Genomic DNA, 288,358 nt, shown 5'->3' with positions numbered 1-288,358 from the left:
GGTACTCAACAAGACAATACACAGGTACTCGCAGAATTACATGCACTCGCAGACCACTCGCAGAACTACGTGCACTGGCAGACCACTTGCAGAACTACGTGCACTCGCAGCCCTATGTGCACTCGCAGAACTACGTGCACTCACAGACCACTCGCAGAACTAAGTGCACTCGTAGACCACGCGCAGAACTACGTGCTCTCGCAGACCTACGTGCACTCGCAGACCTACGTGCACTCGCAGACCACTTGCAGAACTACGTGCACTCGTAGACCACTCACAGATCTGCGTGCACGCACAGTCCACTCGCAGAACTACGTGCACTCGCAGAACACTCGCAGAACTATGTGCACTCGCAGAACTACGTGCACTCGCAGACCACTTGCAGAACTACATGCACTCACAGAACTTCAGTTACGATGTACATATGTGTGAGTGCTGCTATTTTTCACTTGTTTTTTTTCACTTGCTCTATTTACATGGAATCATCATTTATTTACACATAGCGCACATTTTTTCTTTTATATATATATATATATATATATATATATATATATATATATATATATATATATATATATATATATATATATATATATATATATATATATATATATATATATATATATGGCTCTATATAGTATTATACCATTAAAAGCACATTTATTAAAACCAAAAAAGGTAAATCCAAATGCACTGACATGCAACAAGTGTACCAGCCTGCAACCATATATACAGTGCCTTGCAAAAGTATTCACCCCCCCTTGGCTTTTTACCTATTTTCTTACATTACAGCCCTTAGTTCAATGTTTTTTTAATCTGAATTGTATGTAATGGATCAGAACACAATAGTCTAAGTTGGTGAAGTAAAATTAGAAAAATATATACATAAAACAATTTTGCAGAAATAAAAAACTGATAATTGGCATGTGCGTATGTATTCACCCCCTTTGTTATGAAGCCCATAAAAAGCTCTGGTGCAAACAATTACCTTCAGAAGTCACATAATTAGTGAAATGATGTCCACTTGTGTGCAATCTAAGTGTCACATGATCTGTCATTACATATACACACCTTTTTGAAAGGCCCCAGAGGCTGCAACACCTAAGCAAGAGGCGCCACTAACCAAACACTGCCATGAAGACCAAGGAACTGTCTAAACACGTAAGGGACAATGTTGTTGAGAAGTACAAGTCAGGGTTAGGTTATAAAAAAAACCCAAATCTTTGATGATCCCTAGGAGCACCATCAAATCTATCATAACCAAATAGAAAGAACATGACACAACAGCAAACCTGCCAAGAGATGGCTGCACACCAAAACTCACGGACCGGGCAAGGAGGGCATTAATCAGAGAGGCAGCACAAAGACCTAAGGTAACCCTGGAGGAGCTCCAGAGTTTCACAGCAGAGACTGGAGGATCTGTACATAGGACGACAATAAGCCGTACGCTCCATAGAGTTGGGCTTTATGGCAGAGTGGCCAGAAGAAAGCCATTACTTTCAGCAAAAAACAAAGTGGCACATTTTGAGTTTGCAAAAAAGCATGTAGGAGACTCCCAAAATGTATGGAGGAAGGTGCTCTGGTCTGATGAGACTAAAATTGAACTTTTTTGTCCATCAAAGAAAATGCTATGTCTGGCACAAACCCAACACATTACATTACCCAAAGAACACGATCCCCACAGTGAAACACGGTGGTGGCAGCATCATGCTGTGGGGATGTTTTTCAGCAGTCGGGACTGGGAAACTAATCAGATTTGAGGGACAGATGGATGGTGCTAAATACAGGGATATTCTTGAGCAAAATCTGTACCACTCTGTGCGTGATTTGAGGCTAGGACGGAGGTTCACCTTCCAGCAGGACAATGAAACAAAACACAATGCTAAAGCAACACTTGAGTGGTTTAAGGGGAAACATGTAAATGTGTTGGAATGGCCTAGTCCAAGCCCAGACCTCAATCCAATAGAAAATCTGTTGTCAGACTTAAAGATTGCTGTTCACAAGCGCAAACCATCCAAATTGAAGGAGCTGGAGCAGTTTTGCAAGGAGGAATGGGCAGAAATCCCAATGGTAAGATGTGGCAAGCTCATAGAGACTTATCCAAAGAGACTTGTCATTTGTTATTACTCAATAGAAATATTGAATGAAAAAAATGGGAATTGAGAGGTGATTGGTTTTATGACATAAATTCAAAACCAAAAGGTATATACTGCGCTATACCATAATGTGTTCTAAAAACAAAGGTCATGTGTCTAAACCCTAAATTATTATAGCTGCTGCAACCCTAAATGTGAGACAACCTCCATTCCGAAATACTATACCAAGAAGGGCTGCGCTGCTGTGATTAAGTGAATGTGGTCGTAAACCATTTATATGACCATAACATATACACCTATATATGATATAAAACTAATAATGGTATTTGGAAAAGGGATGATGATAGCTAGAACACACATTAGTAACCACAAATATGTGACATATAAGATTACTTCTTATGTATATATGCAATCAAACATCAGGTATGTTGAACAAGGTCCACACAAAAATGTTCCTTTGCTGGAAAAGTCTTTCACCAGTGGAGAATGAAAAAACATTAATAATATTGGTATAAAGTAAAACAACACTCTTCTGCTGATGTGAAGCATGCACTGTTGTCACCCTGAAGGATGTGATGATAGGGAAATTCCTCCACCAAACAAAACGATCTGCCCCTTACCAGATCTTTTGATCTCTTGTTTAAGGAGATCGCATGTGCAGGTGGCTGTGTCCCCCAGCCACTGGGTCTCTATCAATATTATGGCTCCAAGGGTCACCTCTCAGGGGGTCCGCTAGATGGTAGACTGGCACTCAGATCCCAAGAATGAAAGAAAGAGCTCCATAGCGTAATACTGACATTTATTAATAAAAAATCACAAGAAAAGCACTTACAGTGTTGTAGCTTAAAAATCGCATGTGTACACAAACAATGCCGGCCGGCTCACAGCTGCTGCCCGTCGCTTCCGGGATCAGCGGTGGATGGTGGTGACGTCAGCACGTCACCACTAGGGATGAGCTTCGTGTTCGAGTCGAACCCATGTTCGACTCGAACATCGGCTGTTCGATCGTTCGCCGAATTGCGAACGATATGGGCCGTTCACGCCAAATTCATGTGGCGCGTCACGGCCCATAATTCACTGCGGCATTGCAGTGCATTGCTTGCTGATGATTGGCCAAGCATGCACTATGACCCGCATGCTTGGCCAATCACAGCGCCGCCTTAACAGAGAGCCATAATTGGCCAAAGCCAAGGAGGCTTTGGCCAATTATGGCTCAGGGGATTTAGTACACGCCCCACACTATATAAGGCCGCCTGCATGGCGGCCCTGTGCAGTGTGTTCCGGTGTGCTTAGAGAGAGAGAGAGACAGTGTCATTTCATTTGAGTTAGCTAGATTAGGCAGGACAGTCAGTCAGTTAGCTGCACTTAAAGTGTATTGTGTATATATATGCATCCCAGGTGTTGCATATATATATATATATACACTGTATTCAGTTTAGCTAGATCCGTTCCTGTTATCTTCTAGACTATTTACATTTAGTGCAGTGCGTCCTGCTCACAGTGTTCAGCTAGATCCGTTCCTGTTATATTCCTACTGACAGGCAGGCTTGTCTTGTTACAGTATTTTGAAGAAAATTACTGGTGTTCTTTTGATCCTATTAGTACCACAGTCAGGCAGCTAGACTATTTACATTTAGTGCAGTGCGTCCTGCTCACAGTGTTCAGCTAGATCCGTTCCTGTTATCTTCTTACTGACAGGCAGGCTTGTCTTGTTACAGTATTTTAAAGAAAATTACTGGTGTTCTTTTGATCCTATTAGTACCACAGTCAGGCAGCTAGACTATTTACAGTTAGTGCAGTGCGTCCTCCCCACATTGTTCTGCTAAACCTACAAGTAAGTGGGGTGCGTCCTGCTCACAGTGTTCAGCTAAACCTACAAGTTAGTGGGGTGCGTCCACCTCACAGTGTTCAGCTAAACCTACAATCTAGTGGGGTGCGTCCTGCTCACAGTGTTCAGCTAGATCCGTTTCTGTTATCTTCTTACTAACAGGCAGGCTTGTCTTGTTACAGTAAATACAGCTACCTGAAGAAAATTGCTGGTGTTCTTTTGATCCTATTAGTACCACAGTCAGGCAGCTAGACTATTTACAGTTAGTGCAGTGCGTCCTGCTCACAGTGTTCTGCTAAACCTACAAGTTAGTGGGGTGCGTCCTGCTCACAGTGTTCAGCTAAACCTACAAGTTAGTGGGGTGCGTCCACCTCACAGTGTTCAGCTAAACCTACAAGCTAGTGGGGTGCGTCCTGCTCACAGTGTTCAGCTAGATCCATTTGTGTTATCTTCTTACTGACAGGCAGGCTTGTCTTGTTACAGTAAATACAGCTACCTGAAGAAAATTGCTGGTGTTCTTTTGATCCTATTAGTACCACAGTCAGGCAGCTAGACTATTTACAGTTAGTGCAGTGCGTCCTGCTCACAGTGTTCTGCTAAACCTACAAGTTAGTGGGGTGCGTCCTGCTCACAGTGTTCAGCTAAACCTACAAGTTAGTGGGGTGCGTCCACCTCACAGTGTTCAGCTAAACCTACAAGCTAGTGGGGTGCGTCCTGCTCACAGTGTTCAGCTAGATCCGTTTCTGTTATCTTCTTACTGACAGGCAGGCTTGTCTTGTTACAGTAAATACAGCTACCTGAAGAAAATTGCTGGTGTTCTTTTGATCCTATTAGTACCACAGTCAGGCAGCTAGACTATTTACAGTTAGTGCAGTGCGTCCTGCTCACAGTGTTCTGCTAAACCTACAAGTTAGTGGGGTGCGTCCTGCTCACAGTGTTCAGCTAAACCTACAAGTTAGTGGGGTGCGTCCACCTCACAGTGTTCAGCTAAACCTACAAGCTAGTGGGGTGCGTCCTGCTCACAGTGTTCAGCTAGATCCGTTCCTGTTATCTTCTTACTGACAGGCAGGCTTGTCTTGTTACAGTATTTTAAAGAAAATTGCTGGTGTTCTTTTGATCCTATTAGTACCACAGTCAGGCAGCTAGACTATTTACAGTTAGTGCAGTGCGTCCTGCTCACAGTGTTCTGCTAAACCTACAAGTTAGTGGGGTGCGCCCTGCTCACAGTGTTCAGCTAAACCTACAAGTTAGTGGGGTGCGTCCACCTCACAGTGTTCAGCTAAAGCTACCTGTAGAAGGTTGGTGGTGTTCTCATATTACAGGCAGGCAGTTGATTTTGCTATCTGCAGTATCAGTACATATATATATATATATATATATATATATATATCCCAGCTTAGTGCAGCTACAGGCCATTAGTATGTCTGGAAGGCCAAGAAGGAGAGGCAGACAGTCACAAGCCAATAAGAGAGGGCAAGCAGGCTCTGTGTCTAGTGCTGGTCATGGAGACGGTGCATCCTCATCAGCACGTGGCCATGGGACACGCTTGGCCTTTTTTTCGGCAGCTGGCCATGTTGAGCCGCAACATGCGGAAGACTTGGTCGAGTGGATGACCAAGCCGTCCTCATCCTCCTCATCCTCTCTCACCCATGCCCAGGGTACTTTGTCTGGCAAAGCAGCGGCCTCTTCCCTTGGCTCAATGTCATCAGTGACTCCTTCCCTAGCCCCACCATGTCCTCCTGAGGAGTCCCTCGAACTGTTTGACCACAGTGTTGGGAACATGCTCCAGGAGGATGCCCAGCGTTTGGAAGGCTCTGATGATGATACTGAGCTTGATGAAGGCAGTAACACGAGCACGGACAGAGGGGGTGCCCAAGAAGGACAGCAATCTCGCAGTCATGCTCCCCCTGCTGCAGCATACTGCCAGGTTTGCTCCAGTGATGAGGAGGGAGGGGATGATGAGGTCACTGACTCAACGTGGGTGCCTGATAGGAGAGAGGAGGAGGAGGAGGAGGCGGCACATCACCAACGAGGCAGGATGCCCTCCAGGGGCCAGCCTAAGGGCAGCACATTGACTGCATCACACCCCAAAGCTCCACATGTGCAGGGCGCTGCAGTCTCTGCGCGTTATTCAAAAAGTTCTTTGGTGTGGGCCTTTTTTGAGACGAGTGCATCAGATCGCACCGCTGCTATTTGCAACATATGTCTCAAGCGTATCTCGCGTGGCCAAAACATCTCCCGCTTGGGTACCACATGCTTGACCAGACATATGTTGACCTGCCATGCAGTTCGTTGGCAAGCGTATCTAAAAGACCCACACCAAAGAACAAAGAGGACCTCTGCTTGCTCCTCATCAGCTGAGATTTCCAACCCCACTAGACCTTCAGTCCTCTCTGAGACCTGCACTGAGAGGAATGAAGGTGTAGAATTAGGTGTGTCACAGCCACGTACTTGTGGGCAATCTGATTTTGGTACACCGACGTCAGATTGTACCAGGCAAATTTCCCTGCCCCAGCTGCTGCACCCCCGAAAGAAGTTTGCTCCCAGCCATCCACATGCCCAACGGTTGAATGCTAGCTTGGCAAAATTGCTAGCACTTCAACTGCTGCCTTTTCAGTTGGTAGACTCTGCCCCCTTCCGTGAGTTTGTGGAATGTGCGGTTCCTCAGTGGCAGGTACCCAAACGCCACTTTTTCTCACGGAAGGCAATTCCGGCTCTCTACCAGCATGTGGAAGGCAATGTCCATGCCTCGCTGGACAGGGCGGTCAGCGGTAAGGTGCATATTACCGCTGACTCATGGTCCAGCAGGCATGGACAGGGACGTTACCTAAGTTTCACGGCGCATTGGGTGACTCTGCTGGCAGCTGGGAAGGATGCAGGACAAGGTGCAGTAGTGTTGGAGGTTGTTCCGCCACCACGCCTCCAAAATGCTAATGATTGTGACACACCTCTCTCCTCCACCCCCTCCTCTTCTTCTTCCTCCATGGCCTCTTCCTCGGAACCAGCGGTGCTCCGTAGTCGTTCAAGGGGCTACGCAAGTACGCAGGCCAAAAGATGCCATGCGGTGCTTGAGCTGGTGTGCTTGGGGGACAGGAGCCACACTGGGGCAGAGGTTCTGTCAACTCTGCAGGGGCAGGTTCAGAGGTGGTTGACGCCATGCCAACTTAAGGCAGGAATGGTGGTTTGCGACAATGGCACCAACCTCCTCTCTGCCCTCCGACAGGGACAAATGACCCATGTGCCCTGTTTGGCTCACGTCCTTAACTTGGTGGTGCAGCGGTTCTTGGGCAGGTACCCGGGCTTACAGGATGTCCTGAGGCAGGCCAGGAAAGTCTGTGTGCATTTCCGCCGGTCATATAATGCCAGTGCTCGGCTGACGGACCTCCAAAAGGAGTTTAACCTGCCCAAGAACCGCCTAATCTGTGACATGCCCACCAGGTGGAACTCAACGTTGGCCATGCTGCAGCGGCTGCACACGCAGCAGAGGGCCATCAATGAGTACCTGTGCGACTATGGCACCAGGACAGGGTCAGGGGAGCTTGGTTTTTTTTCCCCACGCCAGTGGGCCATGATCAGGGATGCATGCACTGTCCTGTCACCATTTGAGGAGGCCACGAGGATGGTGAGCAGTGACAGTGCATGCATCAGTGACACTGTCCCCCTTGTCCACCTGTTGGAGCACACGCTGCGTGGAATAATGGACAGGGCACTTGAGGCAGAACAGAGGCAGGAAGAGGAGGACTTCCTTAGCTCTCAAGGCCCCCTTTATCCAGACAGTGTTCCTGCGTGCCCGCCGATCACACAGGAAGAGGACGAGGAGGAAGAGGAGGAGGAGGAGGAGGAGGAAGATTGTGTCAGTATGGAGGTGGAGCCTGGCACTCAGCATCAGTAGCAGTCTTTAAGGGATCAGTCCCAAGAAACACATGGACTTGTACATGGCTGGGAGGAGTTGGCTGCGGACCATGTCGTCCTTAGTGACCCAGAGGACTCCGGACCGAATGCCTCAGCAAACCTACGCTGCATGGCCTCCCTGATCCTGCAAAGCCTGCGTAAGGATCCTCGTATTCGTGGTATCAAGGAGAAGGACCAATACTGGCTGGCAACCCTCCTTGATCCACGTTACAAGGGTAAGGTTGCGGACCTTATCTTGCCATCGCAGAGGGAGCAGAGGATGAAACATCTTCGGGAGGCCTTGCAGAAAGGTCTGTGCAACGCGTTCCCAGAGACTGGGAGGTTACAAACTCCTGTTTCTGGACAACGTGTTGCTGAGGCTTCGGTCAGTCAAAGAAGGAGCGGTGGAGAAGGTGGCCGTCTGACCGATGCGTTCAGACAATTTTTTGGTCTGCAGCCCCAAGGTATGATCGGTTCCAGCAACCATCGCCAGCGTCTGTTTTACATGGTGCAGGAATACCTAGGGGCAAGATCAGACTTGGACACCTTTCCCACCGAAAATCCTCTGGGTTACTGGGTCTTGAGGATGGATCACTGGCCAGAGCTTGCACAGTATGCAATTGAGCTACTGGCCTGTCCTGCATCCAGCGTTCTTTCGGAACGCACATTCAGTGCTGCTGGAGGCGTGGTAACCGATCACAGGGTGCGTCTGTCCACTGACTCGGTCGATCGAATGAGTCTTGGATCACCACCAGCTACCAAGCACCTGATGCTGATGTAACCGAATATTTTTTTTTTAAATCTCAGATCCCTTCAAAGACTGCCTATGCTGATGCTGAGTGACTATCCCTGAATAATTATCCTCTTCCTCCTCAATCATCACGCTGATAGCTTGTAAGAACATTTTTGGTTCTGGGTGCCACCACCAGTGCCTAAGGCACAATTTTTCAGCCCCTGGGCGTGTAATTACGATTTTTGATGTAATACTTTGCAGCAGGGCTCGTTCCTGCATTCCAACTAGAGTGTCTGTGAGGGGTTGCAGTGTTGTGGCACCAGCACCAGTGCCTAATAGGGATGAGCCGAACACCCCCCTGTTCGGTTCGCACCAGAACATGCGAACAGGAAAAAAGTTCGTTCGAACATGCGAACACCGTTAAAGTCTATGGGACACGAACATGAATAATCAAAAGTGCTAATTTTCAAGGCTTATATGCAAGTTATTGTCATAAAAAGTGTTTGGGGACCTGGGTCCTGCCCCAGGGGACATGGATCAATGCAAAAAAAAGTTTTAAAAACGGCCGTTTTTTCAGGAGCAGTGATTTTAATAATGCTTAAAGTCAAACAATAAAAGTGTAATATCCCTTTAAATTTCGTACCTGGGGGGTGTCTATAGTGTGCCTGTAAAGGGGCGCATGTTTCCTGTGTTTAGAACAGTCTGACAGCAAAATGACATTTTGAAGGAAAAAACTCATTTAAAACTACCCGCGGCTATTGCATTGCCGACAATACACATAGAAGTTCATTGATAAAAACGGCATGGGAATTCCCCAAAGGGGAACCCCGAACCAAAATTAAAAAAAAAAAATGACGTGGGGGTCCCCCTAAATTCCATACCAGGCCCTTCAGGTCTGGTATGGATATTAAGGGGAACCCCGGCCAAAATTTAAAAAAAAAATGACGTGGGGTTCCCCCTAAATTCCATACCAGACCCTTCAGGTCTGGTATGGATTTTAAGGGGAACCCCGCGCCAAAAAAAAAAAAAAAAACGGCGTGGGGTCCCCCCAAAAATCCATACCAGACCCTTATCCGAGCACGCAACCTGGCAGGCCGCAGGAAAAGAGGGGGGGACGAGAGTGCGGCCCCCCCTCCCTCCTGAACCGTACCAGGCCACATGCCCTCAACATTGGGAGGGTGCTTTGGGGTAGCCCCCCAAAACACCTTGTCCCCATGTTGATGAGGACAAGGGCCTCATCCCCACAACCCTGGCCGGTGGTTGTGGGGGTCTGCGGGCGGGGGGCTTATCGGAATCTGGAAGCCCCCTTTAACAAGGTGACCCCCAGATCCCGGCCCCCCCCCTGTGTGAAATGGTAAGGGGGTACATAAGTACCCCTACCATTTCACGAAAAAAGTGTCAAAAATGTTAAAAATGACAAGAGACAGTTTTTGACAATTCCTTTATTTAAATGCTTCTTCTTTCTTCTATCTTGCTTCATCTTCTGGTTCTTCTGGCTCTTCTGGTTCTTCTGGTTCTTCCTCCGGCGTTCTCGTCCAGCATCTCCTCCGCGGCGTCTTCTGTCTTCTTCTCCTCGGGCCGCTCCGCACCCATGGCATGGGGGGGAGGCTCCCGCTCTTCTCTTCTTCTCTTCTTCTTTTCTTCTTTTCTTCTTTTCTTCTTTTCTTCTCTTCTTCTTCATTTTCTTCTCCGGGCCGCTCCGCAATCCATGCTGGCATGGAGGGAGGCTCCCGCTGTGTGACGGCGCTCCTCGTCTGACAGTTCTTAAATAACAGAGGGGGGCGGGGCCACCCGGTGACCCCGCCCCCCTCTGACGCACGGTGACTTGACGGGACTTCCCTGTGACGTCACGGGGAATGCCACAGGGAAGTCCCGTCAAGTCACCGTGCGTCAGAGGGGGGCGGGGTCACCGGGTGGCCCCGCCCCCCTCCGTTATTTAAGAACTGTCAGACGAGGAGCGCCGTCACACAGCGGGAGCCTCCCTCCATGCCAGCATGGATTGCGGAGCGGCCCGGAGAAGAAAATGAATAGGAAGAAGAGAAGAAGAGAAGAAAAGAAGAAAAGAAGAAAAGAAGAAGAGAAGAAGAGAAGAGCGGGAGCCTCCCCCCCATGCCATGGGTGCGGAGCGGCCCGAGGAGAAGAAGACAGAAGACGCCGCGGAGGAGATGCTGGACGAGAACGCCGGAGGAAGAACCAGAAGAACCAGAAGAGCCAGAAGAACCAGAAGATGAAGCAAGATAGAAGAAAGAAGAAGCATTTAAATAAAGGAATTGTCAAAAACTGTCTCTTGTCATTTTTAACATTTTTGACACTTTTTTCGTGAAATGGTAGGGGTACTTATGTACCCCCTTACCATTTCACACAGGGGGGGGGCCGGGATCTGGGGGTCACCTTGTTAAAGGGGGCTTCCAGATTCCGATAAGCCCCCCGCCCGCAGACCCCCACAACCACCGGCCAGGGTTGTGGGGATGAGGCCCTTGTCCTCATCAACATGGGGACAAGGTGTTTTGGGGGGCTACCCCAAAGCACCCTCCCAATGTTGAGGGCATGTGGCCTGGTACGGTTCAGGAGGGAGGGGGGGCCGCACTCTTGTCCCCCCCTCTTTTCCTGCGGCCTGCCAGGTTGCGTGCTCGGATAAGGGTCTGGTATGGATTTTTGGGGGGACCCCACGCCGTTTTTTTTTTTTTTTTTTGGCGCGGGGTTCCCCTTAAAATCCATACCAGACCTGAAGGGTCTGGTATGGAATTTAGGGGGAACCCCACGTCATTTTTTTTTTTAAATTTTGGCCGGGGTTCCCCTTAATATCCATACCAGACCTGAAGGGCCTGGTATGGAATTTAGGGGGACCCCCACGTCATTTTTTTTTTTTAATTTTGGTTCGGGGTTCCCCTTTGGGGAATTCCCATGCCGTTTTTATCAATGAACTTCTATGTGTATTGTCGGCAATGCAATAGCCGCGGGTAGTTTTAAATGAGTTTTTTCCTTCAAAATGTCATTTTGCTGTCAGACTGTTCTAAACACAGGAAACATGCGCCCCTTTACAGGCACACTATAGACACCCCCCAGGTACGAAATTTAAAGGGATATTACACTTTTATTGATTGACTTTAAGTATTATTAAAATCACTGCTCCTGAAAAAACGGCCGTTTTTAAAACTTTTTTTTGCATTGATCCATGTCCCCTGGGGCAGGACCCAGGTCCCCAAACACTTTTTATGACAATAACTTGCATATTAGCCTTTAAAATTAGCACTTTTGATTTCTCCCATAGACTTTTAAAGGGTGTTCCGCGGCATTCGAATTTGCCGCGAACACCCCAAATTGTTCGCTGTTCGGTGAACTTGCGAACAGCCAATGTTCGAGTCGAACATGAGTTCGACTCGAACTCGAAGCTCATCCCTAGTGCCTAAGGCCTAATTTTTCAGCTCCTGTTCAACAGGGGCATGTAATTACAATTCTTGATCTAATATTTCACAGCAGAGCCCTGTGAGGGCTTACAGTGTTGTGGCCACAGCAACACCTAAGGCCCAAATTTCTGCTGAGTATATAGGGTAGGACCCTACTTTCAAACAACTAACTTACAAACGACTCCTACTTGCAAACGGAAGGAGACAACAGGAAGTGAAATCTACCCCTAGGAAGGGAAATTCTCTCCTGTAATGCCGCGTACACACGGTCGGACTTTTCGTCTACAAAAGTCCGACAGCCTGTCCGACATACTTCCGACGTACCTTCGGCGGACTTGCGGCAGACTTTCTTACGAACGGACTTGCCTACACACGACCACACAAAAGTCCGACGGATTCGTACGTGATGACGTACACCGGACTAAAATAAGGAAGTTCATAGCCAGTAGCCAATAGCTGCCCTAGCATGGGTTTTTGTCCGTCGGACTAGCACACAGACGAGCGGATTTCGGGGTCCGTCGTACTTACGACGTAAAGATTTGAAGCATGTTTCAAATCTAAAGTCCGTCGGATTTGAGGCTAAAAAAGTCAGTTGAAAGTCCGGAGAAGCCCACACACGATCGGATTACCAGCCAGCTTTAGTCCGTCAGCGTCCGTTGGACTTTTGTAGACGAAAAGTCCGACCGTGTGTACGCGGCATAAGAGTTAATATGGGAAAAACATTTCTCTTTTCCACTGATGCTTTCCAATCCATTGGGACAAAAAGTGAGGTGAAATCTTCTGAAGAGGAGGAAAGACAGCAAAACAAATGTCACAGGGGTGATAACCCTTCCCTATGTTTTCCAAAAAGCTTAAAAAAGATTTTTTGGCTGGAGCTAAACACGTTAAAAATGTACCCGTTCAAAATTACAAAGGGATTCTACTTAACAACAAACCTACAGCCTGTATACTGCTGTTCAGAGTATATAGGGCCTGGTGGCCCCACACCTTTCCTTATTTTAATTTGGGTGCGGGGTTTCCCTTAATATCCATACAAGACCCAAAGGGCCTGGTAATGGACTGGGGGGTACCCATGCCGTTTGTCTCACTGATTTTCATCCATATTGCCAGGACCCGACATTACATTAAACCCGCAAGCAGTTTTAAATGAGATTTTTTCCTTTAAAAATTACATTTGGTGCAGGGACTGTTCTAAACACGGGAAACACGCGTCACTTTACAGGCATACTATAGACACCCCTCAGGTACGATATTTAAAGGAATATTTCACTTTTTTTTTTTTTTTACTTTAAGCATCATTAAAATCACTGCTCCCGAAAAAACGGACGTTTTTAAAAGTTTTTTTTGCATTGATACATGTCCCCTGGGGTAGGACCCGGGTCCCCAAACCCTTTTTAGGACAATACCATACAAATCAGCCTTTAAAATGAGCACTTTTGATTTCGAACGTTCGAGTCCCATAGACGTCAATGGGGTTCTAACGTTCGTGCGAACTTTCGGTCCGTTCGCAGGTTCTGGTGCGAACCGAACCGGGGGGTGTTCGGCTCATCCCTAGTCACCACCATCCACCGCTGATCCCGGAAGCGACGGGCAGCAGCTGTGAGCCGGCCGGCATTGTTTGTGTACACATGCGATTTTTAAGCTACAACACTATAAGTGCTTTTCTTGTGATTTTTTATTAATAAATGTCAGTATTACGCTATGGAGCTCTTTCTTTCATTCTTGGGATCTGAGTGCCAGTCTACCATCTAGCGGACCCCCTGAGAGGTGACCCTTGGAGCCATAATATTGATAGAGACCCAGTGGCTGGGGGACACAGCCACCTGCACATGCGATCTCCTTAAACAAGAGATCAAAAGATCTGGTAAGGGGCAGATCGTTTTGTTTGGTGGAGGAATTTCCCTATCATCACATCCTTCAGGGTGACAACAGTGCATGCTTCACATCAGCAGAAGAGTGTTGTTTTACTTTATACCAATATTATTAATGTTTTTTCATTCTCCACTGGTGAAAGACTTTTCCAGCAAAGGAACATTTTTGTGTGGACCTTGTTCAACATACCTGATGTTTGATTGCATATATACATAAGAAGTAATCTTATATGTCACATATTTGTGGTTACTAATGTGTGTTCTAGCTATCATCATCCCTTTTCCAAATACCATTATTAGTTTTATATCATATATAGGTGTATATGTTATGGTCATATAAATGGTTTACGACCACATTCACTTAATCACAGCAGCGCAGCCCTTCTTGGTATAGTTTTATGACATGGATTAATCATGTTTAACATGTGTAATAGAACGGATTACCCTAAAAAAAAAAAATCTGGGTGGAACTCCGCTTTAATCAGTGCAAAAGCTCTTCCAACATTTTGAGGTAAACTGTATTCCTCTGTCAGACAGTACATTACATAACCTTAATATTTCTTGAACTATTGGCTCTGCAATTTGTTTAGCAGTGAGTACCTCCTGTTTTAGAAATAAATGAGACATTTTAGTGAGATGGTTCATAACTACAGGATAGTGTTCATCTCTTTAAGAGGTAGATCACCACAAAATAAATAAACATACACCCCCAAGGTCTTGATCGGGAGAGTGACTGGTGTAAACCCAGTGGAGAAGATCAGGGTGTCTTATTATGTACACGTCAGACATGAGGCAACATAGACAGTTCTTGACATATATTTTTATATCCATGCCACCAAAAGGAACTTGCTAAAAGTTATTCAGTCTTTGTGCTTCCAAAATTCCCTGCAAGCTTAGATTCATAAACCAGCCTGAGAAGTTCTACACAAGCAGATTTGGTTACATAGAGATTGAGCTACGTCAAAAAGCCAATTTTAAAGGTGAAGTTAATGTCCTTAGGAGGGCAGTTGAGGAGTAGTTTACTATTTTATCCATACTTACGTAAAATCTGAAACACTTTGGAATTTATGGTTCTTACAAAGTACTTTTGAGGTAAGATGGTACAGTTTATCATAAAGCTTCTGCCTTGCCATCCCTCAACCCAGGTTGATACGAGATAACAAAGTTGAACATGGAGAAGAACAAGTCCATTGTGCTTGCCTAGAGGACAATCTTTTAACAGAATAGATAAATTCTACGTTTTTATGATCAGTGAGAATAGTCACAGGATGATTTGCTTTGAAGCTGCTAATTCCAAAATTTAAGGTGGTTTAAGATTTGAATATACCAATATTAGTGTAACTATGAAAATAGTGTTTAGTTTTCTTAAAGCAGACTGTGCCTCTGGAGACAAAGAGTTTTCATTTCTTTGTCAGCTTTGTAATTAGTGCTATGACTTTGGAGAACTTTCTTTAACATTTCCTGTAAAATTTGGCAAATCCAACAAACCATTGAATTTTCTTAATGCTTCTTGGGGCAGGCCATTCCACAATTGCTTTGATCATATGCCATCGTTAACCCTTTTGGAGAAATGATGTAAACCAAGAACTGAATCTGGGTTTGTTCAAACTCAAGTTTCTCAACAGTGATGTAAAGCTGATTCTTCCTGCTATTCAAAGATGATGGAAACATGCTTGCTATGTTCCTCTAGATTATCTGAAAATATCATCGAATTAGGCAATAACAAATTGATCAAAAAATCTCGCAACACTTCACTGATAAAATTCAAAAACTGAATCTGACAGTGATAAAAATGCACTTCTGAAGTGGAGAAGGGTTAGATGTTTATTGCCATCTGTGTCCAGCTTCCCTCACTTCTTGTGTGGTCACTGGGAAGCAACAATAAAAAATTGACTGAGGTTTTAACTCTTCACAAAACTTTAAAAAGAAACTGGTGTTAACAAATCTATCTCTTCATAGGATATACAGTATACAGTATTTGTTTAGTAAGTTTAGCATTCAGTAATGCTAAGGGCTTAGATATTAGAGAAGTAAAGAATTTTCACTTTGCAGCATTAATTCTAACTTAGCTTAGTAAATAAAGTAAAGCTATGTTCACTTTAATCAACCAATATATGCAAGTAAGCTGGTTTTTAAGTATTCCTTGCACATGACCAGGCATTCAAAGTGAACCCAGCTTCATGTTATTTTCTAGCCAAGCAAGCATTTACTTTGTGAACAGAGCATTTGCCACTCCTCTTATCTATTTATTTAGTAAATCAAAACCACAGAGTTACTAGTCAATTCTGGTACTTGCAAACCTAAGACAGAAGACTGAGGTTTGTGAGAATTTATTGAGTATGACAGATTACCACATTAGGTAATATTTCAGTGTTTTGTAAAAAAGACTGTCAGCAAGTGTTTGTCAAAGAACAAAACAGCTGTACTTACAAATCCTTGTTCTAGTTTAACCTAAGCTGCTTTCAAAACGTCAGTACACAGCAGGCCTCATTGGCAGATTGCTTATGTTTGTTAATAGGACATAGCTATCTTGAAATGGGTCCAAATGCTTTATAAATAGGTGAGATTTTTCTGACTTATAAATGGATTCATAAACATTTGCGGGAAGTATTGCCTAGATGTATAATTGTATTTTAATTGCTGTCCCTAATAATATAATTGTGATTGTTACACATAAACATTGCCTCAGCAGTACTAAAAATACACATTTTTTTGCATCAGATCAATTGTTTTGTTCTTGCACGTTTGTTAAAGAATCACTGTAATTGTTTCATTCCATTTAATCAGTGAAAATGTCTCAAGGTTCAACTTACTAAACTATAACAGGCATCGTATTTGCCATTATAGTCATTACTTTAAGCTCAATGACTGTTATTTTCAGGTCCTGTTGCTGAAAATAAAAGAGTTTTTATGTCCTGTAGTCTGGGAGTCAGAGAAGCTATAGTGCTTTATTAACAAGTTCCATCATTATTGAGTATAATATCAAATGTATTGTACATGTAACAATTGTAAATAGTGATATCTACACGCTATAGGTATGAACATAACACAATCCCCTCATAGTACAAAAGACTTTTCTTCAATATTGAAAAATAAAAATAAACAGTGTAAAGAATTATAGCACAAAATAATAATATGTATTTTAATTACATCACATAATCCTTGGTCAACAAAGGAGGCCTTCTATTGGCGGTTTAAGTTCCTAGTCTCTGGTTTGATTGTTATTCTTAGGAATAGGAAAATGTTCTTCATCAAATCAAACTTCTGCACTTCCTGCTTAGCAGGCAAATGGCAACTGACATTCAACATACATCCATAAGACAGTTCATATGTGTAAAGTGTGTCTTCTTCTTTCTTTAATATATTTTTATTGGAGTTTATTAAAGGAGATACAAAATGTAGCTGCCCATGAGTCATAACATAACAGTAAGATTAACAATGGTTTGAAAAGAAGAAGAACAGAGATAGAATCCACAACACTCTTGGAAATGTTAATGAGAGTCACTGGTACAAGCTGAAATCATTCAGTCAGGTATCACTCCATTTAGTTCATGTTTCCACATATTTTCGAAAACAAGAAAGGTATCTTTTCTCAGAGCCAAAATTCTTTCATACCGGTAATGGGTCTATGGTGTATAAAGTAAAAAAAAAGGTAGTACTACGTATTACCAGGGGGGTGGACTTTTTAGGCTGAGAAACACTGGAGAGGAAGTAACAGTATAAAAATATAAATTTATTGAAGGTTACAAATACATAAAAGTAAGAATGAAGATTACAACATAAATGCATCTATGAATTTTGTGCAGTGAGCCCTTGTATGTCTACCCATTTCGCCACTAGGCTTCCTCAGGACATGGCCAAGGTTCACAGACGAGACAGATAAGAGAATATGTTTCTCTATCTTATTTGGAATGCACAATCATGTACAGTCACGATACGGTGGGTAATTCACTCAATGTTGAAGAAATATATTAGGTATCGCTGAATGTATGAACAGGGGCATGTGAATAGTATTCATTATTTTGGGAACGGCCATCAAAGAGAGGAGAGCCATCAAAGAGTATCCCACAGTAAACCACTGCACCGGATTGCTGTCTCCCAGGGGCATGCTGTGATATTGAAACTTTAAACATACAGCGATTGGCTGTTGGGCTATATATAGCCATCAGCAGTACTGGAATTCAAATCCAGGATTCACTGTGGGATACTCTTTGATGGCCCTCCTCTACTTGATGGCTGTTCCCAAAATAAGGAATACTTTTCACATGCCCCTGTTCATACATTCAGCGATACCTAATATATTTCTTTAACGTTTGAGTGAATTACCCACCCTATCATGACTGTACATGATTGTGCATTCCAAACAAGATAGAGAAACATATTCTCTTATCTTTCTCGTCTGTAAACCTTGGCCCTGTCCTGAGGGAGCCTAGCGGCGAAACGCGTAGACATACAAGGGCTCACTGCACAATATTCATAGATGCATTTATGTTATAATCTTCATTCTTACTTTTATGTATTTGTAACCTTCAATAAATTTATATTTTTATACTGTTACTTCCTCTCCAGTGTTTCTCAGCCTAAAAAGTCCGCCCCCTGGTAATACGTAGTACTACCTATTTTTTTTGTCTTCGTATATTTACGGACGTGGCCTATTTTTGCACTTTCTTCTTGGTGTATAAAGTCCTTATTGACTTGCCACTCTAAGCAGACTGTTTCAGTAAGCCAGGTTTCCTAACTAACTAGAGATCCAGGCTGGAAGTGTGCTTCTCCTAAAATGCATACCTTTCTTTTATCTTGTTGGCTTTTAACAATCTTAGCAACCGATGATTTCTGAGGGACTGAACTTTGTGGGATTTGTGCCTTTGTAACATAGTTCAGCTGGAGACACTTGTGCAATTGCACGTCTAGTCATTCTGTAAATATGTACAAACTTCGTACTATAAACATTCCAAGATTTCCCTGTAAGATTTGCAGTTGGATGTGCTTCTTTATGATTTCTATTAAATCTGTTAATATTTCCACTTTCTTGGGGGTAACAAACTAAGAGTTTCCTATGTTCAATGTTTCTTTTTCTCAGGAAAGATCCAAACTCTAGGTATTAGGAAAAAGAACAACCCTCGAGCACACAACCCTGCCTCCTCATGCAAAGCATACATAATTCATTTTTGTTTCATTCAACCTGCTTCACACATGTGAACCACAAGCACATTGTGACATGTTGGGATATTTTATGGACTTTTTTGTTGTGTTTTGAATTTGTGCAACACAGGTTTGTCCATTGTTAATTTTTTGAAGACAGATCACATTTCACTGAATATAAGCACTACTGTATTTTGTGACACATTTTTACAATCGAGTGGTGTTGGAGTAATCACAAGGAGTCTGTATAATCACAGACACTTTGTGGAGGGTCGCATTGTGCTGCACTGGGATTGATGTTTATCTGAAGTAGTTTGTTTATTTGTGATTTTTTTACTTATAGACAAAGCTGCATTTATTATTTCTCTTTTTGTCACACTAATATAAATGGGAATCACTTATTGAGTGCTAGCCTGCTGTTCCTTATTTATCAATTCATCACGGTTAGGTACATAGTTTTGCAGATGATATTTTCTGTGAAAAGTTGCTCTTTTAAGGTCTCTGGTACTAGAAAATGATGAGCTCCATGGACAATGTATCCATCAATCTAAACTTGTAGTAATGTCAAAGAATAGGGCTTAATTTGTTTGCTGAATTTGACCATTTGCTTTGTACTTGTACTGGACATACAAGCCAAGCTTGTTCTAGTAATTGCTTTAGTTCTTGGGAAACAGTTTTTTTCACAGAGAAGAATAAGTATCTCAATTTCTGACACACTGGTTTCACATCTGATCATATTTAGATTTTGTGTGAAGTGAAGTGTCACTAAATAATGAAACTTTGGACACCTTTAGCATTTTGGAAACTGGATTGTGATAAGGCCATCCAACAATTGGAGATTTAGTGTAGCAAAAAAGATCTTTACCTTATGTTACAATGTAGAATTCAGCTTGCAAACTAGTTGAATTTTTGAAATTATATGTCACTAGAAATGTGCAATTTGTTTCATTCAGAATCGAAATTCAGAAAATATTTTAGTTATTTGAGGATTCAGATGTATCCAAATCTTGGAATCACAATAGTAATGAATTTCAACAAATCCAAAATAAATTATAACGAATACACATATTCATTTGTTTCACTCAGATGACATGATGCAATAGTTTGGGCCTTTTGTTATTGTTTAAAGCACCTGAAATAATGTAACCACATATCGAATTATCCAAATTGATTTGGATACTTTCATTTAATTCGGATGAGAGCGGCGTGGTAGGCTTTGACTCTTGGATAATTGGGCATGTTCTTTTTGCATTAACACAGGTTCCTGTGAATGAATGTTGTGGCTGTTCGGTCGGAGCGCCACACAGCCACGTCATTTTTAAAATGTGACAGCAGATGCAGAGAAGGCCTACCAGCTGTTATAGGAAAGGGGGAGATCAGGGGTGAGGGGGAGGATGCTAAACAAGTTGCATGTTACACCCTAAACACAGGTGTATCATGTAACATATTTAAAAGGTGAATTTATGCTTTGAAATATAGTCCCACAATGTGGATCTAGTGTCAATCAATGTAGATCTACCTTCAGTTTTAATGAATGACAACCTGACTACCTGTTAACACAAACACAATGACCTCATTGATTTGCACCTGCTGATACTGTCACTACAAATTACATTATCCCAGTCAGCAGCTGAATGTAAGCAAAGGGGATGGGGGAGTTGGCTGACATAATTGACCAAATATAGTCATCATGACTATATTTGGTCAAAGAAATCACCTAGAATGCCTTCCTGCTGGCTTGTTTACAGTCTGAAATAGAACGTCTGGCAGCATTTCTAAGATGACGGCATCCTAGCTACTAATAATGGCTTGTGGCTGATTGCATCCCAGCAAGTAGTGATGCTTGCAGCTTGCGCAGAATCATTGGAAAGCTGGGCCCACACAGGGTCATTGGTTGTTAGGGGGTAAATAGCCAACAGCATCCTAGCGACCAACAATGGTAGGACAGCCCTGAGCCAGAAGTTGACATTTAGTGGTGGGAACGATATGTTACTAAAATAATTGCTTCTAGCTGCAGAAGGAAGGAGATGGACAAACTGGCCAAATCTGGCCATTAGATTCTCCTGTTCAGCAAATGGCAAATAGCATGGGTTTGGGTTGAAATCAAGGATGGCCCTTGGACCTAAACGAAGCTCATTCCTACTCATCACTAGAAATGACCAGGCAATTAGAATTTTCAGAAACAAGTCAGCATTGGTAGCTGTACATGTTTCCTTTCAGCTCAGTTACAGTATATTCTAAGACAGCATAGAATTTAACATTTGTTGTCTATTATTATTTTTACATTTGAATTTAATTGTAATCCAAATTGGATAACTATAACTAAATAAGGTGATTACAGAGTGATAGCACAGTGCACTACAGTGAGATACATCCTCAGAGTTCTCTGAGAAATTAAAACCATAATTGGTCCAGGACACCTCTTATCCAGAGTTTAGCTACTAAGGAATTGAACATTTTTTCAACTGAATTAGGGATCCCAAATGAAGAGGAGACCCCTTAAAGCTAGTTCAAGATTAAGGGGATGGCCATGATAGCTACTACAAAAGAAACACCGCTATGGGTTTTGCTTTAGAGACAAAATTACATTAATCATTCAGGTGATGAAATAGAGTAAACATATTTTTAGCACTACTGAGACCCCAAGTCAAATATTTACCAGATTTGCTAATAGAGGTTAGATGTAGCTACTGTACATTGAACATTCCCTGAATGTTACATTTGCAGATTTCACATTTACTCTGTGTGTATATTTTGAAGGTGCCACCAAATTAGAAAACTGTGCTGCAGTTTTTATATATATATATATATATATATATATATATATATATATATATATATATATATATTATCAATAAGCATAAATGAATTAGTTGTTTACAAAAGGACAGACCATAATGAGAAGATTACTTTTCATTTCCCAACACTAGGGAAAAATGTCCTACCCTGTTTCTGCCATATATTTGTTTCTCTAATCCAAAAATGTTCTGCACTTTTATATCATGCTGGTGTGTTTGTTTTTACTTGTAAAAATGAAAAACAACATACTTACGCAGTTAAGCAGATGTTAGACAGCAAGAGGCTAACAATGTGTGGTATGAGATCAGATGAAGCTTTGAAAGTTGCAAATTTTGCTTTGCATCTGCCCTTCAGTGAACATTGTTATTTGAAGAAAAAATAACCGATTCCTACATAGTTTCCTTCTGTATTTATTATGGTCTGAAATGAAAAAAACAACATCTTAAAAATGTTTTTATTTTTGTCAGGGAACATTTTCATATTTATCTTTTAAATTCTCCTTTTGAGCCATAAGGTAAAGGTTAAGTAAATTTTTTTTTTGTGGTTCCTTTATCTCCTCCTTTATCTCCTTAAAAACACTGTGCAGCTTGGAAGATTGGTTCTTAAATACCATACTTGTAGTATAATGGTTCCTTCTTCATAGTCTGGATTGAAAAGCTCTCATTGTAAGACATCAGCCCTGTCCTGTCTAGGAGTGAGTGCTCTCCTTCTCTCAAGGCCTGAGCATGCACAGTAAGCTCTCTCTCCTCCTGCAATAGCACTATGTTCAACTGCTGTGGCAACAGGGAGAGAGAAAGCCAGTTAGCTTCCTAGGCTTTAACAGCTATGTAACATTGCTATCTATCATATAGGAAGAATTTTCATGAACAATGTCAAAGATCTACTCTTACACTGCTACCTGAAAGAAGCAATCGATCTGAGTTGCTGTGATTTCAGTTCTACATTAATTAAAAAAAAAAAAAAAAACTCATGTGTGCTCATTTATAGTATTTTCCAGGCAGAGCTCTTTAATTGTTCCTAGGTGTAGTATTTATGTTTAATATTCAATATTATGTTTATTAATATTATTCTTATTTTTTTTTAAAAAGCAAATGTGTCATGCTTTGTTAGATAGTTTAATGGTCCAGCTTGAAATGTATTCTTTCTTTTCACCAGTTTTATTTTACACACTTATCACACTTCTTCATTTAGATAGACAGACCCATGTTACAGAAAATGATGGATGAAGGTGTAGATAAAGGTGCATAAAGGCCAAATAGCTGTTGTCCCAATCACTGGATCACTGAGACATCCACAGCAACTCAGCCACTGGGGACACAGGGCTAAGGAGTTGCGGATGTCTCAGTGATCCAGTGATTGCCCAATTTTGTTTTCCAAGCATTTTACCTGCATGCACCAGGACAGTGCATCTGCAAATGTGAGTTTTATATAGTGTTTTTAATAAATAGTCATTTAAAGCGATAAAACACTATGTTGAGTCTTCTCCTACCCTTATGACTTGACACCACGAGGAATTCCACCTGAGAGATTGGAAGTCCCATTAGGTCAGAGGAACTACAGATTGCTGGATTGTTACCCCTGAGGGGAAGGTGCCATTAGACCCTATAGTGGGTCTCCATGTGAGGTGAGCACATATAGAGACCGGTGGTGGATACGGTGGTGTGCTTAATCACTATGATTTGGATTGTCACTTATGAAGAATTTAGACACGTGCACTATGAAGATCGATTCACTTTGTATTTTGTGATCAATCACTTTTGAATCTACTAGCAATAGTTATTACTATATATAGACTATAATTTATTTGCAAACACTACAAGAGCTGAATGAAGCAGCTGTAAGCTGCAACTACATAAAAGCCCATCTCTGGTAAAATATGTGTTCTTTTTTGAAAAGTGCCTAGAACCTATAAAAATATACCTGAATCTGCTACCATGTGATTCTTTATGGTAGTGCAAAAGACACCAAGGGAAATTCATCTTTACACTCTCTTCTGCTCAGTTGACCGGTCTTGTGTCAGCCCCTCAGATGTTGAAATCTTTCACAACCCTGTGAAGACTCCTGTGAAACCAGACCCGTTTTTCCTGAGAACCTGCAAGTAATTGAGGCTTTTAGGAAGATTGTTTGTAAAAAAACATATATATATGCTAGGTTTAAAGAAGTAGAGTAAGAGAAGTTTTTCTTTTCTTTCTTTTGAGATGTGCTTTAAATACCCAGACAGAAAGCAGGTAATTTTGTGACATAAGAAATATGCAAAAAATATAGTTAGTATCAGGTGTTCTGGAAAGCAACATTTGGTGCAGGGAAAAACTGTAACCAAAGGGACTTAACGTTTGGAAAGTGGATGGTTTACAGTTTAGTGTGTAGAACAAATGTTGCATCAAAATTGTTTCTATCACTATTCTATTTACTTGCTCAGTGGAGCTAAAAATCTTCATCATCTGGCCAAAAGGCACAATGTTGCAACACTGAAAAGTATGGTAATTTTATTGCAATGCTTGTATAAATGTGCCATCTGAGGATCTGGAAACATAGTGACTTAACATATTTGTGAAATCATATCCAAATATATGTTCCAAAATAGGTATTCATGATCAGCTGATCCAATCATAAAAGCAAGGACCAGCTCAAGCTTAAAACATTTTTCAATCTACTGTGGAGCAAAGTAACAAAAAATAGTATTCAAGATAATTTTGTAGGATTTGTTAGTTGTTTATATAATATTTTAGCCTAGCTCCCTCCCCCTTAGGTTTAAATATTTTTTCCTGTACATAGCAGCGGTTGATTGTGGCTGGCTGTAAGAATAACGGGCAATTACATTTTGTGTCAGGGTGTAACAGTAAGAAAATTAGAACCAAATAAGAAGGCGGGGGTTTGAAATGTAATTTTTAAATTTTTTTTACTAAAGATGCATCGTATGGCCTAAGAAGACTTTATCCCATCAGTAGAGAAAAAAAGTCATATTTGGGTGGTTAACCACTTTACCCCCTTCCTGATCAGAGCATTTTTTGTGATTCAGCACTGCGTCGCTTTAGCTGACAATTGCGCGGTCGTGCGACGCTGTACCCAAACAAAATTGACATCCATTTCTTCCCATAAATAGAGCTTTCTTTTGGTGGTATTTGATCACCTCTGCGGTTTTTATTTTTTGCGCTATAAACAAAAGAAGACCAACAATTTTGAAAAAAAACGCTATATTTTTTACCTTATGCTATAATAAATATCCCCAAAAAATATATAAAAAAACAAATTTCTTCCAAAGTTCAGGCAGATATGTATTCTACAAATTTTTGGTAAAAAAAATCGCAGTAAGCGTATATTGATTGATTGGTCTGCGCAAAAGTTATAGTGTCTACGAAATATGGGATAGATTTATGGCATTTTTATTATTATTATTTTTTATAACTAGTAATGGCGGCGATCTTCGATTTTTATCGGGACTGCGACATTATAGTGGACAGATTGGACACTTTTGACACTATTTTTGGGACCATTGACATTTATACAGTGATCAGAGCTACAAATAGCCACTGATTACTGTATAAATGACACTGGCAGGGAAGGGGTTAAACACTAGAAGGTGATCAAGGGGTTAAGTGTGTTCCCTGGATGTGTTCTAACTGTTGGGGGGATGGGCTCACTACAACATGACAGAGATCACTGCTCCCGATGACAGGGAGCAGTATATCCCTGTATGGTTGCTAGGCAAAACAGGGTAATGCCTTGTTTACATAGGCATCTCCCTGTTCTGCCTCTCCTCGCCCCATTCGTGGGCCGCCAGCGAACGTCCGAGTTTGCGGGACCCGCGGGCAGAACGGGGCCATTCTACCAACGTAAATCGGTGTTGGCGGCCAGCAAGTGTTTAATTGAGGGGAAATATTAGTAAAGCGTTATTGAGCTGAGCCTCACTTTGTTCCCACATAGTTAATATTGCACTGTAAAATATGTGCTATTCTCACTACATATAGTAATTAATATAGACACATTTTTGGAGTGAAAAAAATGAATAGGTAAAGCTTCTGGCTGGTTTACTAATCCTAAAATCGTTTGAAGAACAGAAATTAAAATGTGGTGAAAGACTGCAGGATTGGATTTGATAAACATAGTATTAGCAAACAATGCTAATTTGTAATATTGTAGCTTACTCAAATTTTAGTTAATTTCTGTTGACTCCCAAACCAAAGTCACTAGAGTCACTAGCTCAGTGCAGAAAGCAAATAATAGATGAGGAGGCATCCCCATCACAAACCATTCTCTAAAAGTAAGGAGTAAAGCCTACAATATGTTACAGGCAATGAATTCATATATTTCAGAGTTCTACCATATCTCCAATTGGATCTGTCATTTGGATCTGCTCAACAAGTAGTAGAGAAGGTGTTCCCAAGTAGCCTATGAATTAATTGAGCCTGAAATCTGTTGAGTGTGAGTATTTTTCCAGTCTATAAGGCTTAAATTATTTGTCATAACTGCAGTAAAGTGGACCGAACTGAAAATTCTTGTGAACATATCACAGCACTGAAGAAAGATTTCCAATTCCTTTATTAATATTATTTTTGAGATCCAGTATCTAAGTTTAGGTTACATGGTTAACTAGATTCTATTATTGCTCTATCTGCATATAAAAAGAAGCATGAAGGGGGGGCGTGGCTTGGCGAGCGACCAAGATGGACGTGTGCTAGAGGAGCTCCCGGAACGACACAGCCTAAAGCCGGACTACCCGAGAGCACAGACCGGGAGATGGGCAAGCGGAATCAGCAGACACCGCACCCCAGACCACGCCGCAATTCTGCAGCTGTTGCCGCTGCTAGAAGCATAGCAGAACTCCTACAGGCTCAGCCGTCTCCACGAGGCAGCAGTACAGGCCCCAACATGGCGCGGGCACCAAACGATGAGGAGGACTTCAGTGAGGACTCCCAATCCACACAGGAGGACTCAGGTAGGGGACGTAATCGCTCCAACAAGCCCCTCACATATGCAGACATGACTGGGTTTGCCGCAGATATAAAATCCACATTTTCTGCCGCCATCACAGACCTGAAGTCCAACCTCCTCTCACTGTCTGATAAGATGGAGCATGTGGAGGCCGCAGGCAAGCGCAGGGATAAGGCCATACATAGGTTGGAAAAGGTGGTGGACTCTCATGCAGAACAGTTCATTGAAATGAACAGACATTTAGAGGATCTTGATAATCGCGGAAGGAGGAATAACATAAGGGTGAGGGGGATCCCTGAGACGGTAATCCCGGACCAGATAATACCGGCCCTACAGCGTGTATTCAATTCTCTCTTAGAGAGACAGGAAGACATGGAAATAGAGTTTGTGAGAGCACACAGAGCTCTTAGAGCAAGGGGCCCAGATACAGCCCCTCCAAGAGACATCATTTGTTGCCTCCAGAGCTATCCACTGAAAGAAGAAATCATGAGAAAGGCCCGCAGAAATGACCAAATTGTATTTAATGGTGAACACATTATGCTGTTCCAAGACCTTTCCCAAATCACCCTGCGTAACCGCAGAGCATTGCGACCCCTGCTGGACAAACTTAGGGAACTGGATCTACGCTACACATGGCGCTTCCCTTTTGCATTAGTGGTGACACTGGACGGAAAGCAACATACTTTACGCTCACCAGCTGATCTACCGGATTTTTGTACAGGCCTGGGCTTAGACGGAGTGGAACTACCGGACTGGTACCAGGAGTTTGCTCTCCCACCGACCACGAGAAGTCCCCACTCCTCACCATCTTCCACCCCTGAGAAGCAGTTTCCTAAGCGAATGAGACATGGACGTGGAGGCGGCCACCATTCAGGGACTCCTAATAGGAGACAAATGCCTCACGGCTCTCAAGTGATGGAGTGACGCAATTGGATCTCAACCCTGGAGGACGGTATCTTTTCTTTTTTTTTTCCTTGTCTTTTTGTTTTCTTTTTTCTGCCTTTATCCCACACCACAGTTTTGCTGCCAGTTGACCACAGACCACTTCTTACTTAAACTCCTCTCAACCACATCAAGGTAGCAGAAGGACTCTCTTCACATAAGCACCAGAGTCGCTGCGGAGGCAGGTGGGGGGGAGGAAAGGAGGAAGAAAGGAAGGCCCTCTCGCATTGCTAATATTCGACTGGACGATGCTTTAAAATGCTGATCTGACCCAAGAGGACTGACAACAGCAGAAGTTCGCTAATTTGGGCCTCAGCAAATGAGAGACTTTCATATGGTAACGAAGCGGGAGATGGCGAGGAACCCGAAACAAGATACCACATATAGACTCCAGGGAAGATGTCCCGGTTCTATAAAAAAAAAAAAAGTTTATTATTTTATCAAACTAGGGTTGTTCCTACAAGACATTAGTTCCTTTTGTCTTCACTTTTTTACTTGCCTATTTTTTACAGGCTGTGTCGTTCTATTTTATTTAGTTCCGAATTGTGTGGTTTACATTATCTAAGTCACACAAAACAAAACATTTTTGCATTGCACTGATTACTAGAGTCTAGTAAGCGGGACTTGCTCCTCTACACGATTCTACTAGGTGGGACTCCACCACTTTGGTGGCGAACCACCCACGAACCCACAAAGTACACGTGGGTCAGAGATTTCTCGACCCAGGTGTACTACCTAATTGCTTTAGAAAAGTTGTTATACGTCTAAAGTACATTTACTTGAAAATTTCTCCATTGAAATAGGATTCACTATCTTCTTTCTCTTGAATCCACTACTTTCAATTCTCTCAACTATACTTTACTTCTCTCTAAACTTCTGATCTTTCTGTACCCCGACCCTTTGGTCTCCTAACCAGTTGCGTATACAGTATATAACTTTTGTTTGTCTCCGCAGAATAAGCCTGACAAGCCCCCACACCTACACTACAATAATGGCGTACTCATCATTGGGAGAAGGGCCTATGGTGATTTCCCATAACATTAAGGGTTTGAACATCCCGGAGAAAAGGGTTTCACTTCTCAGGGAGCTGAAAAAAGGTAGGCCTCAGTTTGTTTTTTTACAGGAAACCCACTTCCGCACCAATCAAATTCCCAGACTCACTAATGCATATTTCAATAGGGCATACCATGCAACTAATGACCTAGCAAAAACTAAAGGGGTGACCATCCTTCTTAGGAAAGACAATCCCTTTATCCTTACTGACCGACTAACAGACCCGGAGGGCCGATATATTTTTCTTAAAGGCACATTTGGAAATAAGACTGTGACTCTGGCCAATGTGTACTTTCCGAATGCGTCCCAGGTCACCTTCTGCCAGAAGATCACACATGAACTAAAGGGCTTTGCAGAAGGAACTTTAATCATGGGAGGAGACTTTAATGTCCCTTTAAACCCAATTATAGACTCTTCCACTGGAAAGTCCTGCATAAGGTACAGGGCCCTCAAAACAATCAAAAAACACCTAAACTCTCTACAATTGGTAGACACGTGGAGATTCCTCCACCCAAACACTCGAGACTTTACGTTTCACTCGATCCCTCATGATCGATACTCCCGCATTGACCACATATTCATATCCCAGAGGGACCTACGGATGGTGAAGGGGGCCCGCATTGGCATTCAGACAATTTCTGACCATGCGCCTATCTCCCTGGAAGTTGACCTTACGCACACTCCGCCCAAGGCAAACACTTGGAGATTGAACTCCTCTTTGCTAACAGATCCTGATTTACTCCCCCGCATACGGGAAGCAATAACTGACTTTTTTACCCATAACAACACACCAGATATGGATCCGTTGATGATTTGGGAGGCACATAAATGCACGATTAGGGGAGAACTAATTAGGTTTGGGGCACAACGCAAGAAACAACAGGAAAAAGAACTGAGGGACTTAACCAAAAGAATACACTCCCTAGAAGCCCTACACAAACAATCCCTAGCTATACAGACAGCCGCAGAACTGCTAGAAGCCAGGAAAAAGTTACAGGAATTATTTCACACCAAAACGCAGAGATCCCTATTTTTTAAAAAAAGGATATACTATGAGTCGGGGGATAAGACTGGCCGGTTTCTGGCCAGAGCCCTGAGAGAGGCATACGCTGCCAATGTGATAGCGGGAATTAGGTCACCGGAGGGGACCATGGAGGTAACTCCTGAAGCTATAGCGTCTCAGTTTCATAGCTACTACTCAAAACTCTACAATCTACCGAGACAAAAAAGACCTCCTGCAATACTGACCGATAGAATACGGGCCATACAAGACTACCTGAATGGGAGTGGTTTACCACGACTAGAGACCGCAGAGACAACCCCTCTGGAAGAACAGATAACACTGACTGAAATACAGGGAGCCATTAAGGGACTCAAACCTGGAAAGAGCCCGGGGCCTGATGGCTATACATCAATCTATTATAAGACCTTTAGTGATATCTTGTCTAACCCATTGGCAAGAGCCCTAAATTCCCTCTCATCACCCAGACAAGTACCCACTGACTTTTTGACAGCTCACATAACAGTGATACATAAAGCTGGGAAAGACCCCGCAGAGTGCCCAAGTTATCGGCCTATTTCGTTACTGAATTTAGACCTCAAAATATTAACTAAGATACTTGCCAATAGACTAATACCGCTCCTTACATCACTGATTGGACAGGATCAGGTTGGATTCATGCCTGGTAGAGAGGCAAGGGACAACATTATAAAGGCTTTACTTTTGACACATGCGGCACATACACAGGACATCGAGGGCCTTCTCCTGTCCACAGATGCGGAGAAGGCCTTCGATCGGGTCTCCTGGGACTACATGCTAGAGGTATGTCGCCATATAGGTCTGGGAACGCACATGATGACGTGGATTGCTGCCCTCTACCAGAACCCTTGTGCTAGGATAAAAGTCAATGGCATTTTATCGGATAAGGTTAAAATCTCAAATGGGACGAGACAAGGCTGTCCCTTGTCGCCGTTGCTGTTTATCCTCTCACTGGAGCCGTTTATTAGAAACGTTAACAGGAATGAATCCATCTCGGGATTTGAAGTGGCCAACAAAACCTACAAGACAGCCGCCTACGCGGACGATCTTTTGTTTTTTTTAACTAAACCGCATATTACAATCCCAAATTTGATAGCGGAATTCACGCACTATGGCTACATATCGAACCTCAAAATCAACTACTCTAAGTCTGAGGCAATGAATTTATCGCTATCAGAAGATCTGTTAGCTAAAACTCAGAGGAACTGTTCGTTCCGCTGGGTAACCAGTGAACTCAAATATTTGGGGGTATGGATACCCTCGAGACTGTCAAAAACTTTCGAGAAGAACTTTCCACCAATGCTAGCAGACATTGCCTCAGACTTACTTGGTTGGAACTCCAAATTTTTCTCCTGGTTCGGAAGGGCAGCTATCCTTAAAATGGCTATCCTCCCGAGACTATTATATCTGTTGAGATCATTGCCAGTTGGGATACCACTACATTTTTTCAAGCAACTACAATCTATTCTCACACGCTACCTTTGGGGTCATAGACGGCCTAGAGTTGGATTTTCCTTGCTAACCAGGCCCAAGGAGCGAGGGGGCATGGGTCTGCCCAACTTTCACAACTACTATCTAGCTTCTCACCTTACCAGGGTGATTGATTGGCACTGTCATGGAAAGTCAAAAGACTGGGTCCAACTGGAAGAGTCAGTGACCTTGGGCGGACTCAGGTTCTCCCCATGGATTCCCTGGGGTAAGCTACATGAGTCCACACAACAACACCCTCTGACGGGGGCTACCATGAAGGCCTTCCAGACGGTGGTTAAAAAATATGATTTAACAACACAGCTGAGCCCACTGACTCCGATCCAGAATAATCCAGATTTTGCTCCGGGTATGGCGGGCGGGAACTCCCAGACTCTGGACATAACAAACTTACTGACTGCAGGAGATTGCATTAGAAATGGCAAAATCAAAGACTATTCAGTGATGAAGGAGGAGGCTGATATCCCTCATCTGTCCAGGTGGTCATACCTCCAGATACATAGCTTCGTTATGGATAGGAACAAACTACCTCACTTCCGGAGACCTATGACTCAATTAGAGACAGTTTGTCACAGAGGGGATGACTTTTACAAGACAACCTCTGTTGTTTACTCCTGGCTTCAAAACCCTATATCAAATACGGATGACAGATTTAGAGTAGAATGGTCTAGCGCCTTGCAAAGAGATATAACAGATAATCAATGGCTAACGGCTTGTACGCTGGCTCATAAATGCTCCATTAGCACCAAAACACAGGAGACAGCATATAAACTCCTAACTCACTGGTACGCCACTCCACATAAAATCAAGAAATGGTTTCCTGAAGCCTCAGATAGATGCTGGCGATGTAATAGAGAGTCAGGCACCCTCTTACATATTTGGTGGCAGTGCCCAATTCTTGAGACTTTTTGGACGAAAGTAAGGGATATTATACGGCAGATAACGGAGACTAATATTAATCTGGATGCAGCATGCTGCCTACTCCACATCTCGAATTTCTCATACAAGAGATATAAAAAATCTCTAACGAAGCACCTCTTGAATGCCGCTAAGGCTCTGATTCCACTACGGTGGAAAAGCACACAGGCTCCTATGGTTAAGGAGTGGCTTTGGAAAATCTCCGAGATCTGTCGTATGGAAGACCTGCTAGCCCAATCCACGGATAGCATAGAAAGATATCACAAAACATGGACCCCATGGCTAATCTTCAGGTGTTCTGCGGCTTATGAACAAATTATGAATATTTAATACATCTCGGGATGTGGGAATTCTTCGTAGTTCCGCATACGACAAATATACGCACAGGGGACCGAGGGGGTGGGGACGCCATCTCTTTACGGGAGGGCCCCATTCTATTAACTCCCTTTTCTCTTTACCTATCTCTTTATTCACCACTTCTTCTTATGTTCACTATCTCTACTCTTTGTTCTGCCAAATAATAAAATTATGTTATCTCCATTAAATCCAAAGCTAACAGTTGGCTATGTATGCCGCTTGAAATGTTCTGATTGATCCAAATTCCAATTCTAGAATAGCGACAGAAAGGTTTAATTCTCGGGATCTATGTTTGCATCTTTAGTACAAAAGTTGGCGGTTATAACTTAAACTCTGCTTAATATCCTCATAAAGTTGGTAGCCGCTATACACATTGTATAATGGATGTACTCAACATGTATTGCAGATTTTTATTGCTAAATGGCTTTGTTTGTTAAGCTTCATTAACCTTCTAATAAAACTCTTTGATGAAAAAAAAAGAAGCATGAAATCAGTAAAATATGTGAAACAGTAGTTAAAAGAAAGAGCTAATAACCTTGCACTAGATTCCCTGAGAGATACAAACAAGCATGTGATTCAATTTGCCAACGACCACGTCTAAATGGCTCTCCGTTCATCCAAACTAGAGTCTCAAATCAAGCCTATAGGCAGGATGGAAAGTATTACATGGCACTCATGGCTGCTATTGCTCAAAATTGTTTCTACAATACTTCAACACAGGAAGTTTTGTAAAGAATGTGGTGCAAGTGTTACTTTAGGCTATTAGTACACACCATCTGTAAATTGAATTCTTTCCTCTTATTACTTGCAAAAAACTGACATGTTGGGAAGATAATTGAGATCTTGCAAACTTTTAGTACTGATTTAAAGGTCATGAAAAACAACCCATTAACATGAGTAAACATGAGGAAGGAATTCCCTTATACTGTATAAAGGCAATAAACATGTGCATGTGTACAAGTAAAAGCTAATAATACTTAGACAACCCCTTCAATATTTTACATTATAATTATCAAACTGAATTGGTGATATCAAAGGGAAGTAAAGATTAGAAAATCTGGCACTTGGCACTTTTCTGATTAAATATTATTTGCTATGATTTCCTGGTACCAAATTTCCCAGTAGTCACTGTTAAATATAATTCCAATATGTATTGGTTTGTTTGAAACATGGTTTTAATTTAAATTTTGGGAGCTCTTTTCCCTTTTGAGCTATATTGTAATGTCTGCAATGTAATGTAATGCAAAAGTGTTGTTACCCTGTATCTGATTAGAACCCCTCCTTTCTCTCAGTATATAATTGTCCACTTTCTTGTGACAACTTAAAGAAATTCTTAATTAGAAACCAGTGCTTCAGCTCAGCCTCACTCACCCTACTTATGCTCTGCAGACCACCAAGTCTGAAATCCTACCTGATAGGCTATGGTTGTTTTTGAGGGGTAAAAGGCCTCGGTAGCTGGAGTTTTACATTTTCCTCTATCCTAATATATAATTCATCTTTTTTTTTTGTAAAGATAAGGTTCATATTTGGTAGAAAGTATAGATATATGTAAATTTCATAGGTTTCAAACCACTACATACATAATTAATGCAAGTTCAAATTATGCCATAATATTATTAGCAAAGATCTCTGGCTACAAGAATACCACACAAGTGATGTTTCTGTGTAACAGAACCCTTAGGTGCCCAAGCAGCAAGATTTCTTGATAGTGCTAAAAAAAAGAAGCCAACTGGATCCACAGAGACCAAAAGTTTGCATGTCTGTCTTTTAAGCAACCAGCTCATAAATGGCCACTGCTGCTCAGCCATAGCAGAATAGGGTGTAAATGCCTCACAACCTACATATAATTAAATAATACCAATTAGCACCCAAAAATCATTAAATTATACACAAGTTAAAAAAAATGTGTATATAAGAACAGGACAATGTAACCTGCTGCACAGGTTTACCCAAGTACAGAAATTGTTTGCTTGAGGTTATTAGTTATTATTAAAATGTTGTATGCATTTCAAAGTATATATGCCATAGGACTGCAAATCCTTTTATATTATTTTGTTTCTGGAATATGTAGAACTTTTATTTTGAAAAAATTACAGTTCAGTTTGTAGCAGATTTCAATAGATTTCTCTAATTGTGTTTTTTTAACCGGTTCAATACAGGGCATTTTCACCCCCTTCCTTCCCAGACCAATTTTTAGTTTTCAGCGCTGTCGCACATTAAACGACAATTGCGCGGTCCTGCAACATTGTACCCAAACAAAATTGATGTCCTTTTTTCCCCACAAATAGAGCTTTCTTTTGGTGGTATTTGATCACCTATGCGGTTTTTATTTTTTGCGCTATAAACAAAAGAAGAGCGACAATTTTGAAAAAAAACACAATATTTTTTACTTTTTGCTATAATAAATATCCCAATTTAAAAAAAAAAAAAAAAAAAATTTCCTCAGTTTCAGCCGATACGTATTCTTCTACATATTTTTGGTAAAAAAAAGTCACAGTAAGCGTATATTGATTGGTTTGCGCAAAAGTTATAGCGTCTACAAAATAAGGGATAGATTTATGGCATTTTTAAAAAAATTTTTTTTTTTTTTTTACTAGTAATAGCGGCGATCGCAATTTTTTTTCTTGACTGCGACATTATGGCGGACACATCGGACACTTTTGACACATTTTTGGGACATTCACATTTATACAGCGATCCGTGCTATAAAATTGCATTGATTACTGTATAAATGTGACAGGCAGTGAAGGGGTTAACCACTAGGGGGACACAAGGGGTTAAATATGTTTCCTAGGGAATGCTTCTAACTGTAGGGGGCGGGGACGTACAAGGGGAGGAGACCGACCAGTGTTCCTTTGTACTGGGAACACAGATCGGTCTCCTCTCATCTGACAGGATGTGGATCTGTGTGTTTACACCCCCTAGACGGCCGGGAAGCCCAGGCCGTCATATGACATCCACCCAGGATGGGAGATCCCATCTGTGGACGTCATATTACAATACGCAGGTAGTGAAGTGGTTAATTAGGAGGAAAAAAAGTATATTTGAAAAATACATTTTACCCTATAATTTTTCATTAAGCAAGTTTTGCTTAATTATGCAGCTCAATATATGTACAGAAAATATAGTTTTTTTTAGCAAATGTTGTTGATAGTTAAATATGAAAAATATATTGTTTAACCTAGAAGACACAAGAAGGGCAGCAAGGTAGAAGCTGGTAATTACAGGGCAGTGAGTTTAACATCGGTTGTAGTCAAGTTAATGGAATCACTCCTGAAAAGATGGATCATTGATCACTTAAAAATACACAGCTTGCTGGACCCAAAGCAGCATGACTTTACTGAGGGCAGATCATGTCAGACTAATCTGATTGAATTTTTCGACTATATTACCAGTGATTTGGACCAGGGTGGTGCTGTGGACATAGCATATCTTGATTTCAGCAAGGTATTTGATACAGTTCAACATAATGATCAAATACAAAAATTGTACAAGCTAGAACCTAACCACTGGGTGCTTCAGTGGATATGCAGTTGGTTAAAGGATAGATACCAAAGTGTGGCTGTAAATGGGGTTAATTCGGAACAGAGACCAGTCACTAGTGGTGTACCACAAGGCTCTGTACTAGGTCCTGTTCTATTTAATCTATATGTACAGTAAGTGATACAACGAAAGGTTTGCTGGGCAAGGTATGTCTTTTTGCTGATGATACAAAGGTTTGTAATAAGGTTGATATCCCTATAGGTGTCTGTAACATGGAAGATGGTTTGGCATTGCTGGAAGATTGGTCAAAGCAGTGGAAACTGCAGTTCAGTGTTTCTACATGTGAAATAATGCACCTAGGGAGAAATAATCACCTAAAGCAGTACAACATTGGGCTTACAGTATTGACCAGCACTACAGAGGAAAAATATTTGGGGGTGCTTATTTCAGATGATTGCAAAATGAGCAAACAGTGTAACCAGGCAGTGGGAAAAGCAAATAGAATACTAGGATGCATCACTGGGGGGTTCACCAGCAGGAGGAAGGAGGTCCTGATTTCCCTATATAGATCTTTAGTGAGACCTCATTTAGAATACTGTGTCCAGTTCTGGAGACCTCACTTACAGAAAGTTATTGAAAAGATAGAACGAGTCCAGAGACAGGTAACAAAAATAGTGAAAGGACTGGGGGATAAAACATATCGAGAGCGACTTCAGGAATTTAATATGTACAGTCTGGAGGAAAGAAGGGAAAGGGGAGACATTATTTTAACCTTAAAATACATCAAGGGGCTGAATAGGGTTCAGGAGGGCAGTATTTTCAATATGAAACCAAATTTAGTAAGCCAGTCAACAGTAAATGGCTTGACACATGCTTGGGACAAACATATATCTATATTCAGGCAGAAAAGCAAAAAAGTTAACAAAAAAACATAAAAAAATACAAAACATGTTTTTTAAAAAAAAAACCTGATGAACTTGATGGACCACTCTGTCTTTTTTTCTGCCATCACTTTTCTATGTTTCTCTGTTTCTATATTTCTAAGACTTATTTATCTTTAACCACTTGTCCTCAAGAAGATTTACCCCCCTTCATGACCAGGCCATTTTTGCGATACAGCACTGCGTTACTTTAACTGACAATTACGCAGTCGTATGATACTGTACCCAAATAAAATGTATGTCATTTTTTTCCCATGAATAGAGCTTTCTTTTGGTGGTATTTGATCACCTCTGCAGTTTTTATTTTTTGCGCTATAACCAAAAAAAGACTGACAATTTTGAAAAAATATATATATCTTTTTTACTTTCTCCTATGAAACACATCCAATAAAAAAAATAAAAAAATCTAATTTCTTCATCAATTTAGGCCAACGTGTATTCTGCTACATGGGACCACAGTTCTATTTCATATTACAATATTTTCTTTTTACTGAATGGTTGCTCGGGAATTGAATATTGACAGTCCCTGGTGGGAATACATAATGAGATTTGAGAATGGGATGCAGAACTATAAGGACATATAAGATAAGGTTTTTGCTTCTCAGCTCTAGTTTTTGATAAGGGGTGAGGCATATAACTCCTCAGGGCCTGCAGTTTCTCTTAAGACACCGGGCAAATGTCTATCAGAATTGGGATGGAGTTTTCAGGGGAGGGCATTTTTTGGATTCACCTCTCAAAGAACCCAAGGCTAAAAGGAATACAATCTGGTTCTAAGATTTTGGCTCTGAAAAAACATTGGGTGGCTCATAACTACCACTCTACCTTTTCTAACTATGCCCGCGGGGTTGCGATTCTAATCCGTAAAGGGATGCCTTTCTCATGTGAGCAGGTTATTTTGGACCCTAAGGGGCAGTATATTATTTTACATGTGACTATATATGGGATTCCCCTACTGATGGTCGTGGTCTATTTTCCCCTCTCCGGTCATGGCTGCAGTGTTTGCTGAACTAGGTGTGCATTTTGCTTCATTGCCTAGTTGTCCTATGCTCATTCTTGGGGATTTTAATTCCATGTTGCAGCCTGCATAAGATAGGTTAAAGCCTCTACAATCTGAATCTAAATTGTTTCGTGTGTGGTGTAATACCTATGGATATGTGGATCTATGGTGCTGGAAGTATCCCAGGGACAAGGTGTTCTCCTGCCAGTTCAGGTCTTATGCTGCCCTCTCCAGATTGGACTACGCAATGGCCATGGGTGAACTTTTGCCCTGTGTTCAGTCAAAAACATATCTGTCCCAGGCAGTGTCTGGTCATTCCATAGTACAGGTGGGTTTGACTCTGGGCCATAGACCCTCGTTTCGGGCTTGGAGACTCAGCCCTCTCTGGATCTCCATGCCGGAAATACTCAAGTCCATTCCAACTGACATGGCCAACTACTGGTCCTCTAATTCTGTCTGGGATGCCTTTAAAGTGGTGGTTAGGGGTTCCTACATCTCACTTATTGAGCATTATAGATCTGCTAGGCAGGCCACGCAGGAGGCCCTCCAAAAAGTACTGGATGAGGCACGCTCTCGTCATACGGGTAACGCGTCCTCTGAGACTCGTGGTATGCTGACGGACGCTCATCGGGCGCTGCAGTTTCATATGGTGGATTTAACTAGGAAGCAACAATTATACCTCTCTGCTCATATTCACAAGCATGGGGGGAAAAACTGTAGTCTTCTTGCGTATCTCGCCCACACAGACTTTCAGGACAGTTCGATTTCAGATGGGTCGAATACCTCTGACGCATTGACTATCAACCAAACCTTTGCAGAATTCTATAGCAGGTTATATGAGGATACTGCTGTACCTACCGAGCAAGCTTTTATGGGTTTCTTTGAGTCACTTGACTTCCCAGCACTTAGTACCCCCCAGCAACTCCTCTTAGATAAACCTTTCACGTTGGAGGAGGTAACTACGGCCATACGTTTATTACTGTCTACTAAGACTCCAGGTCTAGATGGCCTCCCCTCGGAATGGTATCAGGCACATATAGAGGACTTAGCTCCCAGGCTGCTTAGGACGTTCCAGGACTCTCTTAAGCAGGGGAAACTTCTTGACTCTATGAATGAAGCGCTCATTGTTGTCATAGCCAAACCTGGCAAGGATAGACTACAATGTGGGTCCTATCATCCCATATCTCTCCTGAACAATGATGCAAAAATACTAGCAAAGATTCTCGCCCTCAGAGTTCAGACGGTTATCCTATCTCTCATACCGCCGGACCAATCCGGTTTTATGCCTGGCAGGAGCACCTTTGATAACATTGGTAGGCTATTCTTACATGTCCATAGTGCATCACTTGTGAAACGTGGTGGGTTGGTTCTCTCTTTAAATGTGTTAAAAGCCTTTGACACTGTGAGTTGGTCCTTCTTGTGGGAAACTATGGCACAGATGGGTTTTGGTTCGCACTTTGTCCAGTGGGTTCGGCTATTATTTGCTGATCCGCGGACCAGAGTCCGCACCAACAAAGATATATTATTTTCTTTGCAGAGAGGTACCAGGCAGGGGTGCCCTCTTTCTCCATTTCTGTTTGCGCTGGCCATTGAGCTGGTGGTGGCAGCGGATGCGGCTCCTCTGTAGAGCTCGGGGGCTGGAGAGGGGGACATTCTCACATGCAAGCGAGATCCCGGATGAACAGAGTAGACACCCGGTCAAGATCATTATCGTCAGCCACGAGGCAACCAAGGTCGATCCAGGGAACTCTAGTCCATAACATCTCACGACGGGTCCTGTCATCGGACGAGGCATGATACTTGGATCCTTGTCCAGTATCAATTGGAATATTGCAGAGACCACCAGTCATACCTAGAATTGCATGTGGAACAATTTCTTTCCAGAGAATAGAGAAGACAAGTTGTACAGAACTGCTGCAAGGAAATTCGGACAGTGGGAACGAGGAATTGGACATGGTGTGGCAATTACCTATCAAGAGTCAATAGAGAGAATCATTTACTATCTGAAAAAACTGCGTTCTTCTCCAAGTGACACATGTTCTATTATTTCTGATTTCTTAAAAGGAATCTGTAGTGTATCTTCAGTCTTCAATGACCAATCTTCATTCGAGAGTTCATCTAAATCCATCCAGTGTCCATGCAGTCACAGCGTTCCTGATTTCCAGCACCTGGACCAAGCCGTGATCGTGTGAAGCTTTCTGGCATGTCTTTGAAGTGCTTTTGACTCCTGTAATGGGAGTCACCACTATCTGGTGAGTAGGCTGTGTGGCCAGTGATGGTGGTGGATTATTGTTCCCTTGATGTTTGCTGAACACTAGGAGGATTTATCCAGAAGTTTTGAAAATCTATACTAATTTTTGAACACTATTTGTTTTTGTATTTTGAATTTTAAAACTTTTTTTTTCTTTTCACCGCTTGATATTTAACACTTCAATGTTTTCCAATGCTTTTTGATTGGACTCTAGCCGATAACTATTTATGGTTGTCACTATTGACACAGCATTTCCCACCTCTCTGTGATTATCATTTTCACCTGTAATATTTGTATTTTTGTGACTGTTATTCACTTATTTGCATTTCTAAGGGAGCGCGGTTTGTAATTAATTCGTTAATTATCCCCTTTTTTTCACTTACCTTTATAACGTGCTGCTCTTATATCAATTTAATTTAAATTCACCAGTTTCCATTTGCGCGTGTTGGTGGTTCTTACCATTTACAATACATTGAGCCTTTGGCCCTGGCAGTGTGGCAGACGTCAGAGATAGGGGCATCCGCTCTGGTCCAACTGAGGTTGAGATCTCTCTCTACGTAGACAACGCCCTTATATACCTTGACGGTAGAGAGAGCTAATTTACTAAGCTGTTGCATGTGGTGGAGGAGTTTAGAGCAGTTTCAGGGCTTCAGGTGGGTTGGGAAAAATCTCTGGCATTTCCCATAGGCCCTCCTATTCCCACCGAATATCTACAGAGGTCACGTCTGCAATTAACATCATCCTTTAAATACCTAGGCATCCAAATACATGGTGATCTCTCTAAATACGAAGAACTCAATATCACTCCTATAGTCAAACAGATGATGGACAAGCTTCATACCTCAACGTCATTGCCCCTCAATTTAATTGATCGCATAAATATCCTTAAAATGATTTTCCTAAACCAAAATTTTTATATTGTTTTCGTGCTGCCCCAGTTTTTCTCCCAAAAATTATTTTTGCACAAGTGGACTCCAACCTTTCTTCCTTTTTCTGGAATGAATGCCAGCCTCATATAGCCAAGTCCTCAATACATTGCAGGCGGCTAAGGCTGCGGGAGGCCTGGCATGTCCCAACCTCAGGAATAATTTTATTGCTTCCCAACTCGCCTACGTCCATGCTTGGTTACGCTCTGACTCCCAGACTCCCTCCACAGTGCTTTTGTCAGCCCTTTTTGGACCCTCCACCTCTCTCAGGGATGAGCTACATAGGTCAAGGAGATCTGGTGGCTCCAGATTTTCTCCTGTTGATGTTAGTTTTGTGTCTTGGAGGGAGGGGGGAAAAATTCTGACACAAGCCTCTCTGGGTATGTCGCCACAGACCCCCTTGTGGAAGAATCCTAATCTCCCTGTGCTCTTTGGTCACCTGGACTCGCCATGGCGGGGTCGATTTGGAGTTACTCATCTCTCTCATATAGTTGAGGACAATACCTTGGTATCCTTTGACACACTTAGACATAAATATGGCTTTGAAAATAAGTTCTTCTTTAAATATCTTTTACTACGACATGCCATTCTGGCACAGTTTGGGTCTTTGACCATTGAGCTCATGAAATCCTCTATGGAGGACCTCCTATCGTTTCCGGAGATCTCCAAATTGGTGATGACCTTTTATGGTCACCTCTAGTTGGTGGGGACTGATCCTTTCCAGAACTCTCATCACAAGTAGCTGCTGTCAATGCCTGAGCTTTTCGAAGAGGACTGGGAAGAGGCAACCGAGATATGCTTTCAGGATATAATCAGCACTGCTGACATATTGATTTAAGTTCATACATCACTTACACTACACACCAGCCAGGCTGGTTTGGATGGAATGGGTCAGGATATTGCATGTTCTAGATGTGATTTAATTGCTGCCAATTTTTTTCATATGTTTTGGAGCTGTTCTGGACTCTCAACCTATTGGAAGGATCTATTTGCCTTTTTTGACCACAAGCTTCATCTGCCAATACCTCATACCCCGGAGGTTGGACTCTTAAAAGTGCTTAATGATTATGTTCCTCATACACATGCTAGGACTTTGTTACGTACACTGTTATTTTATGCACGTAAAACCATTTTATTGCATTGGAAGGATGTGGACCCTCTTTAGGCCTATGCCTTCTTTCGTAGTGTTCATGGGCTTCTCCCCAAATTTTAATTGATATATAAAAGTAGGGCATGCCCTAAGAAATTCACCAAAATATGGCAACCATGGCTAGATGTCTATGAGGATTTCTGGGGGGTGTCCTATCATCACAACTTACTCAGTGAGTCTCTATCCACTAATACTAATGTAGCTTTGGTACAGTGATCTGATGGTTGGCTACACATTGCCCTGGGATTGTTTTTTGCGGAACTCTCCGTTACATAAGGAGACCCTTAAAATATATTGTTGATACGGGGTCGTATGTGGTGTGGGCTTGAATGTGTGTGAATGTTGTTGGGATTTTCTTTGTTCTCTCCACGGACTACCTGCTTTTTGTCCATTAAGGAATACTTGTTTTGGAATATTCATACGTGCCTCACGTGTATGTAAGGTAAGTCCGTTTCTTTTGTATTTTTGTATTTTTTGTTGTAAAACTAAAATAAACACCTTTCAAAAAAAAAATGGCACTGGCTGTGAAGGGGTTAACATCAGGGGTGATTAAAGGGTTAACTGTGTGCCTAGTTAGTGTTTTTTACCGTGGGGAAGGTGCTTGTACTAGGGGAAGGCATGGATCCATGTCCCTGCTTTGCAGGAACACAAGATCATTGCCTTCTGTACTGCCATTCTCCCTCTGTACTAAAGGATCAGTGGGTGCTGGCAGACATCCAGTCTGCTGTACCCACTGATCAGCTCCCGCTGTGTATAATCGCATGGCCAGAATTTTCGGATCATGCACTAGGTACGTGATCTGGCGCAGCCGTGTCACTTTACTGCCGTATATCTAAGTAATACGGTGGGCAAGTGGTTAAAGTGAGAAATCAGTACATATACTGTATATGTGAAGAGAATCTGTTTCTATATATATATATATATATATATATATATATATATATATATATATATATATATATCGTATTTATCGGCGTATAACACGCACAGGCGTATAACACGCACATTCATTTTAAGAGGGAAGTTTCAGGAAAAAAACTAAAATTTTTAATAAGGAACTTTGAAGCAAAATAAGGGTCAGTGCCAATCTGCAGCCTCACCATTGCCATCAATGCAACCTCATTAGTCTACATCAATGCAGCCTCACCATTGCCATCAATGTAGCAGCCTTGCCATTGCCATCAATGCAGCAGCCTCACCACTGCCATCATGGCAGCAGCCTCACCACTGCCATCAGTGCAGTCTGATCGATGCCCATCTGCAGCCTAGAGGGGACAGGGAGGGGGGCGGGACAAGCGCCGACAGATTATACAGTGAGAATCTCCTATGATAGACAGAACAGTGGTCCAATGGCGGTCCAGGAGACGGGACTTTCTATTACAGAGGCCGCCAAGTAAACAGGAGATTCTCACTGTATTTAATCTGACGGCGCTCATTCCGCCACCCTCCCTGTCCCCTCAGAGGCAGCTAAAATTGAAGTATATATATATATAGTTATATCTATAACTGTGTCCCTAAAGTGGGCTGGGTTTATGTAGACAGAAATGAGTATGATAGCACCTTGTTCACAGTTTTGCGATAAAAATCTATTGCTATTGCACATGCTTTTATAAATGTTTTACCTTCCTGAAATTCACACAATTACATTTAAAAAACCCTGTGTGTTCATTGGAACTATAAGGTTAATTAGGACATTTTTAAATGCGGTACATACATTTTTTATTTTCCTATTATTTCGTTTTTCATTTTTTATAATTTGCACTTGCTCCACACCTGATCCCACCTCCTGTATTTCTTTGTAACGGTTGTGATTTATTGCTCAACAGTACTCACAGGAATTTTTGATGATGTCAGAGGGATTTCAGAGGGATGTCAGTGGGAAGATGTGACTCAAATGTAACCACTTTGCAGAAGTACAATTATGTTGTTTTTTTCACTTTTTTTAGAAGGGTCGGGATTTTTTCTCAGTGGAGGTAGGGAAGGGGGTTTTCAGGAATTTCTTCCTGGCTTCACAGATGCAAAATTCTGTGTGCCAAAATATTTTCATGTTGCTCTTCAGCAACTAAAACCGTGAGGGCAATTTGATGCAAAAAAATCATGTCGAATTTTTAAAATTCCGTTAACATTTGTGTTATTGTTACTTCATGCAGAAAGGCATTTTAGACTTGGAGTAAAGAAATCCTTTCTAAGCTGATAATAAAATATTTTCTTCCGCATTCAGCAGCTTTTCTCTTCTAATACACAAACCTAATATTTTATACAATTTAATTCTACAGGTTCAGTGCTATACAGGCCTCAAGTGTTTACGACTTCCTATGAATACCTTTTAAAATTGTATTTGTGTTTGCAGCCACCACTTGATATTCTTGGGTTCTGATAAGTTTACTATCTACTCTTATTGCCGTCTTTTCTTCACTTTCACTTTTGGAGTGCATGACAAATTTATTTATTTTTTTCTTAGTATACACTGTGCATGTATTTTGTAATCAAATAACCCTTTTAATCATATTGAGTTAATCACAACTGTCCAAATTATTTGCTGTAGAAAGACACTATGGGGTTGATATACTAAAGGCAAATAAACTGTACACTTTGCAATATGCTGTTGCGCTCTTCAAAAGCAGTTGCTCCAGAGCTTAGTAAATGTGCAGAAGCTCTGCTGACTTCCATCATCCAATCACGTGCAAGCAAAAATGCTGTTTTTTTTATTCTCCTTGAATGTAATTGGGTATTCTTTATAAAGTGAAGCTTTACCTCATTTACTAAGCTCTGGAGCAACTGCACTTGCTATTTGCCTTTAGTAAATCAACCCATATTTGTGCTTTGAAAGACTGTCTATACATAGAAAATATTATTACCTATAAGAAAGAAAATATTCTCTCAGTCCTCAGCACTCACACTGCTCCCAGTTACTCCCAGTCCTCAGTACTCACAATTCTCCCAATAAAGCCAGCCATAGACGATGCGATTTTCACTTGATTTTCCCATCTACACAGTCAATGGATGGACTTAGATGGCTAGAACCTCTGCTGAACCATAGATGCGTCAGGGGATAAGCCAGAGAAGATTGGCTCAAAAGCCTGGCACGCTTGTCAATATCCAGCATGGCTGCATTCATTTATGGCACACAAATATTAATTCATGGTGCCCCAATGCTTGTATGCACTGATGCAAACCCACGTGTGATAGTGCTTGGAGCCCTCTGGCCTATATAAGGATGACAGTGGCTCACAGACCTTGCTGACTGGTCTTCAGCTCCCTGATACCTGTGGTCCTGTGTGCTTATACTTCTGGACTTCCCGTTAACAACCCAGCTTGCTTCTGGACTCTCACTTGTCTCTCTCTTTTGGCTTTGACCTTGGCTTGTTCCATGGATCTGTTCCTGTCTGCTTCCTGTGTAGGACCTCAGCTAGCCTGACCACACTTTGATCGTTTCCTAGCTGACTCCTGGTATTCAGACCTTGGCATCTGCTCCTGACCATGCTTCCTGTCTTGCCCCGCCTGTTGAGATTCACCTGTTGTACCCATCATATATATAACTGAACAGTTACACCAGCACAGGATTGTACTGTGGGTGTATAGAAAATAGTATAAGATGTCACATCCTAATATGAACAGTATGTATATTGGTTAGAAACCTGGACTTTATAGGCACCAATGGTAAAAACAAAAACTTTTATTAGTAACAAATCACATGTATTAATATAAAAGCATCTAAAAACATTAATGCAACATCATACAGTATAGCATTGACATCTCCAACTCTAGCCACTGGATCAGGGTCATCAAATCTGATGACCCTGATATTTATTTTCAACACAGCTGGAATAGATTGAAGTAGTAGCTCTACATGTTTTACAGTATACGCTTCTTCAGGAGCTTATTTACATAATTTCTGGGTGAATAAAGAGACATCAATAAATATATGCATGTAAGTAGACATAAAACATGTGCATTTCATTTACATTGGTTATAGGAATAGTTTTGGGATTTATTTTTGTAATATTACCATTCAGATTTTTAACTACATTGTTTGCTAACCTGTTTTTTTACATGTTTTTGTTACATGCATGGTAATTCCTTAAAGCAAATTCAATGTATTTAAATTTTAGATGTTGAAAATATTTTACCATGTTACACATACTGATTCAAATGTAGCTATAAATTTGCATAATTTTAGTTACTTTGTCCCCTTACTCTCCCTAAATCCTTGTTCTTGGCTATGCTTGCTTTTAGCCCCCCCCCCCTTCTGTTTTCTTAATCTTATTTTTTATCCATTTTATGATGGATATGTTGTGAATTTTCCACTCAGGCCATAGCTTTTGTAAAGCATTCAACCTTTGGCTATTTATTTATTACAGGCATTAATATAGCGCAGACAATTTACACAGTACTTTACATAATGCACATGTAGTGCTAGTGTAGTAGTAGTGTAGCTGTGTAGTGCTAGGCTGACCCAGGCTTTCTCTTTTTCTACTTTTTGCTCCCACTACTTTACATAGGAAAGTTGCTATCCAAGAGTCTATCCAAGATATGGCTTATTGGCTTCTGCAACTTGGGCTGAAAAAAGATGGCTTCCATGAATGTGTAGTTCCTTTTGTATGGAAGTAAGTCGTAGGAATTATAAGCCATAAGAAAACAGTGTAGAACTTATAGAATCCTGCTCATCTTGAAATATGTAAAGGCTTTCAGTGAAGTCAAGGGTCTTCCCCTTGGAAGGCCTGCCACTTGAAAGACATCATTGATGATAAAACGCGTCGGAAATGACAACATCAGGCATGCTAAGCCGGTACTCGCAGCCTCTCCATCTTAGGAGCCGAGAGTCTGCTGGGACTTGATATGATTTGCGTCTATACAAGCAATTTGAGGTACCGTATTTATCGGCGTATAACACGCACTTTTTTCCCCTTAAAATCAGGGGAAAGTCGTGGGTGCGTGTTATACGCCGATCCCCGCTATCGCTATGTGAATTTCGGCGATCGCCGCCGACATTCACATAGCGAGTAGTTTGAAATATGGCGTCGCGGAGTTCAGAAGGACTCGGCGGTGCTGTACAAGCGCCGCCGAAATCACAGAGCCGAGATACACATAGTCGAGTGTATTCGGCTCTTTCCGGCGCCGCTCACAGTCACGCCCAGTCCCGCCATTGGACCTGTGTTATGTCCATCATAGGGCGGGACTGGGCGGGACTGTGAGCGGCGCCGGAAAGAGCCGAGAACCCTCAGCTATGTGTATCTCGGCGGCGTTCGTTCACTTCCGCCGGCCCCGAGTCCCTCCGGACTCCGCGGCGCCATATTTAAAAGTACTAGTATGTGTATGGCGGCGGCGGCGGGGACAAGGCTGCAGGGACACTGGGGACAAGGCTGCTCTGTGGACAAGGCTGCTCTGTGGACAAGGCTGCACTGGGGACAAGGCTGCTCTGTGGACAAGGCTGCTCTGGGGACAAGGCTGCTCTGTGGACAAGGCTGCTCTGGGGACAAGGCTGCACTGGGGACAAGGCTGCACTGGGGACAAGGCTGCACTGGGGACAAGGCTGCACTGACAAGGCTGCACTGGGGCAAAGCTGCACTGACACTGAAAAGGCTGCAATGACACTAACAAGGCTGCAGATGAACACTGATGAGGCTGCATTGATGGGCATTTTAATGTAAGTTTCTTTTCCTTAAACTTCCCTCCTAAAAGTTTTTTTCCTTAAAATTCTCTCCTAAACTTGGGGTGCGTGTTATACGCCGATAAATACGGTACTTATTACATATTTTAAATAAAGGAATTTAAATGTAAACTGGCTTCACTATGCTTTGTTTATTTTTTTTATTCTTGATCCATTCTGAGCCATTGTTGAGCAGCCACCACTTATCACAGGTGCCGGGTTGACACATGTGTTTACGACCATTATACAGTAAGGTGTGGTCCACGCTATCTGGTAAGAGGCGTATGCTAAGTGTTGGTGTTTGGTGGTGGAGCTCATCGGTTAACCTTGTCTACATTTTTTGCACTTTATTGACATGTTTTGCTCACTATTGAAAGGACTTTGTTTACATCTGATTAAAGATTTTGCACATTGATATATGTATCTGTTTGTAATATCACTAATTAGGATATTGAATGTCCAGTTATTGTATGATTTTTAGGTATTATTTTGTTTGATTTATTTGAATTTTTATCACATTGCACCTTAATTTGTGTTCATCATATGGAGATTATTTGTTGCACATTGTACATTCTAATTTTTAGCGCCGCTTCTTATCTGAATTTTATAATTTGTCGACAAGCAAAACTGACCAAAGCCTGGAGGGGGGGGGGGGGGGTCAGATTCATTAAGAATTTGTTCTCTACGACAAAATCCAGGTGCCTATGTAGCTACAGTAAAATGCCTTCAGCCTAAGCATGCAGACTTTTTTAACTCTACATCTCCTCTGCCATGATGTAAATTCTCATTGGTAGATACTAGTAAAGGAAGTTTGATCTACTTTACTATGCAGAGGTTTTCTTTGACTCAGTGACGTGTATGTATAGTACATACTATGCAAAAAAAGTACAATATTTCTTTTTTTTTTTAACTTTCAATTAATATTTTAATAAATATCAGTAAACAGTATATATATATATATATATATATATATATATATATATATATATATATATATATATATATATATATATATACTGTATATAGTGCATCCAGAAGGTATTCACAGCGCTTCACTTTTTCCACATTTTGTTATGTTGCTGCCTTATTCCAAAATTAATTAAATAATTTTTTTCCCTCAAAGTTCTACAAACAATACCCCATAATGACAATGTGAAAGAAGTTTGTTTGAAATCTTTGCAAATTTTTAAAAAATAAAATGCGAAAAAATGTACATAATGGCACTTTCACAATAAGGCGCTGGGGCGTCGGTGGTAAACCATCGTTTTAGCGACACTTTTCGGCCGCTAGCAGGGCACTTTTAACCCCCACTAGCAGCTGAAAAAGGGTTAAAAGCCGGCTCTTCGTCGGCGCTGCCCATTGATTTCAGTGCTGTTTGCAGGACTTTTTTAGCATCCTGCCAGCACTCGGGCTTTCACACTGGAGTGACAGGAGCTTTACAGGCACTTTGCAGGCGCTATTTTTAGCGCTATAGCACCTGTAAAGCGCCTAAGTATTCACAGCCTTTGCGCAATACTTTGTTGAAGCACCCTGGGCACCAATCACAGCTTCAAGTCTTTTTGAGTATGATGCTAGAAGCTTGGCACACCTGTTTTTCGGCAGTTTTTCCCCCGTTTTTCTTTGCGGGACCTCTCAAGCTCCATCAGGTTGGATGGAGAGCGTTGTTGCACAGCCATTTTCAGATCTCTCCAGAGATGTTCAATCGGGTTCAAGTCTGGGCTCTGGCTGGGCTACTCAAGGACATTCACAGAGTTGTCCCATAGCCACTTTTTAGTTATCTTGGCTGTGTGCTTAGGGTAAATGTCCTGTTGGAAGATGAACCTTCACCAGGGCTGGACTGGGACAAAAATTTGGCCCTGGACTTCACCCAGACTGGCCCACTTTGACAGGTCTCTCCCATGCCGGCTTGCCACCCAAGCCCCCCCCCCCCCACTAGCTATTAGCCGTTCTACATTATTTCTCTTATAGGCAGTACCAGTGGGGAAGCTAGACATTATTTCACCTGGGGCAAAGAATCAGTTTGGCGCCCACCCCCCCAATGGAACAAGATTAGGCAGGAAAGTGAGGCCGCCCTCCTTCCAGATCGTATGATGAGCTTCTAAGTGTTGACTCCTGAGCATCATGTCTGTATTCAGGCGCGCTGCATAACTTGCCAAGGAGAGGAGGTGAGCACTGCGGGGGGGACAGAGGACTGGAGGGAGGCAGCGGTCCACTGTCACTGAAATCGGCCCACTGAGCCATCGGCCCACCGGGAAACTCCCTGTAGTCCCAATGGCCAGTACATGCCTGACCTTCACCCCAGTCTGAGGTCCAGAGTGCTCTGCAGTAGGTTTTCATCAAGGATGTCTCTGTACATTGCTGCATTCATCTTTCCCTCAATCATGACTAATCTCCCAGTTCCTGCCACTGAAAAACATCCCCACAGCATGATGCTGCCACCACAATGCTTTAATGTAGGGGTGGTATTGGCCAGGTGCCTGGTTTCCTCCAGACATGACACCTATCATTCAGGCCAAAGAGTTCAATATGTTTCACTGGACCAGAGAATTTTGTTTCTCATGGTCTAAGAGTCCTTCAGGTGCCTTTTGGCAAACTCCAGGTGGGCTGTCATGTGCCTTTTACTGAGGAGTGGCTTTTGTCTGGCCACTCTACCATACAGGCCTGATTATTTGAGTGCTACAGAGATGGCCGTTCTTCTGGAACATTCTCCTTTCTCCACAGAGAAACGCTAGAGCTCTGTCAGAGTGACCATCAAGGTTCTTGATCACCTCCCTTACTAAGGCCCTTCTTCCCCGATTGCTCAGTTTGGCCAGTTGGCTTGCTCTAGGAAGAGTGCTGGTGGTTACAAATTTCTTCGGATTACAGATGATGGAGGCCACTGTGCTCATTGGGACCTTCACTGCTGCAGAAATGTTTCTGTACCCTTCCCCAGATCTGTGCCTCAATACAATCCTGTCTCAGAGGTCTACAGACGATTCCTTGGTTTGGTTTGTGCTCTGACGTGCACTGTTACCTGTGGGACCTTATATAGACATGTGTGTCCTGTTCCAAATCATGTCCAATCAACTGAATTTACCACAGCTATACTCCAATAAAGTTGTAGAAACATCTTTAGGATAATCAGTGGAAACAGGATGTACCTGAGCTAAAATGTGAGTGTCATGGCAAAGGCTGTAAATACTTATGTACATGTGATTTTTAAATTTTTTAATTTTTAATAAATTTGAAAAGATTTCAAACAAACTTCTTTTACGTTGTCATTATGGTGTATTGTTTGTAGAATTTTGTGGACAATAATGAATTTAATCAATTTTGAAATAAGGCTGTAACATAACAAATACTTTCCAGGTGCACTGTATATATATATATATATATATATATATATATATATATATATATATATATTAAATGTGACTAAGACATAGGAGCTGGTTGTGGATTTGAAAAGAAGGAAGGTACCAGTGACCCCTGTCTCCATCCAAAGAGTGAATGTGGATCTAGTAGAGAATTACAAGTTTCTGGGGATGCACATAGATAACAAACTGGAATGGAGCAAGAACACTGAAGTATTCTATAGGAAGAGCCAGAACCGCCTCTATTTTTTGAGGAGGCTGACGTCTTTTAACATCTGCAGGATGATGCTGAAAATGTTTTACGAGTCTGTGGTGGCCAGTGCCCTACTGTATGCTGTTACATACTAGGGAGGCAGACTTAGGGTAGCCAACACCAACAAACTCAATAAACTGATTCACAAGGCCAGTGATGTTGTTGTGTTGGAGTTGGAGTCTTTAACAACAGTGTTGGAGAGTGTTGTCCAAGGTACGTTCAATCTTGGACACCTCCTAAAACCCACTCCACAATGAATTGGTCAGTCTGAGATGTACCTTGACCGATAGACAGTGGCGGCTGGTACTCCACCCCCCCCCGTGGGTTTTCACACGGACGGGCTCACAGGGACGGTCATCTCCCAGATCTCCCCGTTCATCCTCTCGACTTGTGTGTGTTGGCAGCGATGCAGAAAGATCTCTCAGATTAGGCGATGAGGAAGGCCATCTCCCGTACATCCTCCCCCGGTACCAACCAATACAGTCGCTTCTCCTCTTGGCCAATCGGGTCTCAGGACCAGCTTCCTGATTAACTGGATGGTGAAGCAGGAAGACAATAGCGAATATTAATTCACTATTTAAAAAACAACTGGGTGGGCTCAGGGTGCAGTGCTCTGCGCCCCGATCCCATCCTTTTTGAAGCCATTTAGAGCCTCAGGCTTTAATCATGTGCTTCAGAAAAGAAAAAACCCCATTAAAATTCAATGCGTCTGGCGCCCTGCATGTGGATTGGGGCTGGGCGCATGGATTAGGGGGGAGGCGCCCCTGTGCCCCTAATGGACGGGCCACCACTGCTGATTGCTACAACAACGATGCACCTCAGAGTGACACAGGAAATTATTTTTCCCTTTGGTCATCAAATTATACTGTCTAATTCTTCTCTCTTTAATGTGGTTTATAAACCAGATTTTTATGTAGTTTTTTATATTATGTTGGTATTAGATTAACTTTGTGTAATGATTTTTGAGCAATGTTAGAGAAAGTGGTGTAAACAGCATCTTGGTAGTTTGATTTGCTGTTATTTTTCAATCAGTTATTTATTCTATTTGGTATTGTAATAGGATGGTATGGTTGATTACAGTACAGTATTACATTTAGTTTTATGTGGTATTAATTGCTGTTATTGGTATTTTTCTTGTTGTAGTGCCTTGTTATTGTGTTTTTGCTGGTGTCTTGTTGAATGTAATTGTAATTTCCCTTTGGGATTAATAAAGTATTCTGAATCTGTGTATATATATATATATATATATATATATATATATATATATATATATATATATAATGTGCAAAAGGAGTCCCCAGCACACCAGCCAGCAAGAAAAAAAAAATAAACTATCTGTTTTAACTACTCAGGTTCTAATCAGAGGTTTTTGTTCCATGTGTTTGCAAATAATGATGGCATAAAAGATAGATGGAATATGTAGTGGTATATGTGCACCATTCTAAACCTGGTCTTTCCCTGACATACATGTGCTTTTTGCTATGCTTTGCCATACTTTGCCATTTATGTGCATGTTTTTATTGAGAGACATTCTTCATGTGAACTTTGTAGCATGTATAAATTTGTACATACTTTAATGTATGCGCTGTTGTCACATACTGTCAATATACTGTTGTCACATTCACTTCTGGATGTTTAGTTCACATCATTTAATGTTTTTATTGTGACGACTGGTGTGGCAGCCACACCACATACCCACTACACCCACTCCCTTTGGTCTGGGATGTTGTACTGTTTACTTAGTGGTATTGGTCCCAGAGTACCCACCACTATTCCTTATCTGCAGTTGTGCACATGACCTTGTTGTGTTGGGATTTGAACTTTTGACCCTGGTACTGCCAGTCAGTTTTCATGTGGATGAAGGAATCCTTCCCACTGAGCTATTGTATTTTGACAGTGGGGAGACGTCCCCACCATTAGAATACACTGATCAGCATCACAGGCTATACCTGCGACTTTGATCTAGCTGGGAAAATTTGACAGGGCAGTTGTACAGAAGTTGATCGGTAGATGCAGACATGGCCTGAGAAAAAAATATTTCTGTCTATGTCTTTAATCCACCCATAGAATAAAAGAAAATCCTGAAACTCTATAAAAATTAATAAACCTTCTCTGTCTGAGTTTTTGAAAGTCAAAACTGAGGTCAGGTGAATGGAGTATCTCACTGCTCTTAACAGAGACAATGTACCCTTATTTGAGGCTTTCTGGGAGCTATGGGACCAGTCCAAATTTGGCACCCTTTTTCCCTCTTCTTAGAGTAGTGCAAGCATCCTTCGACCTTAAAGCGGGATTCCGGCAGTAAAAACAAAAAATTAAAAGTCAGCAGCTACAAGCACTGTAGCTGCTGACTTTAAATAAGTACTTACCTGTCCTGGGTGCCCGCGATGTCGGCCGCCCGAGGCCGACCCGTCCCTTGGCTCTCGGGTCCCGGCACCGCCATCCTAGGTAAGGGAAACAGGCAGTGGAGCCTTGCGGCTTCACTGCCAGTTTCCTACTGCGCACGCGCGAGCGGCGCGGCGCTCTGTGAATGGCCCCGTGGTGTTCTGGGAACACACACAGTTCCCAGAAGACAACGGGGCCCCTCACCGAGGAGCAGAACATGCCGCGGAATAGGAAGAGGCAGATTGGGAAGACTGCCTAGCAACAAGGGTTTAGGTAAGTTTAAAAAAAAACATTTTTTTCAAATTTTTTTTTTTTTTTTTTTTTTAGGATTTTTGGTGAATTTTTTTTTTCAGGGTGGCCCTCCACTTTAAGTGACATGTTACACAGTCCATGTTTTCCACCCATCTGACTCCCTTCTTCTAAGTTTGTTACTAAGGCTTCCTTCATTGTACCTATGTTCAGGCTTTAATATTTGTATTTTCAAATCCTATGTTTTTGTTAGGCGCATCCAAGCAGGGCTGCTGTTAGAAACCACAGGGCCCCATACAGCCAACATGGCAGCCCCCCGCCAATCAAACCCAGTTTACTGTGCTTCAGTTATGAATGAACACAGTGAGTGATCGTTACTGATCACTCATTTTGTGTTCATTCAGGAAAGGAAGGGACTGGTAAATTTGACATATTTACCGTACCCTTCCTTCACTTTCCAACCTGAAGGACCCTGCCGACAGAAAGGAGAGGAGGGAAGCCGGAAGCACTGCAGGGGTGGGGGGCACAAAGGTGGCCTGGACAACAGGGGGAAATGTGTGGTTCACAGGGGGGGTGATCATTGTGGCAGGGGGGACAATTACTGTAACTGATCCCCTGTATAACTCTCTCTGCAGCAGTTAAAAAGCCATCAGGAGGGAGAGGAGAAGAAGCCAGCTTTCAACTGCTGCAGAGAAAACCATTCATAGAATTGATTCCAGCAATTGCCCTCTGCTGTGCCAATCAATCTCCCTGCTGACATCCAATACACCCTGGTGCCTAGGCCTCCCTGCTGACCTGGGCCCCATAGAGGAGGACCAGTGGTACCCCCTTATCTACAGCCCTGAATCAAAGACATTTATTATTTGTGCAGTACCTAGATTTTATTCTGCCACTAGTTATGAATGCCTTGTACTCCATAGTGTGCTTGTTTCTTGTGTACCTGTAAAATTTAGATGTCCATATTGTGTTTGTATGGTGCCTTGATTGTCCTATGTGCTTTTTCTTTTTCTGTAATGTTAAATCCTTCAATAAAAATACAATTATAAAAGAAAAGGATTACGATCAGAAGTCTTGTTGGATATGTGTAATTTAGTAGTGTGTTCAGTAGGCTGTATGTACAATGTACGTGTTCTAATGTAGTAAAGTAGTTCTGGAACTTGTTTTTTTAATGTACGTGTATATAATTACCAGCAGGACTATGACACTTTGAAGTTGTTTTCTTATGTCATGAAAATGACCTTAAGGGCAAAACTAAAGCAGTTTTCTACTGGTATATGTCAAAGGTGAAAGTATGTAAGGTAAGTTGTTATGTTCTTCCTCTACGAACAAAACGGGTGAAAGTGAAGTATTGTGTGCAAGCTAACTTGTAAACATCTACACAAAGTATTTTTGTGAGGTTTCTAATGACCTATTGAAGGCAGAAGTTATGCTAAACTTAGGTAACGTTCACTAATTTATAGCACATACTGTATGCCAAATGATTCTTTATAAGCACCTGAGGTTTGCAGTTGATTGCTTAATAACTGTTAAGTGTGCATTCACTGGTAGGAAAAAGGTAGGCCATGCTTTGAGAAAAAGTGTAGTGATATGGTGACAGACTTCAAAAATGGTAGATGAGTCTGCAGTTACTTAAAAACAACAATGAAAGGAGAACGTTTTCCAGCTGAAAATCATTTTGAGAGCTAAAACCGTTGGTAAATCCAAGATAACAGAAAAGGAACAAAAGATAAGTAAAACCTGTATAGTGATTAAATATGTATACTCCATTTATTACTAGAAATGTACTCATGGTGGAGTTACATCTTTAGTCTGTATACTATGTAACTTAGGATGAAACACAATAGCTACTTCAAGTCATGTGAAAAAGTAAGTAGACCCTATGGAAATCGTTCACTGTTTCAAAATATTTAAGCAAACAAATATTACTAGATCTTTTATCAAACAGTGCCTGGTGATATAATTGAATGAAAATATATGAAAATGTAGCCTTTTCCATTATTTATCCAACAAAAATATTAACAGATGTAATGGTGTACTGTGGGAAAAAGAGTAAGCACACCCTCGACCCCAGAAGCTGGTATTGCCCCCTTTGACAGAAAGTCTTTGACATTGACTCTGTAACATTTTACCACTCCTCCACGCACAATTCCCTCAGTTGCAAGATGCTTCTACGTTTCCTTGCAAAAGCTTTCCATTTCAAACCCCCCACAACATTTTAATTGTATTCAAATCAGGGTTTTGGCAAAGCCAATCTGTAACCCTCCATTTCTTCTTTCTGAGCCTTTCCTTGGTGGATTTTCTAGTAAATTCTAGATTATATTCATGCTGAAAGACCCATTTACAGTTCAATGTCAACTTTGGAACAAAAGGCCTCACATTTCCATGAATTCATAGTTGACTCAACAACTGCTAGCTGCCATCAAACCATGAAACCAACCCTAAATCATAACATGTCCACCACCATGCTACACAAATGGCATGAGGCTCTTTTTCCGTTTGCACCAAGCGTCTATTGCTACTGTGGCCAAACAACTTTAACTTGATTTATCAGCACATGGTACATTGTTCCAGAAAGCCTGGTCCTTGCCTATGTGTTCAATTGCAAACTGTAATGTTCTTTTTGGACAGATAGAACTTTATCCTGATAAATCTACCCTGAAAGTAAATTGGTACAATCTCTTTCTGATTGTAAATACATACACCTTGATATCATTTGTTTCAAGAGTTACCTTCAGATTCAGTCGTGGCTGGTGATAAAAAACCCCTCCAGGTCTATACCTGCAAATGGAGCCTCCAGCCTTGATTGGCGGGGATGAGTGCTCTGCGCCCTGAGGACAATGTAAAACAAGCCAATTAGAGCCTCAGGCTGTAATCACGTGCTTTTTTAAAAATTGAACGACCTAATAGACACTTATTAGTCCAGCACCCCACACAGTGCACTGCACACTCATAGAAAGATTTATTTTAAAATAAATGATAATATGACTAACATTTTTTAACTTTAGGATGTTAAAACATGTTAGTCATATTATCATTTATTTAAAAATAAATCATGCTATCAATTTTGGGGGTGGGGGCGCCCTTGCGCCCCTTATGAACTGGCAGCCACTGTTCAGATCCCACAACAAAATTCTGGAGTTCTTGGAGGTTTCTTTAAGCATCAAAAGGTCAGCTCTTGGGCTGAATTTGCTGGGACTGAACAGTCCCGGACAAATAAGCAATTGTTTGAAATCTAAAACATCAGTAGACTATTTTCCTTAGGGTGGAATGATTGATTTCAATTTGTTTGGAAACCTTTTAAAGCCCTTGCTAGAATTTCTACAATATTTTTTCACATAGCCTTAGGCCAATAGAAATAGAATAGCCTTAGACCAGGGATATGCAATTAGCGGACCTCCAGCTGTTGCAGAACTACAAGTCCCATGAGGCATAGCAAGACTCTGACAGCCACAAGCATGACACCCAGAGGCATGATGGGACTTGTAGTTTTGCAACAGCTGGAGGTCCGCTAATTGCATATCCCTGCCTTAGACAAATTGAAACTCTTAAGGTTTGACCTCATATTTAATGGTTTTGGTAAATCTGAAGACAAAAATCTGCAGAAAATCTAATAATGTGTATGGGGTCAAAGAGAGCTTTTTTGATCTTGGCATGGTGACATCACAAACTTAAATAGCAAAGAGAACATCAGAAACTTTAAAGTGGTTGCAAAGGCTAAAGAAGTTTCTTTTTTTACTATCATACATTCTCTTCATTAAGGTAAAAGAACCTTTCATGTTCAACTCCCTTCCACCCCCCCCCCCCCCCCCAATACTTATCTGAGTCTGATCTTGATCCAAAGCTATGCCCTAGAGCAGCAGCAGCAGCAGCAGCAGCAATTAAATCTTGTGAGGGGGGAGTGGGAGCAGGGCTGAGCTATACTGTGTATGTCAATTGACTCACACAGCCCTGCTCGGGATCAAGCACATCACATGTGCCATCATACAAAGTGGCTTCCTATGGTGGCACATGGAGAAGAGGAGGAGCCGAGCACCAGTTCCACCTGTATACTCCCTGAAGAGTTTCTAATCATTGGCACCTACTCTGGAACACCTGATTCAAATTTAATTTGGAAGTGATGGTAAATGTATAGGGGTTTACTTACTTTTCCAGGTGACAAATCTGCATTTTCATTCATTTAGATTTTTAGAATTAATATACCATGTCAATTTTATGTGCCATTTGTTCATGTATGTAACCTATATCTGTAGACACTTTTTGAATGAAGAGCTAATATTTACCTGTTCAAATATAATAAAACGTCCACAATTTCAATGGGGTGTTCTTACTTTTTCAATTGGCTGTACTTTCCTTGCAAATGTGTTTAAGATAGCAAGTATGACATTTAATAAACTCTAAATCAGAAAACATTTCCTGAGTGCAATATTTCTTATTTACTTAATTGATTTTGGAGCCAGTTAGTGGCCTTGTCCTTCTAGTAGTGATGTGATTTCACTGTGGTGACTGTTAACACATGCAGAATGGCTTGTTGCTACCTATTATATGCATACAACCAGACAGACAACTATAACAGACATTAGACTGATACTTTACATCAGTTCAATTATTATTTTTGTATTATTTTTATTATACATGATTAATATAGCATCAACAGTTTGCACATCACTTTACAGAATAAAGGGAGAAAGTACAGTTCCAATACAACTCAATACAAAAGGGATCAGGGGGCCCTGCCAGTAAAAACTTACAATTTAAATGTGAGGGATGAGCTGATGGAGAAAGTAAAATTTGAGCTTATTAGGTGGAGGCAGAATACGCCTCCCAGGAGGAGATGAGTTTTTAGGAATATCATAAAAGAAGACTGAATCAAATAGCTAGGAATTGAGCTAGGGAGTTCCTAAAGATAGGAGAGGCTCTGGAGAAGTCCTAGAGGTGAACAATGGAGGAGGTGATGTGGAAGCTAGAGAGCGGGAGCTAGCAAGCAGGGCAGTTTTGGTGATGTTTTTGGGATGGCATTGGTGAAGTGCTGGGTGCAGAGTTGTGGATTGCTTTGTATGTTATTGTTGTTAGTAAATTAAATTTTATTTGTTGGGCAAGCAGAAGCCAATGGAGGGTTTGTGGGGGGGAACACTGAATGGTTGATAAGATGGTTAAGCTTGGAAGCACCGTTTGTGATAGACTGAAGGGATATCCTATGTAAAGGAAGGCCAACAAGGATCAAGTTGCAATAGTCAAACAGTCTTCATTATAAAACTGGTGAAAAACATGTTTTGATGTTAATAGCATTCATTCTTATCTGTAAGAAGTTTTTTATTTTTTTTATATCTTCACCTTATGGAAATTTCCCATTTTTTAATTTTAGTTATGAAAGTCACAAATTGTTTTTGATTGAGAGTAACAGCTAAAGGGTTTATTGTTAATACATCTTAAATCGAAATGGTTCACAATCATTATATTGTGTTGATAAGATGGGCCAAGTAAAACTGTAGCTCATTAACTGTTGGAAAAAGGCTGTTGATTAGGCCAATTCAATAGCCCATCCATCTAGATGTGTGGCAGTGAAACTCCCCTTTCATGGCGTATGCAAATGTCTGTGAAATGCTCTCTAAAAACAAAATATAACTATTTCATAGATTATTATTATTGTATTAATTCTAATAAATGCAGTTGGTAAACACAGTATGCTGATTTGTGTGCAAAGTCTGCAGGGGAGAAGGGGTGTCTTATTAAAGGGTAATTAAAGTAAAGTGAACCTGTTTCCACCCTATGTTCTGGAAAACTTAAAAAAAGGAGAATCAAAGGAGCAAAGGAGCATCTCCTGCAGATTTGATGTCTAAAATGTATTTAAGTTTTGGAATGCAGAGGGAAGGGTAAAATCTTTGTCAGGTTTAATTGTTATCCCTTTGAGAAATCCATTCTGACATAATTTTTTCATGATAATCATTGTCACTGAGACAGAAACAAAGAGGAATTCAACATTTACAGCTGTCACTGGAACAGAAAATGAGGTGATGTCCGGGAGAAAGGGAGCTCACTTATGCCGCGTACACACGAGCGGACTTTTCAGCATCAAAGGTCCGACAGTCTTTCTGACGGACTTTCGACGGAGTTACAACGGACTTTTGAACAACCGGACTTGCCCACACACGAACGGACTAAAGTCGTTCAAAAGTCCGTTGGTTTGAACGTGATGGCGTATGGAGGGACTAGAATAAGGAAGTTCATAGCCAGTAGCCAATAGCTGCCCTTGCGTCCTTTTTTATCCTTCGGACTAGCATACAGACGAATGGATTTTTCGACCGGACTCGAGTCCGTCAGAAAGATTTGAAACATGTTCCAGATCTAAAGTCCGTCTGATTTTCGACAGGAAAATTCAGCTGAAGGTCCAATGAAGTCCCCACACGGTCAGATTGTCCGACAAATTCGTTCTGTTGGACCAGTCCGGTCGAAGAGTCCGGTCATGTGTACACGGCATTAGAGCTGATGAATCTCTCCCAGTCCCATGATAGTAATGGCTAACCATTAATGAGAGGAAAGATAATGAGTTAGATGCTTCTGTCCTCAATACCTGGAAGTACTGGGTATTTTCTTCATTCCTAGAATGGAGCATTGTGGCAGTGCAGCAAAAGTAATATGCTGCTGCTAAGAGAGACATTATTAAAGAAACCTGTGGCTTTTCCCTACAAAACTTTTTTTTTAAGGATCTGGGATGCAGAGACAAAAAGCTTTTTAATTGGATTGTATAAGCAGTGTTTATTGTTGCTTTTGACATGCACCATGGTTCATTGCAACCTGTTCTGCTATCAGTACTATGTACAGGCCTGTATGAATGTACTAGGGTATTGTAAATCCATCCATGCCTTTCCTGGAAGCCTCAAAAGCAAAGCTCCCAACGTTCCCTGATTTTGAGGGACTGTCCCTGATTTGGAACAATGCCCCTCTGCCCTTCTTTCCTCTTCATTTGTCCCTCATTTTGGTCTGAAGTTGTATATAAAATGCACTATTTATATTTCAAAAAGTGTTTTACAGTGCTAAACATTTCATCCAATTTTTTAAATTGCTGCATTTGTAAACTCCAAAAGCCAATATAAAGGAATAGTAGAGGAAAAAAAAGCACATTTGTTTTTGGTACAATTCTCCCTCATTCCCATCTTAGAAAGTTGGGAGGTATGCAAAAGCATGCTTTCTTCTGGCTGCATTGAGCTTGTTTCTGAAACTGACATCTGTCTACACAATCCCTAAGGCAAACTGTGAAGGAACCAAGTTAAAACATGTCTGCTATGAAACACGTTAGTCTTTAAATTTATGGAAATTCGTGGACCTGACTGAGCCTTCAAAATTAACAAAATTGTGCTGACCATTATTATATTTTCTGTATTTCACTTCCTCAAAATAAAATATGAACAGCACCATGGAAATGGAAATTCTGTATAGTTGCCAGCAGGTGACACTGCATTACCATCCCCTGTGGTGATACATATGCAGCAAATATCAGCACTGTATTTACTTCCATTGGTGTTATTTACTTGACTATTCCTAATGTTGCAGATAAGTTCTATAATTTAATAAAATGCTATGTGTGAAGGAACATATCAAAGACTGATACTATTTCTGTTTTAACCATTTTCAAATGCAATAGCAAAATAAACTGAGTAGCACACAGGAAAAGCACACTTCCACGTTTTATTTTCACTCTAATTTTAGTTTAACACAAAAAATGTTCCTAAAAAAAATAAATGAAGCATGTTTACAAACAATTGGATCAAAAATGTTGCAATTGCCCATAGCAAACACATTGCCTGCATTATCTGGTCAGTTATTTTGACAACATATGGATACAGCCATTCACACAGTTTGCAGTCCAATAAACCTAATAGAGACCCATAACGCAGGCACGATGGGCAATGGTGCTCACCTCAAACAGGGATGGGAGTACACAAAAAGGGCCGCAGTCATCCTGTGAGGAGAAACGTCCCGCGTTCCCATATGATCCAAGCTCCCCCAAGCGGTCCCAAAGACAACATTTTAAAAAATTAAACATTCATACAATAGGATTGCCAATAGCAGAAACCATGGTAAAAAACAATAATAGTGAACTTCCATCAAGATAAAGCAGATGGCACAAAAATATATGGTAAACTTATGGTATGGTAGCTAATTCAGTGGATGCCCCACAGGTAGGCAATCAAAAAATCATTGAGAGAGATTAAATACATGTAGAACTATATACATTGTCATAGTAATGGCAAAGTAGAGGGAGCATCATAAAAAAAGAGGTATATACAGGAAATTATTTTGAAGCAAATATAAAGAGTAGAAAACTACTATAATTATGACTTGAAGCTCATGGCCTCATTCAAACCAGGATACTTGGTGGCTGATCATTTATTGATCCACCTTGCCTCAATCTGTAAAAGTTTTTTATCAATATTTCCACCTCTTTCATGGGGAGGAACACGATCCAGTGTGGATAAGGGACATTAGACAAATCGAATCCATGGTACAATCCTATGTATCTACTAATGGGAGTTTCCATTTTCTTCTTGGAAATTAGGGACACATGGTCTCTGATTTGGTGGAAAAAGGTCCCTTGGTTTTATCTATATAATAGGCACCACAATTGCATTGCATTATATATAAAATTCCAATTGTTTGGCAATTGTCAAAAAATCGTGATTTCCAGGTAACGCCATTAGGTAGCATAATCTGGTGAGCATGAATAACAAACCTACAAAAATAACACCTACTACAAGGGGCAGTTCCTAACTTGGTGGTTTTCCACGGTGCCTTTCCCACATGATGACTACAGTATGTACTAATTGATCCTTAAATGATTAGCATCTATGAAAGGTAATTTCCAGGTAGGAATTAATATACTTAGAGACCACCTCATCAGCTGTAAGCAGATGCCAATCTGTCTCCATTATATGTCTCACTTTTTGATGCTGTCCCGAGTAACTGGTAATTAACCTAGTAGTTGATGTAGTTTGAGGTTTCTTAACTATGTGAATAAGTATATCCCTATCCTGGATTTTGACATGGCCATGAGCCTTTTTAAGGCAGGAACTGCTATATTCCCGATTCAAAAGGCGATGTTGAAGGGCCTTAGCTTCCTTTTCGAAGTCCTCATGTTTGCCACAGTATCCACTTGGGGGATCTTTGATCGTACGGGCACGCGGGGTGTTTCTCCTCACAGGATGGCCGTGGCACTTTTTTGTGTACTCCCATCCTGTTTGAGGTGGGCACCTTTGCCCATCGTGCCTGCTTTGCGGGTCCCTATTAGGTTTAAGGCCTTGGTAAGGTGTTTTGGATCCTTGGGCAGTAAATTTTCCTGCCCTGGTTTCCTCCCCCATGTACCTGGTTGTTCCACTGCTGGCTCCCTATCTTGGAGACATCTGTCCTGTTGGATGAATTTTCTTAGATGGAGGTTCGGGATTTGGGGCGCATGCGTGTGACATCATCGGACGGTGACACATGGGAGGGGCAAAAGCATGTCCATGATAAACTGGTGACGTCAGATGCCGGCTGATCGGGGGAGCACATATGGCAGGACTGGTGGCGGTTGCCACAATGCCTGCTTGGAGGTGGAGGATGCTGTCACACGTCTTTATGTCTTTCTCATTGGTAAACTATATAGAATATGTATTATCTTATCTGGTTAAAGTTTTATGCACAGGTGTGTGAATACTTTGCCAATTGTTTTCTTTGTGATTTTTGTTTACAATCAGATGGGACATCCTTGAGCTATTATCCACCTCAATACAGGGCACTTAACCCCCTTCCTGCCCAGACCAATTTTCAGCTTTCAGTGCTCTCGCGATTTGAATGATAATTGCTCAGTCATGCAACACTGTACCCATATGAAATTTGCATTCTTTTTTCACACAAATAGAGCTTTCTTTTGGTGGTATTTAATCACTAGTGGGTTTTTTATTTTTTGTGCTATAAATAAAAAAAAGACCGTAAATTTTGTAAACTTCTTCTTTGTTTCTGTCATAAAATTTTGCAAATTAATACATTTCCTTCATAAATTTTGGCCAAAATTTATACTGCTATATAGCTTTGGTAAAAATAACCCAAATAAGTGTATATTATTTGGTCTTTGTGAAAGTTATAGAGTCTACAAACTATGGTGCCAATCACGGAAAATTGATCACATATGATCAGGCCTTCAGTACATCAGGTGTATCTCAATTCTTGAGACACTAACAAGTCAGGAAAGTACATATACCCCCAAATGACCCCTTCTTAGAAAGTAGACATTCTGAGGTTTTAAGTAAGTAGCATGGTAAGTTTTTTTAAGTTGTAATTTTTTCCCACAATTCTTTGCAAAATGAAGATTTTTTTTTTTTTTTTACACAATTGTCATATTACCAGGTTATTTTTCACACACAGCATATGCATACAACAAATTACACCCCAAAATACATTCTGCTACTCTTCCCGAGTATGGCGATACCACATGTGTGAGACTTTTGAACAGCCTGGCCACATACAAAGACCCAACATTGAAGTAGCACCATCAGGCGTTCTACGAGCATAAATGACACATCTCATTTCTCAACCACCTATTACATTTTGGAGGCCCTGGAGCACCAGGACAATGGAATTGCCCACAAAATGACACCCCAAACACCCCAATGTATAATCTATGAGGCATAATGAGTCTTTTGAATAGTTCATTTTTTTCCCAGAAGTTTTTGGAAAATGTATAAAAAACATGAAAACTTATTTTTTTTACACAAAGTTGTCAATTTATAAGATATTTCAAACATATAGCAAAAACGACACCCCAAAATACATTATGCTACTCCTCCTGAGTATGGCAATACCACATGTGTGAGACTTTTACACAGCCTGGCCACATACAGAAGCCCAACATTGAAGTAGTACCTTCAGGCATTCTAGGAGCATAAATTATACATCTCATTTCATTCTTACCTATCACACTTTTGAAGGTCCTTGAGCACCAGGACAGTGTAATTACCCACACAATTACCCCATTTTGGAAAGCAAACACCCCAACGTATATTCTGTGAGGCATGGGCTGCAGATAGGTACTCGGGTAACTTGAGCTACAGACGGGTATTCGGGTACTCTGATGGGCTGGTTACAGGTACTCGGGTACTCTGATGGCCTGGTGACAGGTACTCGGGTATCTTTGATGGCCTGGTGACAGGTACTCGGGCACTCTGATGGCCTGGTGACAGGTACTTGGGTACTCTGATGGGCTACAGATAGGTACTCAGGGACTCTGATGGGCTGGTGACTGGTATTCGGGTACTCTATAGGGCGGTGACAGGTACTCAGGTACTCGGTACTTATATAAACTGTGACAGGTACTCAGATGGACTGTAACAGGTACTCGGGTACTCAGATGAACTGTGACAGGTACTCGGGTACTCAGATGGACTGTGATAGGTACTCGGGTACTCAGATGGACTGTGACAGGTACTCAGATGGACTGTGACAGGTACTCGGATGATCTGTAATAGGTACTCAGATGGACTGTGTGTGACAGGTACTCAGATGAACTGTGACAGGTACTTTGATGGCTGGTGACAGGTACTTTGATGGGTGGTGACAGGTCCTCTTTATTGGGGGTGCAATCAGTGTGATTGGTGTACACTGTAGGCGGTAACGAGATGTTACCACAATCTCCTTCTCACACAAGATCGGTGTGTGAGGAGGAGAACCCGGTAACATCTCATTACCGCTCTCTGTTTACATTTAGTGATCAGCTGTGAAAGGATCACAGCCGATCACGTGGTAAACAGCTGCTGGCAAATGGCTGTTTACCAGCATCGGTGACGAGCAGTGTGCCACACGCTGCCACCGACGTGCACGCGCGATCGCGTGCATGTGCTGTGCAATATGGGGCGGTGCCATCTGTGATCGGCCATGACTTCATCACGGCTGATCACGTGGTAAACAGCCATGCCCAATGGCTTTTCACCCCCCTCAGTGGTGAGCGGTGTCTCCATGACATTCCGCCACCGAAGGTACAGGGCTGCGCACACACAATCGCATGCATGCCCTGTTTAAATGGACGGATGTCATATGACGCCCGCCCAGAACAATAGCCGCGCCGCCTGGCCGTCATATGACAAGCAGTTAAATATATCCTTTGAGGGTTTACGCTGACTGTTTTTTTTTCCTGCCCATTGTTTGTATTGATGACAACTCGGTTTACCTCTGGGTTTATTTTTCAGGACTGGTTTACTTTGCTCCCCATATACTTTTGGAGAAATATCTGACACCAATTTGAAAGTTATTCATGGTGTATGTGTGTATGTATATAGGACTTCCTTTTGGAAGGTGTCCCTATAATCTGGGGTTATATGTCTATGGAATTGATGTACAGTATATATATATATATATATATATACATATATTTATACATATATATAATTTTTTTTTTATATACACACATATATTTTTTGATATTCTAAAACTAAAGTGGCCTTGGTATGCTCTCCTTACAATCTATTGCCACCATTGGTGCTGTTCCTCCTCCCTATGCTAACCATTAAGATTCCTAGTACTGCTCGTTAGAGTGATTGCTACATATATATAGATATATATGTATATATATATATATATATATATATATATATATATATATATATATATATATATATATGGTGAGTGTTCCTTTACTGTGTGCCGCTTTGTGTTGCATTCAGACCTCCATTGAGATTTAGGCTGGGTTCACACCATTGCAAATTGGATGCAGGTTCTCAATAGCAGGAGATTTTGACCGGCTCTCTATGAAGCTGGTTCACATATCTCCGCAGCGGGTCCGATGCGATTTGCACAAAAACGCTGTGCGTTTTTTGGTCCCTTTCAGGTCCGATGATGTGAGCATGTGGCTCATATGTGAACCCTGCCGAATACGAATTGTTATGGGCTCTGATGTATAAATTCAGTATATGCCTAATGTTTCTTCGAATATAAATTTTGATAGCATACACATATGTGCAATCATCACATATCATCATCATCATATGTTTATAATGACTGAGTGTCTTGAACTATTGTGCTCTTTTATTATTGTATTGACTGGATTTGTTCCTTTATAGTTACACATGCTTTACAGCTCCTGAAGAAGCAGAAAAGCGAAACAACAAGCACTGTGGTTGACATAGTATCTATATATTGCATGCTACGTATGTATGCTACGTATGTAAACAATCTCTCAATATAATGTTCTTATGGGAGCAATTGTATGCCCCATGTTCTTTTAAACCCTGATTCTAATAAAAATGATTTTATAAAAACCCACATGTTTTGGCACCATTAAAATCCCTTCTTATATTTCTTCAAAAAAGTATATGTTTCCGATTAGTTTGTTCTGAATCAATTTTATCTACTTTCAGCGCCAAGACTGGGTTAAAAAGAAAATGAATAAAAGTTCCAGTTTAAATTTATACTGTTATAAAACATAGCCAAATTGAATTGTCTGTAATGTCTGGGCACAGTACAGTATTGGGATCTGCTGTCTTCATGCAGCTTTCATAACAAATATTTTTTTTATGTTCTGCCAGTTAATGGCAGCAGCCAGCAAGAATATATTGTATGATTTTTTTTTTTCATTGTCTCAGTCTGCTCTGACACTGTGGAATGAGATGACGCTTTATACATAGATGACTTACATTAAAAGCTAAGTTCATCTTTTTTTTATTTTTTTTTTTATTCCAGCTTCATTAATGTACATCTTTTGCAAATAAAATCTCACACCAGCACTTTCCTCAGCATTCAGTCTGATCTATGGAGAACTTCTACATTATTTCCTGGACAGCGCCTGCATAGCACCTGAAAAAAGCGGCTCTATTTACTCCATTGTGAAAGCCCAAGGGCTTTAACACTGGAGCGGTGCGCTGGCTGGGCATTACAAAAAGTCCTGCCAGCAGCTTCTTTGGAACGCTCCTCCACCACTCCTCCACCGCTCCTCCACCGCTGCTCCCCATTGAAATCAATGGGGCAGCGCTACGATACCCCCGGCAAAACGCCACTCCGACGGCATTTTGCGGGCAGATTTAACCCCTTTTCGGCCACTAGCGGGGGTTAAAACCGCCCCGCTAGCGGCTGAATAGCGCCGCTAAAACGACGGTAAAGTGACGCTAAAAATAGCGTTGCTTCACCGCTGGCGCCGGTGGCAGCTCGGTGTGAAAGCCCTCTAATGCCGCATACACACGAGCGGAATGTCCGACCGAAAAAGGCCGACGGAAGCTTTTCATCGTCTATTCCGATCGTGTGTATGCCTCATCAGACTTATTTTTTGCAAAAATTCTGACGGATCTAGAAATGGAACATGTTCTAAATATTTCCGACGGAACCAATTCCTATCGGGAAAACCGCTCGTCTGTATGCTGTTCCGACGGACCAAAAAAGACGCATGCTCTGAAGCAAGTACAAGACGGAAGCTATTGGCTACTGGCTATTGAACTTCCTTTTTCTAGTCCCGTCGTACGTGTTGTAAGTCACCGCGTTCTCGACGGTCGGACTTTGGTGTGACCGTGTGTAGACAAGACCGCTTGAGCAGAATTCCGTCGGAGTTCCGTCAGAGGAGAAACCTTTGGAGTTTATTCCGACAGCAAAACCGGTCGCGTGTACAGGGCATTAGGTTGTGAAAACCAGTATAACACAGGAAGTAGTTCACCAGCTAACTAATTTTTTTAACACACACCATGCCACTGCCTTCCCCACTCCAAGAGATGGCTCACACCCACCTCCACAGGTGCATGCAAATCTAATGCCATGATTACAGTTCTCACTAAAAACTCAACCATCATTTTTTTTTTCTTACCTTGTATAGATTGTTCATTTGGCAGAATGAAAAGGTTCCAAAACGCCCGACAAAAGGCATGCAGGAATATGAGTTCCCCTTACGTGGAGATGTGAACGGGGCCTGTCAACTCCATCCACTCCCTACTATACTGTACTTGTATAAAGAAGGCCATACACTATGCAATCTGATTGTACAATCTCTGTACAATTTCTATTAGATTTACCAGAACTGTTGAATAGGAGAACCCACCTGCCCAATCCATTCAATTTGTATCAAATCAGACAAGCCCTTGCACTACATAGCTGATGTTAGATCTAAAGGCTGAAGGTTGTACAATCTGATCGTACAAAAAAGTGGGTGAAAGATGGTATAGTAATGAGGGAGGTGTGATCCAGAGTGGTGAACACGCCCTATCATACTCTCTTCTGTGATGTAACAAGGAAGTGAATGCTGCAAGGAGATGACCTACAGGAAGTGATGGAATCTGAAAACCATTTTAAAAATCTAAATAGACAGATGAGATTTCAAAGTCTTTTATAAATAAGGTAAGTGAGAGAAAAGCACATTGAGATAGCTGGGCCAGAAATGACATTAGAAAACACTTCTATTTATTATGAAAATTGAACTTAGTCTTCAAGATCAGAAACTGCATGATTTCTGGTTAAAATGTGGGTCCTGGGAGGAGGCCTGAGGGTATAGCTTTTGGTCCTCAATATTAAGGGCACTTACACACTGGGGCGTTGGGGGCGTCGGCGTATTTAGTAGCGTTTTTCAGCTTTTAACCCCTGCTAGTGGCCGAAAAAGGATTGCCAAAGCGCTTTGCAGGCGCTTCAGCGCCGCTGCCCATTGACTTAATTGGGCAGGGGCGCTTTAGGAGCGGTGTATACACCGCTCCTAAAGCGCCTCAAAGATGCTGCTTGCAGGACTTTTTTTATCGTCCCGCAAACGCACCGCTCCAGTGTGAAAGCCTACATACACTACAATTTCAGCCTACATACACTGTATGTCCCATTCAGGCCTAAGAACAATAGGCTAATATTTTAAAATACGCTTAATATCAAATATTGTATTTACTATAGTTGTTTAAAGTAGAAGTTCACCCTAAAACTAAAATCCCTGCATTTATAGACATCCACAATCTAACACTAACTTATCTAGCCCTATAAAGAAGAAATCAGTATACATACCTTTTTGAAGCTGATTTGACCCAATCTCCAGCAGTGGAAGCTCTGCAGAGGACACAGCCAATAACGGCTGTGAAATGAATGGGGAGTGACATCACCCATAGAGTTACTATGGGGTTTCCGTTGTTGGATGTGTCCTCTGCACCCGCCTCCACAGTGAAGCCGTGGCTGACTGCTCAGTTTGGGATGGGGTCTGAGCGGCTTCAGAAAAGGTATGTATACTGATTTTTTTCTTTACTGGGCTAGATAGGTTAGTGTTAGATCGTGGCTGTCTATAGATGTAGGGATTTTAGTTTTAGTGTGGACTTCTACTTTAAGCTTTGTTTTGATTCATCACAGCACAGAAACCTTATTCTAATCATTTTCTTTATGCTTTTGTAATAATTAGGGATGAGATTTGAATTTGCCTCTACCATGGGCTTGTGGCACATCCTGCGGGTTTGGGATGTGCAGTCCCAGCAAATTTATGGCTTACATTTTGTGAATTTTTTTAACCATATTGCACTGCATGGCCTTTGAACCATTTTCAGCAGGCTTAGAAAGACCAGTAAGGGAGCTTTTGGATTAGCTATCTTGATATCTATTGGCTTCATGCAGTTTTCTGATATACAGTCAAACACTCCAATCTGCCAGTTTGTTTTTATCAGTGTTGTCCCCTCTCTGTAGGCTCATGTTACTCCCTTCCTCAACCTCAGAACCAACATCAGAATCAAGTAATGCCTGCGCGTCGTCAAGAAGCAAATGGCTGATGCTGTATTCAAATAATTCAGCTGACTCCTCAATGCATGATGCTGGGGCTATGGTAGGACTAGCTGTGGACAAGGAGGCAAAATAAGCCACTCTGGCAGCTGCGGTGGACTGTGCACTAGTCTCTGCTTGGGTGATAAAGAATGAGAGGATGAGGATGGTTTAGTAAGCCAGTCCAACACCTTCCCTGCATGTTGTGTCTGGATAGCACAGGCAACATCATTAAAAAGAGCCAAATGTGCCCTGCCTGAAGATGGACTAGATCCACCTTTATCTGTGGACACAGATGCTGCTGGCCCTATCATAGTGGCATGCAGGGGCATAGATAAGGGGGGTCAGGGGTGTTCAAACCCCTCCCCCCAGAGCATCCTGGCAAAATGCCCAGACAGTGTCCCTGCTGTTTAGCCTCAGCCTAAGCACAGTAGAAGCAATCAGAGTTTCGGAGTGCAGCAGCCAGCCCTCCTTCTATTGTGCCCCACCCCCTCAGTTTAATAAGCGGTCCCCCTGAAAAGCATGAAATTACTGTGAGGTAATTGACAGTTCATGGTTGAGGGAACTCCTAGACTCCTCCTCAAGGTATCATATCACACAGCTGAAGGGAGGCTTGGGATACAGGAGCTTTCCTACTCCTTTTTCCTGTGCTGAATCTGAGGTCTAGTAAGTGGGGAGGAATGAATTTTCTGTTTTGGGAAGGAGGAAGTGAGAATTCCAGCCTGTGGGAGTTTTTTTTGGTGGGGGGTTAAGGAAAGGAGATGGGTTTGCTTTTGGAGAAGGGGGAAGTTTCTTGTAGAGTAGTTTACAGGGGGTGGTCAATGGCAGGGATTTGCTTCTGGGAGGGAGTTTGATTGAATGAAGGGAGATTTTCTTCATAATTAAGAATCTTTGCTGGGGGGAGAGGGTGTTGGCTGAGGGAGATATTTTTGCTTTGGGGGGGTCGGTTTAGAGACATTTTAATTTTTGGGGGTATATATGAAGGAGGGAGATATTTTACAGTGGGAATCTTTGCTTGGGGAGGGAGGGTTATTAGGAGGGAGAGGGTTTTTTTTTTCCCTTTAAAAGAGATTTTTTTTTAAATTATATTTACCTAGGTGGATGGAGCATCAATCCAATGTTGCATCTGTCCCTAGCTGCTTCTAAGGCCAACAACAGAGCGATTAAAGACCGTCGATCACTCAGTTCTCAGCCTTCAGTGAGCAAAGAGTGGTGACTGTCAGTCCCTGGCTCTGCCCCCCTCCCCCAAGCTCACTGGAATACCAGGCTGTGGAGGGGGCAGGAGCAGCTGTCTCAGGGTCCTTGCGGTTCACTGAGAGGCTGAGAGAGCTACTGATCCAGGCATCTGGGTGAATCCTGGCTTTAAAGTTAGGATCTTACCACAGCCTGGACCTACTGAGCGATGTCAGCTGACAGCAGGCTATAGCTGGCTGTCGGCTAAAAATGGGTCACAAAAGTGCAGAATGAAATGTGCTCCTCCCCAGGAGAAGTACAACCAAACGGTATGCCATCCCTTCAGAGTGCATGCACCGGTGACATCACTGGCTGCTTTCCATGTGAATATCTCCTAAACACCACATGTTTAGGAGATATTCACTGTACCTACAGCGTTATTTTAGGCTTACTTGTAGGTACAAGTTCAAAAGCTGGGTTTACTACATTAAGACTGAATAAAAACCAACCATATTGACCAGGTGCAAAGGGCACCATCCTGTGATAGGCAGTGCACAATATTTTTTTTTTTTTGTTTATCTCTTAAAACATTTCATAAAATTTCTTAGGACACAGTTTTTTTAAGGTTTAAATAAATCACTGAATTTACTGCCTACCACAATATGTTGCCCCCTGCTCCAACTTTCAACGTAAGGTTAGCGCAAATCCAGTCTCATTCCAGTATACTGCAAATACCTGCACCCGGGATCTCAGATGTTCCAATCTCTTTTCAGCCTACCACTCTGGTGAACAGGCTGAGCAGCTGAAAAAAAAAAAAAAACTGGGATCCTGGCTGTAGGTATTCATCGTATATTTGCTAGACTTGTGCACAACGGAAAATTTTGTTTAATTTCGGTTCGTTGTCATTCGTAAAATTCATAATTTTGTTCTGTTATATGCGTTATGTTACGATAATACATTTTCGGATAATTCGTTATTATTCGTAGAGTGTCGAAATTCGTTATACGGAATCTCGAATCATGTCGAATTTATTCTTTATATGCGCTATAATTTTGTTCGTATTTGTTGAAATTCGATATTTATTTATGTATATATATTCGTGATAATGATTTGTAGTTTGGAAAGTCGTTTGTTTATTGAATCTATTAACACACACAATGACAATATACCTTCTCCTCTGCTCAAATACAATACAACACCCTTCTCACTCAGGAATGCACTTTGCCTCCAGCGCAAAATGAATCGGCTGATTGGACTGTAAGATTTACTTTGAGTTGACCTTTTGCTTCATTAGATCTTTAATGAATTTCCGAATCATGTCAAATTCATTTGTTATATCTGCTGTAATTTCTTTCGTATTCATTGAAATTTGTCATTTTTTTTATTTGGACATTCAGATGCATACGAATGTCCGAAAGATGCAAAATTCGGCCGAATTTCGATTTGTTACGAAACGAATTGCACAAGCCTAATATTTGCCATTCCATGGGCATGTAGAATATGAATGAGATCTAAAGTCTGGTTCAAACGGCAAGTTTCTTTTAGTTCAACTCAGAGGGCTGAACGAAAAAAAAAAATAGGCAGCTTAGGAGGAGCTTGCTGTACTAATGAGTACACTCCCGCACCACAAGTGCGTGCATTGCGTTCTATTCAGTTGAATGGGGATAATTTTTGCTGCGCTGCATTGCAAAGCCTCATAGCCCCACTCTGCTCTCACATGATTTAACTGTACCTCCCCCAACATAAAAGTGTAAATGATGCCTTTAAGTTTGAAAGACCTGAATACTGCCCTGCGGCCCAGTCTCAGAAGGGAGGGGATCATGCTCTGCTTCAGTATGTCACAGCACATGTTGGCATTCACAGTTCCCTCAATGAACTGTAGCTCTCCAGTGCCGGCAGCACTCATGCAGCCCCAGACCATGACACTCCCACCACCATGCTTGGCTGTAGGCAAGACACACTTGTCTTTGTACTCCTCACCCGGTTGCCGCCACACACGCTTGACACCATCTGAACCAAATAATTTTATCTTGGTCTCATCAGACCACTGGACATGTTTCCAGTAATCCATGTCCTTAGTCTGCTTGTCTTCAGCAAACTGTTTGCGGGCTTTCTTGTGGGACGACAGCCATGCAGACCAATTTGATGCAGTGTGCGGCGTATGGCCCGAGCACTGACAGGCTGACCCCCACAACCTCAACCTCTGCAGCAATGCTGGCAGCACTCGTACATCTATTTCCCAAAGACAACCTCTGGATATGACGCCGAGCACGTGCAACAATATTTTTTCAGATCCTCAGAGAGTTTGTTGCCATGAGGTGCCATGTTAAACTTCCAGTGACCAGTATGAGAGAGTGAGAGTGATAACACCCCATTTAACACATCTGCTCCCCATTCACACCTGAGATCTTGTATCACTAACGAGTCACATGACACCGGGAAGGGAAAATTGGCCCAATTTGGACATTTTCACTTAGGGATGTACTCACTTTTGTTGCCAGTGATTTATACATTAATGGCTGTGTGTTGAGTTATTTTGAGGGGCCATTTCTTCAGTGTTGTCACATAAAAAGATATAATAAAATATTTCCAAACGTGTGAGGGGTGTACTCACTTTTGTGAGATACTGTATATTAAATACAATATTATAAAGCAGTTGGAGTATGGAGTTTACATAATTAGGTGTTTAAAGTTGTTGTAAACCCTCTCATTTACCCAGTGAACTGAATAGACTCAGATGATACACAGAGATGAAAAAAATCCTACTACTTATCTGCAGTCTTCTCTTGTCTACAACTCTTCAAAAGAGCACAGTTGTGATTAAATCCTTCTTCATCTGTCAGGAGCAGAGAGGAAGGGGTAGAGAGCTGCAGTTACAATGTGTGGGAGCTAATTGGAGGAAAAGGACACACTCCCACTCCACATAGGCAGAGGAATGCAGGAACATGCATTGCTGTTTTCTGCATAAACGAAAAAAAAAAAAAAAACACACAGAATCCTACAAGATTTGTGTTTTTTTACACTCTAAAGGGGGGGAGCCCTCCACAAAATTAAATACTACAAAACCCAGCAATTAATAGATATGGGCTCAGTAAAGTTTTATCTCAAAGAGAACATTGTCCAGGAGGAAAAAACATGATCCAATAGAAAAATATATAAATGTATGACAGCTCCCAATTATAAAAATATATCAATATCAATATCTTTATTTTCTATATATACAATGCCTTGAAAAAGTATTTATACCCCTTGAAATTTTACACATTTTGTCATGTTACAACTAAAAACGTAAATGTATTTTATTGGGATTTTATGTGATAGACCAACACAAAGTGGCACATTATTGTGAAGTGGAAGGAAAAGAAAGAAAGAAAGAAAGAAAAAACGGTTTTCAAAAATGCATTTGTATTCAGCCCCCCTGAGTCAATACTTTGTAGAACCACCTTTGGCTGCAATTACAGCTGCAAGTCTTTTTGGGTATGTCTCTACCAGCTTTGCACATCTAAAAAGTGAAATTTTTGCTCATTCTTCTTTGCAAAATAGCTCAAACTCTGTCAGATTGGACGGAGAGCGTCTGTGAACAGCAAGTCTTGCCACAGATTCTCAATTGGATTCAATTGGATCCATTAAAAATAGCGGCGCGTTCCTGCCGGCGCACCCACCGCCCCAGTGTGAAAGGGGCCTTATGCTTAAAGTGAAACAATAAAAATGAAATATTCCTTTAAATATCATGCCTGGGGGTGTCTATAGTATGCCTGTAAAGTGGCACAGTTTTCCAGTGTTTAGAACAGTACCACAGCAAAATGACATTTCTAAAGGAAAAAAGTCATTTAAGACTGATTGCGGCTGTAATGAATTGTCGGGTCAGTGATTATAATGATTCTATTATCCCATTCCCCACTAGTTTATCAAGAAAATACATTTTCTGGGGGCTGGATCATTACATAAATGAAGGGTCAGTTTCTTCAAAGTATGCCATTTGCTTCTCATTACTAGAAATGCATAAAAGAATAAAGGAAAGCTATACTGCTGATTGTGAGTTTTAAGAATGGTGTTTTGCTATACTATTCATCTATCTTTAAAAAGGGAAAATATTTTTCACTAGTCCGTTGAATTTATTCCTGTTTTAGCCAAGGCGATGACTTATATTTTAAGCTATGTTCCAGCTTGTTCAGCATGTGCTCTCTGCATGATCATCTGTATAAACATACGGATGATCATGTAGAGGGTCATCTTTGTGAAAAAAACATAAGGACAGTTATTTACAAAGGCTGGTGTTAAAGTGCAAATTGCAGTAATTTATAGCATCCAATTAGATTTCAACATTTCCGAAATAGTTGACAGAAAGATGAATTTTGATATGGGTTATCACACAGTGCTCCTTGAATTGTTCTGTAAGCTTGGTAATGTGTATTGTTGTAGATATTTATATTGTTGTATGATGTTCATATTCTATATGCAGTAAAAGTATTTAAACAATTGTTTGTAAAGGTATAGTAACTGATCAATTTAATTTTGGAAGTACCAGCATATTGTGCGTGTTATTCATAATTATAGAAAAAATCTGACAGTTCAGAGATCCTTCTTATATCTCACACAAACAAATATCCTTGTCCTCAACAGGACTTAGCTATTGCTATGCTCTGTTCCTGTGAGATGGCTTTTGTTGGATTTTAAACAATTTATGGAATAAATATGTCTGTCTTCAGAGTGTGGCAGTCCATGATGTTGCTCATTTCCTCAACAGGACTATGTCCGCCGTAAATGCTTTCTCTGTCCGGTACCACAAGATCCAAGATCTTTTAGCCCACCCAGTCACCATCCGTAACACAGTGTAGGGTGAACAACAACGTCAAACTGATTTATTATCACACGTGTCCACAACAGGTATCCAACTCGGGACCATCACCCCCCCCCCTTTGGAATTTAGGGCGGGGTAAACTGTCCAATCAGCAAGGAGAGCTGTTGGAGGAATCCCCCCACAGCCAGGGCAGACAGAGACAATAAAACAATGGAATACAACCACACCCCAAACGATCTCAGCATAAGAGTCCAACAGCATAAGACAACACACAATATATACATATGTACAATGTTCCAGTGTGGCTGTAAAGAGAGTCCTACTAGTACAGATCAGAATGGAGTTCTCTGGCACCCTACCCAAAGTGACTCCTGTCACATATCCTATTTTTGCTTTTGACCGGAAGTGGTATAAAATAAAATAAGGCCCATTCTTAGGCTTCCATATCTGCTCCCCACCATGCTGACACCAGCATGAATAGCCTTCAAATAAGGGTTTCCCTTCTCAGTGTACCAATGGATAAAGCTTATAGCCTCACAGTTCTTATCCATGGTGTCTAGAAGCTGTTGCCTGTTTTAAAAGGATGTTTCTATTTAAAAAAAAAAAGTGTGGGATTAAAGTTTGGGAAGCAATTCTCCACTACATCTGCATTTGAAAGCATCACATTCTCAAATGACCAGTTGACAGACTTACATTCCTAAATACCCTTTCACCGCCTTAGGAGCCAGGGCTTTTGCAACCTTTTCATCCTCAATTGGGGCTTTTTGGTAGCATGGAAATCAGCAACCTCTCCAGGGCACTACAATTGCCAAAGTACCAGCTTCAGACACTGGTGTCATTTTATGGCTCAAAGCAACATCCACTACTGAAGGACACATGTTGATCTTGTGAATTTTTTAAGAATGGGTATCAATAGGTCCATTAATTTTATAATTGCATATGTCCTACCCAAATATACTCTGACATTTTGTTTAAATAAAAAATAACATTCATATTTTCATTCCAGTGTGATGCTTGGCACAGAGTGAGGATGATTGCAAATTAGTTCTGGCAGCCTCAGTTTATTACAGTAGGTAACTTGCCATAACTTGCCATGCTTTTAATTGCCTTGTGGTCAAAAATACCTACAGTACAATAAGTACAGAAACTCAATTCAAGCATTTTAACGTAGCTTATGCTGGAGTTCACTTACCTTATCTAGAACTGCGTCCAAAACTGTCCATGCATTAGAAAAACTTGATTTTGATGAGATAATCTTCTCACTTGTGATGTATGGCACTGACGCATTTTTGTAGTTTTATCAAAGAACAATTGGTATCCATGACAAATGTGCCAGCCTATCAAATGAATTAGATCACAATATTCGTGTTTATTCAGTGTAAAAACTTTTGGCTTCAATTAATTATTTTGCCGTTTGGTCATGGAGCAATTCCCCAACATGTATATCCAGTTTAAAGTGTTACTAAACCCAGGACCCTGCATTCACCATATCTGGTCTTCTACAGTACACAGAACATGGAAATGCAATAGTTTTAGTAAATATAAACTGCTAAATACCCTTTCTCATCAGCAGTATATAGCAGTCCTGTGACTCCTATCAGTGTCTGGTTAAAACTTGTAGAAGGAGTTTTCATTCTCCTCTGACTGTCCTATATGGCTGCAAGACCCCTGACCCTCTATCTGGACAGTGCTGATTGGCCCTGTGCTGATCACATGCACTCTTTCGAGATAAAAAAAAACTCTCTAGCAATACACACCAAACTGAGTATGTGCAGCTTGCTCCCAAGGCTCTGTTCTATCAGGAGATTTTTTGGGGACAGTGGAAGAAGGGGAGGATCAGAGAAGACAGACTCAAACAGCCTTTTTACATAATATAGTGTATTAACCCCTTAGGTTCCACAGCGAGTATAACAAGCATACTTTACTGTACATACAGACTGATGTTACTGTTGTAGGTTTAGTGACACTTAACACAAAGCCCAAGATGTAACTACTGGTGATGCAGAAGGGCTAAATGCAATGATTTCATTAACTTAGGGAGTCTAGCTATAATTATACCTCACCTTTATATGCCAACTTTAAAATATGTGCAGAGTAAAGCAGCAGTTTCCTTTGCATCTTATTATTATTTCATCAAGTTATCTGTGGTTAGAAACTCTAATGCCCTGTACACACGGTCGGATTTTTCGACGGAAAAAGTGCGATCGGATTGTGTTGTTGGAAATTCCGATCGTGTGTAGGCTCCATTGGACTTTTTCCGTCAGACTTTCCGACACACAAAGTTTGAGAGCAGGCTATAAAATTGTCCGACAACAAAATCCGATCGGTTAAATTCCGATCGTGTGTACACAAATCCGACGCACAAAGTGCCTCAGAATAAATGAAGAGACTAAAGCTAATGGCTACTGTCCCGTTTATAGTCCCGACGTATGTGTTTTACATCACCGCATGCAGAACGATCGGATTTTCCGACAATTTTGTGGAACCGTGTGTATGCAACACAAGTTTGGCCCAAAATCCATCGGAAAAAATTCATGGATTTTGTTGTCGGAATGTCCGATCAATGTCCGATCGTGTGTACAGGGCATAAGGCTACTTTCACACTGGGGCGGTGGGTGCGTCGGCGGTAAAGCGCCGTTATTTTTAGCGGCACTTTACCGTCAATTTTGCAGCGCTATTTGGCCACTAGCGGGGCGCTTTTACCCCCCCACTAGCGGTCGAGAAAGGCCGCTAGCCGCGCTGCCCCATTGATTTCAATGGGCAGGAGCAGGGAAGTAGCAGTGTATACCCCGCTCCTTCCCCGCTCCAAAGATGCTGCTAGCAGGACTTTTTTCGCGTCCTGCCAGCGCACCGCTCCAGTGTGAAAGCCCTCGGGGCATTCACATTGGAGAGACAGCAGCGGCTCTTTCAGGGCGCTTTGCAGATGCTATTTTTAGCGCTGTGGCGCCTGCAAAGCGCCCTAGTGTGAAAGGGGTCTAAGGCCCCTTTCACACTGAGGCGCTTCTAAACTGCCAGTAAAACACTGAGCTCCTTTGAAGAGCTTTTCAGGCACTTTTGAAGAGCTTTCCATTCATTTAAATGGAGGAGGGTGTATTTTCACCGCCCTGCCAGGGCACTGCTCCAGTGTGAAATCATTAAGACCCCTTTCACACTGGGGCACTTTGCAGGCGCTACAGCGCTAAAAATAGTGCCTGCAAAGCGCTCTGAAAGAGCTGCTGCTGTGTCTCCAATGTGAAAGCCCCCGAGGGCTTTCACACTGGAGCGGTGCGCTGGCAGGACGCTAAAAAAAGTTCTGCTAGCAGCATCTTTGGAGCTGTGAAGGAGCGGTGTATACACCGCTCCTAGACTGCTCCTGCCCATTGAAATCAATGGGGCAGCGCGGCTATACCGCCGGCATAGCGCTGCTGCAGCAGCGCTTTGCGGTGGTTTTAACCCTTTGTTGGCCGCTAGTGGGGGGTTAAAAGCACCCCGCTAGCGGCCGAATAGTGCCACGAAATTGACAGTAAAGCGGCGCTAAAAATAGCGCCACTTTACAGCCGACGCACCCACCTCCGCAGTGTGAAAGTAGCCTATTGATTTGAATGAAAATAGGTTTTCGTGAGCTTTTCAGGTGCTATTTTTAGCGTAAAAGCGCCTGAAAAGCTCCTCAGTGTGAAAGGGGTCTAAGACTGGGTTCACACTGGAGAACGCAGAGGCTCACAGCAGGAGTCCGATGTGTCTCAATTCAATGTTTCACGTCCGATTTCAGCCAGATTTTTTCGGGCCAAAAGACGCACAGGGCTCCGGTGCAATTTGCACCAGAGCCACTGCCGAGATGTGTGACCGGCTCCATAGGGAGCCGGTCACAATCTTCTGCTATGCGAATTGGATGCGGGGAAACCCACATCCAATTTACAATAGTGTGAGCCCAGTCTAATAGGACTATAAAAATGGGCAAAAGGTAAAAAAGTGTAATTTATTGAATAAGAGCTGTATAGGGCAACACGGTGTATTTGTAGATATGACTGGGGAGGGTTTACATTTTGCTCTAGGGTACTGCTATCCTCTGCTCCAATTGTCATTCCTACTAGCCACCTAATGTAGAAATACTTAATGCAATCAACTAAGGGTTTTTTTGTAGTTTCCTGTAAATTATTGAACTTCAGTCAAAACATACAGCTTTAGTTCTAATTAGTCAAGACAGGATACACCATAATTCAACCAGAGCCTGAGAAAGCATACCCAGCATGTTTCTAAAAAACAGGAGGATGCAAGAAAAGTGAGTTACGCAATATATTTCAAATGTGTATAACTTGTGATAACTACAGGAGGTTCATGTATTTGTTTAGTGTTTTTTTTTTTTATCTCCACATAGCGATCATGTGAAAAGATTTTTTTTTTTTCTGTGATTACAGATGTTATTGAAATGTCTAGAATTACAAAGACTTGGGCGGGATGATGAGTTCTTTTAAAAGCAGGCTCTGCCTTGTGTGAAATGTAATGCTTAGAGGCAGACCCTTTTCTCATCAGTCGAAGTAAGATCAGTGCTGACACAGGCTTCTCTCTGCTGCTCATCTGTGGACTTTACACTGCAAGGTGGGTAGATCTCTTCATTACTTGGCTGCACTGCCTGCTATTCCCTTCTTTAGCAAACAGCGATTAGAACGCCTGACCTTCTAATAGCTGCAGTTTGTTATTTCTATTATAATACTGCATTAATGACATGTGCTGTATTTTCACTTTCTGATAAAAAAAAGTTTATGAATTAGGTTAAAGCCTAAACGATTGTATGTTATAATCAATGTATTTGTATTTGGGAGAAATCCACCACAATTTTGTGTATTTGCTTATATAAACTACCTGATTACTCTTCACATGCAGTAAACTGTAACCCAGCAGACAGGCTCTTGCTCTTATGGTCTTATGCATCTGACCCTGACATAGTGCTTCCAGTAGTTTTTATAGTACACGGCTATGTACTTGGTGAACTTAGATTTACCAGCACCAGAATGATGTAAGAAATGACCGGAATAGCCGAGTGGGGAAGTAGAAGTGACTCTGGATTTGCACCCAATGTAAAAAATCATATATATTTCACTGGTGCTTTTTATGCACTGCTGTCTTTTTTGACGATAAAGATGTTTTAGATGTTCTGCTTGTACTTCTCTCTAGACAGAAATACTTGCAGAAGTAATAGTACTCGGCACAGCAAATGCTTCTGCTTTTACTGCACTAGAAAATCAGGTCTAGCATCCATGTTTAATATGATTCCATGTTTCATACATTTTATGATGATGTCAAGTGTTTCTACTGTGCAGGTACAACTAAGCCTATATTGCGGCACACATTGTAGATCAAATATAAAGCGCAAAAAACAACAGGATCTGTTTACTGAAAAGGGTTATGATTTATGCATGTCAAATAAATTTCAAATATTAACTTAGAAAACTGAAAATGTCACTAGTTATACTCTACCATTACAGTATACACGTTATACCTTCAAAAGTTCTAAAGTGGCCTAAAGTTGTTGTAAACCCTCCCATATACCCAATGAAATTACTGGCCCCTGGTTGATACACAGAGATGAAACAAATCCTCCTACATAAGTTGTAGCTGTATAATTGCAATATTCTCTTCTCTACATACATTCAAAGTCAAGTTTTTTTAAAGTTTGTTTGAGCTGTCCTAAAACAGGGGGTAGAGAGATAAAATTACACACTGCAGAGCTCTGTGAAGAGAGCTCTCAGAGCTGATTGGAGGGAGGAGACACACCCCCTTCACACAGTATACAGGAACAGAACTGAGGCTGTCAATCTGCTGAAGATCCCTCCCTGTCACCTTTATTCTCTTGGTGTCAGGAAAGTTTGTCAGAAGTAATTAATGCAGATAGCAGAGGAACGGGGCAGCAGGCACAAATGACACTTTTGGACTGAGACACGTACACACTATAGAAGGATATGCATTGTTCATATTACACGTCTGAGGTTTACAACCCCTTTAAAGGGGAAGTACAGCCAAAGTTTGTTTGGCTGTACTTCTCCTGTGGATCACAGGAGTGCAGTTTGTTCTGACCTCCTGTAACCCATTGTTAACAGACTGCAGGCGGAAGCTTGCTGTCGGCTGACGTCAGAGGGTCAGTCCAGGCACAGGAAAAATCACGACCATACTTTATGATCGGGATGCCCTCACATGCCTGAACCAGCTCCCAGCTCAACCTCTCAGCAAGCCACTGAGAGCCTGAGCCGGCCACTCCTGCCCTTTTCACAGCCCAATGCTCCAGTGAGCGTGGGGGGCAGAGCAAAGAGACGGTGACCTACAGTTAGAGAGCGTGTTTGTACACTCAGTTCTCAGTATTAGAGCCGCAAGGGGACAGATGCAGCATCGGACCGATACTGCATCCACCTAGGTAAGTATGATTCTACAATAAAGAAAATATCCATACTTCTCTTTTAAGTAACAAATTGGTGACACGACCCGTATTTGAACTTATTCTTGAACACAACATGAGGCTCAAAACCTAGGACAATGTCAACGATTGTTCCCATCTCAGCTTCTGTTCTTTATTATTTGTGCAGAAGCCAGGGGGTGGTGGGCCAGCCCTTTAAACTAGAGGAAATTACTGAAATTTGTATATCAGCCTGCACCTGGATTTGGAGTTTCTGAGACACTGGAGAACATAATTGCTGTAGCCACCTTAAAGCTGAAGTTTAGGTATGTCATTTTCTACACCTCTTGGACCAATGTAAGTATGTATGTGCCATACCTGTGGGATCTCTGTGGAAGCTGGCAATCAGGCACTACTACTTAAGTGATTGCCGCTAGCATCTGGGTCCTGTGCAGAGTGTCCGCATTGTTGCATTGTGAACCCAGTGGGTCACTTGTTTGGCATATTTGTCATTCAGAGAACCCTTTGCATTTTCTCAATAAATGCTAAGTGTTCTCTGCACAAGATAGAGATCATGACCTCGCTGTCTTGCCACCCCATTCATTCAGAAAATGGTTTGTATTCATTAAGAAAATGCAAAAGGTACCCTGATTAGTGCCTGGGCTGAGTGAGCCACCTCTGAGTTCACATATCAGTAAAGCAGCTACTGAACATGGGGCTCAAAAGCTATTAGAGATCACTGTAGTAGTAATGCCTTCCACAGAAGGTGACACCTCTCTATTCTTTGACTTAAAAAGAAAAAAGTGGTATGACCTCTCTAGATGTGAAGTGTGGTAGGAGTATCCTTTCTCATATAAAACATTTCAAATAGGTATATATCTACTATGCTCTTAGCTGTCCACCTTGCGTTAAGCCTTAAAAATCTGTCAGGTGTAATTTAGCTAAGAATAGGGGCAAGAAAGGGATAGTGGCTGAAATCAATAGCTATCATAATTACACAATATTTTAAACCATATAAAACAGGGGATGTGCTTCAATCAGTATACTTTATAAAAAGAACTGTACTTGGTATTTGATCAATATTGAAAATTAAACTCACTGCCAAAAAGCATTCCAGGGATAGCTGATAAAATGTAAGACATACATATAATTATTCATTACAGTGTACAACTCAGCAATTAGGTATGCAGCACTTCCATGCTTTATTAAAACATGCTGTATATAAGGAATGTTTGTATTGAACTTCTGTACAATGAACATGCCAGAAATGGGACACGCTTCCTGCACACAGATCAAATAAGTGTCCACGTCACTGCTTATAATTTCTAAGTATCCACATAATTTGGACCTCTATGGAAGCCCATAAAGTGGAGTTCCACCCAAAAGTGGAACTTCTGCTTTAAGCACTCCTCACCCCCTTACATGCCACATTTGGCATGTATAGTTTTGGGGGGGGTGTGGGTACCAGGTTTTGAAAGGTACTTCCTGTCCCACTTCCTCCGTCCGTCGTCTCGCCGCCTAAGCGACTCCTCCTCTCCCCCTAGGCAGCCCCTCCTACTCTGCAATCGTCTGGGACACGTCACAGGTCCCAGAAGATTTCCTGGCCACTAAGAGAGAGCAGTGTGACTCGATAATATGCGGTGCGCACCTGGCTGCGAAGCCACAAGCTGTCATAGCTGGGTGCCCACACTTACAATGCCAGTGCCGCAGAGAGGAGGGGGAGAGGAGCAAGGCTTCCGGTGGCTGCATCGCTGGACCGTGGGACAGGTACTGTAAGTGTGTGTTTATTAAAAGCCAGCAGCTACACTTTTTGTAGCTGCTGACTTTTAATAAACTTACAAAACGAGCTTTAACATCCTCAACAGAAGGAAGCATACATTGTCCAAAAAACCTCTGGTTGGAACATTCTGCTCACTAAGTCTGGGTTCACACCGTTGTGCGGAGCGGCTCACAGCAGGGGTTTCAGGGATGAATCGGGCTCAAATTTTTGGCTGGATTCAGATCTGAAAAGGACCAGAAGATGCACAGGACTCTTCTGCAAACCCCTCCGCAGCCGTCCCAGAGCTGTGTGAACCGGCTCCGTTGAGAGACGGTCACAATCTCCTGACAAGCGCATTGGATGCGGGGAAATCCAATTCGTAGTAGTGTGAATCCAGCCTAAGTACCTCAACATAATGCTGATAGAAAAACGTTATGCCATTGCAAGGCTCTTTTTGAAATAGCCTTGCAATTAGCAAAGCAGAAAGGTAAAGTAGACAGTTTTACTGAAAGTAGATGTATGGCCAGCTGAACATACAAGCACCAAATGATATATCCTCAATACCTTATTAAGGTACTCATCAACATCAGGTGACACCGTGACAGTTGTCTGATCAAGCAGATTGGGTATATACTCCCCCTGTCAGTCTGATCAGCCGCACCCCCCCTCGGTCGGTTGGTCACCAGCCTCGCACTTACCCCATCTATGTTCGGTGGCGGGCGGTGGCTTCCCCTGCGTCTCCTCCTTCTCGGCATCACGGCGGCTTCCGCCGTGCACCACCTCCCTCCCTCTTCCTGTAAGGACGGGCCGCCACTGTCTGTTGGGCACCTTTTGATAGCATTAGCTGAGGCTTATCATGGGGAATAGTAATCAGACCACATTGTCTGATTGCTATTATTTTCTTCCTGATACAGTACCGTGCACAGTAATGCCCCGTACACACGGTCGGATTTTCCGACGGAAAATGTGTGATAGGACCTTGTTGTCGGAAATTCCGACCGTGTGTGGGCTCCATCACACATTTTCCATCGGATTTTCCGACACACAAAGTTTGAGAGCAGGCTATAAAATTTTCCGACAACAAAATCCGTTGTCGGAATTTCCGATCGTGTGTACACAAATCCGACGCATAAAGTGCCACGCATGCTCAGAATAAATAAAGAGATGAAAGCTATTGGCTACTGCCCCATTTATAGTCCCAACGTACGTGTTTTACGTCACCGCGTTCAGAACGATCGGATTTAGCATTTATGAATAAGAAAGCTATGTACACCATCACAGGATGGTACTGTGGGTGCAAGCAGTAGTGCAGTGCCACGTCCTAATCATGAAACAATGTAATTTGGAGAAGGGGAAAAATTTAATGTTTAGGCACTAATGATAAAAAAACTCATTTGATTTGTAACAATTTATACATGCAATTTTAAAAAATAACATTTAAAAAGACTGTAGCAATCTACAGTGCTAAACTGGAAATCTCCAATGATAGCCAATGGTGTCAGATGTAGCCCGAACAGAAAGACACGGCTGGACAAGGGTAAGTAACAATGGAGCAAGCTCTACATGCTTCGCGAGGACAGCTTCTTCAGGAGCTTATAAACAATTTCTAAAAAAGAAGACATTCAGTAAGTACAGTATATATATATTTAGATATACAAAACTTCAGTTTAGTAAGAAGCAACATAAACTGTAACATAGCCGTTTTTGAGAGACAGCCAACCCTCCTTTTTTGCCCCTCTTATTTTGTGTGCGTGTGCCTGTCTGTCGTCAGACGTATGTGAGTGTGTGTTCATTCTCCTTGACAGTTGGGACCCCAGCTGGCATAAGGGGCCTTGTGTTTGGATTACCCACCCTTCCTTCATTTATACATCCCTGGATCCTGCTGGCTGTCATTTGGGGGGCTGGGGTGTTAATATGCTTGGGGAATAACGGGGTCCAAAACTCTAAGCGCATGTGCAGCATTGCAGCACAGGCAGGCCCGGATTTACTCCCTTTGCCGCCCCAAGGCCGGGTCCTTCAATGCCGCCCCCCCCCCACACACACACCACCATTCTCGTCCTTTATCGATGACGTCTACAATAGATCAATTAAAAACATATCTCCACACACGAGAACACTGAAAATAACTGGCTTTAATTGTACAGACTAAAAATACTTCAGGGTAAGCGCGCGAGGGGTAAGGATTTTTCGGGGGCAATTTTTCAGGGCAATGGCTGGTGTTAGTGCCTCAATCATCCCCGGCACCATGGTTGTTATGGTGTCAGGATGATTGAAACACATTATTTCTATCATTACATTGTAATATAAACTGAAATAGTTCAACTCACCATAATGCAGAATCATTGGGAGCCCCGAGCGTGTCACTTGCCACCATCTCTTGTCACTTGACACTATGCCTGCCACCAGATGGGGATGTCACTTGCCATGATGCCACCACATGGGGATGTCACTTGCCACACTGCCTGGCTGCCACCAGATGGGGATGTCACTTGCCACGCTGCCACCAGATGGGGATGTCACTTGCCACGCTGCCACCAGATGGAGATGTCACTTGCCACGCTGCCACCAGATGGAGATGTCACTTGCCACGCTGCCACCAGATGGAGATGTCACTTGCCACGCTGCCACCAGATGGGGATGTCACTTGCCACGCTGCCACCAGATGGGAATGTCACTTGCCACGCTGCCACCAGATGGGGATGTCACTTGCCACGCTGCCACCAGATGGAGATGTCACTTGCCACACTGCCTGGCTGCCACCAGATGGAGATGTCACTTGCCACGCTGCCACCAGATGGGGATGTCACTTGCCACACTGCCACCAGATGGGGATGTCACTTGCCACGCTGCCACCAGATGGGGATGTCACTTGCCACCAGATGAGGATGTCACGTGCCACGCTGCCACCAGATGAGGATGTCACTTGCCACGCTGCCACCAGATGGGGATGTCACTTGCCACGCTGCCACCAGATGGGGATGTCACTTGCCACGCTGCCACCAGATGGGGATGTCACTTGCCACGCTGCCACCAGATGAGGATGTCACTTGCCACCAGATGAGGATGTCACTTGCCACCAGATGAGGATGTCACTTGCCACGCTGCCACCAGATGAGGATGTCACTTGCCACCAGATGAGGATGTCACTTGCCACGCTGCCACCAGATGAGGATGTCACTTGCCACGCTGCCACCAGATGAGGATGTCACTTGCCACGCTGCCACCAGATGGGGATGTCACTTGCCACGCTGCCACCAGATGGGGATGTCACTTGCCACGCTGCCACCAGATGGGGATGTCACTTGCCACGCTGCCACCAGATGGAGACGTCACTTGCTATGGTGCCACCAGATGTTGATGTCACTTGCCACGCTGCCTGTCTGCGACCAGATGAAGGAGGGCGGAACAGCGGTGCTGGCAATGAGAGATGTCATCTCTCTCCCCTCGCCGCCGCACCGCTGTCATTACTTCTTAATGTTTTCAAAAATGGCGCCGGGCGGCGCAATCACGCTACTGCACATGCGCCGCCCGCCCGAGCGCGTACGACCTTTCCCGAGCCCGGCCGCTTCAGAACTGCGCATGCGCAGTAGTGGGCGGCTCGCGGCCATCTTATCTAAGGGCACCGGTGCCCTTAATCAACTTTAACGGGCAGCCTGAAAGGGGGGGGGGCGGCCGCGAAGTCGCCGCAGGAGCGGCGCCGCCCCTGCACCGCTGCCGCCCCGAGGCCTGGCCTCGGTGGCCTTATGGCAAATCCGGCCCTGAGCACAGGGATAATTTGTACGGGGCACGTGCCCTGTTTCTCTTGCCTGATGCCCCATATACATTACATACTTCTGACCCCTGCACTCTGTACATTCCACACATATGACACCTGAACTCTGTTCATTCTGTATGTTATCTAAAATATCACTAGATTGTGCCACCTCATTTTTCTCCTCTGGCTGTCCAAGAATGCCTCCAAATCTTGACAGATGTGGAAGGGAGTTTGGGAGGTGGGGGAGTGAGGTTATTGAGGGGATCTGTCAGGTACACTGTAGGGGGCCCTGTGCTTTCTAATGGCAGCCCTGGCTCTAAGTCTAAACAGGACTTGTTTCCAAAACCCTTAATTCATATTTAGGAAAGCACTGGTCATAAAAGATGTGTGGGAATGGTAGAGTCATGGCTGCATGATCCCACTCTACTTTCCACGGTCAGTTTAACAGTGTCCATTCTAAGTACCCTGAAAATGTTAAATGCAAAGAGGGGAATGGATGACTTGGAGGACCTGACGAAGGTGACTGCACTGTGCTCTATCAATGCTAGGTATCTGTATCTAAGCTAGATTATCACCTCAGGGCAGAAAATGTGGTCGGAATTCTTCCCTCCTCTCCATCTAAATAATATGGGAGAGGGATATTCTCTAGTTCACAGACATAGCTGAGGCAATGCTTGAGATAATGTTGCAGAGTGGACAGCATTGGATTTTTGACAGGTTCAACAAGTTATTTTGCACCTACGAAACAGATATATAGAAAAATTATTTCAATGACAAAAAGAGTTCAAATATAAGACATATATTTGCTCCCTATAAGAAGGTCATTATTTGGGATTACATACGCTTTAAATAAAGGTAAACTGTAATCATTGGAGCTTCACAATAGGTACTTAGTACAAACAGAACAAAGCATACAATCATACTGATTGATTCTGACAGACGGGAGAACCCACACCTTTCGGAAAAGCTTAATCATAAACTATTTATTCTACAGAAAATAATTGAAGCTTGGGAAACATTCCCTATTAGCAGGTGTCCATTTGTAGATTAAGCTAATTGAGGTCAACAAGTATACACTACTGGAGATTTTCCATAACATAGTGTGACAGAAGCTTCCCTGCTTTTAAAGCTTATTTCTGAGGCCACTCTACTTTATTATATTGTACTTTTATTCTTTAAAAAGGTGCATTTAAAAGCTTTCATGTTACAGAGTAAAGGGATTACCTTTTAATGCAGAAGGGTATCTCCCATGTGTCCTTGTTTTTACTATCTTGTCTATATTACCCTTGCACATGGTTATGGAAACAAGGCTCATCTGTAGTGGGTGCTGCAGCGACTACCAGCTGGTTACTGGAAAATCACAGATAAACACACATATTTGCCAGCACACCAAGGATCCTCAAATGTTGTCCAAAGATTTTTATTGCAGAGTGATCACATCACAAGAGAGAGTGCAATGTTTCGGAGCCTCGCAGGACCCCTTCGCCAGTCATGTGATAATTTTACTGTGACTTGGTGCTGTAATTTCTCATTACATCAACCAGTATTCTAGTATTCTAGCACAAACCTCCACTATGCCATAAATAAGGTGATAGTGTGGATATTATTCATGAATACACATTTAAGCAATATGTTTGCTAGTCTCTGGGATATGTGACATAAAATAATTCAAATGTTTTAGCTACCTCCCAAAAGTAGCACTTTGGCCATTCACCCTAAGGACACGATCATAGGTTTTCTTTCTTTTTTTTTTTTTTTCCTTGTCAAAAGAAGTTTATTGAGTATACAATGTTATAAAGATACATAAAGTAAGTTTACAAGGATCTATAAAGTAAGCTCATTGTTTTACAGTAGGGTTTATATAGGTAAATATCATGAAATTTCAAATATTAAACATTGGGTTCACGTAAACCTAAATTAAAGATATATATCATTTCCTTAGTTACTTTTGTAGGTATTTAAATGATTTATACCTACTATACATATTGTTTACAAGTAGAGTGTATATAGGTCAAATAAATTCTGATAATGAGCTTTAATCGTAAGTTGGAGAAAAGGAAAGAGAAAGAAGAAAAAGGGTTGAAAGGTAGAGGTATGGTCCACAAGGTTGTCCCGCTCGTCAGTTTATTATTCTTTTTAGTTCTCTTTGAAGCCTTAGAATGGGTGTCTCTGTAAGTCATTTAATCTGTTACCATGGCAACAGGACAGAGTCATTGAAGTTTGACAGGAACTGTTGTTTTATCCAAGGATGCCAAAGTTTTTCAAATTTTGGAATTTGATTTTGATCGATGGCTACCATCTTAGCATGGGACATTGTATTATTCATTCTGTGAATTGTTTCTGCTAGTACCAATGTAGGAGATTTCCATGCCTTGGCCACTGTTTGTTTTGCAGCCGTTATTAGTTGGATCATAAGTTTGAATTGAGAGAGTGTTAACCATTTCGGTTTTAGATTAAGTAAAGTTAAATATGGATCTGGTTGTCTTATTTTTTTAAATATTTTAGATGCAATCACGAAGACTTCCTTCCAGAAGGTTTGGATTACTGGGCACGTCCACCATATGTGTAAATATGTGCCTATTTCTGGGCATCCTCGAAAACAAAGAGTTGAGGTATTAGGTGAATATTTTGCCACTCTAGCGGGTACAAGGTACCAGCGAGTTAGGACTTTATAATTTGTCTCCAGTGCTAAGATGTTGGGTGAAGATGACTTAGATGTGAGCCATATGTTAGACCAGTCCGTGTCTTCTAAAGTTCGTCCCAGGTCCTCCTCCCACCTCTGAACGTAAGAGGGTCTATTAAGATTTGCTACTCCATATAATTGATTATAAAGTGATGAAATTGTACCTTTAGCAAATGGATCTTTTGTACAGATTGATTCAAAAATGGATAATTGGGATAATGGTGTATCCCCCTTTAGGAATGGTGTATAGAAATTTTTGATTTGGAGATATCTAAATATCTCAGAGTTTGGTAGATCATATTTTTCTCTAAGCGATGGGAATGAAAGGAATGATTTAGATGCTATGAAGTCATTTAGTGTCTGAATGCCTGATGTTGTCCAAGCTTTAAAAGAATTTGGGTAGATCCATGCCGGATAAAAGGCCGGATTTCTGATAAAAGAAAGGAGAGGATTGTGTGGAGATTGTAACTGATATTTGGTTTTTAGTTTATCCCAGAGAGATAAGAAGTGTTTAGTTATGGGATTATGAATTTTAAAGCGGTCTTTAGGATCAAGCCATAATAATTTTGATATTAATAGAGGGTCATTTTCTGAAGCCTCTATAAATACCCATAATGGGATTTCCTGTTTTGCATGGTATTTGGACAGACTGGTCAAATGTGCTGCTCTGTAGTAGTTAGTAAAATTAGGGTATCCCAGGCCTCCTTTATTTTTGGGAAGATGTAGTGTGTGTATAGGTATACGTGGTTTAGAAGAGCCCCATATAAACGAAGTTGCTCTTTTTTGTACTATTCTCAAAAAATAGGAAGGAATTGGAATAGGGAGGACTCTGAATAGATAAAGCAATTTGGGTAGAATAGTCATTTTGATTGCATTAATCTTCCCTATCCAGGATAAAGGAAGTTGCGACCATTGTTTTATTAGATTTGTGATCTGTCTTAATACAGGAGGATAATTGGTTGAGAATAAGTCAGAATGAGATGCTGTTAAATGAATTCCAAGATATGGGATTGACTTTTCTGCCCATGTGAATGGGAGTGCAGCCCTAGCCGGGATCAATTCCATGTTTGTGAGTGAAATATTAAGCACTAGGCATTTCTTAGGATTAATCATAAGGCTGGATAGGGCTGCAAATCCATCAAGAGCTGGTATTAAGTTAGGACCAGAGACCTGTGGTGATGATAGAAAAAGTAATATATCGTCTACATAATTTGTGTGTAATACCTCCTACTTCAATGCCAGTTATAGTTTGGTTTGTTCTGATGTATTGGGCCATGGGTTCGAGTATAAGGGCAAATAATAAGGGAGATAATGGGCAACCCTGTCGGGTACCTCTTTCGATATTAAAGGCTTCAGATTTGTATCCAGCATATTTTATATAGGCTTTGGGTTTATTATATAATGCTTTGATCCATGTTAAAAAGTGGGGTCCAAAACCCCATTTTTGTAATAAATATTGCATATATTGCCAGGATACTGTGTCAAATGCCCTCTTAATATCGAGAGATAGAAAACATAAAGGGATTTTCCGTTTTTTAGCAATATGTGCCAATAACACTGCCCTGCGTATATTATCGCCTGCCTGTCTATTTGGCATGAAGCCTACTTGATCTCTATGTATTAATTTTCCTATAATGCTATTGAGGCGTTTTGCTATTATTTTTGCTAATAATTTAATATCGAGGTTTAACAGAGAGATAGGCCGATAATTCACACAGGAAGTATCATCAGAAAGTGGTTTTGGGATCATACAAACAATTGCCATTAGTGTTTCTTGCCGAAAAGAATGTCCATCTAGAAGTTTGTTAAAAGTTTCAGTGAGAATGGGAGAGAGTATTTCTGAGAATGTTTTATAGTATAAAGCCGAGTAGCCGTCTGGGCCTGGTCTTTTGTTAAGTTTTAGGTCTTTTATGGCGTTAGCTACTTCATCTATAGTTATAGGCTCATCCAAACTGCTTTTTTGACTCTGAGATAACTCAGGTAAGGTTATTTTTGAGAAGAAGGATTCAGCTTCTGTAGGATTAAATTCATTGTTTGTCTTGTATAAAGTTGCGAGATGTGAGTGAAATTTATGGACTATTTTAACTGGATTACAAGTGTAAACATTTTTTGATAATTTCAAACGTATTGGTTTGAAAGATTTGTTAGTTGAATTTAATGCCCGAGCCAAATATGTACCTGGTTTGTTTGTATTCATGTAGAAATTGTGTTTGGAGCGTTTGAGGGATTTATCAACTGACTCAGTGAGAAATAGATCGTATTCCAATCTAGATTTTTCCAGATGAGATTTTGTACTCTGAGATGGATTATCTTGAAATGATATGTAGGCTGCATTAAAATTGAGTTCTAGTTTTTTTGCTAGATTTTTGCGTACCCGTTTAAATAGTGCCATTTGTCTTTGTATTGTACCACGCAAGACAGGCTTATGAGCTTCCCACAGTGTTATTAGGGAGATGTCTGTTGTATTATTAATTGATATGTATTCCTTTAAAGCTTGTTCAATGGCCATCTGATGTAGTGGGTGTTTGAGCATTATGTCACGTTGGGTCATGCGCTTTTGGTATGGCTGAGGCTATAGTAGTGTATACTGCATTATGGTCAGACCACGGAATCGGAATTATATCTGATGCAATAATTTCTGGTATCATTCCTATTGTTAGAAAAATATGATCTATTCTGGTGAAGGTTTGATGAGGGTGCGATTAATAAGTGAATTTCTTTTTCATTGGGTTACTTTCTCTCCATGAATCTACCAGATTGTATTTGGAAAGAAGTTGAGAAAAAGGTAATCTAGAGGTTATTTTGGATGGTGTAAAAGGTGATTTATCTAGAAATGGGAGGAGGACCTGGTTCGAATCCCCACACATTATCACTGTTCCTATTTTGTGTGTATTAATCACTTGTAATATATGTGAGAGGAATGGTGTAGGTTGTTTGTTAGGAGCGTAGTAGGAAATCACCGTGATTGCTGTATCCATTATATAACCCATGAGTATCAGGTATCTACCTTCTGGGTCTTTAATTTCTGATGATAAGGTCAATGGTGTGAATCGGTGAAATGCAATTAGAGTTCCCCTTTGCTTGGTACAGGCAGAAGCCGTGTAAATTTGTTGATAAAAAGGAGAAATATATTTTGGAGTAGAATCTTTGGTGAAGTGTGTTTCTTGGAGGCATACTATGTGAGCCTTCTTGTTATGGAAAGTACGGAAGGCTTTGGTCCTTTTTTGAGGGACATTTATTCCCTGAACATTCAGGGAAAGTATATTCAGTGGTGTCATGGCAATAGATCAAATAGTTTTGACTTACTTTTTGTTATGCAGAGCTGACTGCGCAGATCAACCTGTGTGGACTGAAGAGATGAATAGATAGAAAAGAAACCAGTGAATTCTGGAGTAAAGAGTAAACAAAAAACATATGAGATTAGATGATACATTGTATAAATTATTTTTTGCAAGTAATCACAATTTACCCGTGAAAGAGAATAAATATCTCTCTCAGGGGAATAAGTGCCTTCGTCACACTCCCACATAATATGGTTGGGAGAATGAGGAGGGCTAATGGGGGTACACGGATCTTCCGCTTACAGGAGAGAAGTGCTATGTCAAAAGACATCAAAATGATGTTTCATTAATTGGAGTGCAGAATATAGTTTTTGTTGAAATTATTTATTCCAGGGTGGTTGTATATGGTTAGTCTTGCCCTAGGCTAAATAATTCAGTTAGAAAGGTACTGTTAATAACTTTGGTATTGATGGAGATAGTTTGAATTATTTTGGGATTTTAACCCTTTTAGAGTAAACAATTACATATTTTATTCATATGTAACTGTTTAGATATGTTAACTCATAAAATTGAGGTTGTATTGCTTCAGATTAGAATAAACAAAAACATAATTCTAGGAACTAGTTAGGTAATAATATATTTGTTTTAAGAAAAGAAAGAAAAAGCTTCCATTACTTCTGGATTATTGAACATATTTGTCCTAAAAAGTAATAAATCTATTGTTATTACCTGATAATATATAACTGAACAAGAATTTCCTTATTTCACTTATATATTCTAAGGCTATATGAATCAGAAGTAATAAGAAATATAACTGGAATGTAACATGATCCCATACAGTGTGTGACTATCAGAATGCAGTTACATTCAGTTATAAATACAGGTTTTTTATAGAGAACCATCTCTTAGTATAATAAATGAAGAGATATCAGGAATTAGGATGTCAGTCCATTGAATCTTCTTGGTCCATGGATGATGTGGCATAACGGCCTCTTTTGTGAGAATGATGATTCCCATTTTGTTCTGAAATTTTCTGGGTGCTGCCTGAAGGTGAAGATGATGCCATTCTTCTGCGTGTGGGAGTGTTGCTGCTTGTGGGTTCTGTCAGATTTAATTTTAAAAGGGTTTGTTGTAGTTCATCTGCTGATCTGCTTCTGTAAATTGTACCTTGGTAGTTAAATCTGACTGAAAAGGGGAAGCCCCATTGATACATAATGTTGTGGCGTTGCAGTTCCATTAGTTGGGGTTTCATGGATCGTCTTTTAGTAATAGTAAGTTGGGATAGGTCAGCAAAAATTTGATAATTGTGTCCTTGAAAATTAAGTTCCTTTTTTTCTCTTGCAGCAATTAGTATTTGTTCTTTCGTTCTGTAATAATGAAATTTTGTGATTATATCACGTGGGGGTCCATCTTTCTTTTTGGCTGTGAGGGCTCTGTGTATTCTGTCCAGTTCTAAACGTTCAATAGGGATATCTGGCTTTAGTTCTTGTAATAGAGCAGTAATAGTAGATTGCAGGTCTGTCACAGTTTCAGGTATTCCCCTTATGCGCAAGTTTGAACGTCTGGCTCTATTTTCGTAATCTTCGAGCTTAGTTTGAAGTATTAAATTCTCTTTTTTTAATTGTTCCAATTCTGTTATATTTTCTTGGGTTGTAATTTCAATTTCATCCATTTTTATTTCTAAGGCTGCGGTGCGGTTTCCCAGCTCTCTTATTTCTTTGGTTAGGCTTTTTGTTATTTGGTCTGAGGTTTGTTTTAAAGCCTTATGAAGCATCTTTTCAAATTGTAATAATATTACTGGGGATACTGAGGAGGCTTGTGGAGAAGTTTGTGAGAGGATTTGTTCTGTATCTGACTCAAATGGAGAGTCTTGCTGTGACATTTTCTGTCTGTGAGAGCGCCCTGATGCTGTATATTGTGAGGTGACTGGAGCTGCTTCAGCTGCAGTGAGTGCCTGTGAGCTCTTTGTGAGGTGATTTTTATTTCTGCCACGGTTTCCTCCCAGTACCATATTTCCTGCCCAAACTTTCACAGTTTGTTCCCTGGGGCAAAAAGGTTCAAATGGATACCTTTTCTTCTCTCTTTCCTTCTCTTCTCTCCTCAGCGGTGTGGAGCTCTAACAATGCATGTCTGCTCCGCTATCATAGGTTTTCTTATAAGAGTTACACTTGTCTTTGCTCTATTACCTTGAGAAAAATGGCGCTAAAGGGATACATATGCTTCTGTTTAGATGTTTTATTTCTATACCAACTAATTTTGGTGTGCTTATATGCTAAAATGGTATACTGATGCACTACATCTAACTACTCTAGAGATAAAATTAGATGTAGAGAGGGGTAGCTTTGTTTAAAGTCAAGTTAATGTTGTGCTGGGCAGAAATCCCACCACTTACAGCTCAGCTTGCATCGGAAAAAGGCTTTGATTAACTGCAGGACTTCTTCACCTTGTCTCCTGCCCCAGGGCTGTTCAACTCTGGAATGATCTGGAATGTTCTCTGCAAAATACAAAAGGGGAGAAGGTGAAGTGCACAACCCAGAATTTTTGACTTGCTTAATTCTGAAGATGAGAGAAAAAACATTTTACGCCTTCTGGTGCTGAATGAAGACAAATAAGTAAATAGTTTTTTAAAGTGTTGACAAGCACATGATATTTTACATTTGCTTTTAACAGACTTTTACATGCTTACTTTGCAAATCACATTCCTGTTTCTATACTCTTAGAAATAGCCTACAGCAATTTTTTTCATATAATATCGCTTTCTGCAGCAGTGCAGGAATAATAGGCACAATTTCTAACAGGACACTATTTATACAAAATTTACAATCACAACAGGGGCTTATCAGACCCTCTCGGATATTAATACAATAAAGTAAAAAAATTATTAAGACAAACCAAAAAATATTTTGAATAAAAATAAAATAAAACCATGCGCCCTCTATACCAGCCTCCCTCTATAATTGTGCCAATACCTAATAGGCACAATTTCTAACAGGACACTATTTATACAAAGTTTTGAACATTTCCCTTGATGGTCATCTGATCTCTTCATGGAGCCCCAGTGAGGAATGACGAGGTTGCCTGACAGGGGTGCATGTATACTATCACATATATACTTATGAAAACAGGTGACAAATTCTGCAACTATCAGCTAATCACCTCTAGGTGCAATGCGCACTCACCTCCATGTTATGTCCAAAAAGACCACGATTGCAGTAAGGATGTTCACTATGCTCGATCCACAAACATGCCCCTCTGGTCCTCCTCTGTCTCTGATGGATTAGGTTCCCTCCTCAATATTGCTTAAATAAACAGAGAGTATCTTATCATGCAGGAAATTTAAAATCAATATAATTTATCAGGAATCCAACCAATCAACTCACAATATTATCATCTTGTACATTACATGAAAATAGAAACTCCAATCTGCGATCAGCAAAGCTTCAGCTCACCATTTTCCGGGTCTCAGAGACACCAGAAATGACGTCACAAGCTCCTCCTGACGTGTTGCATCACTGGTCACATGACTTCTTCAGGGAGAAATCACATGACCAGTGGTGCAATGCATCGGGAGGAGCTTGTGGCGCCATTTTGGGAGGCATGGGCGTCCGCAGCAGGGGGCAAGGGGGGTCAAGTGCCCCCCCCTGGAATCAGCAATGTGACAGTGCGGGCAGTGCCAGCTAAACTGTGCTCGATGGCAGGTGAACATTCACATCAGTACACAGTCACAGATCACTACCCAAGTCAGACCTAAAGTGTCCTTGCAGAGCTGCAGCGGGGTGCCGAGTGCTGGAATGCTCCCTGCGCTCCTACACTCAGCTGAGAAGACATCAGTTACACTTCTCTGTCAGGAGGAGTGAACTCCGCCCCACAGATCATTTCTAGTCCCTGCCTCTGACATGATGTCATTCAGCAGTCGGGACAGGAAGAGAGAGAGGCACCGCAAGGGAGCGTGCATGTTGCTGGAATTAGGTAAGTGAGCAATGGCAGACAGAGGGGAATATATGTTGCTTAACAGTGTAATGTTGCAGTGATGCTTTTCCAGTGCACTGGACTGGTTAATGTCTTGGGAGCTGTGGTGGGTTTTGTTATTGGGGGTTAATTAAGCCATTAGCCAGTAATATGCAGCATGAAGGGGTTAATGTACTGACACTGGCCACAAAAGCACAAGGCGTTTATGAACACTGCCATTGATCTCTAATGCATGTGTTAACCTATTCCTGCTGCAATACAAAGGGATAATTAACACTGCCACTGGCCGTTACCACATTAGTTATCAATAGCAGTGTTCATTAACCCCTTGAGCTGAATTTGTGGCCAATGTCAGTGTTAATTAGCTCCTTCATGCTTGGTTTTAAATTAGCATATCACCACTGACCATCTATGCTGGGGCTAATATTGCAGCTACTGCACCAACGCTGGGGATTATTATTGCAAAAACTGACACCAATACTGGGGATTATTATTGCAGAAACAAAATGTGCCAAATGTGGCAGTGGAACGGGGAGGGTTATCACGCTTTATGTGATAATGACTAAGCCCCTCCCCTTCATGACATTATTGAAAAGGGGCGGAGCATTGGTGACCTTAAAATGATGCCCCCCCTGAAAAAAGTTCTGCGGACGCCCATGTTGGGAGGAGCTTGATATGTCATTTCTGGTGTCTCTGAGATTTTAAACTTACCGCACAATGAGATACTCTTCTTTTTTTTGAGAATTATTGCGGAGGGAACCTAATCCGATTGTGGCCTTTTTGGTCATAACAGGGAGGTGAGTGCACATTACACCAGGAGGTGATTAGCTGGTGGTTGGAGAATTCATCACCTGTTTTCATGCACTGAGGAGCAAGGATTACGTGTTTGTTTGGAGCAGTTTATCACATTGGACCTTTCACATTGGACTTATGAACACTAAATGTATCTCTTTTTTCACATTAAAGTGGAGGTCCACCCTAAAAAAGGAAATGGCATTAAAATTAATTTAAAAAAATTTGAAATTTTTTTTTTTTTTAACTTACCTGAAACCCCTGTTGCTAGGCAGTCTTCCTAATCTGCCTCTTCCTATTCTGCGGCGCTTCCTCCTCCTAAGGTGAACGGCCCCATTGCCTTCTGGGATATGTGTGTGTGCCAGGAAACAACAGGGCCATTCACAGAGCGCTGCGCCACTCGCGCATGCGCAGTAGGAAACTGGCAGTGAAGCCGCAAGGCTCCACTGCCTGTTTCCCTTAGTTAGGATGGAGGCGCCGCCGGCCGATCCAATGGATGGATCGGCCTCGGGGGGGCCGACATTGCGGGCTCACTGGACAGGTAAGTGTCCTTATTAAAAGTCAGCAGATACAGTGTTTGTAGCTGCTGACTTTAAAAAAAACAAAAAACAAAACGGCCGGAACACAGCTTTAACATTTGAGAATTAGGGGCTTTATTTTTCATGTATATATAACATATATACATATATAAAGCTGGGTTCCGGCCGTTTTGTTTTTTGTTTTTTTTTTAACTTACCTAAAACCCCTGTTGCTAGGCAGTCTTCCTAATCTGCCTCTTCCTATTCTGCAGCGCTTCCTCCTCCTAAGGTATATATATATATTTATATATATATATATATATATATATAGATATATATATATATATATATATATATATATACCGTATATATATTCACATTATTGTTTGCGTTTTTAGCGTTTGAGGTAATAATAAATGGTTGCAGCTGTTCATTTAACCTATAGGTGGTAATTATTCAAATTGTTTGGTACTTTATATATAATATTTTATTTTTATTATTTTTTTGTTTTTTAATCCACAGCAGCGCACAAGTATTTTGTATACAGATTCACCCTTACAGACAGCTTTGGGTTCATGCAGCTGTCTCTGCTAAGTGGCATTGGCCCTAGAACTATGCAGACACCATCAAATGGGAAGTCAATTAGCCACAGCTCAAAAATCCCTTAGCAAACTCCGGAAGAACCCTAGGGTTTCACTGAACCCTGTTTGAGTATGGGTGTTCTATACACACACATACACATACGCATACATACATGCAGCTAGGGCTCAAAAATGTACATGCCACCTTTATGCAGCACATATTAAATATCCCCACATATGTCAAATATAGAAGAATGATGTTAGTGATTTTATTTTTTTTTAAAAGATAGAAGTCTGGCACCGAAGCATATTGAAGTAAAATCATAAAGCCTTTATTAATGATCCATCAAGACATAAATAAACCATTCCACAGCAAGATTGATGCATTTCAGCCCTCTTTATGGGCCTTAGTCATAGTCATAAGTGTTTTCATTTAGTTTTAACTCTGAAATGAGAAGTTGTAAAGTTTTTAATGTATTGCTTATTTATGATTTTGAATACTTTTTTTGTGGTTTGGCAAAAACACTCAATTTTAAGGTTCACTGCGTTTGTCGTTTATTAACTTGATGCGGTCATTTATTTGTAGCTGTACATTTGTAATGTATAATGTGTTTGTGTATTTATTTATTTTTATTTTTTACTGCAATCACAGGGTTCAGGAACATTTACGCAAATATCATGCAACAAATAAAGTCAGGGCTACCCTCCATTTACTCTATGAAAAAATTTAGCGAAAGGATAAATGATCTGAACAACTACTCCAGCAAGACATCTAAGATACATGCTGTCTTCATCTGGCAACGAATAGGAACTTTTGGGCATAAAGAATTTTATTTGAATTTAATTATAATTGGAATTCTTCAGTTCCTTTCATTTCTATTAAATGCTACTATAGTGGAGGTAAACTAAAACTCAACCGTTTTAAGCTTTTAACCATGGAATGTAAGCTTTGGAATCTGTGTCAGACTAATTATGCTGTCTGTGTGCCAGTTCAGGGGCCTTCCTGTCCTGGTCACACTCTGTCCCGCTGCCAACCCCCTAGCAAGGACATAGACAGCAATTAAAACCTGAGAAGTTTTAAAGGTATTCTTTCTCCATTTCACCTAAACTGGGCCTTTTTTTTGCCTGTAATGTTTCTGCTGAAGACATTTATCCACACATCTTTGTATAGTGCTATAGAAAGTGGAAGTGAAGAGAATTCTCCCTAATGGGAACACTGACAGCAATAGCATCCTGTCACGGGTCCTTAACCTTACCAACTCTATCAGCAAAAACTGTGCTCCAAGACTGAAGTGTCTGCTATAATTAGTCACATAACAGTTAACAACAAAGTGAGAAATGTGCCAATTATGTAACATTGTTGCATGTAACACTGTCCCTCTCCTAGGGGACCATTTACAGTGTGCAAACTTACAAAATCCGCATGGGATCAAATAATTATTTTTGCCACTGTGTATATAGACATTACAGCAGTCAAAGGACTAAAACAAGCTAATTGCTGCAACATCAGTCATCAGCTCTTTTAAAATTATATAGCTGGCCTCCATGCTGCAGAGGGGTGGTCATGCTATTATACAATAAAGCTGATTTACTCAATGAGTTGAGAACGTGTATGGGGCATAGTTATAGCAAACAATGGGGAGTACTTATAGCAAATTCAGAGTGTACTGCAAAACAAATTAAATTGAAATAAAAGAATGTTACAAGGCTATTTTCTATCCAGGTCAGATGTTCTTTATCCATAAAAATAACATGAATCAGGAAAACACTGCATTACGGTCACATAGCATAATGGTCATGTAGAAATTAAACTCCTGTTTACTTATTTCATCTGTAATTGATTGGATAAGTGAAGTAAAATTTTACACATTTTTTTAAATGTAAACTTTCAACTTCTCTCGTAAATCAGCCTTAATAAAATGAATTTTGCAGCAATTCGATAATTTCAGGAGCCCCAGATTGCTATAGGGCGCCCTTATGAAGGGCCATTTACTATATAGCAAGTAAAGGCGCAAAAAACTGGATATCTCTATATTACCATCTAGTTAATAACAAAGGGTAATTATGACTATTGAAGTCCATAAAAAGTCTATCTGAACAAAGCCAGTTCAATAAAAAGTTAAAAGTCCACACAGATGGCTGCCTTCCAAAAAGAGCTGAAACCAAGCCCCAAAGATCTGCAGAAAAAAACGAGGAAGAGAGGCGCCTCTAAGTGCAGTATGTAAACTGAATTTAATAAAAACACTGTAGAAAAACACTCACATTTAGTGGATTAAAAATAAAGCATATCATGTAGTTGATTTCCTGGAGGAGGGGAGTCCGTCAGATCAGTCACTGCATCGCTGTCTCCTGCTGTGCGTACGACTGTGTTTGAGCCACCGCTGAAGCCGGCCGCGGTGATGAGATACTCCAAAGCGAGGCCTGGAACGCAGGTGGAAAGCAGGCGCGGGGCTGTGACGTCACTGGGATGCGACGCGTTTCACGAGCGTACGGGCTACAATGTCACGGTAGCCGCGCTCCTTCATCAAGCTGCCAGTAAATCATGAGGATGGTTTAAAAAGAACATGGGGGCGGGAATAAGTGGACAAGGAGGAGGAAGGGGGATGGAGGGGGGGAGGGGGGGGAAAGGACGGAATGGGAAACAAAAAGAGATGGAGAAAGGGAGGGGGGGGGGACAAAGCAACAGGAGGGGAAGGGTGGCGATATGTATAAATTACAAATTGCAAATTGCAAACAAACTCTTAGCAGGTGATAAGGTGCATATCAAAAATTAGTCTCAATAAGTAATAAGAAAAAAAGAAAAAAAAAAAAAAAAAAAAGAAGAAAAGAAAGGGAAGAATTTCATAATGATAATGGTAAATATATGTTAGTAAAAAAGAAAATTAATAATGGTAATATAGGTAAAATGGATGATTAAATAATAAAAAATAAATGAATAATGAGAAATAGATAATAAATAAATGGATAAAAAATAACAATTAATCGTATAAATATAAGTGTATACATACATAGGAATTATGCCTGATTAAAGGGGCAAAATAAGAGAGGTATAGGTGAGGACACGTCAGAGTGCTTATAGAAGTCCGATTGAGATAATGATAATGAAAAACTTGAGAAATTGGTTATTGATGATCAATCATAAGATAATACATACGGACAAAAAAGGGGGGGGGAGGTTTTTTTAGACCAGCGACTACTCACGGTCATTGGAAACTAATAAGTGACCCGAAAAAATGGTAATTAAATAGAATGATTAGATTGGAGAGTAGTTGGATGGTGTAAAGATTGAACCTTACTAGAGTGATCGAAACTATTAATACATCTACTTACATTACATATATGTGCACAAATATGCATCTGATCATGAGCATACGCACACATGGAAAAATGGAAAAACCTCTGCTACATGGCCCCTGTGCATGTATATGGCTCATAATGTTAAAATAAGTAAAAATACAAATAAAAATAAAATAAAGATAATAGAAATAATGAATAATAAATAACAATAACAGTCGAGGAAAATTAAATATGATATATGTTTTTTTTAAAAATAAAACATATAGGGCCATAAGCTTATTATACCTTAGAAGGTCAATATGTATCATTAGAACAGCTCATTCATTTGGTTATAAAAAAGGGGGGGAACTGATGGTAAACAGATATGAAAGGGTATATTAAAATATATACAATGTATTTTACAGGATAGTTGCAATCTCAATACTTTCATTGATTCCACCTGGCAAGAGTACGTCTAGAGTATAGATCCAAAAGGTCTCACGTGCACAGAGCCTCTTGAATCTTTCGGCCGCTGGGACGGACCTTGGGATCTGTTCAATAACCCACACCTTTAGGCCCTCCGTAGAACCTTGATGGACTGAGGCAAAATGTCTTGGAACACTATGGGGATCTATTCCGCCCTCTATCAGCCTTCTGTGTTCCCCAAATCTTCGTCTTAATGCTCTAATTGTCCGGCCCACGTACATTAGGCCACATGGACACATTAGGCCATAGATGACGAAGTCGGACGAACAATTAAAGAATTCTTTTAGCACATAGGTCTTGCCTTTGGTGGTGAAGGATTTTTGTCCATGCTGGACAAAATTGCAGGTTTTGCATAAGGCCTTACGGCATTGGTACATGCCTACTAGGGGAATCAGTGTGGGTACAGGTGGTATTGTTAAGGTGGATTTGAACTTACTGGGTGCAATCTTATTTCTTAGATTGGGGGCCCTGCGATAGATGACTTTAGGACGAGATGGAAGTATTGTTTTTAAGTGGGGATCTTGGTGTAATATACTCCAATGTTTTTCCAAAATCTTCTCCATCCCTTTGTATTTATTATGAAAAGTGGTTATAAACTTACTAGAACCATCATAAGTATGTGGATTGGTTTTTGATTTTGATGGTTTACCATGCAGGTAATATTTGAAAGCGTCTTCCACCAGGGGTTCGGGATATTTTTTGTCGTAGAACTTTCTTTTAAGGGTTTCACTTAGTTCGACATAGTCCGAATCCTTAGTGCAGTTTTGCCGAAGGCGGCAGAACTGTCCTTTTGGAATATTTGTAATCCATTTGGGAAGATGACAGCTTTCAAAATGTAGGTACGAATTACCTGCTGTAGGCTTAGTGTAGTTTCTTGAAGTGATGGTGGAACCATCATGTCCTAGTTCTAGATCAAGAAAAGCAATGGTAACTGGATCAGTGGCTGACGTGAACGACAGCCCATAGGGGTTGGTATTGCAGTGTTGGACAAAGGGGGTTATTAAGTCAGTATCACCGTCCCAGATGATGATAAGGTCATCGATATACCTTCCGAAGAATATGATATTGGCCGCAAAAGGGTTATTTTTGTAAATGAAATTATTTTCCCATAGGCCCATTGCAAGATTAGCATAAGATGGTGCAAAGTTTGCCCCCATTGCTGTGCCTTGTATCTGCTGGTAAAATTCTTCATTAAAGGAGAAGTAATTGTGCATCAAGCAAAACCTTGCTGCCTTCACAACAAACTCTGCTTGGCGCATATTGATCAACGGATCTGTGGATAGGAAATGTTCCAATGCCATTAGTCCGAAGTCATGTGGGATGGAGGTATACAGAGAACATACGTCCAGTGAGAGCCAGGTGTAGGTAGGCTCCCACTTGTATGGAGATAGCATTTCCATGAGATGAGTGCCATCCCGAATATATGATTGTAATTGAGCAACTATGGGTTGTATCAGTTGATCAATATATAAACTAAAACCCGTGGTGACACTGTCCATGGCTGCCACGATGGGTCTACCTGGGGGATCTTCTAAGCTTTTATGTATCTTAGGCAGGTGGTAGAAGTAAGGTACTTGGTAAAAAGTCTTTTGCAAGAAAGACTTCTCGATTTTTGTAATGATACCTTCTTGAAGGGCAGTGGAGATCAACAGGTCAGCTTCCATATTTCATATTCGGTTGTAGGATCCTTGGGAAGTTTAACGTATGTCCTATTATCCGAGAGTAGCCTATGTGATTCTTTAAGATAATCAGTTTTATTTTGTAAAACAATGCCTCCTCCTTTGTCAGCAGATTTTATTACCAAATCATCTCTATGAATGATTCGGTCAAGTGCTCTAATTTCTGAAGGTGATAGGTTATTGAGTTTGGAGGCCGAAGAGGATTCACAATCTTGCAATGGGCCTATGGGAAAATAATTTCATTTACAAAAATAACCCTTTTGCGGCCAATATCATATTCTTCGGAAGGTATATCGATGACCTTATCATCATCTGGGACGGTGATACTGACTTAATAACCCCCTTTGTCCAACACTGCAATACCAACCCCTATGGGCTGTCGTTCACGTCAGCCACTGATCCAGTTACCATTGCTTTTCTTGATCTAGAACTAGGACATGATGGTTCCACCATCACTTCAAGAAACTACACTAAGCCTACAGCAGGTAATTCGTACCTACATTTTGAAAGCTGTCATCTTCCCAAATGGATTACAAATATTCCAAAAGGACAATTCTGCCGCCTTCGGCAAAACTGCACTAAGGATTCGGACTATGTCGAACTAAGTGAAACCCTTAAAAGAAAGTTCTACGACAAAAAATATCCCGAACCCCTGGTGGAAGACGCTTTCAAATATTACCTGCATGGTAAACCATCAAAATCAAAAACCAATCCACATACTTATGATGGTTCTAGTAAGTTTATAACCACTTTTCATAATAAATACAAAGGGATGGAGAAGATTTTGGAAAAACATTGGAGTATATTACACCAAGATCCCCACTTAAAAACAATACTTCCATCTCGTCCTAAAGTCATCTATCACAGGGCCCCCAATCTAAGAAATAAGATTGCACCCAGTAAGTTCAAATCCACCTTAACAATACCACCTGTACCCACACTGATTCCCCTAGTAGGCATGTACCAATGCCGTAAGGCCTTATGCAAAACCTGCAATTTTGTCCAGCATGGACAAAAATCCTTCACCACCAAAGGCAAGACCTATGTGCTAAAAGAATTCTTTAATTGTTCGTCCGACTTCGTCATCTATGGCCTAAGGTGTCCATGTGGCCTAATGTACGTGGGCTGGACAATTAGAGCATTAAGACGAAGATTTGGGGAACACAGAAGGCTGATAGAGGGCGGAATAGATCCCCATAGTGTTCCAAGACATTTTGCCTCAGTCCATCAAGGTTCTACGGAGGGCCTAAAGGTGTGGGTTATTGAACAGATCCCAAGGTCCGTCCCAGCGGCCGAAAGATTCAAGAGGCTCTGTGCACGTGAGACCTTTTGGATCTATACTCTAGACGTACTCTCGCCAGGTGGAATCAATGAAAGTATTGAGATTGCAACTATCCTGTAAAATACATTGTATATATTTTAATATACCCTTTCATATCTGTTTACCATCAGTTCCCCCCCTTTTTTATAACCAAATGAATGAGCTGTTCTAATGATACATATTGACCTTCTAAGGTATAATAAGCTTATGGCCCTATATGTTTTATTTTTTTTTAAAACATATATCATATTTAATTTTCCTCGACTGTTATTGTTATTTATTATTCATTATTTCTATTATCTTTATTTTATTTTTATTTGTATTTTTACTTATTTTAACATTATGAGCCATATACATGCACAGGGGCCATGTAGCAGAGGTTTTTCCATTTTTCCATGTGTGCGTATGCTCATGATCAGATGCATATTTGTGGACATATATGTAATGTAAGTAGATGTATTAATAGTTTCGATCACTCTAGTAAGGTTCAATCTTTACACCATCCAACTACTCTCCAATCTAATCATTCTATTTTATTACCATTTTTTCGGGTCACTTATTAGTTTCCAATGACCGTGAGTAGTCGCTGGTCTAAAAAAACCTCCCCCCCCTTTTTTGTCCGTATGTATTATCTTATGATTGATCATCAATAACCAATTTCTCAAGTTTTTCATTATCATTATCTCAATCGGACTTCTATAAGCACTCTGACGTGTCCTCACCTATACCTCTCTTATTTTGCCCCTTTAATCAGGCATAATTCCTATGTATGTATACACTTATATTTATACGATTAATTGTTATTTTTTATCCATTTATTTATTATCTATTTCTCATTATTCATTTATTTTTTATTATTTAATCATCCATTTTACCTATATTACCATTATTAATTTTCTTTTTTACTAACATATATTTACCATTATCATTATGAAATTCTTCCCTTTCTTTTCTTCTTTTTTTTTTTTTTTTTTTTCTTTTTTTCTTATTACTTATTGAGACTAATTTTTGATATGCACCTTATCACCTGCTAAGAGTTTGTTTGCAATTTGCAATTTGTAATTTATACATATCGCCACCCTTCCCCTCCTGTTGCTTTGTCCCCCCCCCTCCCTTTCTCCATCTCTTTTTGTTTCCCATTCCGTCCTTTCCCCCCCCCCTCCATCCCCCTTCCTCCTCCTTGTCCACTTATTCCCGCCCCCATGTTCTTTTTAAACCATCCTCATGATTTACTGGCAGCTTGATGAAGGAGCGCGGCTACCGTGACATTGTAGCCCGTACGCTTGTGAAACGCGTCGCATCCCAGTGACGTCACAGCCCCGCGCCTGTTTCCACCTGCGTTCCAGGCCTCGCTTTGGAGTATCTCATCACCGCGGCCGGCTTCAGCGGTGGCTCAAACACAGCCGTACGCACAGCAGGAGACAGCGATGCAGTGACTGATCTGACGGACTCCCCTCCTCCAGGAAATCAACTACATGATATGCTTTATTTTTAATCCACTAAATGTAAGTGTTTTTCTACAGTGTTTTTATTAAATTCAGTTTACATACTGCACTTAGAGGCGCCTCTCTTCCTCGTTTTTTTCCATTTACTATATAGTGCCACATAAGTGGCAGTTCAGGCACTCAATACACCACCCCACCCCAAAACACATGTGATAGATACCTGAACACACGTACAATATGTATTAAACTCTTGGCGCTGAGCGCACGCAAACATGCGGCCTCTCGGTGGCCGGGTCTTAGCGCTGAGCGGCCACAGTGCTGTGTCGAGAGCACATGTCTCGCACGATCCCAGAACAGCAATCAGGACTTTTCCGATCATGTTACTGCCATCACAGCCAATCACAGCGGTCACGTGGCCATAAGCCCCGCCCCGCCTCCCAGAATAGAAAACTCCTTAAATGGCTGGCAGCAGTCAGCACCAAGGGGTTAAAACCATCTTAGAGCCTTTGTTAGGTTTTCTTTTGTTGTTTGTGTCCCCACCTTCTCTGATTGTTTGAGTAGACATTGTCAGACATTGTCAGAACAGACTGAAATTTAGGCTCCATGCAGCATTTTTTCTCTTATAAGCTCAGAAAAGAAGCTGGATGAAAAATGCTACTAATACCGTTTTTGTGCCAGCTTGTAGTAGCATTTTAGTAGCGTTTTGAAGCTTTTGAAAGCTTTTAGAAGCTTTTAGGAGCATTTAGGAGCATTAGCATTTTATTAGCATTTTTTATAGTATATGAAGAAAAAAAAAAAAAAAGAAAAAAGAAAAAAAAGCTGTTAGGAGTGTTTTAGTAGCATTTAGGAGTATTTAGGAACGTTCAGCGTTTTTTTTTTCTGCTGGAAAAAACGTTCCAAAAAACTCTACAAAAACATTTTTTTTTTTTGTTCCTAGACGCTGAATCCCAAAAAATGCTACTAGCCTAATGTAGTGTGCACGGGCAAAAAAAAATGCTAATAGCAGCTTCTCGGAGCTAGTGTGCATGGAGCCTTAAGGTGTCTTCTTTAACAAAAAAAGTAGGCCTCTGAGCTTTAAACTTCTCGCTGGTATACCTGAATCATGGACCGTTCTGACTTATAAATATTTTGACATTTCCTTTTTGTGTTTAATATCCCAGGTCTACCAACTGCCATTCATAAATCATGCTGGTAGACAAGTGCTTCATGTGTACAGATGATGTTCATGGGCACCCATTCCTGTCTAATGAGCTTCTCAGTTTGCCCCATGCTAAAAATGCCTAATAACAACACTATTGATGTGAGGAAGTTAAAGGGGACTTATTCTAAACTGGTATGATAGCCAAAGGATTTTTTAAGCCAGTTTAATTAAAAATTGATGGTGGGGTTACTTTAATTAGGAAAACGCTAAAATGTAATGGGAATTACAATTATAATTAACATAAGCCAGTAGAAGGGAATTTTTTCAGGATATTTTTTTGTTTTTCACTGGGCAAAAATATTTCTATTCTTGATACTGTGTAAGGTGATTTAGAATGTGAATCAAACTTCACATTAATGATATCAAAATTAGTATTTTACACATTTTGTTAAAATGCAGGAAACTGCAATGGAAATTTGGAGAAAACTGATGAAAAAATATGAATAATATTTATTAAAACGTACGCCAATTAAATGCAAAGGATAGAAAAGGAATACATTTAACAAATAAACTGGGAAGAAAGCTGTAAAATATTGGATAGATAGATAGATAGATAGATAGATAGATAGATAGATAGATAGATAGATAGATAGATAGATAGATAGATAGATAGATAGATAGATAGATAGATAGATAGATAGATATGCCTTTTAACAGATGAGTACATTACACTGAAAAATTATGAATTTGCCCACTAAGTTTTTAGTGTTGTCAGCTATCAGTAATTTTCTGGTTAGTGAACTACTTAGTAGTTGCTGAATTATGCTTCTGCTGCAAAAAAAAGGCTGGATGAAAACACCATATGTCTCTCTGCACTTGTTACAAAGGAAATTAAAGGGGTGCAGCAAACATGCTTTATAATATTGTTGAGATCTATTTTCTTCCTAAAAGTAAATGAGTGAACATAGTTCTTATGTTATTAGCAATAGAGATAAAGGGATAATATTTTCAATGGCCAGAATATTCTTTTTTCTGGCCATTGAAATGAATGAACGCTCAAGTGCTAAACAGGCCTAGAGTTTAGCCTCAGTTACACGCATTTAGGCATGTCGGGCATCTTTTCTGCCTAAGCACTCCTATCCTGAATGCGATTTTGGTGCGTTAAGATTTCTGTCTCTAAGGCCTCATACACGCAGAACATTTTCTTTTCCTCCTCTGGACACCTATGCTCCAGGGGAAAAATAATTGCATTAAAAACGTGCCTAAGGCCATGTTTTGTACATGTGTTAAGGCGCGTTTAGGCAACTTTTGGTCGTTCATCCATTCCATTGGTCAAAATATTCATTTGTTCTGGCCACTGAAATGAGTGAAGATATATATAATAAAATCGCTATACATCATAGTTTTATGAAATACTTTAACTCTTAGACCCCTCTTGTACCAAATTGTATTGTAACTGTAATGTCTGCCCTCATTTTGTAAAGCTCTGCACAAACTGTTGGCGCTATATAAATCCTGTATAATAATATAATAACTACCTTACATTCAGCCATTGTATGTAAATGGCTGGATGGTGCTTTTACTAGGGTGGGTGAATGTCCTTTTACTTTCATTTTAAATTTGTACCCGATTTTCACAAAAACCACTGCTCCTAATGCCATTAGACAGTTGAGAGCATTGGTTAAAGGCACATTGGAGTGTCTCTGTGCCATGTGATTGCCATGATGACTATTGTACTAATTACATTGGTGATCTCCCCCTTCCTCACACAACAGAGGAATCCATTCATTAAATACTCCAGCAGGAGAAGAGGAATGAGCAACCAAAGGTGGGAATAGGAAAGGTGTTTATAAGGCCAATGGCCACCATGTTTGATTGTTTTAGGGGAATTTAAAGAGCAATTGACCGCCAATGATGTAGAAGAGTTGGGGGGGGTTAAAATGCCATGGTCCACCAATATTGTGGGATTTTTGGTGGGGGGTGTAAAGTGTTTTGGGTTTATCCATTATGTTTAGCCACTGCACACTATGCAATGTCATCCTACAGGGAACTTCTATTTTTAATGGAAGACTTATACTTGGCTTCAGTGGGTGACCTTTAAAGGCTAAGCACATCTAATGGATATTTTCTGACGCCAACATGGCAGCATACATGTGATATAGCTCTGCCCCTATATTCACCCACGGCACCTGTTTAAATCTATAAAGGAAAGCTAGGGCAACCTTCCCCATTCCCCTTTTTGTCCTCAAGATCTACACCTGCAAGACCCTGATGTTGCGATAAGTCCCTACCCGCCAACTGTGTCGGTGTCCATCTGGGTTCAGCCTCTCCCACATCTTAGGTTGCTAAATGCACCAACAAAGTGGGGAGCCCCTTCTGATGGTCTTTTGGGGCTAAGGAGTTCTTTAACTAGACATGCTAGAACCTCAAGTGTTGCACCTGAGTTGGTGTTTGGTTGTTGGAGTCCATGCTGCATGTATTTCTCTGCACACCTGAGCTGGTGTTTGGTTGCTGAAGTCCATGATGCATGTGTTTCTCTGCACACCTGAGCTGGTGTTTGGTTGCTGAAATCCATGATGCATGTGTTTCTCTGCACATCTGAGCTAGTGTTTGGTTGCTGGAGTCCATGCTGCATGTGTTTCTCTGCACACCTGAGCTGAAGCCTTGTGCTGGTGTTAGTGCTGCCATTTTTTTCCTCCCTTGCCTCTACCTTCATTAGGCTTCATAATTTTTCCTTTGTGGGAGAGATATGAGAGATATGTGTTTTTTTTTCTTTTGTTTTCATTTTTTTTTCTCTTCATCTATGGCTTTTCCTGTGACCAGCGTCCGGTCCAGGTTTTGTAGCTGTTTCCAGGCTCGGGGCCAGCTATGGCGTCTATGCATGCACTGTGCAGAGGGCCTTGTGTGTCGGCCATCTTTGTTATGGCATGTCCAGGTGAGGTGGGTTTTTCACTGGAAACATCTTCTGCTTTACCTTTCTTATGCTGCAGGTGAATGAAGGGAGGAGGAAGGTGTTTTTGGCACATGTCTATGTTCTGTTTGCTTGTTTCTCTGAGTCTCCTTCCTTTTTCTTTCTGTGCAGTGCTGACATCCTTACTCCAATTCTGCCACATAGCCAAGACCTCCATGTGCTCAGGTAGGGACCACCAGTCCGGTAAGGAAGAAGAGGAAAAAGAGTACCTTTCCATGAGCATGGCCTTCGTCTTCTGATGCAACCTAGCCCGCTCTCCCTCTTGCTTAAGGTCAAGTTAAAAGAGCATTGTCATGTCCAGTGTGGACACTCTTCCAGCCCCACAATCTCACCCAGGAGGCACAAAAAGTTACCAGCGAGCGTCTGCATTTCTCCTCCCCTGAGCGCTAACAGGGACAAAAGGGTATGAAATGCTGGGCAGACAGTGCAGACCTATTTCCAGACAAACATGTCTGTGGATATTGCCGCCAAGACCTGCAAATGAGTTTAGGGTATCACAATTAGTCCTCCTAACCAAGGAGGCCCCAAGCCCATTACAGCCATCTTTGTTCCCAGCTCCGAGGGCACCTTTATCCAAGCCATTCACCCCTGCCTTACACCTGGCTGCACCAGAGGTAGAAGAAGGTTGCTTGTCCTCCTTGAAGAAGCTAAGCAGGTTTTGAGTGTCGCATGGGTCCAGTCATTTATTAGGGTGGTTAAGCAGGCCCAGAATGGGATGACGCAGATGACTGCCTTCGAAGTCAGAACATACTACTCATTTTCAAGACACGGCCTTTCATACTCCCCAATGAATGGAAAGGTGAAGAGTGATTTAGGAGGAGTGGCAGTAGTGATATGAAGTTTTACATAAGTAAGCAGCGGCAAAATTATACCCTACCCTGGAGGTAAATGCTGATTCTCTAGCCAAAAGAATGGCACTGCACCGAGCTAACGCACTTAACATGCATCACAGTAACACACACGTTACAGCACTGCACCCTACTGCAAAGGAATGGATGCTACCATTGTGCATTTTGTCAGGGGTGTTATACTTCCCGGGGAAGATTCAGTTTTTGTTGGATGAATCCTCGATTGATGAATTGACGGATATCTGAGAGATTCATGTCGAGAGGCAGGGGGCGCTTGTAAGCCAGTGAATGCAAGCGCAATATAGTTGAGACCCAGAATCTCAAGGTCACCATCAGCTATGAATTGCTGAAAGAGCAGATTATTAGTGCTCTTGGTGAGCTTAAGTGCTCAGTGGATTTTGTGGATGAAGTAGCATTTGTTATCAATGTTCCCCTAAGACACTGCTGCATTCAGTGACAATGAAGAGGGCTTTAAAGGCCAGTACTTGGTCAACAAACCCGTTCTCATGCAGGGTGGTAAATGGCCATATAATGACAAGCTTTTCCCTCTAATCAGAAGTTGTGACTATTTCAAGAGACTCAACCCTGGATGTCCTCAGTTTTCTGTGCAGATGGAAGGTACTCGCAGTCGGCTCTTGATTGTCGTATAACAGTGTTTAAATTTCATAGAGTGGCACACAACCTTAGAATGTCAAACATTCTTTATTGGTCATGATTAAAAGTCACATGTACTTCCCAACACTAAGCACTATTCCAAGAGCAATCAATGGTAAATCTGGCCTTCCTCTTCATAGGAGGTCAAGGCTACAGTGAGTTCTCTCTACTAGCTTAGTCCACTCTACATTCCAGGACTCAATATCCTTTTGCCAGAATGGAAACCTTCAGGTACAAATGGAAGGCTATGCAAGGGCACAGCCATGGTCCTGTTTAACCCTTTCATCTCCTACAGGAGTCTTGTTGATGGGAGACCCCCCTCCAGAGGTTAGTGTGGTGGGGGCCAGGGTGGGCAATTGTGCACACAGATGGTAAAGCCCATTTTTTGGAACCCGTGGGTGCCTTCTATGGTTAAAATCTGTTACTTTTGGTGCTTGAGACATTACCCTCCAGAACATTTCTTCATGCTGACCAGAATAGCACATTCCGCTTAGTATGTGGATGTCCTCTCTGATTACTTCAATATTATACAGCTGCAATGGGGAATAATTGATTCTCCTCTGTTTTTCATACAAAGAAGATCAGTATTGAATTTAAAGAAACTGAGTCTCAGTGGGAGATTTTAAGTTTGTGTGTCTTCCTTTCAGGACTCCCCACCTCAGTGATGACTATTATGGTCCTAATCTCTGTGTAGCCCATCTAAAGAAACACGGGTGCTTCAAATCCATCATTACTTGGATGGCATTCTACTGTTGGCTCAGATTCCAGATGACCTGAGAAGTTTTGGCTGGATAGAAGGTGTCAAGACAGTTGGAGCAGACCTTACTAGTCATCGATAGGAAGGCCCAGTTCATTGCTCAATGCTTATTTGAATGGGCCAAGCAGTTGTCAGCTTCCCAATGCAGGGGTCTGATGGAAACGATGATGTCTTGCATCCCTATGCTACATTGGGCACACTGGATTCTCTGGATATTCCAAAGAATTTCCTTTTTTTAATGCAGAAGTTAGCACTTGAGCCTATTCAAAGTGCTTCTCCTCAGATTCACAGGAGCCTCTGGTGATGGGTATGCCAGGGGGCCCTCACTTGATCCCGTCCGGTAGGTTCATTATCCTGGACCATTGTCACCAATGATGCCAGTACTTGGTATCCAATGAATGGGTCTTTAAACGGAAAATCTTGCCCATATCACTCAAGTATGGGATTATTCACAAAGTGCCTCTCTTCCTACCCTCACCCATTGGTGATGGAAATGGACACTTTCACCCACCCAAGGAATAGTCACCTAGCAGATGCCTTTCCTCTACTGCCTTTGGTCATGAAGTTTCAGGGGAGACTGTTGTCTGAGGGTCTCAGTGTGATAGCAAGCATGCCAATTGGCCCACAGACCTTGGGTTTACCCTAGCTATGGAACCTAGTTAGGACCAAGCACTTTAGCTACCAGTGTTTCAACATCACCGGTCCCTGGATGGACGGGAGATTGAGAAGGATTGGAGGACTTGGGCTATCCTCTGGAAGTAGTTCAATCTTGGCAAGGTTCGAGAACAGGTTCACAGTCTTCACAGTTAAACAGAATTTTGATCCTCGAAACCTGGAGGTTGCCCAGTTACTATAATATCTTCACACGAATCTGGATTTGGGGCCCAGCCTTTTTTTTTGCTAAACAAATGAAAAAAGACCGAAAATGTTGAAAAAAAAAAACGTTTTTTTTTGTTTTTGTTATAAAATTTTGTAAATAAGTAATTTTTCTCCTTCACTGATGGGCGCTGATGAGGCTGCACTGAAGGGCACTGATAAGGTGTCACTGATGGACACTGATAGGCGGCACTGATGGGCACTGATGTACAGCACTTATTTGCATTGATAAGTGGCATTGATGGGCACTAATAGGTGGCACTGATGGGCACCGATGGGCACTGACAGGTGGCACTGATGGGCATTGATAGATGGCTCTGATAGGCAGCACTGATGAGGAGTCACCGGCAGGCTTTACTGCTGGCCACTGATTGGCATCTAGAATGGGCACTGACTGGCACCTTTAAAGTTAATACCTGGTATTAGCATGCCTGGTGGCCATGGGTGGCATCCCTAGTGGTCCTGAGTGAGCATCCTTGGAGGGGCTGTGCTTATAATTAATCAGCGCAGACCCCCCTGTCAGGAGAGCAGCCAATCAGCTCTCCTCTTCTTGCGTCTGTCAGATGCGAGTGGAGGAAAAGCCGATAAACGGCTCTTCCGGTTTACACTGTGATCAGCTGTGATTGGACACAGCTGATCACATGGTAAAGAGTCTCTGTCAGAGGTTCTTTACCCAGATTGGAGATGCGGTGTGTAAGACTGACACACCACATCAACGATCGCCCCCGCAGCGCGCCCCCATGGGCGTGCGATCGTGGCTTATCCTGATCTTGTCATATGATGTCCGGTCAGGATAACAGAACCACTTTGCGCACGTCATATTGCTATATGGCGGGCGGGAAGTGGTTAAGTTCGGGCAGCTCATGCAAAATGCCTATGGAGACATCTGCTAAGCAGCAGGCAGCAAGTTTTATTATACATTTTAGCCCTCCCTATTAAGCTCATTATTTATCTTATGTGTGTTGCCATGTTGGCATGAGGAAAATGGAAAATTGTATCAAATACATACCATAATTTTCCTTTCCTGATGCCAATCCATATCAGCATATGAACCCTCCCTTTTTTGATCTTGTTATTTTACGGAGAATGGAGGAGTTTGCTCTAGCTTTCCTTTTATAGATTTAAACAGATCCTGTGGGTGGATATAGGGACAGAACTATATCACATGTATGCTGCCATGGACTGGAGTCAGGAAAGGAAAATTACGGTAAGTATTAAATACAGTTTTCCCTTTGTTTACCTCCAATACCAACATGTTTCTTTGTTTCCAAATAATTGTCGCAAATAGCCTTGGGCTGTCCACTTTTAAAAACAAGGTCATTTTGGAGGTGTTTGTAATGTCCTGACATTCTTTATTTGACACATTTTATATTAGATTGACGTGTTCTGCATTGTGGTGCCATTCTGAGCGACCCCCAAATGACGTGTTTTTGTGCACTGAAACACATAAACATAAACCTTTTGTGGACTGTGGTTCACTGCTTTGAAGAAAAGGTGCTCTGCCAGCCCATTTAAAATTCAATAATGCATATCAACATATGAAATGTTTGCACTAAAGTTTATGTTACCTCAAAATGTATGATTTTATCTATATACATTTGTGCATAATTTATGATTTTATGATGGTTAGTGCTGAAGCCATTTATTATCAAGCAACTGTGTTTACTCTTTTTAAATCATAATGGCAACAGAAACTACCCAAATGAACCTGATCAAAAGTTTACATACCCTGATGATTTTGGCCTGATAACATGCACACAAGTTGGCACAAAGGGGTTTGAATGGTTATTAAAGGTAACCATCCTCACCTGTGATCTGTTTGCTTGTAACTAGTGTGTGCGTATAAAAGATCAATGCATTTCTGGACTCCTGACAGACCCTTGCATTGTGATTCTGAGTCATGGGGAAAGCAAAAGAATTGTCAATAGATCTGCAGGAAAAGGTAGTTGAACTGTATAAAACAGGAAAGGGATATAAAAAGATATCCAAGGAATTGAGAATGCCATTCAGCAGTGTTCAAACCCTAATCAAGAAGTGGAAAATTAGGGATTCTGTTGAAACCAAACCACAGTCAGGTAGACCGATTAACATTTCAGCTACAACTGCCAGGAAAATTGTTCGGGATGCAAAGAAAAACCCACAAATAACTTCAGGATTCTCTTAAAACATGTGTCAAGATGCACAATAAGGAGGCACTTGAAGAAAGATGGGCTGCATAATCAAGTCGCCAGAAGAAAGCCATTACTACGCAAATGCCACAAATGCCACAAAGTATCCCGCTTATAATACGCCAAACAGCACAAAGACAAGCCTCAAACATTTGTCACAAATTCATTTGGAGTGAGGAGACCAAAATTTAGCTTTTTGGCCACAACCATAAACTCTACATTTGGAGAGGAGTCAACAAGGCCTATGATGAAAGGTACCGAGGTGGATCATTGATGTTTTAGGGATGTTTAAACTACAACGGCACAGGAAATTTGGACAAAATTGTTGCCAAGATAAATGCAGTATGTTATCAAAAAATACTGGAGGAACATTTGCATTAATCAGCCAAAAAGCTGAGCATGGGACGTACTTGGACAATCCAACATGACAATGATCCAAGACACAAGGCCAGGTTGACCTGTCATTGGCTATAGCAGAATGAAGTGAAGGTTCTGGAGTGGCCACCTCAGTCTCTTGACCTCAGTGTCATTGAGCCACTATGGGGAGATCTCTAACATGCAGTTAATGAAAGACAGCCCAAGAATTTACAGGAACTGGAAGCTTTTTGCCAAGAAGAATGGGCAGCTTTACCATCTGAAAAGAGTCTCATCCACAAATACCACAAAAGACTTCAAGCTGTCATTGATGTTAAAGGAGGCAATACACAGTATTAAGAACTGGGGTATGTAGGGGTCATTTGGGTAGTTTCTGTTGCCATTATGATTTAAAAAGAGTAAACACAGTTGATTGATAATAACTGGCTTCAGCCGAACACTAACCATGAGTGAAAGAAAAGTTTTTGTGTTATCATTCATATTCTCTAAAAAATGGCCAAGAAATCATAAATTCTGCCAGGGTATGTAAACTTATGAGCACAACTGTATCTGTGTACCCATGTTGGTGTTTTAAATTTTTTTTTTTTTAATTCTTTATTTGCAAAGAGGCAGGAAAACAGCAATATATAAACATCAATAGAACGGGCACATCAATTTTCCACATTTTACGTACAGTTCTACTGAATAATCCTTACTGACTAGCAATACAACCTGATAACGTGTATAATCCTATACAGTTTTACCCTAGTTAACCGGTTTACAATTCAAGGAGGCCTGCTGTGCCAGGTTTACTATTATGTATTACCTCTTGTTGTATTTTCTTTTCTTAATTTTCTGTGTTCTCCCTCCTCTTCCCTTATCTGTATACCGTAGTATGCGAACAAAGATAAACTAAGAACGGAAAGAGAAGGAGACAAGGAAAGTATAGAGAGCGAGGGGAAGAGGGATGAGAAGGAGAGAAGAGAGAGCGAGAGAGGGAAAGAAAAAAAAAAAAAGGGGGGGGGTGGGAGAACCACCCCTCTCCAGCCACACCTACAGTGTCTCCACATTCAAATTCTCCAACGTACTAAATATCTAGGCCGCCAGCCCTGCATACTCTTCTGAGTAGAAAAATTGGAGCCAATAATACCACTTCTTAGAGAACTGTTCTCCACGTCCCTGGTCAATGGCCACGAGGTCCTCCATTTTGTGAATATCAACTATCTTTTTCAACCATACCGCAATACCCGGGGGCTCCGTCCTTTTCCAGAATAGGGGAATACAACTTTTCGCCGCCGTAATCAATGAGGGCAGGATTGATTTCCTGTATGCCTTGCTTGGTATTTCATGATGGTGTAATAAAAAGAATTCGGGGGTCTTGGGCAGCTCCCTATCTGTAAACTTCTGTGTGATCTGGTGTACTTCTGACCAGAAAGGTGCAAGAAGCCTACAAGACCAGAATATGTGAAGAAGAGAGCCCTCTTCCTCTCCACACCTCCAGCAAATATCCGCGCTCTGAGGAAACATCCGATGTACTCTGTCTGGTGTGTAATACCAATGTGATAGGACCTTGAACCCCGCTTCCTGTTGGGCTGCACAGATCGAAGTCTTGTAGGTAAAGAGAAATATTCTCTCTGCCTGTCTCTCGTTTAGCTTTATTCCCAAGACTCGTTCCCACTTAGCTAGATAAGGAGGTCTAAATCCCTCGGGGGGTGAGATGAGGAGCTGGTAAGTTGAAGAAATGGCATGGCGCAACGGCTCCTGCTCCGAACAAATAAGTTCGAATGCTGTCAGTGCTCGCAAGAAAGGTGCCGGTGAGGGCTGTGCTCTAAGAAAATGCGCTAATTGGACCTTTTGCCAAAAAGAAAGGCTCGCCAGGAGGGGATCATCCATAATTTCCTCCCTGGTCATCCATTTCCCATTCCCAATGAAGTGACGGAGCTGAGACTTGTTACACCCCTTAAGAGCTTGGAATCTGGGTTCGTTCACTCTTGGGCTAAAGGCAGGATTATCAGTTACTGGGGTTAGTGGTGAGGGAGCGGGCACAATCGAGTGTTCTCTAAATATTTTTTGGGCCATTTGCCACGTCTCACCCACTGTAGGATGGTCCGTTATGCGGACTGGTAAATTCTTCTGACACCACGGCAATCCCTCTAGCTCCACACCCGTCAAACACTTTTCTATTTGAATCCATTGTTTTAGTGTCCCATGGCGACACCAGTCAATTATTCTTGTCAAATGGCAAGCTGAATGATAGAGAGCCACATCTGGAAGAGCAATTCCACCGAGCATTTTTGGTAACCGTAGGATTGATTGGGCGAGCCGTGGGGGCTTTCTAGCCCAAATAAACTGGGTCAACTCCCTATTTGCTGCTCTTAGAAATGCCTTTGGAATTCTAACGGGTAGAGTCTGGAGATAGTATAAAATGCAGGGCATAATATTCATTTTTACTATACTACATCTTCCAAACCAGGAGAACAAACCCGATTGCCACTTCTGCAGATCTTTTTTAATGTCTCTCAGCATGGGAGGAAAATTAAAAGTGAATACGTCTTCCACCTTCTTTGGTAGACGGATGCCCAAATATTTGATACAGGAATCCGCCCACTTAAAGGGAAAATCTGCTTGCAGCAGTTTAGCCAATGAACTCGGCATGGATATATTTAGGGCTTCCGATTTTTGGAAGTTAACTTTAAAATTAGATAATTTACCGTATGCCCTGAGCTCTGACATCAAGTTAGGTGTGGAGACTAGGGGATTAGATATAAAGAAGAGCAGGTCGTCCGCGAAGGCCGCTATTTTGGGAGACAAGGAGTCCTTTAGGTGTATCCCTGATATGTTAGGATTGTCTCTCACCGTACGGAGAAAGGGCTCCAATGCTAAGATAAATATTAAGGGGGATAAGGGACACCCCTGCCTTGTCCCGTTGGCAATAGCAAAAGGGGAGGATAGCAGTCCGTTTACTTTCACCTGAGCCGACGGTCTAGAATATACGGCTAACATCCAGTTCATCATCCTCTGTCCCAATCCTATGTGATATAGGGTCTCGATCAAGAAGGGCCATGTCAGGAAGGGCATGCCAGCACCCAAGATGGCTGCCGAAGAAGACGACCTGTTACCTCTGCCTGTCAGGAAGGGCATGCCAGCACCCAAAATGGCTGCCGAAGAAGATGACCTGTTACCTCTGCCCCTGTCAGAATTCCATTGGTGCACACACACCCTGTGACAGCTTTTTGACACCCAAACAGGCTACTTAAACTCAGTCAGTTTCCAGACTCAGTGCTGTCTGCTCTACAGCGTTCCCTGTGTATCCTGCAATTACCTACCTGACTTCTGTTCCTGTTGTGACCCGGCTTGCTTCCTGACGTTCCTGTTTCCTGCCTGCATCCGACCCCGGCTTGTCCTCTACTATGCATCTGCCTGCTCCTTCTGCCACTTCGCTGCCAGTCTGCTGACGACCCGGCCTGTAATCTGATTCCACTTCTGCTTCAGCCTCTGTTCCTGACGTGCCCGTTTGTGTATGACCCGGCCTGCCTGTACCTGCCTTCTCTTCAGCCTCGAGGGTGCCACCATCCCTTCTGCTGCACCTGCACTTCTGCCTGTGGGGAGCGGTTGTCTACTCACTCCAGCTACCTGCCTACCACTGCTCTGGGATTCCTACAGACACCTCTAAAGCCCGGCCGAGTGCTCCGATCCAGCTCCAGGTTCAGTGATCCCGCCAGGCACTCGTGCGACTCTGCATCTTGGTGCTTCCTGTCAGCTCTATCAGGGGCTCCAAGTCAGAGTTGTAAGAGAGGCCGTCTTCTGCATATCAGGCTCCATCACCAGGTACGTGACAGTAGCAGACAGCCATGTCTGAGCCTGTGCAAGGACCCTCTCCTATGGAGGAACTCTGCCAACACCTAGCCGGATTAACACAAGTTGTAAAGGACTTACAACAGGGTTATACCCAGCTGGAAGGTCAAATACAGACCTTGTCTGCCTCTGCTGCTCAAGCACCTTCCACTTCTGGGATGCCAGCAGCTCCTGCAGTCATTATGCTACCACCTGAACCCAGAGTCCCAACTCCTGAAAAGTTCCACGGAGAACACAACGAGTTCAGAGCCTTCCGCAATGCATGCAAACTCTATTTTTCGCTACAACCACGAACCTTCTCCCTGGAAGCCACCAAGGTCGGGTTTGTCATTTCCTTGCTTCAGGGGGAACCACAGGCCTGGGCTCACCAACTCCTTGAACAAAAGGCCACATCTCTGACGGACTTAGCCTCCTTTTTTGGAGCCATGGCTCAGTTATATGAAGACCCCCAGCAAGCCGCTACTGCGGAAGCCGCCCTTCACACGCTTCAGCAGGGTCACAGGGTCGTGGAGGACTATGTTTCAGAATTCAGGCACTGGAGTTCCGACACTAACTGGAACGATGCTGCCCTGCGTTACCAGTTCCGCATGGGCCTTTCTGATAATCTCAAGGACGAGCTAGCACGAACAGGTGTCCCCTCCACCTTGGAGACACTTATAAATTTGTCAATCCAGATTGACCGTCGCTTAAGGGAACGTAGGTCGGAACGAGCCACCGACCAGTCCCGTCCAGTATGGATGCTTCCACGAGTGTCTGGTTCTTTCAGTCCCGCTTTACCTGCTCCTGCCGCATCCGCTTCAGACGCACCTGAACCCATGAAGCTTGGTCTCCTCCGTCCTTCTCTGACTACAGAAGAACGCCAGCGCAGACGCCAGCTAAATCTTTGCCTGTACTGTGGAGGATCAGGACATTATGTGAGATCTTGTCCGGTCAAGATCCGCAAGTGCCTCTCAGTTACATCCACTTCTCCTCCATCTCTACCCAATCACTCTGCTCATCTTGCTCTTTCCATTTTGTTACAGCTCCCAGGAGGAACTATCCAGACCCCCGCTATAATTGACTCTGGAGCTTGCAGCTGTTTCATAGATTTAGATTTTGCTGCCAAACATCAAATTCCTCTACTACCCAAGGCTCAGAGACTTTCTGTACATCTGGCAGACGGATCCACCATTAAATCTGGATTGGTTACTCATGAAACCATCCCATTATCTACCACTATTGCCGAGAACCATCAAGAGCTTCTACGCCTAGATGCAATCGCTTCCCCTCTGTTCCCAATCATTCTGGGTATGCCTTGGTTAAAAGCTCTTAACCCTTACATTAACTGGGTTACAGAAGAAATCAAGTTTCTTTCCCCCTATTGCCTTCAGCATTGTTGGCAAGAGAATCATCAGGACCAATCTCCCCTGCTGTGCATCGATTTGGAGTCCGAAGCCCGCCAAGTCGTTCCAGTAGCATATCACGACTTTCTGGATGTTTTCAGCAAAAAAGGGGCAGAAACGCTTCCTCCTCATAGGACTTATGACTGTCCAATTGAGCACCTTCCTGGGGTTGAAGTTCCTTTTGGCAGGATCTTTCCTCTATCTGAATCTGAACTTGTTGCTTTGAAAGACTACATTGATGACAACCTTAAAAAGGGGTTTATTCGCCCCTCCACATCTCCTGCCGGTGCGGGGATCTTCTTTGTAGAAAAAAAGGACCACTCATTACGGCCCTGTGTGGACTACCGTGAACTTAATAAGGTCACTGTAAAAAACCATTACCCTCTTCCACTTGTGCCTGAATTATTCCAGCGACTCGGTACGGCCACCATTTTCACAAAATTGGATCTTCGGGGTGCTTATAATCTGGTTCGCATACGAGAGGGGGAAGAATGGAAGACGGCGTTCCGCACATGGTTTGGGCATTTTGAATACCTTGTGATGCCCTTTGGACTTTGCAATGCCCCAGCTACCTTTCAGCACTTCATCAACGATGCCTTCCAAGATTTCCTGGATCTATTTTTTGTTGTTTATCTTGATGATATACTAATCTTCTCTCCCTCTCTAGATCACCACCGTAGTTACGTCAAGAATGTATTGAGTCGCCTTCGACAACACGGACTTTATGCAAAACCAGAGAAATGTGTATTTGAACGCCAAAGCATCCAATTCTTGGGTTTAATCATTTCCACCGAAGGCATCCAGATGGATCCCCAGAAGGTTACAGCCATCCTGGATTGGCCTGCTCCCAGTGATAAGAAGGGTGTCCAACGTTTCGTGGGGTTTGCAAATTTTTATCGAAAATTCATCAGAAATTTTTCTGCAATCATATCCCCCATTACAAGTTTAACCAAACAAGGTACAAGATTCTCTTGGTCTCTGGAAGCTCAGAAAGCTTTTGACACCCTAAAAAGACTTTTCACATCTGCATCTGTCCTGAAACACCCTGACCCAGCCTTGCCCTACGTCTTGGAAGTAGACGCCTCAGAAAAAGCGGTAGGAGCAATATTGTCCCAGAGGCGAGGAGCTAAGGCTCTACTGCATCCAGTTGCTTTTTTTTCCCGCAAGCTGTCAAATGCCGAAAGGAACTACGACATCGGGGACCATGAACTTTTGGCCATCAAAGCCGCCCTGGAGGAATGGAGGTACCTTCTAGAGGGGGCCGCACACCCAATCTTAATCTATACCGATCAAAAGAACCTCAAATATTTAAGAACAGCAAAAAGATTGAAACCCCGACAAGCCAGGTGGGCACTATTCTTTTCTAGATTCACTTTTCACTTAACATTCAGGCCTGGATCCAAGAATGCAAAACCCGATGCGTTATCACGCATGTTCAGCAAACCTGAAGAAATCTCATCTCCGGATACCATTCTATCCCCTGGGAACTTCCTGTTACTTCAAGGAGAGTTAATAAAACAAATTAAACAAACTCTAGTAAGGAACCCTTCACCAGCCGGGATCTCTCTACTGGCAAAAGATGGGCTACTTTGGCATGAAGACAAGGTCTTTGTGCCGGAAGACCTCCGAATGGCCATCCTGGTGCGATGCCATGATCATGTGCTGGCAGGTCATTTTGGCATTGGCAAGACAACTGAATTAGTACAACGGACATTTTGGTGGCCTGGGGTGGAAAAAGATTGTAGGAAATATGTGGAATCTTGCACCACTTGCATCCGCAATAAAACTAGCAGATCCAGAGCCTGGGGTCTGCTAAAACCCTTACCTGTCCCCAGTAGACCTTGGAAGATGATCTCAATAAATTTTATTGTAGAACTTCCCCCAACACCATTTTTGTAGTTGTCGATAGACTATCTAAGATGGCACACTTCCTGCCCATGAAGGGCACACCATCTGCTCGAGAAACAGCTCAAACCTTTGTCAAGGAGATCGTAAGGCTTCACGGGATTCCGGCCAATATTGTGTCCGACCGTGGGGTGCAGTTTACATCCAGATTCTGGAGAGCCTTATGTAATGCACTCGGGATTGAACTTTCATTTTCTTCTGCATATCACCCACAAACGAATGGGCAGACAGAGAGGACTAATCAAACCCTCGAACAGTACCTGAGATGTTTCTCCTCATTTTCTCAAGACGATTGGGCTTCTCTGCTTCCCCTGGCCGAGTTTTCTTATAACAATTCAGTACACTCTGCTACAAAGCAATCTCCATTTTTTGCAAACTACGGTTTCCAGCCTTCTTTTTTGTCTAATACAATTCCAGATTCCCCTGTACCAGCTGTTTCCGAAACTATAAATTTCTTCAACACCAATAACAAACTGCTACAGGAAACAATGGCCAAGACACAGGCATACAATAAGGAAGTTTTTGACAGAAAAAGAAGGGGAGAATTGATCTTGAACCCTGATGACCAAGTATGGCTAGCAACTACTAATTTGAAACTGGCCTGTCCCTCAAAGAAACTGGGCCCTAAATTTATAGGACCATTTCCGGTGAAGAGACGGATCAATGAGGTTGCGTATGAATTAGAGTTGCCTGAGTCATTTAGAATCCACCCTGTGTTCCACATAACCTTGTTGAAACCTGCCATTCCTGACCCATTCCCAGGACGAAGTTCCGGCCCGCCTGAACCTGTAATTATTGACGGGGGGGAAGAGTTTGAGGTGGAAACAATCTTAGACTGCAGGAAGAGAAGAAATCAGATCCAGTTCCTGATAAAATGGAAAGGGTATGGGCCAGAGGACAACTCCTGGGAACCTGAAGGTAATATCCATGCCCAAAGCTTTTAAGAACTCCCATCCTGACAAGTGGGCCAAGTTGGGCATCCGGAGGCTGCCCTTTGGGGGGGGGGCAGTGTCAGGAAGGGCATGCCAGCACCCAAGATGGCTGCCGAAGAAGACGACCTGTTACCTCTGCCTGTCAGGAAGGGCATGCCAGCACCCAAAATGGCTGCCGAAGAAGATGACCTGTTACCTCTGCCCCTGTCAGAATTCCATTGGTGCACACACACCCTGTGACAGCTTTTTGACACCCAAACAGGCTACTTAAACTCAGTCAGTTTCCAGACTCAGTGCTGCCTGCTCTACAGCGTTCCCTGTGTATCCTGCAATTACCTACCTGACTTCTGTTCCTGTTGTGACCCGGCTTGCTTCCTGATGTTCCTGTTTCCTGCCTGCATCCGACCCCGGCTTGTCCTCTACTCTGCATCTGCCTGCTCCTTCTGCCACTTCGCTGCCAGTCTGCTGACGACCCGGCCTGTAATCTGATTCCGCTTCCGCCTCTGTTCCTGACGTGCCCGTTTGTGTATGACCCGGCCTGCCTGTACCTGCCTTCTCTTCAGCCTTGAGGGTGCCACCATCCCTTCTGCTGCACCTGCACTTCTGCCTGTGGGGACCGGTTGTCTACTCACTCCAGCTACCTGCCTACCACTGCTCTGGGATTCCTACAGACACCTCTACAGCCCGGCCGAGTGCTCCGATCCAGCTCCAGGTTCAGTGATCCCGCCAGGCACTCGTGCGACTCTGCATCTTGGTGCTTCCTGTCAGCTCTATCAGGGGCTTCAAGTCAGAGTTGTAAGAGAGGCCGTCCTCTGCATATCAGGCTCCATCACCAGGTACGTGACAGGCCAGTTCACCCTATCGAACGCCTTTTCGGCATCTGTAGAGAGAAGTAGCATCGGGATTCCCTTCATTCGTGCTGCGTGGATAAGGTTGATTGCTTTCGTGGTGTTATCCCTCGCCTCTCTGGAGGGCACAAATCCGACCTGATCTGAGTGGATAATTGACGGGATCCAATCCGATAATCTCATGGATAGAACTTTGGTACAGATCTTTAGATCCACATTAAGGAGGGATATAGGCCTATAATTCTGACAATACAACGGGTCTTTCTCCTCCTTTGGAATTACCGAAATGAACGCCCGTAATGAATCCTGAGGTAGACTCGTCCCCTCCCTGGTGTCATTATAGGCCGCAAGAAAGTGTGGTGTCATGATACCCCCGAATGTCTTATAGTATGTCAGCGAGTATCCGTCTGGGCCCGGGGCTTTACCTTTTTGCATACGGGTGATGGCCAGTGCTACCTCCTCCTCCGATATTGGTTCCTCCATAGTTGCTAATGCCTCATCAGGCAGCCGAGGGAGACCCGATTTCTGGATATATTCTCGTATAGCCTCCCTTTCTCTTACTTTATCACTAGCCGACAATTGTTGTGGAAGGTTATATAAAGAGGTATAATATTTGCGGAAATGTTCCGTAATGTCCTCCATAATATGTACTTTGTGGCCCTGTTCTCCCATGAGCTCAGGGATGAACGTTTGTGCCCTCTGGGCTCTCAAGGCCCTCGCTAGCAATTTACCACATTTGTTGCTGTGCTCGTAGAAAGTGCATTTGCATTTCGCGATCACTTCCTTAGCTTTGAACATCGCCAGGGATCTCAATTGATTTCTTAGAGTTGTAAGCTCCAAAAGCGTTTGAGGTGCAAGGGATTGTTTGGTGTTTTAAAATTTAACTTGTTTTCTATTAATCTAATAATTTTATGGGAAGACCTAGTTATCCTGTTAGTCCCCCATCTTCCTGGTTGTAAATAAGCTAAACTGCTCTGGATTTGGTTTGGCAGGAGTTTCAAAGAAATTTGTATGCCAAACTCGAACCCCATTAAAATCAATCTAAAATCAATAAATATATATATATATATATATATATATATATATATATATATATATATATATATATACAGTATCTCACAAAGGTGAGTAGACCCCTCACATTTCTGTAAATCTTTTCTTCTATCTTTTCATGTGACAACACTGAAGAAATTACACTTTGCTACAATGTAAAGTAGTGAGTGTACAGCTTGTATAAATAGTGTAAATTTGCTGTCTCCTCAAAATAACTCAACACACAGCCATTAATGTCTAAACCGCTGGCAACAAAAGTGAGTACACCTCTAAGTGAAAATGTCCAAATTGGGCCCAAAGTGTCAATATTTTGTATGGCCACCATTATTTTCCAGCACTGCCTTAACCCTCTTGGACATGGAGTTCACCAAAGCTTCACAGATTGCCACTGGAGTCCTCTTCCACTCCTCCATGAGGGCATCATGGAGCTGGTGGATGTTAGAGACCTTGCTCTCCTCCACCTTCCACAGATGCTCAATAGGGTTTAGGTCTGGAGACATGCTTGGCCAGTCCATCACCTTTACCCTCAGCTTCTTTAGCAAGGCAGTGGTCATCTTGGAGGTGTGTTTGGGGTCATTATCATGCTGGAATACTGCCCTGCGGTCCAGTCTCCAAAGGGAGGGGATCATTCTCTGCTTCAGTATGTCACAGTACATGTTGGCATTCATGGTTCCCTCAATGAACTGTAGCTCCCCAGTGCCAGCCGCACATGCAGCCCCAGACCATGACACTCCCACCACCATGCTTGACTGTAAGCAAGGCACACTTTTCTTTGTACTCCTCACCTTGTTGCCGCCACACACGCTTGACACCATCTGAACCATATAAGTTTATCTTGGTCTCATCAGACCACAGAACATTCCAATAATCTATGTCTTTAGTCTGCTTGTCTTCAGCAAACTGTTTGTGGGCTTTCTTGTGCATCATCTTTAGAAGAGGCTTCCTTCTGGGATGACAGCCATGCAGACCAATTTAATGCAGTGTGCAGCGTATGGTCAGAGCACTGTCAGGCTGACCCCCCACCCCTTCAACCTCTACAGCAATGCTGTCAGCACTTATACGTCTATTTCCCAAAGACAACCTCTGGATATGACACTGAGCACGTGCACTCAACTTCTTTGTTCGACCATGGTGAGGCTTGTTCTGAGTGGAACCTGTCCTGTTAAACCACTGTATGGTCTTGCAGCTCAGTTTCAGGGACTTGGCAATCTTCTTATAGCCTATGTCATCTTTATGTAGAGCAACAATTCTTTTTTTCAGATCCTCAGAGAGTTATTTGCCCTGAGGTGCCATGTTGAACTTCCAGTGACCAGTATGAGAGAATGAGAGCGATAACACCAAATTTAACACACCTGTTCCCCATTCACACCTGAGACCTTATAACGCTAACGAGTCACATGACACCGGGGAGGGAAAATGGCTAATTGGGCCAGATTTGGACATTTTCACTTAGGGGTGTACTCACTTTTGTTGCCAGCGGTTTAGACTTGGCTGTATGTTGAGTTATTTTGAGGGGACAGCAAATTTACACTGTTATACAAGCTGTACACTCGCTACTTTACATTGTAGCAAAGTGTCATTTCTTCAGTGTTGTCACGTGAAAAGATAGAAGAAAATATTTACAAAAATATGATGTACTCACTTTTGTGAGATACTGTGTATATATATATATATATATATATATATATATATATATATATATATATATATAGTATATACTGTATAATAATAGCCTAATATAATATAAAGATATAAAGATAGGTGGGAAGGTTTTCTGTATTTCCCCAAAGCAACCTGACAACACCACTTGAGACAGCACAGCAGAGTGTACAACAAGATCATTGGATTATAATTAGGATCAATAGTTGTTTTTTGTACTTTTAGAGTAGCTATAGCAAAATGCCTTCAATTGTACATTTAATTGCCCCAAAAAAGGGCAAATAAGAGGAATTTGTTATTACGGTTTACGTACCCTTTAACATAAAAAATTATTTTCTTAATACTGTATTTTAGCATTTTAAATGTACCACTAATGTTTGTTTTGTTTTTTTCTTTTTTGTTTTGTCACTTATTTTGTATAAATTTCTTATCATGATCAGAAGAAATACAAAACAGATGCATGTCCATCAACATGTTTAAAGAACAAGCTGGAAGAGGTGTTTTCAAGTAAATATGTACTATGGCACAGTGCAGTTGCACACCTTCAGAAAGTTAAACATCAAAGTTCAACAAGAAATCAGCACATATATTGCGCACTTATTTTCATTTACAAAATGTTTTCTCAAACTGCCTTGTGAGTTCATGGGCAGTTTTTGATGGACAACTGCATTTTCTCAGAATGTTTTAATGTAAATTTTTTACCACTCACAGTTTTAGCAGATGCACCAGAGATTTCTGCTATGCTTATACAGAGAATGAGTATTAAATAAGTAGTAGCATTTTGAAACAATATATAGAATATTTTTCATATTTTTTCCATATTCCATATGCTAGGAAATGCATACTTTTGGAATATAAAGTCCCCTGAAATTTACCAGCTGTTTAATAAATATGTCTTTATGATTACTTTTCTTAAAAAAAAAATAGTTCATATAACTTAAATTGCAACTTATAATTATTTTAATTTATAATTATTTTAATGTATTAATCCAATAACTTACAATTATCTAATAGGCACCCCTCCCCCTTTCCAGTAAGATCCTCCCCTTAACAATATTTTATCTGCCTTGTTTGATGAAGTGGCTCTTCCTCTTTTAGATAGTTGTTAATTTTTAACCATAGAGACACCCTGAGCATAAGTGTTTCTATATTACTGCATGATAACTGCCTGAAGAGAAAAGGTGGGGCCATGGCACCAAGCAATGTAAGTATAACATAGATGAGGGAAGATAAGTGCTTCAGGATAGAGGTGAGCCTATGAAAATTCCAGTACTAACCTCTACACAATCCCTAAAAATTTGGCATTATGTGGAACTGACCTTCTCCCCCCGGGGGTAGCTTTGCTGCCGCCTTGCACAGGGCTTCCAAAAAGGGCTTTATGTATCCCACACACATTTCTTTAGAAAATAATGTAAAAGATACCTTACTGTTTTAAATCTTGGGGAATATATTTTTTGGGGTGGGAACAAAAAAAACTGATCAGAAAAAATGCCAATGCAGCACATCTTTAATTGCTGTTCTCCTGTTTTTTAATTGTAAATTATCGGATAATTCAATTAACGGATCTTATTTGTAATTGTAGGTATCAGTTTGTGATGAATCAGATAAAAGTATTAATTTCAGCCTTATTATCATTGCACTCATTTCCACCATACGGATTAACAGCCACAGTTCTGTCAAGTCAAGATTTAATCTTGATTTGTACAAGTAACAATATCTACAAAAGTACAAAGTTGGAAGCTTAAATAGCAGGTTGAAAAAAGACATGTTCATTGATCAAGAAAGAAATAACACCCTTCATCCCCTGAACCCTAAAACTGCAGTAGACTTAGAAGAAGGCAAAAAATTTTTATAATGTTTGATTCAGTTTGTTCTAAGGCCCCTTTTACCTGGGTCATCTCCACTCCAATCAGCAGGGAATCCATGAAAAAAGACCTGCTACTGAATTGGAGCAGGACAGAAACATGGTAATGGTAATCACTTTTGTGACATCTGTGTTCATTCCATTTTTAATATTTTTTTTTTTTTGCTGCATTTTAAAACCAGAGTTATTTTTCCCAGATCCAAATTATATCCATGGGTGGCTGGATGCAAATGAGCTTACATCCATTTACATCTGATTACCTTTGATCTGCCATGTTAAGATTTGAAAAACAGAAAAGGATGCAGACATTTTTCCATTTTTTTCTGGACCTGGACAAACTGAGATAATCTGATGTAAACGGGCACATGACTGTTTGCAAGTGCCTGTCCATAGTCTTGAATGGAACGTCTAATCAGGTCCGCCTAATAAAACTGACCAGCAGACCTGATAGTAACACCAATGTGAAACAGGCCTTATGGTGTCCATTTTTGGACATACTTCAGTTTTCTTTATGCTCCTCCTTAACCCTTCAGTCAGGACTAAGCAAACTATGGTTGATCAATCAATCCCTCAAACTACATTCAAACTTATCAGGAGTCAGACTTAGGTGTTAGAGTCAGGAGTCAAAGTCAAGTGTCAGAATCAGGTGTCAGAATCAGGTGTCATTAGGTTTATTCAAAATGTCCCTAATGTACAAGCTACACCTCCATACTTCTAAAAGTTCCACAATTATAGGCACACATCATTTTGCCATATGATGATTAAAGGGTGATCTTTGAAAACATTGAGAACTGAGCTTGTGCTTTAAGAACATTTTGAATAAACCCAATAGCATTACTAATAAAAGTTACAACACAGTTATGAACAATAAAAAAGTTACTTTTGTTACAGTAAAATACAGTGGGGTCCATTCACAGAACCAGATTGCATGCGGTATTTAGGAGACCGGACAAATTTTCCCTAAATATCGCGTAGGTGTGATCCTGCAACTGTGAAATCACTATACCATTTTGCGCCATTTACCGTGAAACGCTCAAAACTGTCAGTAAATGCTGCATGAAAAGGGGTTAAAGTCAATTCACAGAAGGAAATAAATAATTAAATGCATAAGTTAATTAAGTAGTAGTCCAGGTATGTGGTATTTAAGGAATGTAAAAATATAATAGCCGATTTTGAATAGACTCTGCCTTTTTGGATTGGTTCTCTCAACAGTAATGCATAGAAACCTAAATATGGAAATATGGAAATCATTAGGGATGATTTACTTAAAGTGTTACTAAACCCAGGATCCTGGAAGAGGCTCAGGGAAGACAGGAACAAACAGCCTTTTTACACAATGTGGAGGATTAACCCCGTAGGTTCCACAGTGAGTATAACAAGCATGCTTTACTGCATATACAAACAGATTTTAATGTGGGTTTAGTAACACTTTAACCACTTCAGCCCTGGAAGATTTTCCTGCCTAATGAACGGGCCATTTTTTGTGATACAGCACTGCGTCGCTTTAACGGACAATTGCGGGGTCATGCGACACTGTACCCAACCAAAATTGGCATCCTTTTTTTCTTTTGGTGGTATTTGATCACCTCTGCATTTTTATTTTTTGCGCTATAAACAAAAAAAGGCGACAATTTGGGAAAAAAATTACAAAATGTTTTACTTTTTGCTATAATAAATATCTCAATTTAAAAAAAACTAATTTCTTACTCAGTTTAGGCCAATATATATACTTCTACATATTTTTGGTAATAAAAAATCACAATAAGCGTATATTGATTGGTTTGCGCAAAAGTTAATACGTCTACAAAATGGGGGATAGATTTATGGCATTTATTATTATTATTATTATACAGGATTTATTGTATATAGCGCCAACTGTTTACGCAGCGCTTTACAATATAAAGAGGAGACAATACAGTTATAATACAATAAAATACAATTTAAGAGGGTTAAGAGGGCCCTGCTCAGAAGAGCTTACAATCCAATAGAGTGGGGCAGGTGGTACAAAAGGTTGTAACTGTGTGAAATGAGCTGATGGAAATCGTAGAAGATTAGTTGGAGACGTGATAGGCTTTCCTGAAGACATGAGTTTTTAGGGATCGCCTGAAGGTAGGAAGCATAGGAGATAGCTGGACAGGTGGAGGTAGTGAGTTCCAGAGGATGGGAGAGGCTCTGGAGAAATCCTGGAGATGAGCATGGGAGAAGGAGATGAGAGAGATGAGAGAGCTTGAGAGTAGGAGGTCTTGAGAAGAGCGGAGAGGACGATTTGGGTGATATTTGGAGACAAGATTGGGGATGTAGCTCGGGGCAGAGTTGTGAATGGCTTTGTATGTTGTGATTAGTATTTTGAATTTAATTCGCTGGGCGATTGGGAGGGATTGGAGGAGAGGGTTGGCAGACACTGAGCGGTTGGTGAGGTGGATAAGTCTGGCAGCAGCATTCATGATAGACTGAAGAGGGGATAGCCTATGGAGAGGCAGGCCAATGAGAAGGGAGTTGCAATAGGCAAGGCGAGAGATCACAAGGGAGTGAATGAGGAGCTTGGTGGTTTCATTTGCTAAAAAGGGACGAACTTTAGTGATGTTACGGAGGTGAATTCTACAAACTTTTGACAACGATTGGACTTGGGGCTGAAATGACAAGTCAGAGTCTAGGATTACACCTAGGGGAGGGACTGATAGTTGCAATGTTGATTTTGATGGAAAAGTAATGGAGGGGGACACGGGCAGGGGGGAATATTAATAGCTCAGTTTTAGATAGATTTCGTTTAAGGAAGTGGTGCAACATCAATGCTGATATATCAGTTAGTAAGTTAGTAATGCAAGAAGAGACTGAAGGAGTGAGGTGAGGAGTAGACAGATAGATTTGGGTGTCATCTGCATATAAGTGGTATTGCAAGCTGTAGGCGGTTATCAAGTGACCAAGGGAGGAGGTGTAGATAGAGAAGAGATGGGGTCTAAGGACAGAGCCTTGAGGGACCCCCACAAAAAGGGGCAATGGAGAGGAAGAGACAGAGTTGTAGGTAACACTGAAGGTGCGCTGTGATAGATAGGCAGAGAACCAGGATAGAGCAGAATCTCGGAGGCCAAGGGAATGTAGTTTATTGAGAAGGAAAAGGTAGTCAACAGTATCAATTATTATTTTTTTTTTTACTAGTAATGGCGGTGATCTGCGATTTTTATTGGTACTGCAACATTGTGACGGACACATCGGACACGTTTGACACTTTTTTGGGACCAGTGACATTCATACAGTGATCAGTGCTATAAAAATGCACTGGTTACTGTATAAATGTCACTGGCAGTGAAGGGGTTAACACTAGGGGGTGATCAAGAGGTTAACTGTGTTCCCTGGGTGTGTTTTAACTGTGAGGGGGAATGTGGCGGACTAGAGGAGAAAAGAGATCGTTGTTCCTACTTAGTAGGAACACACAATCTGTCTCCTCTCCCCTGACAGAACCGGGATTTGTGTGTATACACACACAGATCCCAGTTCTTGCTCTGTCTTGAGCGATTGTGGGTGCACTCGCATCAGCTCCTGGGACATGTTTTGGGCGTGCATGCCACCAGAGGCGTCTTAAAGAGCCGACGTACAGCTACGACGGCTCGCGTGGGGGAGCCAACCTGCCGCAGTTTAACTTTGGCGGCTGGTCCAGAAGCGGTTAAAGTATTATTAAAGGAAAAACATATTTTCTAAGTTTTGGATAGAGTGGAGGTCGATTAGAACACCTGTCAGGTTTTTATTGTTGTTTGTGTCCCCATTAAGAAGATTTACCCTCTCTATATGTGTCCTGTTTACCATTATCATTGGAAGTAAAAGTGAAAGAAAATCCCAGGAAAGTAATTGAGGAGAAATCTTTCAATGGAAAAAAAAAACACTGACAATGGTTATAACCCTCCTTTGCTCTATCCAAAATAAAAATAAAAGGTTGTGCCTATGGTTCTACTTTAAGGAAAATAGACTGTGCAATTTGCAAGTTGCTCCAGAGCTTAGTAAATGAGATAAAGCTTCACTTTACAAAGAATACCCAATCACATGCAAGGAAAATGTAAAAAAATAATTTTTGCTTGCACATGATCCCTCTCATTTACTAACCTTTGGAGTAACTGTACTTGCAAGTCCTCAGTCTATGTGCCTTTAGTAGATCAACCCCATTACAGGGTTGATTCCATGTAGTGAAATATATCTATTTTCTAAAGGCCATTTCGCCAGATTTTTGTAGACTTTTTTTGTGTATATCGTACAAGCATATACGTCATTTGCTGCAAACCTCCCAATCACTCCAAACATAATACAATGTATATGCAGGGCTGTGTTTTGGCCTAGGCCGACAAGACCTAGGCCTAGGGCGGCACTTTGTGGGGGGCGGCAAAAAGGGCCGCCCCCCCCGCATGAGGCAAAGCCCCCCCACCCGTCTTGCTGATTCCCGGCTCCCGCTGCCGCCTCCCGCACACATGCAGCCCACGGCGGCCGGCTTTCTGTAGCGGCGCCACTGTGTATGGGCGTGCTTGTCAGAGGGTGGAGGCATGTATCTCACGCCCCCCTACTCTGACAAGCACGCCCATACACCACGGCGCCGCTACAGGAAGCTGGCCGCCGTGGGCTGCATGTGTGCGGGAGGCGGCAGCGGGACCCGGGAATCAGCAAGAAGGGTGGGGGGGGCTTTCTCTCATGCGGGGGGGCGGCGTGTGTCACTCGTGCCCCCATAACCAACAGGTGACAGGTGGAGCCTTAAGCTCCGCCTACCCTCCCCTGCACTGCTTTGCTGCAGTGAATCTAATACTCGGCCCTGGGGTTGTGACGTCAGGAGAGAGAGGAGCACGAGGGAAACCCCCAGGACAGCAGGTACAATGATTTAATAAAGTATATCAGTGTTATGGGCACAGTGGCAGCATTTGATGGGCACTGGCAGAATTTGATGGGCACAGTGGCAGCATTTGATGGGCACTGGCAGAATTTGATGGGCACAGTGGCAGCATTTGATGGGCACTGGCAGAATTTGATGGGCACAGTGGCAGCATTTGATGGCACAGTGGCAGCATTTGATGGCACAGTGGCTGTGTTTGAGGGCACAATGGCTAGGTTTGATGGCACAATGGCTGCGTTTGATGGCAGAGTGGCTGCATTTGATGGCGCGGTGGCTGCATTTGATGGGCACGGTAGCTGCATTTGATGGGCACAGTGGCTGTGTTTGATGGGCACAGTGCCTGCATTTGAGGGCACAGTGGCTACATTTGATGGCACAATGGCTACGTTTGAGGGCACAGTGGCTGTGTTTGATGGGGCACAGTGGCTGCGTTTGATGGGGCACAGTGGCTGCGTTTGATGGGCACAGTGGCTGCAATTGATGGGCACAGTGGCTGCAATTGATGGGCACAGTGGCTGCATTTGAGGGCACAGTGGCTGCGTTTGAGGGCACAATGGCTGCGCTTGATGGCACAGTGGCTACGTTTGATGGCACAGTGGCTGCGTTTGATGGGATCACAGTGGCTGCGTTTGATGGGGCACAGTGGCTGCGTTTGATGGGGCACAGTGTTCTGCAATTGATGGGCACAGTGGCTGCAATTGATGGGCACAGTGGCTGCAATTGATGGGCACAGTGGCTGCGTTTGATAGCACAGTGGCTGCGTTTGATAGCACAGTGGCAGCATTTGATGGCGCGGTGGCTGCATTTGATGGGCACGGTGGCTGCGTTTGATGGGCACAGTGGCTGCGTTTGAGGCCACAGTGGCTACGTTTGATGGCACAATGGCTACGTTTGAGGGCACAGTGGCTGCGTTTGAGGGCACAGTGGCTACGTTTGATGGCACAATGGCTACGTTTGATGGCACAGTGGCTGCGTTTGATGGGGCACAGTGGCTGCGTTTGATGGGGCACAGTGGCTGCAATTGATGGGCAAGTGGCTGCAATTGATGGGCACAGTGGCTGCAATTGATGGGCACAGTGGCTGCTTTTGAGGGCACAGTGGCTGCGTTTGAGGGCACAGTGGCTGCGTTTGAGGGCACAGTGGCTGCGTTTGATGGCACAGTGGCTACGTTTGATAGCACAGTGGCAGCATTTGATGGGCACAGTGGCTGCGTTTGATGGGCACAGTGGCTGCATTTGATGGGCACAGTGACTGCGTTTGATAGCACAGTGGCAGCATTTGATGGGCACAGTGGCTGCATTTGATAGCACAGTGGCAGCGTTTGATGGGTACAGTGACACTTTCAAGAACATCAGAGAATGACAACGACTATTCTCTAAAAAGAAAAAACAGACCTGTACAAAGATATAGCAATGATAAATATCACAGCAAAAATTACTTTAAAGCAGCTTTTCTCAACCAGGGTTCTATGGAAGCTGAGGGTTCCTACAGAGGTTACCAGGGGAGAATAGTATCAAAAATCACATACATATATTAATGCCCTTCTTCCACCAATGAAACAGACAACATTTTATTTCTTATTGATGGAAGAAGGGTATTTATATATGTGTGTTATTTTTGATACCATTTTCATTCAACATTTGACGTTTTTAAAGATATTGTGTATTTACCTATTTGAACTTAGTTGTTTTTGATACACCACATGTGTCCTGTGAAAGCAGCTTCCTTTTGACTGGTATTCCAGTCATCTTTTTTCTTTTGTATTAGTGCATATGCTGCAGGGACTGATTAGAGAGTTGGCAGATTTCTATGGTTTAAACCATTTTACCACTTTATTAGCAGTAAAAACAGACAGGGGTTCTAATTCTTCTCTACTGTATCCATCCTACTGAATATCACATGAGATAAAATACTGCATGGTTTCATGGGATAAATACCCCATATTTCGATGAATTACCACAAGCGGTACTTTAATAGCAACTTTTTGTGAATTGCAAAAAAAAATTTGGAAAAACACTATGAGCTATTTTACAACAAATTATAAAGAGTAAAATACAGCTTTTTGAATGGAGCTCAGTAATTGGTGCTTTTTAATATGACTTATGCAGATTTATAAAGTTTTACTACCTGTATACAGTATATATACTTGTATAGTATACTCTGACACCCCTCTCTGAAACCTGATTCTGACTCCTGACTCTTGAGTCTGATACCTGACTCTTACTCTTGGTTCTGACACTTGTCTCTGAAACCTGACCTTGACACCTGATTCTGCCTGTGGTTTTGCCTTGGCTCAATTCATGAATAGTTTCCGCAAATCTTGCTTGAAGTTGGTAGTGTTCCAAACTTTGCAGTCAACCTCACTGAAGTAAATGGGGGGGGGGCTGGCAAATAGAGTTACTTAATTCTGGACATTTGAAGGGCTAATGAGCGAGCTATTGTCATACAAATACCATAGGAATCTGGGTGCTGCATGTAACAATGCCCCCCAAAAAAAAAACAGTACTGCTCCCTAAAAAAATGTTAATATTCTCTAACAGCTCCAACACACATTAAAAATATAGCTGCTCTGAGCTCACCCTTTTTTTAGGAAGAGGGCTGGGTTATCCATTTCTTCAAATGATTGAGTCTTGTGATTTAGCTAACTAGGACAAAGATTATGCGCTGCATTTTAGGTTATGCCTTATTGTTTATTTCTGGTGGAGAATTTGCAAACTTTTAAACCAAAATTTGCAGTGAACCTCATTGATGGCATCGACCATAGTTTGCTGTATTCCTGATAGTAGATTAAAGGAGGAGCAGGAAGGAAACAGGTATATAGTAAAATGCAGACTATATTCTTTCTTCATGATGCTATATTTATATTTATTTTGTGCATGTACAAAAACACACAGTGCTTTTTTTCCATGCATGAATCATAAGCCTCCTTCCTCCTATAGTATAGAGCAGCCTCTTTCAACTGGGGTGCCTTCAGGTTTTTTTCAGGGGTGCCTTGGTAAAATGCCTTAAAATTGCCCAAAAATTGTATACAAATCAGTGGGTGGATGAAGCTTGCCTTTCAGTTAGGCAAAACCACATATTATTGTGCACCACGAAAACATTCCAGCTGCCAGCATCCTAAGAACCAATTATGTCATCAGTTGATAAATAGGACATCGGGTACCTGAACAGCATCTTTGTTTGACCCCCCCACCCTTCAGTGTCAGCCCTGGGGTCATATTAGCTGAGTGAGAAATTCAAGGGAGAAGAGGAACTCTGGAATGCTAGTCAGTACCACTGTGCAAAGGTGTATTTGCTTTGGAAATGTAAATCACCTCTAATGCTGGATGTCCTACATGTGTGGATGGGGATGCAGTATGTAAAACTATTTAGTTTAGTTTTTTACATTTCGGAATTGGGTGCCCCGTATTTGTGGAGAATTTTAGAGGATGCCTTGACTGAAAAAAGGTTGAGAAACACTGGTATAGAGAACCTATCTGCGTTTTGTTGAATTCTTAAACAACTTTCACTCAGTTTTTATTTTGAACCTCTGCATCTTTTTAAAAGTTGATTATATCCCCCCTCTTTATTACCTCTTCTTAACAGTGATTAAATTCAGTTCAGTATCTACGTGTGTCTATAAAAAACATCCCTAGAAATAAAAATGTTAGGAACTATCCACCTACAGGTTAGTTTAATAAACTGCTATTTTCTACAGGAACATCATTTCCGTTTCTCCTATATTTTAATTTGTCTACAATCAAAAGAGTTTGAGTCACTTGTTAAATATGAGTGGACTATAAATGTGTCTAATCAAATTGTAATAATAATTCCCTTTTATAGAGGTATAGTAAATCTTGTACAAATACCTAAACCCTACTTATGAAAGACTTTTTGATTATCACTGTATATACATTCATAATTGCATCTCCCTGCAATCGGATTAGAATGAAACTCAAGAAAGATTTATGCTAGCTATACATAGTTTGGAATGAAATACTGACCTAAAGAAGTTTAAAATGTAAACGTTGATGGTAAGTTTATTAAGTTTATTTGAAATGAAATACAAATTTACAAAAAGATTTTATGGGATGTAAAATAACAAACAAGACTGGTTATATTGGGTTATATTTATACACCATTGTAAGAAATGTATGAGAATCTTTAGATATTTTTCTGGATTACTGCATGCATGGTTTCTAAAATATAATCAAATCTTTATCTTGATCAGAATAATTAATACAGTCCAGTTTTACACACATCCCATTAATTTTATACTGTGATATCTTGATTTAAACACTAAGGAGTCTATTTTGAAAAGTTTTCGCACAAGATTCACACAACTTTCACCCAGGATTTTCATGCTTTGTCCTTGAATGCAATTAGAAAAAAATTGTGAATGTTGGGTGAAATTTGTTTGAATATTTTGTGAATAAATGTATAAATAGTCCCCCAGGTTTGTTAATTGAGAATGTATGTAAGCCTCTAGGATATACAGTGGGGACGGAAAGTATTCAGACCCCCTTAAAATTTTCACTCTTTGTTATATTGCAGCCATTTGCTAAAATCATTAAGTTTTTCCTCATTAATGTACACACAGCACCCCATATTGACAGAAAAACACAGAATTGTTGACATTTTTGCAGATTTATTAAAAAAGAAAAACTGAAATATCACATGGTCCTAAGTATTCAGACCCTTTGCTCAGTATTTAGTAGAAGTACCCTTTTGATCTAATACAGCCATGAGTCTTTTTGGGAAAGATGCAACAAGTTTTTCACCTGGATTTGGGGATCCTCTGCCATTCCTCCTTGCAGATCCTCTCCAGTTCTGTCAGGTTGGATGGTAAACGTTGGTGGACAGCCATTTTTAGGTCTCTCCAGAGATGCTCAATTGGGTTTAAGTCAGGGCTCTGGCTGGGCCATTCAACAACAGTCACGGAGTTGTTGTGAAGCCACTCCTTCGTTATTTTAGCTGTGTGCTTAGGGTCATTGTCTTGTTGGAAGGTAAACCTTCGGCCCAGTCTGAGGTCCTGAGCACTCTGGAGAAGGTTTTCGTCCAGGATATGTCTGCACTTGGCCTCATTCATCTTTCCCTCGATTGCAACCAGTCATCCTGTCCCTGCAGCTGAAAAACACCCCCACAGCATGATGCTGCCACCACCATGCTTTGCTGTTGGGACTGTATTGGACAGGTGATGAGCAGTGCCTGGTTTTCTCCACACATGCCGCTTGGAATTAAGGCCAAAAAGTTCTATCTTGATCTCATCAGACCAGAGAATCTTATTTCTCACCATCTTGGAGTCCTTCAGGTATTTTTTTAGAAAACTCCATGCGGGCTTTCATGTGTCTTGCACTGAGGAGCTCAGCCACAGTGATCTTTGGGTTCTTCTTTACCTCTCTCACCAAGGCTCTTCTCCCCTGATAGCCCAGTCTGGCTGGACGGCCAGCTCTAGGAAGGGTTCTGGTTGTCCCAAACATCTTCCATTTAAGGATTATGGAGGCCACTGTGCTCTTAGGAACCTAAAGTGCAGCAGAATTTTTTTGTAACCTTGGCCAGATCTGTGTCTTGCCACAATTCTGTCTCTGAGCTCTTCAGGCAGTTCCTTTGACCTCGTGATTCTCATTTGTTCTGACATGCACTGTGAGCTGTAAGGTCTTATATAGACAGGTGTGTGGCTTTCCTAATCAAGTCCAATCAGTATAATCAAACACAGCTGGACTCAAATTAAGGTGTAGAACCATCTCAAGGATGATCAGAAGAAATGGACAGCACCTGAGTTAAATATATGAGTGTCACAGCAAAAGGTCTGAATACTTAGGACCATGTGATATTTAAGTTTTTCTTTTTTAATAAATCTGCAAAAATGTCAACAATTCTGTGTTTTTCTGTCAATATGGGGTGCTGTGTGTACATTAATGAGGAAAAAATGAACTTAAATGATTTTAGCAAATGGCTGCAATATAACAAAGAGTGAAAAATGTAAGGGGGTCTGAATACTTTCCGTCCCCACTGTATCACCTTGAAAAGGGGTAACTAGTGTCAGAAACTCTAATGAATGAGTCAGCAAAAGTGCATTGTGTGTTTAATCTGCCCTGCCAAAAAAAGGCAGGAAATTATTACAATTATTATTTTTAAAGGCTTGGTCCCTAACTGGTTTACAGTCAGTTTACAAATGGAAGAAATAAACCATTGTTGATATTCTATCAAGAGAATGCCATACAGTCGTCAAATGTGACACTTAAATCGTCAAGCATTGTTTGATTTTGACAACATGTATGTTCATGGTTCTATTTTTGAAAAACACTGCTCTCCAAAAAGCATTAGATCCTGCTTCAAATTTGCTAAATAACACTTATGCCCTGTACACACGATAGGATTTTCCGACGGAAAATGTGTGATAGGACCTTGTTGTCGGAAATTCCGATCGTGTGTAGGCTCCATCACACATTTTCCATCGGAATTTCCGACACACAAAGTTTGGGAGCTTGCTATAAAATTTTCCGACAACAAAATCCGTTGTTGGAAATTCGGATCGTGTGTACACAAATCCGACGCACAAAGTGCCACGCATGCTCAGAATAAATTAAGAGAGGAAAGCTATTGGCTACTGCCCCGTTTATAGTCCCGACGTACGTGTTTTACGTCACCGCGTTCAGAACAATCGGATTTTCTGACAACTTTGTGTGACCGTGTGTATGCAAGGCAAGTTTGAGCCAACATCCGTCGGAAAAAATCCATGGATTTTGTTGTCGGAATATCCAATCAATGTCCGACCGTATGTACAGGGCATAACACTGCCTTGAAAAAGTATTCATACCACTTGAAATTTTTAACATTTTGTCATGTTACAACCACAAACGTAAATGTATTTTATTGTTATTTTTTGTGATACAACACAAAGTGGCACAATTGTGAAGTAGAAGGAAAATAAACATTTTTTACAAATAAATATGTGAAAAGTGTGACATGCATTTGTATTCAGCCCCCCTGAGTCAATACTTTGTAGAACCACCTTTCGCTGCAATTACAGCTGCAAATGCTTTTGGTGCACATCTGGAGAGTGACGTTTTTGCCCATTCTTCCTTGCAAGCTCTGTCAGATTGGATGGAGCGTGTCTGTGAACAGCAATTTTCAATTCTTGCCATGGATTCTCAATTGGATTTAGGTCTGGACTTTGACTGGGCCATCCTAACACATTAATATGCTTTGATCTAAACCATTCCATTGTAGCTCTGGCTGTATGTTTAAGGTTGTTTTCTGGCTGGAAGGTAAACCCTTGCCCCAGTCTCAATTCTTTTGCAGACTCTAACAGGTTTTCTTCCAAGATTGCCCTATATTTGGCTTCATCCATCTTCCAATCAACTCTGACCAGCTTCCTTGTCCCTGCTGAAGAAAAGCATCCCCACAGCATAATGCTGCCACCACCATGTTTCACGGGAGAATGGTGTGTTCAGGGTGATGTGCAGTGTTAGTTTTCCGCCACACAAAGTTAAATTTTGGTCCCATCTGACCAGAGCACCTTCTTCCACATGTCTGCTGTGTCCCCCACATGGCTTCTCACAAATTGCAAACGGGACTTCTTATGGCTTTCTTTTAACAATGGCTTTCTTCTTGCCACTCTTCCATAAAGACCAGATTTGTGGAGTGCATGACTAATAGTTGTCTGTGGACAGATTCTCCCACCTGAGCTGTGGGTCTCTGCAGTTCCTCCAGAGTTACCATGGGCCTCTTGGCTGCTTTTCTGATTAATGCTCCCCTGTCAGTTTAAGTGGACAGCCATGTTTTGGTAGGTTTGCAGCTGTACCATACGCTTTCCATTTTCGGATGATGGATTGAACAGTGCTCCATGGGATGTTCAAAACTTGGGATATTTTTTTATAACCTAACCCTGCTTTAAACTTCTCCAAAACTTTATTCCTGACCTCAGTGATCTGTCTGGTATGTTCCTTGGCCTTCATGATGCTGTTTGTTCACTAAGATTCTCTAACAAACCTCTGATGGCTGCACAGAACAGCTGTATTTATACTGAGATTAAATTAAACACAGGTGGACTCTAGTTACTATTTAGGTGACTTTTGAAGACAATTGATTCCACTAGATTTTAGTTAGGGGTATCAGAGTAAAGAGGGCTGAATACAAATTCACGCCACACTTTTCAGATTTTTTTTTTTTTTTTTAATTTGAAAACCCTTTATCATTTTCCTTCCACTTCACAATTATGTGCCACTTTGTGTTGGTCTATCACATAAAATCCCAATAAAATACATTTAAGTTTTTGGTTGTAACAGGACAAATTGTGGAAAATTTCAAGGGGTAGGAATACTTTTTCAAGGCACTGTAGGTGTTGATACTGGCGTGGACTTACTAAAGGCGAATAGACTCTGCACTAATTTTCCCTGGAGCATAGTGAATGTGGTGAAGCTTCACTTTGAAAAGAATACCCAATCCGGTTTAAAAATTATGATGAAAATCAGCAGAGCTTCACCCCATTCACTAACTTTGGGGGAAATTGGTGCAACTGCACTTGCAAAGTGCACAGTTTATTTGCCTTTAGTGCTTTTAGATTGTAGAACACTTTAAAGAAAATCTGTGCTTTTTTTCATACAGGCAAAGAGACCATTTTACTTTAATACTCCCCTCCCCAGTAGCACATTCTGATATTTCCTTCACCCCCTACAGCTCTGTTCAGCCACCACAAGTGAAAATTTGGAAATTTCAGGAAGATATGGGTATGCAGCTGAGTTGCTTTTCTTCTCATGTGATAGTGCTGATTCTTGTTGATTGGCCTGCTGTCACCACAAGGATTAAAACAGTCACCTGCCCTGTGTAAGCTCTGACTAGAACAAGTTAGAGTTTTTGTTGGTCTTCTTTTCTTTGCTTTGAGTACCTTTTTTAAGGCTGTGTCAAAATAGCAGCTCCAGGGCATAGAATAGAGGTCCATGCACACCATTTGCATTGGCATGTGCTGGGCAGCATTGCCTTGTCATATATCTTCTTGGTTATGTACTATTCAAGCTTTTATTCAATTTATTCAACTTTTTACTACTCTGAAGTGATTTCAGATTGGATTTTTATCACTATTGGCCAGGATCAATGCTGACGGATCCTGTGCCCCTGGGAACTATCAATTACTATACAATTGGATTGACCAATCCTCAATGTCACAGTCAAACTCATGGTCAGTCCAGGAATGCTCAGGGTTCATTTTATTGCATCAACCAATTGGTTTTTATAAGGACCTTGGAGACTTGTGGTTAAGGCATCCATTGCATTGCAGTGGTGTGCACTGTAATGTAATGAACAATGTAATGGATCAAAGTTGCAATTCCCTCTTTGAGCCAAGCTAATTTCATGCCCTGGGGACAAAAAAAGAAATCTCCTCTTGTTATCTTCTTGGGCACTGGTACCCTATGAGTTGTTGTGCAGGAAATTTCCTATAAATTGTGGACACCTAAAGAAGGACCTTAGGAAGCAAGCAATAAAAGGGAGAAATGTGACCATGGCTTCAGGTATGTAAAATGGGCATTTGTATTTTTTTTTCATGCCAGTGGACAGTTAAATGAGCTGGAAGGGAGGGTTGCTAATATCCTGGAGTTGGACTTAAGGCTAGGTTCACACTGCTGCAGTGCGAATTTAGCGCGATTTTGTTCCGATTGCGTTGCAAATTTGCATTGCGAATTCTATATGTGTTCTTGCGATTCTACTGCAAATTTTGCAGTCTATAGAGCTGAATTCGCATCGCACACGGATCAAACTCGCACAGGACCTTTTTTTCACGCAGGTTATATTCTCAACGCATCAATGTGAACGGCACTAATGTTAATCTATGTAATTTAAATGACTTGCGAATTCGAGCGATCGCAACGGCTCAAATTCGCAATAGAATTCGCAGCAGTGTGAACCTAGCCTTAAACTGCATATCCTCTTTAATTTATTTGTAAATGTTTCATTTACATTTTGCCTATGTTATATTAAAATGAATGTACCTCAGGGATCCTAATACTTTAAACATTACAAGTATGTACTGTATTTCTATAGCAACTCTAAATTGTAAACACGACACTGTGATTTTATTATAGCTGACAAGTAATTAATGTCTGCCAATCGTACTGATAGTAAATCGCAGTGAACTTAAAATTCAGAGTACTAATGTACTGGGACAGCAAATAGTATTTTGGCACATTCATTACTTTTTCTCTTCATTTTAGGAAAATTAAAAGAGAACAAACTATTTATTTTTTGTGTGCTATTCTGCAACAGTAATGATCAGGATAATTGCTGATTTATCAGTTTTCAAATTTCAACAATTTTTCCATAAAGTTATATTTGATCTGTGAAGAATTTAATGATTTAGGTATTCTAGCTATCATAATTCATGAATTGTATGATTCTTTGCAGAGCAGAAAAATCTTCATATATATAGCTGCAAAATAAAAACAACTTTAAACAATGCTGTCACTTTAACAAACATACTGGGGAAAGCAGTCAGATAACAAGTAATATAATGCTGCTTATATTTTATTTTTTAATGAGTAGACCAGAGGAGGAGAGATTACTAAGTAAGCAGAACATCAGCAGCATGTTTTCCTATAGTCACCTCAGCTATTCGATTAGTGAGTATTTACATGCTTTTAGGGGCCATAGATTTAATTGTGTCATTGGAAGATGCAAAGGATGGAAGGCAGAATATATAAGTGAGGTACATAATTTAATCATTATGATTGGGATGTTTGTGTGTGAATATAGTATTCTGAAGAGACGTTAAGTCATATATATATATATATATTTTTTTGGAAGCTTCTTTTTAAGACTAAAATAGCTATTTAAGGATCCCAATTTTTGCGTACCTATTGTAAATGGATTACAATCAGACTGCTTGTCAACTACAATTTAGATTGCAGTTGCTATGCCTGGCTAGGCTTCTGAATGTGTATTTGCTTGAAGTAATGTGCTGGTCTGGAGGATAACGCAGTCTTTGATCAAATATAATCTCATCTAATCTGTAATCTAAACTACTCTTGAAAAATTAGAGGATATTTTTATTGGATTTATATAATAGATATGGGACTATACAGGGAAGGACTTGCCACAGTAGGCTATTGCCCATTGGCAACCTAGGCAAAGGGGAGGTTCTTCCTTGCATCATTACTGGCCACACATTTTTTCCTTGATAAATAAAAATACAGATATCTCAGGTTAGGATAATTCAAGCAAATTTGAGCAAGGTGCCAAGAATGTAGCTCCAACCGCCAGCGATGAAAACTTGAATCCTATAGTCTCTATACATTATCATTGTGCCGCTATATGTGGTGTACTAGTGGGATTTGAAGAATGCAATTGATATTTTTAGATGCTATGTTTACTGTATGCAAATAAAAGTGATGAAATCACAGGGAATAATGTCAGAAACTCTTGCTATGTTTGTTACCTTAAGTGAACGTCATTTAAATGCAAATCAGATTATTCCCAGCACGCTCTGTTCAACTGGAGACCAGAGTAATAAAGGATATGAATTATAGGTCTTTATAAAAGGGGTTGACATATATTATAGATTAAACAAATCTGTTTTCACTTCGCACATTCAGTTATATTAAGCAGACTTCAGAAACAGGAATCTGTCCTGCGCATGTTTGGATGTTTGATATAAACTTAGGTTCACAACATCAAGAGTGAAAATTATTCTTCGTAACAATATATGCTATGATCACCTTATGTTTAATGAAAAACTCATTCCTTGCTCTAAGTTCTAAATATCAAAATATTGATTAGGCAACAAATTCTATATGTATATGTCTGAAGGCATACTGTGGTGACAAAAATGATTGGAAATAAATCATAACTAAATAAGGTTTTTCCCTTGCTTTAACCTTCTCTACTGGATTTATACTAAAAAATGGCCATGGCGCATCCCATAGCCAATATGAACTTACACTGAATGAAAAAGCTATCATAGTCTTTCTTAGCTCTATTTAAATTGGAAAATATCAAACCATCGCTTAAGCAACAACAATCTTCTACAGTGCTGTGAAAACTCAATAGTATATGTTTGAAAGCATATTGTGATGACAGAAATAATTGAAAATGGGTCATAACTAAATAAGGTCTTTTTTGATATGCTTGAACACCTCCTTAACTGACTGTTTGCTAAGGAGTGGCCATGGTGCATCCCATAGACTATCAGCTTTAAAGGGATCAGTCTTATGTATTACAGCTATTTATATAACACCATCAATTTAACAGTGCTTTTTATACTGTACATTTACATCAACCCCTGCTCTCAATCTAGGGTCCCTATTTCACATACATAGTAGGATGGATTTAGACAGTTAAATAAACTACCATCACATTTTAGGAGCGTGGGAGACAACTCATGCAAGCACAGGAAGAGCTTGAAAACTGCATGACAATAGTGTCTTGGTCAGGATTCCAAACAAGGACCCAGTGCTGCAAGCAGAAGTGCTGGCCTTTAGTCTTAGAAAATGCATTGTTAAAAAAGGTTTAACAGAGATGGATACACACACAGTTCCTGCTGAACCCGGAAGAATTTCAATACAAGTATACCCCACTTTATAAGAAAATGATTCCGGACGGCTGCACTGCCAATAATCCTTTTATCGAAGCTTCATATGACAAGTGGTTGACAGATGGAGCAGGGGACAAAAAGGCAGACAAGTTTCGTGCAAATGTTAGCGCTTAGTCATTATATACCCTGCTTTAGTTTTTCATAAATTGTTATTTTATCACCACCTCAAAGGGCTCATTTTCCTTCTTTCTTCCAAAAACACCTATTTTAAAACCCCAATTTTTGCCCAGACTCAAACTTGTGTTACTTTAGGGGTGATATCAAAAGGTCCAACATAATAAAAGTGAGTTGTAATAGTAGTGGTAGTGCCATCACATATGACCAGTGTGTTGTGCAGCTTTGTGAATAGAGATTGAAGAGGTGTAAGCTTATCCTGGCAGTGTGTCAGGTTCAGAGCTAATACCAGCCTACTTTTTCTTATAAATATCTGAATTTTGCTGGATCTTACTATAGATATGCTACAAAAATAATCACTAGATTATCTAGAAAGCTCTGATTACAATAAATACAAAAATACTTTGTAATTGAGTTTCCCAAAATGGTTGTTATACCAAAATGCCACTCTGACTAGTCTGCAAAGGAATCCTTGGTGTGCTTGAACCAATTTAGCTTTACTGTGAAATGCGATTAAAGAATGACAGCTTCCATCATGGCGCACACACTCTGAGATCTGAAAGATTCTTAGAGATTTCAAGGAGACTTTCATCTGTTAAGAACTACAGAGGATGACCTCTGATGTATGAAGCCAGTTAAAATTATTTATTTTACTAATATGTATCATAATGATTGACTACCTTTTATCGTTAGAGGAAAAAAAAAGATTGTATGATGTTTGGATGGATTATTTTTGAAAATACATTGTACTATAATGCCCTGGAAAGGCAATAGGAAATTTCAACAATGTTAATGGAATTTCCATTATGATTGTGTTTTCACTGGGGATTTTTTCCAAAACTAACAAAAAATGTAATAGTATAAATAGTAGTATAGTATGTATAGTATAGTATGTATAGGAAGAACTTATTTTAGTGACCATTGACACTGACACTGACACTGATGGGATGACCAAAATGTTAGAGTTGTCACCATATCAAGATGTAAGGGTAAATGTTCAAATTGGGAGACCTGTTCTGGTCACAGTTGACTAAGACAGAAATTCATTCACTTTGTAGATATTCCCTCTCAGTTTCTGTTGCATGTCCAGAGCAAGCGAAGAGAAATCTCCTCAATGGGGCACAGACAGCAAAAAATAAACAAATCATAACTTGGGTTTTACAACCCTGGCAGAAATATGGGAAACACAAATTTAGCTGTGAACCTCACTTACTGTAAGTCTGTGGGGGGAAGAGGGGGGTGAATCTTGATTTTAAATTCTGGGCATTTTTAAGGCTAATTGGTAAGTATCGTTAAAAAAAAAAAAAAAGTTAATGGAGCTGGGTACTACCATGAGGAACATTTAACAAAGTACAAAAAAATTGGGGGGAAAATACCATACAACCGGGATAGGGTCCTTTCCATGTTAATAATTTTATGGAGGACATAGCAAGAGTAAGTCAATATTGGTGTATACAAAAGTTTCTCTAGCCAAAAGGATCACAGTAACATTTCTCACTATATAGATAAGATACTCAGGTACTGCCATAATACAATGTAAGTAGGTAGTACAGGTTACAAAAAGTCTAATATACCTAACCCACCCCACCCTGCACCCAGTCAAATCGGGCATGCATCCTAAATAACATAAAGCAAAGAACAGTCCAACTTAGAAATAGAATGTTCTGGCATTGTGGCATAGCTAGGATCAGGAACTGGTAGATCTGCAAGAGTAGTAAACAGTAAACAAACTCATAGCCAACAGAATCCTCCCTTTCAATTTCTTGGGGAAGACAAACATTCGCTGTTTAGCAAAACACTCAATAGGACTTTGCTCTTGAAAACAGATAATCAATCTGCAGTCAGTAATCGTATACTATATGTGTGCCCGCTTGCAAGAGCATCATAGATAACAAATTCGATGAGAGTCACCATCCCGTGAAGCTCCTGGTGACAGCTAAAATAAGGAAAAAAACAATCCAGGAGGTCCCCTTTTAACAAGAGATGTAGTCCCAGGGTGAAGTTTTCTGCTCAGCAGACCCAGCAGAGAAGCTGTGGCTTCAGGCTGTATGTACTGCACACCTAGGATGTCATAAGCATGGCAGGCTCCATGAGGCAAAAGGAAGGAAGGGAAGGGAAGGGAAAGGGGGAGGGAGAAAAAGGGGGGAGGGAGAAAGAAGAAATAAGGAAAAACTAGGAGGATAGAGGGGAGAAGAGAAGGAAGGACAGGGAAATGAGTAGAAAGAAGGGAAAAAATGAAATGGGTAAATGGGCCTGTCTCCCAGAGTATGGCCTTTCAGCAGCAACGGTATAGTCATTAGAAGCATGGGGACATAGCACATAGAATAGTCACAGTTACTCACAAACCGATGAGGAGCAGAACCACCGTTAATTAGTTGCAGCTCTGGAGGAGTCCCACTGTTCCAGCCAAGTTATGACAGCCTCCAGGTCATCAAAGAAGTGGGTTTTGTCATCATCTTCCACTCGTAAACAAGCAGGAAAGAGCATAGCATATTTAAGATGGTGTACTCTAAGGCAGCACTTCCATGAATCTTGTACGCTGTAATCATCAGAAGGAATTGCTGCATACCACTGTAGATCTGTATGCACTGTTTATTACATCAAATCTTTAAGGGGAAACAATACAGCAGATAAAGGACACAGAATAGCTGCTAGTTAATGTGGTTTCACACGAAACTGTGCTTATCCATAATGCTGAACCTCTACCGAAAAGACCAGGAACACTGCTATCTTCACGTTGCAGAAGGGGATGTTACCCTTTTCTCATATCAGGTAAAGGACCACATTCCAGGCCTTGTAACTAAGGAGTTTAGTGATGAATGTGCGAGGAGGGGCACCCTAGGGAGGTGGTCTAGTGGTGAGCTTGTTTCACTAAAAGGGTGGTAGAGAAGGCCTCTCGACCGAATGTAGACACCAGGAGTTGTTTTAAAAAGGCAGGTGGGTCAGAGCCCCCTCAGGCAGCCCAATAAACATGAGATTACTTTGGGTAGCAGGTTTTCTAATTTGTCCTATTTTTGCAGGAGCTGGTGCACCTGCTGCTGTAGCCGATCAGAGATATCTTGTAGCGGGAGGAGGGCACCATCCACTCTGCCAATTCTGGTCTACGATACCTTGACTCAGCCCCTGAGCTTCTGTTGACCTTGGCGGATGAAAGAGATGTCGACATAGTGCTCTCTGCTATAACATTTTTATTTAAAACCCCGCTAAAAGAGGACACTTGCTAGATATGAAAACAAAATTCACTTGTTACATGTATTGAGAGTGTCTGCTCGCTCACCACTGTAGCTGTGCGACGTCACAGGCACAGATCCTCTCCTCTGCACATGTATCGATCTCTGAATGGTCTTCCTCAGCAGATAGCTTTCTGCTGAGGAAGACCATTCAGAGGTCGATACATGTGGGCAACTACATGGTAAATTGTCAGGGCTGGGCTCAGCCCTTCCTTCTCTGAGCTGGCCTCTCAGCTGTTGGCTAATTGCCAGCTCCAATCTCTCTTCACAGTTACTCAGCTGTTGATAATATCCTGCTTGTCAGTCCTGTCTACTTAAGCCATCCAGTTCAGAGGAGCTCTGCCTTTGCCTTGGTCAACATCACAGAAACGTTCTCCTGCGATCCTGTTCAAGACTTGCTTTGCTGACATCCCTTCTGGCTCCAGATCCTGCTTGCTGTTCCACTACATTGATCCCTGACTTCTGGCTTGGCTGACTATCCGTTCCGGTTACTGAACTTTGGCTATGTTTTGACTACGTTTGTTCTTTTTACTTTTATTATTAAACAAGTGTGATTTAACTGTCTCAGCCCGATTTCATGGTTTCTGACACAAATGAGGTTTAATGTGAAAAAATTTAAAATAATGCATTTGGGTGGCAAAAATATGAATGCAATCTACTCTCCGGGGGAGAACCTCTGGGGAAAGGAAGGATGGAAAAGTACCTGGGGGTCCTAGTAGATGATAGGCTGAGCAATGGCATGCAATGCCAAGCTGCTGCTAACAAAGCAAATAGAATATTGGCATGCATTAAAAAGGGGATTAACTCAAGAGATAAAGCGATAATTCTCCCACTCTACAAGATTCTGGTCTGGCCTCATCTGGAGTATGCTGTCCAGTTCTGGGCATCAGTCCTCAGGAAGGATGTACTGGAAATGGAGCGAGTACAGAGAAGGGCAACAAAGCTAATAAAGGGACTGGAGGATATTAGTTATGAAGAAAGGTTACAAGCACTGAACTTATTCTCTCTGGAGAAGAGACGCTTGAGAGGGGATATGATTTCAATTTACAAATATCATACTGGTGACCCAACAATAGGCATAAAACTTTTCTGCGAAAGGGAGTTTAATAAAACACGTGGCCACTTAAACTGCGTAGAGGGTTCTTTACTGTAAGAGCGTCAAGGATCTGGAATTCCCTTCCACAGGCAGTGGTTTCAGCGGAGAGCATCTATTGTTTTAAAAACCTATACCTGAACGACCACAACGTGCAAGGATATACAATATAATACTGACATATAATCAAACACATAGGTTGGACTTGATGGACTGGTGTATTTTTTCAACCTCATAAGGTGGCTGGCAGCCAACTGATGTTGCTGTGCATTTCTGCCAAGCCAGCACCAGCCAGGTATGACCACCTAAAGTTGCAACAAACATTTGGCCTGATGACGCCAGGCTACTTTATGATGAACCGCTACACCATCAGGTTGAGAGCATGTGCAAGACAAGGTCATGCAGGACTTTGCCTGATTGAAGATGGTTTGGGATAAGCCATCTCTTGGCCTGGGTCTGAGAAGTTGCCAGCAGCTTTGGCCCAAAGTCGCTACTGTACATGCTATGTCTATATAGCATGACCACTTTATTATACAAAAGACATATATGTCCTGCCTGACCACCCTTTTGATCTGCAGAACCTGCTTGACCTCTGCTGCCTTCATACACAGAACTTACGCCTCTCCCCTTAGGCTGCCTGACATTTTTAATAAAGGGAGCTGCCTAAATTTAATGGCAGCTAAGGCAATAGGTGAAATAAATATGTGTTGCTTTATTGTACACTACTTTATTGCACAAGTACATTATACCTTTGTCAGCAACCAGTGTATACTGGGCACCCTGAAATAAAAAAAGGCCCTAGCAAACAAAAATAAAATATACCCTCCCCAAAGAAAGTAAAGCCTGAAACACTTAACCCCAATACATTTTTTTTAACCTAGTGAAAATAAAATGTGACATGAAGACGTGACAAGAAACATGAAAGAAAATTTAAAAAATCCAACAAAATGCAGGAATGTTGGAACATCCTCACCACACTGCAAACCACAGTAACTTAGTGCAATATAGGCATACATACTTAGACTTAGATTTACTTAGACTTCTCTCATTCAGCCACCTGTGCAGAACAAGAAAAATCAATAGAATTCCCATCCATGCTATACACAGCATTTAATGGAGAAACCCACACTGCCAGGTATGGTATTTAGACAGTTGCAGCACCTGTGACCATATGAGTACCAAGACAGTGACTGCATTTGATTGAATGCAGTTATTGTTCAGCTAACAATTTTCCATCCTCTTCCTTCTATCAACTTTTGTTGAGCTGGGTGGTTCTGACAGGGTCGCCCACAGCTTGAATTTCAGCCGATTCAATTAGAATCAGCCAACATTTGAACCATGTATAGCCAGCTTAGATCTCCCTACACAGAGAGTAAGCTCCCCAAACTACTACAACACACACTGAAAAATCGCTGCTGGAGATACACCAATTTATAGTAAGGTGTATCAAAACCTCATTATTGGCCCCTCTGAGCCAGCTATACTAAGTTCAAAGGCTATGCAATATATTATGGTTACTGAGCATTTGACCTGACAAAATTCATTATACATTTTCAGAAACCACAAATCTTGAGCACACATGGTTCAAATCGAACCCATGGTATTGACTATCCCAAACCTCATCCAAAGTTAATGAGTGCATAATGATGTAAAGCAGAAAATTAGTGGTTATCTTGCTTCCATTTTTTAGGAGGATGTGCAAAGGCAAATTCATTAAGTACACAATGTCTGGCGTAATCTGGTTTTATTTGCAGAATCTGACGCAACTTGGATAGGTTTGGTCTTGTGTGTCTGATCTGATTGGTCTGGTAGACACACTCCCTCTAGTCTTTAAATACTACACTGCTGCATTACACTTGACAATTTGTCTACTGCCTTGGTTAGCCAAGAAAAACAATTAAAAATCAGACGTCCATAAAGTGTGCAAGCCAGGATTTGAAGGTATATTTTTATATATGTTTTTCTATTTAGGTCAATATTGATCATGTTTTGTTTTGTTTTACATCTTTATAGCTATGTATAGTTAATTTATTTGCATCCATAGTTTTAATTAGGTATTTCAATTCTACAGTAGATGGTCATTAGATATAATCTGTCATATTAATATGCTTACATTAATATGACTTTAATAATTTTGGTGTTTTACTTTTGTAGTTATTTGTTATATATTTATTCTTTCTTTACGCATGAGCAATAACTCACTCTGTGATTTTTTTGCTGACTTTTGTCACATAAAAGTAATTTATTTTTATTGATTATGCACAGTTATAATTGGAAGTAGATTTACATATGAAGTATGCAAGAACGAGATCCCTTTATGCCTTTTAGAATTAGGAACTGAAGTAATGGTTGCTATTTATTTTATTTTGTGAAAAGCTTCTAAATAAAATATTACTTTAGTGCTGATGCTTGGAATCAAGAAATAATTTTATCAAAACTGTGTTGTGTCTGAAGAATACTACAGCTGATATTGTCTTCAGTTTTCATTTATTTTTCACTGCATAGTGGTTACTATTGTCACTCGTGGTCTTTATGTTTTTATTGTTTTTATTTTTTTATCAGTAGCATTTTTTTTATTTATTATTTATTTTGTGAATTTGTTATTTATTGGTTTTTACAAATATAAAGAAAAGGTAAACTTTTTTTTAATGGGGATTCATTATTTACATTTCAAATATTTGGATATGTCTGATTTGTTGCAAATTAAATTTTTATTAAAGAATCATCAACACATAATAATAAAAACATAAGGCAATGTTAAAAAAAAACAATGCATATAAATATATATAGTTGGTTCCTAATTCTTCACACAGTGCAATAACAGACAATTATCTACCAAACAAAGTAATCAAGTTCTTCCGCCTGTCTCGTTTTCCATCCTTTCATATTGTAAGTCATAGCCACTTACTTTATTCAAAATTGATATAGGTTGGGCATTGGATTGTTACATCACACAGTGGAATTGAATCACTAAGGCTGGGTTCACACCTATGCAATTTGGATGCAGGTTTCTCCGCATCCAATTTGCATGACAGGAGATTGTGGAGCTGGTTCACATATCTCCATTGCAGCTGCGGAATGGCTTGCACAGGAGTGCTTTGCGTCTTTGGCTCCATTTCAGGGCTGAATTCAGGCAAGAATTCGGGCTTGATTCGTCTCTGAAACAGAGAACAGGGATGCACCGGACCCCTGCTGCAAGCCGCATCTGTCGGAGGTGTGAACCCAGCCTTAAGCTGGAGAATGAAAAATCTGGTGCAGCTCTCCATAGAAACCAATCTGATTCCAGGTTTTTATGTCAAAGCTTATGTGAACAAGCTGAAGTTAGAAGCTGATTGGCTACCATGCACAGCTGCACCAGATTTTGCACTCTCCAGTTTTATTAAATCTGTCTTTTTATACCTCTCTCTTACAATTGCAGTTGCACTCATTTTCCTTAGAGCTTAGTGAATGTGGTGAAGCTTCACATTGTAAAGAATACCCAATCAGGTGCAAGGAAAATAAAAAAAGTTTTGCTTGCACATGATTGGATGGTGGAAATCGGTCGAGCACATTCTATTTGCCTTTAGTAAATCACCCTCTTTGTTTTCCATCTCTACAGACAAGGGCATAATGAAGGTGTCACGCTCCCATATAGACTTTCCAGTAAACTCTCTATAATACATAATCCACTGGAGGGAGCTTGCAACATAATTTGGGTAGTTGTGCAGAAAAGGGAATTCCATTACGAAAGTCTTGACACTGCTATCCTTAGGAAATATAAAAAGCCCCTATGTGATTTAACTTGCCACCAACAATACAAAGCTGTAGCAAAAGAACAATAGAGGCTGTCATTTTTTACCTCTGCTTTGGGAATACTAGTTCCCTGTTTGTCATCTTGACTAATTTGCTGACCCAGAGCAGGTAAAGAGAAAAAGAATTGTGATGCTTTTCTAAAACCTATTTCCAGTGTGCATGTTCTGGGTCTGTGACTCAAAGTTACTGAAGTTATATCCAGCTTGGCATTGGGAAATTCAGAAGCAGGTGGGCAATGATAGGTTCCCTTTAAGAACTGGAGAGTGCAAAATCTGGTGCAGCTGTGCATGGTAGCGAATCAGCTTCTAACGTCAGCTTGTTCAATTAAGCTTTGACAGAAAAACCATGAAAGCTGATTGATTTCTATGAAGAGCTACACCAGATTTTGCACTCTCCAGTTTTGGTAAATCAACCCCAGAGAGACAAGGACTGAAGGGTTGAATGCCTTCCCATTTTACCCCAAAAAAATATTTTTTGTTTTAACGGAGCTTCAGTCACAGGCTTCTCTGCAAATTCATAGGGGAAAATAAGTTAACTCTTGTTAGGCGAATTAAAGTCTAAGATCACCTTTTAAAAAAAAAAATAAATGCACATATTTGTGAAGGTAAAAAAAGCGCAATAATAATTTTTTTTTTCTGGACCCTGCACAGCATTGCCCGTGTGATCAGCAGATCGCGGGTTTAAAGCCAGGCTCCTACAGAATCTCAGTGTAGCCATCTGCCCATACCTCCCATATGGACAGACAGTTACTGGAGAGCAGAAAGATCAATTAAATACGAAAGCGCTCACCAGCACCTTCGCAGTTTATTGAGAACTACAAGCCACCTGCCAGGCTGGAAGATGGTAGTTGTAGTTCATTCATGTATTCATGTATTCATTTACAGATCACTGTGAATGGATGATGTGGCTGTGTAGGCGGAGCCCCTTTTTAAATTGTGACAGCGGGTACGGGGAGAAGATACCCTGCCCGCTGACAGCGGGGTATCAGAGGTGTGCAGGCAGGTCCTTTTTGGTAACAAGTTTGGTACCAAAGGTGAACATGTTCGTTAATTGTTCAGCACTGTAAACAGAAAACAAGGCATTATGTGAATGGACAATAGCTGCGCCGCTCATTCAAAGAAGTCGCTGAAGTGGTTCTGTCATTTACTCATGCCTCTTCTGCTACTGTCCATTCACAGAATGCCTTGTATTCTGTGAATAGAAAGCATTTTCTGACTGGACAAAGAAAGAGAAAAGAGGGGGTAAAGGACAGGATCACCTTACTGTAGGATAGCTGATGCTTTCATAGCCCGCACCAGAAGTAGAGTGCTAGATGCAGTATTTGGTGAATAAAAATGGATGAAAGATACAGTAAACAGGACAGAGCTGAACATGTAATACCTCTCAAATTAGTTAACATATTCCCCTTACCAATTTGTGAAGATGACTGCATCTGGAGTTTTTCCTTTAAAGTCTGTATATCCAAAATAGAGGTTTCCCATCATTTCCTGTCCCAACACAAATTATGAGGGGAAATCTCTCTACTGGGGCCACAGACTGCAGAAAAAAATAACTCAGGGGTTTGGGTCCTTTCCCAACTTGTTGACTAAAAAAAAAGGTTTAGGATATTGTTTGGTTTTAGAAATTTCAGATTCTAGCACAGAGTAAATGCATTTGTCTCCTTTAATTGGTGCAAATTGCAAGTAGACTTTTACTGCTTTAACCTCTGATTGAAACGTCAGCAGCAGCTACTCTATTCCACGTCAGCTCTGACTTATTTGCAGAACTACATTACTGAGAATTTTCAATTGTATCACAATGTCCTGAACCGCCGTTTGGTACAGGGTGTGTTTCTTTTTGGCAGAGTTACTAACAGTAGGCCCAACTTCACTGGATTTAAAAATGAATTTAACAAGGCAAATTAATGTAATCAGTAAGTGAGCTTGAGTAATCAATGAATTAAAATAGTATTTTTACAAATTTGTCCAGCAATGGTAATTTAAAATTCATGTAAAATGAATGTTGACGTTTACTAGTGCATCTCTTTAATATTTAAACAATGCATGGATTTTCTTAGCAATCATCTACAGCCTGACAACATTTTCTGAATTATATGCTGCAAATTATCAAGCACTACCATAAAAAGTTGAAATCCAACTATGTATCATATGAGCCAATTACCATGAGACATATTTATAACTTAAAGTGGAACTCCAGGAAATGTTTGTATTTTTTATTGTGAATGGTCCAGAGAAGTTATGGTCAATCCTTTGTCAAACATGTCCAGAGGGTGGCTGGGGATGCTAACAATCGTATTTTTATTACTTTGGTAACTGAGCTTCCACAACACAGACTGACAGTTCTGGCTTGTGTACAGTAAAATATAGCATGGCTCGCGCTCCCTTTTCTTCTTCCTCAGTCTTTCACAGAAAGCCTTGTATTCTTTTCAGTAAATACAAGGCTTTCTATGAATAGGTGAGAGGAGGGGTTTGTAAACCATGGGATCTCCTCTCAATCATTCACAGAAAGCTTTGCATTCAGTAACAAGAATTGCTGAAGAAAGAGGAAGGGGGGGAGCAGGCAAATGTATTCTAAACTGTACATAAGCCTAAGCTAAGCTGTGGAAACTCAGTTTCCGACATAATATAAATAACACTTCTAGCATTCCCAGGCACCTTACTGAACATGTTTGACAGTTTTAAAGCAGACCTTGTCCAGACCCCGTCCCCTGTAAAAATCACCTGCTGAAAGTATGTTCGAAAGATACCCACAAAGAAAAAAAAAATTTTTTAAACAATGTTATACTTACCTTACCCACATCTCCTGCATCACTGGGCTTGACATGACTTTTTTCCCTGGGAGATTCCTGGGTAATGCATAATTTCATGAGAGAACACTCCAGTCCATTACAAGAGTGGGAGTAAGATAAGTATGTGATCTAACTTGTATCTTACAGGTATGTTGGACACACTATCAGGAGACAATTTTTTCCTAACCTGCAGCCAAAATGCTCTGCTCTTTAGCAGACACACAGGAAAAGAATTTTTAGCACTGTCATGCATTGGAAAACGTATCACGTTTTCATGTGCACAAAACCCCATGGTGCTTTAGCACCATGCAGTTCAGTGTGGCCGCGATTTTAAAAAAAAAAAAAGGTTGCAGACGTCTTTCCCCATGTTTCTTGCAGGTACAGCAGCTTATTTAAATTAATGGGCTGCTGTGCCGCGCAAACGAGCACCCACAACCCACAAAAGTGTGAGCCTACTCTAATGCCCTGTACACATGGGTGGACTTTTCGACAACAAGTCCGACAGTCTTTCCGATGGACTTCGGACTGACTTTCGAACGAACGGACTTGCTTACACACGATCACAGCAAAGTCCGATGGATTCGTACGTGATGACGTAAGACCGGACTAAAATAAGGAAGTTGATAGCCAGTAGCCAATAGCTGCCCTAGCATCGGTTTTCGTCCGTCGGACTAGCATACAGAAGAGCAGATTTCTCGATAGTAACTGAGTCCGGTAGAGTTCCGACATAAAGATTTGAAACATGTTCCAAATCTAAAGTCTGTCAGATTTTCGACAGAAATAGTCTACTGCAGGTCCGATGATTAAGCCCACACACGGTCGGATTGTCCGCCGGATTCGGTCCTTCAGACCAGTCCGGTTGAAAAATCCGCTCGTGTGTACAGGGCATAAGAGAGAATTCATCAAACTTCCTAATATCCTTTTAGGTCCTGTTGCATCTCTGGGGCAGAAAGTAAGTGGAAATCCTCTAATGGGACATAGATAACCCTCTACTACATCTAAAAAATGTACTCACACATACACTTTAAGAACATTTTTTTTTAAATTCTGTCTCAGGGTGAAGTGAAAATGTTAAGTAAATGCCACCAATGTACATCACAAGTAAAAACCATAGATAAGCAATTAAAATAACAAAGTTTGCTTATATGAGATTAATTAATAATCTGCTCATATTGGAAAAATATGTAATTTTGTATGTTTTGTTTGCAGAACAAAGTGTTCTGAAGACGACTGTGTTGTACGTAGAACCCTTAACAGGAACAATAGTGTTTACTTTGAGTAAAGGTGTGCATCAATCGATTAATTGCTTAAAATGGACCGTATGGAGCTGCAAAGAGTCAACAAAGATCTTGATGATGATAGCAACAGTGGAGACAGCATTGAGGATGGATATAGCAAAGATATGGATTCTGAGAAAGTTACAATAAACAGGTAGGATGTTAAGCTATTATTGCTTATAATTGTTAGAGTCCTGTAACTGGGATTTGATAAAACGTGCAATGTGCTGATGATTGCTTGAAGTGGATCTACCAGTAACTTTGCAGGTCTGCACAAATACATTTCTGACTTGTCACAATATATAGAAACAGTTTACTTTTACAAAGCTACAGAGGCAGGGGTTGATTTGTGTGAGATTTGTGTACACAGCCAAGAACATAAAGGCTGCTTTTTAAACACACTCATTTATAGGTCAGCATCTTTGTCCAGGAGATAGATGCTGACCCTAGATGCTATTTGAATGAAAATCAGTGTGGCCTTCTGGGGAGAAAAGAAGATAAAAGCATTAGCAAAGGGAGTACTGTGACCTCTTGTATAGGTAATACATATCTGTATGCATTACTGCATGCATGCAGTTAAAAAGAAAAAATATATTTTATTCTAGATCAAATTTACCTTGCTGCAAATTACTGATTATATATATGTATATATATATATATATATATATATATATATATATATATGAGGAATGAGAACATACTCTGAGCCAATTATCAAAGAAAGGGTCTTCATTTTATCCACACAATTGGATAAATTGAACACAGCTTTACCGAGCCAAATGATAAATGCACTCCTTTAGTAAAACAACGTCAGTGTGTTCACCAGTACTTAGTTGCTTACCACTCAACAAACTCCTTGTTTCTAGCATGTTATGCACCAGGACCAATAGTGGGAACTAAGTGGGAACTAATGAGAGGAGAAGAGAGTTGACAAGCTAACAAGAAACTGGTGAAATGCATGGTCCTTTTTAAAGTGGTTAACCATAAATGCAAAGTCAGGGGAAACAGATAAAGTCCAGTCAGAATTTTTATAGTTGCTGAGTATGTACCAAAACAGCTTTTGCTTTAAATGCTGGGCATCTACATGACATGGATGTAGTCTAATGTCCAGTTCTACGGTGACCATCTACCAATGAAAAATTGACTAGAAATTGAACTAGAAAAAATGAATTTCCCTTTGGGATTAATAAAGTATTCTGAATATGAATGAATATGATGTTCATGTTAACCATTCCAGTACCAGGTTCAAATTTTCTAACCTGCAGAACAAGATGGCTTTAGGAATATGATGCTGTGGATACTTTACCCATTTTCTCCACAGAATGGCCAAATTGTGAAGTTTTAGAAGCAAAAGAGATTAAATAATTTTATTCTTAAAATGTATCACCTTTGACCAGATACTCAGCTCTAAGCCTAATTAAAAATAAATTCCCAAAAATAAGAATTAGCAGAGTGCAAACTACTGTGTAAGTGTTAGTAACTGTGGTCAGAATGGGTTCTCCTGCCATTTGAGCCTACTCTGTTTAGCAGCAATGAATACATTGGTTTATGCTTAGCATTGGTTTATGCTTAGCATTGGAATGCCTATTTACTCAGCACCTCAGATGCTGGGCTGTCCCTTTAATGCTATTCCCCGCAACTCTGGAATCCTGGACATGCCCATGGAAGATGTTCTTTAGCTTTCACTTCTTAGCAAGGGAAGCTGGACAAGTGATCTTTAGCCAGTTTAGGGTCAAAACCATTATGTTGACAGCTGGGCAAGAGCCCAATAACATTTTGGTTTTCCAGAAGACCCAGCAACCTCTCCAGTTGCTATTAGAGCATTCCAGTTCCAATATAGTGGCCCTTTCTCTTTGGGCCTTGGATCCCTTCAGCAATTCACTTAGGGATGAGGTTTGTGAGGATAATCACAAGTAGCTTTGTTCTGAACTGTTTTACTGAAGTAGTGATTCTCAGCTGGACTTTGAGCTGTCTTTTAAGACTATGCTAAGAGATATTGCTGTGAAGAGTCCATGTCTGTGTGGCATTCATCATTTTTTGTATTATTCTGTAGTGTAAGCATGCCCCTTTGCATTATTGCTTCTAACTTTGCACCTGGAGGTTACAATCCAATGTCTAATCATTTTGCCAGTTACCTATTCTGTTAAACTCTGTTCCCAAAGCAAATATCGTTTTGATAATGACTACAATTCTCTGGCATGTTTAGTATATAAAGAAATTCAGCCTTTATTCCTGTATAGTGGAAACACCTGGCTTATATGAAAACGATTCTGCTATTTAATTTATAAAAATGTAATTTATTTGTTATAATGTTTTATTATAATTCACACAATAATACTATTGTGTACTGATATTTCTAATGCAGTCAGTATGTTGAGGGAGATGATGCCGAAAGTCAGAAGTTTCTAACAAATGGTTTAGGCGGAAAGAAGAAACTGGATGAATATGCAGATGAGCATGTGAGTATTATTATGCTGAATCATATTTAAAAAACTTATATTAGTCATTTTATAAACTGTATATTGTCTTTTATAGTCACTGCAATTTATTCTTACAGTTCTAATCAGGCTCTCATAAAATCAGTACAAAAAATCTGGTACAAACACAATCCAGTTTCCTAAATATATAATTTAACCATGATTTTTGTAACTGAAATACCACTCTTGCATTTCCCTTGTGAAACACTGTCCTTAACCCATTGACCTCACCATCTACGTTGCTTTGACATAGCAGGCCTCAGCAAATGTAGGGCAGTGTCAATAAGTTTATACTGTGTGTAATTATTAACTCATAAATGCAATGAAGCTCTGAGTACATTAAAGCTAATACTTATCAGAAGATTGAGAAATCTGTGACCTGCTGACATGTTCTCTCTGAAAGTCTCTTTCCCAAAACTGAAAGAACTATCTCTCTTTTTATTTTTACCAAAAAGCATCCTGGGACCACTTCATTTGGCATGTCAGTATTCAACCTGAGCAACGCTATCATGGGCAGTGGAATTCTTGGGCTCTCCTATGCAATGGCTAATACAGGCATTATACTGTTTGTGTAAGTAAAAGTGTATTAATTAAAAAAATCATCACTAATATAAACTCTTTATATTACTCATGTCTTTTAAATCAAGTGCTTATACAACTTATTCTGTGACTCATACCCCAGTAAAGAAAAATAATGTTGGGACTCCCTTCATAATACTCATCTGTTGTAGCAATGATGATGATAATAATAGTAGTAAGAATAATAACAACAATAACAATAGTAAAAAGATAATGACCTAAGGCAAGGTTTTTCAACTATACTTCCTCCAGATGTTGCAAGGGGTTCTTTGAGCAATGAGCAATTTCCGCCTTTCAGATAATTTGACATTGACAACAATGATCTTTTTAGCTTTCTGTAAGGGGGAGATTCTTCTCAATGACCACAAATGTAAGGAGCATTCTTCTCAGTGACCAACACGCTAATGTTTAATGAGTTATGGATATAGTAATTTTTAGCAGGAATTCTCTGGGACTTAAAAGTTATTTCAAGGGTTCCTCTATGTTGAAAAGGTTGAAAAAGGGCAATCTAAGGTCTTAACATTTAGTTAGCTTTATGTTAGAAGGGCATTTAAGGAACTTTGCATATCCAGCCCTTATATGTATAACTTGGCTTAGTCACTAAGCCTGGTGGGCAGAGCAAAATGCATCAGTGGGGCATGGCCAATGAGTCACCAGACAGTTCTCTGACGTGACACTTAGTGCTCTAAGTTTCTTGTGTATGATCACAGAAACATTACTCTTTAACTTAAGGCTAACCCCTGACCCATAACAAAATAGACCTGAATTTACCTAACCTAACCCTTAAACTTAACTTTAACACTTAAACCAAATGTTTCACTTCTAAATTTAACTGAAATAATGATACAAATATAATAAAACACAATAAACATGAACCAACTTAAAAGGTATGAATAGCCCAAAGATTTTTAGTGGTGAAGAACCATAATCTTTGTTAGGTTGTCTCTGCTGGAGAGACTTACCCTCTCTACTTTTTCCTAGTGACCACTGTCAACAGGTTGGAAAGTGATGGAAAATGTAAAATTTTTGCAGATGTTACCAGGACAAGATGGAAAGGAAAATCTTTCAATGAGAACATGTTTTAGTGACAACTGTCTAATTGAAGAATTTGCTCAATTTGAAGAGCTTTTTTGTCCAAATATTATTTCACTGTAATGAAACTGTGCTTGGTCTTATAAATCCGTGAATCTGACATTCACCAAACAACAGAGGACACATATGGAATGTGTTTAGCCAGTGGGAACCATAAATAAAACTGGGGAGAACTTTGAGCAAAGACAGCAGGGTGATCAACGGTGGTAAGGGACAGCAGGGATGGCATTGTGGAGCACATTTTCAGGCACAGGTGACAAACTGAAGGGCTTATTTAAACAAGGGAAAGGTAGCAGTAGTCCTAGAGAGTGTGAAAGAGAGAGGCATTAGATTCAGGGTGGCAGTGTTTGACAGATGTAGATTGGGTGCTGTGGCTGCACAGATAGGTGATCTGTTGAAGGAGTTCTGTCCTCTCTGCTACAGACTGATGAGACAAGGTGGAGGTGGAGATGATGGGGGTGCAGCAACTGCAGGGGAGGTTAGCAAGGGCCACATGAAATGGCCCGGAGGGCTGGATTCGGCCTACAGGCCTTGTGTTTGACACATGTGCAGTAGTCAATAGTTGAGGCAGATAGGTCTTAAACAAAAATGTTGCACCACTCTGGGTATAGTTTTATTTTAATTTAAAGTTAAATGCAAGACATAATTATTTATCCTTGTTTGGATATAATGGGAAAGGCTTGGAACCACTGTCAATTGTATATTACCATATCACTTTTGGTGATGATTTTCTACACTTCCTGTCCTGTAACAGTTGCCACCAATATATGAAATGATTGTAAAAACCTTTTTTGGAGACAAGTACAGCAGAAAAACATAGAGAGTGGAAAGTGGAGAGGATTAGAATGTCTGCCAGGATTTTATTATTGCCTGCATCAACATTGGCAAAATTCCTTTAGTTTCTTGACCCATTTATAGAACCCAAATATAGATTAAATAATCAGTGAAATCTTGAAGCAGACTTGCTAACCTTCCCAATAACGAAACCTGAAGCTAGACATATATAGGTTATAAGGCCAAGACTGAGTTGTGCAATGTCATCAACCCCTGCCCCTTCAATGCATTTCTGTAATTTCAGTCTGTTAGGCACACTCGAGTCTGCTAATTAGAGAAGTATCCCCCTCCTCCAATGTAACTTGTTTCTTTAATTAAATATATACAATATAATTATATAATTTAGCAAAGCAATACAGAGACTTGAGCATATTTAATAGATTTTAATATGTTGCTAGCTCTTTTAGACCATGTATATCAACAACTACCTTCTAGTGAATCTTCCCCATTCAAGGAAATAAACAGAAAAAAACAATGCACTATATTAGTGGCTTACAACTAAGGCTTTTTTTTTTAAAAGTATTGTCCTCCCTCATTTTAAACAAAATGAGCTGCAAGCAATTGACAACACTCAGTTGATAGATACTAAGCATTAATATTCTAAGAACGAACATGTCCTATGTAATTGTGGCTACATTCTGTTAGAAACATAAGTCAGTGCTGCTCATTAATCACCTACAAGTTCCCTTCTGAAGCTCACATTCCATAATGATCATGTGTATAGAACATGCTCTCTACTTTGAAATGACAGTCAAGTCTAAACAAATATGAACTGAATGAACTTACTCTATGTATGCATTACTATAATGCACACACACCCACACACACACTGTTCTGTATAAAGTGCACAAAAAAGATTATTCTGGTTGAAGTTGGGCTATAAGTTACAGCATCTTGTGCTAATGAGATCAATAGCAATTTTACTACACCACCTATTCATAGTGATTTATGTGTCCAAGCATGAGATAACAAAATGGGAGAACTGTTGTTTGTTTAACAGGCTGTAACTTTTTCAAATTTCATATTATTTCCATTAACCATATATCTTCTAAAGATAACAAAGTTTGAGTACATTAACCACTTCAGCCCCAGAAGGATTTACCCACTTCCTGACCAGGCCATTTTTTTGCGATACGGCACTGCGTCGTTTAACAAACAATTGCGTGGTCGTGCAACATTGTACCCAAATAAAATTGACGTCCTTTTTCCCCCACAAATAGAGCTTTCTTTTGGTGGTATTTGATCACCTCTGCAGTTTTTATTTTTTGCGCTATAAACAAAAAAGACTGACAATTTTGGGGAAAATTTTTTTTTCCTCAGTTTAGACCAATACAGGCATACCCCACTTTTAAGTACACACTGGGGTTTATTTACTAAAGCTGGAAAGTGCAAAATCAGGCTCACTTTTGCATAGAAACCAATGAGCTTCTAACCCCAGCTTGTTCAATTAAGCTTTGGTAATAAAACCTGGAAACTTATTGGTTTCAATGCAGAAGTGAGCCTGATTTTGCTCTTTCCTGCTTTAGTAAATAAACCCCCATTGAGTACTTAACCTCCCTGGCGGTATTCCCGAGTCTGGCTCGGGTTGGATTTTACATACCAAAAGCGGTATCCCCGAGCCAGACTCGGGATCGCATCGCAGGATCCAGGAAGAGCATACTTACCTTGTCCCCTGGATCCTGCGATGTCTCCCCGCTGTGATCGGCGAGCCGCTGTGTCTCGCTCGATTCACAGTGCCGAGCTCCGTTCCCTGCGAGCGTTGCGACGCACGGGGACGGAGTTCGGCGGTAAATTCAAAAGTGAAACACACAGTATAGATACAGCATACTGTAATCTTACAGATCACAGTACTGTATCAAATAACTACACATCCCCTTTGTCCCTAGTGGTCTGCCCAGTGTCCTGCATGCAGTTTTATATATATAAAACTGTTCTTTCTGCCAGGAAACTGGAGATTGTCCATAGCAACCAAAACTGTCTCTTTACATCAAAAGTGGTTTTAGAGCAGCTAGAAAAAAGCGATAATAAATTAGAATCACTCGCAGAATTGAGCGATAGTGATTTGTGAGGAGATCCGTCATCAAACACTAAAAGTAACAAAAGCTAAAATTCTGCAACTGAGCAAATTTCAGTGTTTTTTATTTGATTACATTATTATATAATTTTTATTATTATTATATTATTATTTGTTATAATTATTTATAGTTATTTATTATATTATAATTTTTTATTTCGTTTTTCAAACTTTATCATACCCGGGATGTCTACTAGACTCTTGTTTGGACAGATTTAAGTGAGTTATTCCTAAGAATTACAGGCCTACAATATAAAACGCCAAATTTCTGTGCAAAATAATTGTACCGCTTTCAGCACCTAAAATCAGAAATAATCATACCGCCAGGAAGGTTAAAACTGGGGTATGCCTGTAGGTATTCTTCTACATATTTTTGGTAAAAAAAAATCACAATAAGCGTATATTGATTGGTTTGCGCAAGTTATAGCTTATAAGTTATAGCTTCTACAAAATAGGGGATAGATTTATGGCATTTTTATTACTAATTTTTTTTTTTACTAGTAATGGTGGCGATCTGCGATTTTAATCGGGACTGCAACATTGTGGCGGACAGATCGGACACTTTTGACACTATTTTGGAACCACTGATATTTATACAGCAATCAGAGCTAAAAATAGCCACTGATTACTGTATAAATGTCACTGGCAGTTAAAACTAGGGGGCGAACAAGGTTAAATGTGTTCTCTCAGTGTGTTTCTAACTGTGGGGGATGGGACTTACTGGGGCAGGAGACCGATTGCTGCTCATACTTACTAGGAGTAGACGATCTGTCTCTATTCCCCTGACAGAACAGAGATCTGTCTGTTTACATTGACAGATCTCCATTCTGTCCTTCTCAGGAGCAACCACGGGTAGCAGGTGGCCATCGCGGCAGACGGCCACGCGCATTGGCTCCTACGTCATGGGGCGGGTGCCCCCTATACTCCTTAAAGCACCCGCTGTACAGCTACGGCGATTCGCACAGGAGTGCCATACTGCCATCAAACGATGGCGAGTGATCGGCAAGTGGTTAAAGCAGAACTTTACCCATAACAGTTTGATAATAATTCATGTTCTTGAACAAAAGACCATACATTAATAATTATGCTACCAAAATTGGTGCGTGCCCGTAACTGCCTCTAGCATTGCTCCTGATTCTTCTTGCAGAAGGACGCCATTTTGTTGAAGGCCAGAGCAGTCACTTCTTTATTGGAAACTCTCCCTCTCTTATTCGTCTCAAACACTTTATGTCACTTTCTGAAATTAAAGTATGTAAAATTCCAGCCTTGATTGTATGTCTTGGCTCAGGTAGAGATGAAGACTGACAGAAGCTTTACAGTGCTGAAGTTCACAGGCTGCCAATTAGGGAGAAAGGAGAGACTATCAGGGAGATAAGATAAGGCACTGTTCTAGTTTAACGCTAAGATTAAGGCCGGCTATACATGATTTGAGTCAAACCATTAATGAGCAAGCTGAATACCAAGTTAGCTGCTAGCTATAATCACTGTCTTAAGGATTAAGGTATCTAGTGGTTTGTAATTTTAACTTAAATGAGCTACCACTTCAAATAAAGTAAGTCAATGTTCTTTTCACATCAGGGTTCTTCTTCTTGGAGTTGCCATTTTATCGTTATACTCTGTACATCTCCTGTTGAAGACAGCAAAGGAAGGAGGTAAGGAGTGTGACAAATAACTGGAATAAAAAGCTAAAAACACAGCTATCATGTGTATATGTGAACTGTTCAATTATCCAAATGATTTGCAGATATGTTTATATAATCATCAAATAATTACATATCATATATCTCAATAATCCCATATCCCTTGCACACTGCAGAGCCAGGAACATGATTCTACTATTTCCTGGTTCTGTGTTACACCTACCATTTCTCTGGACAGGGAATCAGCAGAGTGGTGATGCTAGTTCCTTACCCAATAAGCATGCTGGAGGTGGAGTGGTAAAAAAGGAAAAGAAAGGCACCTCTAAGTGCAGTATGCAAAATTTAATAAAGTGCACAAAGGGTTAAAAGCACTTACAAGATTGTTGAGTGTTAAAAGACATGATAAAATCAGAGTCCTAATCTGTGGCATGTGTCCATCCTCAGCATGGTGGTAGAGAGCAGTGTAGAGCCGTCCAGCAGCTGTAAAGCGTTCTCATGCGTGTTGGAAAGAGGAGGCAGCAGGGAAGCCTGTATTCACTGCGGGACACACAAGGCTGAAGGTGTCAGTGTAGAGAAGGGGGCGGTAACACAGGTGTATAGCTCTCCGGCCGCCCTTGTAACACGGCTACATATTTATTCATTGTTAATTCAACATTAGACTTACAACCTTATTTGCATGTGTACAAACACCCGGCTGCCTTTGTAACATGTGCATATAGATGCCTGGTCGCCCCTGTAACACATGTGTATAAACACCTGGCCGCCCTTGTAACACGGCTTTAGATTTATTCATTGTCAACTCAACATTAGACTTACGACCCTATTTGCATGTGTGCAAACACCCGGCCGCCTTTGTAACACATGCATATAGACACCCGGCCGACCATGTAACACACCTGTATATTGATTCAATGTCAACCTTACATTTGTATATTTATTTATTATTGTTAATTTAACCACTGCCATCTGTGCCCTGTACCCCTGTGTCAAATTCCTTCAGGACTTCATTGTATATAGCACTGACGTTAATGATCCATTTTGAGAGTGCACGGTCATCTTGGCCATCCTCGTAATACATCTGTCACTTCCCTTATCATTGTGTATTCAACATCTGCCCACACTCCTCCCCTTGCTCCTCCCCCTCACCATTCATAAGCCAGCTTGAGGAGTATGGGCGTAGGTCTGACGAAGGAGCCGCACATGCTCTGAAACGCGTTACCGCCCCCTTCCGTACACTGACACCATCAGCCTTGTGTGTCCCGCAGTGAATACCGCCCCTTTCTCTACACTGACACCATCAGCCTTGTGTGTTCCGCAGTGAATACCGCCCCCTTCTCTACACTGACACCACCAGCCTTGTGTGTCCCGCAGTGAATACCGCCCCCTTCTCTACACTGACACCACCAGCCTTGTGTGTCCCGCAGTGAATACTGCCCCCTTCTCTACACTGACACCATCAGCCTTGTGTGTCCCGCAGTGAATACCGCCCCCTTCTCTACACTGACACCACCAGCCTTGTGTGTCCCGCAGTGAATACTGCCCCCTTCTCTACACTGACACCATCAGCCTTGTGTGTCCCGCAGTGAATACCGTCCCCTTCTCTACACTGACACCACCAGCCTTGTGTATCCCGCAGTGAATACCGCCCCCTTCTCTACACTGACACCACCAGCCTTGTGTGTCCCGCAGTGAATACTGCCCCCTTCTCTACACTGACACCATCAGCCTTGTGTGTCCCGCAGTGAATACCGTCCCCTTCTCTACACTGACACCATCAGCCTTGTGTGTCCCGCAGTGAATACAGGCTTCCCTGCTGCCTCCTCTTTCCAACACGCATGAGAGCGCTTTACAGCTGCTGGACGGCTCTACACTGCTCTCTACCACCATGCTGAGGATGGACACATGCCACAGATGAGGACTCCCGATTTTATCATGTTTTTTAACACTCAACAATCTTGTAAGTGCTTTTAACCCTTTGTGCACTTTATAACATTTTGCATACTGCACTTAGAGGTCCCTTTTTTCTTTTCCTTTTTTATATCTTCAGAGTTGCTTCTCCTCTAACCAAAGTGCTGCCAGAAGTGCCACCTCATCACTATCATCCCTCTGACCAGCTACCCACCTCCACCAGAGCGCCCTTACCTCCTCTCTGGAGGTGGAGAGGTGACAAGGGAAACTGAAAAGCTATACCACGAAATGGTGTTACTTTCTTGGATGACAAATGTCACTTTAGCAGAAACAATATATTCAGAAGCTCTACAACCTAAGCCTCGGTTCACACCAGAGGCGCCACGACTTGCAGGTTGCCTTACCGAGGCGACCTGCACACGACTGCCCGGGCGACTTGCAAAATGACTTCTGTATAGAAGTCTATGCAAGTCGCCCCAAGTCGCCCCCAAAGTCGTACAGGAACCTTTTTCTAAGTCGGAGCGACTTGCATCGCTCCCCTTAGAATGGTTCCATAGCACAGAACGGGAGGCGACTTGTCAGGCGACTAGGTCGCCTGACAAGTTGTCCCTGTGTGAACTGAGCCTAACGCAAGCTTATAGCCCAAGTGATTCAATTCAAATTATTGATAAATTTTATTGCACCGTATAAGCTTTTGTCACATGGTTCTGGCCAGCTTAGCTGTACAAATACACACGTGTTCAAAAATACAACATTTTCAACATGTCTCTTGACAGTTGGGGGCATAAAGGCACCATGTTTTTTTTTCTAAAGAAAATATAGCTTTTTAAAATATGTTTTAATTTTAATAGACAAACGCCCCCGCCCCCTCAGTGAAAAGTAAATGCATGTTGCCTTAGCCACAGCAACTTATATCTTTATATTAGTTTTTTTGCACTAATAAACTAAAGTTATTTATTTTATTAACAGGTTCATTAATTTATGAAAAATTAGGAGAGAAAGCTTTTGGATGGCCTGGAAAATATACAGCTTTTATATCTATTACAATGCAAAACATTGGCGGTAAGTTAATTTGGTAAGAGTTTCCTGTTGCGTATCTTTGCAACAAATACCTAAGTACAAAAGCCTGGGCACTTCTAGCATATTTTAGAGAAGGACTCGGAAAGGACTTGCTCTATATGTGGAAGCAGCAGTTTCACTGCAGCCATCCAACATGCCCCCCCACTGTGTCAGAAGTATAACTCTGCAATCAGAAAAGTTCATGCTCCTTGCTGATTGGAAAGCATGTATCTTTCTCTCAGCCGCATTCATTTTCAAAATGTGTCTATAGCCGTGTATATAGATCATATATTTATGAGTTGGGTTGGTATTGTGTCCTGACTATGTGAGTTTATTGACTTTATTAAAGCCTGGTATATACTACTATTTTTTTTTTGTTCAACCTAGCGGGCTGAGCGAAAAAAAAAAAACCTGACAGCTCAGGTACTAACTATGCAATGTTAGCACAGCGATCTCCCCTGCTGTTCAATGGTGTTGAGGGATGCGTCAACTCCCCCCACCCCAGCTAGAATACTCAGGTCAGCATTTTCAGTCATTGGCTGATAGACCTGATTGGGAGCCGATCGGCAGACCTTTTTCGGTCATGCCCCTTCTGGCTGCAGTACACACTGGCCAGATGTAGGCCGGTTTCTAATGAACCGGCCGATGCCTCCCAACATTCGGCCCTTGTGTACTAGGCTTAGCTCTCTCGTTACAGAGATGGTCTTTATTCCTGAGTCTTCTTATGCATTGACATCCTTGATGTGGAGATATCACACTGCAATTCTAGATGGGTCACATCAATAGATACAACATCTACAGAGTGTAATAGGTTACTCCAACTATGACAGTACACACCTGAAACACTTATTGAAAGTGTTTTTGCAATTATTACATGTGTTTGAAATATGTTCTGAGACCATCAATTGCAAAAACAAAACAAGGGATAGGCTTGAAAAATTCAGCATAGGCGTTACCCAGAATAGAGGTTAAAGCAAGCCCTATAGAGAGCACATGACATAAATGTATTTAGACCCAGAAATAAGCTCACAATAGAATATATTCTATGTGTACAAACTTTTAATCAAGTGTTTGGGATTGCACAGAAAGCTGCACATCTTAATCTTAAAAATTTTCAGGCTTACGGGATGCTTCATGAAGAAGTAATGCAGGCCCCTTTACATTTTTATAAGACTGGCAGAATCATCAGATCAGTACTGGTGCAGGCAGATCCAATACAAAAATATGCTCAACCAAAATATAAAGCCACCTATAAGATGGAGAATGACAGAAGCAATTGCAATATAAATTGCAACATCTGTTATTCTCTCACGGTGGCACATTTTTCACCCACAAAATGAAAAACCTTACACAGTGGGGGTCATGAATACTTGCTTTATTCAAAACTGATATAGCTTGGACATTGGATTGTTACATCAAACAGTGGGATTGATTTACTAAAACTGAAGAGTTCAAAATCTGGTACAGCTTGGCATAGAAACCAATCAGCTTCCATATTTTATTGTCAAAGCTTAAATGAACAAGCTGAAGTTAGAAAATGATTGGCTACCATGGGCAGCTGTACCAGATTTGGAGTACTCCAGATTTAGTAAATCTCCCCCAATTTTTTTTCACTTATAAAAATGCCTTTTGTGTTTATTTTTTATAAAGCTTATGCTCTCTAGTTTATTTAGGGCTAACCACAAAGACAAGAGTTCCAAAGCCTTTATCTGATATATGCCTAGCTTTAAATGTAGTTAAACAAAATAGAGACCCTCATGCCAATAAGCCAGAAGCTATAAACTTTGCTAAGAAATCCTATCAAGTCCATGAGCTGAGAGGTCACATGATATAGCATGTTTCAAAATCAAATAGGGCATGTAACTGGTCATGGTTATTATTGCAAAGAGAAGTATTTTCGATCCATACATTGAACTCCATGGTTCCTGTAGCTTAAACATGCTTGACATGCTTTTCAGTGGAAATATATCTGAATTTACTAAGACCATTATAACTGGATCTACCTCTACCTGGACACTTTCTGACCCTTAGTTTGGAAGGTTGTTACTTCTGGTGTTGATATGCTAATATGAAGTTGTAATCCCCCATTTTTACTTCAGTGGAGAAGGGTTCTGTTATCTGGTATTTATTTATACTTTCTTTGTTTGTATCTTGAACTATTGTGTAGCCAAGGGAGCATTTTGTTTTTATGATATGGTCCCAGTTTGCCCCCTCTATTTTCATATTTAGCCATTATTTCAGTTTTTTTATATCACCCTTTTTCTATTCAATACATTCTCCTATTGTTTGCAGAGCTTGTTTGGTCACATTTCTACCCACTGCTGGAGCATTCTAGATGCTTGGAAACCCCTTTTGAGGTGTGATTGGCCACACATGTGTCAAGTTTGACCGTGAGCTGGTGGAACCAACTTTTGTTTGGGCTATGCTGTGCTGACATGTATGGTTGCCAGGTGATTGGAACAATTATCAATTGTTGTACTGCTGATATAGTTGTGAAATTTTTATGTCACCATCAGTTATGAGACTATAGGGTTGATTTACTGAAAGCATATAGGCTGTACACTTTGCAAGGGAATGTTCACTTTGCAAGGGAAATTTCCCTTAGCTTAGTGAATGTGGTAAAAATTCAGTTTGTAAAAACTACCCAATCATGTGCAAAGAAAGTATTTTGTTTACACGTGATTGGATTATGGAAGTTAGCAGAGCTTCGCCTCATCCACTAATTATGGGTATAATTCCCTTGCAAAGTGAACAGTCTTTTTGTCTTTAGTAAATCAATCACTTTCCTGCAATTTTGAAAGATTTAAAGCAGTATTAAAGTCTCCTAAACCTAAAAAAAGTGCCCCCCCCCTGCAGATTTAAGTTATAATGTAGTAGTATGCACTGCATACTACTACATTATGGGAGACTTCCCTTCATTATAGGCTGTCACGGCTCCCCCTGGTCCCTGGCTCTTCAAGGTTAACCCAGTCTTCCTTCCAAGTTCCGAATCTTCAACCGCTTGTATGGCAGGGCTGTGGTGACATCCCTCCCACGCATGTGGATGGGAATCACTTTGCTGCGGCACCCAAAGTGAATGCGTAAATCCGTAAATGCAGTCTGAGCTGCGCTGGCTCAGAATGCATTACCCGTTGACAGGCAGGGGAGACATGTATGACAAAAGAGACCTCTAGGGTCTCTTCTGTTATAAAAACCCTGCCTGTCAGTGTTTTTTTTCAGAAGGGAGTTTACTACAACTTAAAGCAATGTACATTATGTGACCATATATTTGTCAAGTTATTTTATTTGCTTGCTTGCTAATTAAATTTAGTACTTTGTCTATAGGGTTATGCTTGCAGCTGATTGACTGTTTAGATTATTTAACAAGCACTGGCTTTTGCTACAATTGTTACCTGACAAAGGATCTGATGTAGAATTGAGAAACATTGCTGAACCCTTGTGACTAATATAGAAAACTAAGAAGGAGAGAAAAAAGTTGAAAGCCGTTTTGAGTGCACCATATTTCTGTATTTATTTTTTATTGCAGGGTCTGATCTATAGCCTATTTGCTCCCCTCTGATTGAAAAGCTATATCTCTGACTTAGTAGGGGGCATAGTTACAGTTACATAGTAGGTGAGGTTGAAAAAAGACACAAGTCCATCAAGTCCAACCTACAGTTGTGCTCATAAGTTTACATACCCTGGCAGAATTTATGATTTCTTGGCCATTTTTCAGAGAATATTAATGATAACACAAACATTTTTCTTTCACTCATGGTTAGTGTTTGGCTGATGCCATTTATTAGCAATCAACTGTGTTTTACTCTTTTTAAATCATAATCTCAACAGAAACTACCCAAATGGCCCTGATCAAAAGTTTACATACCCCAGTTCTTAATACCGTGTATTGCCCCCTTTAATATCAATGATAGCTTGAAGTCTTTTGTGGTATTTGTGGACCAGGCATTTTATCTCCTCAGATGGTAAAACTGCCCATTCCTCTTGGCAAAAAGCCTTCAGTTCCTGTAAATTCTTGGGCTGTCTTGCATGAACTGCACGTTTGAGATTTCCCCAAAGTGGCTCAATGATATTGACGTCAGGAGACTGAGATGGCCACTCCAGAACCTTCACTTTATTCTGCTGTAGCCAATGACAGGTCGACTTGGCCTTGTGTTTTGGATCATTGTCATGTTGGAATGTCTAATGCGAAGCTTCCTGGCTGATGAATGCAAATGTTCCTCCATTATTTTTTGATAACATACTGCATTCATCTTGCCATCAATTTTGACCAAATTTCCTGTGCCTTTGTAGCTCACACATCCTCAAAACATCAGCAATCCACCTCCATGTTTCACAGTAGGAATGGTGTATCTTTCATCATAGGCCTTGTTGACTCCTCTCCAAATGTAGCGTTTATGGTTGTGGCCAAAAAGCTCAATTTTGGTCTCATCACTCCAAATGACTTTGTGCCAGAAGGTTTGAGGCTTGTCTCTGCACTGTTTGGCATATTGTAAGCAGGATACTTTGTGGCATTTGCGTAGTATTGGCTTTTTTCTGGCGACTCGACCATGCAGCCCATCTTTCTACAACTCCTTATTGTACATCTTGAAACAGCCACACCACATGTTTTCAGAGAGTCCTGTATTTCACCTGAAATTATTTGTCGGTCTTCCTTTGCATCCCGAACATTTTTCCTGGCAGTTGTGGCTAAGGTCTGGTTTCAACAGAACCCCTAATTTTCCACTTCTTGATTAGAGTTTGAACACTGCTGATTGGCATTCTCAATTTCTTGGATATCTTTTATATTCCTTTACTGTTTTATACAGTTCAACTACCTTTTCCTGCAGATCCTTTGACAATTCTTTTGCTTTCCACATGACTCAGAATCCAGAAATGTCAGTGCAGCACTGGATGAAAGATGCAAGGGTCTGTCAGGAGTCCAGAAACTCCTTGACCTTTTATACACACACACTAATTACAAGCCAACAGATCACAGGTGAGGATGGTTATCTTTAATAGCCATTCAAACCCCTTTGTGTCAACTTGTGTGCATGTTATCAGGCCAAAATCACCAGGGTATGTACATTTTTGATCAGGGTCATTTAGGTAGTTTCTGTTGCCATTATGATTTAAAAAGAGTAAACACAGTTGATTGATAATAAACGGCATCAGCCAAACACTAACCATGAGTAAAAAATGTTTTTGTGGTATCATTCATATTCCCTGAAAAATGGCTAAGAAATCATAAATTCTGCCAGGGTATGTAAACTTATGAGCACAACTGTATGTGTGTGATTATATGTCAGTATTACATTGTATATCCCTGTATGTTGCGGTCATTCAGGTGCTTATCTAATAGTTTTTTTAAACTATCGATGCCTCCCGCTGAGACCACCGCCTGTGGATGGAAATTCCATATCCTTGCCACTCTTACAGTAAAGAACCCTTTATGTAGTGGCCACGTGTCTTGTTAAACTCCCTTCCTCAAAAAGTGTTATCCCTATTGTGGGGTCACCAGTATGGTATTTGTAAATTGAAATCATATCCCCTCTCAAGCGTCTCTTCTCCAGAGAGAATAAGTTCAGTGCTCGCAACCTTTCTTCATAACTAATGTCTTCCAGACCCTTCATTAGCTTTGTTGCCCTTCTTTGTACTAGGTCCTATTCCAGTACATCCTTCCTGAGGACTGGTGCCCAGAACTGGACAGCATACTCCAGGTGCGGCCGGACCAGAGTGTTGTAGTCTCGGGAGAGTTATCGCTTTATCCCTGGAGTTAATACCTTTTTTAATGCATGCCAATATTCTGTTTGCTTTGTTAGCAGCAGCTTGGTATTGCATGCCATTGCTGAGCCTATCATCTACTAGGACCCCCAGGTCCTTTTCTATCCTAGATTCCCCCAGAGGTTCCCCCCTAGTGTATAGATTGCATTCATATCTTTGCCACCCAACTGCATTATTTTACATTTTTCTACATTAAACCTCATTTGCCATGTAGTTCCCCTCCCCTTTAATTTGTTCAGATCTTCTTGCAAGGTTTCCACATCCTGCAGAGAAGTTGTTGCCCTGCTTAGCTTAGTATTGTCCGCAAATCCAGAGATTGAACTGTTTACCCCATCCTCCAGGTCGTTTATGTACAAATTAAATAGGATTGGTCCCAGCACAGAACCTTGTGGGACCCCACTACCCACCCCTGATCATTCCAAGTATTCCCCATTTATCACCACCCTCTGAACTCGCCCTTGTAGCCAGTTTTCAATCCATGTACTCATCCTATGGTCCATGCCAACAGACCTTATTTTGTACAGTAAATTTTTCCCTTGAGAAAGTCACATGACCTGTGACGCAATGCGTCGGGAGGAGCCAATGACGACACTTCCCGTGTCTCGTAATCCTGGATGTGTAGTGAGGAGGAGAGCTGTCCCATTGCTAACTGATCATTTTGAAGCGTTTTACTACTATGTAAATGTGAGTGCATATGATTTTTATTAATTAAAAGCAAGTTATTTAATCAATCTTGCACGATGATGATATTTTATTTACTTTGAGAAATTGAACCTGGTAAAATCAAACTGTATGCGGAGAAGTCTTGGTAATCTTAGAGCCATTAGCTGAAGCCCATTTCTGATCTGGCTTATCTTTTCTTTGGATTATTACTGAGAGTGCCAATAGACCGAAGAGGGTCTTTTTTTAAGGTGAGCAGGCATTGCGCACTGAGGTGGTGGTGATTATCTATCAGCACATATTTCCTGCAGAGACTGTCACAGAGCATGGAGTGATTTTATTCACGTTTTTTCATTAGCTTTTAAGAGTTTTTATATATGTGGACGTTTTTTTGCATCTTTATATGATCCTTATTTTACACTTATTTATTGGAGTTTATTATTCAATTTTGAGGTTTAGCGCACTATTATTTGTTTTTTATTAATAGATTGGTTTGGCAAGAACGATTCTTAATGAATCCATCCTGATTACTGCTAATGATACCATTTTCATTACTAAAATCTTGTATATAGTCCCTTATTATCCCCTCCAAGAGCTTGCATGCTATTGATGTTAGGCTAACTGGTCTGTAATTCCCAGGGATGTATTTTTGGTCCTTTTTAAATATTGGTGTTACATTGTACATTGGCTTTTCTCCAATCCGCTGGCACCATTCCAGTCAGTAGACTGTCAGTAAAAATTAGGAACAATGGTCTGGCAGTTACTTGACTGAGTTCCCTAAGCACCCTAGGGTGCAAGCCATCCAGTCCCGGTGATTTAATAATGCTAAGTTTCCCAAGTCTAATTAAAATTCTGTCCTCTGTTAGCCATGAGGGTGCTTCCTGTGATGTGTCACAAGGATAAACACTGCAGTTTTGGTTACTGAAGCCCCCCGATTCCCTCGTGAAGACTGAGGAGAAGAATAAATTCAATATCTTCTCCATCTCCCCATTCTTTGTAACCAGATGTCCTTCCTCATTCTTTAAGGGGCCAATATGGTCTGTTCTCCCTTTTTTACTGTTTACATACTTAGAGAATTTCTTGGGATCTTCTTTGCTCTACTCCGCTATGTGTCTTTCGTGTTCTATCTTAGCCGCCCTGAAGAGAAAAAGGGGGGTGGGACTTTATATGAGACACAAAGAATGTGCCTCCATCCCTATATTGGTTACAAAACGAAAAAGTTTTAGGGCGGCTATCTTAGCCACCCCAATTGCACCCTTACATTTCTTGTTGCATTCTTTATAAAGTTTGAATGCTGATGATGATCCTTCAACCTTGTATTTTTCGAAGGCCTTCTCTTTTTTTTTAATGCATTTTTACATTGGCATTAAGCCATCCAGGTCTTTTGTTCGCTCTTTTAAATGTATTACCCAATGGGATGGACTGGCTAATGCCCTTATTTAAAATGCTCTTAAACGAACCCATCTCTCCTCCATGTTCTTTGTTCCTAAGATTTTATCTCAATTTATATTTTCTAGCAAGGTTCGTAGTTTAGGGAAGTTGGCTCTTTTGAAACTCAGTGTCTTTGTATTTTCCTTATGTTTCCTATTTCTGTGATTTATACTGAAGCCAATTGACCTGTGATAGCTGTTTCCTAAATTACCCTCGTATTTACACATCCATGATCATGTCTGTATTGCTGGCAATCAGTAGATCTAGTAACGCTTTATTTCTAGTTGGTGCGTCTACCATCTGACCCATGAAATTGTCCTGCATGACATTTAGGAACTGGCGAGCCTTAGACGAATGCGTGGTTCCCTCCGCCCAGTCTATGTTTGTATAATTAAAATCCCCCATTATGATAACACTTCCCATCCTTGCTGCTAATCCAAATTGTGATAGGAGGTCTGCCCCCCCCCCCCCGTGATAGGAGGTCCGCCTTCCCAAAGAGATCACTGCTTACTCACAGAGAGCAAGATTCTTTCTCTGCAACATGCTGGCAGGACACAAGCTTTTCTACTCAGGCTGTAGCTGATTTTTAAAGAAAACAAACTAAGACTTTGCACACCTTTTTGCTTTACAGTTAGAATTCATTCTGCCTCTTTTCGTGAATATTGGATGACAAATTGAGGGATAGGATATACAAAACTAGATTATTTTTTTCTTTTCTCCACAGTCTGTTTTAAAGTAAACATAGCTGACTATTCCTTATGTGGTAAACTTTGTGTCTTTAACAGTATGACCTCATGGGAATTGTATGAATATCCAGCATTCTCTGACATTTAGGAAAGCTTAGCATGAATATATTCAATTAATTATATCGTAAAGACAATTCTCAGAGTTCTGCATTCTGTCTTATTGAAATTAGTTTTTAGTCAGAAAGTTGTGTTTAAAAAATGTCTTTAATGCCTTTAATCCTCAGGGACTAATTTCAATGTTAGCAGTTATGAGATTTCTTTCTTTCTTTTTTTTTTCTGTCTAGAAAGTAAATTCTGTAAACCTAAAAAACATATTTAAATACACACACACTATATAATTGCTTCCATCAAAAGTACCAAAAATAAGATCACTTCCTATTTTGGTTCAAGAAAGACAAAAAATTCCTTTATGCCCTTGTGGCCAATTATTAATCCAAAACCACTGACTCACAGCACAGATACAGTCTAAATTTAGAACTATTTATTCAACTTATATACAGCTGTTTCAATCTTGGTAACTATTATCAGTGTAGGATATTGAAAGAATGCCTTCTGTGCAACAGGGCTAGGAAGGATTGGATAAAGGACTTGCTTACAAATATGTCATTATATTAAAGTAATTCTAAGGCTTCGGGTTTTTTTTCATAAAAATAACAAACATGTTATACTTACCTGCTCTGTGCAATGATTTTTCACAGAACAGCCTCAATCTCTTTCTGTGTTCCCCCACTGGCCCGCCAGGCACCTTCTCTTCATCAGGTGCCCCCAGGGAAAGCTGCTTTCCTTGGGGGCACCCTGTGTGCTCGCTGCCAAGTCCTGCTGCTATGTCCATTGACACAGACTTGGCCCCGCCCCCTGCTCCTGTGTCATAAGATTTAATTGACAGCAGCAGGGCTGCTATCAATCTATCCAATCAGGAAAGAGACAGCAATGGAAGCCATTGAGCTTGATCACATCCCTGGATCGGATCGGCTTAGGTAAGGAAAAGGGGAGGTCTGGGGGCAGCTGCAGCAGAGAAGGTTTTTTACCTTAATGCATGGAATGCATTAAGGTAAAATACCTTAAGGCTTTAGAACCACTTTAACTAACTATAATATATATAGACGCAAGGGTAGCCATCACACTCTATGGGGTTGGTTTACTAAACTGTGCACTTTGCAAGTGCAGTTGCTCCAGAGCTTAGTAAATTAAGAAAAGCTTCACAATGCAAAGAATACCCAATCACATGCAAGGAAAATTTAAAAAATATTATTTTTGTTTGCACATGATTGGATTATGGAAGTCAGCAGAGCTTCTGCTCCTTTACTAAGCTCTGGAGCAACTGCTCTTGCAGAGTGCAACGGATTTGTAAAGCACTTTGGGTGAAAAATCATAGGAGCGAATGACTAATGGCCAAATAGGTATTTGAAGTTCAAGAGTCTTATGTTTATATAGATGAATGATTAAATAGACAGTACTATTGCCTTTAGAAAATCAACCCTTATGTGTGAGGTAAATGCCCAGCTGCTCACCCACAAAGAAATCCAAATAAATCCAAAGCAATTATGGAGGCGCTCACAGGTCTGGTAGTGGAGATAAATCAAAACAACAACAACGTCTCGATAAAGCTCAGTCCATTTTATTCAAGACAGTGACATGTGGTACATCCTGGACTACGGTAACAGTCGAGTTTGCCAGGAGTGAGTCAGGTGGGTGTTTTAGTCATAGGTGGTAGCTCCATATTTATCAGGAGATCTTTCAAGCTTTTTCTCTTCCTATAACTCATGATATGGGAAGGTGCTTTAGCTAATGTTAGGCTTTGATCACTGGAAACAATTGGCCAACAGGAATAGAGAGGATCCTTCACTGTATGGCTCTCTCCTGCGGTCTTGAGAAAGATGGACTGAAACAATAAAACATCAACAATAAAAATGCTGTTGTTCTGATTTACCTCTGCTGAAAGACCTGTGATTCCCTCTATACCAGTGTTAATTTTGTCGACTAAAATGACTAAAACATTTTAGTCGACTAAATGAATACTATTTTAGTCGACTAAAATACGACTAAAATTAAAACAATTAAGATGACTAAAATATGACTAAAACTAAAATGGCATTTTAGTAAAAAGACTAAAATGGGACTAAAACTAAAATGGCATTTTAGTCAAAAGACTAAGACTAAAACTAAATTGATATTTGACTTCAAAATTAACACTGGTCTGTACTACATGTTCATTCCTCAATACCATAAATAATAACATATTAGATTTTTCACTCCAGCAGTATATAATGAGTTTGGAAATTGTATAGAAATGTTAACTAATGCATTATAATTTAATTACTCTCATTAGATTTTAGACGACTAAATTAGTTTTAGTCGACTAAAATGTACTGGAAATTTTAGTCGACTAAAATGAAGGACATTTTAGTCGACTAAAATGTACTGGAGATTTTGTCGACTAAATACGACTAAAACTAAAACAATTGCAGAAGACTAAAATGGGACCAAAACTAAAATGCCATTATAGTCCTAAGGCTAAGACTAAGACTAAATTGCTGCTAAAATTATCACTGCTCTATACCTTTTTGGATTTACATACTATATACTGTGTATATATATATATATATATATATACATGGGCGTAGCATAAGGGGTTGCAGGGGTCACAATCGCAACCCCACCCCTAGCTCCAGGGGGCCCCTGCAGCCTCCCCGTCATATTATCATATCCTCTACAAAATCCAACTCCGATCTGCCCTCGGGCCCCACAACCACGCTCCAGTACTGGGCTTCTACTTTGCCTTCCACAGTCCACACCCCTCTGTTCCCATTGGCTGGGGAGAAGCTGTGAGCCATTTCCTGAATGGAGAGGATCATGAGGTGAGAACAGCCCAGGATGGGGAAGTGTGTGTGCTGTGTGCTGGTAACATGGAATGGTAACTGAGCTTAGCGAGGCAACAGGAGGAGAGTGCCGTCCTATAGCCACGATGGGACTGATGTCACTAGTGAGGTATGACACTGCTCAGTGTCTCTTAGTCACCAGCTGGGATTCTCTGTACTCCCACCCAGGGATGTCTACTTACCCTACTTTACTGACAACTGGGGAAAAGACACACACCTCTGGGAGGTGTCCTTCCCAACACTGACAGAGAAACCTTCAGAAATTGCTAAAACAAATCCCTTAACACCTCCTCGGGGGGCCCCTGAAGGGCTACAGGCTCCAGATTTTGTGTCACATGGCTTTGCCCTCCCAGATCTAAGTTGCCCCCCCAGACCACCCCCTCGACCCTGCATGCTATGCCCAGCTGCTGAGCTCCTTTCCAATTACAGCACTCTATACTGTTCCTCCTCCGCAGGGCTGAAATCACATTCCTTTACAACACAGCCAGTTAGCCATGATCTGCACAGGGTGTATCTGCCTACTGCAACTACACTTCCGTTCCAACCAGAGAATTTCATGGGTCAGAAGGGCAACATAAATATCAGATACACCCTGTGAAGACTGTGTAAGGAACAGTGCTGGGATGGGAAAGGAGCTCTGCCAAGTGGCCTGCCAGGGGTCCCTGTCCTCTGCTTCTCCAATGGTAATCTCTGTCCTCTGCTTCTCCAGCAGTAATCCCTGTCCTCTGCTTCTCCAGCGGTAATCCCTGTCCTCTGCTTCTCCAGTGGTAATCCCTGTCCTTTGCTTCTCCAGTGGTAATCCCTGTCCTCTGCTTCTCCAGTGTTAATCCCCGGCCTTTGATGTAAAGAGGAACTCTGGGAACTCAAAACTCTTAAGCCAGTTTGAGTATCTTGGCGTGCGGTGTACGTATCTGCACACACATTGGAAGTAGTGGGGGGGGGCCCAGGTCAACTTTTGCATCAGGGCCCACAAGCTTCAAGCTATGCCTCTGTATATATATATATATATATATATATATATATATATATATATATATATATATATATATATATATATATATTAACTTAAGAAAATGTTTGTATATTCTGCAAAAAATAGCATAGCTACATGAAAAACTTAATGTTCTTTCTGTAACAGGATAACAGTCCTTATGTGTTAAAGTATAAAATACAAACAGTTATATCAGAAGGTCATCTAATTACCCTTTTGCTGTTATTTAATGTTTTTTTTTCCAGCTATGTCAAGCTACTTGTTTATTGTGAAATATGAACTTCCTGAAGTAATTAAAACTTTCATGAGATTGGAGGAGAATTCAGGGTATGTGTATACATTTTTATGACTATTTATCCTATTTCTATACCCGCTTACACTAGTTCTAATTCGAGTGCATCTATATATTTAGAGAATGGTATCTGAATGGGAACTATCTGGTGATCTTTGTATCCATTGGGGTAATTCTTCCACTGTCTATGCTGAAGAATTTAGGTAAGTACATAATCTTTTTCTTATGATCAAATATCTGCTGATAATTAAGAGTTAATAACAGACTTGTCCAGATTTACACTGTACATAACTAATAAATTAATTTGTATGTTATAAATTGAACAGGTTACCTTGGATACACAAGTGGATTTTCTCTGTCTTGTATGGTGTTTTTCGTCAGTGTGGTAAGGAACCATTTTTTAATTAAACTGCACCATGTACATTAAATTTAAAAAAATTTTAAGCTGAACTCTAGGCAGTTATAAAAGACAAATGATTGCAACTCTGCATTTTTACAAAGTATAACTTCCAAATGTTGACTTGCCAACAGCCTCTTCGATTCCACTGTACAAAAGCACTTAGAGTGGGAGAGGGAAGGTCAGCACTAAGAGCCAATCATGTGTATTGCATGCACATGTGCTGACAAAGAACATGTTGATAAGAGCTGAGAGTAAGGCCTCTTTCACACTTGTGCGACTTGTCCTGCAACTTGGGACTGCTAAGTCGCATGACAAGTTATACCCCATGATTTCCAATGAGTACCATTCATGTCTGTTCAAGTTGCAGTGACTTCAAAGTAGCCCCTGCACTACATTGGTCTGACTTTGATGCGACTTGAGGACCATAGACCTCAAGATTACACAGGCATTGCTTTAAGTTGCGTCAAAGTCGTGGCAAAAATCGGGCGTAAAGAGCTTACCTCTGCTGTTGCTCTTTAACTGCACACACCAGCAGTCTAGGGTGGAGAGAAGACACCACTGTATTCCTTTACTGTGGGTGGTATCATGCACTTGGCTGTCCTGTGTATTAGAAGGTAAAACAACTCCCTTATATATGTTTTATCTGTGATTTAGCTGTACATCAGTAGTTTAGTTTCAACATAGCAATTTTATTATTACTAGGTATAAAGTCCACATTCTAATTAAACTGCATGGGAACTAGGCTGTGTGATTTGTTTAGTTACAAATCAAAATTCAGACTACATTTTTGTTTTTCGGAGATTCGACTGTATATGAATCTCTGAATCACAATAGTAACTAATTTAAACAAATCCAAAATAAATTATAATGAAACAACAAATTCATTTGTTTCATTCAGATGACATGATGCAATAGTTTGAGCCTTTTGTTAATGTTTGAAGCATCCAAAATAACCTAACAACATAACGAATGATCCGAATTGATTCAGATCCTTTTTGTTTTTATGTTGCATTAACATTTTTCTTTTTTTTTTTTTTCTTAATGCACTACATATGAAATGGAGATATATTGAAAAATACAGTAAGGTGTAAAAGTGCAAAAAGGATGATGATTCCTACTTACTATGTCTGGGTTGGATGAAGGTGGATCCATCAGAATCTCTGAATCATATCATAACGAATGAATCAGAAATGATTTTCATTGCATTCGCATGTTATGATTCGGAGATTGTGATGGATCCACCTCCATCCAACCCAAACAGAGTGCATAAGTAATCCTTTAAAATAACAAACGAAACCATTAAAATGAATATAGTCAATCTTCCGAAACATGAATCTATTTGCAACAACGGAAATTGGAAACAAATCCGAATATACAAAACGCATCTGAATACACAAAAGGAATTCCAAGAAACAAATCATTCCAACATAATGCATATGACAAAACAAAATGATGAACTTAACAAATTAGTCCAAAACGAAACCGTGCACATCTGTAATGGCAACTCTATTATTTTTGCTAATACAATTATGATCACTATTGTTTAAGATAAGACATTCTAGCTCTTGATAACACTGGTAATAAAAAATGCTAAAAATTGTTTTCTATTCTAGGTAATTTACAAGAAAACTCAAATACCATGCCCATTACCTTTGCTGGACCCCCATCAAGGAAATTTGACAAGCAATAATACCTATCATTTGCATCCCCTTATGATACAAAATTATACTATCGATTCTGGTGTGAACTTTATGATGGATTACAATCAAGGGGAAACAGCAGGGATTGGTGAACACAAAGACAATACCCACGGAAGTGTGGTGGAAATCGAAGCCCACAGAGATGAAAAATGCAAGCCCAAATTATTTGTGTTCAACTCCCAGGTAAGGCTGTATGGTTGCTGTACTTATTTGTAATATACCCCTGTTATATGTATTATGGTTATATGTTCATGAAGTCTATGTCAGAAACCATGAAATCAGACCGAGACAGAAGTACAGTTAAATCACACTTGTTTAATAATAAAAGTAAAAAGAACAAACGTAGTCAAAAGGTAGCCAAAGTTCAGTAACCGGAACGGATAGTCAGCCAAGCCAGAAGTCAGGGATCAAAGTAGTTGAACAGCAAGCAGGACCTGGAGCTGGAAGGGATGTCAGCAAAGCCAGTCTTTAAACAGGAACGCAGGAGATGTTTCTTGTGATGTTGACCAAGGCGAAGGCAGAGCTCCTCTGGACTGGACGTCTTAAGTAGGCAGGACTGACGAGCAGGATATCAACAACAGCTGAGTAACTGTGGAGAGAGATGGGAGCTGGCAATTAGCCGACAGCTGAGCGCCCAGCTCAGAGAAGGAATGGCTGGGCCCAGCCCTGACAGTCTATAGGCAGTGCTATTAAGGCCCCAGTGAACCCTATTTGCAAATTTTAACCAGTTTTATGTACAGTAACCTTTTTCAACTGCACAGGTCCAAATAATTTTCAAAATGGCTTTAACAATGTCAATTATAGTGTAATGTACTTTTTTGAGCATAGCAAATAATTCCTTCTCCTTCTTATATCGTTTAGACAGCCTATGCTATTCCAATCTTGGCCTTTGCTTTTGTGTGCCATCCTGAGGTGTTACCAATCTACAGTGAGCTCAAAAGGTACATGCACATTTATGTTTTAGACAGATGCACTGATTAATATCCCCACACACAGCCTCAAATGCAGCCATCCAAACTGTTTACTATCTGTTGCTGCTTTTTTTTTTCTGCCATGATAAGCATTTGCCAGCACTGGTCAGAAAATATAAGGGACCATAATCAGGGTGTTTGGATGCAGCCCATTGCACTTTACAGATGGCGCGTGTTTTATGGCTTGAAGAAAACACAGATGGCACAGGTTACATCCATAATCTTTGGCCAGTATCCTGATGAAAATATTTTCATATGAGGTCTAAGGTTTATAGGTGGTCAATGAGAAAAGGCCTGTTTTACAATTATTTATGGTAAAGTTAACTTGCCCTTTAAAACAGTGGTCCCCAACATCCTGGGCACTATGGACCGGCCATTTTGGAAGTCAACCCCTCCACAGACCTGGTGGGGGGGTGGGTCGACTTCATGGTTATTTGTGTGGAGATTGCACGGACCGGGGGGGATTTGGTGGTTTATTTGTGTAGTGGTTCCAGCCTGTCACAGGGAAACAGGGGGTGCCGCCTATCACCTCAGGGGGGTTGCACCTTTTCACATTGGGGGGTGGCAACCTGTCACCTTGGCTTGGGGTGGGGGGTGGTGCAGCCTGGGTCTCACCAGTGCAATGAGATCCCATCACCAGCTAGGCTCTCCTCTCTCCCCTTCCCCTTCTTCCCATAGAGAGGGAAGAGTGCAGTGCTGCTGGGAGAAGGGGTGCGGGTGCCCGCTGGTGCTCGGAGCGTGGCAGTGCAGGTTGTGCCAGCTTGCTACGCCCGCCCGCCAACCTTTCCCACGTAGCTTGGCTCCCAGCGGCCCAAGGACCAGCACCGGTCTGCGGCCCTGGGGTTGGGGACCCCTGCTTTATAAGGTAACAAGCAAAAATGTCCTGTTCTCTGTACTTTTCTGTCTGATCTGAGATTCCCTTGGTCAAGTTCTCTTGCTATCATTGTTAATTGGCTAATAGCTGAAAGATATGCAATGCAGCAATGATACTCTCCAACTATGGCACAGCACTTTGATTGATGAATGGTGAACTGACATGGGACTTTTGAAAGCTTTATTTGATTTTTTTGGAACAGTTTTATCACCAATTAGACTTTTTTTTTTAGAATAAACTGATATTCATCACAGTTTGCATTTGATATATGAATTTATTGCATGACATTTCATATTTTTATTCATATTGGCTTATAATTTGGGCAATAAGAGTATGGAATATTGATCACATTTATTTAGCCTCTGCTTCTTTAGTAAATAATTCCCATTATCTTGTACATGAACCCTTTACTACTTTCTCAATGCAATTATCAGTGCATACTTAATATATCTTTTTTTATAATAGCCTGACATGCTTTCAATGTGTTTTTCTAGTCGATCCCGAAGAAAAATGCAGACCGTTTCCAATCTTTCAATAACAGCAATGCTCGTGATGTATCTCTTTGCTGCACTTTTTGGTTATCTTACATTTTATGGTGAGTACAATTATTTTCTAATATCTATTTACTAATATATGGCCAAATGCTGAGAGCATTTAGTATTTGGTATTTAAACTCCAAAATTCTGCATGTATAATGTTTAAGACAACAGCTGTACTTTTAAATTAAATTAAACAGAGGAAAGTGAAAGCAGAAATTATAAGGATTGAGAGGTCAAAGCATTCTAAATGAGATTGAATGATGACACTTATTCACTGTCATTTACCTTCCCTTTTCAACACATTCACTTGTTAACAGCAAGTGCAGTTGGAAATACTGGTATATGCAAATGTAGGTGGAAAGTAAGAAGGGTTGGGGTAGTGGGAGAAAATAGAAGAAGAGGATGAGTGGAGAAATGGAAAAATGAGGGGGCGATATCAAGAATGAGCTAACCCAAGTCGCCTATAATGTGAGTATTGTTTTGTCAACATAGTGTGGGGATAATGGTCTATCCAGGGAGCCCTTTTTTTCCCTGAAAATAGAGGGAAAATCGCGGGTGCATGTTATTCGCCCCAGCGTACCTCGGAGGGGAAGGAGGGGGACGAGTGTTGCCGAAAGTCACCGACCCGTCATCTCCTCTCCACTCAGCTCTCCACTCGGCTCTCACTTGGGTCTAACTTGGCACATAGTCCCGCCTCCAACACCGACATTGGACCAGTGTTCTGTCTATCACAGGAGCTGGTCCAATGCCGATGGCGGAGGCGGGACTGTGTGTGTCACTGCCGACTGAGAGCCAAGGAAACAGATGACGGCTCAGTGATTTCATATGAATGGTGAGCTGCATTGATGGGGGAGATGGGTACAGAACAGGCTGCAGATGGGCACAGAACAGGCTGCAGATGGGGACAGAACAGGCAGCAGATGGGGACAGAACAGGCTGCAGATGGGCACAGAACAGGTTGCAGATGGGCACAGAACAGGTTGCAGATGGGCACAGAACAGGCTACAGATGGACACAGAACAGGCTGCACTGAAGCTGCAGGTGGGCACAGATTAGGCTGCATTGAGGCTGCAGATGGGCACTAATCAGGCTGCATTGATTCTCATTGACCATTATTTTGCTTCAAAGTGGTTTATTTAAAAAAAAAAATTATTTTCCTGAAACTTCCCTCTTAAATTGGGGTGCGTGTTATACGCTGACGCGTGTTATACGATGATAAATACGGTAGTTATCACGTTAACCTGCATTGCTGTGAGTTTCTCAAGGCGCATAGTTTCCCATCATGGACCTTGTTTATCAAAGCATGTTGTCTATGTTAAAGAAGGATCATAGATGTGAACACGTCAAGATAAAAACAATCAACAAGGAAATAAATTGATTTGGTTGACTCGTTTTTCCACCCTGACTGATTATCCTTATTAATGAAAATAATTGCTTATTGGTCAACCTACTCATTTACCACATTTGGTCTTGAAAAAATATAATTATTTCATCAAAATAATTGTAGCGGTTGGTTACCACTAGTTACTAACACCCACCAAATCACCCTGCTGCCAGACCCCCATCTATGACCTCTGAGACAATGAGCAGTCATTTGCGTAGTTTTTTTGCGTTTATTGCGGGATACAACTTGGTTGGGGTCAGGGAAGATATGGGATGCCCATAGCACTTATCGTATTGTCATCACATGAGTAAGACATTGATTAGCAGCTTTAGCCTTGAAATGATGCACCTCTAACATTCACAGTCTATTTCCCCTGCAGACTATTGCTCCTCCTCCTCTGCACTCACTCCTGCAGATTATCACTCCTTGTACAAATCCTCTACTGTAAAACTGTTAACCCCTGCTTGCTGGCTGTACTTTGTTACTATAGTAAAGTCTCTGAATGGTGTGGCTTTGGCAAATCAGTAAGCCAGAGGCATGCAATACCTGTCCCTGGTGGCTCAGTGAATTTATTAGCTACACAGTCTCTTGGAAGGTATTACCAAAGTGCTTAACCAGGCCAGAGATACTCGGTACCTCTCCCCGACGGCCTAGTACATGGCAATAAGCGGACTACTGTTCCCAGCCAGTCCATAACTGCAAATGCTGCGTTCCTCGGCCACAGCATTCTGCACTACTCTCAACAATTCTCCTTTTGCTTCTTGCACACTGGCCTTCTCCAAAGGGCAAGTTCTGTGTTCCCCAGTCACAGAACGTTGATCTACTCTCCTCAGTCCTACTGTTGCTTCTCCTTCACCAATCTTCTCCTGTGTGCAAGTCCTGTGTTCCCCGGTCACAGCAGCTTGACACCAACTCCACGGTGAAGATCTTTATCCAGGAATACATCCTAGCAGCTCCTGCATCCCTCCTTCGCACTCGGCGCGCCCCCCACATGGGGATGCCCTGTGGCAGCTACCTACAACTCCATTCTCCTTTTCTTGCATCTTCAGAACTCCTCCCTGGCAGCATGTGACCTCAGCTTATATGGGAGGCCTGCCCCCTGCCAACACCGAATGGGAATTGGTCAGAGCTCCTCACATGAGCTGCCTGCCACTCAAACCCCAGGTCCAACCTCTGTTCCATAACAATCTTCCTGAAAGCAGGGGAGGTGCCTCTGAATCAGAGCACAGGTGGTCACACCCACCACAACACCAAACACTCCCAGTCCCAAATCAAAACAACCAGGCCCAGCCTAAAGCACAGGCCTGGCTAAATTTGCCTACACTGAAAGCTTTAAACCCAGAAAATCCTATTCTAGCACCTACCTAAAGGTAGAGGGTGCTACATAATCATGACACATCCGGCACACCCTGTGCACACGCCTATGGTTACTAGTGGCCTTTGGTTCCTCCATGCCATCCCTTCCTTTCCCACACCCAGGAAGGGCTGTGTCATCAGACTCCATCTCGATTAAAAGCATTAAATTAACAGGGGATTTGTTTCCTACCCTTATCAGTTGTAGTCATAATGCATTGAGGTCTGCTCTCATCCAATACCATACACGTGCTCTACATCATTTTTGATCACAGCCACAGACAGCATAGTTGCAAAAGTGCAATGAACTTCTCGTTTGGTTCCTTTTGGTCTGCTAAATATACCCATTGATTCTACTAGAAATCTTGTAAGTGTATAACTTCCTGTACTCTCTGCCTGTGCTGCACTCCTTTCAGGTATATTGATCCCAGCTCTCTCTACAGCCTACAAACCACTTCCCCCTAGGTTATGTTAATTAGAAGAGGGGGAGATGTTTTTTTTATTACTAAAACACTTACTGTGCTAGGATGACATTGCTGCTGTCCCTCCATAAATACAGTATACTTGAGCCAGCTTTGTTACCCCAGAAAAGAACGTGTGTTACTGACAAGGTAAAAAGAAAAGAAAAAAAGCATTACAAAAATAATGCAGCCACCACATCTAAGAGCTGGTTGCAATATACTACTATTTTTGTTATTGGATTTAGATATACTTTAAATTCCCGAGTAATTGTCAGTAACTCCTTTCACTTCCTTTCACCAAGTGCATAAGGTTATAGTCATTGCTACTGTCACACATAAAGACAAGAGGGTGTTAAGCTCAAGTTCTCATTTTGTTATTGGCTGTGCACCACAAGTAAGGAGCAGAACTATTACAGCAGGGGCAGAATCAGGATATATATCTATATATAGATATATCTATATATAGATATAGATGTTGTGTCATTCAAACATTCAGTCTCCTACATGTACTATCAAGTATACTGCAGGGGTAGGCAACCTTAAAGAAGAGGTGGAGATCTACCTGAACAACATGGGAGAAGTCAAAGATCACCGGGTACAGTGTCGCCTCCTCACACCTGATTTAAACCTCTAATTGCCATAATACAACAATCATGGGTTTAAATCAGGTGGTGAGGAGGTAACATATTGCATCTTAACGTCTTAACTATGGGGTTTTACCAACCCCCAAACTGCAAATGTAAATAAACCCTTACTATTCTGAGCCCCCTCTAAGGCTATTTTCACACTGATGTGCTGCAGTATGCCTGCACCCTGGCTTAGCTGCGCTTTGTCAAAGATTTCTATTATATCTTAAAGCACACCAAAACTCCTACATTCAGAAAGGATACCAAACCCGCAGGATATAATAGAAGTGGCTAAGCACAGGAAACCTGCAGGAAAGCTGCAGGGAAACACTATGCTGAAGATCTCTTCTTTCCTGCTGCTGGCACCATTCTGGAGACCGCTAGCCAGGATAAGAGGTAGAGTGCAGTTGCTACTCGGCATAGGACAGGAGCCGACATTACAGAGGAGGCATCGGCTTATGCAGCTCTTGCTTCCTACTACAGCTCCAACTTTACAAGTAGTCCCTCTGCACGCTGCATTGCATTCTGTTTGATGCTCTGGCATGCCGGGTTAGCAAGCCCAGACAACAATCTACGAGTCACCTGGGAATGATCTACTGATAGATCACGATCGATGGGTTGCTGACCCCCGGTATAGATGATGAACATTGACACAAAAGGGCATCTACTTGTAAAGACAAATTGCTGATATTATTATTTTTATAGAGGAAGTCAAAGTAATAACAGAGCTTTCTGCACCCGTGACAGTAATTTGAAAAGGATTTGTTGGTGACGTTGTCACTGCTGTGACTTCTTCTGTTCATTTATGTGTGTATATTACACATATAAACTGCAAAGTCTCTTCCAGTATAAAGATATTTTGTGTGCAATTCCACAATTTGGTATACTCAGCGCTGCATAATATGCTGGCAATGTAAAAACAAGCAAACAGCAGAAATTATGCATTTTTGTTTACATTTTTCCTTTCCTTGCAGGAGAAGTTCAAGACGAATTACTTCACACCTACACAAAAGTATATAGATTTGATACCCTTCTTCTCTGCGTCCGCTTAGCAGTGCTGGTGGCAGTGACCTTGACAGTGCCAATCGTTTTGTTCCCAGTAAGTGCCTTAAAAGATTTTTAAAAATACAGATATAAAAAAAAAATTAAATATGTAATATATATTATATATATATATATATATATATATATATATATATATATATATATATATATATGGAAAATGTTTTTGTACTTCATTTGCTTTAGGCTGCATTTGGGTTACAAATAAAAGTTGTCACATAAATGACTTAAATGATAGGTGAAACTCAGCAATGGAATGCATATGGCTTACATACTGTGGCGCCCTCTGCTGTTACATCGGTAGTTTTCCTACTGTACTGAACTACTACTGCGTAGTTCCTGAATAAACCTGGATAATGTTCTTAGCTGTAGTTTTTGCTCTGTGAAGATTTAAGGCAGCTGTTGGCTGGTTATGGCAGTATTACCTTTCATGTGCTGTGCTATAAATATAATCCGGTTGTCACAAAACGTTCAAAATGTTTTGATAGAAACGCAGAGTTGCAATGCCTCGTCCTCGGAGCGAGATATTGATTTCTTGTCAAATGTAACAGACATTTCGATTTAATGAATATAGATATAGGCTGTATTAACTTTAAATTTGAATCAAATTTGAGTTGCATGTGATTGGATGAGTGAAGAGAATACAGCTTCGCTTTATTCATTAAACTAAGTGAACATTCTCCACTTCTGTAGCATATCAATCGAGACAGATAGATTAAAAGACAGATACAATTTGGAGATGTATAACGAAGATAAGTCGGTAGCTTTGAAATGACCTATCGTCCCCTGTCATAAATATTCCTATGTCCTCTGAACAAACGTGTTTTACCTGTCAGTCTGGCTCAGCATTGTCAGTTACTTTTAGGCAGTTATTACGAAAAATTGAAAAAGGCCTCTAGACATTTTTATAAACATATATGTTAGACAGGTACATTCCTAAGTGACAGGTTATTCGGAATAGTCTTCTGTTTTAATCGGCATCGGGACAAAAAAATGAGTAATTATAAATGCAACTAATAAATCATGCATATAATAAAAGAAATTGAATTATTTTTGGAGCTGATTTTCTCATGCAAAATCATGCCTACAGTATCTATGCTGCCTCGGGCTTGTGTTAAAATAGTCCATTAACAAAACAGCACAGCGGTAAAAATCATATAGAATTAAATTAGAATATTCTGGAAATGAAAACAAGTGGAGAAAATTTTCATCATTTTAAAATGTATTTGTAATTTATTCGTAACTTTCGCCCTAATGTCACTAATAATGAATCTGTTTATATTGCCAGTCACATGGGATGTCCAATTTTAAACATTCATTTTTACAGGCAATTGCAGTGTGGATTTCAATGACATGTTCCAGTGGCCCCTCGTATTTTTATGTAATAAAAGGATTCTTTTGATATTTATTACATGTGATCAGATAATAAAATAAAGAAAGAAAAAAATGTGGGTCCCAGCCTATGTGACTTCCAGAGCATACACACATTAGATGCAATGCTCTGCATTTGGCGTAAAGCAGAACTACGCTGCATCTGGGCACCACCAAAAAAAAGACTCTGTTTAATACATTGTTGATATTTAACCACCTCAATACAGGGCACTTACACCCCCTTCCTGCCCAAGCCATTTTTCAGTTTTCAGCGCTGTCGCACTTTGAATGACAATTGCACGGTCGTGTTACACTGCACCTTAATTAAATTTTTATCATTTTTTTCCCACAAATAGAGCTTTCTTTTGGTGGTATTTGATCACCTCTGCGGTTTTTGTTTCTTGCGCTATAAACAAAAGAAGAGGGACAATTTTGAAAAAACACAATATTTTTTACTTTTTGCTATAATAAATATCCAATTTTTTTTTTTTTTTTAACAAATTTTTTCCTCAGTTTAGGCCGATACGTATTCTTCTACATATTTTTGGTAAAAAAAAATTGCGATAAGCGTATATACTGATTGGTTTGCGCAAAAGTTATAGCGTATACAAAATACGGGATAGATTTATAGCATTTTTATTATTTATTTATTTTTTACTAGTAATGGCGGCGATCTGCAATTTTTATTGTGACTGCGATATTGCGGCGGACACATCGGACACTTTTGACACATTTTTGGGACCATTCACATTTATACAGCGATCAATGCTATAAAATTGCATTGATTACTGTGTAAATGTGACTGGCAGGGAAGGGGTTAACACTAGGGGGCGCTCGAGGGGTTAATGTATTACCTAAGGAGGTGATTCTAACTGTGGGGGGAGGGGACTGACTGGGGGAGGTGACCGATCGCTGTCCCTATGTACAAGGGACACGCCATCGGTCTCCTCTCCTCTCTGACAGGACGTGGATCTGTGTTTACATGCATAGATCCACGCTCCTGCTGTGTTACCCGGCAATCGCGGGTGCCCGGCGGACATCGCGGCCGCTGGGCACGCGCACCGGGTCCCGAGTGACACGGCGGGCGCGCGCGCGCGCCCGCCGTGTCACTCGGGACCCGGTGCGCTCGGGAAGGCGAGGACGTCATATGACGTCCTCCCAGAATAACAGAAGCCTCGTCCAGCCGTCATATGACGGTGGGCGGTGGCTTAGTGGTTAAAGCAAACTCCCCCATCCATACAGATTTCCATGCTTTATTTTGGAGAGAAATCGCTTTGAAAAACACCCTCTTGCATTTCTGGTCGTGGCCGCCTTGAGTAAGGGCATATGATTCATGTAACATTTTATTCCTGGAATCCATCAGCCCTTAGCTCATGCATGCCGGCAGGAAGGAGAGCTTAGCCGAGAAAGCCCCTCCTCCCCTTCTGAAGACTCCTGGGAAATATGATATCATTTGCCTAGGTCCCAGAAATAAGAAACCAGATCAAGAGGGGGTTGGATCAAGAGGGGGCTCGGTTAAGTATTTAATTGAGTATTGGGGGGAGCAGCACACAGAAGGTTTTTTACCTTCATGCATGAAGGTAAAAAACGTTCAGTCTTTACAACCACTAGGTTTTAAACAGTTTTTTACCTTCACGCATTCTATGCATGAAGGTAAAAATCCTTTTGTGTCCTGCTCCCCCCACAGTCCCCTAATACTCAATGAACCCCCTCTTGATCCAGCGATGTGCATGGGAGCCTTGGCTGTCCCGGGTCTCTCTCTCCTCATTGGCTGAGACTATATTTAGATAGAACTACAAGTAAAAAATGTAACCATAGCTCTGTGTCCTGCGAAAACCTCAGAACTGTGTCCCTTAGTTTTCCTTGAAGCCTCATTTAATGAAGTTAATATCTTAATGAAGTTAATTTCTTGAAAGTTCCCAATACAGCTGTTTATAGTGCAGAGTGTTCAGAAGCTATGCTGTGGTCTATGGAAGCTGATGTAAATGTAATGTGGCTTAAAAAAGAAAAGCACTAGACATTGAAGCAGAAACAGGAAACAGGTGGCCAAACTCATCCAGTGTTAATAACTCAATTTATAGGTACGGGAACTAGCTTGGACATTGGAGTCCTCATTTGAGATAGTGATTTATGACCATGTTATTAGTAGCTAAATATTACCCTGAACACATATATTCTGAGACAACACACATCAGGAGTCCCATTATTTTGAATACATTAGTACTGTATTTAATATTATCTAGTTCATAAGTATCTAATACTAATCTAAACCTGTGTGATTTCATTCCATTTAAATACATTGGCATTGATTTACTAAAGGAGTAGAAACTGTTCTTTTTACAAAGTGGAAAACCCAATTATGTGCAAGGGAAATATAGAAAACAGGATTTTTGCTAGCAAATGAATGGATGATTGAAGTGAACACGGGTTCACCTTTTTTTATTACAGTATATTTAAACCCAAAAAATAAAAATATAACAAATCACAGCTTACAGGTCTTTAGATGTGGTGGCTAACTGTATTAGTTTTCTTTTTTAGTCTAAGTACAATTTCTGCCAGTACAGGTTATCTTGCCTGCCTTGTTATGTTTTGTGCACTGAAATTAAATCACAAAAAAATGTATTAGCCTTTCCAGTTCTCTTCTGTAACCCACAGATCCTAGGGATGGTGTTCAGGTTTGCGGCAGTGTAGGGTTTGAAACTCTGTCTGTTCTTTGCTTGTGGACTGGCTAAACATTTTAGCTTGTTCACCCAAGTGAACCTCCTGCTGCAAGCAGCAAGAACTCTTTAATTTATTGGCAGTAATATTACCACCAATGAGAACTTACTGCTGTGCAGGCTGCTAGCGTCATTGGTTGCTGAAAAGCTAGTGGCTGCACAGCCTCGTTGGTTGCTAAGATGCAGGCAGCTGCCGGTATTCTAGCAGCCACTATTCCACTGCTTTCTGGCTTGTAAACAAGCTTGCAGATATCCCTGGTGTGGTCAGTGACTACATATGCTCATGAACCAATTATGGGCAATGCTGTCAGACAGCTTCTTGCCTCTTTGTGTTCATTCACCTGAAAGCTAGGGGATGTCAACTGCGACAAGGAGCCCTTTAAGAGTAGATCGTCTTGGCGGGTTGGTGATTGATGATGGATCTACATTGCTGGACAATGTGATTTGACCCCAGCAAGGTACCCTCCTTGAGGGCTTGTGGCCTTAATTTGTTTGAGGGGTACACACTTTCCTGAACAGCCAGACTGCATTCTCTGATAAGAATCCACTGTGAATTTTGGGGGACCACATGCTTTTTTTTGCATGGGGTTCCACTTTAAAATCATACCAGACCAGAAGGTTCTAGCATGGAATTTGGGGAGACCCCACACTTTTTATTTTGTGTTTTTTTTTATGGAGTTCCCTTTACTATCTATAGTATATTAGACCCTTATAGACCCTTAACATGGATAACAATCTAGTATGAATTTTTAGAGGGAACCCCACTCTAGTATGCTTTTTTAATTGTGGGGTCTCTCATCTAGGATATGGGTTTAGTTTAGATGAAGAGAACCCCTGGCTGCTTTGTTTACAAATGGGAAATGTCATTTACAATTTCAGTTGTAACTTTTTCTTTTAATAAATGTCACGTTTTTTCTTGTGTACATTCTACAGGTGCGCCCCATTCACAGTTATGTACGCATACGCTTAAATGCATCTGTACACAAGTATTTTACTGATCGTTACACAGGAATTTTTCTCCTAGAAAACACGTGTAGTAACATCAGTAAAAAAAAATTACGGCCGTGTGAAAGACCTTAGACCTAAACAAGCGTTTTAACACTTGCAATGTAGGGTATTCCCAATGCAAGGAAGGATTTTTACTTGGAGTTGACAGGGGACAGTAATAAAAATAAATAAATAAATAAATAAATAAATGTCTTTTTTTTCCAATAAAAAAATTCCCCTTGACTAGAACGACGACGGGTGATCTGTAAGTGGTTAAACAGCTTCAGTCAAAACTAATTATATAGTAGCAGGTAATAGCAGCGTCTTCTCTCCACCCAAAGCATTTTCGTCAGAGAAATTTAATCTGCATCAAACTACTGCTGAACTTTCACCTACTTTCCTTCAGTTAGTGTAGTGGAAGGCTTGCTTCTAGAGTTACTGAAAAAATGTCATTTACGCATAAGATGTATATTTGGGTGTCTATCATATATCACAAAAATATTTTACATTATTTATTTTATATGTTGATCTTGCTTTACAATTAGGAGTACCAGCTATGTGAAAGTAGATTTATTATATTCTAAAAGAGCCTAGAGATAAACATACCCAACGATGCTAATGTAAACTACATTGAAAAATGTATAAAAAAAACATCAGGAATACCGTTGCTATATAGCCTAAAGCTGACCATTCATTTTTAACGAGGAAATTGACTGGTCTGAGCACTGTGAAAAAATTAGCTACAAAATATAAAAATCTCTCACATTTCATTAACTTCCCCTAGTTTGCTTTCAGAGATGACATAACATGCTGAAAAATATTCACAACAATTTTAAAGTAAACCTGCCCTCAAATATCAGGCCGCCATCTGAAAAATGCTAACTGGCAGGCTGCCATGATGACCCACCTAGATTTAAAGTGGAGGTCCACCCTAAAAAAAAAAAAAAATGCATAAAAAAATACCTAAAAAAATGGAGGAAAAAAAACAAAAAATTTTAACTCACGTGAAATGGCTGTTGCTAGTTAGTCTTCCTAATCTGCCTCTTCCTACACCGCGGTGATCTTCAGTCTTCTGCTCCCCGCGTTGTCTTCTGGGGAATGGGGCGCGGTGTGTTATGGGAACTGTGTGTGTCCCACAACGCATCACATCGCATTCACAAAGCGCCACGCTGCTCGCGCGTGTGCAGTAGGAAACTGGCAGTGAAGCCGCAAGGCTCCACTGCCTGTTTCCCTTACTTAGGATGGCGGTATCGGGACCCGAGAGCCGAGGGACGGGTCGGCCTCGGGCGGCCGACATCGCGGGCACCCAGGACAGGTAAGTCTACTTATTTAAAGTCAGCAGCTACAGTGTTTGTAGCTGCTGACTTTAAAAAAAAAATTATCCTGGCCGGAATCCCGCTTTAATACTGTGTGTCACTGAGTCAGAGAAAGTATGCAGATCAGAGAAGTCTATATCTGCATGCTTGTTCCAGGTAAGTAGTTCTGAGGACAAATTCACACATAGGGGGTTATTTACAAAAGGAAAATCCACTTTGCACTACAAGTGCACTGAAAGTATACTTTCAAGTGCAGTCGCTGTAGATCTGTGGGGGATATGCAAGGAAAATAAAAAAACGCATTTTTGCTTGCACATGATTGGATGATAAAGACAGCAGAGCTTCCCATAATTTCAGAGCTTCCCCTCAGATCTACAGCAATCTACAGCGACTGCACTTGCAGTGCACTTGTAGTGCAGAGTGCATATCCCTTTAGTAAATCAACCCCATAGGGATGTGAGAGGTGTTTTATTGTTATTTTAAACGCCTGTCGCCGCAAGAACACACATTAAACAATTGTTTTCTGTGAGTATCATTTACACTGCAACACAGCCCAGAGCTGTACAGACATGCTGAATTTTATCGCAGAGAGTGAACACAAAAGAAAGACAGCTAGTATTTTTAAAATGAGAGCTCAGCAATGACAGCCTCCTTGTTTCTCCAATAGCAGGTTTCATTTAAGGCCCCCTTCACTTGGGGCACATCCGCTTTCCCCAGCAGGGGAGCTGTCCACTGATCCCCTGCTGAGCAGAGCAGAGCAGGCAGGTGACAGGTCCATGTTTGCACAGTTTATGCAGAGTGCACACAAACCCAGCCCGCTCTGCTCTATGGGTGGTCTGAAGTCAACAGACCAGCTGTCCATTCACACTCGACTGCCCTCCAATCCGATCCACTTAGACGAAGGGGTATGGATCCTCCTCTGTTTTTTTGTTTTTTTTTCACTGACCAGATCAGATCGGAAGTAGGCAGGTGTAAACAGACACAAGTCTGTTTACACCTGCCTGTCCATAGGGATACATGGACCATCCGGTCAGGTCCGCCTGAAAACTGACAGGCGGACCTGATCGGATAACTCATATGAAAGGGGCCTAAAGGCTATGTATGCTTTTTACATTGGCCCATGCAGACAAGGAGCCTCGGTAATTTAAAAAGCACATTGGGAGAGCTTTGTAAAAATATTGTTTAACATAAATTCCAAAACTGTAGGCCTTTTCTGTCACCCATGAAGCTTGGCCTAAATACTCCCAATGTTTATATTTCTACATCTCGGACTATTTCCAGGACATGGGCTGCAACAAAATAAAGAAATTCAGTGGCCATTTTGTTGTAGCCCAGAGTATGAGATAGAAATCAACTACAGCAGTGTGTGAACCTTGCTGGGAATGTGCGACTGAAGCTTGTAGCTTGTCAGTCAATACTTTGTCACACCTAGTCCAGCCCGCTGCTTTCTAGATTGACAGAAATGCCTCTAATGATGAAATCCTCTCACTGTGAGCTACAGTGTCTGGGGACATGTTAGACACAAATGAAGAAGGATTTGGCTCAGTCACGGATGATAAATGATGTTTATTTACTTTATGAAGCTTGTACTTCATATAGTAACTGGATTTATTTTCCGTTTATTTTTTATTTAGACAGAGCATTTTTTTTTTTTATTTTGGATAGAGTAAGGCAGGGGCATAACACCTGTCAGTTTATTTTTTGATATCCGTGTCCCATTGGGGAGATTTCCCTTAGGCCCCTTTCACAGATGCTCACTGTTCAGGTCTGCCTGTCAGTTTTTCGGCGGACCTTAATGGACGCTTCATACAGTTCTATGGAGCGACGGATGTCAGCGGTGACATGTCCGCTGACATCCGATCCGCTCCGATCCTCTAAATGCAGATGGATGGAAACCCTATTTTCCATCCATCTATCGGATCGGATTGGATTAAAACTGAGAGGCGGATCCATTTTCATCCGATCCCCCACAGCAGAGAGTGGACATCTGATATCATCTGCTGGCTCAGCGGGGATCAACTGAGCAATCCCTGCTGAGCTAACGGAGTCCGTAAAAAACGGACATTATGTGTGAAAGAGCCCTTAACTTCCTGTCCGATAGCCAAAACAGGAAGTAAGAGGAAATCCTGAAAATTAAAGTGTTACTAAACCCAGGACCCTGCATTCACTATATCTGGTCTCCCACAGTACACAGAACATGGCAATGCAATTATTTAGTAAATATAAACTTTTCTCATCAGCAGTTAGAGCAGTCTTGTGACTTCTATAAGTGTCTGGTCAAAGCTTGTCGGAGGAGTTTTCATTCTCCCACTATTGTCACATGAGAATGCAAGATCACTGACCATCTTTCTGGACAGTGCTGATTGGCCCTGTCCTAATCGCATGCACTCTCCCATTCTCCCAAGAAAAAAAAAAACTCTCTAGCAATACACACCAAATTGAGCATGTGCAGCCTATCCCCTGGCTCTGTAAATATCAGGAAATATATTAGAAGTCAGTGAAAGAAGGAGATGATCAGAGAAGACAGGATCAAACAGCCTTTTTACACAATGCAAAGGATTCCCCCTTAGGGTCAATAGTGAGTATAACGAGCATGCTTTGCTGTATATACAGACTGATTTTACTATTGTAGGTTTAGTAACACTTTAAGGAAATCCTTTGGGGACCCTCAAGTCACCAGAACGAGTGTCCCAATTGGGAGATTTGCCCTCTATTACTTTTCTAGAGACAAGCAAAAATTTGAGGATTTTCTTTTACTTTCATTTTCAATGATCATGGTAAATAGGCCAGATAGAGAGGGTGACTCTCCCTAAGGGGGGGCACAGACGGCAATAAAAAAACCTAATACTGTAGGTGTTCTAATTCATCTCCACTCTGTTCAAAACTGAAAACAAAAAAGTTTTGCCTTTAGTTGAACTTTAAGCTTTGTATACACCTAACAATTGCCTGGAACCTGAGAGTTCGACTTACTGGATAAAATTAAGAGAAATAAAACATTCATGCACAACATTTTATATTTAGTTATAATAAGAAAATATATTTTTTTCCTGTTTTGCTTATATATAGGTCCCTACTATAATCAATAAAACAAATTTAATAAATGCATGCAGGTGTGAATTTAGTTAGCCCCCATTCACACCTATGCGAATTAGATGCGGCTTACACCGCATCCAATTTGCAGGACATTTTAAAATACATTCATATCAATGCATTTGGTTCACATATGCGCGTTGCATTCGCACTGCGCATTGCACAAAAAACGTGTGCGTTTTCTGGGCATTGCGGTGCGAATTACAAGCCCATTATCTTCTATGGGAACGCATCTGATTCGCAGATGCATTGCGTTCTGAACATGGATTTTCTCCTTCTGCTCACGACTCCTTCCCCCTATAACTGTAAGAATTGTAATCTGTGCATTACATATGTTATTTCTTTTATGTTTTTCAGATCCGCTCATCACTCACTACACTGTTATTTCCTGGAAGGCCATTCAGCTTGCTTAGGCATTTCCTGATTGCCTTCATTCTCCTGGCTTTTAATAATACCCTTGTCATATTTGTGCCTACTATTAAGGATATCTTTGGTTTCATTGGTATGTTTTTCAGTCTGCTTTTTTAAATATTTAATACTAAATCTAATATGTATACAATAGGTAAACTTGAGATTTTCGGGAGGAGCAGGTTTGGGCTGGTTCCCCCATTAGGCGTTTTACAGGAATATTCCTCCTGCTATGATATATACTGTAGTAATCATGTCATGCAGCAAGAATAATTATTATATTTTCTATTAGCATACTGTTTGGTGCCAGTAAAAAAACTGATGGGCAAAAAACTCTGCCCCATTTCAACCAAAATAAAAAAAAATGTAGTTGAGTTGTTTATTAAAACAGTATTAGACACACAAGCAAACATTTATGATATTGCAGCCTACCTATTCTTGGATGTGATGGCTGTATTAGTTTGCAGTGGTGTCTAGTACTCAATTCTCTTGGGGGGGGGGGGGGGGCGGCCCGAGGCCCTCCCAGCCAGCCAGCCAGCCAACCAAGCACCCCCCCCCTCCCAGGCACCAGCTCACTTGATCAATCGCCGCTTCCCTCCGCTTGTCACTCAATCGCCAGATCGCTCGCCCGTAGCCCGCCAGGCCCCCGCCAGCCCTGCACTTACCCCATCCAGGTTGCGGCTTTGGCAGTTTCCCCCCTGCGTCTCCTCCCAATTCCCGGCGGCCGCTTCCCCTCCCGGCCAATCAGGACTTAGGACCCGCGGCCAACCGGGTTTTAGGACTCCCCGCCAATCGGGTCTCAGGACCGGCTTCCTGATTGGCTGGGAGGAGAAACAGGAAGACATTAGCGAATATTAATTCGCTAATGTCACATAACTGGATGGGCTCTGCACCTGGAGCCCACCCTTTTTGAAATCAGGCTCTAATCATGTGCTTCAAAAAAAAAAACAGAAAATCATTGGAATCCATGCTTCCGGCGCCCAGAATGTAGATTAGGGGCCGGGCGCATTAATTAAGGGCAGTGCTGGGACAAGGCCATTTGGTGCCCAGGGCGAAGATGGCAAACTGCGCCCCCCCCCCCCCCCATTTTTCATTCAGATATCCCCGCACAAAGTCAAGGACGTTGTATGAAAACCGGTGGGCGCGAGGTGGTTAAAACGCATTTTTTTTTAACACAAAGTTGTCCATTTATACAATATTTCTAACACATAACATGTACATACCAAAAATGACACCCCAAAATAGATTCTCCTACTCCTCCGGAGTACGGCGATACCACATGTGTGAGACTTCCACAGCCTGGCCACATACAGAGGCCGAGTACAGCCGAGTATGGCTGAGCATGGCTGGGTATGGCCAAGCATGGCTGGGTATGGCCGAGCATCGCTGGGTATCACCGAGTATTGCAGACTATGACTGGATATAGAAGGGTATGGCTGGGTATCACCGAGTATTGCAGAGTATGGCGGGGTATTGCAGAGTATGGCGGGGTATTGCAGAGTATGGCGGGGTATCGCCGAGTATCACAGGGTATTGCACGGTATTGCGGGGTATTGCAGAGTATTGCAAAGTATTGCAGGATATTGCAGAGTATTGCACAGTGTTGTGGAGTATTGCAGAGTATTGCACAGTATTGTGGGGTATTGCAGAGTATTGTGGAGTATTGCGGGGTATTGCAGAGTATTTCAGGGTATTTACAGTATTGAAGAGTATTGCACAGTGTTGTGGGGTATTGCGGGGTTTTGCAGAGTATTGCGGGGTTTTGCAGAGTATGGCGGGGTATTGCAGAGTATCACAGAGTATGGCTGGGTATTGCAGAGTATTGCGGGGTATTGCAGAGTATTGCGGGGTATTGCAGAGTATTGCACAGTACTGCACAGTGTTGTGGAGTATTGCAGAGTATTTCGGGGTATTGCAGAGTATTGCACAGTATTGTGGGGTATTGCAGAGTACTGCACAGTGTTGCGGGGTATTGCAGAGTATTGCGGGGTATTGCAGAGTATTGCGGGGTATTGCAGAGTATTGCGGGGTATTGCAGAGTATTCTGGGGCATTGCAGAGTATTGTGGGGCATTGCAGAGCATTAGGGATGGCTGAGCATGGATGGATGGATGTCACTGAGCAGCGCTGTGGGCACTACATATCCAGCCCACAGCACTGCGAGAGGGGAATTCTGGGAGGACGTCATAGTACGTCCTCCCGGAGTTAAGCAACCAACCTGTAGCCGTCATTCGGCTATGGGTCGGTTGTTAAGTGGTTAAACAGCAGTGGTGGTCACTGGTCATTAACCTCGCCTCAGCCTCCTCCCCTCCCCCAATCCAGCCATTTATTAAAAAACAGATTAATAAATGGCTGGATTGGGGGAGAGGAGGAGGCTGAGGCGAGGTTAATGACCAGTGACCACCATTGCTGATGATCTGAGTCAGAACACTGGCAGTGGCACACACTGGCACTGCAATCGTCTACCTTCCCTTCCTTCCAGATTGAATCCAGCAGCAGCTACTAGAGCCAGCCAGCCAGGCAGGCAGCAGCTCCTCAGCTCAGCTCAGCTCGCTCCTTGAGGTGACAGCGCGCCGACATAGCTCCCGCCTCCCTGCGCGCCGACACAGCTTCCGCCTCCCTGCGCTCTTCTGCATCCTCCCACCTCGCCTCCGGCCGTGCGTGACGTCACGGCGCTGGCAGGGACTATGAGACTCCTCCATAGGGGAGTAAACTGTCTGTAACAGTGTAGTTGTGTGCTGAGGGAAGGGAGGATGCAGGAGCGCACAAAGGCAATTTGTACAGTGCCGCTGGGCGCTGTAAATGCACTTGACTGTAGACAGTAGTTATACTATTGTACACACTGGAGGGCGGCGGCCGTGGCAGAACGTCACCTGCAGGCTGCGCCCCCCCCCCTTATAGCAAATGGTACCGCCCAGGGCACGTGCCCCTTCCGCCCCTGCCTTGTACCGGCCCTGATTAAGGGGGTGGCGCCCCTGCACCCTGCATGAGCGGCCGCCACTGTTAGTTTGCCTTTTTAGTATTTATTTCTTCTATTTTCATCTGTTAATCCAGCCACCAAGTCTGTTTTTCACAGCACAAACTCCCCTGCAGAATAAGTCAGTTTATATGGCTGAGACAATGCACTTACCACTGGCAGGGGTGATTAAAATAATTTGCTTTTATTTATTCATGTAAAACCTTTATCCCAAAGGTACTTTGTAATTTAAATGTACTTTGCACATTATTGGTATTCCAGGTGAATATAGCTTCACCAAATGCACCAAGCTAAGAAAAGATTCTGTACTCATTAGTAAGTCAACCCAAATGAAGAGAATTTAGAAACAGATGTGTTATTTATTCTGAGTGCAGTTTCAGTTGATTCTTTAAATGAATGATGATAGAATGGCACCCAGCTAAAGCACTTGACTTGTACAAACAGCTTTCATGCTAGTATTTATGTTTATTGAATCATATTTTAGTGTTTCATCGTATTAAAGGCATATCAAGTCAGTAAAAAAATGAATAATACAAATGTCTTATAATTGTAGGTGCATCTGCAGCAACAAATTTGATCTTCATTCTTCCAGCTGCATTCTATCTACGAATAGTGAAAAAGGAACCTTTCCGTTCCCCACAGAAAATTGGGGTAAGAGCATAACAATGTGATAAAGATTAATGTGATAAAGTACATTTCTGCCAGTCCAGTCCAAATGTACCTAGTATTCCATAAACTTAGTAACAGAGGAAATTTCCAACACACAATTTAGAGGGTTGACTAACCCAATGTTTCTCAACTCCAGTCCTCAAGGAGCCCCGACAGGTCATGTTTTTAGGTTTTCCATTATTTTGCACTGGTGATTTGATCACTTTCACTGCCTTAGTAATTACCACAGCTGTTTCATCTGAGGGGAATCCTAAAAACATGACCTGTTGGGACGCCTTGAGGACTGGAGTTGAGAAACACTGGACTAACCCAAGCAGAAATTTTTTCAAAGATGCCAAATAATGAGTTGGGTTGTGAAAGTGGACCATGGCCATTTTTTATGCATCATCTAAGACCCAGGAAAAATTGTAAGATGTGGCAGCACGTCTTTGGCCACATTACATAAATTAGGGAAGGAGTAAGGGGTTTTCAACAAAATCATTAAGCAACAGTAAATATATATTTTTAATTCTACATTTTAAAGGGGTTGTAAAGGTAAAAATGTTTTCACCTTAATGCATTCTATGCATTAAGGTGAAAAAACTTTTGACAATACCGCCGCCCCCCCGTTTTACTTACCTGACGCCTCGAATCTCCGCTGTTCGTTCTCGTCATCTCCATTGCAGCTCAGCCTGGTCGCTGATTGGCTGCAGTGGATGGATTGGAAGCAGCGCAGCCATTGGCTCGCGCTGCTGTCAATCACATCTGATGACGCGGCGCGCCAGGGGGCGGGGCCGAGTGATACAGCGAGCCGCTATAGCCGCCGGCTGTATCACGGGAGCGCGCTCGCAAGCACTCACCACCATGCGAGGGAGCTCGCATTAAGGTGGTTAAGCTTCCCCTTTTGGGTGGAGCTCCGCTTTAAATGTGTATTAGCTAATACATAAGCTATAATAAATTATACATTTTCTTTAAAATAATTGCAGAGCTCCAGCTCTCCTGTGCACCTTTAGTAATATGTTACACGTTACACCCACCCACATATCTGTGTCATTCATTCACTGAGGTCTGTGAATGAACGAACTACAAGTCTTGTCTGACACTGCAGCAGAAGGCTTGTAGAACTCAATTAACTGTGATGGTGCTGGTAAGCGACCTCAAAGCTTATTGATTTTTTCTGCTCTTCAGTAACTGTATGGGAAGACAGCTATACAGAGAGTCTGGAGGAGCCTGACATTGCACCCACGATCTGCTGATTGTGAGTGCAATGCTCTGCAGGCTTCTATGAAAACAATTAATAAATGCACATTTTTTTTACCTGTAAAAAATTATGCATTTATTTATTTTATTTTTTGCAAAAGTGAACTTACCCTTTAACCACTTAAGTCCCGGACCATTTAGCTGCCCAAAGACCAGAGCACTTTTTGCCATTCGGCACTGCGTCGCTTTAACTGACAATTACGCGGTCGTGTGACGTTGCACCCAAACAAAATTGACATCCTTTTTTTCCCACAAATAGAGCTTTTTTTTGGTGGTATTTGATCACGTCTGCGGTTTTTATTTTTTGCGCTATAAACATAAAAATTGCGACAATTTTGAAAAAACGCATTTTTTTTTACTTTTTGCTATAATAAATATCCCCAAAAAATATATAAAAAAACATTTTTTTTCCTCAGTTTAGGCCGATACGTATTCTTCTACATTTTTTTGGTAAAAAAAAATCGCAATAAGCATTTGATTGGTTTGCGCAAAAGTTATAGTGCCTACAAAATAGGGGCTTTATGGCATATTTATTAATTTTTTTTTTTTACTAGTAATGGCGGCGATCAGCAATTTTTATTGTGACTGTGACATTATGGCAGACGGATCGGACACTTTTGGCGCGATTTTGGGACCATTCACATTTATACAGCAATCAGTGCAATTAAAAATGCATTGATTACTGTGTAAATGTGACTGGCAGTGAAGGGGTTAACCACTAGGGGGCAGTGAAGGGGTTAAGTGTGTCCTAGGGAGTGATTCTAACTGTGGGGGAGAGGCTATGTGTGACAGGACACTGATCACTGCTGCCAATTATAGGGAGCTGTGATCAGTGTCCTGTCACTAGGCAGAACGGGGAAATTCTTGTTTACATCAGCATTTCCCCATTCTTCCTCTCCTTGATACGATCGTGGGTATCCCCGCGGACATCGGGTACGCGGGACCCGCAATCACACTCACGGAGGTCACGGCGGGTGCGCGTGCGCGCCCATAAACCGATTCTTAAAGGGCAACGTACAGGTACGTTAATCTGCCTGTATGTGCCCTTCTGCCATCGTTTGTCGGCGTGAGACGGTCGGCAAGTGGTTAACCACCTCAATACAGGACACTTTCACCCCCTTCCTGCCCAAGCTATTTTTCAGCTTTCAGTGCTGTCACACTTTGAATGACAATTGCGCGGTCACACTGTAACCATGTGAAATTTGTATAATTTTCTTCACATATAGAGCTTTCTTTTGGTGGTATTTAATCACTTCCGTTTTTTTTTTTTATGTTTCCTAAAAAAAAAAAAAAAGATTGAAAATTTTGAAAAAAAACGTTTTTCTTAGTTTCTATCAGTAAATTTTGTAAATAAGTAATTTTTCTCCTTCACTGATGGGTGCTGATGAGGCGACGCTGATGGGCACTGATTGGCTGCGCTGATGGGCACTGATGAGGTGGCACTTATGGGCACTGATTAGGTGGCACTGATGAGGAGGTACGAATATACCCCACTTATGAGCACTGATATGTGGCACTGATGAGTACTGATAGGCGGCACTGATGAGTGGCACTGGTGGGCACTGATAGGTGGCACTGGTGGGCACTGATAGGTGGCACTGATGGGCACTGATAGGCGGCACTGGTAGGCACTGATAGGTGGCACAGATAGGCAGGACTGATGGGCACTGATGGGTGGCACTGATGGGTGGCAGTGATGGGCATTGATGGGCAGCAGTGATGGGCATTTATGGGCAGCACTGATAGCCAGCACTGACTGGCATGACTAATGGACACTGATTGGTGTCACTTGTGGGCACTGGTTGCTGGCAGTGGTGGGCACTGTTTGGCACTCATTGCTGGCACTGGTGGGTACTCATTGCTGGCACTATGGGGGCTTTATTGTAATCAGAGCACTGATGATCAGTGCCCTGATTACATATCTAGATGTCCCCTGCGAGGAGATGCCGCTGATCGGCTCTCCTCGCCGCACACCCAGTCAGTGTGAGGCGAGGAGCACCGATTACAGGCATTTCTGTGTTTACATGTAACTGGCTGTGATTGGACACAGCCAATAACATGGTTAAAGAGCCACGGCCGCGGCTTTTTACAGAGATCGGGGTTGCGCCGTGTTCTAGCAACATGGCATGGCCATGATCACCGCGCTGCACCCCCCGTGGGCGCGCAAGAGCATCCATTCTGGGATGCCGTCATATAATGTCGTCCCAGAATGAGAGCCGCACCGCCCCGCTGTCATTTGAGTGTTTAAAGGATTTCTCTAATGAAGCGAACCCTTGCCTATGTACAGCCATCAATGACTGGAGCTATGCAGCCCTTTTTTTAAAATATATTAAAGCGGAGTTCCACCCAAAAGTGGAAATTCCACTTTAAGGCCTCCTCCCTGGCTCATGTTTGTGAAACAGAGATTTTGGGGGTGGGGGGGAGCAGGTACCCGATTTTGACAGGTACCGTCTCCAACTTCCGTTCCGGTCCCCTTAGGCGATCAGAAGCAGAGAAGTTCTCCTTCACAAGGTCTTTTGGGACACATGACAGGTCCTAGCAGACTTCGGGACCAGTCACAGAGCGCCGCTCGTGCATGCGCAGTGGGCACCCCGGCTGTGAAGCCGCAAGCTGTCACAGCCGGGTACCCATAGTAATGATGGCGGCGCCACCGAGGGAGGACATGGGGAGAACACGGCTGTGGTAAGTGCACCGCTGGATCGTGGGACAGGTAAGTGTGTGTTTATTAAAAGTCAGCTGTCACTTTTAAATAACAAACAAATGACTGGAACTCCGCTTTAAGACCCCTTTCACACTGAGGCGCTTTTCAGGCATTTTTGCGCTAAAAGTAGCACCTGTAAAGTGCTTGAAAAGCGCCTCTCATGTCTCCCCAATGTGAAAGCCCGAGCACTTGCGAGATGGGAAAAAAGTCCTGCAAGCATCATCTTTTGGGGCGGTTTGGGAGTGGTGTATACACCGCTCCCAAAACACCCTGCCCGCTAGCGTGGGTTAAAAGCGCTGCTAAAATGTCGGTAAAACTTCACTAAAACTAGCGCCGTAAATGCAGCGCGGCCCAAATGTGAAAGTGCCCTAAAAGCACATTTACATCTTGCCTCTTCTGGCCACCAGAGGGAGTATTGATCTATTCATCACATTATATCTGGTGTCACAGTGAATTGCACAGTTTTAACAGTACATTCATGACAGTGAAAGTTTGCAAAACAAAGGTAACATATTGTGATGCTTAGAAATGCTACGATTAATCACTTGAGCTCTGGAGTTAGTACTGCTAACTGCTAATTTAACTGGTAATGGCATGGTCACGCAACGCTGTACCCAAACAAAATTTATATAATTTTTTTCATGGAAATAGAGGTTTCTTTTGGTGTTATTTGATCACCACTGGGTTTTTTATTTTTTGTGATCTAAACAGAAAAAGACCAAAAATTTGGAAAAAAAAAACAATATTTTTACTTTCTGCTACAAAACGTATCCAATAAAAAAAAAAATGTAAAAAATCGAATGTCTTCATAATATTTGGACAAAATGTATTATGCTACATGTCTTTGATTAAAAAAAAAATCCCAATAAGTGTATATACTGATTGGTTTGCTTGAAAGTTATAGCGCCTACAAACTATGGTATAAATACTGAAATCTTTTTTTATATACCACTAATGGCGGTGATCAGCTACTTGTAATGGGACTGCAATGGTGCCGGGGGCAATCTGACACTCACTATTGCTGAGTGGAACTGACTAACTGCCAGTGACATCACCAGTGACATTAACCGCTTCAGCCCCGGAAGTTTTGACCCATTTCCTGACCAGAGCACTTTTTGCGATTCGGCACTGCGCCGTTTAACTGACAATTGCGCGGTCGTGTGACATGGCTCCGAAACAAAATTGACATCCTTTTTTTCCCACAAATAGAGCTTTCTTTTGGTGGTATTTGATCACCTCTGCGGTTTGTTTTTTTTGCGCTATAAACAAAAAAGAGCGATAATTTTGAAAAAAACGCATTATTTTTTACTTTTTGCTATAATAAATATCCCCCCAAAAATATATAAAAAAAACAATTTTTTTCCTCAGTTTAGGCCGATATGTATTCTTCTATATATTTTTGGGAAAAAAAAATTGCAATAAGCGTATATTGATTGGTTTGCACAAAAGTTATAGCGTCTATGAAATAGGGAATAGATTTATAGCATTTTTTATATTCTTTTTTTTTACTAGTAATGGCGGCAATCTGCGATTTTTATCGTGACTGTGACATTATGGCGGACACATCGGACAATTTTGACACATTTTTGGGACCATTGGCATTAATACAGCGATCAATGCTATAAAAATGCATTGATTACTGTAAAAATGTCACTGGCAGTGTAGGGGTTAACACTAGGGGCGATCAAGGGGTTAATTGTGTTCCCTAGTGTGTGTTCTAGCTGAAGGGGGGGAGGGGACTGACTAGGGGAGATGACAGATCGCTGTTCATACTTTGTATGAACAGCGATCTGTCACTTCTCCCCTCGGAGAACCTGGAGAACACAGAGATCCCTCTTCTCGCCATGTTACAAGCTATCGCAGGAGCCCGGCATCCATCGAGACCGCCGGGAACTCGCATCGGCTCCGGGGGCAAGCTGCGGGCCCCTAGTGGCGACCAGAGGGAGCAATGTAACATAACAGCGTTTCGCGCAGCTGAGCCATGTTGCCGTAGTACTGCAGCGGCTGGTCGGCAAGCGGTTAATACAGTGATCAGTGATAAAACTATACACTGTCACTGTACTAATACAATGGTGGGAATCGGGTTAACATCTTGGGGCGATCAAGGGGTTAAATGTGTGCCTAACTATGTGTAATATGTGTTTAGTAGTGCTGCTTTTACTAAAAGACCTCTAATGCCGCGTACACACGAGCGGACTTTACGGCAGACTTTGCCCGGCGGACTTTTCGACGGACTTTACAACAGACTTTCTGAATGAACGGACTTGCCTACACACAATCCACCAAAGTCCGACAGATTCGTACGTGATGACGTATGACCGGACTAAAATAAGGCCAGTAGCTAATAGCTGCCCTAGCATGGCTTTTTGTCTGTCGAACTAGCATACAGATGAGCGGACTTTTTGACCGGACAAACATGTTTTAAATCTAAGTCCGTCCAACTTTTGAGAAAACAAAGTCCGCTGGAGCCCACACACGATCTAATTGTCCTACCAAATCCCGTCCGTCGGGCAAAGTCTGCCATAAAGTCCGCTCGTGTGTACGCGGCACAAGTTTCTCATCCCTGAAAAAGAGACAGATCAGTTCTTCTGTACAGAGCTCTGTGTTGATTGTCAACACAAAGCTCCAGGTTATGATTGTACACAGTGGATCAGCAGGCCTCTCAGGTGTGAAGCATTGGCAATGACTTGGTGATAGGTTCCCGCCGTGTAAAATCACACTGGGTGTCGGGGGGCATGCATGCTTCGTTGTTGCTTTGCCTGTGTGGGCCGCAGTACATTGCGAGTGGGCAGTTCACAAGTGGCTAAATATGATTAGCTTGCCTTCCTAAACATTCCTATCAAACCTATATTACAGAATCTTTTCCATATACATCTTACTGCACATCAGTTAGGTTTAGATGTTACTGTAAAATGAGTAGGTTTTCTTACGAGTTGTATTATTTTCGATTTCATAATAACTGAACAAATGTACTTGCCCTCACCCTTTTTTTGTCCTAGCCAGTTGTCTATGTTAAAACAAGTTGTATTACATTACACACCCTAGAAATGTACAGGCAGAATCTTTAGAACAATGAATCATCCTTGTGGAAAAATTGGTGACTGTATTACAGTAATGTTAGTAATAAGTGATTCACAGCTGTAGAGGGCGCTGTTCCACACCGCATAATGTGGTTATTCAGCCCAAGTATAAATCTCAGTAATCTGACCTAAGCCATTAATAGTTTATCCTATTTTCACAAAAGGTGCAACAAATTATAGAAATCTCCCAACATGTTCAAACAAACATACTACTAGATTGTTAAAACAGCAGAAAATTCTGGACTTGGAAGTAGAATTCACATCATAAGCGCTATTGCATCTTTTGCTATAACAGACAAAATTGAGTACTGTCCGTGATACTTTTTTTATTTATTTGCACTAACATACAATTTTTCAGGACAAGCTTTCGGGGTATGTCCCCTTCTTCAAGGTCCAAGCAGTACTTGGACCTTGACAAACAGACAAAAGATCTGTCCACATATGGCCAGTAAAAAATAATCAAAAAATGTAACGTAATTAAAACACACCTATACAGAATGTCAATAGTACTAGAGTGAATGAAATAATCATTACCTGGAGAAAACTGCTGCAAACTTACTCCTGTGCTGCTCACACAACTAAATGCTTGAAGTGCCACTAAATGCTGGTTTAAAAAAAATCTATTCAAGTATGTACAGGCATACCCCACTTTTAAGTACACAATGGGGTTTATTTACTAAAGCTGGAAAGTGCAAAATCAGGCTTATTTCTGCAAAAGAAACCAATGAGCTTCTAACCCCAGCTTGTTCAATTAAACTTTGGTAATAAAACCTGGAAGCTCATTGGTTTCTATGCAGAAGTGAGCCTGATTTTACACTTTCCAGCTTTAGTAAATAAACCCCATTGTGTACTTAAAAGCGGGGTATGCCTGTATTCCTAACTCAAAAAATGTCCTTTTTTTTCCGCTGTGATCCAATTTCTTGTTAGAGGGTGGCAACATTCATTCTCCATGGTCCCAATGTATGTAGGAACATAGCCACCTTTTCTTGATTGGACTAGGGACTATGGCTCTGTTCACACTGCCACGACCTGAAAATTGCACGACTTTGTCAGGCGACTTTGGCGCGACTCTGGAGCGACTTTGGTGTGACTTAGAAGCAACTTCAGGGAAGGCCTGTGTAATCTTCTTGTAATGTCGGATCCAAATCTCACATTAAGATGAGGATCAGACTTGAATGTGACTTTAATTTAATTCTATGGACTGAAATTGGACAGAGGTTGGACCAAAGTAGTGCAGGAACCTTTTCCAAAGTCACACCAACACAAGTTGGACCAGTTAAGACAGCTCTCAGAGGGTTGATTTTTACATGCCTTGCGACATGTGCTCTCAAAGTCGGATAGATTGTTGCGTCAGTGTGAACCAGGCCTTAGGGATGTGTAGTGTGCATAGAGCAATGCAGATATCCACAAGTAATATGCACTGCTCATTCCAAACAAATTAAAGTGAGAAGAAAAGAGAGGACTGGGACATAACAATGCAGCAGAAAAACAAAGTAAGGGTCCTTTCACACGGGGCAGTCCGCCTGGCGGACTCCGCTTTGCTCAGCGGGGGATCGATCCGTTGATCCCCGCTGAGCAGGCGGATGACAGGTCCATCTCCGCTCACTGTACAGACACAGACCTGTCAGAGCCCCGCTCTCCTCTATGGGGAGATCACATGAAAACGGACCGCCTGTCCATTTTCATCCAATCCCATCCGATCCACCAGATGGATGTAAAATAGGGTTACCATACATCTGGATTTCATGGACAGGATCGGATTGGATAGTGGCGGATGTCACTGCTGACATCCACCGCTCCATAGGGCTGAATGGAGCATCCGATCAGGTCTGCCTGAAAAACTGACAGGCGGACCTGATCGGAAAGCCCGTGTAAAATGGGCCTAAGAACCAATTTCTTGAAAATAGATTACATGGCCATTAAAGTGATTGTAAATTCTCTGGGTTTTTTTCCTATAAAAATAACAAACATGTCATACTTACCTCCTCTGTTGCAGTGGATTTGCACAGGGCAGCCCCGGGCCACCTCTTCTTGGGTCACTCTTCTGTGACCCTGTCCCCTTCCTCTTGTTTAGTGCCCCCACAGCAAACAGCTTGCTATGGGCTCCCAAGCTCCAACCCGCCCCCCCCCCCCCCGTCCTGATTGGCTAGCTGATTTGACAGCAGCGACAGCCAATTGTGCTGCTGCTGTGTCTCAGCCAATCAGGAGGGACAATCTTGGATGGCTGAGACCCTCGTGGACATCGCTGAATAGAGAGGGGGCTCAAGTAAGTATTAGGGGGGCTGAGGGGGGCTGCTGCACACAGAAGGTTTATTATCGTAATGCATAGAATGCATTAAGATTAAAAAAAACCTTCAGACTTTACAATCCCTTTAAGTAGGGGATGTGTATGGTTTATTTTTGAAGAATAAGTATATTGCTTTGTGTAATTTAAGCTTTTGGGAGCCTGATCCCATGTGCAGAGATCACATGGCTGTGTGATTAGCACTGGAAGGGGCCTGGAAGATCAATTTACCTAGGAAAAGTATTTCAACTAATGTATTACTAATTTCTCACCACCCCAACAAGATTGTTAGAAAGCTTTATGTTAATTTTCAAAAAATCAACTTTCTGTACGACAGGATGTTCAGTGATCAATTTCAATGTTTTTCTTTTGCCCTGCAGGCCCTTGTATTCCTTATTGTTGGAGTCATATTTATGATTGGAAGCATGGGACTTCTTATATCCGATTGGATCCATAACCCACTTTCCTCCAAGCATCATTAACCCTGCCTGTGCCTTAACACGAGAGTGAGTGGCTATAAGACAGTTCTTCTAAATGAGTCCAAAGACTGTTGTTGGTACCAACAAATGTGATACTGAACACTTTTTTAGGGGTGATTATTTATGCATTATACATGCACATGTTAATATTTCTAGAACTACGGAAATTGAGTACATGGAAACAAGTGATAAAATCTTGGATGAGCTGCTGGAATAAGGATCAGTGGAGGATACTGGAGAATGGATTATGCCAGAACTCTATTTTTGCAACCACTGCTCATGTTTTTAGTGAAGATGGATTCTGAAAAATGTGCATCTTGGAAAGTAAACATACTTGGACTTTTTTCCTTTATACTAAAAGCCCTTAGTGGATTCCTTATCTCTGGATTGTAAATATAACATCATACCTAACAGTGAAAGCCAAGCTTCAAAATATTTCCTGTTTTGAATAGAGTGATAAAGGAATTGCTTCAGTTTTTTTTTGTCATGTGTGTTCCTACTGGGTAGATTTCCCTTCACTTCCTGTCAAGGCAAGAAAATCTCCCCAGTGGGGATGCATATTAAAACAAAACTACATTTTTTAAGGGACTATCCTAGTGACAATTGCACCCCCACCCCCATTTTAAAAAAAAATATTTTCAATGGGGTCACAAGCAGAATGCCTTACAGAGATTTTAAGTCTTCCCCACTGTATCAATAATAAAAAAGCTGTCTAGATTTTGGCTTTAAAGTCCTTCAAAACCTCTGTTTTAAAAATATCATCATTTGCCATAAGTGGTATAGGATTGTATTCACAGTTGAATTTGAATTTTCTGATCTTATTTCCGGTATTTTGCACCTAATATGTATGAATAGTTGAACCATTGTACAGATTTTTGAATATACAGTCCTGAGAATCTTGATTTATAAACCTTTAGGTCTTAATTTATAGAAAATATAAGGAAATGTAGGGTGCCCTGATGTATAGGAATTTGATGTGGATCAGGAGCTATCAGGAGAAGAGGAAAGACACTGTTGCACTTAGACACATTTGGTAAATGATCCTGGGCATACATTTTACGTGCAGCGTTCCTGATCTCATGCCCTGTACACACAGTTGGACATTGATCGGACATTCCGACAACAAAATCCATGGATTTTTTCCGACGGATGTTGGCTCAAACTTTTCTTGCATACACACGGTCACACAAAGTTGTCGGAAAATCTGATCGTTCAAAACGTGGTGACATAAACCACGTATGTCGGGACTATAAATGGGGCAGTAGCCAATAGCTTTCGTCTCTTAATTTATTCTGAGCATGCGTGGCACTTTGTGCGTCGGATTTGTGTACACAGGATCGGAATTTCCGACAACAGATTTTGTTGTTGGAAAATTTTATAGCAAGCTCTCAAACTTTGTGTGTCGGAAATTCCGATGGAAAATGTGTGATGGAGCCCACACACGGTCGGAATTTCCGACAACTAGGTCCTATCACACATTTTCCATCGGAAAATCCGACCGTGTGTACAGGGCATCATGGATCTGGCCTTATCTGAAGTGGTAAAAACTAAGAAAAAAAATGCAATACCTAGATTACAAGACATAACGTGCAAATGATCATGCCATAACCAGACCATAAATTTGTCAGATATGGTCATTGTATAATTTTATCTACCCAATTAGTTGTTTGATATCTAATAGCTTAAGCGACCTACAAACATACAGAGGCTGGCTGCACACATCCAATTTCTTTTCTTATAGCGATGTGCAAATATCACTTTTAGAGACAGCCCTAGCGCTAGCCTATCTTGGGGAGAAAACAGTAGCAGACATCTGGGAAAATCCCACCAGACCAATTATTTCTTCTCCTGAGCAGGTTTAGGCAGGGTTGTCTGCCAGAGTCATGAAAGGCTTAAAGAAGTGTGATTTTTTTCCCCAATCACATCATGACTGAGCTAGATCTATTAATGCTTCCCTACCACAATGTTATAGGCATATTTTGAAGTCTGCTGATAATGGTATTCAATTTCACATGGTCCGCACTGCAGATCTGGGAATTTGTGCCCTTGTGAACATTAGTGATAAATTAGGTAAAAACGTATATTTTCTGTTATCCTTTATTTAAAAAACAATTCCCTGAATATTAAAATGTTAGTCTGTTAAATTGCTTGTTGGTTACAGTGTATGCATAGCCAACACTTTTTTACTTTTGGATGGAGTAGGGAAGAGTTCATTTTTGCTGGAGAAAATTCCCTTTGCTTCCTGTTCTGAAGACACAACAGTTGATAACTGCTAAACTGTACTGTAAACTGTCAATTTTTGGATTTCTCACTTTCTGTGTCTGTGACAATGGTCACCAGAACAAATATAGATGATGAAACCTTGTGGGAACACAGACAAAAACAAAAACGTCCCTACTCTAAACTGTTCATTCTATTCAAAAATTAAAAAGCAAATTTGACTATGCATACAGTAGCACAACCGACACACTTTGCTCTTCAAAACTGCATCAGGCACTTTACATTATGCGTGAAAAACAATAAGCTAATTTATTTTCTTATATGCCATTAAGGTAATAAATAGACTATAAAATACACCTTTTATTTTTATAGCAACCAAATTATAAATGCATAGAGTATATGGACATTATTTTACTTCTGTCCTATTTTTCCCAAAGCAAGCCATTTATCAATTTTTTTGTAGTATATATCCAAAGATGCTCCATAATACTTCTATTTAACTAGGATTGTTGAATGTGGCGCTGGGTTACTGATAACAGCATGCCTTATTTATAAAAGTGCCTGAAAGATTAATTTTCTGTAGGACTGTCCCAAACAGCCACATACTGTAAATCCCTCCTCCAATTTTTGCTGCGCAAGTTTGAAGAAGAGAGAAAGCATATGTTTGGGGCAGCGTTGGCCATTCTTAATTCAGGCAAAACTGAGACCCTGTATTTGAACAATACCCATTTACCATATTATTGTGTCTTCCACAATGACCCTAAGTAGTGTATGGGTAGCACTTAGGATCTGGATACCTTGTTATTGACTGACAATGCCTGTGTAGTAAATATGTTCAGTGCAGGAAACTGGGATAAAAAAAGGTATATAAATATGTATGTATATAGTATCCTATTTCTTTTCAAATCTTAGTGTTATTCTGAGAGAATAGTATATGTGTGTGTTGTATAATTTTTAGTTCTGTTACACTGAAATGTGTTTTCTAGTATTCCTAGTACATGTGGTACACTGAGCCATGCTTTCTAAATTATGTGATTTGTGTGGCGTTTATGTTTTATGATGTTAGAGCCACACAAGGAAGTGTATTTATAAACCATCCCCAATGGGTCTTTGGGAATTGCAGCTTGGCAACTGGCAGAGTAGATACAGAAAGTAAAACTTAGCTAGCCTGTCATGGTCTACAATGAAAAAATCAAAACTAGGACCCCATAACATCACCCTAATACATAAAGCTTACAAGCATGACATCCTCTTAAATTTAATGGGTTGTCAACAAGACATCAATGAGGGTCAAAACTGCCCTGATCAAACACACCCAGAAAACTGCACCTAAACCTAAACATTTATTGGGTTGTTATTCCTGATACTCTTGCTGTTATGCAATTTTACAAAGTACTTCTGTAACTGTATGATTTCAAACCACACTGTAGGCATTTTAAGTGGAAGTATTTCCTGTAACAGATGTACCATTATTATTAGCAGAAAACTACAGTCAGTTGAACTATGCCAAAGCTGCAGCCACTACAATACATTACACTTTAAAGACCTGGGTTCATCAGTGTCCTCTCTATCTACAGGTAGGATGAACGGGACTCTCGCACCATTGGTTGCAATTAGTTTGATAATGTCTTCAAATTGCTATACCAGGATCAGACCTGCTATTAAGCTATGCCCCTTGCTGTAAAGTTAGATGCTTGTAACAATTTAATCCTACTTCCATCCAGTATTTTATTTCCCTTGTGCAGAGTAGGCTGGACGTCCTTATGCTGTTACAGTATGTAGACATCACCCTAACATAGGACTTTAAGGAGTTCATATCAAACATTAAGAAATATGTGTATACACAGATAAAATTTGTTCTACGTGGACTGACAAGGGAGTGCTGGTAGGGTGCTCCCACACTTAGCTTTTCTTTCCTTCAAGACTGATACTGGTTGTATGGGTTGCTACAGAAGAAGCTCCAACTCTGGCGGAAGTCATCAATGGCAGTTAATTGAATTGTTGCAGTCCCACTTGCGGGTTCAATTGCCCTGTTCTTATTGAATTTCTTGTTTAGCTTGTCAGTAAAATTATAAAATACTATGCTGTTTATGCTGTACATTTCTCCAAACACTCTCAAATGAGCTCATATCAACTGTTAAAGAGTATTTTACTATTATACCAAATGGTGTTAATTTCAACTTTAGTGCATAAGTACATTTTAGTAGAAGATACCTCAGACTAATGATTAACTATACCTTTTTAGATATATCATTACAGCAATATTTATTTACTGTATATGCACAACTCTCTTAGAGCTCATGGAATATAGTGATACTTTTTTTCTTTGGTATGGTTTGCTATATTTTCTAGTATATGGGTATTTCTCTGTTTTTATAATATGCTAGGTTTAAGGAAAAAAAAAACTGTATTGTTCTCTCACATAATTAATAAAAGACCAGTTGGTACTATATACTTGTATTATACTGTATAATATGTTTATGTTTTCCTTTAAAAAATGCCCCAAAAAATTCAGGGAGTGTGTTTAAGAGTGATTTGAATGGGTTTTTCAAAATGGAACTGTGCTGTTTTACTAAACTTGTTTGTAATATACTATAGTTTTTCATGAAATGTTTTTATAGTAAGGAAAATAAAATCTAAAACATTTTGAACCAAATGTTGCATTTATTTTTTATTAATCCTGCTCAGTGCTTTATAGAATATAATAGAATATATGTGATGTTTATATTAGTGACAGTTGGGCTCATTTATAAAATAAGAGAATTGTCTGAGTTATTCCATGCCATTACCTGATATCTAGTCCTACATACTATTTTACCCATAATGACAACGCTAGCAATAATGGAAAATATACTTTTTCCTGCTGATTTATGAACGTAGCTTTTTACAGTGAAACAAGCATCTGTCTTTACAAGTCCATAATGTTTAAAATGTCACAGAAAAGCAATTGGACTTTGGTACTGGCAAAAGTTTCCATGAGAAATGGTAATGTTCCACAACAACTGGGTAAAACTTCTACATTTTTAAGAAGTGCACTCTCTAGTGGAAAGTTTCTACTGGATCATATCAGTACCAGAGGACAGTGGCTTCACTGTGGTCTTTTTACATGATAAATATGATAGATCTGCCCATAGATGTGCGCAGTTTATTGCATTAGGGTGTACACCTAAAAGCTTAAACACACATGCCTGGGTATATATCTATCTATCTCTATATATATATATCAATAGATAGATACATATATCTATCTATCGATATATATCTATCTATCGATATATATATATATATATATATATATATATATATATATATATATATATATATCCTTATAAATATATGTAAGTAAATATTATAAAATGTAAAAAAAATATTTAAACATGAACAGTTTCAGTAGAGCAGTGGATGGTGCCAGTAGGGCAGAGGCTGGTGTCAGTAGGACAGTGGATGGTGCCAGTTAGTAGAGAAGTGGACAGTGTCAGTAGGGCAGCAGACAGTGTGAGTTGTTTTTTACTTTTTTTACTTTATTTTTTATTATTTTTTACAATATTTAACCACTTCAATACAAGACATTTATACCCCCTTCTGCCCAGACCAATTTCCAGCTTTCAGTGCTCTCACACTTTGACTGCCAATTACTCAGCCATGCAACACTGTACCCAAACAACATTTTTATCATTTTTTTCACACAAATAGAGCTTTCTTTTGGTAGTATTTCATCACCACTGGTTTTTTTATTTTTTACAACATAAGTGAAAAAGAGCAAAAAATTTGAAAAAAAACCCACTTTTTTTTAGTTTCTATGATAACATTTTGCAAATAAGTAATTTTTGTTCATAAATTTGGGCCAAAATTTATACTGCTACATATCTTTGGTAAAAATAACCCAAATAAGTGTATATTATTTTTTCAGTGTTAAATTTATAGAGTCTACAACCTATGGTGCCAATCACTGAAAATTGATCACACCTGATGTACTGACGGCCTATCTCATTTCTTGAGGCTCTGAAATGTCAGGAAAGTACAAAAAAAACCCAAATAACCCCCTTTTTAAAAAAAGACAGTCCAAGGTATATAGTAAGAGGCATGGCAAGTTTTTTGACGTAATTTTTTCCCACAATTCTTGGGAAAATTAAGACATTTTTTTTTTTTAAACACAATTGTCATAATAACAAGTAATTTCTCACACACAGCATATGCATACTTGCAATTACACCCCAAAATACATTCTGCTACTCCTCTCAAGTATGGCGATACCACATGTGTGTGACCTTTTTCACAGCCAGGCCGCATAGAGAGGTCCAACATGCAGTGAGCACCTTCAGGCGTTCTAGGAGCATAAATTACACATCTAATTTCCTAATGACCTATTAAACGTTTGAAGGCCCTGGAGCACCAGGACAACGGAGCTACCCACAAAATGACCCAATTTTGGAAAGCAAACAACCCAACATATATTTTTTACACAAATTTATATGGTCAATTTATAAGATATTTTTAACACATAGCATGTACATAGCAAAAAGTACCCCCCAAAATACATTCTGCTACTCCTCCTGAGTATGACGATACCACATGTGTGAGACTTTTACACAGTCTAGCCATATACAGAGGCCCAACATTGAAGTAGTACCTTCAGGCATTCTAGGAGCATATATTACATTATGTTACATTATGTGACATTTCATTCCAACCTATCACACTTTTGGAGCACCAGGACTGTGGAATTACCCACAAAATTACCCAATTTTGGAAAGCAAACACCCCAAGGTATATTCTATGAGGCATGGGCGGGCAGATAGGTACTCGGGTGCTCTGATGGGCTGGTGACAGGTACTCTGATGGGCTGGTGACAGGTACTCGGGTACTTTGATGGACTGGTGACAGGTACTTGGGTACTCTGAGGGGTTGGGACATGTACTCGGGTACTTTGATGAGCTGGTGACAGGTACTCGGGTACTCTGATGGGCTGGAGACAGGTACTCGGGTACTCTGATGAGCTGGTGACAGGTACTCGGGCTGGTGACAGGTCATCGGGTACTCGGGCTGGTGACAGGTACTCTGGTACTTTGATGGGCTGGTGACAGGTCCTCTTTATTACTGGGGGGAGCAATCAGTGTGATTGGTGTGCACTGTAAGCGGTAACAAGCTATTACTGCAATCTCCTCACACACGATCAGTGTGTGAGGAAGAGAACCTGGTAACAGCTCGTTACAGTGGTTTGTTTATATTCTGAGGCCGGCTGTGATTGGACACAGCCGTTCACATGGTAAAGAGCCAATTTCATTGTCTCTTTACCGAGATCGGGGATGGGCTGTGTTAGGGTGACAACCCCCGTCCCTGATCGCCGCTCTGCGTGCCCCTAGGGGCGCGCACGAGCGCCGTGCATGAGGACAAAGCATGTGGCCGGCTGTGATTGGCACAGCCGGTCACGTGATAGAGAGCCATTTTTATTGGCTTCTTACACTGATCGGGGATGGGCTTTGTCCTGAGGGACACACCTCATCCTCGATCGCCATGCTGCGGGCAAGAATGGGAGGATGTCATATGACGTCCACCCAGGATTTTACAATGGCCTGGTATGGAACTGGTAAAAAAAAAATTTAGGTGCCCTGTTTGTGAAATACCAGGGGCCTAAACAGACCCTTGATGTCTCACATTAGACAGAGAAAGGGACCGAAGACAGAGATTCCCCAGTCCCTTTCTTTGCTCTGTGCTAAGCAGCTGCCTATTCATTCACAAGCTGAAGCATAGTAAATGACACATTTACCAGAGCTTTCCCCCGCTCTCCATCTTGAAAGCTCTCCATCTTGAAACATCCCCTATACCCCTATTGGCCGCAGCAGTAGCTTGCAGGAAAGGTGAGGAGGGAAACCAGCAGCACTGCAAGGAGGGGGATCTGTACTGCACAGGATGATTAGGGTGTGCCCAGGCACACCCAGCACACACTGTGTGCACGCCTATGGATCTGTCCTATACTGCATGGTAAGACTTTGGTGGGTTGCCATGATGTAGTACTGCATGACAAATAATTTAATAAATGAGGCCTGGTAATGATTAAACTGGATTCATATTAATAAATGACTTTCAGGATTAGGATATTTATAAAAATAGAGGAACTTAAAGAGGAAGTAAATCCTGATGGTTTTTAATTCCTCTTTTTCCCCTGCAAAGTAAAAGCATAATGGGCTAGTATCCATAGCATACTAGCCCATTATGTGCCACCTACCTGCAAACGAAACACGCATTGTCCCCACTGGTGGCCGCATCCATCTTCGTCCCTTTTCCTTTCGTGGTCGCGGACTGCGACTCTGTAGCTGTCCAGAGTCGCATGCACGTGAGTCGTCAGTCACTTGCTAGTGAAGAAACGGCACGGAGGATCCTTTCTTCACAGCGCATGTGCCAATGACATCATTGGCGCACTACAGGGTAAATATTTCCTAAATGGCGCACGTTTTGAAGATATTTACAGTACCTATAGGTAAGCCTTAATTTAGGCTTACCTATAGGTACAACTTCCGCATTGGGAGTATACAACCACTTTAAGGGAACAGTTTATAATAGTACTTGAATAGATTCATAATGCTTTTCTACAAGTTTGAAACTGTAGCAAACAACTGGCACATTCTGATATGGTTTCTATGAGCAAAGCACATCTTTTTCTTATCATCTAACAAGTGCACAAAGTAAAGTAAACATATTGATGCACAAGGTAAAAAAACACTATAAACATAATAAATGATCTATTGAGTTCCTAGCACACAAACAATATTTCATCTCTCAGTTTTTAATTTACTTTTTTTTAAAACATTTATTATCTATAAACTGACATGTTAGCATAATGCTGGGTAAGTCACTTAAAACTATTTGCGAGCATTGCCTTTTCTCTGTATATTCTTTAGAATTCAGCAAGGTGCATATCTGAATGAGATCTTCACTTTTGGCTCCATGAGGTGTAGCAAGCCAGAACATGACCTTAGGCTAGTCTATATTTATAGATGTCTCTCAGTCAGCTGCAGGTTGAACAGGAGAAATGTAGTGGTATTCACCTGAATGGATACCATCACTGCAAATATGTTTCCAGTCTGCTTCTTTGACAAAAGTCCAATTGAAAAGCCAATGAGGTTTTGATGAGCCAAGAGGTGCCAACAGAGCATTCTACAGCTTGCATTTCAGCTGTTTCAGCAGGAATCAGGGGAAATTAGAGACACATATGAAAGGTTTTGCTTTGTCCACCCAATATTGACATATCACTTTTATGTGGGATAATTCTACAATTTTTGCTAAAATGGTGGGTAATGCAATCTTTTATGTCACACCGTATTTGTGCAGCACTTTTTCAAACGCAATTTTTTTGGGGATAAAAGATACTTTAGTGAATTGTAAAGCACAAAAACATATATAATACCCAATTGTTTGGTATAATATAAAAGATTACGTTTTGCCAAGTAAAGATGCCTAACATTCCATGTGTTAAATTTTTGCAGAACGACGCCAAATTATAGTACCTAAAAATCTCCATAGGCAACATTTTATAAGCCTTTACAGGTCACCAGTTTAGTTACAACAGTTAGCTCTGGTGCTAGAATTATTGCTCTTGCTATAACGTTCTTGGCGATACCTCACATGTGTGGAGCGAACACCATTTACATATGCTCGTGACCTACATTTCCATACGCCTTTCAGCGTGCGCATAGGGGACGGGAGTGCTTTCCTTATTTCTATCATTATTTTTATTTTGTTTTATAAAAATTATTTTTACACACTTTTTCACTGCCTCTTTCATTATTATTATCAATTTTATTGCTATCACAAGGGATGAACAACATCTTGTGTGATAGCAGAGGCAGTGAAAGATATTCTTTACTTAGACATCTGGGGTCTATTAGACCCAGATATCTCCTCTGCCCTTTAAAGTATCTGTTCAAACTGAGATTGATTTGATCAGATGCTTTCACAGACCAGTAACTGGAAGTGGCAAAATACTCAACATTTATGGTTTCTTAGACCAGAGATGATTGGAGACGTTCTGGTCCTCTATCATCTGGACTCCTTCCACCCCATGTTAAAGCAATCCAGCTGCTTTTTAGCCACCAGGATTGCTTTTACATTTTTCAGCATTGCCAGCTGAAAAAAACGATCCCGGGGCCATGACTACAGCTGCAGCCATGGCCCCAGGATACCCACTTCAGCCAGAGGACGTATGGGGTAAGGGGTTAAAGCAGTGGTAGTCAATTTACTTGATATAGGGGTCCTCAGGTGAAGTCCCTTACATCAACAAAGAGCATATATTGTTGAGTATGTTTAATGCTAAAAAGTGGTAAGAGAGTGGACATACTACATTAGAGAATCAGAGACTGGGAACATGCTACAGGCATAGTTGGAGACTGGGGACATGCTACAGCTGTGGTTGGAGAATGGGCAAATTCTGCTGGCAGAGACAGATATATCAGCAACCCAAGGAGCTCCCTTAAGGGGCACCACATTTGATATTCTCATCAACATCCAATATAAAAGGTGTAGATAAAAAACACAAGTAAGAAAGTGTGAAAGAAATAAACAATATCATTTATTTCGTAAAAAGGAATTCCACATCCTTGCCGCTCTTACAGTAAAGAACTCCCAAGCTGAGTAAAGAAGTCTTTATCAACGGGGTCTCCAGAGTTTTAGGACATTTATGGATAACTAAACTCATCCTCTTTCTTCCAATACTTGAAATGACAGATTTGAATAGCTTGCAGTTTTATATTAATGTTGTCAGATTCATATCTTCTAGCATTAATCATACAGGTTCCTGTCTAAAAAGATTAAATTATTCAGAAATTATTTGCTCCTTCTATGTACATTGTCCTAAGGTAGAGGCCCAATGGAACAACATCAACCCCTGTTTATTATTAACTGCTTGCCGCCCGCCGGCCGTCATATGATAGCCAGGCGACACGGCTCTTGTTCTGGGCGGGCGCATATGACGTCCGTCCATTTAAACAGGGCATGCGCGCGATCGTGTACCTTCGGTGGCGGCATGTCACGGAGACACCACTCTCCACTGAGGGGGGTGAACAGCCATTGGGCATGGCTGTTTACCACGTGATCAGCCATGATGAAGTCACGGCCGATCACAGATAGTGCCGCCCCACTTTGCATGGCGCATGCATGTGATCGCGTGCATGTGCACATTGGTGGCAGCGTGTTTCTGGGAACACTGCTCATCACCAACGCTGGTAAACAGCCATTGGCCAGCGGCTGTTTACCACGTGATTGGCTGTGATCCTTTCACAGCCGATCACTAAATGTAAACATAGAGCGGTAACGAGATGTTACCGAGTTCTCCTCCTCACACACCAATTGTGTGTGAGAAGGAGATTGCGGTAACATCTCGTTACCACTTACAGTGTACACCAACCACACTGATTGCCCCCCCAATAAAGAGGTCCTGTCACCACCTATCAAAGTACCTGTCACCACCCATCAAAATACCTGTCACAGTTCATCTGAGTACCTGTGACACACCGTCCATTTGAGTACCTGTCACAGTTCATCCGAGTACCCGAGTACCTGTTATGGTCCATCTGAGTACTCGAGTACCTGTCACAGTTCATCTGAGTACCCGAGTACCTGTCACAGTCAATCTGAGTACCTGTGTGCCTGTCACAGTTCATCTGAGTACCCGAGTACCTGAGTACCTGTCCTAGTCCATATGAGTACCTGATTACCTGTCACAGTCCATATGAGTACCTGAGCACCTGTCACAGTCCATATGAGTACCTGAGTACCTGTCACAGTCTATTTGGGTACCCGAGTACCTGTCACAGTTCATCTGAGTACCTGTCACACACAATCCATCTGAGTACCTGTCACAGTTTATCCGAGTACCCGAGTACCTATCATAGCCCATCTGAGAACCCGTGTACCTGTCACAGTTCATCTGAGTACCTGAGTACCTGTCACAGTCCATCTGAGTACCCGAGTACTTGTCACAGTTCATCTGCGTACTTGAGTACCTGTCCTAGTCCATATGAGTACCTGAGTATCTGTCACAGTCCATATGAGTACCTGAGTACCTGTCACAGTCCATCTGAGTACCTGAGTACCTGAGTACCCGTCACAGTCCATCTGAGTACCCGAGTACCTGTCACAGTCCATCTGAGTACCTGTCACAGTTCATATGAGTACCGAGTACCTGAGTACCATCAAGTTACCTGAGTACCTATCTGCAGCCCATCAGAGTATCTGAGTACCTATCTGCAGCCCATGCTTCATAGAATATACGTTGAGGCGTTTGCTTTCCAAAATTGGGTCATTTTGTGGGTAATTCCACTGTCCTGGCGCTCAAGGACCTTCAAAAGTGTGATAGGTTGGGATGAAATGAGATGTGTAATGTATGCTCCTAGAACTCCTGAAGGTACTACTTCAATGTTGGGCCTCTGTATGTGGCCAGGTTGTGTAAAAGTCTCACACATGTGGTATGGCCATACTCGGGAGGAGTAGCAGAATGTATTTTGGGGTGTAATTTTTGCTATATACATGCTATGTGTTCGAAATATCTTATAAATTGACAACCTTGTGTAAAAAAATGTGTTTTCATTTTTTTACACATTTTCCAAAAACTTCTGGAAAACAATGAACCGTTCAAATGACTCATTATGCCTCATAGATGATACGTTGGGGTGGGGTAATTTTGTGTGCAAATCCATTGTCCTGGTGCTCCAGGGCCTTCAAAATTGTAATAGGTGGTTGAGACATGAGATGTGTCATTTATGCTCGTAGAACGCCTAAAAGTGCTTCTTCAATGTTGGGCCTTTGTATGTGGCCAGGCTGTGTAAAAGTCTCACACATGTGGTATCGCCATACTCGGGAAGAGTAGCAGAATGTATGTCAGGGTGTAATTTGTTGTATGCATATGCTGTGTGTGAGAAATAACCTGATAATATGACAATTTTGTAAAGAAAAAAAAAATCTTCATTTTGCAAAGAATTGTGGGAAAAAATTACAACTTAAAAAAACTCACCATGCAACTTACTTAATACCTTGGAATGTCTACTTTCTAAAAAGGGGTCATTTGGGGGGTATTTGTACTTTCCTGACTTGTTAGTGTCTCAAGAAATGAGATTCACCTGATGTACTGAAGGCCTCATCAGAAGTGATCAATTTTCAGTGATTGGCACCATAGTTTGTAGACTCTATAACTTTCACAAGGACCAAATAATATACACTGATTTGGGTTATTTTTACCAAAGCTATGTAGCAGTATAAATTTTGGCCAAAATTTATGAAGAAAAATTACTAATTTGCTAAATTTTATGACATTTATGGCATTTTTTTCACAAAATTTACGGTCTTTTTTTATTTATAGCACAAAAAATAAAAAACCCACTAGTGATTAAATACCACCAAAAGAAAGCTCTATCTGTGTGAAAAAAGGACGCAAATTTCATATGGGTACAGTGTTGCATGACTGAGTAATTGTCATTCAAAGTGTGAGAGCAATGAAAGCTGAAAATTGGTCTGCGCAGGAAGGGAGTGCACTGTATTGAGGTGGCTAAAGTCTGACTCAGGACTCAAGTCACACACCACTCCCTCATAATGATGTGATGCTGCTCTCTACAGCAGTGTTTCTCAAACTTTTTCCAGTCAAGGTACCCTTTTAATTTTTGCACAAACTCAAGACACCCCAGTCTAAAATGTAAAAATGAAACTAATAGTTTCCACACACATAGGACATCCAGCATTAGGGGCAATGTATTATTTCAATGCAAATACAAATATTGCACACTTGTACTGACTAGTATTCCAGCATTTCTCCTTCTTCATTTTTTCTCTCCCACCCAGCTAATGTAACCTCAGTGGTAACGGGGGGGGGGGGGTTAAACAAAGATGCTGTGCAGGTGTCTGATGTCCTCCTTATCATCCTAAATTATTTCAGTGGTTGTTAGGAAGCTGGTGGTTGATCTGCACAGCTCTCAAGGTTGTAATGTTGCACAATGAAAACCTGTGGCTTTGTGTCAGGCTTGATTCACCTGCTGGCTTGGGGCAATTTTTAGGAATTTTACCAAGGCAACCATGAAGAACCCAGAAGGCACCCTGGTTGAAAAAGGCTGCTGCTCTACATCATTCTCCTACAATATTCACAGCATATACAGTAAGTGGGTTGAATGATGATGGGTGTCATTTACCTGGAAGAGAAGCAGCACTGGATCATTGACCAAGTGTGTCTGCAGGGGAAAGCACTGGAGATAGGGTGCCTGTGACTTATAAAATATAAGATAAGCTACTATGCACAAAGCTTTCCTCTTGGATGAACTAGTTAGCAGGTACTTATTTTTGGTTTTACTTAACCATTTTAGGGGCAACGAAAAAGATTTCTGTTGTGTTTTATATGTTCTGGTAATGGTTATGACCTAAGTTGTTGAATTCTTGAAAAATGCTATAGGAGTCTAACAATACAAGCATTAGTTACATAAGGACATAGCTGGGGTTCATTGGTAGCATGAAACAGCTATGGAAGGCATAGAAGCCAATGTCATCTGATTTAAGACATGGTGGGTAATGTATTTAGACTGGCTGCATTGAGTGGTAACCAAAGTAGTGCAGAGTGTGCACAAGCTGCCTATTCTAAGCAGGGCTGAACACCCCTTGAACCTAGGCTGCAGTGCATGTGGTCAAGCTTTCAGAAGATTTATTTTAAAGGACAAGTGTTCATTGTAAAGAGTATATGAGTTGTCAACCTGCAGCATCTCGTTGATAACAGTATTATGTTTAGAGCAGTTTATGGACCTCATTCAATAATCAATGTCCTGTCTCCTATTTTAAAAAGCTACATACAGTTGCAATAAAAAGTATGTGAATGATATGGATTTCTGCACAAATTGGTCATAAAATGTGATCTGATCTTCATCTAAGTCACAACAATAGACAATCACAGTCTGCTTAAACTAATAACACACAAAAAATTAAATGTTACCATGTTTTTATTGAATACACCATGTAAACAATCACAGTGCAGGTGGAAAAAGTATGTGAACCCCTAGACTAATGAGATCTCCAAGAGCTAATTGGAGTGAGGTGTCAGCCAACTGGAGTTCAATCGATGAGATGAGATTGGAGGTGTTGGTTACAGTAGCCCTGCCCTATAAAAAACACATACCAGTTCTGGGTTTGCTTTTCACAAGAAGCATTGCCTGATGTGAATGATGCCTCACACAAAAGAGCTGTCAGAAGACCTATGATTAAGAATTGATGATTTGCATAAAGCTGGAAAGGGTTATAAAAGTATCTCCAAAAGCCTTGCTGTTCATCAGTCCACGGTAAGACAAATTGTCTATAAATGGAGAAAGTTCAGCACTGCTGCTACTCTCCCTAGGAGTGGGCGTCCTGCAAAGATGACCGCCAGAGCACAGCGTAGACTGCTCAATGAGGTGAAGAAGAATCCTAAAGTGTCAGCTAAAGACTTACAAAAGTCTCTGGCATATGCTAACATCCCTGTTAGCGAATCTACGATAGGTAAAACACTAAACAAGAATGGATTTCATGGGAGGATACCACAGAGGAAGCCACTGCTGTCCAAAAAAAACATTGCTGCACGTTTACAGTTTTCACAAGAGCACCTGGATGTTCCACAGCAGTACTGGCAAAATATTCTGTGGACAGATGAAACCAAAGTTGAGTTGTTTGGAAGAAACACACAACACTATGTGTGGAGAAAAAGAGGCACAGCACACCAACATCAAAACCTCATCCCAACTGTGAAGTATGGTGGTGGGGGCATCATGGTTTGGGGCTGCTTTGCTGTGTCAGGGCCTGGACGGATTGCTATCATCAAAGTTTATCAAGACATTTTGCAGGAGAACTTAAGGCCATCTGTCCACCAGCTGATACTCAACAGAAGATGGGTGTTGCAACAGGACAACGACCCAAAGCATGGAAGTAAATCAATAGCAGAATGGCTTAAACAGAAGAAAATACGCCTTCTGGAGTGGCCCAGTCAGAGCCCTGACCTCAACCCAATTGAGATGCTGTGGCATGACCTCAAGAAAGCGATTCACACCAGACATCCCAAGAATATTGCTGAACTGAAACAGTTCTGTAAAGAGGAATGGTCAAGAATTACTCCTGACCGTTGTGCATGTCTGATCTGCAACTACAGGAAACGTTTGGTTGAAGTTATTGCTGCCAAAGGAGGTTCAACCAGTTATTAAATCCATGGGTTCACATACTTTTTCCACCTGCGCTGTGAATGTTTACATGGTGTGTTCAATAAAAACATGGTAACATTTAATTCTTTGTGTGTTATTAGTTTAAGCAGACTGTGATTGTCTATTGTTGTGACTTAGATGAAGATCAGATCACATTTTATGACCAATTTGTGCAGAAATCCATATCATTCCAAAAGGTAAGTATGTTCACATACTTTTTATTGCAACTGTAGTTACATAGTTAGTCAGGCTGAAAAAAGTCCATCTAGTTTCACCCAAAAAAAACATACAATCCCATATATACAATCCTATACCCACAGTTGATCCAGAAGAAAGTGAAAAACCCCAGCAAAGCATGATCCAATTTGCTACAGCAGGGGAAAATTCCTTCCTGATCCCCTGAGAGGCAATCGGATATTCCCTGGATCAACTTTACCTATAAATGTAACCCAGTTATATTATGTACATTTAGGAAAGAATCCATGCCTTTTTTAAAGCAATCTACTGAGCTGGCCAGAACCACCTCTGGAGGGTGTCTATTCCACATTTTCACAGTTCTTACTGCAAAGAAACCTTTCCGTATTAGCAGATGAAATCTCTTTTCCTCTAGACGTAAAGCGTGCCACCTTGTCCGATCTTAAAGTGAATAACTCAACACTAGGTTCACTATATGGACCCGTTATGTATTTGAACATGTTGATTATATGCCCCCTTAATCTCTTCTTCTCAAGAGAAAACAAACTCAATTCCTCTAATCTTTCCTTATAGCTGATCTCCTCCATGCCTCTTATCAGTTTGGTTGCCCTTCTCTGCACTTACTCCAGTTCCCGGATATCTTTTTTGAGAACTGGTGCAGAAACCTAAACTGCATATTCTAGATGAGGTCTTACTGATATGAGATGTTTATTGCTAGAAAGCTGTTCAGGTTTTATCTCCCTGTTCATAACACAGTTGTTGTCCCTATGCAAGGCATCCTTCAGGAAAGATCTTTACTGATAAGTCCATTTCAAAGTAATTCCTGTGAAAAATGGGGCATTGACTGCACCCATCCAAGCTGGCAACTGTTGTGGGTTGAGTTAGCAGACTGCCTGTTTATCATTAGTCATTACAGTATAAATGAAAGAAAAAAAAAGACCACATGTACATAGACCTCTAAATATCAATAGAGAGTTTTCATTTTATCAAAGAACATTTAAATGACCCTCCATGTTAAAATAAACATTGAAGTGCTTATAAAATGAATTAGGGCAAAGCTTTTGAAGCAGATGCTCAAATCCATTTTATTAAAATAATGTATGAATAGGAGAGTTTAACAGATTAATTTAAACCTAAGTACTGAGCAATTTTATTCAAAGAAAATAAGGTTAAGTCATACAAAGAAAAATTCCCCTCTTTATTACAATATGAAAGTATTTGGCACATTGACCTTGTAGGAAAAAACCCAAACTGGAAATGCAATTCCCAAATGGTTCCATTCTTAAGAAATGATGAATATACAATTTATAACAATAAAAAATTTACAAAGATAGGCCAAGCCCAATTGTCCTATTAAAGATTAGATATACATGGTAATGCCTCTTTTATTCTAAGTATATTCAAACCATCAGTATTTCAAGTAAATCATAAAATACTGATAGAGGAACAGGCAAGCCAGAAAAGGGCTTTGATATTAGACATCGTGGTGACCTGGTACTACAGTGTATGCAATACAACAGTAAACTTATTGCAATTAAAATGATTGTGTCACATGTTAATGCCATTTAAACTAAATACTTCATATACAGCTACCTGGAGTCAAGATCTCCAATGCCTGGAGCATAGATTATTTTATTTATTTATTTTTAACATACTGTCACCAGTCGGTGTCCCTGATCAATGCCACAAAAGATCCTTGGTCAGACTAGAAATTTAGAAAACATGTTGTTTAGCACTAATCTGTTCTGCTTCATCCATGCACCTATGGGTCTGTACTGGTGGTGACAGAGGGGATCTGTGCTGGAGACTGGAGAGTAGGGATGAGCTTCATGTTCGAGTCGAACATAAGTTCGACTCGAACATCAGGTGTTCGCCCGTTCGTCAAAGAGCGAACATTATGGGGCGTTCATGTCAAATTTGAGCACTGCGGGATGCCCCATAATGCACTGTGAGATTGCAGTGCATTGCTGTATAATGATTGGCCAATGCATGCATCTGACCTGCAGGCTTTGGCCAATCACAGCGCGCTCTGCTAAGGGAGCCATAATTGGCCAAAGGCAGAGTGCCTTTGGCCAATCATGGCTCAGGGGGACTAAGTCCATGCCCCACACTATATAAGGCTGCTTACACGGCGGCCGTGTGTAGTGTTGTTGGCGTGGACAGAGAGATAGCTTGATTTAGATTAAGCAGGCAGGTTATTCAGTTAGTGGCAGTGTATTTGATATATGTATATATATATATATATATATATATATATATATATGCATTTAGCATAGACTATATATTCAGTGTTTACTCTATATTCAGTCAGATGCTCACAGGCCACTAAAAGAGGGAAAGCAGCCTCTGTGTATACAGTCAACAGTGCTGGTCATGGACATGGTGCATCCTCTGCAGGTAGCCGTGGGGGGCACGCTTGTCTTTTTTTCTGCTGCTGGCCATGTTATTGAGCCAGAACATGCAGAAGAGTTGGTGGAGTGGATAACAAAGCCATCCTCATCCTCCTCATCCTCTGTCACCCAGGCTCAAAGTAGTTTGTCTTCCGATACAGCTGCCAAAGCAGCCTATTCCACCGGCTCCTTGTCCACAGTCACTCCTTCCATAGCCCCACCATCATGCACAGAGGAGTCCCTAGAATTATTCGACCACAGTGTCGGGTACATGCTGCTGGAGTATGCGCAGCGATTTGAAGGCTCCAATGTTGGTTCCCCAGTTGAAGAAGGGAGTAACGTGAGCCTAGAGAGAGGGGGTGCCCAAGAAGGACAAGAAACTGGCAGTAATGTTCCCCCAGCTGCAGCATACTGCCAAGTTTGCTCCAGTGACAAGGAGGGAGGGGATGATGAGGTCACTGACTGTACTTGGGTGACTGAGAGAAGAGAGGAGGAGGAGGCACAACTCCAACGAGGTAGGATGCCTCTAAGGGGCAGCTTTAGGGCAGCCACCCTATTGCATCACACTGCAGAGCTCCACAGGTGCAGGGTACTGCTGACTCTTCTCTGACTTTTAAAAGTTCCTTGGTGTGGGCCTTTTTCGACACGTATGCAACAAATTGCTGTTTGCAACCTACAGTGGGGACCTAAAGTATTCAGACCCCCTTACATTTTTCACTCTTTGTTATATTGCAGCCATTTGCTAAAATCATTTAAGTTCATTTTTTTTCCTCATTAATGTACACACACAGCACCCCATATTGTCAAAAAAAAACACAGAATTGTTGACATTTTTGCAGATTTATTAAAAAAGAAAAATTGAAATATCACATGATCCTAAGTATTCAGACCCTTTGCTCAGTATTTAATAGAAGCACCCTTTTGATCTAATACAGCCATGAGTCTTTTTGGGAAAGATGCAACAATTTTTTCACACCTGGAATTGGGGATCCGCTGCCATTCCTCCTTGTATATCCGATCCAGTTCTGTCAGGTTGGATGGTAAACGTTGGTTGACAGCCATTTTTAGGTCTCTCCAGAGATGCTCAATTGGGTTTAAGTCAGGGCTCTGGCTGGGCCATTCAAGAACAGTCACAGAGTTGTTGTGAAGCCACTCCTTCGTTATTTTAGCTGTGTACTTAGGGTCATTGTCTTGTTGGAATGTAAACCTTCGGCCCAGTCTGAGGTCCTGAGCACTCTGGAGAAGGTTTTCATCCAGGATATCCCTGTACTTGGCCGCATTCATCTTTCCCTCGATTGCAACCAGTCGTCCTGTCCCTGCAGCTGAAAAACACCCCCCACAGCATGATGCTGCCACCACCATGCTTCACTGTTGGGACTGTATTGGACAAGTAATGAGCAGTGCCTGGTTTTCGCCACACATACTGCTTAGAATTAAGGCCAAAAAGTTCTATCTTGGTCTCATCAGACCAGAGAATCTTATTGCTCACCATCTTGGAGTCCTTCAGGTGTTTTTTTAGCAAACTCCATGCGGGCTTTCATGTGTCTTGCACTGAGGTGAGGCTTCCGTCAGGCCACTCTGTCATAAAGCCTCGACTGGTGGAGGGCTGCAGTGATGGTTGACTTTCTACAACTATCTCCCATCTCCCAACTGCATCTCTGGAGCTCAGCCACAGTGATCTTTGGGTTCTTATTTACCTCTCTCACCAAGGCTCTTCTCTACCGATAGCTCAGTTTGGCCGGACGGCCAGCTCTAGGAAGGGTTCTGGTCATCCCCAAACGTCTTCCATTTAAGGATTATGGAGGCCACTGTGCTCTTAGGAACCTTAAGTGCTGCATTTTTTTGTAACCTTGGCCAGATCTGTGCCTTGCTACAATTCTGTCTCTGAGCTCTTCAGGCAGTTCCTTTGACCTCATGATTCTCCTTTGCTCTGACATGCACTGTGAGCTGTAAGGTCTTATATAGACAGGTGTGTGTCTTTCCTAATCAAGTCCAATCAGTATAATCAAACACAGCTGGACTCAAATGAAGGTGTAGAACCATCTCAAGGATGATCAGAAGAAATGGACAGCACCTGAGTTAAATATATGAGTGTCACTGCAAAGGGTCTGAATACTTAGGACCATGTGATATTTCAGTTTTTCTCTTTTAATAAATGTGAAAAAATGTCAACAATTCTGTGTTTTTCTGTCAATATGGGGTGCTGTGTGTACATTAATGAGGAAAAAATGAACTTAAATGATTTTAGCAAATGCCTGCAATATAACAAAGAGTGAAAAATTTAAGGGGGTCTGAATACTTTCCGTCCCCACTGTATGTCAAGTGTGGCCAGAACAGCAACCACTTGGGCACCGCATGCTTTATCAGACATATGATGACCTGCCATGCAGTCCATTGGCAACAGCACTTGAAAGATCCACGTCAAAAAAAAAGGTGGACTTCTCCTTGCTACTCATCTGGGATCTCCAACCCCACTATACCTCCAGTCCTCTCAAAAACCTGCACTGAGAGGAATGAAAGTATAGCAATAGGTGTCCCAAGTAATTGCAGCCAATCTGTTAGCAGTATACCACCATCTGATTTTAGCAGGCAAATTTCACTACCCCAGTTGCTGAAACGAAAAAAGAAATTCGGTCCCAGCCATCCACATGCTCAGCATCTAAATGCTAGCTTGGCCAAATTGCTAGCACTGCAACTGCTGCCTTTTCAGCTGGTAGACTCTGCCGCCTTTCGTGAATTTGTGGAATGTGCTGTACCTCAGTAGCAGGTTCCAAAACGCCATTTCTTTTCACGGAAGGCCATTCCAGCTCTCTACCGGCATGTGGAAGGCAATGTTTTGGCCTCGTTGGACAGGGCGGTCAGCAGTAATGTGCATATTACCGCTGAATCATGATCCAGCAGGCATGGGCAGGGATGTTACCTTTCCTTCATGGCACACTGGGTAACTCTGCTGGCAGCTGGGAAGGATGCAGGAAAGGGTTCAGTGTTGTTGGAGCTTGTTCCACCACCATGCCTCCAAAATGCTAGTGGCGATTCTGCCACAGCTCTATTCCACCCCTCCTCTTCTTCTTCCTCTATGGCATCTGCAGATTTGTCCTCTGAACCAGCGGTGCTCTGTAAGTGTTCAAGGGGCTATGCAAGCAGTCAGGCTAAAAGATGTCACGCGGTGCTTGAGTTGGTCTGCCTAGGGGACAGGAGCCACACTGAGGCAGAGATTCTTTTAGCTCTGCAGGCGCAGGCTCAGGGGTGATTGGCACCATGCCAGCTTCAGCCAGGAATGGTTGTATGTGACCTTGGCACCAACCCTCTCTCCGCCCTCCGACAGGGACACTTGACCCATGTTCCATGTTTGGCACACATCCTGAATTTGGTGGTGCAGCGGTTCTTGAGCAGGTACCCAGGCTTACAGGATCTCCTGAGGCATGCTAGAAAAGTCTGTGGTCATTTCTGCCAGTCATATAATGCCAGTGCTCGGCTGGCTGACATTCAAAGGGAATGCAACCTGCCCACCAACCGTCTCATTTGTGACATGCCCAACAGGTGGAACTCAACATTAGCAATGCTGCAGTGGCTGCACATGCAGCAGAGGACCATCAATGAGTACCTGTGTGAGTATGGCGCCAGGACAGGCTCAGGGGAGCTTGGCTTCTTTTCACCATGCCAGTGGCTACTGATCAAGGATGCATGCACTGTCCTGTCACCATTTGAGGAGGCCACAAGGATGGTGAGCACTGACAAAGCATGCATCAGTGACACTGTCCCTCTGTTGGAGCACACACTTCATGGAATTATGGACAGAGCACTTGAGGCAGAACAGCGGGAGGAAGAGAAGGACTTCCTTACCTCTCAAGGTCCCCTTTATCCAGATAGCATTCCTGCAGACCCGCCAAACACACAGGAGGAAGAGGAGGAGGAGGATTGTGTCAGCATGGATGTAGAGGATAATACTCAGCAGCAGTCTTCAAGGGATGGTTCTCAGTCCCCAGAAACCCAAGAAGTTGTACATGACTGGGAGGAGGTAGTTACTGATCATGTAATCCTTAGTGACCCAGAGGACTCGGAATCGAATGCCTCTGCAAACTTACGCTGCATGGCCTCTCTGCTTCTGAAAAGCCTGAGAAAGGACCCTAGGATTCGTGGTATCAAGGAGAGGGATCATTACTGGCTGGCAACCCTTCTTGATCCACTTTACAAGGGTAAGGTTGCAGAACTCATCCTGCCTTTGCAAAGGATGAAACATCTTCAGGGGGCCTTGAAGAAAGGCATGTGCAACGCATTTCCAGACCTTGGGAGGTTACAATTTCCTGGTGCTGGACAACGTGTTGCTGAGGCTTCATTCAGTCAGAGGAAGAGTGGTGGAGAAAGTGGCCGGCTGGCCAACGATTTTAAACCATTTTTCAGTCCTCAGCGCCAAGGTCTGATAGGTTCAAGTAACCATCGCCAGCGTCTGCATTACATGGTGCAGGAATATCTAGGGGCAAAAGCAGACTTGGAGACCTTTCACACAGAGCATCCACTGGGTTACTGGGTCTTGAGGATGGACCACTGGCCAGAACTTGCTCAATATGCAATTGCGCTACTGGCCTGTCCTGCATCCAGCTTGCTTTCTGAATGCACAATCAGTGCTGCTGGAGGGTTTGTAATGGATGAAAGAGTATGTCGGAAAAAATAAGACCCCTAAGTTAGGGAACTCATATACCCCCCAGTATAATGGGACTTTATAGGCGTACCATACATGGATTAGATAAAAAATGTTTTATTTATTTGAAAGATCATAAAAACAAGATACATTTAGTAATAAATCTTAACAGGAGTATTTATACAATAAAATTTGCTATCCTGTAATAATTTTTGTATACTTCCATTCATAATAGAATATTTTCTCTAGAAGCCTGACATGTTTCAGGACGATGTCCCTTCTTCAGAGGCGTATTGCAGAGTGAAAAGTCGCATATATAGGAGATACATTCTGAAATGACAAATGGAAACAATTTGCACAGAGGGAACAATATGAACCACAAAGGTTTAATAACCTAACAACCCACCATGTCCACCATACATACCAACAAGAAGTTTTCAAGAATGAAAGATACATATATGACTGCACCCCAACCTGCAATTTGGCATAGGGTAGCAGACTAGATCTTTTTAAATGAAAAATGCACTGGTTGTTGGCTGATCAGCCAGTGTAAGATAAGGGCTATCCGTCGGCTTCAGAAATGGCCTCGCAAAGGCCCCCCCAAAAAAAGGAAGGACAACCTCGTTGGATCCCAGATTGCCCTTTAAAGAAGAGGAAAAATAAGCTTATGAGTAATTTTCTCAAAAAACTATAAATTTGCATATATCCCATACATCTTTTGTTATCCCTTCACCCAAAAGAAAGGGGAGACTATTTTTTCTACATTTATGCAAAGAATGTGAGGACCATAATTGGAGAAGAATTGAATGTAGATTTAATCAGTTAATCACATCAGTGAGCCATTAGTCAGGTAGGTATAGAGCCGTCAAGTAAGGAAAGTATTGCAAAGTATGCTTAATTTTGTCTCTTAGAGAAGTGTCACAGAGCGGTAAAACATACAGTTCAGAAGAGAGGAGATTTTTGGTCTTACTTACTTATTAGATGTAAGGATAATATTTAGGCAGCTGGAACGAAAAGCGTCCTGAGGGTTCGATGGTGGGATAGCACACTGGGCAGGACGCCAAGACACGGCTTTAATAGCCGCCGGCGCCTGCGCAGTGAGATTCCAACCGGAGGTGTCAGCAGAGGAAGGAATATCACTCTGCAGTGTGCGCATGCGTCAGACAGAGCGAAGCATACAGGGAGGGCGGGTATCCGGAGATCCTAGAGGAGAGGAAACTCCGGAATCACGCCGTCCCAGGGGGTGGTATCATTGCGCATAACGCGGTGCATGACAGCATCCTGTCAAGCTGGTACTTGTGAGGATAAGGAACTAGACTGACACATTTAAAGAAGGAAAAGAAAAAGAAAGCAATCATGTGGACAGAGAGAGAGAAGAAGGAGGAGGGGAGAGAATAGAAAGAGGCAATAGAAAGAAGAAGAAAGGGGGAAAAAAGAAAAAAAGAGAAAAAAAGAGAAAAAGAGGAAAAAAAGAAAAGAGGACAGAAAGAAAAAGGGAAAAAATAGAAATTAGATTGAAAAGGAGGATAGAAAGAAAAGGGGAAAAGTGAGTTAGGTTGAAAAAGAGGATGGAAATAATATGAAGCAATAAATAAAAATGAATAAAAAATATAAATGAAAAAATGTGTAAAAAAAAAAAAAATTATGTGGAAAAATAATATGAAAAAAATATGAAAAATCATGAAGTTAGAATCAAATTTGATTCCATTTAATTTATCGACCTAAGGAAGGGGAGATGTATGAAAAGGTATATATATATATATTTTTATATATTCAGAAAACGGGAGGGGGGGGAAGAAAACGAGGTGTCCAAAGAAAGGGGGGGCCCCAGGGGACGGTCTGCACGGCGCCCCCTCAGAGAACCGAGGTGCTGGGAGAGCGTCATGCAGATCGACCCCACCGAAGCAAGAACACACCGACATGACAAGCCGGGTTAAGCAGACGAGTCTGCAGTGTAAAAAAGTGCCACGCCGTCATCAAAGATGGTTCGGCGTGGCCCACGTGCGCTGTGCGAGGACAGATCCAAAGCCAGGCAGCCACAAAAATAATTATAAACTAAATAGGAAACTTTTTTAGAATTCTTTTGGGTAATATCTTTCAAAGTGATTACAGAAGACATCATTTTTGCAGGTAAAGCACGGTGGGCATAATTAGGTAGGCAAAGGATGAATAAACGTACATGACAGGAAATTTTTTGTATGTGCAAACAATTCGATACATCAAAATACAACTGTTGTTATACATATGTAAACATATTAGGGATATATTTTATGAATACAGACAATGTCGTCAAAGGATATATACACAGAGTTCATCATCACAGACCTGATTAACTCATAAATTATTGCTGGAAAATTCAAAAAATGTCCTACGAAAATGATTGGCATTTCGTTAGATATGCAGTATTGAATACCTTATTCCTTTTCACACCCCCCTGAGACAAAACCCTCCAAGAAGGGGCGAAAATTCATCTGGGTATTCAAACCTGGGAATTGTGTTGCATTGAGGTTAGCTATCCAGCGGGCCTCCCTCTGGAGCAAGATCTTGTTCCAATCACCACCCCTCGTGTCCGGATGGACACGGTCAAGGATGGTGAATTGGACAAGGGGAAACTTTCCCATGTGATGGTCGCGCACATGTCGCCCCAGAGGGAGGTCCGGATCCGCCTGCCTCATGCTGGTGACATGTCGTGCCGCCCTTTTATGGAATTGTAATTTGGTCTTGCCAACGTAGAAACATCCACATTGGCAAGTGAGTAAATAGACAACTCCAGGGGTCTTACAATTAGAGAAGTGTCTCGGTCTGTACATTCTTCCATTGGGTAATTTGAATTTGTTTTTTGTGTTCATATAGCGACAACATGAACATCCACCACACGTAAAGGTACCTAGTCGCTTACATGTATCTGAACGAAAGTTGCCTGTATATTCACTTTTTACAAGGTAATCCCCCAATGAACGGGCCCTCCTATATGTGATAGTAGGTGTCGAAGTTATGTGTGGTTTTATATTGGGGTCTATTTGTAATAGATGCCAATGTTTTTGCAGGATATTCTTGAGAGTCCCATGCTGCTTATTGTAGGTGGTAATTACCCTAATAGTTGGTTGAGAGGTGGGAGCAGTTTTTTTAGAGAACAGGATGTTATGTCTTAGTTGTCCTCGGGCTCTTTTAAATGCTTTTTTTAGGCATGTAGGTGAATAGCCTAGTTCGAGGAGTCTCTCTCTTAGTTTATTGGCTTCCTTAGCAAAGTCAGTATCGTTTGAGCAGTTGCGCCTGACTCTTAGATATTGCCCATAAGGGATGGATGCAACTAATGATTTGGGATGTGAGCTTGAAGCATGTAGGATAGTATTTCCAGCGGTCTCTTTCCGATAGAGACCACTGGAAAGGGATCCATCTGTGGATTTGGTTATACTTAAATCTAAGAAGGTAATTGACGTATCACTGAAAACCATCGTAAAAAACAGGTTGGAGGTATTTGAATTCATAATATGTATGAAGGAGTGAAGAGCCTCAGATGTACCATTCCATATCATGAATATATCGTCTATATACCTGAACCATGCTGCTACATGGGTGGTATATGGCGAAAGCTTATCATCTGACAGGAGGGACCGCTCCCACTCCCCCAGGTACAGGTTGGCATACGATGGGGCACAGCATGTCCCCATCGCAACCCCCTGCACCTGGAGGTAGTGGGAGCCGTCGAAGGTGAAAAAATTGTGTGTTAGAATGAAATCAAGAGAGTCCAACAGAAAAGAGTTGAGTTTGCGATCATCTTTGTGAGATTGTGACAAGATGTGTCTAATGGCTGAGAGTCCCGCATCATGCGGAATGGAGCTGTATAATGCCTCGACGTCGATGGCTACTAGGAGTGAGCGTGGTAATGCATGTAATTCTTCCAGATTTTGCAACAAATGGATAGTGTCCTTAGTATATGAAAACAGACCTGAAACGTAAGGTCTGAGATGGCTATCTACAAACTTGCTCAGGTTTTCCGTTAGGGACCCATTACCGGAGATGATGGGGCGTCCGGGGGGGGTTTCTTTATTTTTGTGTATTTTGGGAAGACAATACAATGTGGGGGTACGTGGATATGGGGTTCTTATGTATTCCCAGATATCTTTATCAATAGCTCCGCTGCAGAATGCTTTATCAACCAAATCATAAAAGGCGGTATGGAATTTGTCTACAATGCTTTTTGAAATGGGTTTATACCATGATAAATTGGTGACGACTTTTAGGCACATATTTTTATACTGCTCATTAGTCATGATGACAATGTTGCCACCTTTGTCTGATGGCTTAATCGTGAGAGAGTATTCCTTTTTGAGAGTTTCTAAGGCCAGTAGTTCATCTTTGGAGAGATTACCTTGGAAAGTTTGTGATTTTTTGATTTTTAATTTTTTGACCTCTGACGTGGTAGATGCTATGAATGCAGCTAGATTGGGATTAGTTGTAAAAGGTGGAAATTTATCTGACTTTTTCTTGAATTTTCTTTGTTGATCTGGGCATAATGGAACTTCCTTCTTAATATGTTCCTCCAAGAGATTTTCAATATCAATTGTATCGATGAGGTCACTGGGGTCCTGTTCCTCTAGGAGGGTTAGGAGGTCCTCAAGTGCCTCATCTGCTCTTTTAGTTTCTGTTTGAGAAATATTTTTAGCTTTCTCTTTGGAAATGGTACTTTTATAGTACAATTTTCTTACAAAGAGGTGTAGATCCTTAATAACATCAAAGGGATCTAGGTCTGCATCTGGACAGAAACTAAGGCCCTTGTGTAGTAGGTCGCTTTCGGCCTGTGTAAGTAGGTGATTGGAGAGGTTAACAATGTTAAGAGTGTTGGGTGATAGGGAAGTTGGTGAATTAGTGAATTTGGAGGTTAAGTCTCCATTTAATGATCTAAAAAATTTTGATCAGAACGGAGAAGTGTGGTCGTAATAGATGATAGGGAAGTGTCACCCATAGAGGTGGAGACAAAGGACCCTGCACCAGTGGGTCCTGCTGGAGGGAGCTGGTTTACACCCCGTGAGTTACCTTTACCAAGAGGAAAAAGATTGGTGGTAGAAGAAGTGCTAGCCGTGTCGGTGATTCTTTTCTTAGTATATGCCGAGTCATCTCCAGATGGTGGTCTTTTGTTTTTCCGTGGTTTGCGATGCCTTTGTCTGTTATAGGAAGAAGATGAGACAGAGGAGTTTAGCGAAGAATTTGATTCAGAATCCCTAGGAGTTCTGTTGATGTTACCCCTGTGTGGACGTGTAATTACAGAAGTTTGATGCCATTTATAGGCAGTGCCTTCCTGGAAGGCTCTTTTATCTCTCCAGAGTTTATTATCTCTGGTTATTAACCTTTCCTGGGATTTTTGATTCAATCGGATTTTGATTTTGTCTTCATATTCTTTAAAAATTGGAGTATCCCTAAATGGGAGGAGTTTAACATAAATCGAATCAATGGTTTTATCCAAATTGGCAATTCTCTTCTTATACTCTTCACTTAGCAATACCATCATGGTTTGAGTACATAATTGGAGATTGTTTTCCCACTTGCTTTTGAAGCTTGGGTCAACATCTTCCAACATAGGGAAGATTTGAATACGTAAGCCCAAGGGGTTAATTCCCTCCTGGATATATTTATCAAATGTGTCTGCATGCCAAAAGCATGCTACCTTTTTATCCACAATTTTACCAAGTTGGAAGAATAGAGAAGAGATTTCTGATTGGGAAGATGTTTTCTGATTATGATCTTTGGAAAGACCTGCCATTAAATTATCCCATTCTTTGCCTTGAAACATTCTAGACTGATTTTTAGATGCAAAATGTTTGACAATCAGATGCTATCTATCAGAAGATCATTGAATTTCACTTGGCAAGCGTAATTGCTTGCAAAGTAAAATATTAAACCTATATAGACGATTTATAACAAAAATAAAGCATTTAGAAAAAAGGGGATTCTATGCAAAAAACAAAAAGGTGTTTTACATAAATGAACGTGGCTCAAGAGGGGGAAAGGAGGGGGGAGTGGGTATTTGCTACCCTGGTATATTAGTATATAGTGGATTGAACCACTGAAGGAAAGAATTATCAATAATTGCCTTCAAAAGGTTGCCAACATCCCAAATTAGTGGAAAAAATAAGACCCCTAAGTTAGGGAACTCATATACCCCCCAGTATAATGGGACTTTATAGGCGAACCATACATGGATTAGATAAAAAATGTTTTATTTATTTGAAAGATCATAAAAACAAGATACATTTAGTAATAAATCTTAACAGGAGTATTTATACAATAAAATTTGCTATCCTGTAATAATTTTTGTATACTTCCATTCATAATAGAATATTTTCTCTAGAAGCCTGACATGTTTCAGGACGATGTCCCTTCTTCAGAGGCGTATTGCAGAGAGAAAAGTCGCATATATAGGAGATACATTCTGAAATAACAAATGGAAACAATTTGCACAGAGGGAACAATATGAACCACAAAGGTTTAATAACCTAACAACCCACCATGTCCACCATACATACCAACAAGAAGTTTTCAAGAATGAAAGATACATATATGACTGCACCCCAACCTGCAATTTGGCATAGGGTAGCAGACTAGATCTTTTTAAATGAAAAACGCACTGGTTGTCGGCTGATCAGCCAGTGTAAGATAAGGGCTATCCGTCGGCTTCAGAAATGGCCTCGCAAAGGCCCCCCCAAAAAAAGGAAGGACAACCTCGTTGGATCCCAGATTGCCCTTTAAAGAAGAGGAAAAATAAGCTTATGAGTAATTTTCTCAAAAAACTATAAATTTGCATATATCCCATACATCTTTTGTTATCCCTTCACCCAAAAGAAAGGGGAGACTATTTTTTCTACATTTATGCAAAGAATGTGAGGACCATAATTGGAGAAGAATTGAATGTAGATTTAATCAGTTAATCACATCAGTGAGCCATTAGTCAGGTAGGTATAGAGCCGGCAAGTAAGGAAAGTATGGCAAAGTATGCTTAATTTTGTCTCTTAGAGAAGTGTCACAGAGCGGTAAAACATACAGTTCAGAAGAGAGGAGATTTTTGGTCTTACTTACTTATTAGATGTAAGGATAATATTTAGGCAGCTGGAACGAAAAGCGTCCTGAGGGTTCGATGGTGGGATAGCACACTGGGCAGGACGCCAAGACGCAGCTTAAATAGCCGCCGGCGCCTGCGCAGTGAGATTCCAACCGGAGGTGTCAGCAGAGGAAGGAATATCACTCTGCAGTGTGCGCATGCGTCAGACATTGTCATCATGACTAATGAGCAGTATAAAAATATGTGCCTAAAAGTCGTCACCAATTTATCATGGTATAAACCCATTTCAAAAAGCATTGTAGACAAATTCCATACCGCCTTTTATGATTTGGTTGATAAAGCATTCTGCAGCGGAGCTATTGATAAAGATATCTGGGAATACATAAGAATCCCATATCCACGTACCCCCACATTGTATTGTCTTCCCAAAATACACAAAAATAAAGAAACCCCCCCCGGACGCCCCATCATCTCCGGTAATGGGTCCCTAACTGAAAACCTGAGCAAGTTTGTAGATAGCCATCTCAGACCTTACGTTTCAGGTCTGTTTTCATATACTAAGGACACTATCCATTTGTTGCAAAATCTGGAAGAATTACATGCATTACCACACTCACTCCTAGTAGCCATCGACGTTGAGGCATTATACAGCTCCATTCCGCATGATGCGGGACTCTCAGCCATTAGACACATCTTGTCACAATCTCACAAAGATGATCGCAAACTCAACTCTTTTCTGTTGGACTCTCTTGATTTCATTCTAACACACAATTTTTTCACCTTCGACGGCTCCCACTACCTCCAGGTGCAGGGGGTTGCGATGGGGACATGCTGTGCCCCATCGTATGCCAACCTGTACCTGGGGGAGTGGGAGCGGTCCCTCCTGTCAGATGATAAGCTTTCGCCATATACCACCCATGTAGCAGCATGGTTCAGGTATATAGACGATATATTCATGATATGGAATGGTACATCTGAGGCTCTTCACTCCTTCATACATATTATGAATTCAAATACCTCCAACCTGTTTTTTACGATGGTTTTCAGTGATACGTCAATTACCTTCTTAGATTTAAGTATAACCAAATCCACAGATGGATCCCTTTCCAGTGGTCTCTATCGGAAAGAGACCGCTGGAAATACTATCCTACATGCTTCAAGCTCACATCCCAAATCATTAGTTGCATCCATCCCTTATGGGCAATATCTAAGACTCAGGCGCAACTGCTCAAACGATACTGACTTTGCTAAGGAAGCCAATAAACTAAGAGAGAGACTCCTCGAACGAGGCTATTCACCTACATGCCTAAAAAAAGCATTTAAAAGAGCCCGAGGACAACTAAGAAATAACATCCTGTTCTCTAAAAAAACTGCTCCCACCTCTCCACCAACTATTAGGGTAATTACCACCTACAATAAGCAGCATGGGACTCTCAAGAATATCCTGCAAAAACATTGGCATCTATTACAAATAGACCCCAATATAAAACCACACATAACTTCGACACCTACTATCACATATAGGAGGGCCCGTTCATTGGGGGATTACCTTGTAAAAAGTGAATATACATGCAACTTTCGTTCAGATACATGTAAGCGACTAGGTACCTTTACGTGTGGTGGATGTTCATGTTGTCGCTATATGAACACAAAAAACAAATTCAAATTACCCAATGGAAGAATGTACAGACCGAGACACTTCTCTAATTGTAAGACCCCTGGAATTGTCTATTTACTCACTTGCCAATGTGGATGTTTCTACGTTGGCAAGACCAAATTACAATTCCATAAAAGGGCGGCACGACATGTCACCAGCATGAGGCAGGCGGATCCGGACCTCCCTCTGGGGCGACATGTGCACGACCATCACATGGGAAAGTTTCCCCTTGTCCAATTCACCATCCTTGACCGTGTCCATCCGGACACGAGGGGTGGTGATTGGAACAAGATCTTGCTCCAGAGGGAGGCCCGCTGGATAGCTAACCTCAATGCAACACAATTCCCAGGTTTGAATACCCAGATGAGTTTTCGCCCCTTCTTGGAGGGTTTTGTCTCAGGGGGGTGTGAAAAGGAATAAGGTATTCAATACTGCATATCTAACGAAATGCCAATCATTTTCGTAGGACATTTTTTGAATTTTCCAGCAATAATTTATGAGTTAATCAGGTCTGTGATGATGAACTCTGTGTATATATCCTTTGACGACATTGTCTGTATTCATAAAATATATCCCTAATATGTTTACATATGTATAACAACAGTTGTATTTTGATGTATCGAATTGTTTGCACATACAAAAAATTTCCTGTCATGTACGTTTATTCATCCTTTGCCTACCTAATTATGCCCACCGTGCTTTACCTGCAAAAATTATGTCTTCTGTAATCACTTTGAAAGATATTACCCAAAAGAATTCTAAAAAATGTTCCTATTTAGTTTATAATTATTTTTGTGGCTGCCTGGCTTTGGATCTGTCCTCGCCCGGCGCACGTGGGCCACGCCGAACCATCTTTGATGACGGCGTGGCACTTTTTTACACTGCAGACTCGTCTGCTTAACCGGGCTTGTCATGTCGGTGTGTTCGTGCGTCGGTGGGGTCGATCTGCATGACGCTCTCCCAGCACCTCGGTTCTCTGGGGGGGCGCCGTGCAGACCGTCCCATGGGGCCCCCCCTTTCTTTGGACACCTCGTTTTCTTTCCCCCCCCTCCCGTTTTCTGAATATATAAAAATATATATATATATATACCTTTTCATACATCTCCCCTTCCTTAGGTCGATAAATTGAATGGAATCAAATTTGATTCTAACTTCATGATTTTTCATATTTTTTTCATATTATTTTTCCACATAATTTTTTTTTTTTTTACACATTTTTTCATTTATATTTTTTATTCATTTTCATTTATTGCTTCATATTATTTCCATCCTCTTTTTCAACCTAACTCACTTTTCCCCTTTTCTTTCTATCCTCCTTTTCAATCTAATTTCTATTTTTTCCCTTTTTCTTTCTGTCCTCTTTTCTTTTTTTCCTCTTTTTCTCTTTTTTTCTTTTTTTCTCTTTTTTTCTTTTTTCCCCCTTTCTTCTTCTTTCTATTGCCTCTTTCTATTCTCTCCCCTCCTCCTTCTTCTCTCTCTCTCTGTCCACATGATTGCTTTCTTTTTCTTTTCCTTCTTTAAATGTGTCAGTCTAGTTCCTTATCCTCACAAGTACCAGCTTGACAGGACGCTGTCATGCACCGCGTTATGCGCAATGATACCACCCCCTGGGACGGCGTGATTCCGGAGTTTCCTCTCCTCTAGGATCTCCGGATCCCCGCCCTCCCTGTATGCGTCGCTCCGTCTGACGCATGCGCACACTGCAGAGTGATATTCCTTCCTCTGCTGACACCTCCAGTTGAAATCTCACTGCGCAGGCGCCGGCGGCTATTTAAGCCGCGTCTTGGCGTCCTGCCCAGTGTGCTATTCCACCATCGAACCCTCAGGACGCTTTTCGTTCCAGCTGCCTAAATATTATCCTTACATCTAATAAGTAAGTAAGACCAAAAATCTCCTCTCTTCTGAACTGTATGTTTTACCGCTCTGTGACACTTCTCTAAGAGACAAAATTAAGCATACTTTGCCATACTTTCCTTACTTGCCGGCTCTATACCTACCTGACTAATGGCTCACTGATGTGATTAACTGATTAAATCTACATTCAATTCTTCTCCAATTATGGTCCTCACATTCTTTGCATAAATGTAGAAAAAATAGTCTCCCCTTTCTTTTGGGTGAAGGGATAACAAAAGATGTATGGGATATATGCAAATTTATAGTTTTTTGAGAAAATTACTCATAAGCTTATTTTTCCTCTTCTTTAAAGGGCAATCTGGGATCCAACGAGGTTGTCCTTCCTTTTTTTGGGGGGGCCTTTGCGAGGCCATTTCTGAAGCCGACGGATAGCCCTTATCTTACACTGGCTGATCAGCCGACAACCAGTGCGTTTTTCATTTAAAAAGATCTAGTCTGCTACCCTATGCCAAATTGCAGGTTGGGGTGCAGTCATATATGTATCTTTCATTCTTGAAAACTTCTTGTTGGTATGTATGGTGGACATGGTGGGTGGTTAGGTTATTAAACCTTTGTGGTTCATATTGTTCCCTCTGTGCAAATTGTTTCCATTTGTTATTTCAGAATGTATCTCCTATATATGCGACTTTTCTCTCTGCAATACGCCTCTGAAGAAGGGACATCGTCCTGAAACATGTCAGGCTTCTAGAGAAAATATTCTATTATGAATGGAAGTATACAAAAATTATTACAGGATAGCAAATTTTATTGTATAAATACTCCTGTTAAGATTTATTACTAAATGTATCTTGTTTTTATGATCTTTCAAATAAATAAAACATTTTTTATCTAATCCATGTATGGTTCGCCTATAAAGTCCCATTATACTGGGGGGTATATGAGTTCCCTAACTTAGGGGTCTTATTTTTTCCACTAATTTGGGATGTTGGCAACCTTTTGAAGGCAATTATTGATAATTCTTTCCTTCAGTGGTTCAATCCACTATATACTAATATACCAGGGTAGCAAATACCCACTCCCCCCTCCTTTCCCCCTCTTGAACCACGTTCATTTATGTAAAACACCTTTTTGTTTTTTGCATAGAATCCCCTTTTTTCTAAATGCTTTATTTTTGTTATAAATCGTCTATATAGGTTTAATATTTTACTTTGCAAGCAATTACGCTTGCCAAGTGAAATTCAATGATCTTCTGATAGATAGCATCTGATTGTCAAACATTTTGCATCTAAAAATCAGTCTAGAATGTTTCAAGGCAAAGAATGGGATAATTTAATGGCAGGTCTTCCCAAAGATCATAATCAGAAAACATCTTCCCAATCAGAAATCTCTTCTCTATTCTTCCAACTTGGTAAAATTGTGGATAAAAAGGTAGCATGCTTTTGGCATGCAGACACATTTGATAAATATATCCAGGAGGGAATTAACCCCTTGGGCTTACGTATTCAAATCTTCATTATGTTGGAAGATGTTGACCCAAGCTTCAAAAGCAAGTGGGAAAACAATCTCCAATTATGTACTCAAACCATGATGGTACTGCTAAGTGAAGAGTATAAGAAGAGAATTGCCAATTTGGATAAAACCATTGATTCGATTTATGCTAAACTCCTCCCATTTAGGGATACTCCAATTTTTAAAGAATATGAAGACAAAATCAAAATCCGATTGAATCAAAAATCCCAGGAAAGGTTAATAACCAGAGATAAGAAACTCTGGAGAGATAAAAGAGCCTTCCAGGAAGGCACTGCCTATAAATGGCATCAAACTTCTGTAATTACACGTCCACACAGGGGTAACATCAACAGAACTCCTAGGGATTCTGAATCAAATTCTTCGCTAAACTCCTCTGTCTCATCTTCTTCCTATAACAGACAAAGGCATCGCAAACCACGGAAAAACAAAAGACCACCATCTGGAGATGACTCGGCATATACTAAGAAAAGAATCACCGACACGGCTAGCACTTCTTCTACCACCAATCTTTTTCCTCTTGGTAAAGGTAACTCACGGGGTGTAAACCAGCTCCCTCCAGCAGGACCCACTGGTGCAGGGTCCTCTGTCTCCACCTCTATGGGTGACACTTCCCTATTATCTATTACGACCACACTTCTCCGTTCTGATCAAGATTTTTTAGATCATTAAATGGAGACTTAACCTCCAAATTCACTAATTCACCAACTTCCCTATCACCCAACACTCTTAACATTGTTAACCTCTCCAATCACCTACTTACACAGGCCGAAAGCAACCTACTACACAAGGGCCTTAGTTTCTGTCCAGATGCAGACCTAGATCCCTTTGAAGTTATTAAGGATCTACACCTCTTTGTAAGAAAATTGTACTATAAAAGTACCATTTCCAAAGAGAAAGCTAAAAATATTTCTCAAACAGAAACTAAAAGAGCAGATGAGGCACTTGAGGACCTCCTAACCCTCCTAGAGGAACAGGACCCCAGTGACCTCATCGATACAATTGATATTGAAAATCTCTTGGAGGAACATATTAAGAAGGAAGTTCCATTATGCCCAGATCAACAAAGAAAATTCAAGAAAAAGTCAGATAAATTTCCACCTTTTACAACTAATCCCAATCTAGCTGCATTCATAGCATCTACCACGTCAGAGGTCAAAAAATTAAAAATCAAAAAATCACAAACTTTCCAAGGTAATCTCTCCAAAGATGAACTACTGGCCTTAGAAACTCTCAAAAAGGAATACTCTCTCACGATTAAGCCATCAGACAAAGGTGGCAACATTGTCATCATGACTAATGAGCAGTATAAAAATATGTGCCTAAAAGTCGTCACCAATTTATCATGGTATAAACCCATTTCAAAAAGCATTGTAGACAAATTCCATACCGCCTTTTATGATTTGGTTGATAAAGCATTCTGCAGCGGAGCTATTGATAAAGATATCTGGGAATACATAAGAACCCCATATCCACGTACCCCCACATTGTATTGTCTTCCCAAAGTACACAAAAATAAAGAAACCCCCCCCGGACGCCCCATCATCTCCGGTAATGGGTCCCTAACGGAAAACCTGAGCAAGTTTGTAGATAGCCATCTCAGACCTTACGTTTCAGGTCTGTTTTCATATACTAAGGACACTATCCATTTGTTGCAAAATCTGGAAGAATTACATGCATTACCACACTCACTCCTAGTAGCCATCGACATCGAGGCATTATACAGCTCCATTCCGCATGATGCGGGACTCTCGGCCATTAGACACATCTTGTCACAATCTCACAAAGATGATCGCAAACTCAACTCTTTTCTGTTGGACTCTCTTGATTTCATTCTAACACACAATTTTTTCACCTTCGACGGCTCCCACTACCTCCAGGTGCAGGGGGTTGCGATGGGGACATGCTGTGCCCCATCGTATGCCAACCTGTACCTGCGGGAGTGGGAGCGGTCCCTCCTGTCAGATGATAAGCTTTCGCCATATACCACCCATGTAGCAGCATGGTTCAGGTATATAGACGATATATTCATGATATGGAATGGTACATCTGAGGCTCTTCACTCCTTCATACATATTATGAATTCAAATACCTCCAACCTGTTTTTTACGATGGTTTTCAGTGATACGTCAATTACCTTCTTAGATTTAAGTATAACCAAATCCACAGATGGATCCCTTTCCAGTGGTCTCTATCGGAAAGAGACCGCTGGAAATACTATCCTACATGCTTCAAGCTCACATCCCAAATCATTAGTTGCATCCATCCCTTATGGGCAATATCTAAGACTCAGGCGCAACTGCTCAAACGATACTGACTTTGCTAAGGAAGCCAATAAACTAAGAGAGAGACTCCTCGAACGAGGCTATTCACCTACATGCCTAAAAAAAGCATTTAAAAGAGCCCGAGAACAACTAAGACATAACATCCTGTTCTCTAAAAAAACTGCTCCCACCTCTCAACCAACTATTAGGGTAATTACCACCTACAATAAGCAGCATGGGACTCTCAAGAATATCCTGCAAAAACATTGGCATCTATTACAAATAGACCCCAATATAAAACCACACATAACTTCGACACCTACTATCACATATAGGAGGGCCCGTTCATTGGGGGATTACCTTGTAAAAAGTGAATATACAGGCAACTTTCGTTCAGATACATGTAAGCGACTAGGTACCTTTACGTGTGGTGGATGTTCATGTTGTCGCTATATGAACACAAAAAACAAATTCAAATTACCCAATGGAAGAATGTACAGACCGAGACACTTCTCTAATTGTAAGACCCCTGGAGTTGTCTATTTACTCACTTGCCAATGTGGATGTTTCTACGTTGGCAAGACCAAATTACAATTCCATAAAAGGGCGGCACGACATGTCACCAGCATGAGGCAGGCGGATCCGGACCTCCCTCTGGGGCGACATGTGCGCGACCATCACATGGGAAAGTTTCCCCTTGTCCAATTCACCATCCTTGACCGTGTCCATCCGGACACGAGGGGTGGTGATTGGAACAAGATCTTGCTCCAGAGGGAGGCCCGCTGGATAGCTAACCTCAATGCAACACAAATCCCAGGTTTGAATACCCAGATGAGTTTTCGCCCCTTCTTGGAGGGTTTTGTCTCAGGGGGGTGTGAAAAGGAATAAGGTATTCAATACTGCATATCTAACGAAATGCCAATCATTTTCGTAGGACATTTTTTGAATTTTCCAGCAATAATTTATGAGTTAATCAGGTCTGTGATGATGAACTCTGTGTATATATCCTTTGACGACATTGTCTGTATTCATAAAATATATCCCTAATATGTTTACATATGTATAACAACAGTTGTATTTTGATGTATCGAATTGTTTGCACATACAAAAAATTTCCTGTCATGTACGTTTATTCATCCTTTGCCTACCTAATTATGCCCACCGTGCTTTACCTGCAAAAATGATGTCTTCTGTAATCACTTTGAAAGATATTACCCAAAAGAATTCTAAAAAATTTTCCTATTTAGTTTATAATTATTTTTGTGGCTGCCTGGCTTTGGATCTGTCCTCGCCCGGCGCACGTGGGCCACGCCGAACCATCTTTGATGACGGCGTGGCACTTTTTTACACTGCAGACTCGTCTGCTTAACCGGGCTTGTCATGTCGGTGTGTTCATGCGTCGGTGGGGTCGATCTGCATGGCGCTCTCCCAGCACCTCGGTTCTCTGGGGGGGCGCCGTGCAGACCGTCCCCTGGGGCCCCCCCTTTCTTTGGACACCTCGTTTTCTTTTCCCCCCCTCCCGTTTTCTGAATATATAAAAACATATATATATATACCTTTTCATACATCTCCCCTTCCTTAGGTCGATAAATTAAATGGAATCAAATTTGATTCTAACTTCATGATTTTTCATATTTTTTTCATATTATTTTTCCACAAAATTTTTTTTTTTTTTTTTTTTTACATATTTTTTCATTTATATTTTTTATTCATTTTCAAATATTGCTTCATATTATTTCCATCCTCTTTTTCAACCTAACTCACTTTTCCCCTTTTCTTTCTATGCTCCTTTTCAATCTAATTTCTATTTTTTCCCTTTTTCTTTCTGTCCTCTTTTCTTTTTTTCCTCTTTTTCTCTTTTTTTCTCTTTTTTTCTTTTTTCCCCCTTTCTTCTTCTTTCTATTGCCTCTTTCTATTCTCTCCCCTCCTCCTTCTTCTCTCTCTCTGTCCACATGATTGCTTTCTTTTTCTTTTCCTTCTTTAAATGTGTCAGTCTAGTTCCTTATCCTCACAAGTACCAGCCTGACAGGACGCTGTCATGCACCGCGTTATGCGCAATGATACCACCCCCTGGGACGGCGTGATTCCTGAGTTTCCTCTCCTCTAGGATCTCCGGATACCCGCCCTCCCTGTATGCGTCGCTCCGTCTGACGCATGCGCACACTGCAGAGTGATATTCCTTCCTCTGCTGACACCTCCAGTTGGAATCTCACTGCACAGGCGCCGGCGGCTATTTAAGCCGCGTCTTGGCGTCCTGCCCAGTGTGCTATCCCACCATCGAACCCTCAGGACGCTTTTCGTTCCAGCTGCCTAAATATTATCCTTACATCTAATAAGTAAGTAAGACCAAAAATCTCCTCTCTTCTGAACTGTATGTTTTACCGCTCTGTGACACTTCTCTAAGAGACAAAATTAAGCATACTTTGCCATACTTTCCTTACTTGACGGCTCTATACCTACCTGACTAATGGCTCACTGATGTGATTAACTGATTAAATCTACATTCAATTCTTCTCCAATTATGGTCCTCACATTCTTTGCATAAATGTAGAAAAAATAGTCTCCCCTTTCTTTTGGGTGAAGGGATAACAAAAGATGTATGGGATATATGCAAATTTATAGTTTTTTGAGAAAATTACTCATAAGCTTATTTTTCCTCTTCTTTAAAGGGCAATCTGGGATCCAACGAGGTTGTCCTTCCTTTTTTTGGGGGGGCCTTTGCGAGGCCATTTCTGAAGCCGACGGATAGCCCTTATCTTACACTGGCTGATCAGCCGACAACCAGTGCGTTTTTCATTTAAAAAGATCTAGTCTGCTACCCTATGCCAAATTGCAGGTTGGGGTGCAGTCATATATGTATCTTTCATTCTTGAAAACTTCTTGTTGGTATGTATGGTGGACATGGTGGGTTGTTAGGTTATTAAACCTTTGTGGTTCATATTGTTCCCTCTGTGCAAATTGTTTCCATTTGTTATTTCAGAATGTATCTCCTATATATGCGACTTTTCTCTCTGCAATACGCCTCTGAAGAAGGGACATCGTCCTGAAACATGTCAGGCTTCTAGAGAAAATATTCTATTATGAATGGAAGTATACAAAAATTATTACAGGATAGCAAATTTCATTGTATAAATACTCCTGTTAAGATTTATTACTAAATGTATCTTGTTTTTATGATCTTTCAAATAAATAAAACATTTTTTATCTAATCCATGTATGGTTCGCCAATAAAGTCCCATTATACTGGGGGGTATATGAGTTCCCTAACTTAGGGGTCTTATTTTTTCCACTAATTCGGGATGTTGGCAACCTTTTGAAGGCAATTATTGATAATTCTTTCCTTCAGTGGTTCAATCCACTATATACTGAAAGAGTATGTCTGTCCACAGATTCTGTTGATAGGCTCACATTCATAAAAAAGAATCAGTCTTGGATCAGCAGCTATCAAGCAGCTGATGTTGATGTAACTGATTGAATTTGCTATGGATGTGGGATCCCTTGAAGACTGCCTATGCTGACTATTCTATTCCTCCTCAATCTTGATGATGCTAGCTTCCAACAATACTTTTGGTATAGTATAGTATAGTATAGTATAGTATAGTATAGTATATTATAGTATAGTATAGTATATATACTGCTGTTCAGAGAATATAGTGCCCGGGGGCCCCCCAAGCAATTTAAAAAAAAATTGGGTTCAAGGTTCTCCTTAATATCTATACCAGACCTGAAGGGCCTGGTATGGATTTTGGGGGTGACATCCACACCATTTTTTTTGGTATTTTTGATATTTTTTATCTATATTGCTGGGATCCAACAATACATTACAGCCGCAGTTTTAAGTGACATTTTTTCCTTTAGAAATGTCATATTGCTGTGGCACTGTTATAAACATGGGAAAAATGTGCTATTTCACAGGCATACTAAGGACACCCCCCAGGCACGATATTTAAATGAATATTTCATTTTTATTGTTTCACTTTAAACATTATTAAAATCACTGCCATCGAAAAACGGCTGTTTTTAAAACTTTTTTTGTATTGCTACATGTCCCCTTTCATTATTTTGGTTTATGGACATGGTGATTGTAAATACACATTGATTTGTGGACTTGATCTTATATATTTGGATTTATTTAGTTTTATTTGTTCTATCACATGAATTGCTGAGTTTATTGTTCACCTAGTACAAGGCTAACGCCTATTCTTATGTTTTATATATGGTGATTGGTATATATCAATTTGGATTTATTTGGCTAGCACCTACTTTCTTTTTAGTCACATATTTACAAGTGTCTTGTTTGCACTTAAAGGGGCGGTTGCCTTTATTTTAAGTCATTAGTTCTTTATTATTTGTTAGTGCCCTCTTTTTCTTTTGAGATTGTGCAATCCAGCTGTATTGTGTGTGGTCAATTTTTAGTCATTATATATCATGTTTATTAAAGCTGTATAATACATGTATATCTTTGTAGGTCTGTGAGACTGCACATATTATGAAGTTGCTAGCAGTCTTGAGTCATATGCTAAAAATTAGCTTTAGCTGCAATTATCTGTTTTCAGATTAGTTAAGGATCTTGTTTTTCATATTGTACATTGTATACTGTACATGAAATCCAGAAGCCCTGTACTTCAGATTCAATTCAAGTGATTCATTCCATCCTGGATTACTGGAAATGTGTGTATACAGTTCACACACAATTGTAGTGTTATTTAGAATTCATGTTCATTCCATTATAATGGAGAAATGCTGTACAATTTAAGTGAACCAAGCAGCCAGAACCTTCACTGTTATTTGTAAAAAAAAAATAATAATAATATTTTATTGTCATTGTATGAAAACATATGTAGCTATGCCCCCGTAGGGGTTGCTGAATGTAGTGGTTCACCTGTCACCCTGTCCAACCCTTAACTCATCTCTCAGACATAGAACAGTCCATAAGCTTTGTTTTTTGTTTTGTTTTTTTGTTTTTTTTTATTGAGGGGATTGAACTTGGATGGGAAATGGGAAATTATCGGATGCCCAGGAATATTCAGTGCAACTTGCTTGGGACTTCTATATACACTCCAGTATATACACTCCGGTCTACTCTCCAGCACAACTCTTGCTTAAGACCTCTTTTCTTCACTCCCCCAGCACTTCACTTGCTGCATACCGTTACTCCTACAGCACTTCACTTGCTACAGACTGTTACTCCACCAGCACTTCCCTTTGCTGCAGACTGTTACTCCTCCAGACTAGCTAGCACCGCATGGTTAGGCCTGACACTAACTCAGCCAGGCCTCCCCAGTCCTCCCTACTGTGCTTATTTACCAGCCCTCCTGGCTGCGACCAGTAGTCCTCCATGGAGGCTCTAAAAAGTGTTCTCTCCTGCTGTGTCCTCTCCTTGCTCTCTCATGTGCCTCTCCTTCCAGGATCTCTTCTCTCCTCCTGGATGCACAAAAGCCATGGCCCAGGGTCACCCCCCCCCCAAGACTGGGGAGCTCCCTGTGGGCCCCAACAGCCTCCACACTCTCTCACTCCAGCTCTTACGCCCGACAACTCCTCCCCAGCTGGGCTGACCCTAGGTAATTAAGGAGGCCTGCCCCCTGTCAAGCCAAGTTGGGGATTGGTCAAGGCTCCTTAGAATACTCCAGACAGCTCCAACTCTCCACTCCTATTTTCTTTGTAGCACCTTCTAGAAAGAAGAGGGAGGTGACAGTGTTGGTACCTGTGAGTCACCCAGCCCTACACTGAGCCACTCCCAGCCCAGAATGAAAACAAACAGGTCTAGCCACCAGCTAGTCCTGCCTAAATTTTCCTACTCTGCTAGAAAAATCTTCAAGCTAACACTTACCTAACTAGAGGGTGCTACACTCCCCCCCACCACCACCACCAAAATCCAGCCAGGCTGGGGAAGTTAAACATCCCATAAAATAAATTGGAAGGGGAAGACGGGAACAAACTTGGATAAGGGACATATCTACAAATAAATTATGATTCAAAAAGATATATAGTCTTCTCTTCTGTTCTTCACTCTAGCACCTACCTAACTAGAGGGTGCTACACATACAATGACATTTACATTTGCATTCCTTGAATAGTGTATTTTAGTGTATTATATAATTAACATAGTTAAACAATAAAAAAGGTTACACAATAATAAAAACTTAACACGTTAATAATAATAATAAGAAGAAGAAGAATGATAATCTGTATATACAAGATACTATGTATTATTCTAAATAACTAATTGCTCTTATTAATGTAGTGAATGATTCAACTGGCAGTAATTGATAGTGCTAACATAGAGAACATTGAAACATTCAAATTAGTCTTTGCTCCATCTGTTGGCAGCAGATGTGTTAGAAAAAAAAAAAGTCCCAGACTGCTGAGCTATGTAGAGAAGTCTGAGATTTGACAGTGACCTGCAACCACGGGGAAGTGTCATCCGGTGGAAAATTATGGTTGATCCATCCAATCCTCTACAAACTGCCCCTTTCTAAAATCACACCTCACTGTTGTTGTGTCTCTCCCTCACTTTCCTCCTTTACAATGTTTAGCACCCAGATAAAGTTTGTCACCTTGTCATCACCACCCTCTTCATTGATTTTAGCCCATTTGGCAATAAGCTGCAGCTGCAGGAACATCAATGGCAATTGCTGCCCCATATCTCTATGTTCCTGGCACTCTCTCCTTCAAGATCTGTTAAAAAGATTTTTTGAGCAACTTTCTGCATCAAGTTACTCTTGTTGTGTTCAAGTAATTCAACCAAATCATCCAAACCAGTTTTTAGGGTAAAGGCGGAATTATCTGTAGAGGAGGTGGAATAAGAGGGCGCAGAGGGAAATGTGCTCCTCTGCATCTGGGAGGGGGAGGGGGAGGAAGGCTTGGTGAGCCACTCCACTACCTTCTTTGTGTGCCCTGGCTATATACCCACCCACTGCCAGAAAAGAAAGAAAAGGCAGATGTGCCCTGCCTCCCAAAGGTGTGGCCGGAGTACTGCTTAGTCCTGCGGATACAGAACCTTTTCAGCCCCCACAAGCTGTGTGTGAAGAACCTCTGCATCTTCCTTTAGGCCTCCCAGATGTGATGAATACAATAGATTGCCTAACTTTCTTAGCAGTTATGGCAATAGGGAGATTAAAGATGTGGTTCTTTGATGCATTTAACAATGTGTTGATTTGGTGCACTAAACTCTACCGCACTAATATTCAGTAATGTGCCGCAGCTGCAAACATGGGGCAACTTTGCTTTTTTCAAGAACAAGTTCACGCTGCTGACCCAAACAAAAGTGAAAAGACCTTCGCAAAATGACATTTAAGTAAAATAGTGCCCTAAAAAAAAACTAAACCACTGAATGACAAGTATAAATATATCCTAAACTGCAACTTATTGTTTACATACATAATATGTCCTAGAGATATGCTGAAACACTTTTCCTAATGCAGCCAGGGCCTGCATCCCCTGCATATGGAAACAACAATCTCCAACTGCTGTGCCGCAATGGTTTGCCAGGATGAATGACATTCAATGGAGGGAATACATGACGTCTTCCCTTAGGGACAAGAAGGAGGAACACAACACACGCTGGCTGCTCTGGGATATGTTCTGCTTCTCAGATGAATATTTGACTTACTCTTAAATTGAGGCTTCCCCTAGAGGAACTTGATGTCTTGTGCCGTCGACTCCGCTGAAGCACTCCATCCTCCCTCCTTTCTTTCCCCTTTCATTCTTTTTCCTTTTACCCTTTATCTGGACATCTAAGGTGTCTACTCTTTCCTTCCATAAACCAAAAAATATTACTTAGTATGCTCTGATAGTCGGGCACAACTAGTATGGGGAAGGGGCAAGGGGCAATGTAGGATATACTTGATGTAGAGGCTACAGCTTGAAGTTTATAGACACCTTATGCTCAAGTGCTCGAATCTTGTCTGATCGTTTATTGATACAGTATCTCACAAAAGTGAGTACACCCCACACATTTTTGTAAATATTTTTTTATATCTTTTCATGTGGCAACACTGAAGAAATTACACTTTGCTACAATGTAAAGTAGTGAGTGCACAGCTTGTATAACAGTGTAAATTTGCTGTCCCCTCAAAATAACTCAACACACAGCCATTAATGTCTAAACCACTGGCAACAAAAGTGAGTACACCCCTAAGTGAAAATGTCCAAATTGGGCCCAATTAGCCATTTTCCTTCCCAGGTGTCATGTGACTCCTTAGTGTTACAAGGTCTCAGGTGTGAATGGGGAGCAGATGTGTTAAATTTGGTGTCATTGCTCTCACTCATCATACTGGTCACTGGAAGTTCAACATGGCACCTCATGGTAAAGAACTCTCTGAGGATCTGAAAAAAAGCATTGTTGCTCTACATAAAGATGGCCTAGGCTATAAGAAGATTGCTGACCCTGAAATTGAGCTGCGGCACAGTGGCCAAGACCATACAGCGATTTAACAGGACAGGTTCTACACAGCACAGACCTTGCCATGGTCGACCAAAGAAGTTGCGTGCACATGCTCAGCATCATATCCAGAGGTTGTCTTTGGGAAATAGACATATGAATGCTGCCAGCATTGCTGCAGAGGTTGAAGGGGTGGGGGGTCAATCCTATCAGTGCTCAGACCATACGCTGCACACTGCATCAAATTGGTTTGCATGGCTGTCATTCCAAAAGGAAGCCTCTACTAAAGATCATGCACAAGAAAGCCGGCAAACAGTTTGCTGAAGACAAGCAGACTGAGGAAATGGATGGAATGGAAAATGGAAAAGGCAAAACATTCCTTAGTCTCAAATTACCTGTAGGTTGATGAAGGGGTACTAAATCTAAGGCTCCAAGGAACACAGGGATGAATAAAAATGGATCATTTGGTGAAACCACAGGGGAAGCAGAAAGTCGCCCCTATAGGTCCATCTATGGGGAAGATGATATAAAGACTAGTATGCAAAATAATGTGGACAAGGGATTTATAAGGTAATTTAAATGACGCTGCCTGCCTGCAAAAACAGCAGACAGCAGTAAATCCTGTATGTTTTAAATAGAAGGACATCCAAACAATTGTCTCCCTTTACTTTAAGTGGAGAGGAAAGCCAAAAAAGTTTTCAAGTCAGGCTCCAAACAAATCCACCCAGAAGAGGGACCTGGATTGAGCAGCAAAAAAATAGACAATATAGTTTACTGGCCAGCGATATAAGTCAAGTATAGGGTAGTTTTACATCTCATCACAGAGGATTTACCTTCAAAAGATCACTCCCCAAGTTTGCTCTCCCTCTCCTGTGCTGGACCATGGCTAGTTTGCCTAAAGTGGCATGCTTTTCTACACCCACCTCTACCAGCGTCCAATGGTGCCGGCAGAGGCGTGGACATCAAAATGAGGCCTGTGCGCATGCGTCGGTCACGCTGGGTATGACGTCATGCGTCGTACGACGCAAAAATGTCCCATGTCATCAGCGGATCCAGCGCCATGCTGGCAAAAATGCCCACAGAGGGGTGCGGCCAGTGACCACTACTCCAAAGGAGATCAGTGATTGGACGATTACTCATCCAAACAGTGATCTTCACTATGGGGACCACTCATGACACACTGCCAGTTCACACCACCCCTAGGAGTCAAAAGGAAGGACTCCGTTATGTTGACGCCCTGGACATCCGTGTGGTCACCTGATCTCAATCATTCTCCCCTGTTCATAATACCAAGAAAATTAATATGAATACTTAATATTTTTAACAGTGAAATAACTATTTCACCATTGAGAGCCAATTCTCTCAATGATTTCTAATCAGAAATTAAAGGAGCCCAAAAACTATTATGGAATGAATCCAGATAACAACAGGAATTATCAGAGAGCACAGGAAATGGTGCACAACAGTTTTTAAGCACATCCAAGTTACAATCTTAAGATAACACAGCAAAATAAAAATAACAAATTCATACTAATGCTTGAGAAAAACTCTCAATTATAATGGTCGATTTCCTGACAGAAACCTATAGAAAAGGCTTAAGCTGATGGATTAATTCATGCCTGGATGACTAGTGGCAGCCAAGATGTGAATCCATTTGGTCTCCCGCTGAAGGAGAATTTTATCAACATCCCCCCTCTTTCATGTATGGGAACATATTCCAAAGCAAAGAATTTCATCTTTGGTACTTGTGCGGTATGGTTGTACGCAACAAAGTACCACATACTTCAGCCATGCAGAACTGAATTTATAGACACTCCTGGTTAAGGCAAGATGGCTACACAGGAATGCAGTAAATACATTGGCTTGGGGCTAGGAAATAAACCTTAACCACTTGACATCTGCGCTATGGCCGAATGACGGGCACAGCGCGGACCTGAATTCCCGGGAGTCCGTCATATGATGGCCTCCCATGTGCACACACCCTGCAGGGTGCACGCCGAGCGCGCTGTGATCACCGAGTCACTGAGACTCGAGTGATCACCGATCCAAGTAAGGGGCCGGTCCTGGCCTCTTACCATGTGATCAGTTGTCAGCCAATGACAGCTGATCACATGATGTAAACAAAAGATCGGTAATCTTTTTTTTTTTCTACTCACGCTGATAGCGTGAGTAGAAAAAAAAGCCGATCACCGGCTCAGATGCGAGGGGCATCGGTCCTGAAGTGGAAGAGGCACATCTGCCTCATCTGTGCCACCCAACAGTGCCCACAGTGCCACCTATCAGTGCCCACAGTGCCACCTATCAATGCCCACAAGTGCCACCTATCAATGCCCACCAGTAGTGCCAATCAGTGCCACCTAGCAGTGCTGCCTATTAGTGTAACTGATCAGTGTCCATTATTGCCACCCATCAGTGCCCATCACTGCCACCCATCAGTGCCCATCACTGACGCCTATCGGTGCCCATTAGTGCTGCCTCATCAGCGTACATCAATGAAGGAGAAAAATTACCTGTTTTAAATTTTTTATAACAAAATCTAAAAAAAAATATATATTTTTTTTTTTAATTCAGTCTTTTTACATTTTTTTAACAAAAAATAAAAACTGTAGAGGTGATCAAATACCACCAAAAGAAAGCTCTATTTGTGGGGAAAAAATGATAAAAATTTCATTTGGGTACAGTGTTATATGACCGCGCAATTGTCATTCAAAGTGCGTCAGCGCTGAAAGCTGAAAATTGGTCTGGATAGGAGGGAGGTTTAAGTGCCCAGTAAGCAAGTGGTTAAACTCGGCCACTGGGTCCAGCCGCACCTGAAAGGTATCATAAACATCATAAACACTTCTCTATCATTGTAGCGCCTATCACCACCCTTAGTGAGAAGGGGCTAACCCGCTTTATGTCCTTTAGAGGCCATCTCTGCCTTTAAAAGACTCAAGCCTGCTTTTGCGTCTGCCCCCGGCTCCGATCTATTCTGATCCTGCCTTGTTATTCATTGTGGAGGTACAGTAGATGCTTCTGATGTTGGAGTTGTAGCGGTCCTCATCAAACACTGTCCCTTGATGAACCAGTTATGCCCCTGTACTTACTTTTCTTGGAAGTTCTCTAGTTCTCTATAAATAATTTCTAAATGAAAAAATGAAGATACTGTAGAGGATACAATAATGAACAATTGGCCATCAGCATGACAATCCAAGTGGAAAAGAATCTCTTGGATGGACTTCCAGCAACAACTGTATGCTGCGCTCTAATCAGTCTAAGTTTAAAGTTGTAATCTAAGCCAAAAAAATACATTAATTAGAAAACGTAGCCCAGGTGTTTTACATGTTTACGTGTATACATGCAATGGACATAGGAGTATGTACTCCAGCATAATTTGTAGTAGATGTAAGCCCAGTAGCTAAATGTCATATAAGCCCATCTTCTACAAACCTGTCTGCAAATCACCCTGTCAAATGCCTTCCCAAAGTAAAAAATACATTTCTGTGATGAACCACATTGCCCAGAGATATTACACTGTTTTTACAAAATGCCTTTAGACAAAAAGTTGCATCCAGCAACAATTAGGAACCATGCCCTGTGAAAATACATATGCTGCCCCTTAAGGCCCCTTTCACACAGACTGTTTGATCAGGTCCGCCTGTCAGTTTTTCAGGCAGACCTGATCGGGCCCTGCATTATCCACATGTCCGCTGATATCCATTATCCGCCGCAATCCGATCCAATCCTGTCAGCCAAAAACAGACAGATGGTGGTCCGTCTGGCGGACCAGATGGCATTGGATGGAAAATGGTCAGTTTCCATCCAATTTCCCCATAGAGGAGAGCGGGACTGTGTCCGGACCTGTTATCTACCAAGTTCATTGGAGATCAGCGGAGAGATCCCCTGATGAGCAAGCGGATTCCGCATAGTGGAGGCATCTGTATGAAAGAGGCCTAACAGTGAAAAGCAGGTTGACTGAAGAACAGGATGTAAAAAAAAGTAAAATATTGCAGCCAGCAAAAAATAAAAAATATAAAATGTGCCCTTTAAAATAAAAATCCCCCACCCCAAAAATGTATCTAGCCATGTACCCTTGGGGGTTGCTGAATGTTGTGGTTCACCTGTCACCCTGCCCAGCCCGACATCCATCTCTCAGACACTCAGAGACATAGAACAGTCCATAAGTTTTGGTTTTTTTTTGTTTTTTTATTGAGGGGATTGAACTTGAATGGGAATGAGAAATTATGGGATGCCAATGAATATTCAGCACAACTTGCTCGGGACTTCTATAGACACTCTAGTACAGGGATATGCAATTAGCGGACCTCCAGCTGTTGCAAAACTACAAGTCCCATCATGCCTCTGCCTCTGGGTGTCATGCTGGTGGCTGTCTCGCTATGCCTCATGGGACTTGTAGTTTCGCAACAGCTGGAGGTCCGCTAATTGCATATCCCCAGTCTTCTCTCCAGCACTAACTCTTGCTTAAGACCTCTTATCCTTCATTCCTCCAGCACTCCTCCAGCACTTCACTTGCTGCAGACTGTAGATATGTGCAGAACGAAAAAATGTATTTAATTCCGATTCATTATTTACATAATTTTGTTAAGTTAAATTTGTTTAATCCGTTTCATTTGCTTTTGGAATTCATTTAGTTTATCCGTATTCAAATCGATTCAAATTTTTTGATCGATTCGAAAAGTTTTTGAATCAATTTCGAATAGTTTTCTAATTTGAAAAGTTTTCTAATTCAAATTGTTTTCGAATTTGAAAAGATTTCGAATTCGAAAAGTTTTCAAATTCGAATAGATTTCCAAAGAGAATAAAATAGAATAGAAAATAAAGGAATGGAATAGAAAAAAATAGAATAGAATAGAAAAGAATATACATCAGAAAATAAAAGAATAGAATATAATAGAGTAAAACAGAACAAAATAGGATAGAAAATAAAAGAACAGATTAGAATAGAATAGAATAGAAAGGAATAGAATAAAATTTAAAAAAAAATTGAATTAAATAGAAAGATTATAACCATATTCTAAAATTTAAATAGAATAGAAAATAATAGAATTAAAAAACAATAGACTAGAATAAAATAGAAATAATATAACCATTTTCCAAAATAGAATTCGAAATTGAATATAATATTAAAGAATAGAGTAGAATAAAATAGTAAATAACACAATAGTATAGAAAAAACAGAATAGAGTAGAATAGAATGAATATAGCCATCTTCCTATTCTAATCATTTCTTTTTTATTCTATTCAAATTCTAATTGATTCTATTTGGATTTTGGGAAATGGTTATATTCTTTCTATTCTATTCTATTGTTTTTTTAATTGTATTCTTTTTCTATTTGTTTATTCTATTCTATTCTTTTCCATTCTATTCTATTACTTTATTTTCTGCTCTACTCTATTTTTTACTTTTCTATTCTATTTGAAATTCGCATTTCAGAAGATGAATATATTCTTTAGATATTTCTATACTATTCTGTTATTTTTTATTCTATTCTAATCTATTCTATTCAAATTTAAATTGTTTCTATTTGAATTTTGGGAAATGGTTATATTCTTTCTATTCTATCAAATTTTTAAAAATTATTTTCTTTTCTATTCTAATATAGTTTATTCTATTCTATTCTTTTTTCTATTCTATTCATTTCTTATGTATTCTTATGCATTCAAAATCAAATTTATTCCATTTGAAATTCGAATTTCAGAAGATGGTTATATTCTATGTTATTCTATTCTATTTCTTTCTATTATATTCTAGACTATTCTGTTTTTTTATTTTCTATTCTATCATGTTCTGTTTTACTCGATTATATTCTATTCTTTTATTTTCTGTTATATTCTTTTCTAGTCTATTATTTTTTTTCTATTCTATTCCTTTATTTTCTATTGTATTTTATTTTCTTTGGAAATTCGAAAATGATTCAAATTTGAAAATGATTTGAATTAAAAAACAAAACGAATTCACAAACTATTCGAATTCACAAACTATTCGAATTAGAAAACTAATCGAATTTGTACACTATTGGAATTTGAAAACTATTCGAATTCGAAAAGTATTCGAAAACTATTCGAATTCAAATTTTGTCCAGGGAATGGAGCCCGGCACACAGGACATCGGGGTGGAGGACAGAGCCCGCGGACACAGCGGGGGGACATCGCAGGATCCTGGGGACAAGGTAAGTACACTGCACCAGGATCCTGAGATGTAATCCCGAGTATGGCTCGGGGTTACCGCTAATGGTGCTGAAATTTAATCCAAAGCCACACTCGGGAAAACCGCCAGGGAGGCTACCCGTCCTCTGCACAGCTACCAATCCCAGATAGCTCTCTTCAGGCCTTGTCAGCCAGCCTGGCTGCAATGACCTCTCTCCACTGCCCTTCCCACAGTCTTCTCCTCTGGTTCTGCACCCATCTCTCAAACTGCAATCTCCCAGCTCTCTCAGGCATGCCTCCCCACTCCTCCGGACTCTGCTCCACTCACCAGCCCTCCCAGCTGCGACCAGTAGTCCTCCCTGAAGACTCTTAGAATTGTTCTCTCCTGCTATCCTCTCCTTGCTCTCTCATGTGCCTCTCCTTCTAGGATCACTCCTCCTGCATGCACCCGAACCCAGGGTCACCCCCCCAGACTGGGGAGCTCCCTGTGGGCCCCGACAGCCTCCACACTCTCTCATTCCAGCTCTTCCACCTAACAACTCCTTCCCAGCCCCTGGGTATTTAAGGAGACCTGCACCTTAAATACCCAGGGGATTGGGGATTGGTCAAGACTGCTTAGAATACCCCAGGCACCTACACCTCTCCTCCCCTCCTCTCTTTCTAGCGCATAGGTGTCAAACTGGCAGCCCTCGAGCTGTTGCGGAACTACAATTCCCATGAAGCATTGCAAGGCTGAAAGTTGCAAGCATGACCCCCACAGGCAGAGGCATGATGGGACTTTTAGTTCTGCAACAGCTGGAGGGCCCCCAGTTTGACACCCCTGTTCTAGCACCTTCTAGAAAAGAAAAGGCAGGTGACAGTGATGCTACCCGTGAATCACCCAGCCCTGCCCTGAGCCACTCCCAGCCCAGAATGAAAACAAACAGGCCTAGCCACTAGCTAGGCCTGCCTAAATTTTCCTACTCTCCAGAAAAATCTTCACTCTAGCACCTACCTAACTAAAGGGTGCTACATTTAAATATGTTTATTTTCCACACAGAATGCAGTTTCTTGCTGGCAGAGCTAGCAGAACATCCTGCATAAAATATGCACCTAAAGTACTTGCATTTAGATGCATAAAGCATATGGATGTATACAATTCTTTTAAAGACTGTATAAGTATATGTGTGTGTTTACATGCGTTTATTTGTTTTTGCATGCCCACATTTTCATTTGTAAACACGGCTGTGTGTATGGTCCCATTTATTCCTTTAAAGCTGCAGTTAGATGCTTATAAAACTATACACTGTACACATCTAAACATGGCATTTTAGATGCCTGTATGACTGAGCCCTTAAGGACATTCAGTAAGGGTTTACATCTATCTTAAGACACCAGCATTTACAAGCCCTACACAGGTCTGTCCTTATGCACTTTATCAGCAGCACTTCTTGAAGATTTTCCTTTCCCAGCTAAGTTTACTTACAACATGGCTTCTGTAAACCTTTTCTTTTTATAGTGAAGGGCTGGCACATAACATGGTCCCTATTAGTGGCCAGTGCAAGCCATCTGCTCTAAGTTTAGAGGCCAGGGAGAACATTATTGGTAATTGGTTGCAATGTCAGCGAATGCCTGCATTAGTTTGCCATGTTCACAAACCACGAATGGGTTGGATTCATTGCGAGTCCATGCTTGGCCTGGACCCAAATCTACCCCCTACATAATAATAGTAGTAAAATCAGAATTGTTCCCCCTAGTTTGAGGAGTTATTAAGCCTTATGTCGTGTACACACGGTCGGACTTTTCATCTACAAAAGTCCGACGGACGCTGACGGACTAAAGCCGGCTGACAATCCGGTCGTGTGTGGGCTTCCCCGGACTTTCAGCGGACTTTTCCAGCCACAAATCTGACGGACTTTAGATTTGAAACATGCTTCAAATCTTTATGCCGTAACTACGCCGGACCCAGAAATCCGCTCGTCTGTATGCTAGTCCGACGGACAAAAACTGACGCTAGGGCAGCTAGTGGCTACTGGCTATCAACTTCCTTATTTTAGTCCGGTCGTACGTCATCACGTACAAATCCGTTGGACTTTTGTGTGATCATATGTAGGCAAGTCCGTTCGTTAGAAAGTCTGCCGCAAGTCCGCCAAAAGTCCGTCAAAAGTCTGTCGGACGGGCTGTCGGACTTTTGTAGCCGACCGTGTGTACGCAGCATTACAAAAAAGTGGCAACCACTCCAATAGGTGCAGGAATGTATGGGATGCCTTTGCTGCCATTGTGCTCTTGCTGAGCGTCACGCGCGTCCCTGTGCCTTTAAGGAGGGGTGGGCTCCCTGCCCTTAAGGTGGCTTTAAACCCTTCTGACCTATTTTTACATATAGGTAAGCCTATAATAAGGCTTACCTATATGTACAAAATTATCTCCTAAACGTGTGCCGTTTAGGAGATATTTGCCCTTTAGTGTGCTGATGATATTATCGGCACATGCGCAGTGAAGAAACGGCCCTCCATGCCGATTCTTCACCAGAGTGAGCTGCGACTGGCGGCTCCCACGCGCATGCGCGGGAGTGATATCACGCGGCTCCGGTCAGTCACAGAGCCGGAGTCCGTGACCCCGGTAGGAAGAGGCAAAATGGATGCTTCCACCAGCATGGACATCGCGGGCTTCGTTTGCAGGTAAGTGCAATATAATGGGCGATACATACTAGCCCATTATGCTTTTACTTTGCAGGGTAATAAAGAGGCAGTAAAACCCATCAGGGGTATTCATTCTTATGTGCTCCTATTATGGAAGCTCTGGAACTTTAGAGTTAAGTCCACAATATATACAGTACAGAGATCCCTTGGCGTGGGCACTGTGGCTTTACGCATATATTTTCAAATGTGTGCAAACAAAACCCACTGTTTTTAACTGTTAGACAGTGCCAATTTGCTTTTTTTTTGCAGACTGATCGGTAAGTGTGCTGGGAAATCTTTTGTTTGTTTGAGTTATTAAAGTGGTTGTAAACCCGGAAAAAAAAAAAACCCTGTAAGACAAAGGCATAATGAGCTTGTATGTATCGCATACGAGCTCATTATGAAATACTTACTGTACCTTAGATTGAAGCTGTTGCAGCGGTCCCCACACACCGCTGTGGACGGTGACATGTCACCCTGAGTTATTTCCGGGTTCATGGGCACCGACACTGGGATTGGCCGGAGCCGTGATGACATCACTCCTGCGCATGCACGTGGGAGCAGTCAGGCATGGCTGCTGAATAAACAGCACGAGTGGCCCGTTTCTTCAGTGCGCATGCACTGGTGACGGTGGCGCAAGCGTATATGGTAAATATCTTCTAAACATGCAGGTTTAAGAGATGTTTCCAGTACCCACAGGTAAGCCTTATTATAGGCTTACCTGTAGGTACAAGTGGTGTAACAGGGTGTACAACCACTTTAAGCCTTGTCTGTTGTAGAATATAATAGTTCACGCAACAAATGCAGCTGCAAACATGCAAATATATTGTAGAAGAAAATCCCCTGGTTTCTTTGTGAGATAAAATGTGATGGATTCACTTGTCTTTTTGTCCCTGTAACCACCTGACACTAGAACAGGAAGAGGAACTATCCCAGACATCTCAGGTCTCCTGCGACTTGCGGGATACTCCCGCATTTGACGGCGGGCTCACGGACACCCGGGAGTGCGGCACGATCTCCCGGCTGAGCCTGCATTGCCACTCAACCTGAAGTAGTAATCACAAACAGCGTGTGTCTCCCGCTGTGTCATGCAGCTGCAGTCTTAACTGTTCGGCGGCCATCCACTGTAACAAAGCCCCGGCTCCTCATCCATGATAGACGGAACACTGATTCAATTTCCCAGCATTGTATCAGTGTTCAGTTGACCATCTATCACAGATGAGGAGGCGAGGCTTTGATACAGTGGACGGCCGCCAAACAGTTAAGACTGCAGCTACATGACACAGCGGTAGACAACCGCTGTGTGTGATCAAAGTACTGGCGAGGCTGCAGATGGGCACTGATGAGCATACAGATGGGCACATTGAGGCTACAGATGGGCACTGATGAGGATACAGATGAGCACAGTAAGGCTGCAGATGGACACAGTGGGGCTGCAGATGGGCACAGTGAGGCTGCATTGTTGGCACACTGAGGCTGCAGATGGGCACAGTGAGGATACAGATGGGCACAATGAGGCTGCAGGTGGGCACAGTGAGGCTGCAGATGGGCACTGATAAGGATACAGATGGGCACAGTAAGGCTGCATTGTTGACACTAATGAGGCTGCAGATGGGCACAGTGAGGCTGCATTGATGGCTCAGTGAGGCTGCATTGATGGGCACTGACGAGGCTGCATTGTTGGCACAGTGAGGCTGCAGATGGGCACAGTGAGGCTGCATTGTTGGCACTGATGAGGCTGCAGATGGGCACAGTGAGGCTGCATTGATGGCTCAGTGAGGCTGCATTGATGGGCACTGACAAGGCTGCCGATGGGCACAGTAAGACTGCAGATGGGCACAGTGAGGCTGCATTGTTGGCACTAATGAGGCTGCAGATGGGCACAGTGAGGCTGCATTGATGGCTCAGTGAAGCTGCATTGATGGGCACAGTGAGGCTGCTCTGATTGGCACTGACGAGGCTGCAGATGGGCACAGTGAGGGTGCAGACTGGCACAGTGAGGCTGCATTGTTGGCATTGATGAGGCTGCAAATGGGCACAGTAAGAGTGCATTGTTGGTGAGTGTGACACAACATTATCTTTTAAAGTATTATTTTAATATGGCATTATATTATTAATTATCTTTAAAGTATTAGTATTTTATTATGAATGGGTGGGGGGTTGTCGGCACGGAGCGTTACCTCCCTGAAATGAGCTTGCCACCTCCCTGAAATTAGTTTTTGCAGGTTGGGATGTCTGCTATCCAATAGTGGTATAAAAACATGCCAGAGATTTTAACAACTCTCTACAATTGTATATTAGCTTTTTTACTCTTCGCTACAGGGATATCACTGCACTTCCTATCTAATTGATCATCCTTCATCAGGAGGAAGTAAGAGGATATGTACCTTACAGCAGTGTTTCTAAACCCTGTCCTCAAGTACCCCCCAAGAGGCCATGTTTGCAGGCCTTTCTTTATCTTGCACAGGTGCTTTAAATCAGAGTCAATGGCTTGATATTTTGGACAGCTATTTTATCTAAGGCTACTTTCACACTGGGGCGGGCTTTTAACCCCCACTAGCGGCTAAAAAAGGGTTAAAACCGCCCGCAAAGCGCCGCTGCAGCCGCGATTTGTCGGCGCTTTGTCGGCGCTGCCCCATTAATTTCAATGGGCAGGGGCGCATTAGGAGCGGTGTATACACCACTCCTACAGCACTGCAAAGATGCTGCTTGCGCACCGCTCTAGTGTGAAAACACTCGGGCTTTCACACTGGAGTGACAGGAGAGGCTCTTTACAGGCGCTATTTTTAGTGCTGTAATGCCTGTAAAGCGCCTCAATGTAAAAGTAGCCTTAGAGAAATCTCCAAAACATGTCCTGTTGGGGGTAATTGAGGACAGGGTTGAGAACCACTGCCCTACAGGACATTGTAAAAAAAAAAACCTGGCAAAGGTTCTAGCCCTGTTCCACTCCCCTTGATACAAACATTTTTCTTGGCTTAGATTGGATGTTATATACAGAATAACATTTACTAATGCTCTACTGAAAGTGAAAAGAAAAGGATAGCTATCACTGACACTTAAATATTCCCTCCCTTTTGTCCCCATGGCCCTGAATGCAACCAATCAGAAGGCCGGAGGACGCAAAGCTGGAAGGAAGCCAGGGTAAAGATGAAAGCCCTGGGGGCGTGGTCTGGACATGGCCGGGTAAAGACGTGCTTCACTAGAGCTCCCGTCCTTCCCTAACCCTTCTTGGCTATCTTAGCTCTTTTTTTACAGAATGCTCGCATCTAAGAAGCGGACTTGCAAAAAGAATAAAAAGAAGACCAGCCCAGTTATCTCCACCCCGGCTTTAGGAGACTTCCAGAGACTATTCGGGAGATCAAACTCTGGGTCCCCGGAACTTAAGATGGCGGAGCCACGCATCTCTCGCTCGCAGTCCCCGGACCTCGTGGCAGGCCCTGACCCTTCTGAGGGATCCCACAGCCCGATTCTCTACCCCAACTCATCAGTACCTGCAGAATCCGAGGCGTCCGGTGCCCCTCACAGGCCATTTATGTTGGGGGCTGACGCTGAGCTTAAAGCCATCCTGCAGGCCCTGCCGACGAGAGCGGACATAGAGGCCTTAGTCGGGAGTGTGGAGGCAGCTCACAAGAAAGAGATACGGGCGGTGAAACAGGAGGTACAAGCTCTCAACACGCGCCTGACGGCGGGCGAATCCTCCCTAACGACGCTGGAACAGAGAGTGACAGCAATAGAATCCAGACAGGACAATCAGTCCACATTGGTGGTAGAGCTACAGCTACGTGTGGAGGAGATGGAGGACCGGAGCCGGAGGAACAAAGTTCGGCTCCGGGGCCTCCCGGAGGCCACAGGCTTAGAAGACTTACTAGCCACAGTTACGGACATATTCCGCAGAGTGGCCGGAGACCACCTCCCAGAGTAGATAGAGGTAGATCGTGTCCACCGAGCTTTGGGACCCCGCTCGTCGGACCCCGCTAGGCCTCGGGATGTGATCTGCCGCCTACACCACTATATACACAAGGAGGCAATAGCGCACGGGGCCTGGGAATCGGGTGAACTCGAGTTTGATGGAGCAATGGTTAAGCTTCTGCCGGATATATCCAGGTCAACGCTAATTAGGAGGGCTATCTTAAAGCCCCTGCTAGATCTTGCCAGACGCTGCAACGCCACTTACCGCTGGGGCTTCCCGCTTTCGGTCACCTTCCACAAAGATCAACGGTCTTTCCTGCTGCGTTCCCCAGAATCTTTGCCAGCCCTCTTTGCCTTTCTAAGTGCAGACCCGATTGAGATCCCTAATTGGCTGGACTACCTCCCGAGAACAACAGGGCGGATGAACACAGCAAGGAACCACACAGCAAGGAATTCAACACCGAGGCCGCAGAGACCACAGAGAAGCGGACGGCGTCCCAGATCTGTTTCCAGTGATGAACACCGGGAAGCATGAGTACTCACACCTGCCCCAGCATCCCACCTCTTGGCGGGACCTTCTAACCAGATGAACCCTCTAACCCACATGAGCGACTGAAACTCGATGAGAACTGCCCTTACAATGCCCACCACATGTGCCCTTACTGATCGCCATCTACTATCAGAGACTACCTTTCTACCCCTTTTTGTTGTTGTCGTTTTTTATCTTTTATACTTTACTTTTTGGTCTCTGAAGCTTTACTCCCCTGCAATGGAGGGTATTTTACCAATCTGAGATGTGATCCATCACAGGAGGTGCCCAGAGTGATTCCCTGCCCAAGCACCTTACTTATGCGGATTACAAAATACGTCTGCTTACTATACATACACATAGGCCCCAAATCTCTCTATACATGATGGATCTTCCTGCTTACACCCAGAGATCTCTGAAGGAAATTGTTGCAACTATTTCTCATCTAGGTGGACTGTCCGCATTTAATATACCTATTAATATGGTTTACATAGACATTTGTCATAGATGATACTCTAGAGCATAAGGGACTACATTTCCTCCGGCTACATAGGTGACCCTGGTAGTTGTGCATATTTACCAAGATTGTTCCTGCAGTGACATGAGAGAGAGAATACCTTTATTTCAGGCACGTTCAATAGAGACCAGAGTACTCATTTCCTTGATGGATATTATGCCTAGGCCATGTGGTATTTAGTTATTAAAGGGATGTGCAGAGAGGTGGATGTTGGAGAGATGGGAAATAACATACCTATCTTTAATATTCCTATCTGCCCTAATTACTTTTCAGAGGGAGGAAAGTTACACGGTTTATCGTTGGAGGCATCTTCCCATGAGCCTTCGCTGCTACCACCTTCACAGACAGCCCCTCAGCCCCGGTTTGGGTTGTGCTGAGATACAGATAGTGAATGCTTTGTAACGCTTCAAGAGGTTTTCCTCTTGTGTGATCTGGTGGAGCCTCATGTGAGCCCGGAAGCTATGGGACGGCGCACCTGTTATGTGTTATCGGCATCCCCAGAGGACCGTGAGTTCAAAGAAATTCTTTTAAAGGTTACTATATGTTAAAGTAGAAGTCCTTGCTTATTGCTATATACAGGATGGGCGGGAGGGACGGGACCTCACCTACTGGTAAGGTCCGCCCACACCCCACTTAGGCCCTTGTATACAACCGAGGTTTTAGGGTTGTATACACCTTAAGTCAATAAGACTTTATTCTTTTTTCTTTTTATTTGTTTTAACCCATATTGTATTTTTTGAGGCCCTTGTTCCTAGTGTTCTATTTCAATTTTTCCTTTACCTTGCTACCTATCTTTTCCTCTCTTCCTCCCCCCATTCCTAGTGTGTCACCCCCTCCTTCGCCCCCCCTTTTTTTTTTTCTTTTCTCCCCCTCCCCCCTTCTCTTATTTTTTGGAAGACATGGCGGTAGACTCACTTAAGATATTTTCCCTCAATGCTAAGGGATTAAATGTACCAGAGAAAAGACGAATTTTACTCCATGACCTTAAGAAATCACACACTGACATAGCCTTCACCGGTGCTGCAGAATAGATTCTACCCAAGAGTGTATCACTCTACAAACTGTAACTCCAAAACCAGAGGAGTATCCATCCTGATTTCCAGTAAAATCCCATGGCAGTGTCAGGAAACATTAACGGATCCTGAGGGTCGTTTTTTATTTCTCAAAGGCCTGGTGGGTGGATTACGGTTTACATTGGCGACACTATACGCCCCTAATGAAAATCAGGATGGTTTTCTTAAACGCACTTTAGCTAAGCTGAGGGCATTTCAAGAAGGCCAGTTAATTTTGGGGGGAGATTTTAATGTGCCTCTGGTCCCCTCGGTAGATACCTCCTCAGGTAACTCCTCCTATCCACAATCACATCGCAAACGAATAATGCAAACCCTACACAAGGCTCACCTTGTTGATATCTGGAGACTCCAACATTCAGGAGAGAGGGACTATTCCTTTTACTCAATCCCCCACAAGGTATACTCCAGGATTGATTTTTTCCTGATCCCTCATGACCAGTTACACCTAGTAAGCCACACAGAAATAGGTATGATCACATGGTCGGACCATGCCCCTATTCACCTCACATATACACTCACGGAGAGACCCTCACCCAGATCATTATTTTGGTGCTTGAATGAAAGTCTATTACAAATACCTGAGGTCCTAACGGATGTGACCAAAGAATTAGACTTTTATTTCAAAGAGAATGACATCCAGGGTTGTGACCCTGGAATCCTGTGGGAGGCTCATAAGTGTGTCCTCCGTGGAGTTCTCATTAAACATGGGACAAAGATCAAAAAAGACAGAAATGCACAACTCACCAAACTGCTTGCTGACTTGGTCGAGTTTGAAACGCAACATAAACATTCTCCTACTCAGGATATGGAGGTGAAGTTGAGGACTATTCGCTCTCAAATAACAGACCTTCTACATTATAAAGCAAAGGCTGCTCTTCAGTTTTGCCGTAAGCTGTCTTACGAGTCAGGAGATAAGTGCGGGAAGCTCTTGGCCAAGTCAGTTCAAGAAATTAAAACCTCCTCGTACATACCCCAGATTACCACTTCAGATGGTCGGAGGGTCACTCTTCCGACAGACATATCAAAGGGATTTGAGGCCTTCTACCTAGATTTATATAACCTTCCCAATTCTGTTTCCTCCCAGACAGATATTGACCAATACATCCTAGACTCCCAAATGCCATCCCTTCCGACAGAAACCCAACTATTGTTAGATGAACCGATCACATTAGAAGAGCTACAAGTAGCAGTGAATTCCATGAAGTTAGGTAAAGCACCAGGCCCGGACGGCTATATGGTGCAATACTATAAGACTTTCCTACCGATCTTAGGACCGCGTTTAGTGTCTTTTTTTAATGCACTAGGAACCACCACCAACTTCCCCAAAGAAATGCTCAAAGCCCATATATCTTTAATCCACAAGGAGAGGAAAGACCCGGGTTTGTGTGGCAGCTATAGACCCATTTCCCTTTTAAATGTGGACCTCAAGTTGTTTTCGAAAATTATCGCATCCAGATTAGCTCAACACCTCCATTCCCTAATCCATCTCGACCAAGTCGGTTTTATTCCCGCCAGAGAAGCCAGGGACAATACTATCAAAGTTCTCAACCTTATACAAGTAGCTAAAGTTAATAAGATCCCTAGCGTATTTCTTAGTACAGACTCTGAAAAGGCCTTTGACAGGGTCAATTGGACATACATGTTTTCAGTCCTACGCCATATCGGTATAGAGATCCCTTCCCATACCCTACTGGACTTCCAATCCAATTTTCACTTTAGGTGGACTGAGACTGCACTGAAATACTTGGGTACCAAAATTCCTCCTGATATCTCACGGACGTTTGAACTAAATTTCCCTCCATTATTGACAAAGACTCGCGCCCTATTGGACAAATGGCATACTGGCTACCACTCCTGTTTTGGGAGATGTAACCTCATAAAAATAAGTATATTACCGAAATTCATTTACCTGCTCCAAGCCCTACCTATACACATCCCACCTCTTTTTTTCAAACAGGTACACGCGCTGTTCACCAGATTTGTGTGGGCACATAAAAAGCCCCGCCTGCGTCGGACACAGATGACCCTCCCCAAACAATACGGAGGTCTAGCATTACCCGACATACGAACATATTATTTTGCATCACACCTAGGACGTATTCTAGGTTGGAGAAGAAATAAACAAAACAAGCTCTGGGTACAACTTGAACAATCACAATCTCATATCCCATTGGGAGGAGCATTGTGGTGTTATGGTGACCTTCCATATGAGCTGAAATCCCACCCACTTATTGGTACCACTTTGAAAAATAGCTCCCAAGTTGCTTTCCACAAGTCCCTCACATCCAAAAACTCTCCTCTTCTCCCCATACTGGGTAACCCTAAATTTAGTCCAGGTCTATGCCCGACGGAATTCATCTCTCTCAGAGAATCAGGCAGTGAGCACGCAGCTCGGTTTGTTCTGGCAGGGAAGTGGCCATCTATTTCAGATCTATGCAATCCATCAGGGAATTACCGCCTTCCTTTCTGGAAGGCTGTACAATTACACCATTTTCTCCACTCTCTCCCTGACCCGCAGGACTTTGCCAAGGAACAAACTTCGTTTGAGTCTCTATGCGCGGAGGATACTCCGCTAGCACACATACTGTCTCAAACGTATTCAATGCTTGTCTCACCTACGACACAACCACAATTACACTGCTTGTCCAGCTGGGAGAAGGACCTACACTGTACATTTTCTTCTACACAAAGACAACGAATCATTTCCCTCTCCCTTAAATCCTCGCTTTGCACTAAATTACAAGAGACCAATTTCAAAATACTCACCCGATGGTATCTGACTCCCTCTAGACTTAAGAAATGTTTCCCGTCTACCTCTGGGCAGTGCTGGCGTTGTATGGAGGGAGAGGAAACTTTGATTCACATCTTCTGGTCTTGTCCCAAGCTGAGGGAATTCTGGGATGAGGTTAGACAGATCACCCAAAAGTTTACTGACTATGCTCTCCAAGATGACCCAGCATTCTGGTTACTACACCTTTCCTTGATTCCCATCAAGTCATACAAAAAATCCTTAATACGCCATCTACTTAATGCAGCAAAGGGATGTATCCCCATATTGTGGAAGCAAGGCGCCCCACCAACTATATCATTACGGCTAAAGAGAGTCGAGGAAATTAAGAGAATGGAGGATCTGATCTTTACAGCACAGCATAAACAAGAGGCATATAAGAAGACATGGGATATTTGGAACCTGTATATTTATTCAGATGAGGGGCAGCGACTATTGGGAGCCTAATTTAATCTCAGATAATCATTAGAGTGACACACTTGCGGTATTGCATCGGACTTGCAGGCTTAGCTACCGCCATGTCTTTCCTCCCTCCCCATGTCTGTTTCTATAGCCTTCCCCCTCGCTGCTTTTCCCCCCTTCCTCCACCCTCCCCTCTCTCTCCCTCTTATTCCTAACCCCCCCCCTTTTTTCCTTTTCTATGAATGTTTTTATAATATTTTGTTTTTGTCTTGTGTTATTTTCCCTCTTTTATTTTTGCTTTTATTTTTAAGAATAGTGGAAAATGTTAGGGGAGGATCACCCCAACAGCAGGATTCTGAATTTGAACCACTACTTACCTCTACAGCAGTGGTTCTCAACTCCTGTCCTCGGAACCCACCAACAGGCCGGGTTTGCAAGATAACTGAAATACATCACAGGTGATATCATTTGCTGCTCAGTGATTGCAGTATTCTAGTCTGCATCTCCCCAAGGTAATACTTAAATTCTGGCCTGTTAGTGGGTCCTGAGGACCGGAGTTGAGAACCACTGCTCTACAGTAAACCTCATCAGATATTAATGATAATCCTGTAATCCAAACACACCTATGCAGGAAGTCAATGTAGAGTTAGCTTATTGTATCTGTACATGTTAATGTACTTGTTTGAATTCTTGCCAAATGTCTGTATTTTGGGGTCCTCACCCTTGTTTGGAGTTGAATAAACTTTATATTTGAAAAAAAAAAAAAGATGAAAGCCCTGTCAGTGGTGACAGCTCGCCGCTGGAGGGCTTTGTTCTATAGTAAGATGCATACTAGCATACTTTACCTTGCAGGTTAAAAAAAAAAAAAAAAAACGAAAAAATAGGCTGCGGTTTACTACTGCTTTAAGGAAAAAAGACCAAAAAATGTGAAATAATTCAATTTCCCCTTGCTCTCTGTTAAAATAAAAATCCAAGGGGATCCAACCCCCCTCCAAAATGTCCACTTTTTTGGAAAGTTAACACGCCAAGGTGATATAAATTTCTGCCATCATTTTTAATTTTTTGGAAATGATGAAACATGCTGGTATTTAGGGTTACACATAGAGACTGGTAATGGTGTACTAGGTCATACACAGGGGGAGGAGGTGATTGGGTTAATGTGCAGGTCACATATAATGGGAGACTAGGAATTAAGGGGTTAATGTACAGATGTGCAGGATAAGTGAGGTGAAGGTTTAATATACAGGTCACATAGAGAGACAAGGTGAAGATCAGATGTGTAGGGGAGGAGGGGGTTAAAAGTGTTAAACCTTCTTTGCAGCTACTGCTGCCATGATTGTGTCCACTGTTCAAAAACTAATGAATGATGCATTTATTCAATAATTCCTGTTTCCTTCATTTCCTTCATTGTAGGAGGTAGAGAAGGGCTCTTACCGCTTAGATGTGAACATCTACTGTTTACATCTTACAATCACTGTGAGCTCTCTCTCTATGACCAATCACAGTAATACGAAGGTGCAGAGCCACTCAGATCGGCTCTGAACACAGTGCCTGTGAACAGGACTGTCCAAGGATGGCTCAGTTCGCCAGCATTATTGGAAAAAATGCCACCAATTTGTTTCAACCCTAAAAAAGTGTCTTAATCATACAGCTGATTTCGACTTTGTTTACAGTTGTGTTGCCCTCTGAAGAGTGATCCACATTGAATTGCTTTTCAGGGTGTGATTGATAGGCGGTGAGAAGGTGTTATAGCACCTCTTCTGTTTTAACTCCTAAACCTTTCACCAGCGTGATGCAATCTCATGCATTGTACATGGTTCAGTTGTGTTGGCTGGGCAGTACTGGCCACCCAATGTGAGAGCTAGAATAATATTTGCTGTGGCATATGTACACCCTGCCTTTGCAGGTTAAAAGGAAGGAGTTGGGTGGTAACTGTAAAAACACAGCTCAACCACACATGTAAACTAGACCTTAGGCAGCATAATAATGTTCTTATATAACCTGCTCCTCCTAGTAATAACAGGAGGAGTTTCTAATCAGCAGTAGACACCTGGATATGATTAAAGTGTGGGATAAAAAAACAAAAAAGCAAGCATACATTCTCACTCAGTCCAATGCTGCATCTATTCCCCGCCGCCTCTTGGACCAAGAACCGAGCGATCAAAGACTGTTGATCGCTCAGTTCTTGGTCTTTATTGAGCAGAGAGCGGTGACTGTCACTGGAGCACTGGGCTGTGGAGAGGGTGGGTGCAGCTGGCGCAGGCTCTCAGTGGCATGCTCTAGGTCCACACCTCTATTTGGGAGATTAAGCTTTTCTATTCCAAAAAATTTGAAAGAGCTCATATCACCTTTATGTAACTCCTTTAAGTGGTGGTAAAGGCTTTTTATATTTTTTATTTATACCTACAGGTGAGTCTATGTAGCACCCTCTAGTGTGCTGCTAGTATTAGTGCAGGCAAATTTAAGTCTTAATTCTAACTCATGGTTAGTTTGTGAGTCAGAAATAGGTTCAGGATTACTGTAGGACAGGCTGGATGGCCCCACAGAGGCAGGTCTCTGGAACCTCCCTCTGGATCTAGAAGTTTGGAGAAACTTCTGGAAGTTAGTGGGCGGAGGCCAGGATGGTCTGCATACTTGAGGGAACTTGGCCAATCCCCAGACAGAATGTCCTGGCAGGGTGGCTAGGCCAGCCGTTAAATATGGTGGGGCCATGCTTGCAGGGGAGCTGGGTTGAAGATCGAGCGCTGAGGAGAATATTGGTAATCTAGGAGGGGACACCTGGGTCTTGGGGGGGAGGGCTCTGCCTTTAGACTGGGCTTGGGCTGGCTGGACGAATCTTGCCTAAGGAACTGCAGGGAGCAAGGACAAAGTAATTACATCAGCACACCCAGAGGTTCACAAAGGGAGAGACTGCCACATGTAGCAAGCTTTCAAGAAGACAGTGCTGTGCTTAACCCTTCCTATCCCCTGCCCTGGGACATCTTCGGAGCAGCCAGGTGGGCTGGTGGACAAGCAGCCAGGAGGGCTGGCAGACAAGCAGCCAGGAGGGCTGGTAGTTTCTGCAGACAGTAGAGTAGGGAGAAGTTCTAAGGAAGAGATGAGATACTCCTGTTTGCAGCTTACAACACACTGTGCTATATTCCTAAAGGGGACTGAGAGCTTCTAGTCCTCAAAGGGCTTTTGCTTTTGATCACTAAGGACTGTCGGTATCCAGGGTGGAGGACAATTCAGGATTTTGTACATAGGAAGGAAGTTGTCCCCATTTAATGTTTTCGTCAAGCTGGGCATCCCATAACCCCTATACCCCATCCAAGTTATTACCCCTAATAAAACAACAGAACTAAGCTCAGAGACTGTTTTCTTGTGTCCGGATGGAAGTGAAACATGCTTGTTGCCTGGCTGTGCAGGAATAGGGGAACCAGTTACCAACAGTCCCTGTGGGAGTAGTGCTACAACTACTGTATAATAAGGCTTACCGGTAGGTACATTAAATATAGATATTTACTTTAGCAGTGCCGGTGATGTCACTGGCACATGCGCAATGCACTCTCAAAGAACGGCATGCTGTCCATAGAGAGAGCCGTGTCACGGCTGTGACTCCTGCGAGCATGTGGACAGTCAAACGGTGGCTGCCCGCAAACCCGGAAGGAAGACCGGGTGAAGGTGGAAGCCCTGTCAGCGCACCGCTGGAGGAGGGCTTCATTTTCGGGTAAGTCTTTCATGTGATGCATACTAGCACATCATGACAATAATTTACAAGAAGATTCTTTTGTTATTGTTTTTTTTTTTTTTTGCAATTTACTACCGCTTGAAAGTGTTTTGGATGGAGAACATCTGGATTATAGCCTGCAAAATTCTTACTCTGAGAGGGAGGATGGTGCAGCGCACATTCTGTAATGAACATGAACTACTTAAATTGAATATACAACAAATCATTTATTACAATTGGTGGAGTTCTTTATAGTAACTTCTTGTCTTGTCTTGTCTTGTGGTTATAGCTCAGGTTATAGGTTTTATAACTTGTATGTTTTATGTACCCCACAATTGCAACATGTTTTTTATCCCCACACTTTCATTTTTATTATTATTAAAGTAGCTGGGTGAAAGAATGGAGCTCAGCATGGGTGCTTTAGGCTCCATTCACACTGTACTGTATGTAGCAAGAAGTCATGTTCCCGCTCGCGATTTTGTGTTGGCGACTTTCACACAATTCCATGTGTCACTTGGCTGGGCTGCTCAAGAATCAAATTTTGGCCCCAAGCTAGGCGCAATTTTACAGGCATGTTTTGCCACAATTATCGTGCGTTCTGTCCTGTGACAATCGTGTCATTCATGATGAATGACACCCAAAAGCATGTTGCGTGTTTTGCCACAACTTGGAATTACAGACAGAATTGTGCAGATTCTGCACCCGATTACTAATCACCCAAGGGTGAACAGGGCCTTATGGTTGGAAGAATGACACGTATTCTTTAAAAATGATATAGCTCATCCATACATACTCTGCAGCTTGGGTCTCAGAAACCTTTCCCAGTGCTTTCCCTCAGAACACAGGACAACAGCGGTGGAGTAGGTACACTTATTTTATATCTATTTAAACATACGGTAGTACAAAGGTGATTTAAGAGGTGGCATTTACTTTGCACATAATTATTGTTTTACTTATGTATTTATTTTATATGAATATATAATAACTTTTAAATATAGATTGTACCATTAGTAAAAACTATGGTGCAGTTTGTTGAAGGACACACTGACATTTGGTAACATGATACTATTTTGTCTTAAATGCGGGTGCATCATCCACCCAGGCACTGATTCAAAATGTATCATTATCAGTGTGAGAATTCTAAATCTAATTGCCACACATTTGTATGTTCTCATAACAATGCGGGAGTTTGTTAAATAAATGTTTAACAAGTCCCACGGCTTAGAAAGTTGTAATTTCATTTGAAAGATACCCTACATTTCTTTGTTTATTCCTGATTGCAGGTGAGTGCAAACTTCTGGGCACCCCTTATCACATGTTACGTTTTGTCTGTTGTCTAAAAAATAATGCAGTATCTGCAGCTAAAAAGCCTTAGGCCTGATTCACATCTATGCAGGTTGCAGTTTGCATATTCCAGGTGCATT

At 41.5% G+C, this 288,358-nt stretch overlaps 1 protein-coding gene across 2 annotated transcripts; it reads left to right on the top strand.

Moving 5' to 3' along the window:
• The first annotated feature begins 81,241 nt into the window (after positions 1-81,241).
• SLC38A4 (solute carrier family 38 member 4) lies at positions 81,242-223,704 on the top strand. 2 transcript variants are annotated; one of them, XM_073619966.1, is made up of 16 exons: positions 81,242-81,393; positions 161,652-161,873; positions 164,085-164,178; positions 164,652-164,767; positions 170,354-170,427; positions 173,293-173,385; positions 186,095-186,176; positions 186,262-186,344; positions 186,468-186,526; positions 188,155-188,424; positions 189,103-189,182; positions 190,581-190,681; positions 195,424-195,548; positions 205,350-205,494; positions 208,930-209,027; positions 218,730-223,704. In XM_073619966.1, exons 2-16 carry the CDS (start codon positions 161,755-161,757, stop codon positions 218,829-218,831), a joined length of 1,641 nt encoding a protein of 546 aa, XP_073476067.1. In that variant the 5' UTR covers positions 81,242-81,393; positions 161,652-161,754; the 3' UTR covers positions 218,832-223,704. The 2 variants fall into 2 exon arrangements, with proteins under 2 accessions (XP_073476067.1, XP_073476066.1); XM_073619965.1 differs by lacking the exon at positions 81,242-81,393 and adding an exon at positions 155,651-155,803.
• The last annotated feature ends 64,654 nt before the right edge of the window (positions 223,705-288,358 follow it).

This window comes from Aquarana catesbeiana, linkage group LG03, assembly GCF_042186555.1.
Source record: "Aquarana catesbeiana isolate 2022-GZ linkage group LG03, ASM4218655v1, whole genome shotgun sequence".
Lineage (NCBI taxonomy): Eukaryota > Metazoa > Chordata > Amphibia > Anura > Ranidae > Aquarana > Aquarana catesbeiana.
The sequence above is the reverse complement of the archived record's forward strand: the minus strand, read 5'-3'. Positions and strand labels throughout refer to the sequence as shown.

What these genes read in the sequence shown, in the direction of transcription:
- SLC38A4 (XM_073619966.1), top strand. Translation starts at nt 161,755, where the DNA reads ATGGACCGTATGGAGCTGCAAAGAGTCAACAAAGATCTTGATGATGAT. An exon ending in GAAGACAGCAAAGGAAGGAG is followed by an intron (nt 170,428 to 173,292) that starts GTAAGGAGTGTG and finishes TTTTATTAACAG; the next exon opens with GTTCATTAATTTATGAAAAA. An exon ending in GGATATCTTTGGTTTCATTG is followed by an intron (nt 205,495 to 208,929) that starts GTATGTTTTTCA and finishes TTATAATTGTAG; the next exon opens with GTGCATCTGCAGCAACAAAT.